Genomic DNA, 253,258 nt, shown 5'->3' on the forward strand with positions numbered 1-253,258 from the left:
GCCCCATGTTAACAGATGGAGGGGCAGACTTTGAAGACATTAACCAATTGCTCAAGATGACAATGTATTATGGGCTGAATTGTGTCCCCCCAGGACCTTCAGAATGTGACTACCTTTAGAGATAGGGTGATTAAAGAGGTGACTCAGTTAAAATGAAACTGTTAGGGCTGCCTGTCTGGCTCAGTTGGAAGAGCATGTGACTCTTAATCTCGGGTCATCAGTCCAAGCCCCACACTGAGTGTAGAGATTGTTAGGGTGGGCTCTAATCCATTCTGAGGGGTGTTTTTATAAGAAGAAGAAATTTTGGGGCGCCTAGGTAGCTCAGTTAGTTAAGATCTGACTTCGGCTCAGGTCATGATCACCATTTGTGAGTTCGAGCCCCGTGTCCGGCTCTGTGCTGACAGCTCAGAGCCTGGAGCCTGGTTCGGAATCTGTGTCTCCATCTCTCTCTCTGCCCCTCCCTGGCTCATGCTCTTTCTCTCTCTCTCAAAAATGAATAAGTGTTTGAAAAAATGTTTTTAAATTAAAATGAGGAGAAAAAGAATATAATTATAGCAACAAACAAGGCATGGATTCCATTGATTTTATATCAACACAGTTATATATTGCAATTTTTAATATTTTTTTACAAGGAAGGGGTCCATTAAGGCAACAAAAGCTATAAGGTAGCCTAGCTACCACCATGCACAGTTTGCAAAACAGCTTTAAAAATTGAAAATTGATGGGGCGCCTGGATGGCTCAGTCGGTTAAGTATCCGACTTTGGCTCAGGTCGTGATCTCATGGTCCGTGAGTTTGAGCCCCACATCGGGCTCTGTGCTGACATCTCAGGGCCTGGAGCCTACTTCAGATTCTGTGTCTCCCTCTCTCTCTGCCCCTCTCCCACTCATGTTCTGTCTCTGTCTCAGAAATAAAATTTTAAAAATTTAAAAAAAATAAAAAAAAAAAAAGAAAATTGAATATCAGGGAATTGCAAATTTGTTCTTAAATCCTAGGTCAGCTCTGCCACCTAGTGGTGGTAGGGAAATTTTGGAAGAAACAAATGCCCAGTAGCTAGCTGCTGGGCACCCCACCAGGAGCTTTGAAATTGTGCTATATGGTTTCATCCTCACAATCCCATGTAGTAAATGATATCCAGTGTCCACATAAGTCAATGAGATTCAGGGTACTTAAAGCATTTAGCTAGGGTCACATGACCCTATGGAGCGTTGGTCTCCAGCTGTGGCACAACACTATGGAGAACCCGGTTTATCTGGATTTCCCATTGTTGAGATGAGCTCTTCCGGTGGTAAGAATTACAGTAGTGCTCCAGGTTTTCCAGTTTGGAGACAGAGCAGAATATTTGGAGAGTTTTACATGGTCAGCATCTTTCATGGTGTCTGCATTTATTTGGAGCCAGACACTGTGCTTAGGGCTATGATGGGGATTGTCTCTAAATGCAGTCTTCTAAGGAGGTTGCATTTTCAAATTAGAGAAGGGATTTGACTGGGCTACCTCATTCACAGCTCTTTGGAATCACATCTACTCACACACCACCAGCCTCTCTGAAATTAAGGCACTGGGTGCCTCACCCCTTCTAGATATAGGAGCCTTTCCCTACTGAGGGAGGAACAGTGAGGGCAAGCACTGATTGACAGGGAGCGTGTTTCAGAGTTTGGGATTGCCTCTTACTTAAACCATTCTGTTAGCCATTTCTTTCTTTCCCTCAAGCTTGAAAAAGTAGGCTCTCTCTCACTCACCCACATTACAGTAGAGATGATGCTTTCAGGAGTTATCAATGACAACTTGGAAGGACTAGAATTGGGTTACTGTTGTCCAAGAGTCCCCCAGAAGCTACTTTAGGGGTAATTCCTTCATTTTGGCTGCAGCATGCAATCTGCACATACCCTATTTCAGGTAAATAAGCTACTGCCGTCTATTATTTGCTCCTCTGCACCTACTGCATGAAGACATCTTTTTCTGGGACAGTGAAGATGGCCTGCAGTAAACTCGGCTCCACTGACCTGCCGGCAGGTCACGCTCCACGTTTAGGTCAGCAACACGGCTTTGAAAGAACTGTAATAATGTTCCCTAGGAGGCCAGGAGGTGGAGGAGAGGTCCCGGCACCTGCCTGCCCTCCTCTAGTCCCCTTTTCCTATTCGCAGCTCATTATGGGCCTGTTTGTTTCTAATGCCACATCTGCCTTGTTCTCTCTACATCTCTTCCCTCTCTGTCCCGCGTCCAGTCCCTTTCTCTTCTCCCCATTAAAGAGACACAATCTAGAACTTGTTCATTATTTGAAAATTTTATGGAACAGGATCCCAAATCATGCAAATTTGCCTTAAAATCATAGAACTTCATAGGTGGAAGGAGGCCTTAAAGATTTTACACGTAAAGATTTCACACACACACGTTTATATATGCTTAGCTATGTATATACACATATATAAACATATATCTGTACTTAAAACTTAGGAGGGCTGGAATTTGTGTGTGTGTGTGTGTGTGTGTGTGTGTGTGTGTGTGTGTGTGTGCATTCTTAAAATGGAAGAGGTCATATATTGGTGTCTTTCAATTTTGTTGTCATTGTCACTCACTCCGGAAAAGTGTTGTAATAATTACCCTCACCTGAAAAATTGTGCCAGGATTTCTGTTTCTTTTTAAGTTTATTTATTTATTTTTAGTAATCTCTACACTCAATGTGGGGCTCAAACTCATGACCCCAAGATCAAGAGTCACATGCTTTTCTGACTGAGCCAGCTGGGCGCCCCTGTACTGGGATTATTTATTTATTTATTTATTTAGGACAGAGAGAGGGCACGAGTGAGCAATGGACAGAGAGAGATGGAAAGAGAAAGAGAATCCCACACAGGGTCCACACTGTCAGTACAGAGCTAGAAGCGGGGCTCCCTCTCCCTCAGGGTTACCTGGGTGGCTCAGTCAGTTGAGCATCTGACTTCAGCTCAGGTCATGATCTTGCAGTTTGTGAGTTCGAGCCCCACGCATCCGGCTGGCTCTCTTTGTCAGCGTGGAGCCCACTTTGGATCCTCTGTCCACACCTCTCTTCGCTTCTCCCCCACTCTCTCTCAAAAATAAACATTTTAAAAAATAATAAAAATTCAAACAACCTAATTTTTTAAATGGGAAAAAGACTTGAGCAGACATTTTACAAATGAAGATATATGAATGGTCAGTAAGCACATTAAAAACGTGTTCAACATTATTAATCTCCTGAAAAATACAAAATAAACCATAATGAGATATCACATCACATTCATTAGAATGGCTGAAATTAATGTTGGTGAAAATGTGGAGCAACCAGAACTGACACATTGATGGTAGGAATGTAAAGTGATACAACCACTTTGGAAAACTTTTTGGCAAGTTTTTTTTTAAGTTTATTTATTTAAAAAAAAATTTTTTTTTTAATTTTTTTTTTTCAACGTTTATTTATTTTTGGGACAGAGAGAGACAGAGCATGAACGGGGGAGGGGCAGAGAGAGAGGGAGACACAGAATGGGAAACAGGCTCCAGGCTCTGAGCCATCAGCCCAGAGCCCGACGCGGGGCTCGAACTCACGGACCGCGAGATCGTGACCTGGCTGAAGTCGGACGCTTAACCGACTGCGCCACCCAGGCGCCCCTAAAAAAATTTTTTAATGTGTATATATTTTTGAGAGAGAGAGGGACAGAGTGCGAGTGGGGGAGGGGAAGAAAGAGAGGAAGACACAGAATCCGAAGCAGGCGCCAGGCTCTGAGCTGTCAGCACAGAGCCTGATGGGGGGCTCAAACTCATGAACCATGACATTACGACTTGAGCTGAAGTCCAACGCTTAACCGACTGAGCCACCCAGGCGCCCCTTTTTTGGCAAGTTCTTATAAAATTAAGCACAATGCAGGAATTCCAGCCCCAAGAAAAACGAAAACTTCTGTTCACAAACATATTTGTACAAGTAAGTTTACAGCAGTCTTATTCATAATAACTCCAAACCAGAACTCAAATGCCTATCAATAGGAGAAGGGGCAAACTGTGGTATGTTTATATAATCGAATATTACTTGGTGGTAAAAATGACAGAACCAGTACAACAACATACTCGAATCTCAAAAACACTATTCTAAGCAGAGGAGACCGAATGCACTGAATGATTGATTCCATTTGTTTAAATTTTAAAAAATTTATGGGGTGCCTGGGTATCTCAGTCAGTTGAGTGTCGGACTTTTGATTTCAGCTCAGGCCATGATCCCAGGATGGTGGGATCAAGTCCTGCATGGGGCTCTGCACTGAGCCAGATGTTGCACTGAGCCAAAATTCTCTCTCTCTCCCACTCTGTCCCTCTCCCCCACTCGCATGCTCTCTCTCTCTCTCTCTCTGTCTAAAATAATTTTTTTTTAATTTAAGTTAAAAAAATGTTTAAGATTTTATTTTTTTGAGGGTGGGGGAGGGACAGAGAGAGAGGCTCCATGCCAGTGCAAAGCCCGATGTGGGGCTTGATCACACGACCATGAGATCATGACCTGAGCCAAAATCAAGAATTGGATGCTCAACTGACTGAGCAACCCAGGCACCCCTAAAGATTTTATTTTTTTAAGTCATCTCTACCCACAACATGGGGCTTGAACTCACTACCTGGAGATCAAGAGTTACATATTCTACTGACTGAGCCAGCCAGGCACCTCAGAATGATCCCATTTTTATGTGAAGTTCAAGAACAGGCTACAGTAATATAGTGCTAGAAGTCAGAACTGTAATTGCCTACAGGTAGCAGAGATTGTGTGGAAGAGATTGAAGGAACATTCTGAGATAATGGTAATGTTCTATATCCTGACTGGATTAGTGGTTGTGTGGCTTGAGTTGTATTGAAGATTTTTGCATTTCTGTGTATGTAAATTTTACGTAAATAAAAAAAGGCAAATATACATGTTTTAATCTCTTGTGTAATCATTGAAAGACTAGTACAGAAATGATAACTAGCAGTTAACACAAGGGAAAGAGTGGAGTAACTAAAAAAGAAACAATGTATCCACAAGTAGGTGAGGAAAAAAAGAGAAAAGAGAATAGAGATCATTTGGCCAAATAGAAACTAGAGTCTATTTAAATCCAAACGTATTGATAATTTAATTGATGGACTAAAAACCCCAATTGAAAGATAAATATTGTCAGACTAAATTAAAAAACAAGAGCTAATAATATGCTGCTTACAAGAGACACACTATATAAGGACACAGAGTTTGAAGACGTAATGATGGATAAAGATGTACTATGCAAACACTAAACCAAAAGCAAAAAGCATGGCAAAGGTGATTAATATCAGCTAGGGCTAGACTTCAAGACAAATAGCATTACTAGAGACAAGTAGGGATGTTCCTAATGGTTAAAAAAAGGCGGGGGGGAATTCAGCAGGAAGACATACCAATCTAAAAAAAATTTTTTTTAATGTTTATTTATGTTTGAGAGAGAGAGAGATACAGTGTGATCAGGGGAGGGGTAGAGAGAGGGGGAGACACAGAATCTGAAGCAGGCTTCAGGCTCTGATCTGCCAGTACTGAGCCCGACACAGGGCTCGAACTCACGAGCTGTGAGATCATTACCTGAGCCACCCAGGTGCCCCCCAATCTAAAATTTGTATAAACATTGAAATAATGGGTTTTTAATTTTTTTTTCATTTTATTTGTTTTAGAGAGGGGGGAGGGGCAGAGAGAGAGAGAGAGAGAGAAAATCTCAAGTAGGCTCCATGCTCAGGGCAGAGCCTGAAGCAGGGCTCCATCTCACGACACTGGGATCATGACCTGAGCCGAAATCAAGAGTTGGACGCTCAACCGACTGAGCCACCCAAACACCCCAGAAATAATGTTAAATAAAAATAGAACTAAAAGGAAAAATAGACAAATTTGTATTACAGTTTGAAGATATGAACATGTGTCTCTCAACTGATAGAACAAGTAAATAAAAATTAGTAGGTTATAGAAGATCTGAAAACCTGTATTAATCAGTTTAACTTAATTGAAATATATCTTAAAATTAACCTTATTTGAGCCACCAAAATGATCTCAACAAATACAAAGGATCGAAATTCCAAGTGTGTTTTCTGAACACAGTGGAGTTATGTTAAATATTAATTACAAATAAAAACAAAACTAGATAGGGACACCTGGGTGGCTCAGTCGGTTAAGCGTTCCATTGTAGCCTGGGTCATGATCTCACGGTTCATGGGTTGAGACCGTATTGGGCTCTGTGCTGACACCTCAGAGCCTGGAGCCTCCTTGGGATTCTGGGTCTCCTTCTCTCTCTGCCCCTCCCCCTTTCACACTCTGTCTTTCTCTGTCTCTCAAAAATAAATAAAAAATGTTAAATTAAAAAAAATTTTTTGGGGCGCCTGGGTGGCGCAGTCGGTTAAGCGTCCGACTTCAGCCAGGTCACGATCTCGCGGTCCGTGAGTTCGAGCCCCGCGTCGGGCTCTGGGCTGATGGCTCAGAGCCTGGAGCCTGTTTCCGATTCTGTGTCTCCCTCTCTCTCTGCCCCTCCCCCGTTCATGCTCTGTCTCTCTCTGTCCCAAAAATAAATAAACGTTGAAAAAAAAAAATTTTTTTAAAAAAAAAATTTTTTTAAAAACCACGACAAATCCAAAGGCTTTTTAAATTAAGCAATACGGGGCGCGTGGGTGGCTCAGTCAGTTGAGCGTCCGACTTCGGCTCAGGTCATGACCTCACAGTCTGTGAGTTCGAGCCCCGCATCGGGCTCTGTGCTGACAGCTCAGAGCCTGGAGCCTGCTTCAGATTCTGTGTCTCCCTCTCTCTCTGACCCTCCCCTGTTCATGCTCTGTCTCTCTCTGTCTCAAAAATAAATAAACATTAAAAAAAAATTAAAAAAAAATAAATTAAGCAATACATAATTATCGTAAGGGTCAAAGAAGAAATCACAGCGTACCTTATTTGTTTTGTTTCAGATTTTATTGTTAAGTAATCTTTATACCCAATGTAGGGCTCGAGCTCACAACCTCGAGATCAAGAGTTGAATGCTCCACCAACTGAGCCAGCCAGTGCCCTCACAATGTACTTTAATATATTGAGATGAATACATATAGACTTGTTGAATTACTGTGTTGTATACCTGAAACTAATGTAATGTGTGAACCATGCTTCAAATAAAAATAAATAAAATCTGGGGTGCCTGGGTGGCTCAGTAGGTTAAGTGTCCGACTTTGGCTCAGGTCATGATCTTAGCGATTTGTGGGTTTGAGCCCCACATCGGTCTCTGCACTGATGGTGTGGAACCTGATTGGGATTCTCTCTCTCTGCCCCTCCCCCACTTGTGTGCATGCACTCGCTCTCTCAAAATAAATAAATAAATAAAATAACTAAAAACTTTTTAAAAAAGGTATTTGGGAGACACCTGGCTGGCTCAGTGGGTAGTGTGCAAGTCTTGATCTCAGGGTTGTGAGTTCCAGCCCCACCTTGGGTTGTAGAGATTGCTTAAAAATAAAATCTTAAAAAAATGCATTTTGAGCTGAATAATATTGAAAATATGATAGCTCAAAAGAGAAGGTATAGCTAAGCCTGTACTTAGAAATAACTGGGTTTTTGTTAGTTTGTTTTGTTTTAGAGGAGATAGAAGTTTACTGAATAGACCACAACAGAGTGGTGTGCAGGACAGCAGAGATGAGGCTCTCTGCCTGTACTCAGAAAGAAGCTATAGGGGCACCTATTATACTGGGCGGCTCAGTTGGTTAAACGCTTGACTTCAGCTCTGGTCATGATCTCACCGTCTGTGAGTTTGAGTCCCACATCTGGCTCTGTACTGACAGCTCAGAGCCTGGATCCTGCTTCCTATTCTGTGTCTCCTTCCCTCTCTGCCCCTCCCCTGCTCATATTCTGTCTCTCTCTCTCTCTCTCTTAAAAATAAATAAACATTAAAAAAAGAAAGAAGTTATAGACTAAAATGTATATATTAGAAAAGAATCCTGAAAGACAAATGCTCAAAGTACTCTCAGAAATTGTCCATCGATGGATGAATAGATAAAGAAGATGTGGTACATATATACAATGGAGTATTACTCGGCAATCAAAAAGAATGAAATCTTGCCATTTGCAACTATGTGGATGGAACTAGAAGGTATTATGCTAAGTGAAATTAGTCAGAGAAAGACAAATATCATATGACTTCACTCATATGAGGAATTTAAGATACACACAGAATAAGGGAAGGGAAGCAAAAATAATATAAAAACAGAGAGGGGGACAAAACATGAGACTCTTTTTTTTTTTTTTTTTAAATTTTTTTTAACGTTTATTTATTTTTGAGACAGAGAGAGACAGAGCATGAACGGGGGAGGGTCAGAGAGAGGGAGACACAGAATCTGAAACAGGCTCCAGGCTCTGAGCTGTCAGCACAGAGCCCGACGCGGGGCTCAAACTCACGGACCGCGAGATCATGACCTGAGCTGAAGTCGGCCACTTAACCGACTGAGCCACCCAGGCGCCCCAACATGAGACTCTTAAATATAGAGAACAAACAGAGGGTTACTGGAGGGGTTGTGGGAGGGGGGATGGGCTAAATGGGTAAGGGGCATTAAGGAATCTACTCCTGAAATCATTGTTGCACTGTATGCTAACTAACTCGGATGTAAATTAAAAAAATAATAATAATAATAAAAAAGTTTTCTCAGACAGCATAGGGTGGCTTAGTCAGTTAAGGATCCAACGCTTGGTTTCAGCTCGGTTCATGATCTCACAGTTTGTGGAATTGAGCCCCGAGTCGGGCTCTGCACTGACAGCAAGGAGCCTGCTTGGGATCCTCTCTGTGCCTCTCTCGTGTGTGCTCTCTTTCTCTCTCTCAAAATAAATAAATATTTAAGAAAAAGATGGGCACCTGGGTGACTCAGTCAGTTGAGCATCTGACTTCAGCTTAGGTCATGATCTCACAGTTCGTGAATTCAAGCCTCACATCGGGCTCACTGCTGTCAGCCTGTCAGCACAGAACCTGCTTTGGATCCTCTGTTCCCCTCTCTCTGCCCCTTCCTCGCTTGTGCTCTCCCCCCAAAATAAATAATTAAAAACAAAGAAAGAAAAGGACAGCACATTGAACCCAAAGAAAGTAGTAAGAAGTAACATAGCTAAGCTGTTATTAATAAAATAAAACAAAAAAACAAATGTACAATAGAGCAAATAACCAAAGTTAAAATGTGTCCTTTGAGAAAATAATAACATTAATAAACTTTTAGCAAGACTGATCATGAGGAGGAAAAAAAAGGAAGAAACTTCATAAATTCACCAATGTCAGGAAAGAACATAAGTACCTCACTAAAAATCCTATAGACATCAAAAAGAATATAAAAGAATGTTGTTTATGCCAAGTAACTGAAATTTTATTTTATTTTATTTTATTATTTTTTAATGTTTATTTCTGAGACAGAGACTGAGCATGAGTGGGGGAGGGGCAGGGAGAGAGAGGGAGACACAGAATCTGAAGCAGGCTCCAGGCCCTGAGCTGTCAGCACGGAGCCTGATGAGGGGCTCGAACTCACAAACTGTGAGATCATGACTTGAGCCAAAGTCGGTTGCTCAACCGACTGAGCCACCCAGGCGCCCCCAATTAACTGAAATTTTAGATAAAATGAATAAATTCCTAGGAAAAAAGACAATTTACCAAACTGACACAAGAATAGAAAATCTGAACAAATACCCATCTATTAAAGTTTTTAACAATTTTTTATTTATATTTGAGAAAGGTACAAAGAGCAAGCAGAGGAGAGGCAGATAGAGAAGGAGACAGAATCCTAAGCAGGCTCCACACCATCAGTGCAGAGCCCGATGTGGGGTTCGAACCTACAAACTACAAGGTCATGATCTGAGCGAAAATTAAGAGTCAACGCTAAACCGACTGAGCCACCGAAGCATCCCATAAAGGTTTTTTGTTTTTGTTTTTGTTTAAGATTTTATTTATCTATTTATTTATGTATTTATTTATTTATATTATTTTTTTAAAGATTTTATTTTTAACTAATCTCTACACCCAATGTGGGGCTTGAACTCATGACCCGGAGATCAAGAGTCTTGTGCTTCTCTGACTGAACCAGCCAGACACTCCACATCTTGAAACTTATTCAATCTGTAATTGAGTCTGCCCTCCATACCCACATAGCTTTGCTAATGAATTCTTCCAAATTTTAAGGAGGATGTAACACCAATCTTATACTTTCCAGAGAATTGAAAAAGAGAAGTGTACATTCATTTATGATAACAAAAACATGACAAGGGTATAACAAGAAAGAAAGAAAGAAAGAAAGAGAGAAAGAGAGAGAGAGAGAGAGAGAGAGAAAGAAAGAAAGAGTGAGAGAGAGGGAGGGAGGGAGGAAGGAAGAAAGAAAGGAAGGAGGAAAGGAAGAGGAAAGAAAGAAAGAAAATAACAGTCCATTCTCTCTCACAAAGTAGATGCAAAAAACCTAAACAAAATATTAGCAAATTGAATCTAGTGATATATAAAAGACGATAATACACCATGACCAGCAATGCAAGGTTGATTTAACTATGAAAATCAATAGACAAATGAATAGCCATAGGCAAAAGAATGAAGTTGGATCCTTACCTCACACCATGTACAAAACTTAACTCATAAAAAAATTATTTTAAAAAGTTGGGCGGGGGGGTAGCCTGGGTGGCTCAGTCAGTTAAGCATTTGACTTTGGCTCAGGTCATGATCTCATGGTTCGTGGGTTCGAGCCCTGCATCGGGCTCTGTGCTGACAGCTCTGCTTTGGATTCTGTGTCTCCCTGTCTCTCTGCCCCTCCCCTGCTTGTGCTCTCTTTCTCTCAAAAAAGAAATAAACATTAAAAATATATATACAAAAAAACCTTAACTTAAAATGAATCAAAGTCTTGGGGTGCCTGGGTAGCTCAGTCAGTTAGGTGTCCAACTCTTGTTTTTGGCTCAGATCATGATATCTCGGTTTGTGGATTTGAGCCGCATGTTAGGCTCTGCACTGACAGCTCGGAGCCTGCTTGTGATTCTCTCTCTCTCTCTCCCTCTCTCTGCACCTCCCCTGCTCACTTGCTCTCAAAATAAAGAAAAACATAAAAAAAAAAAAAAAAAAAAGAACCAAAGTCTTAAATGTGAGAGCTTAAACTATAAAACTCTTAGGGGCACCTGGGTGGCTTAGTCGGTTAAACATCTAACTTCGGCTCAGGCCATGATCTCACGGTCCATGAGTTCAAGCCCCACATGGGGCTCTGTGCTGACAGCTCAGAGCCTGGAGACTGCTTTGGATTCTTTGTCTCCCTCTCTCTCTTCCCCTCCCCTGCTTGCACTCTGTCTCTCTCTCTCTCTCTCCCCTCCCCCCTCGCACTCTGTCACTCTCTCTCAAAAATAAATAACACTAAAAAAAAAAAACAAAAGCTCAGAAGAAAACATAGGTGTAAATCTTCATGAGCTTGGTTTTGGCAAATGTTTCTTAGATATGACGTCAAAAACATAAGCAACAAAAGAAAAAGTAGATAAATCAGACTTCTTCAAAATTAAAAACTTTCATGCTTCAAAGGACACCATCAAGAAATGAAGATACAACCCATAGAATGGGAGAAAACATCATATATCTGATAAAGGATTTGTATCTAGAATATATAATGAACTCTTACAACTCAGTAATAAAAAGGCAACCCAATTTAAAAATGGAAAAGGATCTAAATAGACATTTCTCCAAGGGAGATATGTAAATAGCTAATAAACACATGAAAAGATGCTCAACATCATTAGTCACCAGGGAAATGCAAATCAAAACCATAATGAGATACCACTTCATACTCATTAAGATGGACATGATAATAATTTTAAAAAGACAAAATAGCAAGTGTCATCGAGGCTGTGGAGAAATCGAAACCCTCATACACTGCTTGTGGGTATGTAAAATGCAACCATCTTGGCAAACAATCTGGCAGTTCCTCATGCAATTAACAATAGAGTTAACGTACAAGCCAGCAATTCTACTCCTAGGTATATACACAAGAGAAAACATTGAAAATATTTAAAATATTTGAAAATATATGTTCATACAATAAATTATATATGAATGTTTATAGCAGCATTATTCACGATTTCCAAAAGATAGAAATGGCCCAAATGTCCATCAACAATGAATGGATAAACAAATGTGGTATATCCATACAATGGATTATTGTTTGGCAATAAAAAGAAATGAAGTACTGACAGATGTTACAACATGGATGAACCTAGAAAACTGTGCTATGGGGTGCCTGGGTGACCTCCTATCAAGTTAGGCATTCTACTCCTGATTTTGGCTCAGGTCATGATTCACAATTTGTGAGGTTGAGCCCTGAGTTGAGCTCTGTGCTGACATCCGGGAGCCTGCTTGGGATTCTCTCTCTCCCTCTCTTTCTTTCTCTCTTTCTCTCCTGTGCTCGCTGTCTCTCTCAAAATAAATAAACTTGAAAGAAAGAAAGAAAGAAAGAAAGAAAGAAAGAAAGAAAGAAAGAAAGAAAGAAAGAAGGAAAGAAAGAAAACATTATGCTAAGTGAAAGAAGCCAGTTACAAAAGTTCAAATATTATTTGATTCCATTCATATGAAAATCCAAAATAGGAAAATCTATAGAGAAAAAAGTAGATTTCTTATTGCTTAGGTCTGGGGAGGTGAGAATGGGGGCATGACAGTGACAGCTAAAAAGTGTGGGCTTTCTTTTTGGGGTGATGAAAGTGTAATTCATTATGGTGAACCACACTATACCTGTGAATATACTAGAAACCATTGAGTTATACACTTAAAATGGGTGAATTGTAACATGTGAATTTATATTTTGATACATTTGTTTTAAAAAATAAAAGAAAATCAATCTAATTTACCACATTAACAGAATTTAGTAGCAAAAAAGCCCAACAATATATGGTAATCCTAAAAAATGCCCAAATGTACATTTGTATACACTCATAATAAGCATTTTGCACGTGCTAAGAATAAAAGGGAAGGCCTTTTTTTTTTTTTTTTTTGTGTTTGTTTATTTTCGAGAGAGAGAGAGAGAGAGACAGAGTGCAAGTGGGGAGAGGCAGAGAGAGAGAGAGGGAGACACAGAATCTGAAGTGGTCTCCAGGCTCTGAGCTGTCAGCATGGAGCCCGACATGGGGCTCACACTCACAAATGGTGAGATCATAATCTGAGCCGAAGTTGGACGCTTAACCAACTGAGCCACCCAGGTGCCCCTAAAAGGGAAGACTTTTTTTTTTAAGTTTATTTATTTATTTATTTTAAGAGAGAGTGTGTGCACATGTGCGGGGGAAGGGCAGAGAGAGAGAGAGAGAGAGAGAGAGAGAGAGAATCTCAAGTAGGCTCAGCACTGTCAGCACAGAGCCCAACATGGGGCTCTAACTCAGAAACTGTGAGATCATGACCTGAGTCGAAGAAATCAAGAGTCGGACGCTTAACCAGCTGAGCCACCCAGGCACCCCAGAAGGGAAGACTTTTAATCAGAAAAATATCTACTATAAACACCTACACCAAACATCTTATTAGATATAAGCTCAAATATAAATATCAAGTATATTTCTGTATTCCAGCAATAAATAGAAATAAAAAATTTTAAGCATCTTTATTGAGATGTAGTCCACATACCATATAATTCACCCATTTTAAGTTGACAATTCAATGGTGTTTAGCATATTCACACTTATGTATATCATCACCACAGTCAATTTTAGAACATTTTCATCTACCCCTTAAAAATCTCATACTCTTTGTTATCCCCCATCCTCTCAGTCCCTTTTCCCCAGCCCTAGGCAATCACTATTCTGCTTTCTGTCTCTGTAGATTTCTCCATTCTGGATATTTCATATGAATGGAATAATACAATATGTGGTCTTTGTGCATGGCTTCTTTCACTTAGCATCATATTTTCAAGGTTCACCAATGTTATGACATGTATTGGTTCTTCACTCCTTCTTACAGCCAAATAAATAATATTCCATTGTATGAATGTACCATATTTTGTTAATCTGTTCCATATCTATGTCAGTTTGATGGACATTTGTGCTGTTTCTACACAGCACAAAAACCTTTGTGGACAGGTTTTTACCTTTTCATTTCTCTTGGGTATATTCCTACAAATGGAATTGCTGGGACATACTGCAGCGACTCTATATTTAATCGAGGAACTGCTAGATTGTCTTCCAAAGAGGCTGCATCTTTTTACATTCCTACCAGTGGAGAATGAAGTTTGTGATTTCTTTGCATTATATCCTTATCAACATTTGTTATCAGCTGATTTAAACAAACTGTGATAAAGTATACATAATATTTTTAAGTGTGTAATTCAGTGATATTAAGTATATTCACAATGTTAGTCAACAATTGCCACTATTTCCAGAGCTTTTCCATCATCCCAAACAGAAACTCTGTATCCATTAACTCCCTAATCTCCTCTCCTCTCAACCTCTTGGGTAACCTCTATTCTACTTTCTGTTTATAAATTTGCCTATTCTAGGTACTTCATGTGGCATCATACAATATTTGTTTCTTTGTGTCTGACTAATTTTACTTACCATAATGTAATTAAAGTTTATATATTTCATTATATGGATATATCGCATTTTGTTTATCCATTCATTTATTAATCTGCTTTCTGGCTCCTGTGATAATGCTGCTATGAATGTTGGTATACAAGTATTTGAGTCCCTGCTTTCAATTCTTTTGAGTATATATATATAGGAGTGAAATTGCTGGATCATATGATAATTCTATGTTTAACTTTTTGAGGAATCACCAAATTGTTTTCCATAGCAGCTGTACCATTTTACCTTATCACCAGCAATGCACAAGGATACTAATTTTTCCACACCCTTACCAACACTTGTTATTTTCCATTTAAAAAAATTATAATAGCCATTCTATTGGATGTGAAGTTGGTATCTTATTGGGGCTTTGATGTGCATTTCCCTAATGACTAGTGATGTTGAGGATCTTATTAGCCATTTGTATAACGTCTTTGGAGAAATATCTGTTCAAGTTTTTTGTCCATTTTTGATCTGAGTCGTTTTGTTTTTTATTATTATTTTTTCAAGTTTATTTATTTATTTTGAGAGAGAGAGAGCACGCACATGGGGGAGGGGCAGAGAGAGAAAGAGAGAGAGAAGGAGAGAGAATCACAAGCAGGCTCTTTGAAGAGCCTGACGGGGCTCATTCTAACTAACTGTGAGATCATGACTTGAGCTGAAATCAAGAGTCAGACACTTAGCCAATTGAGCCACCCAGGCACCATGTTTGTTTTTTATTATCGAGTTTTAGGAGTTCTTTGTATATTCTGGATACTAGATGCTTATCAGATAGATACAGGATTTACAAATATTTTCTTGAATTCTGTGGGTTGTCTTTGATTTCTCTTGATAGTGTTCTTTGGTGCACAAAAGTTTTTAATTTTGATGAAGTCCAATTGATTTATTTTGTTGTTGTTGCCTGCGTTTTGGTGTTATATTCAAGAAATCACTGCCGAATCCAATATCATGAAGATTTCCTTTATGTTTTCTTTTAAGAGGTTTATAGTTTTAGTTCTTAAGTTTAGGTCTTCAAATCATTTTGAGTTACTTTTTGTATATGTTATAAGGTAAGGGTCCACTTCATTTGCATGTGGATATTTGTTGTCCTAAATGTGCTTCATTTTGGAACAACCCCGCCCCCTCCTTCTGAGTTACTACTCTCAATTGAATAGTAAAACCAATTGTATACTTCTTTTTTTCTCAGTCTTTTAAGGCTCATAGAGGTGTCTCCCCTCCAACAGGAAATCTGATGCCTGTTAGGCTCCATGGAAGGGTTGGTTGTGTTCTAGTTGAGCTTAAATAACCACACAGAAATAATTGCAGGCACCAGGCAATACATTCCTCTTGTGTCAAATGTCTGAAAGCAACTGTAATTAGCAGAATAGGGGAGGAAAAAGTGGAGGTGTATTTCTCCAGTTTGGGAAAAAAGGAGACAGTGGGCACGCAAAGTGCTCAGAACAGACCCTGGCACTTAGGAAGAGCGGAATAAATGGTAACTGAGCTGTGGACCCTCTTAACTTCCCCGTCTGTAAATAAGGGAATTGGCTAAGTTGATACATTCTCGGACCTTGGGTGATTCATTTTCCAGGCGCACGGGGAAACGGAAGCCAGAGGAAACAAAGAAGCCTGGCGACTCTGCGCCCAGGCCCGGATTTAGCACAGCAGGTAACTACCCACCTGGCTTTGGAGGCGACCCAAGAGCCAGGCTGAAGGGGCGGGCAGCGGCCAAGGGGAGGGGCTTACCCGTCTCCGCCCACACCCCACCGTTTTCCTTATTGGCCCCGTGAGCTCTATAACTCGTGACGTCACACGTGTGCGCCACGAGTGTGGAAAAGGGGGCGTGGCCCACCGAGAAGGAGGAGACAAGATGGCGACGTCCGTGGGGCCGCGGTGCCTGAGGTTGCTGCGCGGTGTCACGTCGTGGCGGAGCAGGTATAGCTGCTTGGGGAGGTTGCCTCAGGGCCGGAGGCAGCTTAGACCGAACCGGAGTCGGGAGGGAGGAGTCGTTTCCCTGTTACGGGCTCGACCTGAGGAGGGGTCGGGTGGAGACGGCGCCATCCACCTTCACCTCAATCAGGTGGGACTCCCGGCGTGTAGGGAGGTCCGGGTTTAGTTAGGGGCTGGCCTGAGCGCTCTCGCTTTGCCTTTTACAGCTAAGTGGAAGTCCAGAAGGGAGAAAAACAAGAAAACCAAACAAAACAGATGGTTGCCTGCCCGCCACTAGAGTCGAGGCTGGACTGAACGCTTCTTTCGGGATTTGTGTTCCTGGAAGGGCGACAAGATGTGGGAAGAGCTTTGGACTGGAAGTTGGGGTCTTTACTTTGGATTCTTGGTGTTTGAAGCGAAGAGGTTGGATTCAGTAATTGCAAATAGTCTGTTAAGAAATTAGGTCTTGGTTACTCTGGTTGACTCCCAACTGTTAAGTTCTTAGAGTTGGAAGAGACGTGAGAGGTCATCTAAATCCAGCTGTTTTTGGAATTGTGGAAATCGAGGCCTTGAGAGAGGGAGGGACTTGCTCAGTTTTACCCAGCCAATTAGTAGCAGAGTCCCGACCCCGACCAGGCTACCTGTCTCTCACTCAAGGAGCTTTCCCTTAGGCTGTCCACCATGAGGGCATTTATTATCCACAAATAGCTAGGGACCATTTGGACTCTCAGAAAATGGATTAAAATGTGGGTAGCTATGACTCAGAGTCGGCTGCTTGGTGTCATTTCAAAGTGAGAAGGTTTGGAGACGCATAGTGATTTTTGTTTTTCTGGCAGGGTTAATTTTGTCAGCATTGACCAAAACTTGCTCTGTGACCAGAGGTGACCTATCATTGTGATTTGGGGAAGTAAAAGGATACTGGATTTGGACTGAAAGTGAGCAGAAACTGATTGTCCTTACCATCAAAGCTTTACTCTCCTATCATGGACTATTTCAGAAATGGTGTAGTTCTCTCAGGAGGGGGCTCTGCAACGTGTGGTAACAGTTGGGATTTGGAAAGGAGGGTCTCTGCTTTCGATACTAATACCAGATGTGCTGTTTGTCAGTCAGCCGTGAATTCACCTAAACTGTGTCATGAGTTAGAATGACTAAAAAATGGCATTCCTAAAATATTTTTTTAGATGAGGAGGAAGATTTACTCACTCACCATCATTAAAAAAAAAGGGTTGGAGGTGGGGAGTCCTACTTTAGTATCAATATAGATAAATGAGATTGGATTTAGGTGTAGTGGTTGGAAAGGATGAGGATTTGGGTACAATAAGAGCTTTTAATTTTCAAAGGTATTATATATTGTTGATAACAAATACCAAAACAGCATTTTCATAGGCTTTAAGTAAAGCATGGCTGTGAGACATACAGATGAAAACCTCATATTGCAGGGGAGTTTTACAGTTACTGGGTGACGTGTGGCAGGTGATAGAACAAAGAGAAAACAACGTCTTGGGTAATTAAGGGCCATATTTCCCAAATTTGTTTGATAAAATAATAGGGTAGGTATTTATTAGAAATTGAGATTCTCAGATATATCCCCATCCTGCTGCCAAATTCAGATTTACTAGGTGTAGTAGCTTGGGACTGCAAGTGCCTTAGATGACTCTTAGGTTCAGGCAAGCATACACTGACTCCTTAGTACCTAAGGAGTGGTTGGCTTGTACAAGGCTTTCATTCAGAAATATTGACATTCCTACCACTGCAAACCATAGTGCCAGGGACCATGGGGAAAGGAACAACGAAGACAGGAATTAAAAGATACAGCATTTGGAATGGGCTTTTTGTTTAAAGAATTTTGCAGTCTAGTAGAAGAGAGAGAAAACACTCAACACTAACACAAGATAGAATGTGGAATAAGGCCTTCAGGAGGTCTGCCAGTTCATTTTTAGAAAAGCTTCGTATGTTCAGAAAGCAGGAGCGATTCTCCCTCTCTTTGCTCCTCCCCCACTCATGCTATGTCTCTCTCTGTCTCTCAAGAATGAATAAATGCTAAAAAAAATTTTTTTAAAAAAACGGGGGCGCCTGGGTGGCTCAGTTGGTTAAGCCCCTACTCAGTTCAGGTCATGATCTCATGGTCCGAGAGTTCAAGCCTGCGTCAGGCTCTGAGCTGTCAGCACTCATGCCCTGTCTCTTTCTGTCTCTCAAAAATGAATAAATGTTAAAAAAAAAAGGGGGGGGGGCAGGAGAGATAGAAGGATTATAGTTAAAATGTCACCACCCGGGATGATGTTAAAAGATTTTAAGTTTACATGACTTTAATTCTATTTTTTTAATTATTATTTTTTTTTTATTTTGGAGAGAGAAAGAGAGCACATGAGGGATGGGCACAGAGAGGGAGACAGGATCTGAAGCAGGCTCCATGGTCCCAGAGCAGAGCCTGATGTGGGGCTTGAACTCACAAACCATGAGATCATGACCTCAGCTGAAGCTGGATGCTTAATCGACTGAGCCACCCAGGTGCCCCAAAAGTGTTTTTTAACCATGACAATATGGCCATAGAGCAGTCAGTGTGGATGCTTGTCATAGGCAGTTTTTTTTTTAAAGTAATCTTTACTCCCGCAACGTGGGGCTTAAACTCATGACCCCAAGACCAAGAGTTGCTTGCTCCACTGACTGAGCTAGCCATGGGCCCCTGGTCATAGACAGTTGATATAGCCATCTCAGTGTGTGTGCCAGCTGAACATAAACTCTGTTACTTTAAAAAATAGTAATAGGGGTGCACCTGGGTGTCTCAGTGGGTTAAGCGTCCAGCTCTTGATTTTTGCTCAGGTCATGCATCTCTTGGTTCGTGAGATTGTGCTCCTGCTGTCAGTGTGAAGCCTGCTTGGGATTCTCTCTCTCCCTCTCTGCCTCTCCCCTGCTCATGCTCGGGCTCCTTCCCTCTCTCTCTCAAACATAAATAAACATTTAAAAAGTAGTAATATGTAGCTAGGTGCTGGTTTTTTATGATTGTCTCATGTAGTGTCAATGGGATCCTGTTTTTACGGGTGGGGAAATTGAGGCGTAGAATTAATTGAGTTTCCTAAAGTCACATTGCTAATGAGTGGCAGTAAGTCATGCATTCAGACTTATGTGCTCACTCATGGGCTTTAATCACCTGCTTGCAGCATGCCCACTTGAGTCACCACCTAGAAGAGTCAGCTGATTGAATTTATCCATTCATCCTTCTGGGGTTTAATCTCACCATTGAGATTGGAGTTCAGTGGGAAAGCAGGCAAAGTAAACAAATAGGTGATATATACACACACACACATACATACATACATACATACACACACACACACACACAATCTTTTTGTTTCAGGTAGTGAGAAGTGCCATGAAAAAAATAAAGGAAGATGATTAAAGGGCACATGGTATTCGGGTAAGACAAACTGAGAAGGGAACATTTCACAGAGAACTGAATGATGAGGGAGTGGGCCACATAGAAGGGTGTGCCCATTAGAACAAACAGCAAATGCAAGGGTGTGGAAAGAGGCAAAGGTGTGGTGAGTACTAGGAGTGGCAACTGGAATGAGTAAGGAGGAGACAGAAAGCAGTAGGATATCTGAGAATCCAGCAAGGACCAAGTACATGGGGTCTGGTCTTTTCTGTTTTGAAAAGGTCACTCTGGCTGTTTTGTGGTGAATAGGATATAGAGGGCCAAGAGTGGAAAGTGGAGAACAGACTTTCTCAATCACTTGTTAAGAGAATCAGGTGTCTTCGGTTAGAGTGTGAGTAGTGGTGGCAATGAGAAATAGATATATTTATATACATCTATATATCTTTATATCTATGCGTGTGTATAATTTTTTTTTACATTTTTTTTTTTTTTTTTTTTTTTTTAGTAATCTCTACACCCAACATGGGGCTCGAATTCATGACCCCGAGAACAAGTCGCATGCTCTTCCAGCTGAGCCAGCCAGGTGCTCCTAGACAGATAAATATATTTTAAAGGTAGAGTCTTCCTGTCTTGCCAGTGGATTGAGTGTGGATAATGAGAGAGAAACGTCTTCTATATGAATGAGTCTCAGGGTTTTGACTTGTGTAGCTGTGTAAAGGGTGCCTTTTGCTGAAATGGTATATTATAGTAATGCTGCTATGGTAACAGGTAAACCCCAGCATCTCAGTGACTTAACACAGTGAAAGTTTATGTCTTGGGGCACCTGGGTAGCTCAGTTGGTTAAGCATCTTACTCTTGATTTTGGTTCAGGTCATGATCTCATGTTCTGTGAGTTCAAGCCCCACATGGGGTTTTGTGCTGACAGCATGGAGCCTGCTTGGAATTCTTTCTCCCTCTCTTTCTGCCCCTCCCCTGCTTGCTCTCTGGCTCTCTCTCTCTCAAAAATAAACGTTTGAAAAAAAAAATCTTAAAGTTCTCATCACAAGAAAAAAATTTTGTTAACTGTATGGTGACAGATGTTAACCAGACTTATTGTGGTGATCTTTTCACAGTATATATACATATTGATTTATGTTGTACACCTGAAACTAACAATGTTATATGTCGATTATACCTCAGTAAAAAAGAGAGAAAGGGGTCAGTTGTGGCAGATGCTCTGTGAGAGGTCAAATAACACGAGACTCAAGAAATATGCATTGGTGTTGGCAACCTGGAAGTTGTTGGTGACCTTGACAAGAGGTGACATGGTTGAAACAAAAGCTTGGTTGAGCAGGATTAAGAGAGGGTTAGAGGTGAGGAAGTAGTGCCAGTGAACATAGCTCTTTTTTTTCTTTACTTTTTATTTTAATTCCAGTTAATGTACAATGTTATATTAGTTTCAGATGTACAGTGATTCAACACTTCCATACAACACATGCTGCTCATCATGTGACAAGTGCACTGTTTTTTTTTTTCTTTTTAATTTTTTAAATGTTTATTTTTTGAGAGAGGAGGAGGGACAGAGAGAGAGGGAGAGAGAGAATCTCAAGCAGGCTCTGCATCGTCAGCACAGCCTGACACGAGGCTCAAATCCACAAACTGTGAGATCATGACCTGAGCTGAAACCAAGAGTCAGATGCTTAACTGACTGAACCACCCAGGTGCCCCCTCTTTTTTTTTTAAGTTTGCTTATTAATTTTTGAGAGTGAGTGTGCGGGTGAGTCGGGAAGGAGCAGAGAGAGAGAGAGCAAGAGAGAGGATCCCAAGGATCCCAAACAGAGGATCTCCCAGGGCAGGGCCTGATGTGGAGCTCGAACTCACAGACCTTGGGATCATGAACCAAAATCGAGTTGGACACTCAACCAATTGAGCCACGTGCTCAAGTCAGGTGCTTCATGACAAGTGCACTCCTTAATCCCCATCACCCATTTAATCTATCCCCTACACACCTCCCTCTGGTAACAACCAATTCTCTTAATGTTTTATTTCTTAAATTCCATATATAAGTGAAATCATTTGTTATTTGTCTTCCTCTGACTTATTTCGCTTAACATTATACTCTCTCGCTCCGTTCGTGTCATTGTAAATGGGAAGATTTCATTCCCTCTGAGGGCCAAATACTATTCCATTGTATATGTATACCATATATTCTTTAACCATTCATCAGTCAATGGACATTTGGTCTGCTTCCATATCTTGGCTATTGTAAATAATGTTACTATAAACATAGGGCTGCATGTATCCCTTTGAATTAGTGTTTTTGTATTCTTTGGGTAAATACCCAGTAGTGTAATTCCTGGATTGTAAGTTCTATTTTTAACTTTTTGAGGAACCTCCATACTGTTTTCTACAGTTGCTGTACCAGTTTGCATTCCCACCAGCAGTACAAGACAGTTTCATTTTCTTCACAGCCTTACCAACACCTGTTGTTTCTTGTGTTTTTGATTTTAGCCATTCTGACAGGTGTGAGGCGATATTGCTTTGTAGTTTTGATTTGCCTGATGATGAGTGATGATGAGTGCCTTTTCACGTGACTGTTAGCCATCTGTATATCTTCTTTGGAGAAACGTCTGCTCCTGTCTTCTGCCCATTTTTATTTGGATTATTGGTTTTTTTGGGTGTTGAGTTTTTAAGTTCTTTAATATTTTTTGGATACTAACACTTTATTGGATATATCATCTTCTTTCATTCCATAGGTTGCCTTTTAGTTTTGTTTCCTTTGCTGTGCAGCTTTTATTTTGATGTAGTCCCAATAGTTTGTTTTTGCTTTTGTTTCCCTTGCCTCAGGGGTCCTATCTAGAATCAAGTTGCTACAGCCAATGTCAGAGAAGTTACTGCCTGTGTTCTAGGATTTTTACAGTTGACAGTGCACGTAGCTCTTTTTAAGAGCTTGTTATGAAGGAGAGAAGAAAAGTGGGGTGGAAGCTAGAGAAGGGTCCATGGTAGACAGTGTTTATGTAAGATTGGAGAACATGCAGCATTTATCTCAGGATACGAATGATCCAGTTACAAAAGACTAACTAGTGTAATGGGGTATTTGCCAGGCATTTTTTTCCAGGAGCCGGGGTTACAGAGGTGTATGAGAGAACTGAGCTCTGTGTTCTTGGGCAGGCGTGCTGAGGTGAAGGCCCATATGCAAGACAAACCACCTGAGTGCTGTGTGTCTGGTTACAGTGGATAGACCATTATCTCCCATTTGTACCTCCCCAGCCAAGGGAAGAAAAGCCTTATTCAGCAGTCTGCAAACATTCTTTTAGTTGGGGGGTTCAGCATTCATTCTGGAACACAATACAGCAGTGTACAGAACACAACAATGTACCTTTAGTCAGTTTTTACACTTCTTGTTCTAATTCTGTTTGGAAAGCGGGGTTTGAGGCTTTTAGCTTTTGTAGTGGGAGTTTCCAGTCTTAGAGATGAGCATTGTTCACTGCTGAAAGAACATTCATATACTGAAACATACCCTTTGTGTTAATAGCTGTACATCTCTCTGGCCTTAGTGGTGATGATTATCATGATTCCATCCTTTTTCTCTATACGAATCTGACTTGCCTGTGGGAGAATCAGATTCTCCCACATATTAGCACCATGCTGTGACGGTGTTTTTAAGTCAATTTCAAGTAAAAGAAAAAAAAAAGGTGCCTAAATCTGATCATGTTTGCAGGCTATCTATATAAGACATAACTACTAAATATCCATGAAAATGTATATTATTGTATGAAGGTCATAAATGTAGTTTTATTTTCCATAAAAGTAGCAATGTAGACATTTGTAATAAATTATTACATCTCACATAAAAGGCCTCAGCAGAAAAAGAAGTGCTTACTGACAAGGACTATTTTCTTTATTTTACTATTTTTTTACTAATTTCTTTACTTTAGATTTCAGGTCAAAATTTGGGGAAACCGAAGTGCTATCTGAATTGACAATGAGATGTGTGCTCTTTGATTAGGGGAAATGAAAATTCACAAATGCTTTCCTTGCTGACAGTCATTTATTGCCACTGGGAAAATGTCCAGTTTCCTTGGGTGAAGGTGAAAGAGAAACAAACTGAGTCAAAAATAATGTTTTCTTAGGGGCACCTGGGTGGCTCAGTCGGTTAAGCGTCCGACTTCAGCTAGGTCATGATCTCGCGGTTTGGGAGTTCGAGACCCGTGTTGGGCTCTGTGCTGACAGCTCAGAGCCTGGAACCTGCTTCAGATTCTGTGTCTCCCTCTGCCCCTCCCCTGCTCACTCTGTCTCTCAATAATAAATAAACATAAAAAAAAAAAAAAGAAATAATGTTTTCTTAGAGTGGAAAGCTATCCTTGGTATTTTTTTTCTCAGGAGGCCTGAAACGTGTTCAATCTGTCAGCATAGCTTGACAAAGTAGCAAAGTAGCCACAAAAGATAATCCAGAAATTCTAAATTAATTGAGCTTTCTAGACTTGAAGTAGATTAGAATAATTACACATGGTTTGTGTCATTTTTTTTCCAGGACAGATTTTTAAAATTTAAAATGTGTTAGATTCTTTAATGCGTAGGGGTTAGATGTTTTAAAAACAAATTTTTTTTTTAATGTTTATTTATTTTTGACAGAGAGAGAGCATGAGTGGGGGAGGGGCAGAGAGAGAGGGAGACACAGAATCCGAAGCAGGCTCCAGGCTCTGAACTGACAGCACAGAGCCCGATGTAGGGCTCGAACTCACGGACCGTGAGATCATGACCTGAGCCGAAGTCAGATGCCCAACCGACTGAGCCACCTGGCCTCCCCTGGGGGTTAGATGTTTACGAGGCTGTTTAGAGTTCTTTTGTGGTACAGAAACATACGGCTTTGTGTAAGAGTGCTGGCTTTACTGCCTGTTATGATATTATGCTTAATTAAGAAAATAACTTTATTGTGAAATAGTTTCAGAAGTTAAAATAGAATTCCCAAATACTCTTTACTCAGATTCCCCAGATGTCGACTGTATTTGCTTTACTATTCTCCCTCCCTGTCCCCTCTTCAGGTGTATGTGTGTGTGTATATATATATTTTTCCAAAACACTTGAGAGAAAATTACAGATCTGATATCCCTTTACTTTGAACCATTTTAGCCTTTTTCCTACAAGAACATTTTTCTCACACAACCACAGTGGTGGTCAAAACCAGGAAATTAACATTCATATAAGATTGTTAGTGAATCTATAGATTGTATTCAAGTTTTGCCAGTTGCTCCACTAATTTTTTAAAAATTTTAAGGTAAATGTTTAACAGTTCATTTCTGTTTGCTTATAGCCTCCTCCACCATGAGAACACTGTTCTGAGCCATTTCCTACAGTCCTTAAGGAAGCTGCCTGTCAGAGCCTTTTATACAAGTAAGTAGCAATTATAGGTAGTGCTGGCCTCTCTGTGCTTCAGTTTGCTTATCAGTATACTGGGATAAACAGGTCCTATTTCATAGGGAAATTATTAGAATTAAATTAAAATTAAATGACCTTATATCTGTGGAGTGCTTAGAGTACCAGGCATATAGTTATTACTGAAGCACTAGTGATTGTGACCTGATCATTTTTACTGGCTGCATAGTATTCCATTGAATGACTGTACCATTTGGTGTTAGACATTTAAATTGTTTCTAGGCTTTTTCTACTATATACTTATTCTTTTCTCCTTAATGTTTATTATTAAGAGAGAGCACGAGCAGGGGAGGGTCAGAGAGTGGGGACAGAGGATCTGAAGTGGGCTTTGCACTAACAGCAATAAGCTGGATGTGGGACTCGAGCCCACAAACTGTGAGATCGTGACCTGAGCTGAAATCAGACGCTCAACTGACTGAGCCACCCAAGGACTTCTCTACTATATATTTCTGTGGTAATATATATTTGTGCAGCTTCAGGATAAATTTGTAGAGTTAGACTTGCTGAATCAGAAGATTTATGTGTTTTGCAAGTTGGTATTTAGGCCAAATTGCTCTTCAAAGAGGATTGTTCCACTTTATATGCGTTTGAGTAGGAGGTGCTCGTGAATGTGTCAGTTCCCCACACCCTCATCAAAACTGTGGATTGTGAACTTTTTGATATTGTAAGCAGCCATTTGAACTTGTACAAGAATGTGTCTTGTCTTTACTATTTAGATACCATTTTTTTAAGTTTACTTATTTTGAGAGAGAGAGAATGTGTGAGCAGGGGAGGAGCAGAGAGAGAGAGGGAGGGAGGGAGGGGGGGGAGAGAGAGAGAGAGAGAATGAGAGAGAGAATGAGAGAGAGAGAGAATCCTAAGCAGGCTCTGTGCTGTTAGTGCAGAGCCTGATGTGGGGCTCCATCTCACAAACTGTGAGATTATGACCTGAGCCAAAATTGAGAGTTGGGTGTTTAACCAGCTGAGCCACCCAGGCACCACCTAGATATCCTTTTTATTCTATCATATCAGAAGCCATTTTGAACTGTCCAGTGAGAATATCTTGGGGATAAAATGAGATGGTTGATGAGAGCGAAAGCAAAACTATTTATTTATTTATTTATTTATTTATTTATTTATTTATTTATTTAAAATGTTTGTTTATTTTTGAGAAAGAGAGACAGAGTGTGAGCAGGAAAGGCATAAAGAGAGAGACATAGAATCCAAGCAGGCTCCAGGCCCTGAGCTGTCAGCACAGAGCCTGATGTGGGGCTTGAACTCACAGACCATGAGGTCATGACCTGAGCTGAAGTCAGCCACTCAACCAAGTCACTCAGGCGCTCCTATTTATTTAAAAAAAAAGTTTTTTTTTAAAGTTTATTTATTTATTTTGAGAGAGAGAGAGAGTGTGTGCGAGCACAGAAGCGGGAGAAGGGCAGAGGTGCCCCTCCACTATTTAACTTTAGAACATTTTCATTCCCTCCTCACTGCGCCTCAACACCCCCCCGACCCCGCCCCAAATCTGCAGTCCCTTGCAGCCACTAATCTACTTTATGTCTCTGTAGTATGTTTCCTATACTGGACGGTTCATGTGAAAGAAATTCTACAGTATGCAGCCTTTGTGGCTGGCTTCTTTCATGTATTGTTTTCAAGGTTCATGTTATATCATGTGTCAATACTTCATTCCTTTTTTATGATCAAATATTCTATTATATGGATATACCTCATTTTGTTTATTCATTCACCAATTGAAGGCCATTTGGATTGTTTCTGTTTTTTGGCTGGTGTTGGACATTCTTGCACAAATTTTTGTGTAGATGTATCTTTCTTTTCTCTCAGGAATATCCCTAAGAACAGAATTGCTGGGTCGTATGGTAATTTTATGTTTAACATTTTGAGGAACTGACAAACTCTTTTTCAAAGTGGCTGCCCCACTTTATAAAATCCCACCAGCAGTGTACAGGGGTTCAAGTTTCTCCACATCCTTGCCAATACTGAGTTGTCTTTTTTTTTTTTTTTTTTTTTTTAACTAAAAAATTTTTTTGAGAGAGAGTGCGCACGAGAGGGGCAGAGGGAGAGGAAGAGAGAGCATCCCAAGCAGCCTCCGCTCTGGGCTTGATCTCACAACCCTGACATCATGACCTGAGCCAAAATCAAGGGTCAGGCACTTAACCGACTAAGCCGGCTAAGGTGCCCCTGAATTGTCTTTGATTATAACCATCCTAGTGGGTGTGAAGTTGTAGCTCAGTTTGGTTTTGATTTGCATTTCCCTGATCACTAATGATGTTGTATTGGTTTGTTACAGCTGTTGTAACAAAGTACCACAAACTGAGTGGCTTACACAGGAAACTTACTCAAGTTCTGAGACTAGAGGTTTGAGATCAAGGTGTCACAGGATTGCTTCCTTCTGATGGTCATGAGAGAGAATCTGTTCCATGCCTCGTGTCTAGCTTCTAATGGTTTGCCGGTGGTCTTTGGCTTGTAGAAGCATCATCCTGGTCTCTGTCTTCATCTTCACATAGCATTCTCCCTATAAGCCTGTCTGTCTCCAGATTTTACCTTTTTATAAGGACACCAGTCATATTGGATTATGGCCCACCATGATGACCTTATTTCATCTTGTTTACCTCTCTAGAGACCCTGTATCCAAGTAAAGTCACATTCTGGGGTACTGGAAATTAGGACTCAGCATACGAATTTTGGGGGGACACAGTTCAACCCATAATAGATGTTCAGCATCTTTTCATGTGCTTATTGGTCATATGTATATCTTCTTTGGAGAAATGTTTATTCAAATCCTTTGTACATTTTTTAATTGGGTTGTCTTTTTTATTATCAAATTGTAAGAATTTATGAGAGTTTGCATTGTAGTATACTAGTGTCCAGTCAGAATTGGGCCTGGATTGTAAAAGTAAGGTCAGAGAGTGCTGGATGAGAAGTGATACCTGACTCCCAGTTGTGGACCTGGTGGTGTCTTGCCAGGCAACTTTGATTAGTTTTGTTTCTTGATCTCTTTTGTGATTCAGTGTTTTCATGTTAAATTCTCTGGCTATGGTGGCAGTTGAGGTGCATTGTAGTTTCACAGGAAAGATGCTTGTCCCTTACTTATTGGTAAGATTTGGAGACAGAAGGGTCTTACTAGTGACTCAAGGTTGTACCTGCTTATCATACCCCTTTAGGGTCCTGTAACCTTTACTGAAGGCTTCTTTTTTTTTTTTTTTTAATGTTTTTATTTATTTTTGAGAGAGAGAGAGAGAGACAGAGTACGAATGGGGGAGGGACAGAGAGAGAGGGAGACACAGAATTGGAAGCAGGCTCCAGGCTCTGAGCTGTCAGCACAGAGTCCGATGTGGGGCTCGAACCCACAAACTGTGAGGTCATGACCTGAGCCAAAGTCAGATGCTTAACTGACTGAGCCACCCAGGCACCCCTACTGAAGGCTTCTAAGATGCGTGACTTTTCCTGGGCCTCCTTTTGGTGCTGTTTGCATGACTCATCCCTGTGCCTTCTCCCAGTCTCAGAATTTTCTGTTTTTTTGTTAACAGATGCCAGAAGAGTCCACACTGCCCCGGCTCGAACCTTGTTCCTGCTGCGCCCCCTGCCCATTCTGTTGGTGACAGGCAGCGGGTATGCAGGTTACCGGCAGTATGAGAAGTACAGGGAGCGAGAGCTGGAGAAGCTGGGCTTGGAGATTCCACCCAAACTTGCTGGTCCCTGGGAGGTAGGACTAAGGTGTAGTCACCGTGAATTCTCATTTAACACAACTATCTGACACTTTTTAAATTGCCCCAAAGTTGAAATGTTTGAAAAAGTGCAATGTTCTTTTTTGGAGCTCATGTCTCCAGTGGGTTTTTGGCCAGACACAGACATTATACCTTTGGTGTCATGTTGGGCTTCCCTTCTGTGTCCACACTTACTCCTAATCTCCCCAACAGCTCTGAGGAGAAATTCATTACCTGCTGTTGAAATCCTCAGAGTTCATGCCCTTCTCTGAGGATAAGCTGAAACAGTTGGACTTTTGGAATGTGGCTAAGTTCTCACCAGGAACCAGACTGAAATAATAAAATTTCCTTTATTTTTATTGCTCAAAATGCTTCCCCGACAATAGGACCTTTCAGTAGGGGCAGGCTTCAATGTTGTTGAACCATGAATGATGTACAATAGAACTGTCTTATTCATCTGTGCTCCAGTGGCCCAGAATGATTGGTAACTTAGAGTAGACAGTCAGTAAATTTGGAACTGAGTATTAAGATGCAAGCTTAAAAATGTCTTCTCAGCCATAATTTAGCAAATAAAATATCTGAAATATTAGTAGAGCCAGTGGGTAAAAGCGGGGGTGGGGGGGGTGAGAGTAGAGACTTTATGGTATTTAGATGATGCTCTTGGGTTTCCTCATGAGCCGTTCCCTATCAGTAATCCAGCTCTGCTGAATCCACTGACCAAGGCATGTGGGTCTTAAAGGCGAGTTCCAGCCATGTTCCTCAGTAGCTGTGTGAACGTGAACTTGGTTCACGGCAAATGAACTTGCCATTTGGTTCTCTGTGTGACAGTGTCATAAACAACTATAAAATAGGTTGGATTGGAACCCAACTGAGATTTCTTCCAGCTCTAGCATAGTTTATCTAGGAATATTTGTTGGCATTGGCATTACATGCTACATTATAGGCTTCCTCCTAAAATCCTGTTTTGAATTTTGGTTTTGACCCTCTTCCTCCAGTAGAATCTAGTGTAAAGATTTCACCTGATTTCCACCAGTCCTATAAAACTGTGACTTATTCAGCTGGTCATACAGATCCAGATGTGGCTGTTACCCAAGGAGATACCTGCTTGCCCGTGTGTCTGTCCTTTTTCTGGCCTATTCATACACCTTGGGCTTCATAATAGCCTATCTCAGACCAAGAAAAAAAAAGGCTTTCTGTTTTCTGGTAGTATATGACAAAGTCCTTTTGGCGAAGGGTAATTGTGTAGTATGTGAGTCACACTTTGAAATTTTGCTGTACTCTATTTCCCATGACATTGATGGTTTCCTCTGTAAACGTACCTTCTTGTTTAGGCTGATACTTGTAAGACTGGGATCAATGACCCCACTCAAGATGGTTTCTCTCTGACCCCAAGCATTTGTCAGGCTGAGTCACTCTGCGATGAGCTTGAGACCCATTTCAAAGGTCTTCCAAGAGAATCTACATTTGGAAGAAATCTGTGACTTCTAAAATCATAAAAGACTAATGTCAGTCGTATTTTTTTAGCATTCACCATTTGTATAATTGGAACTACTGCCATATGTGAGTCAATGTCTGAAAGATGACCGTTTGTAAAGAGGACAGGGTTGATTGGCTTATAAGTTCTAGGGCCTGGACAGTAACAGAATACTGGATCAGAGTGGCTCAGTGCTGCACAAGGTCTGAAGCCCCTATTGGTTCAGAGCTGGGTTTAAGTTAGATACTGTTAGATTCTTTTGACTGAGTAAAATGGCCATAGGACTGCTGGATTTACAGGCAGGACTCCAGCATTTCACTTTATGAAAGGGAAATGGTCTGGACTCTGACCAGATATTGTAGGATTTCCGGAGAGGCAGCAGGTCGTGAGAAGGGAGAGTGCTGACTAGGAGTCATGGGCTGGATCCTAGTCTTACCCCTGCCCCACCTAATCCCTGTCATCTCATGAAAAATGAGAGTACCCCAATCTGGTCAATCATCAGAATTGTTGGGGAGCTTTAAAACTATGAATTCTTTGTTCTTATCCCTGGAGATTTAGAAAGTTTGAGCAAGACTCAAGATCTTTGTTTTTAAAAAGCCCCTTTGAGGATTCTGATGATAATGTAGGAACCATGGGCAGATGAGCTGTAAGGTTCCCTTTGGGGCTCTGTTTTTAAGTGGCAAATGAAAATTTCTGTGGGTGATTTTGCTGGAATATAATCTCTTCATATCCTTGGGTCAAGTCAGGCATCTCCAGAGCTTAAGAGAAGACAGGCTGGTAGTTAGGCTGAGATGAGCTCCTGGGGTCAGTGGCACAGTTGAGGTGACTGGGTGATTTTGTTTTACCAATAGCATTTTTTGGATTTCCAGGAGATAGACATGGGTCTAGGGGCAATGTAGCCTTCCCCACACATGAAGCAGTCCTGCTAGCTCCTGTTGGTCAGTGTGCCAGCAGGAAGCTTTTGTTCCCCTTTCCCATCCTGTAAGTTTCTCTTGTGTTGAAGAAATATCTGGGCATCCCTCTCTATCAAAGCTTTAAAATATTTTTAAAATGTTTGTTTTGGGGCTCCTGGGTGGCTCAGTCGGTTAAGCGTCTGACTTCAGCTCAGGTCATGATCTCACAGTTCGTCAGTTCAAGCCCCGCATTGGGCTCTGTGCTGACAGCTCAGAGCCTGGAGCCTGCTTTAGATTCTGTGTCTTCCTCTCTCTTTGCCCCTCTCCAACTCACACTCTGTCTCTCTCAACAATAAATAAATATTAAAAAAAAAAAGTAAAAAAAAATTAAAATGTTTGTTTATTTTTCGGAGAGAGAGAACAAGAAAGATAATGCGTGCATGAGCAGGGAAGGGGCAGAGAGAGAGAAATCCCAAACAGGCTCCACATTGACAGTGTAGAGCCCTGTGAGGGGCTCAAACTCATGAACCTGTGAGATCATGACCTGAGCCAAGATCAGGGGTTGGACGCTCAACCGACTGAGCCATCCAAATACCCCAAAACTTTTGTAATTTGGTAATTTTTTATTTTTTAAGTAAGTTCTGTGCCCAACATGGGGCTTGAACTCATGACCCCAAGATCCAGAGTCACATGCTCTAGGGGTGCTAGGGTGACTCAGTTGGTTGAGTGTCTGACTTTGGCTCAGGTCATGATCTTGCAGTTGTGGGTTCGAGCCCTCCATCGGGCTTGCTGCTGTCAGCCTGTCAGCTCGAAGCTGGCCTTGGATCCTGTGTTCCCCTCTCTCTCTGCCCCTCCCTTGCTTGTGCTCTCTCTCAAAAAATAAATTAAAAAAAAAAAAAAAAAAAAAAGAATCACAAGCTCTACTGGCAGAGCCAGCCAGGTACCCCCCTGTATCAAAACTCTTAAGAGCATGTTTGTAATGCTTTAGGTTGAATAGCACCTCACAGTTTTTCTTTCTTTCTGTTTTTAAAGTTTATTTATTTTGAGAGTGAGAGCACACCGTGCGCGTGTGTGCATGCATGAGCGGGGGAGGGGCAGAAAGAAGAGGAGAGAGGGAATCTCAAGCAGGCTCTACAATAAGCATGGAGCCCAATGTGGGCATCCATGCCATGACCATGAAATCACGACCTCAGCTGATGTCAAGAGTCAGACACTCAACTGACTGAGACACCCACGTATCCCAGCACCTCACATTTTTTCTGAATCCATTTATTTATAACAGCTCACTGAGGTGGCAAAGGCCGGTGTTAGAGCCATTTTACAAAAAGAAAGACCATTTGGTAGCAGGGTGGGTTCCAGAACAGAGATCTTTCGATGCCCAATCCCATACTCTTTAAAACAATACCATGTTGCCAATAAAAGGTGCTGTTAGTACAGAATTTAGACAGTGTTGGCAACAGATGGAGGTGAACTTTAACCTGCCCACTGGGGCTTGCTGTGTACTCAAGATACCTCCATTTGTGAGGGCTCCGCCTGTTTAAATTATGAGGTGAATTGAGTATACTGACTTGAAAAGTTGTCTGTAGTTACATAGGTGAGAATTCATATTATGCCACCCATCCCCCATCATAATACTCTTGAAGAATTTATATACATATCTTTCCTTTATTTCAGTTCTTCCTGTCCACCCCCCTGCCCTTTCTCCTCCCTAACAGTATAGAAGAAACCATTGCTCCAAAATGTGTGCCATCTCACTCACTGCAAGCTCTACTCTGGGGTGCGGGGAGAGGGCATGGCTCTTGCAGAGGGGAGGTGGGTGTTGGATGTGATTTAAGGAGACTTGAACTCAGCTGTGGGTCTTGAGTGTGTTTCATTTTCATGTGTTCTGTTTTTCACATTTAAGAAAATGTTTCTAGCCTCTTTGCCTGCTCTGAGAGTCCTATTCTTTTCATGGTAGGAAAAGAAGCACATGTAGTTGGCTGAGTAGAAATGAAACCTGTGTGTTTGTTTTATGTGATTAAGGGAATTCTGCAACTAGCAGCAAAGTAAGTAGCCTGTTGAGACCAAATAATTTGGTCATTTACCTGCTTGTAAAGGTAAATGTTCATTTTTTAAAAAATCAGAAAACATTACAAAATATGAAAATGAAAACAGTAGTGACCCACGATCCCACAATGCAGGAAACCACAGTTCACATTTTGGGGAACTTAGCCCTTCCGGGCTTTTAGATGTTTAGGAATATGTATTTTAATTTTAATTTTTAAAAAATGTTTATTTATTCTAAGGGTGGGGCAGAGAGAGGGAGATAGAGAATCCCAAGCAGGCTCTGCACCACCATCACAGAGCCCGATGTGGGACTCGAGCTCACTAACCAAGAGATTATGACCTGAGCTGAAATCAAGAATTGGACGCTCAACTGACTGAGCCACCCAGGCACCCGAGTTAATTTTTAATGAGATAGTTTAAAAATTTTTTTAAGTTTATTTATTTCGAGAGAGTACATGAGTAGGGGAGGGACAGGGAGGGGGAGGGAGAGAGAGAAAGAGAAAAAGAATCCCAAGCAGGCCACACACCATCAGTTCAGAGCCTGACATGGGGCTTGAACTCACAAACTGTGAGATCATGACCTGAGCCAAAGTTGGACATTTAACCAATTGAGCCATCCAGGAGCCCCAAAATGTTTAAAATTTTTTAAATAAAACATGATTATATAAAAATTCAAATACTACTGAAGGGTTTACATAAAAATATCTTCCATTTTCTGTCCCATCTACTAATCCCATCCCTACTCTCCAGAAGCATGCAAGCTTTTTTTTTTTTAATTTATTTTTGAGATAGAGTGCGAGAGAGTGCACGGGGAGGGGCAGAGAATGGAGACACAGAATCGGAAGCAGGCTCCAGGCTCTGAGCTGTGAGCACCGAACATGGGGCTCGAACTCACGAGCTGTGAGATCACGACCTGAGCCAAAGTCAGACGCTTAACTGACTGGGCCACCCAGGCACCCCTAAGCATGCAAGCGTTTTTAACGTTACTGTATCTTTCCAGAACGTCTCTCCCTACTTACATATATTTTGGCTACTCAAAGGTGACTTAATTTTTTTCGGTTTAATTGAGAAATAATCGACATACATCACTTATGTAAGTTTAAGGTATACAGCATGATGGTTTGATTTACATATATTGTGAAATGATTGCCAGAATAACAGCTAACATCCATCATCTCTATAGAAAACATTTTTAAAAAAGAAAAAAGGAAAAAGAAAACATTTTTTCCTGTGATGAGAACTCTTAGGATTAATTCTCTTTACTTTCCTATGTGATGTACAGCAGTGTTAGCTATAGGCATCATTTTGTATATTACATCCCTAGTCCTTATCTCTCTTATAACTGGAAGTTTATACCTTTCGACCTTCTTCCAATTCCCTGTCTCCCTCTGCTCCACCCCCTATAGTCTGATCCCTTTTCCTCTTGAGTTTGGTTTTTCTTTTCTTTTTTCCCTTTTATTCATTTTTTTAGATTCCACTTATATATAAGTGAGATCATGCAGTATTTGTCTTTCTCTGGCTCACTTAATGAACTTAGCATAATGCCTTCGGGGTTCATCCATGTTGTTGCAGGTGGTAGGATTTCTTCATTTTTTTTCTGGCTGAAAAAGATTCCAATGTATGTATGTATGATGTATGTACGTACACACAGACATACATATACACCACAACTTGTTTATCCATTGGACACTAGGTTGTTTCCATGTCTTGGCCATTGTAAATAATGCTGCCATGATGATTTCATTTTTAAGTCACTTTTACTCATGTATTGTCATTTACTTGCAATAAAACATACCCTTTTTAAGTATACAGTTCATTGTTGCTTTTTTATTTTTATTTTTAAAAATTTTTTAACATTTATTCATTCTTGAGAGAGATACAGAGTGTGAGCAGGGTAGGGGCGGAGAGAGAGACATACACAGAATCAGAAGCAGGCTCCAGGCTCTGAGCCGTCAGCACAGAGCCTGACGCAGGGCTTGAACTCACGAGCGGTGAGATCATGACCTGAGCTGAAGTCGGACGCTCAACCGACTGAACCGCCCAGGCGCCCCTCTCTTTTATTTTTTATTAAAAATTTTTTTTGAACGTTTTTATTTTATTTTATTGAGATAGAGACAGAGCACGAATGGGGGAGGGGCAGAGAGAGAGGGAGAGAGAATCTGAAGCAGGCTCCAAGCTCTGAGCTGTCAGCACAGAGCCCGATGTGGGGCTTGAATTCCCAGACCATGAGATCATGTCCTGAGCTGAAGTCCGATAATTAACCGACTGAGGCCCCCCAGGTGCCCCTATATATCTTCTTTGAAGGAATGTCTATTCAAGACCTTTGTCCATTTTACATTGGGTGGTTTGTTTTTTGTTGTTGGGTTGCAGGAGTTCTTTATATATTCTGGATACTAGACCCTTACCAGATACATGTATTTGCAAATACTCCATTCTGTGGATTGTATTTTCACTCTCTTGATAACATGTTTTGATACACAAAAATTTTTAATTTTGATTAAGTCTAGTTTATTTTTACCTTTATTGCTTGTGTTTTTGTTGTCCTATCCAAGAAGTCATTCTGAATCCAGTATTGTGAAGATTCTCTTCTAAGAAAAATTAGGCCTTTCTCTCTTTTTTTTTTTTTTAAGAAAAATTGTAGGTCTTCTGTTTAGGTTTTTGGTACATTTTGTGCTACTTTGAGGATGCCCTTGGCCTTAGAGCAGGAGCCGAGAGTTGAGGAGCTGCTTTCAGGAGTTTCTTCTCAGGAACCCATGATGTCATGGACAAGTTCTGGGTTTGTGGTCAAACTGCCTGTTCAGTTAGGCTGCTCAAGGCCTGGTGTTTGGCCTTAGAAAGGAGGGTGCTTGACACCGGCATCTCTCTGTAGAGAGCTGGCTTTGCATGAATAGCACAGGGGATAGAAGACAACCAGGTGTGCCTGCAGCTGTCACATGTTCTGGGTTTGTGTGGCAGTTGTGATTCCAGATATGCTGTCCTTGTGTCCTCATTGTCCTTTTGTCCTCGTTGTCAAAAAGGGAACCAAAACCTTCATAGGCATTTCTTAACAAGAGGTGTCGAAGTGTGTCGCATCTGTAAACCTAAAGTGTACAGTGCACACCTGTGCAGCATAGTGACTCCAAGGCTTCCTGTGAACACCTAGGTGATTTGAGTTCCATGCAGGATGACATCTGGTGGCAGACTCCTTTGGTCTCTGGCATTTCCAGGGTGTCCTTTTTTTCTTGACTGCTGGACCTGAGAACAGAGATGCATCTGGTAGGAAAGCTGGCCTGCTGGAAATGGTGGACTCTTTGGGGAGGAAGCAGTCCTCCTGTCTCTCTTCCTGCCAGCCTCCAGAGGTGATCCACAGACAGAGGTGGGCCTATGACTGCAGAGCAAGTGGGGATTGGCAGCTGGCCTTTCTTATCAGGTGCAAAGGGCTCTCACTTGAACACCTGCACCTAGCCTGGAAGCACCCAGCCTGGAGCCAGGCACTTCGGGTGCTGAACATATCTGGCTGAGTGGACAGCATATAAAAAGTTCATCCCTGAGTCCCTCCATGTGAAGCAGCAGCAGCGGGTGCTGAGAACAGGCCTGACTTGTTCTGCCTCACCTGTCAGCAGGAGATGCTCTGTATGTGGAATCTGGTCTTGGGTTTTTCCCCCCACCCAGTAATAGAATTTAGGGAATTTTCTGTGGTTTAAAGCAAACTTCCAACTCTTAAATTGTGAATAGAGTAGAAAAGTCAAGAGAATAGAGTTACACACCTCTTGATTGAACAGTTAATGTTTTATTATACCTGCTTTATCTTCGTGTGTATATATATCTTTTATTCTCTGAATCATTTGAAAGTATGTTGCAGTCATTACAAAACTTCACCTCTAAAAACTTTAGTACGCATCTGAGTATAACAACTTGGTTTTGTTGTTCGTTTTTGGCCTAGCCATGGGGTCCTGTGGCAAGGTGTGAGGTGTTCAGGGACCAGTGGTGTAGACAGTAGGCCTCAGTCAAGAGCAGCTGGGCCCACATCCATGTTCACTCCCTGCATTAGCAACGCTTTATTTCCAGCCTCAGCTTACAACTTAAAAAATGTATGGTGCAACATTCCAATTCATTAAAAGGAATGAGGGAGGACAGATCAGCCTGTGCCCACATATCACCCTATGTCCTTTTTCCTGCCCACCTGCCTGGAGCTCCATTTGCCTGCATTCAGCATACCCCTCTGTGCTGTGGTGCCTATGACTCTGGACAGTATTGAACATGTTCTGCACTTTTTTTTACAACTTTATATAATTACTATAGCTTTCTTCTTCTTATCTGTAAACAGGCTACTATAAACTCCCTCATAAGGTTGTTAAATGAGAATGATGTATGTGTAAATACCTCGCTCTATGCTGGCAGGGTGTAGAAACTCAGTAAATACAGGCACACTTCATTTTATTGTGCTTTTGCTTTATTGTGCTTTGAAGGTAATTGCATTTTTTTGTTTTTTATTTTATTTTATTTTATTTTATTTTTTACAAATTGAAGGTTGGTGACAACCTTGCATCTCGTGAGTCTGTCAGCACCATTTTTCTAACAGTGTTTACTCACTTTGTGTCTCTGTGTCATATTTTGGTAATTCTCGCAGTATTTCAACGTTTTCATTCTGTTTGTTATGGTGATCTGTGATTAGTGACTACGACTTGCTGAAAGCTCAGATGATGGTTAACATTTTTTAGCAATAAAGTGTGTTTTAATTACATACACTGCTTTTTTTTAAAAAGGTTTTTTAAAAAAGTTTTATTTTGAGAGAGCATGAGCGGGGAAAGGGCACTGGGAAATCAAAAAAATTCATTTGACTTGCATTTTTTAAAAGTTTATTTCTTTAGAGAGAGAGAGAATGCACGGGTAGGGACAGAGAGGGGGGGGGGGAGAGAGAGAGAACCCCAAGCAGGCTCCCTATTATTTGTGCAGAGCACGATGTGGGGCTCAAGTTCAAGGACCGTGAGATAATGACCTGAGCTGAAATCAAGAGTTGGATGCTTAACTGATTGAACCCCCCAGGCATACTGCTTTATTGCAATATTTGCTTTATTGCAGTATGCTGGAACCAAACCAGCAATATCTTTGAGGTATGCCTGTACTGTTTTACTTCCTACCTAATAGATGTTAGGAAAGGTGGATGTTAAAGTGAGCAGTCAAGTTGGCAGGGAAGTAGATCCCACTTGTCTGCTCAGGTGTCGTTTACTAACTGCCCAGCTCTATCCTCAGAGAATCTTGGGCTCATTCAAGGTCAAGAGGGCGTCTCAGGGGCCTCAGGGCCCCTATCTGGGAGGAACTGTGGCGGCCACACCCCCAGGTCACTCAGGCTGTGCTTTGCCTCTTCCCTGCTTGCCCCAGCCCAGGGACAACGCTGAGTGGTGTGTGGAAGAGCTGAGGACTGCCTGAAGAAGATGAGGAATAAGATAAAGCTGAGCTCTGGGTCTGGAAGGAGTCCAGGGTGGCTGACTCAGAAACCTTTAGGGCCCTGTGTGGAGCTTTCTGCCAGGCTGTTCTGCCACAAATCACGGTTTCCTTTATTGTGCTGCAGACCACCCCTGCTCCGTGCCCCCTCCTCCAGGAGCTGCTGGTAGGATTGCTGAGAAACGCTGGCAAATGCAAGGGGGTAGGGCTGGGAGAAGGTTTCAGATGAAGAAATAGCCTGAGGGCACGTTTGTGAGGCTGCTAACTTGCCCGTGGCTTCTTGCACCAGCCACCAGCCACCAGCCCTGAGACACCAGCCATCACTGGTCTTCCTCAGGAGGCTTCTGCCAGCCCCCAGGGAATGAGAATTAGCAGAAAGCACCTGCCACCCCTGCCCTACTGCTACCTTCATCCCCTTGTACAGTAGTGCATGAAATTCACTAGGCAGGGAACTACAGTGGCATGAGTGACGTGGGACACCTGTCCACGGGTGCTGGAGGCCAAGAGGCCTGGGGCCTGCAGAGCCTTGCGGTGGCGCTAGGTGGCACTCCCACCCAGGGGAGTACCAACAGGTAGGAGGACCCAGTGTGGCTGGAAGGGACCTCGTTCAGGGTGGGAACATAAACTTTTGTTTTTCCCAGAAATCATTTGTTAACCATTATCTGGAATCTAGAAGGCATTTCCTTACTGAAACATATGTGGTGGAAGTCAGGTTAGAAGGCTAATCTCAGGACAGACCTGTGGGCTGGTTTATGAGTTTTCTAAACACCAGTCTTCCTGAGAGGCTTAAAATGATTACAAAGGAACCCTGGTAGACCTGGAGTGTCCCTGTTGTTCATTTTACTGGGAGAGCATTGGTGTTTCAGAGGCTGCTCAGCAAATGAGAACCTGGGCTTTTGTTTTCCTCCCCTAAGTGTAACTTGGACAAGGCCTGGTCTGGAAGTACTGGAGGCTTTGGGGAAGTCAGAATGGTCCTCCAGGATCTTTCTGGTTCTGGAATTTAGTGTTGCCAGGATTCTGTTATCTTCCTGTGCTTTCACTACTTTTTATCCCATTTCACGGTGTGTTTGCTTAGAGCTCTGGGGTGAGAAGGGGTCTTAAGTCTCACTGAGGCTCAGAGAATGCTGTGGGCCTAGGCTGGGAGACTGCAAGGTGCAGCCCCTGTGATGGAACCTGAGCCGTAGAGGGCTGGAACTCTGCATAGTGCACCCCTGCTGCCCTATTCCTGCTGTGCATTGGAAGTGTCCAGCATTATGGAAGTCCACGAGTAGGGACCCTGCCCGTCTTCTGCCCCTATCCTCGCTGTGGCATCCCAGGTCTGTAGCTTGTCACAGAGCACTTGCAGAGTGGATCCAGATGAGAACAGGTGTTTGGGGCTTTGTATGCCACCATGTCCTGCTCCAGGCTGCCTGGGCTCAGCTGCCCATCTCTTCGAAAGCCTAAAGGCTCTTTCTTCCTGTTCCAAATGTTGTTTTAGAAATCAAATTCTCAGGGCACCTGGGTGGCTTATTCGGTTGAGTGATTTCAGCTCGGGTACTATCTCACGGTTTGTGAGTTTGAGCCCCACATCAGGCTTGCTGCTTTTGGATCCTCTGTCCCTCTCTCTCTGACCCTCTCCGACTCATGCCTGCTCGCTCTCAAAAATAAATAGATATTAAAAAAAAAATTAGGGGCGCCTGGGTGGCGCAGTCGGTTAAGCGTCCGACTTCAGCCAGGTCACGATCTCGCGGTCCGTGGGTTCGAGCCCCGCGTCGGGCTCTGGGCTGATGGCTCAGAGCCTGGAGCCTGTTTCCGATTCTGTGTCTCCCTCTCTCTCTGCCCCTCCCCCGTTCATGCTCTGTCTCTCTCTGTCCCAAAAATAAATAAACGTTGAAAAAAAAAAATTAAAAAAAAAAATTAAATTTTCAGTGATCAGAAGGAGCTAGGGCTCCTTGTTCAGTGGCCTAGAGCATGAAGACTGAGCCTTCTGAGGCAGTCTGACAGCTGAATTTCACCGTTTGTTTTTTTTGGGTTTTTTTGGTATTCCCCGTTCACTCTATCTCACCTAGAAAATGCCTCTTCATCCTATGTGGAGCGAGTGCTTGCAGGCATGGGGTGTAAGGTGCTGACCCCCCCCCCCCCCCCACTGGGCCCTGCCATCTACTGGGGTAGAAGGACACTGCATGAATCACTTCACAGCCTGGGGCCAGAGGGGAACTTTGCTTTTACTGAGTCTGGTCTCTTTGGGGGTCTATCCCAGATTTTGTGTGGCAGGGGATTTGTATGGTAGGAGTGTGTCTGCCTGGAGGAGGGGGGGGTGTGGAGGTGGGGGCATCCTGTGCCTTCCAGGTGGGGTGTGGGAAAGAGCCAAGGACTTAGATGCCTTTTCGAGGGCTAGAAAAGGTAGCTGGAGGTGGCTTTCTGTTCAGTCCCAGGAAGCTGGCCCTGGGTGAGGTCAGCCACACGTTGAAGCCTGGGACTGCCCAGTTTGGAGTGAGGAGGAAGAATGGCCCCCAGGCCCCGGAGGTGTCGCCGGGAAATCCCGTGATCGGGCGGGGCTGGTTCCCTGGCCGCAGCCCCTCCTCTTAAAGGGGCCCTGGGCCCGGTGGCTGGGTCTGGCCCGAGGGCGGAGCGTGACTGCTTCTGGTGTCCGCCCTCCATCCCCGCCCTGGGTGGTCCGAGTGGCCAGAGCTGAGCCCCCGCCTGCCTACTGGGGCTTCCTCTCCGAGTGGCGCCTCCTTGGGCGTTGGCGCCTGACACCCAGCGAGACCGGACTACCTGCTGGTGAGTGAGCGGAGCCCGTAGCGGGGCCGCCCTGGGTGCCGGTCGCCCCTTGGAGCTGCGGGGCCCTGGGCTGGAGAGCCCACCCCACAGTCTTCATCCCTTCACGGGCTTCTCCTGCCCACATGGTGGGTCACGGGCTGTCCTGGATGAGCTCACTTCCGCCAGGCGGGGCAGCATCTCCTGGCCCTCAGCCGGCCGGGAAAGGGAAAATGCTGGGGCTCCAAGTCCCCTCTTGCTCCGAAAGATTTCCTCAGTGACTGGCGCCAGTTAGGGAAGAAAGCTGCCCTGTTCTCAGTGGGACCTGTAGGTGTCCCCAGGGTCTCACCTGAGGGGCAGAGAGGGGGGTGACAAGCTGCCCTTCACAGAGCCCTATCCCCAAAGGAAGGTTCTTTTCCTTTCTGGGATTCTTAAATTTCTTAGAAGTCCCGTGCTGCGGGGAGGACTGTCCCCACCTCCAACCACCCTTCCCTGGCTGCTGGCTTGAAAGAAGTATCTCTGGGTCCTTCTCTTTCCTCCCTCTTCTCTTGCCCAAGGCTTCCCCAAGATGGCTCACCCATTTCACCTGGGGAGAATCCATTTTCCCTGTTCTCTGTTTTTGAAGTTTTGTCTGCTTCTAGTCCTGGAACACAGGGAGGAAGGGTTGGTGGTCCCACCTGGACACAGCTGTTTGTGTCATGCTTCAGGTGAGCTGGGTGGGGGGCTGGGGGTGTCGGGTAGTGGCCCTGCCTTCCAAGGTGGAAGTGGGCCCAGAAAGTCAAGCAGATGGACACAGAATTTGGGGAAATGGGGACACTGAGGCTTTCTGCTGCGGCCTCAGGGGGAGTGACCCTGGCACCCAGTGAGAGTTACGCTCAGGGAGCAAGAACAAATTTCTTAGGTTGTCTCTGGCAGGTTGTGTGCCTGGCTGCAAGGCCCTTGGTGCTCAGGGAGAGCTTATTGGGGGGCGGGGGACGGACAGTCTGACTCCGTCCCTGCCTTCCTGACCTTGTTCAGACTCAAACCTGAATCCATCAAAGTCCAAGGGAACCAGTCAGGAGCATGGCCCCCTGCCCCCACACCTGTAGTAACTGGTAACTGGCCTGGGTTCGTCCATCTGACTTCAGTTGGAATGTTCCATTCCACTGAGGGGGTTATTGTTGCCTTCATTACAGGTTGTGAGGGAACATGGCAGCACTGGTCGGGTGTGAATACCCAGAATAGCATGTCCAGACACAGGTGACCCCCTAACTGGTCCTGTTGGGCCATCAAATCTTCTCATGGGGCAGCAAGTGTCCGTGTGATTTGGGCTCTTTCAGAACTACTGACTCCACCCTGTCCCTGCTCTCTTGCCAGTGGGAGCATACCTTGGTGCTCCCAGAGTTTGGGTTTGGAAACGGAGGTGGGGTGTTGGGAGTCAGGTCTAGGGGATGAGACGGCACCAGGTCTTGGGTGAAAGTGAGGCATGGTGTTTCTGAGCAGAGCAGAGTTCTGGGCCAGTGTTGCTACTATGATCTGAGCCTCGAGGGGGTGAGCAGGAGGAGTGACCCTTCCCATTTCCAGATAGCCAAACTGATAGCCACAGAGCACCTGTGACTTGCAAGGCCTCTCCCAGCTCTCAGGGTAGGGCAGCCAGGATTGCAGTAACTGGATTGTCCCCCTCCCCCACCAAAGCCTAGCTTCTGAGTTCCCCTGTTCAGTATGGCTGGTCCTTAGGCCTTGTGATAACTTTAAACTCCTACTGGTCACAGCTCACAACTCTTCTCCACAGAGTGTCCTTGAGATGGAGGAGAGAGGGAATGTAACTGTACTTCCCTTGCTTCAGGGAGTCCTGCTTTTGGGTTCCTCATCTGGGCCTGGCTCCAAGGAGCCAGAGAGTAAGAAAATTTTGGCTTGGGCTCCAAGGGTCATCGCAGGAATGGAGGGCAAGTGGGGCACCATAATGGGGAGGCCAGGAGCACTGTTGGCCTAGGAAGTGGCTCTGCCTTTGGGAAGCAGGAAGGAATGAGCCTTAGGGGAGCCCCTTTCCTCCATCCTGCAGCTTTGAGCTAGACAGAGGGTGCCAAGCCTGTTTTCTGGGGACAGGTGAATTCATGTCTGCTCCCTGGGGACCTTTTGGGGCCCATGCATGGTGATTTGGAAGAAACTTGACAGCCTGGTCCCTGACCCATTTCGGAAGAGGAGGTAGAGTGGTGGTGGAGGTAGGACTGAGGGCTCAGGACATCCTCCTGGCCCTGTGGGGGCAGTTTCTTAGAGTCTAGGATAGCAGCAACTTGAACTGGGCCCCCTTGAGCACCCTGCACTGCAGGAGGAAGGGTGAAGGCCCAGTTTACTGTGGTGGGCCGTGAGGCCTGGCCAAGTCCCTGCACTGGGGGCCCTGGGGTAAATGAAATGGCAGAGGCATACACAGGAATCTGTTTTTGAGGACCTGAGGTTTTGGGTCTAGCTAGGTTTGTCTGTGGGCTCCAGCATGTGCCTTTCTGGCAGCATGCTGCAGTGGTCACTGCCCCATCTGGTAACATAGTGGGGGAAATAGGCAGGTTGAGGCTGGGGTCCCCGCCCTCTTCCACAAGGCCTCACTGGCCTCACCGGAAATCCCAGGTGTGCACTCAGTCTGAGCTTTCTCGAGTGGGGGAAAGAGCCTTGTCCTAGAAGTCAAGCACTTCAAGCACTGTGCCTAGTCCTGACTGCCTGTCACCGCTTTGGGCCTGGGGAGCTGACAGGAGGCCATTGTGGGGCCCCATTGCCTGGTGGGCCATGGAGGGGTGGGGTGTGTGCTCAGTACATGGGTGATATAGTTGAAGTGACCTGTCACAGATGGGAAAGTTAGGAGGCTCAGCATGGGTGAGGGATAGACACCGTGGTGTCCATGGGTCCCGGGGCCTGGCCCTTAGGTCAGAGGAGGCTCCTGTGCATATCCGCTTCTGGCTGAGACCAGGTGCCCACCCATACGGAGCTGTCCTGCCACTCAGGTGAGTGGCCTGGGGATGATCTCTGCTGGAGGGGTCTGGGTCCGGGGTGGCCAGGCCTTGCCACTTCCTTGGTCAGGGCTGGAAATCCATGCTTACTTTCGGATGTTACTCAACCTGTGCTGGCTCCCACTGCACACTACACTCCCAGGGATTTGACTTGCCAGGGACTGGCATTTTCACCTCTGGCTGAGGTGCCTTTGCCAGGGCATCAGACATTCACCCTTGTGTGGGTGGAGCCGGGTCTGAGTGGGGCCTCTTGTTCTGTTGTGAGTCAGTTGGCTGTGCGGGGGTCAGCATTTGGCCTGGGACTGCGCTGGAGCAGGCAGGTGGCCCAGCTTGGGGACAGAGTGGGTGGAGGGCAGGGGCCTGTGTCTGAGGCCTCAGGCCCCCACTGCTTCCCAAGCAGGTGTGACCAGTCCCTGTCTTCACGATAGCCCCAACCTCTAAGCTTCGCCCAGTGAGCCACAGGACCCAACTGAGCTGGGAAGCGGCCCATCAGCCACCAGCTGACCTCTGCTGGGTCAGCTTTCTGCCTTGGGAGCTTCTCTCAGGGCCTGCATCTCTGCGTCTAAAGATGGTGGCAAGTGCCTGTCCTCTGTAGCCTGCAGTTGGGATTGGAGGCCAGGCTGGTTGGGTCCTTGACTATCCCTGGGCTCAGACAGCAACGACTGGAATGTTTGCTCTCCTTTCCTATTATCTGTGAGGGCCTGTGGGCATGTCCTCCCAGATCACCAGGCAGGGCCAGAGTGCTGTCCACAGCAAAGATCGGAGTGAGGGGCTGGTTTGGGCTTCAGTCCTGGTTGGTTTTCCCTCAGATCACGTCATGAGTGTGCTAATCTGCTGAGGAGGCCTTGGGGGGGTCTGTGCCGGGATGGGAGGCTCTGACGCCTGGCTGTGGGGGGCTGGTGAGAGAGCTGGAGCAGGTCAGGTTTCCATCGTCTGACCCCCACCCACCGTGTCTCTCTTGTCTTCCCGCTCCCTCATTCCTCAGATGCTGTTTTGTCACCTGAATGGAAAATGGGTCAGGTCCTGGTGAGGGAGGGGCCGCTCGAGCTGCAGACAGGCCGACGCTGGGTGCCTGCCTGGAGCACAGGGCTCAGATTCCAAGCTTGTGCTTCTTGCGCCCACAGGCGCCTGGTCCCTTCTCTGGCATTAGCTCGCTGCGCTGGAGGGGGCAGGTGGCCCAGCCTGGGGACAGAGTGGGTGGAGGGCAGGGGCTTGTGTCCGATGCCTCAGGCCCCCACTGCTTCCCAAGCAGGTGTGACCAGTGCCTGTCTTCACGATAGCCCCAACCTCTAAGCTGCGCCCAGTGAGCCACAGGACCCAACTGAGCTGGGAAGCGGCCCACCAGCCACGAGGCGGCCAGCCCGAGGAGTGGTGACAGCGCAGGAGCTCCTGGCTGGGGGGAAGGGAGGAAGGAGGAGAAACAAAGGCGAGTGTGCCTGGCGCCGCCCACCATGTGTCAGTCAGAGGCTCGGCGAGGACCGGAGCTCCGAGCAGCGAAATGGTGAGATGCTGCCGGCCGCGTCCTAACCTCACTGTGCCCCGCCACGACCTCCGGAAGGTCAGAGTTCACGTCCAGCGACCCCGAGGTGGAGGTGGCGGCAGGGGGCAGGGGGATCAGCCCCCGAGGCTGGAGGGGCCCGGCCCGGGGGGCCTGAGTCGGAGAGCCCGCTTCAGGTACCTGGGGAGGCGGAGCGGGCTGGTGGCCTAGTGTCTGCTGCTCCCTAATTGCTGCTCCCAGGCCCCCACCCCCAGGCGCTCCCCACCCTGCTCTGGAGAGGTGCCACTCTTCTAGGATTGGTCCCTGGGCTTCTGCAGTGATCAGGGCGGGTGGGGGAAGCCCTGGGGACAGCAGGAGTTTGTTCAGCTTTGTTTGGCCCCTACTACCTTCCTGAACCTTTTGAAAACACAGTGGGGTGGGGTGGGGTGGGTTGGGAGAGAATGAACGCAGGGAGTCTGGTGAGCTGTGGAAAGAAGCATCTTCCATTGCCATCATTGAATAGCAGGTGCCCGGCCATCAGCTTGGCGCTCCATTTTTTTCTTTTTGGTATCAGCTGAGATGCCTCTTTGTTCCTTGGTTTGTTCAGCAACTGGGGGCAGAGGACATGGCTTCTCTGAGAGTGGATGGGAGCCTTAGATTATCCAGTTTAATGCAGTCTTTTTGCAAATGAGGAAACTTAGGCCTGGGGACATTCTCAGAGCGGGTGGGAAGGTGGTCTTCTGATGGCTGCACTGGGGCTTCAGGAACATTTTCTAGTGCTTAGGCATGAGACCAGGGGACTTGGGTGTCCCTGTTGTGTCTCAGGAGGCCAGGGTTCTGGTGAAAAGGCCCACCCAGCCTCAGATCCCCGCAAGGCTGAGCCTGTGCTGAATGCACTGAATTTGGGCTTTGTTGAAAGGAGGGGTTTGGCTGAGGTGTGTGACCCCAGCAGACCTGGGAGGTGGTCTCAGGGTTTCTGGGGAGGTTCCCCCCACCAACCTCTGGGTCTGTTTTGGAGAACCTGATGCGATGTAGAAAGACCAGGCAGGTGGATGGAGCTGTAGCTGTTAGGGGTGTGCGTGTGTGCAGGTACACGTTCATGGGTGTTTTCTTTTGGGGTCTTGCCAGGCCCCAATCCCTTAATTTATCTGATGAGGAAACAAGAAGCCCAGAGCCTTGAAGAGATTTTCCCAGATCCTGCAGTGCAATGGTAGCCGTAGCTCCCCGCTGCTCTGTGCTTCTGCACTGTTGGGGCTCCAGATCAGACTGTCTTCCTGGCGCCTCTGTGGGCAGAGCTGGCCCCAGGAGTTGGGGGCTGTGAGGCAGGCTGTGCACCCCGTCTTCCCCATGCTGCCCCTGATTCCTAGTCCTCCTAAGCTGGTAGGCAGTTGGGTGAGACTGGGATGTGAGTCTGCCGACCAGAGGCAGCTGAGCCCCCCAACTCAGAACGGGCTTGTGTTGAGGGCCCATGGCAGTGCTGCTGGACTCCATAGAGAGGCAAACTTGCTGAGGGTGGGGTGGGGCCTCCCAGACCCTGACTGCTGACCTGGCCGTGCGCGGACATCTGCTCTGCAGGTTGCACTTCCCCCAGCTGGCACTGAGGCGGAGGCTGGGACAGTTGAGCTGTATGTCCAGACCTGCCCTGAAACTGCGCTCCTGGCCCCTGACGGTCCTCTACTACCTCCTGCCCTTCGGTGCCCTCAGACCGCTCAGCCGGGTGGGATGGAGGCCCGTAAGCAGGGTAAGTGTGCACAGACTGCTGGCCTGGCTGTCCTGGGCGCAGGCCTGAGGTTGGGACCCAGGACACGGAAACAGAGAAGGAAACAGTTGTCAGATTAGAGGTGATGGTGTGGGTGCTGAGCCCCCTGGTTGGTCATCTTGACAGGCGAGTTGGTTGGGAAGGCCAGGCTGGTTGGTGGCCCTGAGGGCTTGCTGTGCACCGCCTGTTTTCCTTGCCTGCATTTGTGCCATTTAGGGGCTCTGTTTCTGAGATGAACCCACACTGGGCATTCAGAAAATGGTGTCTGATTCCCTGGGTTCAGGTAGAAGAGAGCTCAGAGGTGATTTTGAGAAGAGTGTGAATCAATTCCAGGATGCCAGAGGGTGATTCAGGAAGGCTGGTGCCTGTCTGGGCCCCTTAGGGTGTGGATGCCTTTGAAGATGTGGGAGCCCCAGGCAGAGCTGGATGAGGGAGCAACCTGGCCACCATTCCCTAGAGGGCCGGCTCCCTTGCCCTGGGCTCTCTGGGCAGGCTGACCCCAAGTAGGGGAGCCATTAGCTCAGTGCACTGTAGAGGTGTTTAAAGTTGGAATGAAATTATACTTACACCGCGGGGACTTGGTGTCTAGGTCGGGCTGACAGGCAGCAGCTGCCAATTAGAGGCAGGTCCCACTGTGGCAGCGGCACCTGGGGTTTAAGAGGCGCTCCCCCTCCAGGTCGCCTGGCCCTGGGAGTTTGGCCCGCGGTGCCAACAGAGACAGCTGGGGCCGATTCCCCTGTGCCTCGGGGCAGCAGCCCCAGGTGCAGACAGCTTTGTGGACCAGTCTCTCACAGTAGAGTGCCTCGGAGCTCAGGCAGGCTGGGTAGGGCGCAGCTGTGTCCGGGGGTGCTTGCCGGCTGGGGTGGGGGTGACAGTGATACAGCGCATCCTCATATGAAAGTCCTCGACCTTGTGCGGGCCATATTCCCTCCGCTTTCTGTTTGGACCAGAATGTGTGCTTTGGGCTGTAAACTTTCGCCTGCACCCAGGGTCCTGCCCCTTTCTGCCACAGCGTCTCTGTGCAGGTATCAGAGCCATTTATGCCCCTCCTTTCCTTAAGAAGTGATACTGTGCTGGCCAGTCTCTCCTGGGGACCAGGGCAGTTGCTGTTAGACCTGTGTATAAAATGACTGAAATACTGAGTTTAGGTCACTGTGTCACAGTCTCGGCCAGTATTTGGTCTGTGAGAGTATTTGGGAAGCTCAGTCTGGTTCCTAGTAGGAAACAGCCACATCACAAAGCCATCGCGGGTGCCCAGGTGGCCAGAGGTGGTGGCTGACTGGGAGGTGGCAGGGGGCACGCAGGGCGGCCCACTCATCTGCCTGTCTGTGGCCTGCAGGTGGCCCTGTACAAGTCAGTGCCGACGCGCCTGCTGTCGCGGGCCTGGGGCCGCCTCAACCAGGTGGAGCTGCCGCACTGGCTGCGCAGGCCTGTGTACAGCCTGTATATCTGGACCTTCGGGGTAAACATGAAGGAGGCCGCCGTGGAGGACCTGCACCACTACCGCAACCTCAGCGAGTTCTTCCGGCGCAAGCTGAAGCCGCAGGCCCGGCCCGTGTGTGGCCTGCACAGCGTGGTGAGGCCCAATCCTGCCCTCCACTCCTCCCTCCAGAAATGGGATTGTCACCTGTGTCTTTGGGAACCAGTCCCGGCAGCCTCCACTGGTGGCCCATGGGTACTCCTCTCAGGCTGGGGGAGTCCCCCTGCCTCCCTTAGTGGCAAGCCTTTCTCTGCCCTTTCAGATCAGCCCATCAGATGGGAAGATCCTGAACTTTGGGCAGGTGAAGAACTGCGAAGTGGAGCAGGTGAAGGGGGTCACCTACTCGCTGGAGTCGTTCCTGGGTCCACGCATCTCCACAGAGGACCTGCCCTTCCCTCCAGGTGGGTTGGTGCCTGGTGGTGGCCCCCACGGCCCTGCTGCAGCAGTGCTGGGCTGGGTGTCCGGGAGAAGGACGTGAATGGGTTGGGGAGGGAAGGGCCAGGAATCACTGTGTGGAGCTTCATGGCCTCCCTGGAGCCCACGTCCAGACTACACAGGCTCAGGTGCTTGTCTGAGAGCCTGGCCCTCGTGTCTGCCCCCCACAGCTACCCCCTGCGGCTCCTTCAGGAACCAGCTGGTCACTCGAGAAGGCAATGAGCTCTACCACTGTGTCATCTACCTGGCCCCCGGGGACTACCACTGCTTCCATTCTCCCACTGACTGGACCGTTTCCCACCGGCGCCACTTCCCAGGTTGGCCAGAGCCTCCCGCTTTTTGGTGTCAAGGGACCGGGGCTCCACATTTGGGGTGCTGAGGTGGGGAGGTGACTGCTTCAGTCTGGCCGGATGTGGGCAGCAAGGTGCAGCCTGGGGTCTAGCCCACTCTGCATTTGGAATGATATGGGTGGACATGGGACTCTGGGAGGCTGGTCTTCTTGCTGGGTGGGGAATAACAGTGTCCCTACCCCCACAGGCTCCCTGATGTCCGTGAACCCCGGCATGGCCCGCTGGATCAAAGAGCTCTTTTGCCACAATGAACGGGTGGTCCTCACCGGGGACTGGAAACACGGCTTCTTCTCGCTGACGGCCGTGGGGGCCACCAATGTGGGCTCTATACGCATCTACTTTGACCGGGTAAGCAGAGCCAGGCCCAAGGGCTGGGCCACTTGGAGTTCCCCCACCTCCTCTTCCATGCAGCCAGATCTATTGGGACTGTAAGTTCTAGATGGGCCCCTGCTAGGCCTGGCTCTGCTGAGCAGCTGCCCTGAGGAGGGGCTGGGTCTTGGGCTCCTGCTCTGCCAGCCCCAACCCCAGATGTGCTGCCACTTGCTCGTCTGGAGGTGGTTAGAGAGGGAGGGGGTTAAACTCCCAGCCCGCACTTTGCTTCTGCTGGGAACCCAGCAAGAACATTGAGCTCAGGGTGAGGCGTGCTGCTTGGAGGCTGAGCGTCTGAGAGGGTGGCCACTGCCTGTCCTTCCCCGGGAGCTGCCTTTCTTGGTGTCAGCTTGTGACTGCGCCTCAACCACCCTGGATGCTGGAGGAGAGTTGGGTCTGATTCCTCTATGTCTTTCTGGGTCCCAGTTCACAGCTGATACTGGGGACTGTGGTTAGACCTGGCCCATCAAGTCACTGTCCCTAGCTCCCTTTCCAGTCTGGATTGGGGACAGGCAGCAGAGGTATGTTCCGAGTCCAGGGGCAGACTCCACATGCTGTGCCTCTGGCCTCCCACAGGACCTGCACACAAATAGCCCGCGCTACAGCAAGGGTTCCTACAATGACTTCAGCTTCGTGACGCATGCCAACAAGGAGGGCATCCCCATGCGCAAGGGAGAGCACCTGGGCGAGTTCAACCTGGGCTCTACCATCGTGCTCATCTTCGAGGCCCCCAAGGACTTCAACTTTAAGCTGAAAGCTGGACAGAAGATTCGGTTTGGGGAGGCTCTGGGCTCCCTCTAGAGCCTCTCTCCTGGTGGTGGCTACTGTGGGAGCTTTTTCAAACAGAAACAGGAGGGTCTTTTAGAGGGGAGCCTCCGCGGCTGGTCAGGGAGGGGTCTCAGGGCTGTGGAGTCTGACCAGGCAGGACCTGGGTGACTAGTTTCTGCTGTCCCAGAGATGTAGATGAGGTCAGAGCCCCTGTTGACCCTGGACCTATGTGGTCCCCTCTTCCCACTCTAAAGAGAAAGAACATGTAGGCCAAGATGATCTCAAATTCCCTTTTGGAGATTTTTTTAATCTGTATAAACTGGAGACCCTATATCTCCTGGCTGGGTGTTCAGTTGGTCTTGATTTCTGTTGTAAGACAGAAGTGGTTATGTATCCCCAGCACTGCTTTTTGGCCTCCCCTTCTGCCTTTCCTGCACTGACTGGGCTGTGCTGCCCCCAGAGCAGGGCCATGTGGCCTTTAACACAACTGCTTTCTGTTCCCAATTCATCCCACCATGCTTGTTTGGGAAAAGCTGTCTCTCTGCACTTGTGGCTGAATGCATCATCCTGGACTCTGCCAGTGTCTTCTGAGGGGGTCTAATGGCATGGCGCTTAGCAGGTCCCATTGAGTGACCTTCCGGAGCTGGCAAGTCCTCTTTCCAGTAAGCAAGACCAGTTACTGAATCCCCTGAACGGTGTCCAAAGTGAATGGACAGGCAGGCAGGGGTGACCTATGGGGGCCAGGGGAGAGCTTGTCCCCCACTCATATCCAGACCCACATAAAACATGGTAAGTTGCTGCTGTTGATTCAGGGGCTTGTGTTGGAAGCAGAGGAGGAGCCTTGGTGTATTGGGAGGGGGCGGGTCCGTGCCTACCACACCTGTCCCCAGGTAACAGGTACACAATCCTTAGGGAGCCACCGACAGTGGGACCAGGGTTCAGGTTTCCTGGGGACGCTGTGAATTTCTCCTGCAGGAGAAGCCATTTGAACTCTTTCAACTGTATCAGTAGCACAGTATTTTTGTATGAAAAGTGGGAGACTTCTGAACAGTAATTCATTTAATTGCAACATTTTGAAATAAAAAATAAAACTCATTGCAGCTTTGCGTTCTGTTCCTGGAGGTGGGCTGAGGCCTCCCTGGGGCAATGACTAGCACAGAGCCCGCCGCAGGGCCTGGATGCGGGCGATGCAGGAACGAATGGGTTGGCGTTGGGCCTGGAGCTCAGAGGCCAGCTGCTGGATCTGCAACTCCACCTGGGGGACGGGAGGCTGAGCTGAGACAAAGCACAGCCAAGGGAGCTGTCCCAGGGCTGCCTGGGGTCTCACCTCCTGCAGTTCTTCCTGCACCTGCTGCTCTGCTTCATGGTCCTCAGGCCTGGGCTCCTCCTGGCTCAGTTCCAGCCACTGGCGCAGGCTTCTGGCTTGCCGCTGGCAGGACCTGAGGGAGTGAGACATCTGCTGCCAGCCAGGCCCTTGGCAGTGCCTCCAGCTAGGGAAGCAGCACATCTGCTACTTCTGGTTGGGGCAGGGAGGGTTCTGTTCCTCTGTCAGCTTCCACCACCAGCTCAGGCAACTCAGGTGGGCCCTGGTGGAACTCCTCCCCGTCCCTATTCCTGGGCTTGGGGGGGGAGACAGGCTCTGGACCTGGATCACAGACAAGACAGGACAGCCCCCTGTGCACAGGCCTGTCTTTTCTGCACCTTCATCGTGCACAGTCACTGGACCGCTGGCCTCGCACTTGACTTAGGTGGAAAGTTTTGCTCCCCTTTATCCTCTGTCCCACAGGTGAGGCAGACCTGAGCTGGACTGAGGGACAAAGGTGCCACGTGTGGGGGGTGGGCACAGGCAAAACACCCCAAGGAACCTGGCAGCCAGTTCTGGGGACACGGCTGGGGTTTTTCTGGGTCTTACGAGAGGTTCTGCTTCATGGTCTGGTAGTCCTGTAGTTGCTGCTGGATGCCCTCAAGCTCGGCCTCCAGGTCAGTATGGCCCATGGTAACAGGAGAATAAGCTTGATCTTGGTCACCCTCCCGGCTATGCCACGGCTGGATGGAGGGATTCCGGGCAGGGGCCTGAGCGCTCACAGTGTGGACAGGCCTTAGGCACACACCTGTGCCTGCAGAGCCTGGCCCGGGCCCAGTGCCTGTGAAGTCCCCAGGAAGCAGCAGGTGGGGGTGGGGGACACTGGCTGCAGATGGAGAGGCCTGGGGCACAAGCCCAGGGGTGATGGGCTGTGTAGATGCCTGTAAAGGGAGGACAGATGAGCAGGAAGGAAGGCTGGGGAGGGGCACCCAGGCTACCCACTGCAGGGGTATGGGGAGGTGAGGCCACAGGACTTGACCTAGCCAGCTCACCTAGTCTGGCCCTGGCTCTGCCCCTTTCTTCAGGACCTGATAGGAGGACGTCCCACAAGCAGCTCAAGGAACACTCCACACCTGTGCAGGCCAGTCCCGCCCCTTCCCCAGAGCCTGGCTCTTTACCTCCCCAAGCAGCCGTTTTACCCTCACCTCACTCTGAGTGGGGATCCTGCGCTTCAGGGAGAAAAGTGGTCAAAGGCAACTATCCTCGTCAAACCCCACACCTTCCGTTCCTTTCTGGTGACGACGGACCAGCTTCCGGCACCAACTCTGGGGGTGTCCCAACCCTGCTGCCGTCTCCTCCGTTACCAAGCACTGGGACCTTCTCTACCACCTGGCCATCCCTGCCCAGACTCTTCACTTGTATGTCACATGCCCTCAGGAGCCTCTGCCCCTTTCCTCCCAGGTGACCTCTTTAGGTCCCAAGGGTTTACCTTCACCTTATGTGGACTGAGTTTTGCTCTCCAGCCCTGACCACACCTAGAATCTTGTTGCTTTATCTCAGATTTGACAGGTTTAAGATAAACTCTTCAGGCTTTACCCCAAATGGGCTCCCTACCCCCATTTCCCTCTTTCAGTAAAAGAACTCGTTTTTCCTGGAGTTACTCAAGCCAGAAACCCAGGAGCCATCCTGGATTCCCTCCTCACCCTTATCAAACCCATCGGAGCATCAGAGCAGGTCCTGCCTAGTCTGCCTCCCACGATGGGCTCTGCCCACAGCCACCACCTGATCTTGGCTCCCAGCACCTTCCGCTGGGCCACGGGAACACAGCAGCCAACAGGCCCCCACCATTTCCTACTTTCCTTAAAATCCAGACATTCCCCCAGGGCCTGCAGGACCCTCCATGATCTGCAGTGTCTTCATCTATGTCTGGGGCTCTTTGGTCTCTACCTCTAGGATAGAAGCTTCACAAGGGGGGCCTTAGCAGCCTTTCCATACTGTGTCCCTAGGACAGGGACACCTACACTTGGTGAATGCATGAGTGGCCTCGTTGCATCCTCCTGAGCTGGCAGTGCTCTGGAAGCAGTGAGTACAGCTCCGGCTACAGCACCGAGTACATGAGGAAGAGCACTGAAGGCCAGACCAAAGAATGAGACCCCAGGTGACCAGGAGGACTTACCCTAGCAGGTGCTTCCACCCCACATGGCATGAAGGAGGAAGGGGGCAGCAGTTCTGGGCCCATATTCAATGTGGGGGGCAACTTTGGGCCAGGGTGACTTGGTAGGGTCTTGGGCTGGGGCAGGGGGCTGCCTGGGACCAGTGCTGTCCAGGCCTCTGGCAGGCAAGGCGTCATCAGGGAAGGGCCCGCTGGCTGGGTCACACCTGGGTCACACTCCCACGGTGCCTCAGGCCTACGCAGAGGGAGGGGCAGGAGGTGGTCAGGCCACAGTACCCTCCTGAGGACCAGGAGGGAAAGGGGGCCACTCACCCTAGGACCATAAAACATACCCTGGTCTCCCAAGGGTGCGACACCCCAGGGGTCCCTGGCTCTGCACGGGCTCCAGCAGGAAATGTGGGCGTCGAGGCTGCTTTCTTGCCAAGCGGGCAGCATTGCTGGGAAGAAACACAGGCCTGTTCCTCTAGGCTGCTTGGGGCACCCAGTCTGACCCCTCCAATCTTACGGGGAGACTGAGGGCCAGAGAAGGAGAGGCTCTTGCCCAAGGTAAGCGGTGAACCGGAAGTGATCCTGGGCCATATAGTACTTCCAGTAATTCCAATGAAATGAGCCTGACGACGTGGGGATGCCTCACCCACATCATCTCACTTGACCTCTATAGCAACCTGGTGCTCACCCCACATCAGAGTGGGAGCAGGCTCATCATGGTCAGACCCTATCAGGGCTGGGGGTAAGGGAGGCAGAGAGGACTGAGGCCCAGTCCAGTACCCAAAACCCCCCCTCGCCCCCACCACAGGTAACCTCTCTGCCAGGCTCAGGTAGTGCTGGTCACTTGGAGCCGGTGTGCAGGAATGGGCCAGGTCACAAGCAGTAGGGTTTCCGAGAGGGAGCCCATTTCTCAGCTGTACGTGGAGAAGCAGGGAGACTGGAAGGTCTAGGGGCACAAGGGCGGGGCTGCCCTACAGCCTATATTCCTTTTCCTAAAACTACATGTTCTCTCCCCCATGCTCTGCAGGAACAGAGGATGCGGTCCTGTCAGTTGGGACCCAATGGGAATGGGAGGGATGTGACAGGATTCTAACTGGAGAGGGGTCCAAGCAGCTCAGCCATGACCTTCCTCCTGTACAGTCCAAGCCTCTGCCCAGACAGGAAGAAAGGAGGACGAGGTGAGGGTTGGGCTACTCACAGCTCTAGAAGTTGGGAATCTCCAGCAGCCAGGGCCAAGCTGCCCAGAGCTGCCCGTGACTGAGGATCTCGTGTCCTCTTGGCCTCCAGGGCGGCATCCCCAGCCCCAGCAGCAACACAGGTGGAAAGGGGACTGTCAAATGTCACTCTCCTTCTGGGCATGGTGGATGTCAGGGGCTGAGGCTCCCTGCCCTGGCCCAGAACCTTCTGTTTCCACAGCATGGCACAGCGATGGACCACACGGTGGAGACTGTGGGCCGCCTGCAACAGGCCTCTGGTCAGGTCATGCCTGGTCCTGCCTGTTCCCCAGGAGAAGGGGTGGAGGACCCAGGGCTCACCTGCACCTGCTGCTGGGCATGCAGCTGCTGCCGGAAGGCCTGCATGCTGGCTGCAAACCGTAAGAGGCGTGTGGCACCTTCCTGAAGGAGCTGCTGGTGGTAGGCCTGAACAGCTCGCTCCAGTCGCGCCTTCTTTCTCCTCCTTTCCAGTACCAAGCCCAGCCACGCGGCCCACACCTCCAGGGAAAGGAGATGAGGCCCAGTTCACCTTGCTTAAGCCTCCCCCTGGAGGTGTGCCCTCCTTTGAGGCATGGCCCTCTCCTGGAGAGGCAGGGGCAGTGGGGTGTGGAGCCCCCCTTACCTTTGCCTGTAGTGAGAAGGACCAGAACCACAAGGCCCGGGCTGTGCCCCACTGCTCTCGCTTCCTGTTCGCCAGCTAGGGGTCAAAAAGAGGACTATGGAAGTTTAGCCTTTAAGGAGGCTGCCCTGACCACAGCGTCCTGGTCACTCTGAGACCCTTTTCTCGCTGCCCTCCTTCCATTAGAAAGGGCCCAGTGCTGGTGGGCCAAGGAGTGATCCTTTGGGAAGAACAAAGGCAAAAAGCTCCTAGGGAAGGGAGCAGCTTGGGGCGGTGTGCTGGGCTCACCAGACACCTGCACATGAAGGTTTGCTGGGCATGATGCAATCCTGCCTGGTGTTTTATCAAGTCCTTGGGAAAGACATGCATTTCATGTTAATTTTTTGGATATTACCCCTGAAATATTTTCTAATGTGACACTGTAGAAATCGGGCCCTGAAGTGACTTGAGCTTGTACAGGTCACAGGTAGAAGAACTGGCAGTGCTAGGAAATGATTAAGGTTGGGGGGGCCCTAGGACGAGGGTGGAATTAAAAATGTTAAATGTGGGGGTGCCCAGCTGGCTCCAGTCAGTAGAGTGTGAGACTCTTTTTTAATTTTTTTAATGCTATTAATATTTTTTTTGAGAGAGAAACAGAGTGCAAGTGGGAGAGGGGCAGACAGAGAGGGAGACACAGAATCTGAAGCAGGTCCCAGGCTCTGAGCTGTCAACATAGAGCCCGATGCGGGGCTCAAACTCACGAAATGCAAGATCAAGACCTGAGCCGAAGTCGGATGCTTAACCGAGGCACCCAGGCACCTCAGAGCGTGCAACTCTTGATCTCAGGGTCATGAGTTCAAGCCCCACATTGGGTGTACAGATTACTTAAAAGAAATGAAAATGATAATTTAAAAAAAGTTAAACATGGGCTTGGGAGGCAGTGGGAAGGGGAAGGGGCTTCTTGCTGGCTCCCACCTGTTGTTTCCATTGGCGGAAGTAGGCCCGGCTAAGAGTCTGGGCCAGGAGCTGGGCACCCTGCCTCCGCAGGAGCTGGGAAGAGAGCAGACAAAAGCAATCAGGGCCCTGTATCACAAACACCTGGGTGCAGCCAGAGGGTGAAAGGCTCTGGGCCCAAGTGAATTGTCCTCCCATCCCCAGGAAGAGGAGTTCTGGAGGAAGCCAAGGGCCTCCCGTACCAGGCATGGGTGTCTACGGGACTCTGGAGGTCTCCCAGCTCTGATATCCCATGTTTCAGAATGAATCAGATCTCTCTGCTGGGCTATCTTCTGCCTGGGGGAGACCCGACCCTGAAACTGGTTTCCCTCAGTCTTCTCAGAAAGGCTCCGGTAATCTTGTGCCTACAGGATCCCAACTACCCAGCACCCATCCTGGTGGTCGTGGGTTCTACAGAAAGGCCCTCCTTTTCCCCAGATGGTTGTCTCCCAGCCTGGAGCACCCCCTCTGTACAGCGGCACGTGGGGAGCTGCCGCCTGCCTCACCCGCTTCCTGACACAGCCCAGATGGTGCACCTTCCACTGGGCCATGGCCTGCAGCAGCAGCCACCGGTGGTGATGCCCAGCTGCCCTCTCGAACTGGGCTCTTCGCTGGGCTGCCCTCTGGCCTTGGTCCCGCCAGCGCCGAAACCAGGTCCTGAGACATCCTAAGACAGATCTGAGTCAGAGTTTGCTCTTTTGGAAGGTTTCTACAGACAACTCTGCAATGGTGGAAATTCAGAGAGCAGAAAAGGTCGTGTGGGGGTGGAACTGGGGTGTCAGCTGCACTCAGTAAAACCTCCACATGCAGACAGTGGCCACTCTGAGGACAGCTCTGGCCACCTTCAGTGGCTGTGAGCACCCTGGAGGCCGGAACCAGGTCTGCTGTTTACTGCAAGGGCCTTCCAGAGCCACCAGCCTGTCCACAGCAGCCACGGGTCTGCAGCACCCCTGCAGAGTGTCCTCAGGATGCTGCCGGGGGTGTGGATAAGACCTTTGCCTCAGTCTGAGGGAGTGGGGCGCCATGGCTCGATTTTGCCCGGGAGGAAACAAAGGCTTGGTCCAGGCAGCTCAAGCCAGGCACAGTGTCTGCTGGGCCATGTCCTCTGCCACTGTGGGCACTGCAGGCAGGCAGAGGCTACATAATGCATTTTGTTTACGTCACCAGATTCTCCCTTGAGGGAGCAAGCACTTTCTTCTGTTTTTTGTTTTTATTTTTTTCTTTCAGGTTTTTCCCTTTTCTTAGACCCTGAGAGAAGTTTCTTTTAGAGACAACAGAAGAGGGTTGGTACCAGGGAACTGATGCCAAGATGGGGTGTCCTCTGGGACTTGCTGGAGAGGGCAGGGAAGGAGGATTCACACGCCTGGAGGTGAGTATTAGTACCAAGTGCTGATACGTGCTGGGTACTGCTTCAAGTGTGCCTATTGTGTCTCACTGAACCCACAGGACCACCCCAAGAGGCAGGTACTATTACTCCCATTTTACAGATGGAGAAACTGAGGCTCAAAGAATACTTGGCGAGGTCACACAGCCAGCATCTGACCCCGCCTGTACTAGGCATTCTGTTGAATGTGTTTTATGACGCCTTGCCCTGAGTTCATCCTCCCCCAGCACTGGGCCCCATCCTTGGGCTGCCAAGGTGTGCCTGAGACCCAAGGCCTTAACTAAGCCCAAAAATGGTTCCACAGGTACTGTGTGCATCTGCAGTTTGCTGAGAGCACAGCGTCTTGTCACGTGGCCTCCCAAATCCTTTGTACCACCTGTAATGGCCCCACGCAGGGCCCACCACACGGTGTCACTCCCTTCTATGGAAACTGCCTGCCCCTTGGCCCTGCAGAGAAGCAGCTTCAGGCTGCACCCCATGCCTGTCACCTCTAACACCCACCGTGACCACCTGGGCCGAGTGTGGACGCCTGACCCACACTGGCACTGGCAAGGCCTCTGCAGCCCTTGATGCCAAAGCTCTGTCCAAATAGAGGCCAAGGGATGAGCTGAGCCCCTCAGCTTCTTTTTTGGAGTGAACTGGAAACGCAGCACTGGTTTCTGGGGTGAAGGGCAGCGTGAGGACATAGAGAAGCACATCAGGGGTGGAGCAGGTGTGGGATGTTTGACCCCAGGGTTCTGCCCAGAGGAAAGCAGAGATCTGTGTTTATCAACACAACCAAAGTCAGAACCCAACCAAAGTTGATCAATTTTTGTCCTGGAGCAAACTAACAACTTGATCTGTTTTCCCTATGGTCTGATTTAAACCATTTCCATTTGCTTTCACTTCCAGTTGTATCTTCATTTACTCTAAGCACTGGTTGTCCCCTCAGAGTGCTGGATACCCCACTTCAGGGACATGGATCTCAGTTTCCCTGCATCTCATCTCTGCTCCTGTCTGGACCATCTACTCCAGGCTTTTTATAGAAGGTATTCAGACTGCCCAAGGCCACTGCTCCCTAAACATACAAGGAAGCAGGATTCTATGTGATGGGGCTGACCTGAGAAGCAGCCAGCCCCTGGAAGGACTTTCCAATTGCAACCACCGCACCTTTGACCCCTCTTTAAGAATTAGATTTTTGGGTACCTGGATGGCTCAGTCAGTTAAGCATCCAACTCTTGATTTCAGCTCAGGTCAGGATCTCATGCTTCGTGAGTTTGAGCCCTGTGTTGGGCTCTGTACTGACAATGTGGAGCCTGCTTAGGATTCTCTCACTCTCCCTCTTTCTCTGCTCCTCCTCCCCTCTCTCCCTCCCTCTCTCAAAATAAATAATAAACTTAAAAAAAAAAAGAATTAGATTTTAAGCCTTGGTCTTGCATTTGAACATAAACTGGTTGGGACACCAGAGTGGCTCAGTTAGTTAAGCATCTGATCTCGGTTTATGATCTCATGGTTTGTGAGTTCGACTCCTGCGTCAGGCTCTTCACTGACAGCTCAGAGCTTCCTTGGGATTCTCTCTCTCCCTCTCTGCCCACCCCCACAAACACTCTCTTTCTCTCAAAAATAAACATTAAAAAAAATGAACACAAAGTGTTTGGCTGGGATTGGTTGGGAACAGAATGCTATGATGTACTAGGTTGAACAGTTACCCCTTCCCACGTTTATGTTCATCCTGGAACCTCAGGGTTGGTGTATTATTTAGCAAGGGGGTCAGCACAATTAACTGACCCCATCCTGTAGTAGAGTGGACCTCTTGATACAGTAGGACTGGTGTCCTTCTAAGAAGAGACACAGGGGAGAGAGCCTTGTGCACACAGAGGCTGAGGCTGGAGTAATGAGTCTATAAGCCACAAACACCAAGGACCACCGGGGCTATCAGAGGCTGGAAGAGGCCAGGAAGGACTTTCCCTTCCAGCCTTCACAGGAATCATGGCCCTGCCAATACCCTGATTTCGGATCGGGCCTCCAGAACACCGAGAGAACAATTTTCTGATGTTTTAAACTTCCTAGCCTAAGGTACTTTAGCATCAGGAAACACACCTACAGGAGAAGAATACAAAGACTGAGGGGAAGCAAATGGAACACAAGACAGTTCTGTGTCCTTCACAATCCTCTCCCCAGCTTCCAGGAACTCTGCTCACCCCTATCCAGCACCTTCTGGGCCTCCTTAATGGCATAGTCCTCCTGCTGTCGGTAGTATATCTGCACTGATGCAGCCTCCCGCCACTGGACCAGGACCTAAGGGGAGATGAAGAGCAGAGATGTGATCATGGCACATCCTGACTTCCCAGGACACCCCAGCTGTGCTGGCAGCTCCTCATGGAATAAGCCCAGTTGGGAACACGGCACACATGCACATTTTGGGAAACGCCAGCCAGCCACACAGGCAATGACCAAACCCCCAGTCCCCACAGGAAGCCCAGTATCTCAGGTGATGGGACTATTCTATAGAAGAACTTAAACTTCCTACCGGCCATCAAAAAGTCATTATGTGGGTTTTTGTTCTATTATTACTTGTTAAATGAAGCTATATGTTATATGCATGCAAGTTTTTTTAAGTTTAGTTATTTATTTTGAATTTTTTTTAATGTTTATTTATTTTTGAGAGACAGAGCATGAGCAGGGAAGGGGCAGAGAGAGAGGGGGAGATACAGAATCCAAAGCAGGCTCCAGGCTCTGAGCTGTCAGCACAGAGCCCAACACAGGGCTTGAGCTCACAAACCGTGAGATCGTGACCTGAGCCAAAGTCGGATGCTTAACCAACTGAGCCACCCAGGCACCCCTAGTTATTTGAGAGACAGAGAGGGAGAGAGAGAGAGCACGAGCGAGTGCACAACCAGGGGAGGGGCAGAGAGAGAGGGAGAGAAAGAGAATCCCAAGTGGGCTCTGCACTGTCAGTGCAGAGCCCGATGTGGGGCTTGAACCCACAAACAGTGAGATCATGACTTGAGCCAAAATCGAGTCAGACGATTAACCAACTGAGCCACCCAGGTGCCCTAAGTTTATTTTTGAAAGAGAGAGCATGCACCAGAGCACGAATGGGGGAGGGGTAAGAGAGAGAGAGAGAGCGCACAAGAGAGCATCCCAAGCAGGCTCCATGCTGTCAGCACAGAAGCCAACATGGGGCTCAATCTCATGAACTGTGACCTATGCCAAAATCAAAAGTCAGACACTCAGCCAACTGAGCCACCCAGGTGCCCCTGCATGCAAATCTTTCACACTGAGACACACACGAAATCACACTAACAGAACACTTTACAAAGAAGTCAAGCAGCCAGGGGACACTTGCTGCCCAGGCATGAATGCCATTCCCCGCACAAAGGCCTTCTCCCTTCCATGCCCTGAAGCAGAGTCCTGACCCTCCTTCCAGGGCTGGCCTTGGAGCTTTTCTGACAACAGATTGGGCCTTGACTTTGTGTTACTCTTCATCCTCGGGAGGCTTCAGAGTTGTCAGGACCAGTACCAGTGCCTCCTAGCCTTCAAGCAGGTGAACCACTGCTGTTCTGGGTTCCTGGCAAACTGCTTTTTTCTAAAACATCCCCAAGTCCAGGGACCACTTCTGTCATTCCTCCCCATCTGTAACATGCCTTCTTCCTACAGCTGCATCCTGGCATGCCCTCCCTCCTCTAGCACGGGGGACGGGCCCCACACATAGCATTTGGGGGCCACTTCCCACGGATGATGACCAACAATCTCACATTCCTGGGGTGCTCTATGCTTTCCAGAAAGCCTCTGCAGCCACAAAACCAGCCACAATGAGTGAGCAACCTCTTCTGATAAAAAGACAGAAGCATGCTTAGTTTGTCCCAGTGGAAAATTCCACATGTGTAGGAAATACTGGTTCTGGTAAGAACCAGTTTGCTCACTATGTTTTTGTTTTAATGGATATTGGTTATTAATTCCGTAAAAAAAAAAAATTAATAAATAAAACCCAACTAAATGCTCACACAGCTGTTATGTATGCATAGAGGAGGGTGTTAGCCCATTTCCCAGGTTCCACGTTCAGTGCAAATCTTTGGTGCCACCCCCTCGCAGAAGCACAGTTCCAAACCCTCCTGGGTGACCAGCTGGTCTCCTCATGCCTCACCTTGGAACACAAGGTCTGCCTATAGTGAGCACTTGCTTGGGAGGTTTTCTTTGCTTCATTCACACGGGCCATGGTGTTCTCTCTCCAACGATGGAACACATTCCTGTAGGACACAGGCCGGGGAGATGGGGGTGACACCAGTGTGGAGACAGTACAAGGTTTCTGTGAGCCGTTTCTGGTTCTTCCACTCATTCCTCAGTCGAGGTACAAGGTACCTTGGACTCCTTGTCCCTAACAATATTGGTCTCACTGGCAGCCATGTTTATGCTGACACAGACATTCAACACATGGCTGGTGAGCACCTGCCCTGTGCCAGGCACTGGGGGAGCACTGGGGGCACCATGGTGAACAAGACCAAATATGACGTCCACACACGTTAATGTGCTGCAGGGCACACAGAACGGTGACAGTGTAGGTGAGTCATGCCATAAGAGAGGCACAGATAGAGATGGCATAAGGGCACTGGAGCCCCATCACCATGCACGCTGCTGAGTTAGTTCAGGGACTCCCTCTTCCTCATTCTGTCTAAAGAGCTGGACGGGCACTTCCCTGGAGGGTGGAGATGTTAAGTCCACAAGACCCACCACCAACAAGCAGTCTGGAATATGATATGCTGAACAAATCCAGAGGAAGGAAAATAAAGAGCAGAATGAGGGAGGTCTGCCAGGAAGCAGTGAGTATACAGCCGGGTTTAGCAAGAGCTGGAGGGTGGACTCATGACAGAGCTGGAGCTGAGAGAGCAAGTGACTGAAGGGTGTGAGAGATGCCTCTGGAATCAGTGAAAGGCCTGGAGGACCAAGCGGGAAGGCAGGTGAGGCGGGGCTGAGGCCAAGGGAGCCACTGCAGCCCTGGAGCAGGAGGTGCTCAATCTTGCAGGGGAGGGAGCCGTGTTGAGAGGAGCAAGACAAGTGGGAGTTCTCGCAAATGTCCAAGTGACGGCTGCCTCCTCGAGACCCCACTCTGCACATAGCAGGAATTTGAGACAGGAGATGAACCAATGAATAGGGTGCTTGCTGTGGAAATGCCAAAGCCACGCTGTGAGCGTCCGGCCCGGCTCTGGAGTCTGCGCCCCATTCCTAGGGCTGGGCCCAGAGATGCCGAGAGACTCACCATAGCAGCTGCCTCTTGTGCTGGCTCTCCCTGGCCGCCACCTCCCGTAGGACGCTCTGCACCTGGCTCTGGTAAGTCTGTGGGAGACCAAGAGGACTAGGAGCCAGCTGTGGGCCCACACCACTCCCTATATCTAGGCAGGCCTCACAGGTGCTGTGATGCCCAGGGCACTCACCACAGAGGGGGCAAAGGCCAAGAGCCCAGAGTCCCAAGGTCAGAAGAGTGCCCGGACAATAGGCCACTTGGACGGTAAGGCTGGTACCTCCAGCAGCACTTGTTTTTACTTTGCTGAGGGAGGATCAAAGAGTTCAGCCCTGTGGTTGTAAGACCCACAGCCCAGGTACCTTGCTCTTTGTGAGGCTTGTGGAATTACTCGCTCCAGCAGGGGCAGGGAGAACAAGGAAGGGAAGCCAAGTCTCCAGCAACCCCCCCCGCCCCCCCCCCCCGGCGAGGCGGGACATGGACGAAAGCAGCAGCCCCTACCCCCCAGGCGTGCAGCGCCCTGTGCAGCAACGTGTGCCGGTGATGCAGGTTGGCGCGCGTCAGCTCCCGCTGCTCAGCATCGCGCAGGGCCAGGCACTGTGGACAGAAAGAAGGGCCAGGGGCCCAGGGGTGGCTCAGCTGTGCCTCTGTCTTACACCCAGCCTGGGTACTTGGGCCTGAGTCCTCATCTCTGAATAGATATCTTTTGGGGGCTTTGTGAGGATCAGGTGGGGCAAGTGCCTGACTCGGGGTAAATGCTCAAGCAATGGTGATGGTCTAAACACTTTTTACCCCAAGTAGGATGCTTATAAATGGTTAGACCAGGAATTTTACGTTCAGTGGGTTCAGGCAAGAACCTAAAAGAATATTAGGGACTTTGAGCCAATCATCTCACGAAACCAGGTTAGCGTTTCCTCCTCTGCTGCCGGGCCTCTCCCCCATGCTCAGAGGCAGGTGGTTGCCAAGAGGCTGTAGAGAAGCCATATGTCCGCTCTGAGTCACGCTGACACACAGCTCCGCCTGGCCACAACCACATGAGGGGGCGTCTATGCCAAAGCCTTACCTCCCTCCACCTGTTCCAGGCCCAGTGGAGGAGCCGTACCGAGTGGAATTCTGCAGCCAGCATTAGGCCCATCTTCCTATGGGGAGGGTTGGAGTCAGCATGGCAGCCTGGACCTGGGCACCCCTCACGGTCCCTGGCCCCTACCTAGTGGTTCTTAAATTGGAGGAGAAGGGGACCAAGACCTTCTCTGAAGAGCTGCCAAAGGATGTGGGTTCTCACCTCAGGAAAGTGAGCACCTAGTCAAATTTTTGCATACAACTAAAGGGCTCAAGTACCAGTGAAGCACATTCATGTGCAGGCAACTTAGGAGGTTAAATGTGGCCAGAATTTGAGAGTGGGGGAGATCCTCACAGCACAAAGTGGGTGCAGAAAGGCATCAAAGCAGGACAGTGTCTGCAGTATCCATGTGGGCTGTCTGCCCCAGCTCTCTCTGACCACACAGTGTGGTAAAAACTGCCACAACCTGTCCCCAGGCTGTAGCCGCTGGTCCTAGGGGAGGTCAGCTACCCTGAAATGGGCTCATCAGTCTAGTCCCTGGCCACGGTCACTTTGAATGGGCCCCAACCAGTGAGTAGGATGCATCCAATGGATAGGACCTCAGATCCACGGAGCATGTCTGTCCCTAGTTGAGTTCCTGAGGCTGGGAGCCCCAGGAGGTACCCCAGGATACTTTCACTTGAGCCCTGGTTTTGCATAGACTGTATCAGGTAGAATTTCTGGAACTTAAAACCAGAGTCTAGGCTAACAGGACTCTCCGATGGGCATTCAGAGCTGATGGCACTGCCACTATGGTCAAAGCTGGCCTGAGATGGCAGAGCGTCTGGGCCAGAAGCAGCCCCTCACTCTGTTCTCAGCCCTCGGGCACTCTCCCTCCAGATGTAGAAAGCCTTCCTGAGCTGTGTGTGGTGGTGGTGGGCACAGGCCACTGCTTGCCGCTGCCGCTCCTGGTGACAAGCTGCTGCCTGTTGGTGCCACGTGGACCAGGACCTTCGCAGAAGCTGCCGCTCTGAATGAAGGATGGCCTGGGGCAGGACAGCAGGGAAAGAACAGAGCGGGTCAGGTAGCATGGGTACAGGAGCCAAGAAGAATCTACAGGCCAAAAATAATGACCAAGGCCAAAGAAATGGGCTTTAACAAGCTGCCCTGGCCTAGAAGCCACATATAGACTCTGCTGACAAAGTCAATAGGCATCTCACGCCCTGCCCTGTCTCGTGAGTCCTGGTCACAGGCAGAACACCCCTCAGTGTGGGTCTGGGTTCCAGGCAACATCCAGAGCAGAAGAGGCAGCAAGTGCAAAGACTTGAAACAGGTCTTACCTCCTCAGGGATGGCCACTTACCATTCTCTCTGCCAGGCGGTTTTCTCGATGCTGAAACATCTTCTGCCACCACACAGCAAATACTTTCCTCTCCAGCATTTCCCTAAAAATGGCAAACATCATCATCATAATAATGGACTTAAAACAAAGCAACTACAAAAAAACAATGAGAAGTTCCAAATAATTGGATTTTTCCTCTTATGCTATTGAATAAGTTGATGGCACGCCTGGGTGGCTCAGTTGGTTGAGCATCTGACTTTGGCTCAGGTCATGATCTCATGGTTCGTGGGTTCGAGCCCCAAGTCAGGCTCTGTGCTGACAGCTTGGAGCCTGGAGCCTACTTCAGATTCTGTGTCTCCCTTTCTCTCTGCCCTTCTCCTGCTCGTGCTCTGTCTCTCTCTCTCAAAAATAAATAAATAAACATTAAAAAAAAAGGTGAATAAGTTGATATGGGGGGGAAGGAAAGAGAAAGACCAGGAAAGCAAACAACAGTAACCAAAAAGCCCCACAGACAACCCAATACTCTCCAAGTGATTTCTGGTGTCAGCGAAGCATTCACACAGTACGTAAAAGACTGACTTTGAGACCTTGTCTCTTCATCAGTTCAGTTCCACACTGAATTACTAACAGTGCTCAATGATCATTAGTGAAAGCCTTTCTAGTTCATTCTGACCAGCCAGGTTGCTGCTACATAAATCCCTGTGGGAAGTGGTTGAAAACAGATTCCAGGCCTCCGGGAATTACTGTGGCCCCAGGAAATGGTAGGTCTGAAGTGGGCCCCTAGAAATGATGTTTAAAACAAGTGTTCCAAGTGAGACAGACAAGGAGACAGGTTTGAGAACCACTGCTTCGTCACCTCTGCCTAGGACTCCCTACTCACCATAATGACGTCAAATCCTGCAAAAGCAGCACTGGGACAACTGGTCAATGGCCACTAGGAGCTGTGCATTGGTAAAACCATGGAACAAAATATATGATGCAACTGTTTTTAGCCCTGGACAGCAGGCAACACAGACTGTGATACTTAGAGACCAGAAACAAGTAAGGTGAGCTCTCTGGTTGCCCAGACTTTCTGCCCAAGGGCATGTTCTGAACCATGGGGGCAGGGGGAGGGAATCCAAGCAGAGAAGGACAGTTTCACAGAGTTGAGGCAGAGACTAGAGTTCAAAACTGCAGGTGAAAGACTGTATGGACACATGTGGCCTTCCTGAACCTGGGCAGGTAGAGAACTCGCCCTGCCCCAGAGGCATGCTCACAGACACCTTGCACACTCCATAAGGGGAACACCCAAACTTCCATGTGAGTCTGCTCCATCTACATATAACACTGTACAGGCAGGCTCTGTGAGGCTGATAGCTGATATCAGGGCTGACAGCTGGACGGAGATGACCAGAGGTTGGAAAGGGCTGGGAGATGGAGTTCAGACCCAGCCTGAATGGAGAGACTTTGCTGAGAACATCAGAATTCAGAAAGGCTAAGCCTCAGTAACAAGAGCTATGCTCTAACACTGAAGACAACATTTAAAGAGCTTCCACATGAGGTGCCTGGCTGGCTCGGTTGATAGAACATGCAACTCTTGATCTCAGTGTGGTAAGTTCAAGTACCATGCTGGGTATAGACATTACTTAAAAAATAAAATCTTGGGGCGCCTGGGTGGCTCAGTTGGTTGGACGTCTGACTTCGGCTCAGGTCATGATCTCACGGTCCGTGAGTTTGAGCCCTGCGTCGGGCTCTGTGCTGACAGCTCAGAGCCTGGAGCCTGTTTCGGATTCTGTGTCTCCCTCTCTCTGACCCTCCCCCGTTCATGCTCTGTCTCTGTCTCAAAAATAAATAAACGTTAACAAAAAAAATTAAAAAAAATAAATAAAATCTTACACACACACACACACACACACACACACAGACCCACACAAATGAAGAATAGAATCATACTTGATACGATCAACAGGAACCACCAGAAGAAACAGCAACTATTGCCTGCCAGAATAAAATGCAAAACGCTTTAAAGGAAAAATAGCTGTCAACAAGACAATGACCCAAATGTTGGTATCAGCAAACACTTAAAAAGTTATTATAAATAAGTTTGTGTACTTTTTTAAAAAAGTTTTATTTATTTACTTTGAGAGAGAAAGAATGAGAGCAGGAGAGGGGCAGAGAGAGAAGGAAAGAGAGAATCCCAAGCCGGCTCTGCACTGTCAGCACAGAGCCCAATGCGGGGCTTGAACTCACGAACTGGGAGATCATGACCTGAGCCAAAATCAAGAGTCTGATACCCAAATGACTGAGCCACCCAGGTGCCCCAAGTTTGTGTACTTAAGAGATGAACAAAATTAGTTAACAGACAAGGAATCTTGACAGAAAAATAGAAAGTACAAAAAAGAACCAAATGCTGTGGTGGCTCCTCAAAAAGTAAATGTAGAATTACCATATGATTTGGTGCATTCCACTTCCAGGTATATAAAACCAAAAGAACTAAAAGCAGGGACCCAAACATATGTATGTACAACGATGCTCACAGCAGCATTATCCACAATAGCTAAAAGGTAGAAATAATCCAAGTGTCTATGAACATACGGATGCATACACAAACTGTGGTATATACAATGGAACATTATTCAACCATAAAAAGGAATGAAATTCTTATACATGTTACGACACGGATAAACCTTGAAAACATTATGCTAAGTAAAATAAGCCAGACACAAAAGGTTTACTATTACACAATTCCATGTAAATGAGATACTTAGAATAGGCAAATTCAGAGACAGAAAGTAGATGAGAGGTTCCCAGGGGCTAGGAGTAGATGGAAATGGGAAGTTAATTTTTAATGGATACAGAATTTGTCTGGGATGATGAAAATGCTCTGGAAATGGATAGTGGTGATGGCTACATAATATCGCAAATGTGCTTAATGCCACTGAATTGTGTACTTAAAAATTACCAATATGGTAAGTTTTATGTTATGTTTTACCAGAATTGGGAAAAAAGAAAGGAAGAAAGAAAATTCTAGACCTGAAAAGTACCATATCTGAAGGAGAAAAACCACTGGATGAGCTACAAATGAGAAAGTGAAGGAAAGAGACCACTAAAGACTTTCTATTGGAAGATCAATAGAAAGTACCCAATCTGAAAAAGAGAGAAAAAGAAAAAAAAACAAACAGAGCCTCAGTGACCTGTGGGACAACATCACATAGTCTAACATTGTGTAATTATAGAGTCATAGAAAGAGGGAAGAAAGGATATAGGATAGATAAATTATTTAAAGAAATAATGGTAAAAGACTTTCCAAATTTGGTGGTGGTGGTGGTGGAGGGGGAAACACCTCAGATTTAAGTTAGCTCAACTAACCCCAAGCAGGATAAACACAAGAAAACTACACTTAAAACATATCACACTCCAAACTGTTGAAAACCAAAGCTTAATAAAAACATCTTAAAGGCAAAGGAAGAGAGACAGATTACATCCAGGGGAAGAACAATACAAATGATGGGTGACTTTACAACATAAATAATGGAGGCCAGAAGACAAGGGAAGATGTCTTTAAAAGACTTGGGGGGCTCCTGGGTGGCTCAGTCGATTGACCGACAGACTTCAGCTCAGGTCATGATCTCATGGTTTGTGAGTTCAAGCCCCGCGTCGGGCTCTGTGCTGACAGCTCAGAGCCTGGAGCCTGCCTCTGATTCTGTGTCTCCCTCTCTCTCTGCCCCTCCCCCACTCATGCTCTGTCTCTGTCTCAGAAATAAATAAACATTAAAAAAAATTTTTTTAAGTAAATAAATAAATAACTCAGGAGTGAGGGGTGGAGAAATCAACTCATTGTTCCATATCTAGGAAAAGGTCCTTTTTTGTTTTTTTTTAAGTTTATTTATTTTGAGACAGAGTGAGTAAGCAAGAGAGAGCATGAGCAGGGGAGGGGCAAAGAGAGAGAATCCAAGCAGGCTCTGTATTGTTAGCATGGAGCCTGACACGGGGCTCAAACCCAGGAACTGGGACACCGTGGCCTGAGCTGAAACTAAGAGTTGGACACTTAATGGACTGAGCCACCCAGGCACTGCCAGGAAAAGGTCCTTTAAAAATGAGAGTGAGAGTGAAAGAACCATCAACAAAAGCAGAGATAATTCATCTCCAGCTGACTTATACTATAAAAATGCTAAAGGATCTTCTTCAGGCTGAAAAGATGAAAGCATACAGATGAAAACTCAGATTTATAGGAAGAAACAAAGAATATTAAATATGGAAAATATGTGAGTACGTATAAAAGACTGTTTTTTCTCCTGTTAATTTTTAAAAAGAATTCTGTTTAAAGCAAAAATAGTAACATTACATGGGTAAAATGTAGGACAAATACCATCAAGGATAGAGAGGAAAGGAATTCTACTGTTTTTATATTCTTACACTTAACATGAAGTGGTATGATAGAACTAAATAGGTAATAAATTAACGATGCATATTATAATTCCTGGAATGACAATTTTATTTATTTTTTTTAAGTTTATTTATTTTGAGAGAGAGAGACAGCGCGTGCGGGAGGATGTATGAGCAAGAGAGGGGCAGAGAGAAAAAGAGGATCCCAAGCAGGCTCTGTGCTGTCAGCACAGAGCCCACCACAAGGCCCAAATCCATAAAACTGTGAGATCATGACTGGAACCAATATCAAGAGTCAGCCACTCAACCAATTGAGCCACCCAGGCATCCCTAGAAAGACAATTTTAAAAATACAAAAGGTATAGAGCTAAAGAGTCAATATAGGAAATAAAATGTAAATTTTAATTTACTTTTAATGTAAATTTAAATTTTAATTTACTTTTAATGTAAATTAAAATTTAAATGAACAATTAAAATTGTCCACTTAAATGAACAATTAAAATTTTTCATTTAAATGAACAATTAAAATTTTTTTAAATGAATAAGGCAGAAAAGAAGGAACAGAGAAACAAAAACCGGACATAGGCTCCAGCCCAACCATATCAACAATTACATTAAATATAAATGAACCACACACTAATTAAAAAGCAGAAATTGTCAGACTGGATAAAAAATTAACTTCAACTATATGCTGTTTACAGGAGACATGCTTTAATTAAATAGGAAGACAAACAGATAAACTGAAAGTAAGAGTAGGAAGGGTAAACCATGTAAACTGTAAACATAAAAAAAGCTGGTGAGAATATTTTAAGTCAAAGTAGACTTTGAGAAAAGAACTAGTACCAAAAATAAGGAGGTTCATTTCAAAATGATACAAGGGCAATTCATGAGGAAAACATAACAATCATAACTGTACATGGACCAAATAACAGAGCTTCCAAAAACATGAAGCAAAACTGTTAGTATTACCAGGAGAAATAGACAAATCCATAATCATAACTAGAGATTTTTTTTTCTTTAGAGAAAGAGAGAGAGAGAGAGAGAGAGAGAGAGAATGCTCACACAAGTGGGAGAGGGGCAGAAGGAGAGGGAGAGACAGAATCCCAAGGAGGCTCCATGCCCAGCACAAAGCCTGACACGGGGCTTGATCGTATATGACCATGAGATCACGACCTGAGCTGAAATCAAGAGTCAGATGCTTAACCAGCTGAGCCACCCAGACATCCCATAGCTAGAGATGTTTAACACTCCTCTGTAGTAATTGAGAGAACAAGTAGACAAACAAAACACCTGTAAGGATATAAAAATTTGAAGATGATTACCAACCAAATCATCCTAATAGACATTTATAGAATACTATACCCAACAACTGTAGTATAAACATTCTTTTAAAGTGCACATGGGAAAAAACAAAAGTTCACCAAAAGAGACCACATATATGTGACCATAAAACATGTCAAAACACTCAAAAACTGAAGTTATACAAGGTATGTTCTCTACCACAATGGAATTAAATTAATAATTAAAAACAATAGTATATTGGGGTACCTGGGTGGCTTAGTTGGTTAAGTGTCCAACTGTGACTCAGGTCATGATCTCGGGGTTTGTGGGTTCAAGCCCCACATTGGGCTCTGATCCTGCTTTGGATTCTGCGTCTCCCTCTCTGTGCCCCTCTCCCACTTGTGCTCTCCCCCCCCCTCAAAAATAAATAAAAACAAAAACAAAAAAAACACAATATATCAAGAAAATTCCTATTTGAACATTCCTATTGAAATTGAAAATTCCTATTTGAACATTTAAAATGGATAATCGAACAACAACAAAAAGAAAAGGTGGGGGTGAATGGCTGGCTCAGTTGACGGAGCGTGCGATTCTTGATCTTGGGGCTATAAGTTCGAGCCCCCATGCTGGTGTAGAGATTGCTAAAAAATAAATAAAAATTAAAAAAAACCCCAAAAACCGTGATTTGTGCTTCCATCTTAAGGTTAAGAAAAAAAAAAAAAGAGGGCAAATTAAATCTGAAGTAAGTAGAAAGAGAAGCAAAATGAAGAGCTGGAATCAATGTAAGAAAAATATACAATAAGAAAATCAGTAAAGCAAAAGTTAAAAAAAAAACACAACCTGATAATTCCTAGTGAGACTAATCAAGAAAAAAAGAGAAAAAACACAAATTACCCAAATCAGGAATGAACAGGGTAGTATCATCATTAATTCTACAGACATTAAAAGAGTCAAAAGACACTTTTATGAACAGCTTTCTGCCACTAAATGTGACACCTTGGATAGAACGAAAAATTCCTTGAAAAACAGAGCTCATCAAAACTAACACGAAAAGAAACTTAGTAGCTCTATATCTATTTTCAAAATTAAATCTGTAACCAAAAACATATCCATAAAGGAAACTCTAGGTCCAGATAATTTCACTATTAAATTCTACAAAAATTTGAAAGAAATAAGAAAGACAAACATTACAAGAAAACTATAGACCAATATCCCTCATGAAAGTACATGTAAAATTTTCAAATAAAACATTAACAGACCAAAATCAACAGCATGTGAGGGACACCTGGGTGGCTCAATTGGTTAAGCATGTGACACTTGATTTCGGCTCAGGTCATGATCACATGGCTTGTGAGTTCGAGCCCTGCATGCGAAGCCTGCTTGGGATGCGGAGCCTGCTTGGGATGTGGAGCCTGCTTGGGATTCTCTCTCTCTCTCTCTCTCTCTCTCTCTCTCTCTCTCCCTGTGCCCCCTCCCCCTAACTCTCTCTCTCTCAAAACAAATAAACAAAAACTTTTACAATATTTTTAAAAAATCAACAGCATGTGGAAAAGATAATATATCATGGCTAAGGGGGTTCTATATCTCAGGAATATGGGTTGATTTAATATAGGAATCAGGAAAACCATATGATCATCTCAATAAATAAAGAAAAAGCATCTGGAAAAATTTAACCACCATTCATAATAAAAACTCTCAATAAACAAAAGGGAACACTGTCAATCTAATAAAGGGTATCTATAAAAATACTCAATGGTGAAAACTGTTTTTGTTTTCCCAAGGTAGGAAAAAGACAATTATGTATCCTCTCATTACCTCTGCTCAAGACTTTACTGGAGATGCTAGTTAGTGCAATAAGACAAGACTTTATATAATGGGATCATACAGTATGTGTTTGGTTGTATCTGGCTTTTATTTATTTTTTAGAGAGAAAGAGAGAAGAAGAGAGGGGCAGAGGGAGAAAGAGGGAGACAGAGAGAATCTTAAGCAGGCTCCATGCCCAGCACAGAGCTGACATGGGGCTTCATCTCACGACAGACTCAAATCAGTAAATGAATCTAGAAAGGTCACAAAGCACAAGGTATCAGTTGTATTTCTATACTGTAGGACAAACAATTGGAAATGAATTTTTAAAATAATTCTATTCACAGTATCATAAAAAAGGCATTTAGGAATAAATTTTATAATATACATACAAAACTCCTATGCAAAGTTACAAAACATTGAGAAAACAAAGAAAAGCTATATAAATAGAGACGTTCATGTTCACTTATTGGAAGTATCAATATGTTTAAGACGTCCAATCTCTCCTAAATTGATCTATATAGATTCAGTGCAATCCCAAATAAAAAAAATCCCAGGAAAAATAAAATTGAAGAACTGATTTCAAAACTTGCTATAAAGATACAATAATCAAGACAGTATGGTAACAGCATAAGGATAAATGAGTAAATAAATGGAACAGAAGAGAAAGTCCAGAAATAGATGCAAACTGATTTTCAACAAAGGTGTCAAGGTAATTCAATTCAGGAATAAAAAGTCTTTTCAACAAATAGTACTGGAAAAACCTGAAAAACAGAAAAAAGTTAATTCTTGGCTCCTACCTCAGACCATATACAGAAAAAAGTTCAAGATGATCACAGACCTACATGAAATGCTAAAACTATAAACCTTCCAGGGGAAATGTAGGAAAATATCTTTTAAGATCTTGGGTATAGGTAAATATTTTTTTAGAGAAAACCCAAAAATCAGTAATTATAAAAGAAAAAATTTGATGAACTGGACTGTAACAAAATTAAACAGGCTTGCTCATCGAAAAAATACTGTTAATTCATAAAGCCAGCTGCAAGGAAATGGTTTCTCCCAAGGTATGCAGCAGTTAGTTGTAAAATGCCACAAGGGCTTCTTTACTCTGAGTAGTGATTTCTTCCTTACCAATGATGCTCCAGACAAGCTTTGCTGTTTTCATTTATTCCTGAGGGCACACATAACAGTACTCCCTAGTGAACCCCACTGCTCATCCCTCCTAATTTTGCCTCAGAAACAGCAAACAATCCAGGGCGCCTGGGTGGCTCAGTTGAGTGTCCTACTTTGGCTCAGGTCATGATCTCACAGTTCGTGAGCTCGGACCCCACATCAGCTGTCTGCTCTTAGCACAGAGCCTGCTTAGGATCCTCTGTCTCCCTCTGTCTCTGCCCCTCTCCTGCTTGCTCTCTTTCAAAAATAAACATAAAAAAAAAAAAAAAAAAAAAAAACAAGAAAGAAAGAAATAGTGAACAATCCAAAACTAATTCCTGTTTCTCTTTTCCCTCTTCAGAATCCTTTAGTGGGAACACAAACCTTACAAATTCCTTTCCCTCAGAAACAGCACCATTCCAGAATTCCTCTGGAATTCCCTCCTTCAAAGGCAATCAATCTGGCTTGGTAAAACTACAGACTTTTGATCCTGGCTGATGAGGCTTTAAAAAGATGCTCAGCATTATTAGTCGACAGGGAAATAAGACAGCACTCCACATCAACCAGAGTGGCTCAATTAAAAACACTGTCAAAACCAAATGTTGATGAGGATATGGAACAACCAGGCTGGCGGGTGTATAATGACACGACCCCCTGTAGGATTAAGATTAAGCATATCTCTACCCTGTGATCCAGAAGTCGGCTTCTAGTATCTACTCAAGAGAAATGACAACACCATCCACCTAAAGGTTCACAGCAGATTTATTCATAATGGCCTCAAACTGGCAACAACTCATATGTTTAAATGGATCAAAATATTGTCTTATATTCATACAATACTACTCAGCAAACAAGAAACATGGCTCAACCTCAAAAACATTACATTGAACTTTAAAACAAGTCAGACACTGGGGCGCCTGGGTGGCTCAATGGATTAAGCATCTGACTCTTGATTTCCGCTCAGGGGATGATCTCACTGTTGTGAGATCAAGCCCCATGTCAGCTCTGTGCTGGGCATGGAGCCTGCTTAAGATTCTCTCTCTCTCCCTCTGTCCTTCCCTTCTCTCTCTCTCTCTCTCTCTCTCTCTCTCTCTCAAAAGATAAATAATAAAAGCCAGAAACAACAGAACATACACTGTATGATCCCATTATATAAAGTTCAAAAACATGCAAAATTAACCTGGGATGATAGTTACATGTGAGGGTTAGGAATTAACTGGAAGGAAATGAGGGAACTTTCTGAGGTGATGGAAATGTTGTGGATCTTGACTGGGTTGTTGATTATCCAGGTATACAATTTGTGAAAACTCATCAAACTATTTACTTAACATATGTGCCTTTCACTATTAATTTTAGCTCAATTAAAAAAAAAAAAAAAAGACAAACCAGTCTTGTCTCATTCTCAGAATAGTATTTCACTGGTAGGTTAAGAAACGACAATTTTTAGTTGCCATTCATGAGCTCCCACTATAAATTCTGTCCATATTCCTAAGATATTTAAAAAATACCCTAAGAATTATGGAAAAATAGAACATACATATTTTGGGGGAACTCTGATTTGCTAAACTCCGTACGAAACCTACGAATATTCATTTGCTGTAGGAATCACAAATCAATTCTAGGGGTTAGGAGGAAGGTTGATATCTTGTGCTGACATTCCGCTTGTATTCCACATGGATTATCTCACTACTTTTCATGACAACCCTATAAGATAGGGTCTGAACTCGGGCCTGTCTACCTTCCAAGCCAGGCTCTCCATCACTTTGCTCCCTCATGACCAGAAAGGCAGGAACCTAAAAAACTAAGTTTTCTAAAAAGATCCAACTAAACTAAAACAAGATAAAATCCAGATCAGGCTAAATCCACATCAGGTCTTGGTTATCTTCCAAGCCTTCTGGCTACTTCCCTGTCTCCAATTCACCCTCCACCTTTTTGTCTCAAGAATGATAACTGTAAAATCACCCAAGACTGATCCCCAACAAAAATCCTTTAATTAAAATTTTTTTTTTAAAACTTCTACTTTTTTTTAAGTTTATTTATTTATTTTGAGAGAGACAGAGACAGTACAAGTGGGGAAGGGACAAAGAGAGAGAGAGAGGAAGACAGAGAATCCCAAGCAGGTTCCACATGGTCAGCATGGAGCCCAATGTGGGGCTTGAACCCATGAAACTCTGAGATTAGGACCTGAGCTGAAACCAAGAGTCAGATGCTTAACCGAGTGAGCCACCCAGGTGCCTCAACAAAAATTCTTTTAGAAACTCCTCTTGGCTATTGTGTGTGCGTGCGTGTGTGTGTGTGTGTGTGTGTGTGTGTGTGTGTGTGTGTTTAATGTTTATTTGTTTTTGAGAGAGACAGAGTATGAGCGGGGGAGGGGCAGAGAGAGAGGGAGACACAGAATTCAAAGCAGGCTCCAGGCTCTGAACTGTCAGCACAGAGCCCAATTCGGGGCTCAAACTCATGAGCTGTGAGATCATGACATGAGCTGAAGTTGGACACTTAACTGACTGAGCCACCTAGGTACCCCTCCTCTTGGCTATTTTCAAAGTACTCTCAAAATGTGAAAGTCTCTGCAGCATGCCAAAATACAAAAAAGCAACAGAATAAATCATGACTTTGTAAAAGAAACAAAGGGTGTGTGTGTGTGTGTGTGTGTGTGTGTGTGTGTGTTAAGTATTAATGACATTTTTCAAAGGAATCTTATATCAGACATCAATACAGGAACTAGGTAAAGGTGAAGCCATGGTCTGCAGAAGGGGAAAAGGTAAGTGCTGTCCCCTTGTCAGCCTCTAATTTCTCAGGGCTTCCCCCTAATAATCTTCTCCTTGAACTTTGTGCTAAGGACTCAAATTTCTGGCTGATCCCCTCAGACTAGCATTCAGAGTCCTTCAAAGTCAAAATCATTGTAACTTCTCCTACATCCCTGCCTCTTGGTCTCTCTGTCCTAAATTGATATACACTTTTCTCAGGGCAATCTCCACAACTATCACTTTACTAGTTACATGCACCTGCTTAAACATCTGTTACCTTTCTATGGGCCTGGGTGATCCCCTGGGTCTGGTCCTCCTCATCTTGCCCACTCCTGCCATCCATCTTCACCCCTCAGCTCATAGCATGCTTCCCCCAGGGACTTCCCTCAGCACCAGCTCTGAGCTCTAGAAGAACTCGGGGCTGACATAATTGAGGACACATGGATCTATTCTCTGGAATGGTTCCTCAATTGTTTCTTGTGTATCAGTCTTACCTCCTCACAAAGATTGAAAGTTTCTACAAAGTCATCAAAAAGATCTTCCTTTTGATCTAGCACAAAGTCCCTGGAGTCAAGGAGACCTGAACTGAAACCTGGCTCTGCCACTTACTGGTTGTTTTACATGGGGGAGTCATTTGTCATTTTGAGCCTGTTCTCTTAGGACTGCTGTGAGAAGGAAAATTATTAATGAAGTTGGTGATGTCATAGGTGAATGAGCTTATATATCTGTTTCCTTTCTCCCATCACACCACACCCACCACAGTGGTAGACACACAGTCAGTGATTATTAAGTTCTTTGTTATATTCTGCCAGAATGCAGCAAGGATCTGCTATGGGCAAATTTTACCTCTGTGGGAGCTAAAAAGACATAGCTCTCTGCTCTTTGCCCATCCTAATTTTGTTGACAACTGTATTTCAAACTTCAAAGTCAGGTCTAGCAGAACAGGAAGCAAGCATTTCAGGGAAATCACACTCAAGAATGCCTGCCAAGGCAAAGCAAGGTCTAACCACACTCTGATCCAGAAAGCTAATGGGCAGCTCTAATGGAGCTCACACTGGCTTGCAATGAGGAAAGGGGCATAAAACTCGGGCTGTTTTGAAAGCATTTGCAATAAAGATGAGCAAAAGCTTTCCCAGGAGAAATAGTGGCTGTCTTTTCCTGCTCCATGAAATCAATGAGCCCACCTAATTGAAAAACCAGGAAGAACCAGGGCCTAGGGGCCTAGGAAGCAGAAAAACAACACAAATGGCAGTGGGGGCAGCAGAATTAGACCCAAGAAGCCTGCACAGACAGGAGTTGCACAGCATACCTGTGAAAGAGTGCTGCTCTTGCATTGAGGACACTTTCCTGCTGGTGCCATCGCCAGAGTTTTCTCCATGCGTGAAAGGCCACAGGCAGGGCTCTCTGCTGGAAGTGACTGTCTGCTCTGGACTGCAGCCGCTACAGTAAAACAATGAATGGCCTTTATTTGTACTTTATATTATTAAAAAAAAATGACCTTTCAGGGTCACACTCTAGAGGGACGGTTGCTTTCTACACAAAACTGAGAAAAAGATTAAGATAATTATTTTTAATCTTTGTCAACACAACAGGTGAAGAATGAAATATGAGAAGGAAGAGATTTTTACTTTAAAAACAGGTTGAGCATCTCTTCACACATTTGTGTGTGTGCGCATATATACATGCATATATCTAAATGTTTTGTCCTATGTACTAAGTGTTCATACCATTGCCTGTTTTACATCTGCCAGTGCTTACCTCAGTGATATAAATGGGCTTTTTGAACCTTACAAAATTTATCAGTTGTCATGTGTGTTAACACTGTTCCCACCCTGTAATATATCTTTTGATTTTATGATGTTTATTTGCAATACAGATTCTTTAAATTTTTATGTAATTATGAAAGGCTACTACTATATCACTAAATATCAGTAGGAAGACAGAAAACCAACATAAAAAAATACATATGCCTTCATGATCCAAAACTTTGGGATAAAACATGTGGTAGATTTTAAAATAGGACCTCAAATTCTTGGGTCTTCCTTTACTGAAAAGTCCCATCCCCTTGAATCTGGGCAGGATAGTGACTGCTTTGACCAACAGAGAATGGTGAAAATATCAACATGTGACTTCGGAGGCTAGGTCATGAAAGGCCACACAGCTTGTGTCTGGTTCACTGTGACACTTTTGGAGTGAGCAGCGACATAGGAAGTCTGACCGCCCTGAGGTCACCATCATCATGCGTGAGACAATCTAAGCCTCTCAGAGAGGCCTGATGTAGGTGCTCTGGTTAACAATCCCAGATGAGCTCAGTCTTCGAGTTATTCTAGTCCAGGAACCAGCCATGTGAGTAAAGAAACTTCTAGATGATCCTAATGCCCTGCCATCAGACTTCCCAGCTGAGGCCCCAGTAATCACGGAGCAAAGACCAACCATCTTTGTTATGTCTACTTTCAATTTTTGACCCACAGAATCCATAGGCATAATAAAATGGTTGTTTTTTTTTGTTTTTTTTTTTTTTAATGTTTATTTATTTTTGAGACAGAGAGAGACAGAGCATGAACGGGGGAGGGTCAGAGAGAGAGGGAGACACAGAATCTGAAACAGGCTCCAGGCTCTGAGCAGTCAGCACAGGGCCCGACGCGGGGCTCAAACTCACGGACCACGAGATCGTGGCCTGAGCCGAAGTCGGACGCTTAACCGACTGAGCCACCCAGGCGCCCCAAAATGGTTGTTTTTTTAAGCCACTGGGTTTGGGGTGATTTTTCACATAGCAACAGATAACTGAACAGTAAGCATATGTGTGTGTGTGTGAATATATGACATACATACTCCCACACACACGGAGGAAAAAAGATACCAGACTTACTCACCAAATGTTATCTTAAGACTATGGGTGTTTTATTTTTTTTTTCTTTTATGTATTCCTACACTTCTCAAATTATAATGTCTATATATTGCTTAAGGGCATTTACATTTTCAAATGTAAACAGAAGTAGAAGCAATACTATAATGAATCCCCATGAACTTACCATCTAGCCCCAACAATCAGCAAACATTTTGCCATTCTTTACATATTACTTTTTAAAAAGAAAGAAACCCACAATGAATAATATTTTTATCTTTGCCTGAAATAGAAAGAACTGATGTTCTCCTTAAAGAACTTGATGTTCTCTGATGTCATCTCCTTAGATGACGTTCAGATTGTTAGCTAAAGATTTGAAAAAAAAAAAAAATCCAACAGCAACTAAGCAAGGGCTCTTACTATTTTTCAGACCTTCTATATTATGCAGGCCATGTAAGAGAAGTGTGAGAGATAAGAACACTGACACTTGCCTTGACCTTTCCACCAATGCTGGGTCCCAGTGTCCAGGGGCTCTCTTTTTCCACGAGGAAAATAGGAGACTCTGTTTCTTTTCCACCTTAAATAAACACTTTTCAACCCTAGCAAGCAGATTCTTTTTCTAAAAGGTCTCTATCTTCTGGTGAGCTTGCATTAAATGAGCTTAAGAGACCAAGTGGCAACATCCTTTCAGAAACAGCCACATCGTCCAAAGGAATGTCAAATAATGCAGCAACTCTAAGCATTTTCCAGGTGTGGAAGGCAAACGATGCCGTAGGCTGGTACCACCCAAAAAGCAAGAATTGGGATGATCTTTAGGAAAAACTCCAAAGCAACCAATGGCAGTCTGTCTGTTCACTTGTTTGTTCATTCATTTGTCTAAACATTAGTTGGCACCTTCCCTTTGTCAACACTGTCGAGCTGAGAAGAAAGAGACAGGGTCTACCCTCAAGTAGCTCACAGTCTGGCAGGAGAGAGGCATGTAGACACCTACATAATGATATGATGAATATGCTGGTAAAACCACACATGGTGTGGCGCTGGGGAAAGAGGCAGCACCTGAGCTGAACAGGTAGGAGGGACAGGGAAGTCCAGGTACAGAGATGCCTGGGTGGCTCAGCTGGTTAAGCGACCAGCTCTTGATTTTGGCTCAGGTCATGATCTCATGGTTTGTGAGATCAAGCCCCACACTGAGCTCTGTGCTGACAACACGGAGCCTGCTTGTGATTCTCTCTCCCTGTCTCTGCCACTCCCCTGCCATCTCTCTCTCTCAAAATAAATAAGTAAACTTAAGAAAAAAAGTGCAGGTACAGTGAGAAGCACATTCAGGGAAGGACTTGCAGCTTAGCTGTTATGAAGGAACAGAGTGGTAATAGAAAAGGGCAGAGAAACAGCCAGAGACCAGCTCCCAAAGGAGTTTGTACACCTTGTTAGAAAATTCAGATTCTATCTCAACACTATGAGGAAACAGCCAAATTCTTTAGATTCATGTGTTAGACTTTAGAAGCAGATGGTGGTGGGGGTGGAGAAGGCAGCAGAAAAACAACTGGCAGGAGTTTGGTTTGTGTCTTCCTCCATTTCACCATGGATGGCCAAAAAGAGCCATGGGCAGCACCGCTTACTACTGCAATGCCCATGCAGACATTATCAGTTGAACACAAATTCCCCCAAGCCTAAAGGTGGCCTTGAAATCCTTGGTTCAGCACTCTCAACAGCTGCTCCCATCATTACAGCTAATTTGCCACCCTGGTGCTAACTTACAAGGCCTGCGGGAGCAGGAATTTTACTTGGTTTGTATCACAACTGTATTCTCAGTGCTTAGCAGTGTCTGAGGTACAGCAGATGCTAAATGAGTCTTTCTTAAATGGAACTGATTAGAGGGTGCCTGGCTGGCTGTTAGAAGAGCATGCAACTCTTCATCTCGGTGTTGTGAGTTTGAGCCCCACGTCAGGTGTAGAGATTACTTAAATAAAACTTTAAAAAAATGGAACTGAATCCTTTCTCAATCTACCTTTACTAATTTGCCAGCCTGACCCTCACATGCTCCCACCTGCTTGGGTACTGGTCTCACACTGTTTAGCGCTCAGACACAGCACTTACGTTCTGTACCTTTTCCAGTACTTCCTGAAGGTTGGCCACCTAATATAATAAGTGAGTAACGATGTGAATGGAATGGCTGGTTAAGAGCTCATCACTCTTAGCATGTGCGTTTTCCCAGCAGATGAAGGAATGGGGCTTATGCAAACTTTCCAATGTCACTAGAGGGATCTGGGGGAAACACCTTTGAGCTTTTTACAGCAACCCCTCTTCCAAATCAGAACACTAAGACCCCTTAGTATAGGTCTTTTCCAAGAATCTTTCCAAAGCAAATGGATCCAAGAATGTAACCCAGTGGAATTATCTACTATGAAGTACTCCATACCTGCTTGTATCGTCTCTTCTGAGTATACCGTAACCACAATTTGATACACTTGCATAGCAACGTTATTCTGAAATAAAACACATAACACCAAGGTATTGCCTATTGCACTTTCAGGCTTTGGGTCTTAAAAATGCTGTTTGGGGGCACCTGAGTGGCTCATTTGGTTAAGCGTCTGACTCTTGATTTCAGCTCAGATCACGATCTCACAATTGTGAGATCAAGTCCTGCATCGGGCTCCGTGCTGAGCATGGAGCCTGCTTAAGAATCTTTTTCTCCCTCTGCTCTGCCCCTGCTCCCATGCACACTCACTCTCATAAGTAAATGAAATGAAATGAAATGAAATGAAATGAAATGAAATGAAATGAAATGAAATGAAATATTAAAATAAAATAAAATAAAATAAAAATAAAATAAAATAAAATAAAAATAAAAATGTTCTTTGTTTTTTTAAGACTGGAAAGTCTGGGTGTGGTTACATCTTAGCATTAAAGGCACACCATGGGTTTCACTCTGGGAGAGAGAGAAATAAGAACCTATTATTCAACATGAAATCTGTCAACCCGATTTGGGGCTGTGGCTTGCCCCCAAATTTTTAAAACTTTCTTACAAACCTAAGTAGATCACCAAGCACAGTGTCTCTGGAACTTGAGTAATACATATGAAATCCCCTAACTATCCTGAACTTTCTGGTTTTATGACTAGTCTGGGGCTTGTGTAGGACCACCTGGGTCTGTGACAAGCTCCTTTCACAAAAGTGATACTAAGAGTGAGAACCACATTCAGTTCTGTAAACCAGGATTTAGAGCAATGACAGACCCTGATAACTCCAAATTTAGTTAAATAATGAGATTCTCAACAACCCATTAAAAAAGTGCTCCAAAATGAGACCTACAACTATGCGAATCAAGTTGATTATATTACTGGGGAGGAGGGCACATTGAACATTTCTGGCAGCAAGAAAGTGAACAGTGGTTCCCTCTGAAGAACCTAATGAATTGGACTTAGGAATTGGAGGGATTCAGAGAGCTTTCAGTTTTCACTTTATACCTGCCTTCCTCACAGACATGTAGTGCTTATTTATTTTAATTGAATAATTAACTCCAAAAAACTCAAGACACTCTCTGCATTCTTCAAGACCAAGCCACAAATACTCACTCGCCTAAGCCTTCTCTTTGACACTATCAATGCATGAATTCTAAGATGTGAACGTCACTGCAGCCTGAAGGATTGAGGCAGAGAACCAGCAGGTACATACTTTAAACTATGGTGACCAAGAACCAACACAAACATCTTCACTCCACCTCTCATCTGATGAGCTAAAAGGAAAATGCAAGCTCAGGAACTGCTGGTTTATAGCAGGGCCTTTCTGAATCTGCCTAGTCATGCAGGGACAGTAAGTGCTCACTTCTGGAGTGCAGCGAGTCAGTCCCCAGAGAGCCCCAGGAGAAGGCCAGAGTTCCTACCTGCAGTGGTCCCAGGCAGCACGCAGTGAGGGGAGCTGCTCCCTCTCTTCCCTCTGCTCAATTCGAGACTGCCAGAGGTTCCAGAACCTGTGCAGCAGCTGAAGTAAAACAGGAAGGAAACAGAGGTTTATTAAGCCAAAAGGTAAAATGATCTCTCTTAATTAGCAAATCCTTACCCCAAAAGACTACAAGTTCCCCCAAAGCAGGAATTACCTTAGCCGGGAGTACCCAACATATAACAGGTTTACAAAATATTTACAGCTAAGCTATACAGAGCTATTGTGGGCCAACATAAAAGGCAAAAAGATGGATTTTCCAGTTTATGGAAATCAGAATGAAGAAGCTGAAGCTATTCCTCATCTGGGCCTCATAGAAGACAATGGCATTTTATCTTTTTTTGTTTGTTTTATTTTTGAGAGAGAGAGAGAAGAGGGGCACACAGGCAGAGAGAGAGATAGGGAGAGGGAGACACAGAATCCGAAGCAGGCTCCAGGCTCTGAGCTGTCAGCACAGAGCCTGATGCGGGGCTCAAACTCATGAACCATGGGATCATGACCTGAGCTGAAGTCGGATGCTTAACTGAGCCACCCAAGTGCCCCAACAATGCCATTCTAACAGTTAAAACTGATCTTATCAGATATTACTGCCTATGAAATAGGCTTGCCAAAAAAAAAAAGAAAAAAAGTTTAACTTCAATCTAATCAAGCCCTTAAATCTAACCGTTAGTTTACACAAACAATATTTTAAAAAAGAAAGATGAAATGGCATCAAAAGGAAACCGATAAATCGAGAGTATGGAATATTGTACAAAATAGTTGGCCCTTCTTTTCCAAAAATCAGTGTGATTGAAAAAAAAAGTACACCTTATGCTAAGTGAACTAAGTCAGTCACAAAAGGGTATGTACTGGGGGCACCTGAGTGGCTCAGCTAAGCATCTGACTTTGGCTCATGTCATAATCTCAGCTGTGCTGACAGCTCAGAGCCTGGAGCCTGCTTCAGATTCTGTGTCTCCCTCTCTCTCTGCCCCTCCCCTGCTCATGCTCAGTCTCCGATTCTCAAAAATAAACGCTAAAACAAACAAAGGGCATGTACTGTAAATATGAGGTTCCTACAGTAGTCAAATTCATAGAGACAGAAAGGAGAAAGGTGGTTGTCAGGTGCTGGGGGTGGACGGGGGAGGAGAATGGGAAGTTAGTGTTTGATGGAGACAGAATTTTAGTTTTTCAAGATGAAAAAAGTTCTGGAGATGGATGGCAGTGATGGTTGCACAATAATGGGAATGTGCTCAATGTCACTGAACTGTATTCTTGACAGTGGTTAAGATGATAAATTTTGTTATTTTTTTTTTTTTTACTACAATTACAAGATAAACATGTTAAACAAAAGAAGTAGAAGGAGGAGGGCTGTTATTAAGAGGCTTAAAGATATAACCAAATACAGTGAGTCACCAACCCTTTACTGGATCCTGGTTTGAAAAAAACATCTATAAAGACATTTTGAGGGCAACTGTGAAGATCTGAATATGGGCTGGGCATTGGATCAAATTAGGGAATTACTGTTCATTTTATTAAGGATGACAATGATATTGTTGTTATGAAGGAAAACGTTATTTTTGGGCGATGCATGCCGAAAAGTTTAGGCGTAATGTTTCATGTTGTCTGTAATTTACTTTAAAATGATTCAGCAAAAAAATGTAAGTATTAATAATCAGCTAATATTTGAATTTAGATTGTAAGTATATAAATGTTCATTATACTGTTCTTTATATTTTTCTGTATGTTTGAACATTTTCATAATGAAAAACCAAAAAACCCCATCCTCCTAAACCCAGAAACACGATCTATAAGTAAAGATAGGATGTTTGTTGCCCTCAGGTAAACCAACCACTGAAGACAACAGATTCCCAGTGCAAACACCACCTGGAATGCAAGACTCAAAGTGTATTCCCTAGATCAGGAGCCTGACCTCTGAGTCTGCTATCAAGTTTCTGAGCAAACAGATAAAAAATGAGATTAGGGAAAACCAAGAGTTAGCCAGTATGGCTAACTAGAGAAAATGGACACTAAGGTTTTGGAGTCTAAAAAGTCTGGACAAAACTCTACAATGGCCATCAGAGGTCCCTTCTTACAGATGACCCTCACCATTATGTCATGCTGCTGGTGAGCGAGGTTCCTTTTTATTTGCTGGAGACGGGCGTGGGTCACATTGTCTTTTAGGGCTCGAAAACAGAAGTGCTGTGAATAGAAGGAAGGACACAACTAGTTACAAATCAGCAGCATCTGTAAAAGTAAGAGCAGCTAAGCCAGAGGCTCAGTCGTGGATATTCACAGCTGCTCCCATGTCCCTGGGATCCTTTCTGCTTTGAGATTCAGTTGGGAGTCTGATACAAGCCAGCCCACACAGTAGGCACTTAATAAATAGCTGTCTAACTGATCCTCCGCTGTCCACTGTTACTGCACAAGAACAAACACACCCTCACCTCTGACCAGGAGAGATACCATGGTCCAGAGGGAACACTACAGACAAAGGTTAAAAACATCAACTTTGCCTCTCAGAAAAAGAGACAGACTTTTAGCTTATGGTGTGTTTTTTTTTCAAGCCATGTATGTGTGCAGGGGGTGTCAACATGCACACTTATACAATTAGAAAGTAGTTTTGTAGAATAGAATAAAAGGAGGAGAGGGAAGCCTTGGTGAGTAGGGGGGCTGGGATAGGGGCAAGACGCAAGACTGGCTCCAGCTCCAGCAATACTGCCTCACATGTCACCTAAGCAAAGCCTATTCTCCAATGCCCTGGGCTCCAGTTTTCTGAGACAGAAGTGAAGCGTTTAGGGGTTTTCATATTGTGGTCTGTGGAACCCCAGAGGCTCCTGAAAGTGTCTGAAGATCTCCTTATGTGGTGAGGGTTGGGGAGAGCAGCAGAAGAGGGACTACTCCCCAGACCCTGCTTCATCCGCAGAATTTCTGCGTTGATTGATTTCACAGGCTAGGTTCCCACAATTAAAAAGAGGGCCTGCCCTTGGCGTCGTGAGTTCAAGTCACATATTGGGTGTAGTAGAGAGTACTTAAAAACAAAAGAAGAAAAAGAGGGCCCACCATGTAAAAAAGTGCAGTACTAGATCACCTCCAAGTTTCCCTTACAGCTCCAGACCCTCTGACCCCACACCATTACCATTTCTTATCCAAAATGAAAACAGGGACACGTACAATGGAACAGATCTTCTTGAGTGAAGCTAATCCCACAACCAGATATACTTGAAGAGCATTATGTGGGCCTGGGTTCCCCAAAAGTGGATGGTTAAGCAGGGTTGGTAACTATGGTTTTGAAGGCACTCCTACGTGTAGACAGGCTTTCTATTATAAAGTGTGCTTTCTTCTTATCACATACTATATAATTAGTTTATAGTTTTTATAATTAGTTTATAGAGTTTTTTAAACATGGTAATGTCACATCTTGGACCTTGGTCAGTTGTGCTGTTAAATATTAAACACTAAAACTTTGGCAGTTCCTGAAGAAGAAAAAAAAAAAAAAAGGCCTTGAGAGGCTTCCGTGTTCTCACCAGCAAGCTGTGTCTGCTGTGATCTTCGGCCGCCTTCCACTGGGCTGCTTCTTCAGTGCACAGCAGCACATCCGCCAGGGAGTTAAGGCCTTTCATCTCAAAAGTGTTCCCACCCCAGCACACTGCAACCCAGTGACCCATCGGGAGGGTCCTGGCTTGAGGGAAAATAGGCATGCCAGATGGCCTACGTCCACCTCTGCCTCCTCCTGATGATCCCAGGAAGAGGAGGAGGCAAAGGGAAACTGTGTGAGTTGCTTATCAAACAGTTGGCCTTGCCTTTCTCCCTTCTGATGCCCATTTGATGACAGGCAAGAACAGTTGAGATAAATTGTCACGAATTACAGTAAACATTTGCAAGTAACCTTATCTAAAGCTCTCCTGTCTTCCTGCATCCTTTGTTTTGGCACCAAAACCCCAGTCAGATATTTCAGCTAAAAACCTTGGAGTTATTTTCAAACCTTCTCCTCCCACTCTCTCCATCTACTGGGCTGCCAAGTCCATCTGGTCTCCTCTGAAATCTCTCCTGCTTTTCTGTTCCCACCCCTGATGCCCTGCAGTGCATCTGACTTGCTCCTCACACAGACTGGCGAGAGTCTCATGTAACTGCTCTCCTCGTGCCAGCTTTGCCCTGTAATCCAGACCTCTCAAGTACAAACTTGCTCCATCACTTCTCTTCTTAAACACCTCCAGAGGATCCCCAGTGCCATCAGGAGAAAGCCCAAATTCCTGACCGCTGCATCCAGGGCTCTACAAGCTGTTCCCTAGCCTGCATCTACCTGCACTGCCCTACTGCCATCCACACCCCCACAGCTCGGTAACAGATCCCTGTCACTGCCCTTGGATCTTTTCTTCATCTGTGTGTAAACGCCATTCCTTCCACCTGAAACACTCTTCCTGACTTTGCTAGGTGACCTTGTGATCCTTTAAGGACAAAGTCAGCTCAAGCCCCACCTCCTTGACTGAATCTGCACATCTGGGCACATACTGTAATGAGGGCAGTGATTATGGACATGTGCACAGGAGTCAAAGCACCGGAGTCAAATGCCTGGGTTAAAAGCTCCTGGCTCTGCCCAATGATATGCTGTGACTTTGACAATAATTGAGCCCCTTTGAATCTCGGTTTCCTCATCTATAAAATGGAAATACTGACATCTACTCCACAGGGTTGCTATGAGGGTTAAACAGATAATGCATAGTCTGTACATGGTAAAGCCCAATAAATGGAAACTATGATCATAATGTTAGGGCTGCCAAGAAACACACAGCCATGGCTATTTCCACCACCTAGTGGGTAAAGAAAAGCAATGAAATGGCAACATAAAATTCAGGATAGTGGGATTACCACTGAGGGGGAGGAAAGGGAATGCAATCAAGGATGAACAGTGTTAGGAAATCGGCAGGGTTCTAATTTTTTTTTCTTTTTTTCATGTTTTTTTATTATTTATTTTTGAGAGAGAGAGAAAGAGAGACAGACCATGAGTGGGGGGAGGGCAGAGAGAGACGGAGACACAGAATCCAAAGCAGGCTCCAGGCTGTCAGCACAGAGTCTGATGCAGGGCTCGAACTCACGAACCGTGAGATCATGACCTGAGCCAAAGTCGGACAATTAACTGACTGAGCCACCCAGGCGCTCCAGCAAGGTTCTAATTTTTAAGTTGGGTAGTGGGTACATAAGTATTTTAATACCATTCATTAAACTGTTAATGTGTACTACACATACTCTTTTGTAAGCACATGTCCAGTGAAAAATTTTTTAAAAAGAAAACAGAGATCAGGACCACCTTATATTGTCAGTAATTGTTTTCCAAATATCTCCTGCCCTTTGTCTCAAAGGCTGCTGAGCTCATGATGCCCTGGCTGTGGTGATGGATAGGGCTGGGTGACTGAAAAGGATACAGTGTTTCCAATGAGTAAAGGCCCGCCGCATTGCCATCTTCCTGGCCAGCCCTTCCACGCGTGCGTGCACGGCATACAAACTCTCCTTCCGCTCCCAGGCCCACTGCCAATCACAGAAGTGTGTCTGGAGCACAGTGACCCGGTGGAATCGCTCAGCCATGTCTGCAACAAAGAAAGTAACTACGTGCTGCCCCCTGCAAGGTTGAGAGATGAGCTGGAAGCATCTTTAAGATAAGCTGCACCCTACTACTGGCAGACAGCAGGGATTCGAGGATGTTCTTACAAAGAATTCTAAAATAAAAGTTTTTTTAGGCAGGGGAGGGTAATTTGGAAGCCCTTAGCTACACTTCTTCTCTCCAAGGAAAGAGAAAAGGTCTGTAATTTTAGGGAGGAGGATGTTACAAAATCAGTTCTATTAAAGAGTTGAGGCTTCCACTTAACTACTGATGACCAGGAATGGTGGCGGCTGCTTTCAAAGAAGACTCTTTCACATTTGCCTCTTTACTGATGTCTCCTGGGTGGGACTTCAGGGATTGACTCAATGACACAACTTGGTCACCATGCTGGCAAAGGTGTTTTTCGAGCTTTTAGCCAGACTGATCCTGGTTGCCAGTCACCTGCTTTTAATACTAATTAGCTAATATTCTGATGAACTGAAGTCCAGGAAGTGGAAGGGAACTGGTCCTGGAATTCAAATGCTGTAAAGAGGGGCACATTAGTCAGTGCCTAAATAACAGCTTATCATGCTAAATAGCTTCATGCCTTCACCTTCCAGGCTTGGGCAACCAGACAGTAGGTCTCCTTCATTATCCTCAGACAGACACATTCAAACTCTCCCAAAAGGCAGTGCTGGCCTGGCAGCCCAGGAGGGAGGCCTGGGTGAAAGCCAGCCACGTCTAGCACGCTGCTTGACTCACTTCTGTGTGGGCTCCAGAAACCAAAGTACAGAAAGTACCAATGATCATGATCAGTGTGTTATTACTTCTGAACTCTAATTGGGAAACTAAACCATGAGAATAGTGGTTAAAAAAACCCTCATTACCCTAAATCACATGGGTTGCATAACTGGGGAGAAGTAGAAACAATCCAAATATCTATAGATACAAGGGTGGCTAAATAGATTAAGGTAAGCCATCCTACAAAATGCAGACAATCATTAAAAAAATAACATTTATGAAGAATACTGAAAGACATAGGAAAATGTTTAGTTGTGTAGAAAAAGATATAAAGTTGTATGTATCCTATTAATCATAAATAATCACAGTATTTATGTAATAATTAAACCTGTTGAAAAAAAATATTTTTAGTGGAAAAGGCCAGAAGGAAACAACTTAAATGTGAACTGAAGATGATGTATGTTCCTCCTCAATCTCTTTTTTCCAAAATTTGTGGCATAATGTGGTTACCTCTATTTTTTTTTTTCCTTTGGTTATCTCTCTCCTAATAAAGAGCAGCACCACTGGCAGAAGACTGTAAATTGTGACATGATCCTCTGTCTCTGGAGCCTGGGACTTCCTGCTCACCCTTCTGCTGTCTCTTCACTCTGCGGACCTGCAGGTATCCAAGCCAGGCCTTCAGGGATTTCCACTTTTGCCAGTGCTGATGGTGTTTCACTGCGGAGACCATCTTCTGTCTCTCCTTCTGGACATACAGGAGCTGTTCCCGCCACTGTGACCAAGCCTGAAAACCAGAGAAAAGGCAACAATCAAAGGAGAGGCAGGAAAACAGAGGTGAAGTACTGGTGAGGGAAAAAAGAAACTGAGATACAAAGCTAAAACTAGAAACAAGGAAGTAACAACTCCCAAGCAGGATCATGAGCTATAGAAATTTGCAGTGAAAGGCTCTTTAAGAAGGACATTCTGGGGCGCCTGGGTGGCGCAGTCGGTTAAGCGTCCGACTTCAGCCAGGTCACGATCTCGTGGTCCGTGAGTTCGAGCCCCGCGTCGGGCTCTGGGCTGATGGCTCAGAGCCTGGAGCCTGTTTCCGATTCTTTGTCTCCCTCTCTCTCTGCCCCTCCCCCGTTCATGCTCTGTCTCTCTCTGTCCCAAAAATAAATAAACGTTGAAAAAAAAATTAAAAAAAAAAAAAAAAAAAAAAAGAAGGACATTCTACTTCCAGAAAGTAATTTATTTTCTGGATTAAGGACAAGGAGGGGTGCCTGGGTGGCTCAGTGGGTTAAGGGTCCGACTACGGCTCAGGTCATGATCTCACAGTTGTGGGTTCGAGCCCCATGTCAGTCTCTGTGCTGACAGCTCAGAATCAGAACCTGAAGCCTGGTTCAGATTCTGTGTCTCCCTCTCTCTCTGCCCCTCCCCCACTCATGCTCTGTCTCTCTCTCTCTCTCTCTCAAAAATAAACATTAAAAAAAATTTTTTTAAAAGAACAACAAGGAAAAAGAGGAATAATGAAATCAACGAACAGACAAGAAGCTGTGACAATCCAAGGGGTGATATATTTAATTCAGATTTGGGATAGGCGAGGGTCTGCCTTTCTCTCCCAAGTGGGAGGAAGCCTATCGTCTCAGGCACATTAGTTTCTGGGAAGTGTGACCTGCAGAAGTTGAGGGTCTACAAAAGGATTCCCTCAAGACTATCCATAATTGTGCACCCTTAGCAAAGTCTTCATGTGTGCCTAGCTATATGCATGCCCTAGTTTGAAGATGACAGTCTCAGATGACAACTTCATACCTTCTTTTCTTAAACCTGTAACACCTATTCTCCTTTCCTTCCTCTCAGCTGAATACCATTCTTCCTATTTCACCAAGAAAATAAAAGCTATCAAAAGAGAATTTTCTCAAGCTTCTCTCACATCTACCTACCCACCTACCCACAGGCTCTGCCTTCTCTCTGGCTACTCTGAATAAAGTATCCATACTCCCTTCCATCAGAAGTTCACCCCCACTATGGATACATCCCATGTCTCTCACCTTCTCAGGTTCATCACTGGCAATTCCCCCCCCCCCCTTCTGCATCATTGGTTTTCACCCTCTACTAGGTTTTTATTTTTTATTTTTTTTATTTTTTTTATTTTTCAACGTTTATTTATTTTTGGGACAGAGAGAGACAGAGCATGAACGGGGGAGGGGCAGAGAGAGAGGGAGACACAGAATCGGAAACAGGCTCCAGGCTCTGAGCCATCAGCCCAGAGCCCGATGCGGGGCTCGAACTCACGGACCGCGAGATCGCGACCTGGCTGAAGTCGGGCGCTCAACCGACTGTGCCACCCAGGCGCCCCTCTACTAGGTTTTTAAAATCAGCGTACGAATGTGCTATTATTTCTCCAATCCTAAAACGCAAATCCTTTCAGGGATATGACAATCGAAAACAACAGATGACCTCTGATTGGACCCTGTACCTGACACTAAAATAGCAATAATCTACGGTTTAAATATGAATTGTATTGTAGATATTACCATATTAATATTGAATGTCTTAGATATGATAATGATATTGTGATTATATAGAAGAACATCCTTATTTTTAGGAGATAGAAGCTGAAGTATTTAGGGTAAACTTTTATGTCTGCAACTTTAAGCGACTCAGAAAATATAAAGAAATATATTGATATACTTAGAGAAAGCAAATGTAGGAAGATGTTAGCAATAGGATAAACCAGTGAAGAGAATACAGTATCTGTCATTTGGTGTTTGTCAAAAATAAAAAGCTGTGGGGAAAAGATTACTGTCACAAAAAACACTACCCGAAAGGAATAAATCAGATTCCTAAGCAAACCACCACTTTGCCATCCAGCTAACACTGGAGTTCTTTTCTTTCCAAACTCCTCAAAAGAAGGGTCTATTTTCTTAAAAAAATTTTTTTTTTCAACGTTTATTTATTTTTGGGACAGAGAGAGACAGAGCATGAACGGGGGAGGGGCAGAGAGAGAGGGAGACACAGAACCGGAAACAGGCTCCAGGCTCTGAGCCATTAGCCCAGAGCCTGACGCGGGGCTCGAACTCCCGGACCGCGAGATCGTGACCTGGCTGAAGTCGGACGCTTAACCGACTGCGCCACCCAGGCGCCCCAAGAAGGGTCTATTTTCTAATTTCTCTTCTCCCAGGAAGGCCTTCATGAATCCTCTCCCCATCAGGCTCACTGAAACTGCTCTCACCAAGAGCATCAATGATCTCCGTGTTGCTCAATCCAAAGGTCAAATTCCACTCCTCACCTTCCCTGACCTGCCAGAAGCATCTGACATGGCCAATCAGGCCTGCAGATTCTCCAGGCTACCTTCGCCTTTATTCCTCCCAGGCTCAGTCCTGGGACTAATCGCCCTCCCCCCACGACCCCCCAAGCTATACTCACTCCCTTTGTCCTTTGATGCAGTTTCATGACTAAATACCAACTGCATGCCGAAAACTCCCAAATGTACATCTCAGGTCTGGACCTGTCCTCCATACTCCACATGTATTCAACTGCTTCCTTCACATTTCCTTGAGGATGTTCAAAAGGCCTATAATATAGGCTGAAGACACAAAGCTCAGAATGGAGCTAAATCCCCTCCATCTTCCCCATTTTACTAAATGGCAACTCCACTGTTCCAGTTACTTAGGCCAGAAACCTGGGAGTCACCTTGGACTCTTTCTCTGAAGTTTTACGTCTTAACCATCTATTAGCGAGTCTTGTCAGCATTACCTTCAAGGTATACCCAGAATCCAACACCATCTTGCTATCATCCTTGTCTAGAATCCCACCTGGGATTTTGTAATAGCTTCTTAACTGCTCTCCCTGCTTTCATTCTTGATCTTTTATGGTCTATTCTTAACACAACAGCTGAAACCAGGGATGCAAGCCTCCCTGGAACCCACAATTTAGACATATGGCTTCTAGCTGCCTCTGACCAGAGTCACGTAGCCCCTACTTACTATTTAAAAAAACCTGTAAAGATGCCTCAGGGAGTAACATAAACTTGCCTCTCAACAACTCTGTGGGATGCTGTTCTGCCTGAGATAACAAAAACAATGTGCTGTGTTTGCCAGAAAAAAAATAATAATTTTCAGCTTAGTGATAGTCACAGGATGTAGAACTTTTGCCTTTGTACTCTAGAGATGACATCGCTAATGCAATCCCTAAGAATGTTTTGCAGTTCCAGGCCCATAATGCAGAACGACCGGGTCCCTGAAGCAGAACAACCATCTCACTACAATCACACTGAAACCAGACTGGGAGATGCCAAAAGGGACAAGATGATCAAGGAAGGAAATGTGATAGCTGACCTAACTCTAATCAAGTGTGATCCAAGACCCTGAGACCCTTACCCTGAATTTTCACCCTTTAAAAACCCCTGCTTGTAAAGCCATTAGAGAGTTTGGGACTTTTGTTTCATTTATTTATTTTTAATGTTTATTTTTGAGAGAGAGAGCAAGTGAGCACAGGCAGGGGAGGGTCAGAGAGAGGGGGACAGAGGATCCAAAGTGGGCTCTACACGGACGGCAGAGAGCCCAGAGAGCTGAAGTCAGATGCTTAACCAACTGAGCCACTCAGGTGCCCAAAACAGTTTGGGACTTTTGAACATTACCTTCTTGTTCTCCTGGGTGGTGCCACGCTAATAAGTAGCCTATCTTTCTTCACAGCAAAAGTTTGGTATCAGTTTTTATTGGCTTGCTGTGCATTGGATGGATGAACACTTGTGTGGTTTGGTTACATAGCCAGAGCGATCCTTTTTGGTTTATTTTGGTTATGTCACTTAAATCTCTCCTTTTTATGGGACAGTTTTCTTCCCTGCCTCTTTTCCTCTTTCATGCCACCAATTTTTCAGAGACACTAAACATGTCCCACATTTTAGATTTGGCTGATTGTCTCAGCAAGCGTCTTTGACTTTTCTCCTTGATCCCTATATTTCCTGGGAACTGATAGTTAGATTCATGTTAGACTTGGTTGGAGTCATGTTCAAATTTTTAGGCAAGAACATTTCTCAAGTGGTGCTGGGGCCTCCCACTACCTCGCATCATGGCTGGCTGCCCCAGTTTTAGCCATGTCAAGACTGTCAGTGGCTTCAGATGAAGTTAGCCTGATCCCTCCATTACTTTTCCTCATGGTCTTCTCAGTCAGTGGTTGCTGCTTAGATCCATTTTCTCATTAGGGGTGGCAAAACTGATCTTCTGATTCTAGTAATCCTTCTGCATCTACTAACTGGAATTTTGTAAAGAGGCCTACCCTCTGGTTTTGCAAAGATATAGTTTATACAGGAAAGGCAGGGAAAATGCTTGATTTTTTGCTTTCATTAATTTAATTTTTTTTTGAGAGAGAGAGAGAAAGAGAGAATGAATATATCCCAAGCAGGCTCCATGCCCAGTGCTCGGCCTAACATGGGACTCACTCATGATCTGAGTTGAAATCAAGATTCGGATGCTTAACCAACTGAGCCACCTAGGCTTTCATTAATTTTCTAATTGAGTAAATGCTCTAACAACCCAAATATGTGACCAGTGAGTTCCTCCTCCCCCATTATACATGCATGGATTTTTATATATTTGATGTGTTTTCATTCACTGCAGTCATTACTTTCTGAGGTCCCAATTGTTCTATCGTAAGTCTATGAGTCTTTTGGCTGAGTTCTGACACAATTCCATTAGCCTTTGCTAATTTCCTCACTTTCCAGCAGACTATATCCTAGGCTTATGATGTCCATATCCTGATCTAGACCTGGAATCAGCCATTTCTCCAAAAAGCCTCAGTTCCTTTCAGCCAGGACATAACAGAGACCATAACTTGGGCACTGGGAATGCTAAATGCCATACATTCTCGCTACTCATTGCTTCTAATTTTTCAGTAAATAGAACTAGAAATACATTTTTTAAGGTTAAAAAACATCTTAAGTCCATATTGATATTTACATTTCCAATCTCAGATGACAGGGCTTTTTATTTAATTTCTTTTATATTTGTAATCTTTTCTTTTAAACTGAAAATCATGATTCCCAATGCGACTGCCATAGTCATTTGCTCTATTTCACAATGTAGCTATAATAGTTTCTAAACCTGCCATGAACAATAAGACTACTGAATGCGGGTTTTGGATTTCCTAGAAGTTCTTTGTGTCCTTAGAATGCATTCCACTAGGGATGAACAGTCAAAATATTCTATTTTAAAGTTATTTGAAGTAATTATTTTCTCTGTATAGTCATGGCTACAAATTTAAGTTTGTTTTAGTGTGCCTCAAAATTCTAGGGATTGCTTTTTTTCCTTTTTGATTCACTTGAGTGTTTTTTTTTTAATTATATAAAATATCTACACGGTTCAAAGTTAAAATTGTATAAGAAAGTAAAATCACAGAAATATTTTGTTTCCACACTATTCCCTGCAACCCGCTACGGGTAACCACTTTTTGTTAGTTTTGGGCTTATTCTTCCCTTAGTTCTTCTCAAAAATATAAACACACGTGTGTACACACACACACACACACACACACACCTCTCTTTCTTCCCAAAAGGCAGCACATGATGAACCAAAAGGATCCCATTAAGAAGTAAGTGTGATCATATCACCCTCGCTCAAAGACAGCAGCTTCTTACCTCCACTGGAATAAGAACCAAAGCCTTCATGGGCGTAGCCTGTAAGACCTTACCTACAGTCTCTGCCTCCTTATGTACTTCATGACCTAATCCTTCTTAGTCTCCCTCTCATGCTCATCAACATATCACAAGACGGATCAAGTTCATGGATGGGATGACTCAGTATCATAAACATGACAATTTTCCCCAATCTAATGTAAAAAGTCAGTGCGTTATAGTAAAAATCCTAGTAGGCTTAGAGGTGGAACTTGACAGTTGATCCTAAAATTAGTAAGAAAGAGTAAAAAGAATAGGTAAGGTGATTTTACAAAGATCGAGAATAAAACAGGTCATCCTTTTTCATGTATAAAGAGAAGAGATAGCTCGTAAAAGTAGAAACAGTAATAAACAGCTAACACTTACTGAGCTTTCCATATTCTAGGTATTGCTCTAAGCCTAGTACATGTATCATCACACTTAATCTTCAACAAACCTATGAGGTAGGCACTATTATTATCTACTTACAGATAAAAAAAATCTAAGGTACAGGGAGGGTAGGTAACTCATTAAAAGGTACAAAGCAAATAGGTGATTGAGGTAGAAACCTAGGTAGTCTTTCTTACCTGCTTTATTCAATCACAATTAATAGTGTGGTATTGGCTCAGAGAGAGAAATACAGACCAATGGAATGAAGAGCCCAGAAAAGACCCATGAATAACTGGGACTTTACTCTATAGTGAAAGTAGATTAATAATCATATAAAAAAGATAAAGGACAGGGGCACCTAGGTGGCTTAGTCAGTTAAGCATCTGACTCTTGATTTTGGTTCAGGTCATGATCTCACAATTTGTGAGATCAAGCCCCACGCAGAGCCTGCTTGGGAGTCTCTCTCTCTCCCTCTCTCTCTCTCTCTGCCCCTCCCCGCCCCAAAATAAATAAGTAAACTTAAAAAAAAAAAAAAGATAAAGGATGGATGAATCAGCAAATAGTGCTGCAGCAATTAATTATCCATATGGAAAATGACAAATTAAGACCCTTTTCACACAATTTATAAAATTAAACCCCAAATATATTAAAGACCAAACCATAAGATACAAGAATAAATTAGGCTAGGGTGAAATTAATAATATCTGTATGGAAAAAAAGGCATCATAAGCAAAAAAAAATTTTTAAAAAGCTATAGACTGGAAAAAAGTACATGTAAAGTATATAACACTCAAAAGATTAGCTTTTGGTTTTTATTGTTTTAAATTTATTTATTTATTCTTGAGGGGGGAGGGAGAAAGAAGATGAGAGGGAGGGAGGGAGGGAGACAGAGAGAAAGAGAGAGAGAGAGAGAGAGAGAGAGACAGAGAATATGAATGAATGAACCCCAAGCAGGCTCCACACTTTCAGCACAGAGCCTGACGCGGGGATCAAACTCACAAATCGTGAGATCATGACCTGAGCTGAAATCAAGAGTCAGACATTTAACCAACTGAGCCACCCAGGCACCCCTAACAGTCAAAAGATTAGTAAGCAGAATCTAAAACAATGTCCACAAATCAGTATTTAAAAAAAAGGGGGGTGGTGCCTGGGTGGCTTAGTCAGTTAAGCATCGGACTTCGGCTTAGGTCATGATCTCACAGCTCATGAGTTTGAGCCCCGCGTTGAGCAGCCTGGAGCCTGCTTAGGATTCTGTGTCTCCCTCTCTCTCTGTCCCTCCTCTGCTCATGCTTTATCTATCTCCTTCTCTCTCTCTTAAAAATAAACATTAAAAAATTAAAAAAAAAAAAGGTCAAATAACCCAACATAATAAAGAGTGAGGAATGTAAACAAGCTCAAAAGCAGAAACCCAAATGCAAACAAGCATCTGAAAAGATGCTGGGCCTCACCAGGAATCAGTGAAACACAAATTAAAGCAACAGTGAATTACTGTTCCATACCTATTAAATTGGTGAAGATGACCAAGTCTGGCAATGCACAGTGCTAAGGAGGCAGAAAGAAATGAGAACTGAAACATTAGCACTTAAATCGGCACAACACTGGAAAGCAACTGGGCAATCCTTAATAAAGACAGAGAGATAAATTAATAAAGACAGAGACCCAATGAACCAACAAGGTCATCTCCAGGAACCAGAATACAGAATCTCTTAGACTCTTGCACAAGAATATATGTTTAAAAATGCTCTCTGCAGAAACATTTGTAATTGAAAATATGTAGAAGTAATCAATAGTCCATCATTAGCATAAATACTGACTACTATTGAAGCAGATAAACTGTACCTTATTCATACAATGGCATAGTGTATGGTTAATAGATCTCTACATACCTACAAGGATACACCTCAAAAATATACTGTTGCATAAAAAAGGCAAGCTGCATAGTAATGCCCAGTATGACACCATTCATCAATTTCCTAACTACACAAAACCAGAACATTTCTTCTTTGTGGTATGTATGCACACATTTCTACAAGTGAAAAAGAACACAAGGGAATGATAACCTTGTATCAGTGCAGGGGACATCTCTGAGGATGGATGGTGTCAGAATGGAGGAAGAGCAGGGCTTGAGCAGTGTTTGAACAAGTATGGAAAATGCAAACACCTTCTAAATCTGGGTAGTGGTTACTTGGGTATCTGCTCATGTTTTTATAAAGGTTTTATATTCAGTGTTTCTATGTTTGAGGTACACAAATTGATAAACATTTTTTTAATTTCACGTATCTCATGATGTCTGTGCTGCCTAGTTCAGAGATGTCATGAGGCTTAAAAGAAATGACTTAAGTATAAATTCTTGGTAAACCATATGGTACTTACTAGACATAATGCACTATTACTCATAATCTGCATAATAAAATCTGGTCTTAGAGTTTCACACAGCTTTTGGTCCATATCAATATCTTTTTTTTTAAGTTCATTTATTTATTTAGAAAGAGAGAATCCCAAGCAGGCTGTACAGTATCAGTGCAGAGCCTGTTAAACTGTGGAATCATGACCCAAACTGAAATCAAGAGTTAGATGCTCAACTGACTGAGCCACCCAGACACCCCATGCCCCGTATATACTAATATGATCTTGATGATTCATAATTTTCACTGAATTTTACTCTGAATGACCTTGGGTTGTTTTATATGTTAAATCCAACCACTAACCATGAAAACCTGCTCTCACTAAAATTATTCAGTCAAATCTGTGGTTGCAAGCTTTGAAGACAACAATCAAAAGGGAATTCTGAAGTGTTCTGAGCAATAGCACCAGCAGAATGGGTTTATAGGCTCTCGGAGTGGCTCTTTGGGAGAAAGGTGAGAGAAGGAGGGGCAGAGAGAGTGGGGGACACAGAGGCTCTGTGCTGTCAGCACAGAGCCCGACATGGGGCTCAAACTCACGATCCAAGAGATCATGACCTTAGCCGAAGTTGGACACTTAACCAACTGAGCCAACCAGGTGCCCTGAGCAAATTTTTTCTTCAAAGTCAATTAATAACTATTTTAGACTTGCATGACACACAGTCTCTGTGGGAACTACTCAACTCTGCCCTTGTAGCCTGAAAGCAACCTTGGACAATGCAGGTATAACTGCATCCCAATAAAACTTTATTTACAACAGACTGTAGGCCAAATATGACATGTGGGCCACTCTGTGGACCCCTGACCTAGATGATTGTATATGCTATTTGCATGTGATTTCCATATACTGCACACCTTTGTACTGACGATGCAACATGTTGTCAGATTAAAAAGAGATTTACTCCTATATATAGTAAAGGTCACTTCTTTTTTTTCCCTATTCCCTGTTCTATTCTCTATAACTGACATGGCAGCCCTAGAAGTACTCAGCAGACCAAAGAACTGAGAGAAACTCAGAGTCTATCAAAGGTCATAAGAAAGCTTCACCACAGCATAGTCTTAGTACAGATGTTAGGCCTTTATTACTGATCAAAAGCTAGTGGCATCCTCAAAAGAAACCTCAATATAAGCAAAATTGTATTTAGAAGCCAGGTTTTCTTTACAGTCTCAGTTTCTTTTCTGCCCTCATTATTTTCTAACTTGCTATAGGAAAACAGCAATAAAGAAATAAAGAATATACTGTTGTTTCTTTAATCATATTTGTAACTAATTCATAAATGCCCTTCCAGCTCCATGATTAGCAAATGCACCATACAAACCATTGGTAATCACATTTAAGCATATTTTTTAAATGTTTTTTATTTTATTTTTGAAAAAGGGAGAGAGTGCATGTGTGCCTGTGCACCTGAGTGCGAGGGTGGGGGTAGAGATGGAAGACAGGATTGAAGCAGCTCCAGGCTCCATGCTGTCAGCACATAGCCCGGTGTGCAGCTTGAACTCACCAACTACAAGATCATGACCTGAGCCAGAGTCGGATGTTTAACTGACTGAGCCACCCAGATGACCCTAGCATATTCCTAATAGCAGCCTCTATCCGTTGAACCCAGCCTTCCATGTTGCTTCTGCCCTCCACCCCCGCCCACCGCCCCTGACCCCCTTAGCTGCCGGGAGGGCCTAGGAGAGAGGGAGCAGCATGATGGCCAGGCTTCTTAGGAATCCAACCCTGCCCTCTGTGGCTGTGGGGTTTGACAACATGGACAGAAGACACCTATGCCAAAGTCTGCTGCGCTCACCTGCAGCTGGAGGCTCAGGGCCCTGTGCTTCACAGCTGATGCATGGAGGACATGGCCCACACGGACCCATCCCAGCTGCTGCCTCCAGTGGCTCCACCACACCCTGTCAAAGAACAAACCAAAGATGGAACCAGTCAAAAAAAAGCCACCCAGAAAAGAGAAGGTCAACGAGGACTGGGCCTTGGACCCTCGTCTCAAGTCTCTATTCCCTCACTGTGCCATCTCGACTGACATCTGTTGGAGCCACTGCTGAAAAAAAAAACAAAAAAACAAAAAAACAAACAAAAAAAAAAAAAACGAGAAGCAGTCCTAGAACAGCTAATTTAGGGCTGGAAACTGATGGTTCCTAAGGTCAGCTCCAGTCTTAGAAACTCCAGACATGCTCTATTTGGAACTACACATGTTTAAAAATATGAATTATTGCCAACATACAAAAAAATCAGGAGATTTCACAAAACAAATTACAAAAAACATGGCTTTTAGATCTCCAGTCTTGGCGTCCTTTCTGCTTATTTTCTAATTAGCTGTAGGAAAACAGTAATGAGGAAATGAGAGTTTGCAACCTCTGCTTTTTACAGAAGCACTCACTTTGGTCACTCTAACCTAGCAAAATCTTTATGTCGTCCTAACCTGGGCCATGCTTAGCAGCATCACTCACTTCAAAATCTCAAGCTATCTTACATTACTACTTACCTTTATAAGCACTTAGGGGATTACAAGTTGCCTGAATTCAGTCCCAGCAGCCAGTACAGGACTAGGAACATTTTAAGCCCCGTAAAAAGTAAAATTATGTAAAAACATCCCCCATAGACTCTGATAGAAATGTACACTTATTAAGCATTCAAAAATATTTGCCAAATAAATTTTAAATAACTTAAAGAGGTTATTTAAAACAAAAAAGAATTTTTAGGTGTACTGATGTTCTGGATACCATGCTAAATACTTCGGATGTCATCATATTTATCTCCCATGACAACCCTGAAAGACACTTCAAGGTGTACCTATTTCACAAATGAGGAAAGTGAAATGTGGAGGTGAAAGGACACAACTATACATGTGGGAACATGGATTTGAGCTCAAGTCAGTCTAGCTGCAAAGCTTCTGCTCTTATCTATATCAGAGGGTCCACCTCTTTTGAGCTTTTAATATGCTGCCATTCAGGACACCTAAAGGACCAACCAGAGACAACATTCAGTGGGATCAGTCCCACTATAAAAGCAGCTCATTGTTACACATGTCTGGTTTTCAAAGTCAACTAACTCATGTCCCTCCAAGATGTGGACAATGCTGATGAAATGCTGTATAGGGCAGTTACGAAAATGGGCTTTAGCATCAGAAAGATGGGTAGCTGAGCCCTATTTTACCAATTACAACTTATATGGGCTCAGGCAAATTACTCAACCTTTCTGAGACCCTTTGTGTTATCTTTTTTTTTTTTTTTAAGTTTATATATTTACTTTGAGAGAGAATGCAGGTGTGCACACAAGTGGAGAAAGAGAAGAGAGAGGGAGAGAGAGAATCCCAAGTAGGTTTCATGCTGTCAGTGCAGAGCCCGACGTGGAATTCAAACCCACAAACTGTGATATCATGGCCTGAGCCAAAATCAAGAGTCAGACACTCAAATGACTGAGCCACCCAGGTGCCCTTGGACTCTGTGTATCTTAATATTTACAAAAACAGTACTTATTTTAGTTTATGGTGATGATGAAATGAGACTTTACATTAAAAAATTAACACACACAAACAACAGTGTTTACTCAAACACAGTAAGTACTCAATTACTGTTACTGCTGATTATGTGAAAACCTGATAGTGTAGTTGAACAAGTTGTCAATGAATATTTATTTAAGGATCAACTATGTTTGAAACACTGTTTTAAGGTGGTTTTTTAAAAAAATTAATTTATTTTTGAGAAAGAGAAAGCATGAATTGAGAGGGGGCAGAGAGAGAGGGAGAAAGAGAGAACCCCAAGCCATCTCCACACCACCAGCGTGGAAGCCAATGCAGGGCCCAAACCCTTGAACTGTGAGATCATGACCTGAGCTGAAGTCAGACACTTAACTGAATGAACCACCCAGACACCCTGCAGTGGGTTTTTAGAAAAATGTTTTTTTTTATTCTGAGAAAGACAGAGAGCAAGGAAGGGAGGGGCAGAGAGAGAGGGAAAGAGAGAACCCCAAGCAGGCATCATGCTGTTAGTGCAGAGCCCAACAGGGGGCTGGATCTCACAAACGGTGAGATCATGACCTGAGCTGAAAAAATTGAGAGTTAGATGCTTAACCACCTGAGCCACCCAGGCACCCCTAAGGTGGGTATTTATGTGCATAATACAAAACAGAGGTCAAATGATAGCTGCTGATTTGCAGAGCAATTGAACACACTCACCATAAAATACTCCGCTGCCTAAACTCCAGGGCAGTGGTCTGCATCTGAAGTTTGGTTCTACGAAAAACCACGTAGATCATCCAGGACTTCCAGGCCTGCCGCATCTTTTGCTTTGCATCTAGATGCATCAAAAAGATTTTCAAAAAGGAGTAGGGAAAGATAACAGAGTACTTCTGGGTTATAGAGAAGCTCATGGGCTCTCTGTATTCACCCTCCTTTTGAATATCTAAATTCATCCAGCCTTCAAGTGCCCCCTGGTGGAAAAGTTGTGAAAATCTACAAAATGAATAAAGACAAAAGGACAGGTGAAGAATGGCTATACAAGTGATGACATTTACAAACCACTTAAAGGAAAATAAATATACTATACTGTTCAGAAATCTTCTGTTTTAAACGATATTCTTTCTAGATATATATTCTGTGATATTTACAGATGAAATAATGTGAATAACACAAAAAAGCAGAGAAGTGAGACTGGTATGAGTTGGTAACTGATGAAGCTGAGTGACAGGTACATGGAGGTTCATTATTTCATCTTCCAATTTTGTAGACATTTAAAACTTCCCACAGCATAAAGTTAAAGGAGAAAAAATTATGTTCTAAAACTTGCTGCTTGAAATAATAATTGTAAAGTAGAATAAGCGAGACAAAAGAAAAGGATACTATCTGTATCTGCTTGGAAAACAGAATAAAAAGGACCAGTAGTGTTCCTGGAAGAAAGAGAATTTACTAAATACGGGAAGTGTAAAGTTCCATAGGTCTCCCTTTGAAGTAATGCCATTTTCATTATGAAAGCCATCACTAATGAAGTTAATTTCTGTTCTTTTCAGAACACAAAGGAGAAAACAAAATTATGTCAACCGTGTTCAAGACTTTCTCAAAATGTGGTAAGACTCAAGAGCTTTATTTCTATTTCATAGCAATTAACCAATCAAGTCAAAACACAGAGAATACAATGTGTAGCTTCCTTAGGCCCCTCGGGCAATGCTGCTGTGGTTTAGAGTTTGGGTTCCTGAGTAAGACACACCAGGTGTGAATACTGAGCTTATCACTGGGCTGAGTAACATCATAAGTTCCTCATCTATAAAATGGCGCCTTCTTTAAAGGTATGTTTGCCAAGGGTAAATGAGATCATCTATGAAAAGTGTCTCCAATAAATGCAAGCTGTTATTTTCCTGAGGGTGGTATACAAGAATCTGGATTAATGGTCTCTGCCATGATTCTAGATAATTTAAAGAACCACACTTCCCAAAGGCCTAAAAGTACTTGTTACTTTTTTACTTAACAGTATGAGAGTGAAAAGATACTCCCCGAGGTCTGTGGGCATAGCCTGAGACAACTGTCATAGGTCAGAAACAACTCTTTTTATCTGAAGAATTCAAGTGACTTTTCTTTCTACCCCATAATATAGCTGTATTCATTATAATTTTAAATAATATGAGACAGAAGAATGCACATTCCTCAAAGATAGAATATTCACAAGACAAAGCATGTTCTGAAACAAAATAAAACAAACCTGAACAAATGTAACAGAACTGAAGTCATACTAAGTTCTCTGATCATAATGAAGTAAACTAGAACATCAATAAAGATATTTTGAATATTTCTTCATATTTTTCATTTTATTTAAATCCAAGTTAGTTAACATATAGTGTAATAATGTTTGCAGGAACAGAATTTGGTGATTCATCACTTACATCACTTACATACATATTTATTTATATAATTTATTGTCAAACTGGCTTACATACAACACCCAGTGCTCATCCCAACAAGTGCCCTCCTTAATGTCCATCACCCATTTAGCCCATCCCCCTACCCAACATCCCTCCAGCAACCCTCAGTTTATTCTCTGTATTTAAGAGTCTCTTATTGGGGGGCCTGGGTGGCTCAGTTGGTTAAGTGTCTAACTCATGATCTCACAGTTCATGGGTTCAAGCCCTGCTTTGTCAGTGTTGAGCCTACTTGGGATTCTCTCTCTCCTCTGCCCCTCCCCCCACCCATTCCCCCCCCTCCTCTTCCCTCCCTCTCTCTCCCTCTCTCAAAATAAACAAGTAAACCTAAAAAAATGTTTTTTTTTTAAAAAAGAGTCTCTTACGGTTTGCCTCTCTGTTTTTGTCTTATTTTCCCTTCCCTTCCCCTATGTTCATTTGTTTGTTTCTTAAATTCCACATATGAGTGAAATCATATATTTGTCTGACTTATTTCACTCAGCATAATACATTCTAGTTCCATCCACGTTGTTGCAAATGGCAAATTTCATTCTTTTTGATCACTAATATTCCATCGTATAAAATATACCACATCGTCTTTATCCATTCATCCATCAATGTACATTTGGGCTCTTTCCATACTCAGGCTACTATTAATAGTACTGCTATAAACATTGGGGTGCATGTACCCCTTCAAATCAGCATTTTTGTATCCTTCAGATAAATACCTAGGTAGTGTAATTGCTGAATCACAGGGTAGCTCTATTTTTGATTTTTTGAGGAACCTCCATACTGTTTTCCAAAGTGGCTGCACCAGTTTGCATTCCCACCAACAGTGCCAAAGTGTTCCCCTTTCTCTGCATCCTCGCCAACATTTGTTGTTTCCAGAGTTGTTAATTTTAGCCATTCTGATAGGTATGAGGTATTTATCTCATTGTGGTTTTGATTTGTATTTCCCTGATGATGAGTGATGTTGAGCATCTTTTCATGTGTGTTAGCCATCTGGATGTCTTCTTTGGAAAAGTGTTCAATGTCTTTTGCCCATTTCTTCCCTGGATTATTTGGTTTTTGGGGTGTTGAGTTTGAGAAGTTCTTTATAGATCTTGAATACTTACCCTTTATCCGATATTTCATTTGCAAATATCTTCTCCCATTCTGTTGGTTGCTTTTAGTTACGTTGACTGTTTCTTACTGTGTAAGAAGCTTTTTATCTTGATGAGGTCCCAATAGTTCATTTTTGCTTTTGTTTCCCTTGCCTCTGGAGCTATGTCTAGTAAAAAGTTGCTGTGGACAAGGTCAAAGAGGTTGTTGCCTGTGTTCTCCTCTAGGATTTTCATGGTTTCCTGTGTTTCATTTTGGTCTTTCATCCATTTTGAGTTTATTTTTATGTATGGTGTAAAAAAGTGGTCCAGGTTCATTCTTCTGCATGTCACTCCAGTTTTCCCAACACCATTTGCTAAGGAGACTGTCTTTCTTCCATTGGATATTCTTTCCTGCTTTGTCAAAGATTAGTTTCCCATACATTTGTGGGTCCATTTCTGGGTACTCTATTCTGTTATACTGACCTACATGTCTGTTTTTGTGCCAGTACCATACTGTCTTGACGATAACAGCTTTGTAATATAGCATGAAGTCTGGAATTGTGATGCCTCCAGCTTTGGTTTTCTTTTTCATCATTATTTTGGCTATTTGGGGTCTTTTCTGGTTCCATAAAAATTTTATGATTGTTTGTTCTAGCTCTGTGAAGAATACTGGTGTTATTTTGCTAGGGGTTGCATTGAATGTGTAGAGTGCTTTGGGTAGTGTAGGTACTTTAACAATAACTGTTCTTCTAATCCATGAGCATGGAATGTTTTTCCATTTCTTTGTGTCTTCAACTTCTTAAGCTTTCTATAGTTTTTAGCATACAGATCTTTTACCTCTTTGATTAGGTTCACTCCTAGGTATCTTATGGGTTTTGGTGCAATTGTAAATAGAATCGATTCCTTGATTTCTCTTTCTGCTGCTTCATTATTGGCATATAGAAATGCAACTGATTTCTGTATGTTGATTTTATACTGACTTTGTTGAACTCATGTTATCAGTTCTAGGAGTTTTCTGGTGGAGTCTTTTGGGTTTTCCACATAGAGTATCATGTCATCTGCAAGAGTGCAAGTTTGACTTCTTCCTTGCCAATTTGGATGCCTTTTCTTTGTGTTGTCTGATTGTTGAGGCTAGGACTTCCAGTACTATGTTGAACAACAGTGGTGAGAGTGGCCATCCCTGTCACGGGTCCTGACCTTAGAGAGAAAGCTCTCAATTTTTACCCATTGAGGATGATATTAGTGGTGAGTCTTTCATATATGTTGAGGTATGTTCCCTCTACTCCTACTTTCTTAAGGGTTTTTATCAATAAAGTAGGTTATTTTTTGTTAAGTGCTTTTTCTGCATCTATTGAGAGGATCATGTTGTTCTTATCTTTTCTTTTATTAATGTGATGAATCATATTGATTGATTTGTGGACACTGAACCACCCCTGCAGCCCAGGAATAAATCTCACTTGATCGTGGTGAATAATTCTTTTAATATATTGTTGGATTTGGTTTGCTAGCATCTTGCTGAGAATTTTTGCATCCATGTCCATTAGGGAAATTGGTCTGTAATTCTCCTTTTTAGTGAGGTCTGTCTGGTTTTGGAATCAAGGTAAAGTTGACCTCATAGAATAAGTTTGGAAGTTTTCTTTCCATTTCTATTTTTTGGAACAGCTTCAAAAGAATAGGTATTAACTATTCTTTAAATGTCTGGTAGAATTCCCCTGGGAAGCCATCCAGCCCTGGACTCATTTGTCGAGAGATTTTTGATTACTGATTCAATTTCTTTCTGGTTATGGGTCTGTTCAAATTTTTCTATTTCTTCCTGTTTCAGTTTTGGTAGTTTATATGTTTCTAGGAATTTATCCATTTCTTCCAGATTCCTCAATTTGTTGGCATGTAATTGCTCATAATATTCGCTTATTATTGTTTGTATTTCTGTGGTGCTGGTTGTGATCTCTCCTCTTTCATTCGTGATTTTATTTATTTGGGTCCTTTCCTTTTTCTCTTTGATAAATCTGGCTGGGGGTTTATCAATTTTGTTAATTCTATCAAAGAACCAGCTCCTGGTTTTGTGGATCTGTTCTGTTTTTTTTTTTTTTTTTTTTTTTTTTTTTTTTTTACTATATCATTGATTTCTGCTCTAATCTTTATATTTCCCGTTTTCTGCTGGTTTTGGGCTTTATTTGCTGTTCTTTTTCCAGCTCCTTTAGGTATAAGGTTAGGTTGTGTATTTGAGACATTTCTTCCTTCTTTAGGAAGGCCTGGATTGCTATGTATTTCCCTCTTATGACTGCCTTTGCTGCATCCCAAAGGTTTTGGACTGTCATGTGTTCATTTTCATTGGCTTCCATGTACTTTTTAATTTCCTCTCTAATTTCCTGGTTAGCACATTCATTCTTTAATAAGATATTCTTTAACCTCCAAGTATTTGTGGTCTTTCTATATTTTTTCTTGTGGTTGATTTCAAGTTTCATAGTACTGTGGTCTGAAAATATGAATGGTATGATATCAATCTTTTTGTACTTCTTGAGGGCTGATTTTGTGACTCCGTGTGATTTATTCTGGATAATGTTCCATGTGCACTCGAGAAGAATGGGTATTTGCTGCTTTAGGATGAAATGTTCTGAATATATCTGTTAAGTCCATACAGTCCAATTTATCATTCAAAGCCACTGTTTCTGTGTTGATTTTCTGCTGAGATGATCTGTCCATTGCTGTAAGTGGGGTGTTAAAGTCTCCTACTATTGTATTTTATTAATGAGTTTATATTTATGATTAATTGGTTTATATATTTGGGTGATTTCGAGTTGGGGGCATAAGTATTTATGATTGTTAGCTCTTCTTTAATTATGATATTATGTCCTTCAACTCGTTACAGTCTTTGTTTTAAAATCTAGTTTTTCTGATAGACGTACAGCTACTCCAGCTCTCTTCTGATGTCCATTAGCATGATAGATGGTTCTCCATCCCCCTACTTTCAATCTGCACGTGTCTTTAGGTCTAAAATGAGTTTCCTATAGGCAGCATTTAGATGGGTCTTATTTTTTTTTTAATCCATTCTGATATCCTGTCTTGATTGGAACATTTAATTCATTTACATTTAGAGTGATTATTGAAAGATATGAATTTAGTGCCATTGTGTGGCTTGTAGAGTTGATGTTTCTGGTGATGTCCTCTGGTCCTTTCTAGTCTTTGTTGCTTTTGGTCTGTTTTGTTTTGGTGTTTTGTTTTGTTTGTTTCTCCACTCAGAGTCCCCCTTAAGATTTCTGGCAGGGCTGGTTTAGTGGTCACAAACTCCTTTAGATTTTGTTTGTCTGGGAAACTTTATCTCTCCTTCTATTTTGAATGACAGCCTTGCTGCATAAAGAATTCTTGGCTGCATATTTTTCCCACTGGGCACACTGAATATATCCCACCACTCCTTTCTGGCCTGCCATGTATTTGAGGGCAAAACTGCTGTGCACCTGATCTGTCTTCCCTTGTAGGCTAAGGACTTTTTTCCCCTTGCTGCTTTCATGATTCTTTCCCTGTCTGTGTGTGTTGTGAATTTGAGTATGATATGCCTTGGTGATGGTCGGTTTTTGTTGAATCTAAGGCAGTTCTCTGTGCTTCATGGATTTTGATGTCTGTGTCCTTCCTCAGATCAGGAAAGTTTTTCAGCTATAATTTGCTCACATAAACCTTCTGCCCCTTTTTCTCTCTCTTTATCTTCTGGGACTCCTATGATACACATGTTATTCCTCTTTAATAAGTCACTGAGTTCTGTAAGTCTGGTATTGTGATTGGGGCACCTGGGTGGCTCAGTCTGACTTCAGTTCAGGTAATGATCTTGCAGTTCATGAGTTCGAGCCCCATGTTGGGCTCTGTGCTAACACCTGCTTTGGATTCTGGGTCTCCTTCTCTCTGCTCTTCCCCCACTCATGCTCTGTCTCTCTCTCAAAAATAAAAAAAACGACAAAAACAGTCTTGTATTGTGACCTTTTGCCTTTCTTTCCCTCTTTTTTCCTGCTTTATTATTTTCCATAATTTTCTCTTCTGTATCACTGATTCACTGCTCTGCTTCATCCATCCTTACCATCATGGCATCCATCAGAGATTGCATCTCGGTTACAGCATTTTTAATTTCAGCCTGACTAGATTTTATTTATTTTATCTCTGCAGAAAGAGATCCTCTGGTGTCTTCTATGCTTTTTTTTTTTCAACCCCAGCTAGTATTCTTATAATCATGGTTTTAAATTCTAGCTCAGATATTTTACTTATATCTGTGTTGGTTAAATTTCTGTCCATCATTTCTTCCTGTTCTTTCTTTTGGGATGAATTCTTCCATCTTGTCATTTTGGAGGAAGAAAAAATTAATAAAAAATAAAAATTTTTAAATAAAAAACAAAGCAGAAAATCAAATAAAGGAATCTAGATCCTAGATGTGTTTTGGTCTGATTGTTGAAAGAAGCTTGATAAAAAAGAGAAAAAATAGACAAAAAAAAAAAGTTTAAATAAATTAAAAAATTTTTGTTATGTTTATTTATTTTTGAGACTGAGAGACAGAGCATGAATGGGGGAGGGGCAGAGAGAGAGGGAGGCACAGAATCAGAAGCAGGCTCCAGGCTCTGAGCCATCAGCCCAGAGCCCGACGCGGGGCTCGAACTCACGGACCGTGAGATCGTGACCTGAGCTGAAGTCGGACGCTTAACCGACTGAGCCACCCAGGCGCCCCAATAAATTTTTAAATAAAATGGAATAAAATAAACTAGAATAAAAAACCAAAAAATTAATTTGCTCTTTCTGTATCCAAGAAAGAGAAAGAAAAAAGCAAACAACATAAGCAGAAACAGAAGCAACAAAAACGAACAAGCCAACAGAATGAAATCTGGATGAAATTACAGCCAGTTTCCCCTAGAATTGAAACTCTGCACATTATAGTCCCTAGATTAAGAAGGTGGAAGGGATTTGTGCTCCTATTCTGGGGGATGTGCCTGGAGGGCACAAGTGGGTGGGGCTTGGTGTGATGGCTCTGTTCTCCACTTGGTGGTGCTGCTTAGCTCACTGGGATTGATCTGTGTGTGTGCTAGAGGTGAAAATGGCTTCACCCAGCTCTCTAGTCTCTGGTGCAGGAATTTCGTGCCCTCACAAACACATGATCAAGCACTTCTCCTTTGTCTCAGGCATCTGTCTTCCCCCCTCCTTTACCCTGTCTGTGTCCAAGCTGTCTGCCAGCCAGGTGGCACCTCCCTTCAGAGTTTTATCTCAAATGGGGATGTGTTTCAAAATCCCATACTTCAGAGACCCCATGGCTTGGACCCACGGTGATTCTCTGGGGGAGTGTCTCGTGGAGCAATGGCCAGGTATTGACTTGCCCCAGAAAACGTTTGTATGATTGGATGGTGGCAGAGACTCAGAGTTTATAGTAAATAACAACACACAGCCACCACCAGGTCTTGCCGCACTCTGGTGTTTTTGTTCCAATATCAGTAAGCTTTGCAGCTCTCTGGGGTCTGCTGGATTTTTGCCCACAGGGAAGGCTATATAGCCTCTACCAAATGCTTTCCAAGTAGGGGAACTACTTTTCTCCATGTGGCACATGGACCCCTCAGATCACACTGCCTCCTCCTGGGGATTGGCCTCACTGGAGGCCTCACATCTTCCTCACTGGAGCTCTGAAACTTCAAACTCTGTGCTCGACTGTTTATAGAATCCTGGAGATATTGAAACCCTCTCCTTTCTCTTCATCAATGGTTTTGGGGAACAGATTTCTTGTCCAGTCCCCCGTGAGTGTTCTCACCCTTTCTCTCTCTCTCCAGCTACTTTAGGGTAGAGTGCTTTTTTGTGTGTGATCTTGATACACTGCACTTTCCTCCTTTCTCTTTCTCTGGCCTCTCTCCGTCAAAATGGCTCCCAACCCTCAGCAGCCCCATGGCTTTTCTCTCCCCCAGTTCACTTCTCCACATTGCATACCTGCCAAGTTCTCTGGCTCAAATCATGCAGATTGTTGCATTAATCCTCAGATCAATTTCCTAGGTGTTCAAAATGGCTTGATGCTGATCTAGCTGCATTTCAGGGATGAGACAAGCTCAGGGTCCCCATACTACTCCGCCATCTTAACTCCTCTCCTATTTTTAACTATCTCTATAAATATAGAAAGGTATTAGAAAATCTCCAATATAGGACTAAACCCACTTTTAGATAACCTGTGGGTCAAAAAGGAAGTCATCACAGAAGTTAGAAAACATTTCTCATGTTTCTCAGAACTGCAAATATTAAAATCTGGGGGGGGGGGGGGTGTGCAGTTAAAACGATGCTTAAGGGAAGCTTTATTACCATAAATGCTTGTGTTAGAAAAAAGGAAAAGCCTCAAATCAGTAATCTCAGCTTACATCTTAAGAAACTGGGCGGGGGGGGGGGGGACAAATTGAAACCAAATCTTACAGAAGTGAGGTAATAATAAAAACAGGAGCAGAAATCAAGGAACTTGAAAACAGAAAAACAGAATGAATGTAAAAGCTGGTTATTTGAAAGACGGATAAAACTGATAAAGCTCTAGTCACACTAACCAAGAATAAAAGGTTAAAGATATAAATGATCAATATTAGGAATGAGAGAGGAGCTATCACTACAGACCCTGCAGACATTAACATTATAATAATGGAGTACTTCAAATGACTCTATGCCCATAAATTAAACACATATTTAAAATGGACTAATTCCTTGAAAGACAAATTACCAAAACTGCTTCATAGGTAACCTAAATAGTCTTCCATCTACTCAAAAACTTGAATTCAAACTTCAAAATTCTCCAACAAGGGGCCCGGATGAGTTCACTAAAGAATTTTACCAAATACTGAAGGAAGAAATAATACCAATTCTACAAATCCTTTTTAGAAAATAGAAGACGAGGAAACACTTCCCAACTCATTTTATGAGGCCAGGATTACCGCTTAACTAAAACCAGACAAAGACATTACAACAAGAGAAAACTATAGACCAATATCATCATGAACATGATGTAAAAATCTTCAATAAAACAGTTGGTAAACTGAACCCAGGAATATATAAAGAATGGCATTAATCTCAGGAATGTAAGAATGGTTCAAAATTAGAAAATTGCTCTATGTGTTTCACCATATTAAAGGACTAAAAAAGAAAAGCGTGAATCATCTCAATAGATACAGAAAAATCATCCAACAAAATTCAATACCTCTTAATGATAAAAGCGTTCAGAAAACTAGGAATAAAAAATAACTTCCTTAATTGATAAAGGACATCTACCAAAAAAAAACCCTACAGCTAACGTCATATTTAATGGTTAAAGACTGAATGCTTTTCCCTTAAAATCAGGAACAAGGCAAGGGTGTCCACTCTCACCACTCCTATTTCATGTCTTACTGGAAGCTCTAGCCAGTGTAATAAAAATAATTTGGAAAGGAAGGAATAAAACGGTCTCTGTTCACAAACGGCTTAACTATCTACATAGAAAATCCCATAGAATCTACATTAGCACCCCAAAAAATGAAATAGGTATAAATCTAACAAAATATATACAATGTCAGTGTGAGGAAAACTGAAAAACTCTGATGAACGAAATCAATGAACTAAATAAATGGAGGCATATCCCATTATCATGGATAGGGAGACTCAATATTGTCAAGATGTCAGATCTTCCCAACTTGATCTACATACTCAGTGCAATTCCAACCAAAATCAACAAACAGATTCTAAAGTTTATAGGTGGCAAAAGACCTAGAATAGCCAACACAATATTAAAGAAGAAGAATAAAGTTGGAGGAATGACACTACCTGACTTCAAGACTTAACTATAAAGTTACAGTAGTCAAAACAAAGTGATATTGGTAAAAGAACTGACAAATACTTCAATGGAACAGAAGGTCCAGAAACAGACCCATGTAAATACAGCCAACTTATCTTTGACAAAGTAGCAGGGCATTACAATGGAGTAAAGACAGTCTTTTCAACAAATGGTGTGGAAACAATTCGATTTAAAAATGCAAAAAAAAACGGGGCGCCTGGGTGGCGCAGTCGGTTAAGCGTCCAACTTCAGCCAGGTCACGATCTCGCGGTCCGTGAGTTCGAGCCCCGCGTCGGGCTCTGGGCTGATGGCTCAGAGCCTGGAGCCTGTTTCCAATTCTGTGTCTCCCTCTCTCTCTGCCCCTCCCCCGCTCTGTCTCTCTCTGTCCCAAAAAATAAATAAATGTTGAAAAAAAAAATTTTTTTTTAAATGCAAAAAAAAAAAACAAAAAACAAAAAAAGAATCTAGACACAGGCCTTACATTCTTCATAAACATTAACTCAAAGTGGACTACAGACCTAAATGTAAAACACAAAACTAGAAAACCCCTAGACAATAACATAGGAGAAATCTCAGATAACCTTGGGTATGATACAACACTAAAAGCATCTTCCATGAAAGAAAAATTTGATGAGCTGGACTTCATTAAAATTAAAAAGTTTTGCTTTGCAAAAGACAATGTAAAGAGAATGAGGAAACAAGTCACAGACTGGGAGAAAATATTTGCCAACGACACATCTGATAAAAGAAAATTGTTATCCCAAATATACAACGAACTCTTAAAACTCAACAAGAAAACAAACAATCCAATTTTAACAATGGGCGAAAGACCTTAACAGATACTTCAGCAAAAATACACAAATGGCAAATAAGCATATGAAAAGATGTTCCACATCATATGTCATCAGGGAATACAAATTAAAACAAGATACCACTACATGAACCTATTAGAAGGGCCAAAATCCAAAACACTGACAACACCAAATGCTGGTGAGGATGTGGGACAACAGATATTCTCATTCATTGCTGGTGGGAATGCAAAACAGTACAGACACTCTGGAAGACAGTTTGGCAGTTTCTTACAAAATTAAACATACTCTTACCGTATGATCAGCAACTACAATCCTTGGTATTTACCCAACGGAGTTGAAAACTTATATCTACACAAAAACTTGCACATGGAGATTTACAGAAGCTTTATTCATAATTGCCAAACTTTGGAAGCAACCAGGATGTCCTTCTTAGAAATGGATAAATTGTGGTACATCCAGACATTGGAATATTATTCAGCACTAAAAAGAAATGAGCTATCAAGACATAAAAGATATGGAGGAACCTCAAGTGCATATCACCAAGTAAAAGAAGCCAATCTGAAAAGGCTACATCCATACTAGATGATTTCAATTATATGACATTTTGGAAGAGGCAAAACTATGAAGACAGTTAAAAGTTGCAAGGGGGAGGAAATGAACTAAATAGGCAGAGCACAGAAGATTTTCAGACCAGTGACAATATTCTGTTTGATGCCGTAATGAGATACATGTCCATAGAATGTGTAACACCAAGAGTGAACCCTGAGGTCTATGGACTTTGAGTGATAACCATGTGTGGATGCAGATTCATTGTAACAAATGTGCCACTCTGGTGAGTGATGATGATAGTGGGAGAGACTATGCATGTGGGAGGAAGGGGATAAATGGGTAATCACTGTAATCTTCCTCTCAATTTTGTTATGAACCTAACTAAAACTGCTCTAAAAAATTAAGTCTTCATTAAAAAAAAATCAAATAAATGAAGGAATTTTTTTAGACATGTACTTCCTTTTCTCACCATGATTCTCAGCTCTCATGTACTTGTTCCTCATCTCTTGCCGCTGATGCACATAGGTCCTCCAGGTCTGGAACATCAGATTGTACAAGTAATATCTGAAGAGGTGAAAAAAAGCAAATGGTATTTCTTTAAACCAAAAAAACTCCTAACTCAATATACCAAATCCGTTCTGTACTCAGGAGGTATTAACATGGATGATTCTGATATAAAAAAGTCTTACCTATCTCTTAAGCTAAAAATTTCATTTCCCACAATCAAGTGAAACCTATTCTCCTTAATGCAGAGTCATTCTCCTCACCACATAGAATCATTAAGGAAAAATAGGCTGGAATTATCCAAGAATAACTTCACCTTCAGCATTCACAAAGCTGTGAATGACAGCAATATTATCACCTTAATCATCCACATTATATAAAACATTACACCTTAATGTACCCATTAAGACTGTCAGTCCTGGGACACCTGGGTGGCTCATTTGGTGGTCTCTGACTCTTGATTTTGGTTTAGGTCATGATCTCACAATTCAGGAGACTGAGTCCCACATAGGGCTCTGCACTGACAGCTCGGAGCCTCCTTGGGATTCCCTCTCTTCTTCTCTCTCTGCCCTTTTCCCGCTCATGCCTGCATTCTCTCTCTCAAAATGAATAAACATTTTTTTTTTAAAAAAAGAAAGACTGTCAGCCCTTCCATATTTTCACTATCTCATGTCCTAAGATTTGATTTTTTTTTAAGTTTATTTATTTATTTTTTTGAGAGAGACAGAGACAGCATGAGCAGGGAGGGGCGCAGAGAGAGTGAGAGAGAGAGAGAGAGAGAGAGAGAGAGAATCCCAAGCAGGCTCTGTGCTGTCAGCAGAGAGCTCAATGTGGGGCTTGAACTCACAAAACCTTGAGTTCATGATCTGAGCTGAAACCAAGAGTTGGACACTTAACCGACTGAGCCACCCAGGCGCCCCGACTAAGACTTGATTTCATACTCTACCACCTTATTGGAATGATTCAACATTGTCTATATTTTATCTGAAATATCTATAAATCAGAAACTCTGACCCAAAGAACCTAAATAAAGAAGATTATGAGAGTGAATACTATTTTAAGAAGATATGATGTATAAGGTACATTAATCTTTTATTAGAAAAGGTATAATAAAAAGGGTGCCTAGGTGGCTCAGTTGGTTGAGTGTCTGACTTCAGTTCAGGTCATGACCTCATGTTTTGTGAGTTTGGGCCCTGCATCTGGCTCTGTGCTGACAGCTTAGAGCCTGAAGCATGCTTCAGATTCTGTGTCTCCTTCTCTCTCTACCCCTTCCCCACTCATGCTCTGTCTCTCTCTCAAAACTAAATAAACATTAAAAAAAATAAATTAAAAAAGTATAAAAATGTGTATTTAATATAATTCCCATTTTTACATTTTCCTCTACTTATCCCTTGACCAACGTCAAGATTTAGAGTTTTTTTTTCCTTCCCATTTCTATTTTTTTACTGTCTGCTATTGGGCATATATTTTCTCCCATAATCAATAAAAATTAAATCAACTTATTAGTTTAAAAAACAGAATACTCTCAGAATTAGAAATTATACAGAAGTGTCAGTGAGAAAACACTATTGAAATCATGAACATTACCAACACATAATGGTAACTTACATTAAAAAGGTGTCTGTGTGTGTGTGTGTGTTTGTGTGTGCCCACATGCACATGTGCTTGGGTTTAATTTAGGAATTTGATCTTACTTACTCTAAAAATATTTTGAAGCAAAACAGAATATGATTCAAAACTTTTCTCCAAATCAATGTGATATATCACATTAACAGAATAAAAGAAAAGAATTATAGGATCATCTCAGTAGACACAGAAAAAGCATTTGACAAAATTCAACAACCACTCATCATAAAGACATTTAACAAATTAGGCATAGACCAAACATATCTCAATATAATAAAGGCCATACATGACAAGTCCACAGTTAACATCATACCCAATGGAGAAAGCCTGAGAGCTTTTCCCCTAAGATGAGGAACAAGACAAAAGTGTCCACTCTCACCACTCCTATTCAACATAGTACTGGAAGTCCTAGTCAGAGCAAGCAGTCAAGAAAAAGTAAAAGGCATCAGAATTGGAAAGGAAGCAGTAAAACTGCCTATTTGCAGTTTCTATGTATTTTATACATAGAAAATCCTAGAGACTCAGCCTCAAAACTATTATATTTAATAAATAAATTCATTAAACTTTGCAGAATACAAAATCAACACACACATCAGTAGCATTTCTGTACACTAACAGTGAATTATCTAAAAAAGAAATAAATCAATTCCACTTACAATACATCAAAAACAATAAAATACTTTGTAATAAATTTAAGCAAGGAAATGACAGATCTCTATTCTGAAAACTACAAAACATTGACAAAATAAATCAAAAAAGACACAAAGAAATGGAAAGGTAGGGACACCTGGGTAACTCAGTCAGTTAAGTGTCTGACTCTTGATTTTGGCTCAGGTGAAAATCTCACAGTTCGTGAGACTGAACCCCATGTAGGGCTCTGCACTGACAATGCAGAGCCTACTTGGGACTCTCTCTCCCTCCTTCTCTCTCTACCTCTCCCCTTTGTGTGAATACACATGTGCACACTCTCTCCCTCAAAATAATAAACATTAAAAGAGAGAAATGTAAAGGTATCCATTCCATTCGTGGATTAAAAGAATTAATATTAAAATTATATTACATTATGTAATTTAATTAATTATGTAATTAAGTGTTAACTAATAAAATATTATTAAAATTATTAAAGTAATACTACCAAAAGCCATCTATAGATTCAATGTAAGCCTATCAAGATTCCAATGGCATTTTCTACAGAAGCAGAACAATCCTAAAATTTCTATGGAATCACAAAAGACTCCACATATCCAAAGCAATTCTGAGAAAGAAGAACAAAGCAGGAGGCATCACACTTCCTGATTTAAAGCTATGTTGTAAAGCTATAGTAATCAAAGCATATGGTACTGGCATGAAAACAAACAGAGCAATGGAACAGAATCAAAAGCCCAGAAATAAACCCAAGTATATATGGTCAACTAATATTTGAAAAAGGAGCCAAGACTACTCAGTGGAGAAAAGACAATCTCTTCAATAAATGGTGTTGGAGGGGCGCCTGGGTGGCGCAGTCGGTTAAGCGTCCGACTTCAGCCAGGTCACGATCTCGCGGTCCGTGAGTTCGAGCCCCGCGTCGGGCTGTGGGCTGATGGCTCAGAGCCTGGAGCCTGCTTCCGATTCTGTGTCTCCCTCTCTCTCTGCCCCTCCCCCGTTCATGCTCTGTCTCTCTCTGTCCCCAAAATAAATAAACGTTGAAAAAAAAAAAATTAAAAAAAAAAAAAAAAAAAAAAAAAAATAAATGGTGTTGGAAAAACTGGATATTCACATGTAAAGGAATGATACCAGACACATATCTTAAACCACTCACAAAAAATTAACTTGCAGTGGATTAAAGACTTAAATATAAGATCTGAAACCATGAAACTTCTAAAGGAAAATATAGGGAAAAAGCACCTTCACATCTTAGAAATGATTTTTTTGGTATGACACCTAAAGCACAAGCAATGAAGTAAACATAAACAAGTAGGACTACATCAAACTAAAAAACTTCTATACAGCAAAAGAAACAATCAAGAAAGTGAAAAAGATAACCTGTGGAATGGGAAAAAATACTTGCAAACCATAATTCTGATAAAGGGTTAATATCCAAAATATATACAGAACTTGTACAACTTAATAGCAAACCCTCCAAATAATCTAACTTAAAAATAGGCAAAGGGGTACCTGGCTGGCTCAGTTGGTAGAGCCTGCAACTCTTGATCTTGAAGTCATGAGTCAAAGGCCTACGCTGGGCATGGAGCCCATTTTAAAAAAAATAGGCAAAGATCCTGAATAGACATTTTTCCAAAGAAAGTCTATGTAAGGCCAACAGGTTCATGAAAAGATGCTCAACATCACTAGTCATCAGGGAAATGAAAAACCACAATGAGCTATCACCTCATACTTGTTAGAATGACCATTATCAAAAAGACAAAAGATAACAAATGCTGGTGTGAATGTGGAGACTGTAAATTGCTACAGCCACTATGAAAAACAATATGGAGGATCCTAAAAAAATTAAAAGTAGAACTACCATGTGATCCAGCAATTTCACTTCTGGGAATATATCTAATGTAAACAAAACCACTAACTTGCAAAGATATTTTCACCCTCATGTTCATAGCAGTATTATTTACAATAGCTAAGATATGGAAACGACCTAATTGTCCATGATGGATGAATGGATAAAGTTGTGGTCTATATATACAATGGAATAAAAAACAAAGAAATTCTGCTATTTGTGACAACATGGATGAACCTTGAGGGCATTATATTGAATGATTAAGTCAGACAAAGACAAATACTGTATGATCTCACTTACCTGTGGAATCTAAAAACGAACCAAAAAAACTCATAGAAAAAGATCAGATTTGTGGTTACCAGAGGTGGGGGAGGGAGAGTAGGGGGAGAAGGAATTGGAGGAAAGTAGTCAAAAGGTACAAACTTCCAATTATAAAATAGATAAGTCCTCAGGATGAAATGTACAACATGATAACTATAGTTACCACTACTGTATGATATATGTAAAAGTTAAGAGAATAAATCCTAAGACTTTTCATTATAACTAAAAAAAGCTTTTTTATTTTTTTTCCATTTCTTTTTATTGTATCTTTATGAGACAATGGATGTTAACTACACTTATTGTGGTAATCATTTCACAATATATGTAAGTCAAACCTTTATGCTGTATACCTGAAACTCATACAGTTATAGGTCAGTTTTATCTCAATAAAACTGGGGGACAAAAAAACTTTCTCCTTTTTACCTGAAATATGCCAACAAATAACTATTTCATAATGTGAATCAGCAAAATTAAAGTAATATAACATGAAACCTGACCTATAGTGGCAGTCTGCTCGAACACAGAGTTTCCACTCTCGCTGGAAAACCCACCACTCTTCTTTCCATTCTTCAAAGACCTTCCGTAGTATTCTCTGCTCATAGTAACACCTTTGGCAATGAACAAAAATCAGAGAAAAATCCATGATGATGTGGGAGCTGGTATTTGTTCCCAAATTAGTTTCATATTACTGTTACATTCTCATAGAAAAGCATGGCTCATTATTTGATAACACCAGAATAGAATAAAAACATATTTTCAGATCAAATATTTAGAAGTATTTAAACTAGGAAAAAAAAGTACTTAAACTAGGAAAAAAGCTAAAAATGTTATACTACAGATCTTACCAATTGAGGAGGTTAAAGTAAAATAAAAATCTGACTTTTCAAATACCATGAGTTGAAAATTATTCTTCATTTTTTTCTTCAGACTAAAAAAATGTTTTTATTATTATTATTTTTTTAATATTTATTTATTTTGGGGAGAGCACAACCAGGGGAGGGGCAAAGAGAGCAGGACAGAGGATCCAAAGCGGGCTCTGTCAGCAGCGAGCCCTATGTGGGGCTCAAACTCACAAACCACAAGATCATGACCTGAGCCAAAGTCAGATGCTCAACTGAGCCACCCAGGTGGCCCTAAAAAATATTTTTAAAGTAGTAACTACACTTCACATTTATGTATAGAGGAGATTAAAAGTTATAAAATAAGCAAATACTTAATGTTATTCCTAGTACTTAATAAGAACAGAGCATATTAGTTTCACTGAAATCTGTCCAGGAGAGTTATAAAAACAGCAGAAGATACGTATAGGCAATAAAGAGGGGACAAAGGTAGTAAGAAAGAAAACAAGAGCAATGGCAGATTGTGTTGATGCTAACAGGCACTGTGGAGGTGACTGATAATTCAAGAACTCTGTGCCTGTCAGTCACTTTGAATTCTTTTCATAGTTCTGCAGCTTATTAACATGTGCTTACTCCTCACCACTCACAGTTTTTAAAAAACTAGCTAGCAAAAATATTCATAGGGAAATTCACTTCGCTCTTGTTCATAATAAAAGAGGATAAAAGTCAACAAATGTCCCTCAAAGGGATGGATAGGTTAAATTCAACTAACTTCACCTAGTCATTTTTTGTGAAGTGGAGCTAAAGATACTGAAATGAGATGTTCCAGAGAAGTGGTTAGGTGAAAAAATAAAGCTACCTCATAGTATGTATGACACCATTTTCTGAAGTTAATTTTTTTCATGTTTATTTATTTTTGAGAGACAGCACGAACAAATGGGGGAGGGGCAGAGAGAGAAGGAGACAGAGGATCAGGAGCAGGCTCTGCGCTGACACCAGAGAGCCCAATGTGGGGCTTGAACTCACAAACCATGAGATCCTGATCCGAACCAAAATCGGACACTTAACCGACTGAGCCACTCAGGCACCTCTAAAGTTACATTTTTTTTTTGTATTTCCACTACTCCTATGTTAGAATGCATACAAATTTGTATATATTTACACATATATAATGTATGCACACACATACATATTTGTAGACATACATAAAAACATATACATCTATATGCATGTACTCTGCATACATAAAAATAATTATATTATACATATTAAAAGCCTGAAAACATCTCCACAATACCAAACTATTACCAGTGGTTTTCTCTCAGGAAGATTATAGAAGACTAGTGCTTCCTATTACATGTGTCTATAGTTAAAAAAAAATTTTTTTTAATGTTTATTTTGAGAGAGAGAAAGCATGACTGGGGGAAGGGCAGAGAAAGAATCCCAAGCTCACAGCACAAAGCCTGATGCAAGGCTTAGTCTCACAAACGGTGAGATTATGACCTGAGCTGAAATCAAGAGTCGATCACTTAACTGACTGAGCCACCCAGGTGCCCCTGAAGAATTTTTAAACAACAACTTTGATCACAATTTTTAAAAAATTTCATGGAAAAGAACCACTTCCATGTGCACATGTACTTCCTTCCATCATCTACTACTATCCATCAACCTCCTTCTCTTCCTAAACCCCACTAAAATAACAGGACATACATTTCAAAAGGTGTAAACTCACAAAGACAAAGAGAATAGGAGCAACAATGATAGATTAGAGGTGTCAACAAATTTTTTTTTTAATTTTTTTTTTTAAATGTTTATTCATTTCTGAGACAGAAAGAGACAGAGCATGAATGGGGGAGGGGCAGAGAGAGAGGGAGACACAGAATCGGAAGCAGGCTCCAGGCTCTGAGCCATCAGCCCAGAGCCCGACACGGGGCTCGAACCCACGAACCGTGAGATCGTGACCTGAGCCGACGTCGGACGCTCAACTGACTGAGCCACCCAGGCGCCCCAAGATGTCAACAAATTTTAAATGATAGTGCAGGCAACTGAATCAACATATCAGAGAACTGAATCAACATATCATACCATATCAGAGAAAGCCAAGAGAGTACTAAGTATCTTGTCCTGTGGGAGTCAAGAAGCAACCAGCTGGTGGCACAGACCTCAGAGAGGCATGGGAACATGAGGCATCAGGAATGAGGGAGCCCTGGGTGGAGATGAAAACACAGGATTGTTTGCAAGCCTGGGCATAAGCAGCAATTAGGCCCCTGCATCCTTTTATTCACCCAAGCAGAGACTTGGGTTTATCTCTGGAGAAGCTCAACAAAGGAACACTGGACTGCAGAATATCAGCAGAGATCTGGAGAGGGTCTTAAATGGAGAGTCCACATACTCAACAGTGAGATCCACATTCCAAGTGTATAATCACTACCACCCACCTCCAAGCCACTCCAGCCCAGAAAGAATTTGGAGGATTCCTCTCCTCTGGGGAACATGATCAACCACCTAACAGAAAAGGCTTCTGGATAGTGACAGCTGAAGGTTCCTCAGTGAAACTGTCCAGTCTCTACCTCAAAAGCCTAAAGTGAAGCCTTCAGTTTATAAGTCCTTATGCATACTTAGAAAGGATTCCAAAATTAGCATTTTAGTGCCTACCTCTTAAATATGAACAGTCAATGAAAGGACGTTTTGATATTTGAGGAAAGGCTCCAATATGAGACAATGACCAAAAGCACAGAGAAAAAAAGGGCTCAGAAGAAACAGCAATAAAAGCAAAAATCCTAAAAACAAATAGCTACATTAACTTCAAAAGATTATGAACCTACAGGATGCTATTTCTTAAAAAAAAAGGAATATTCAGAGAACAAAAAAGAGATGTTGGGAATTCTAAATATGACAGCAGAAATTTTTAAAAAATCCATAGATAGATAACAAAAAAGTCAATTGGCTTTACAGGCCACCATAAGGACTATGGCTTTTACTCTCGGCCAGAAGGGAAGCCATCTGAGCAGAGGAGGGACATGAATTGATTTACTCAGAATACCAGTCGTGAAAAGACTGACTGGGGCTAGGGCTGGAAATAGGAGACCAGTGAAGTTACTGCAGTCATTCAGGGGGACACATGATGATGGCTTGGACCAGGGTGGTACTGGAAGTGCTGAAGAGAGGTGGAGTCTGAATGTATCTTGAAAGTTATGTCAACACAATTTGGGCATTTAGCATTGTAAACTGGGGTATGAGAGAGAGATGTCAAAGGTGACTCCCGGGTTTCTGACCCAAGTCCCTGGAAATATGGGAGTTTCCATTAACGGAGAGGGAGAAGGCTCAGCAGAGAGGTTTGTGGGGATGCTCTAGATTGCAGGTTTGGACATAGTTAAGTTGTGACATCTATTAGACACACAGTGGAATTGTCACATACATAGCATCTGGACAAGAGAGAGGTCTGGGCGGGGTGTATATATTTGGGAATCATCCTGAGAGTTGATGAGATTATCATGATTGTGAGGTACACAGAAGCAGCACAAAGATGTGGCACTGGGTATTTAGGTGAGGAGGAATCCACAAAAGAAAGATGGAGCAGTCAAAGAGGGAAAAGGGAAACCATGAGAGGATGGTAACCTGGAAGGTGCAAGAAGAAAGGGCTTCTCAGAGAAGGGAATGACAGACTGTCTTGCTTCCTGGTAGGCCAAGTAAGAGGAAGTTTCAGAATTTACCACTAATTTTGGCAAATGCAATGACCTTAACAAATACAGTTTTGGTGGAGGAGTAGAATCTAAAGCCTAGTGGGATAGATTTAAGGGTAGATTACAAGACATGTTGGACACACCGAGTCTGGCCAGGGGAGTTGATGTAAAGGGGAGCAAAGATACAGAGTGCTAGCTGCAGGAGGACCTACAGCCAAAGAGATTTTATTTTTTTTCAGGATAAGAGAAATAAAGGGTATTATATGCTGGTGCAAATGATCCAGTAGAGAGCAAAACATTGATAATGCAGAAAAGAGAAAAAAAAATTGCTACGGTGATGGCCTTGAGTAGGCACAAAGGCAACCAAATGCAGAAGCCAAAAATTTTGCCGCAGATGAGAGCAAGGACGGGTCACTGGCCTAACAGTAGGGAAAGCAAGTTGCATGGTGATAGATGCTCGCAGTGAGTGGGTGGATGTGGTGGAGGGAGCTTGTGCAAGTCTCTTCTGTTGTTTCTATCAAGAAAATAGGAAGCAAGGCCATTAGCTAAGAATGAGAAAGAAATATTGATGAATTAAATATTGTAAATAAAAATAAATAAATACTATAGGGGCGCAGGGGTGGCTCAGTTGGTTAAGTGTCCAACTCGGTTTTGGCTCAGGTCATGATCTCACAGTTTGTGACTTCAAGCCCTGTGTTGGGCTCTGCACTGACACTGCAGTGCCTGCTTGAGATTCTCTCTCTCTCCCTCTCTCTCTGCTCCTCACCCACTTGTTCTCTCTCAAAATAAATAAATAAACTTAGAAAATAAATAAATACTATAAATAGACAAGAGCATTTTATCTACTTCCCAAGTTAGCCAAAATTTTTTATTTAGATCTCCTCTTCAGAAAAATAGCTAACTACCTCATATTTATGACTACCTTATAAATGGACATATACTGCATTATTTTCACCCTACTAATTCAATGATTATTTTGATTCAGTTTATTAATGATAAAACAATGCCAGTTTATAAAAGTTAAAAAAATTTCCAAGAATATAAAGGCATTATTCTGCATTTTCTGGTATGAAATAATTCTCTAATATTCCTAAAAGTGAGGAATAAATAACAAAAAAGTAAAGATCAGTATGTAAAATTTTTCTTGTTTGGAAAAAGACCAAAACAATAACAAAAAAAGCAAAGATCAGTATGTAAAATTTTCCCCCAAATAACAACCCACTTGATTTAAAGAGAGATTACAACTTGAAAAAAAAAAAAAAAAAAACAAAACATCACAAATTTCTAAGTCAATGGAAACACAGTATCAGAATACTAACTCTGATAGATGCTTAGACAACAAATAGCATTCTCACTCTCTCTTTTTACAATTTGAGAAGGCCCAGAGCCATAACTTATCCTAGACCAAACAATTACCTAGGATCTGGGCTAGGACCAAAACTTGGGTCTCCCCAATTCCAGTCCAGTATTCTTTCCTCCATACCCTTACTATTCAAGAGCAAAGAAAGTAAAGAGTATAATAATGTGATCATTTCAAAGCAGTATGGCCAACATCTGTCACTGGCTAACCCAACATCCAGAGTCAAGCCTTTGCTTCCTCACAGGCATCCAACTGCAGAGGCTGGAAAGGTTTCTTTCCCAGCCTGCTTTGCAGCAAAAGGTAGCCAGCTTTTTTGCTGGCCAATGAGGCAGAAGCAGAATGCAGCTGAGGGCTTACAGGAAAGTTTCGTTTTCCTGCGTAAGAGACAGATCTAGCTGACACCACCCTTCCCTTACTCCTTCCTGTGTAAAATAGAACACTCATTTTGCAACTATGCAGTGTCATCTCTGAGAACAAAGGGGCAATATATTAAGAATGGTGAACTTGAAAGGTACTAAAAGCCTGAGTCTCTGATGGCATCACTGAACAGCTAAACCAACACCATCCTCCAGACTGCTTATGAGAAAAAGCAAATCCCAATTTGTTAAAGCTATTGCCAGAGTTTCTCTTATTTAGAATCAAATACATTTCTTTTTTTTAATGTTTATTTTTTTGAGAGAGAGAGGGAGAGACAGTGTGAGTAGAGGGAGCGGCAGAGAGAGAGGGAGACACAGAATCTGAAGTAGGGTCCACGCTCTTAGCTGTCAGCACAGAGCCCAACTCCAGGATCAAATTCTCAACCTGCGAGATCATGACCTGAGCCGAAGTCCGATGTTTAACAGACTGAGCCACCCAGGTGCCCTAAATGCATTTCTAACTGATATCATCAGCATTTCCCAAGTATTTGGAATATAAATGAGTATTACTTGAAAAAAAAGGTTTCCAGTTAAATATGGGTCAAATATTAAGTAAAGTAAAATTACGTAGGAAAAGAATTTGGTGAAGATAGTAGAGGGCGCAACATAGTTTTCCTGTCTCTGAATCCCTGTAAAACACACATGGCAACCACGTAGCAAAACCAAAAATTCATGTATCAGTTACAACAAAACCAGGTGACAAGGTATCGCCATAAATCCAAAATGCAAGCAGACAGGGACACACCATCCACAGTCAAAAGACCTGCATAGTATTAATATTTCTACAGGAGGAAGAAAGAACAATGAGGGTGGCACCTAAGGAGCTGGAGAATGGGAAAACCTCCAAACACCAATAAGCAGTCACTGCAAAGTGCAGAGGCCCAATTTGAGACGAGCAGCTGAACCTGAGAGGAACTCTGTCCCCTCAGTTACCACGGCTCATGTAGAAAGAACCGAAACAGCTGGAGCAGTCCAGTGCCTATAGTCTCAGACCCAACATGCCAGGCTCCCTTTTAGGACAGAGCTTCATACTGAGAAAAAGCTGCGGGGAGTAGAATAGAAATTGAGGAGAGGGACAATCGAGAAGAGGAAAGAGAGGATCAGACCAAGTATTTTAGGAGAACAGAACCAGGATATCCTATAGAGCAAGACAGCATGATTTTTTTTAATACTACAAATGAGACAGCTCTGTGAAATCAGGGAAGTTAGGGGCGCCTGGGTGGCGCAGTCGGTTAAGCGTCCGACTTCAGCCAGGTCACGATCTCGCGGTCCGTGAGTTCGAGCCCCGCGTCAGGCTCTGGGCTGATGGCTCGGAGCCTGTAGCCTGTTTCCGATTCTGTGTCTCCCTCTCTCTCTGCCCGTCCCCCATTCATGCTCTGTGTCTCTCTGTCCCAAAAAAAAATAAATAAACGTTGAAAAAAAAAAAGAAATCAGGGAAGTTAACTGACCTTGCCTCGCTCTAAAAGTTCAGAGAGATTAATTCCACATAAAAAGCAACGGGGGGGGGGGGGGGGGGCGCCTGGGTGGCTCAGTCGGTTAAGCGGCCGACTTCGGCTCAGGTCATGATCTTGCGGTCCGTGAGTTCGAGCCCCGCATCGGGCTCTGTGCTGACAGCTCAGAGCCTGGAGCCTGTTTCAGATTCTGTGTCTCCCTCTCTCTGACCCTCCCCCATTAATGCTCTGTCTCTCTGTGTCTCAAAAATAAATAAACGTTAAAAAAAAATTTTTTTTAATAAAAAAAGCAACAAGGGCTCCTGGGTGGCTCAGTCAGTTAAGCGTCCGACTCTTGGTTTCAAGCCCTGCACCAGGCTCTGCACTCATTGTGCTGAGCCTGCTTCTGATTCTCTGTCTCCCCTTTCTGGCCCTCTCCCACTCTCATGCTCTCTCTCTCTCTCTCTCTCTCGCTCTCTCTCACTCTCTTGGTCTCAAAAATAAACATTAAAAAATAAGAAAAATAAAAAGAACAACAAAGTATCTGAGGTCAAATCTCATGCAAGTGATTGTAAGAGAAAGGAAAAGGAGAATAACATGACTTTGGACAAAGAAAGTATGCCAGGAAGATGTGTACATAAAGCAAAGCAAAAAACCAAAACCCTGTGACCTATTATGTCAGCATGAGCTAAGACTTTAAGAAAATGAATCCCTACATAAGCATATCATATTAAAACTTTGAAAAATAAGATAATGAATCTTCAAAACAGCAATAATTAGACTAACAACTTACAAATGGAAGCCATAAGACAATGAAATATCTTCAAAATGCTGGAGGGAAAACTGGCAACCTAGATTTCTCTATGGAGTGAAATATCCTTCAAAAATGGAAGTGAAATAAAAAAAGTGAAAAAAAAAAAAAAAGATTTCAGAGAACACCCACAGGCCAAATTTGCTTAAAGGAGTTTGAATCAAAAAATTTGGATGACGTTTCATATTAGTAAAGTGACAATGTCAGAAAAATGAAACGAAAGGTTGTAATAAGGGAATAATAGAGAGGTTAAGAACCCACAACATTCCAGTTTTTTTTTAAAAAATGCTTACATCTCAACGGCTGCCAATTCTTCCTCTGAAATATACCATACACTGGCCCCTTCTCTCCAACCCCACTACCTCTTGCATGTGTCCCTGATGCTGGTGGCTCCCCCTAGCAATCCATTCTGGGTACTGCAGTTAAAGCAATTTTAACCAAAACCTATAGCAGGGGGCAGTGGCCCATACAGAGGGAAGGTGCAGCACAGAGACATTCTCTTGACTAAAATTTCACTCCCCTTGCCAATGCAACTTTTCCCCCAGGTCCTGTCCTAGATCATGTCAATGTGGTCAGTCTCAATAGTGTCCTGAAGGAACTTGCTTATTTCTGGGCAAATACTCAGAATACCTTTTCACAGAGGGTCTTAGCTATCTTGGTTTATTTCCGATTGCTTCACACATGCATTCAAACTACTCTCTGCTAGGTCACCATTATATCAGATGCCTGCTGGACACTGGAGGGCAGCAGGAGAAGAATGTAACATATGCCATAACAAAGGTTACACATGAGCTTAATATAAAATAAAACCTAGAACAAACTCAGAGAAGTTTGGTGTTCTGAGCTAATACTACCTGGCTTTAGAGGGAAATACTCTTCCAAAAGTTACTCGAATCCACAAATATAAGAACTTTCTGGCCACGCATCTGAAAGAAGCAAAGAAAGGATATACACATTTTAAAACTCCATTTGACTTATGTTATCAACTTTCTGGAAAGCAGAAGGAAACTAAGGTCCCAGGGGGAGAGATGCTAGCATGAGTCAAAAGGTGAATCATAGCTGATCTTGTAGCAAATAGAGCATAGGATGGGACAGACTTATAAAACCAAGATCAAGCAGTTTTTTTAAGTAGTCTCTCCCTCCACTGTGGGGCTCGAATTCACAACGCTGAGATCAAGAGTTGCATGCTCTAACTACTGAGCCAGCCAGGCACCCCAAGCAGATTATTTTCAAAAAATATTTTCAATACAAAGTATTTTGTCAATGAAACTTCAGAGTTGAGGAAAAGGAAGTACATGATAATACTTTTATTCGTGTTCTTCTTATTGCCTAAAATACCTAGCAAATGCCCACTTACCTATCAAGGCTCATCTTCAATGCTTGCTCCTATGTGAAGCCTTCCTGGACCTTCCCCAAACCAAACATAGTGAATAGCTTTACACCCTCAAAACTCTGTTTCAACCCTTAGTATAATGTAAAGTTATGACACCAAATCACAGTAATGGGCTCACAGGGTGCCTGTTGTTGGCTCTGGACTGTGAGCCCCTGAGAGCAGGGACCATGTCTTATAGCATCCCAAGTACCCAGCACAGTGCCTGGTATACACAAAAAAAGTTGGCTTGTCTTGGCCAGTTAGTCTTCAGGTTTGGCTTGGAACACTCTTTTTCCTTCCTCCCTTTATCCAGCTTATTCTTACATTATCCTTTAGGACTTGACTTAAACCCCACTTCCTCTGGGAAGTTCCTGCTGGCTACACCAGTGGAACTGTTATAACCACGTGGCCCACAGTGCCACATCCTCTTATGGCACTTATCATGCTTTGTTGTGACTTGTTTAACAGTCTGTCAAGCCCACATGATTTTTTTTTTTTTAATTTTTTTTTTTCAATGTTTATTTATTTTTGGGACAGAGAGAGACAGAGCATGAACGGGGTAGGGGCAGAGAGAGAGGGAGACACAGAATCGGAAACAGGCTCCAGGCTCTGAGCCAACAGCCCAGAGCCTGACGCGGTAGCCCACATGATTTTAAGCTTTCATGAGGTCATGGACCAGGAATGTCTTATTCATCTTGTATGCTCAGCATCTAGCCCACCACCTGGCTAAATAGGTACCTGACAAATCTTTTTTGTAGTTTTATGGTTTTATTAGCCCAAATATGATGTGCACATAAGTTGTCTATTCATTTTTTTCGCCGTGCAGCCTGGCATTGGGATTGGTGACTCTGAGGGCCAGCTGGGCTGCTCTTTCCACAACGGCTTTGCAGTTCTTGGAGAAGACACTGTGAGCAATTTCTGCACAGTAAGATTTACTGTACATCAGCAGCACTTCAAGCTCCTTGACACTGTGGATTAGGAACTTCTGGGAGCCACTGGGCAGCATGTGCTTTGTTTTCTTGTTGCTTTTGTAACCAATTCTGGGCATCAAGATCTGGCCCTTGAATCTCCTGCACACTCTATTGTCAATGACTCTAGGTTTCTGCCAGTTGCACTTAATTTTGACATACTGGTCTAACTGGTGCCAAATAAAACTTCTTGGTCCTCTTTTTAATGACCTTGGGCTTCACCAGAGGTCCGAGGGCAGCTATGATGCCAACAGGAAATGGCTGTCACAGGCAGCGCCAAGGAAGAGAAGGCCTGATAAATTTTTGTTAAATGAATAAATGAATGCCTTTGGTAGACCTAATCAAGAGTAGTGGAAAACACTAATTTCTCTCAGACTATGTTTAGACTTTTTCTGGAGACTCCTTATAGCTTAACACATTGTGGGGCCCAACTAGAGAATGTGAATGAAAACACAGAATGACAGATTTTAAGTCTGCAGATTCCTAAATGTCCTTTTCTTCTGAACATTCTGCCACAAACAGCAGGCATCAAAGTCCCCACCTAAATAACTGAGATATGAAAAGAAGAATCATTCCCTCATTTTAACCAAGAAGGGAGAACAATGGAAACATCATTGCAGGCAGATGACCACTCAGCAAGCTCACCTGATGCGCAATTCTCGTAACTGGTTCCTTCGGGTCCAACCATGTGAGGCATGATACTGCACTGGATGACCAGCACTAGGTAGCTCTCTCTGGATCCCAGAGAAGGCAGACGACTTCTTGTTGGCCAGTATCTTTGGAGGATAAGGTTTCTTAACTGCACCATCCCTAAAAGACCTTAAATTTGAGGAGTAACGGGGAAAAGGGAGAATCAAATTATCTCTGTATGTGATGCAAATCTCTTTTAATGCACAAGTGAAATTAAATAGATAAGCTCAATGAGACAGACTGATAAATATGGACAATAAGTAGCCTAGTCTCAGATAGAAATACCTGCCATTCACAATGGTGTGTCAAACATCCCCAAGGCTACCCTAGGTTCAGTGATGATTAGAAAGAAGGACTCAGAGGGGGAACCTGAGTGGCTCAGTCAGTTAAGCGTCCGACTTCGGTCATGATCTCTCAGTTTGTGAATTCGAGCCCCGCATTGGGCTCTGTGCTGACAGCTCAGAGCCTGGAGCTTACTTTGGATTCTGTCTCCCTCTCTCTCTCTCTGGCTTCCCCCCATCACGCTCTGTCTCTCTCCTTCAAAAATTAACAAACATTAAAAAAAAAAGGACTCGGTACTTGCATATAGTTATACTCATAGCTATGATTTATTACAGCAAGAGGACACAAAGCAAAATTAGAAAAGAGAAAAGGGGAATGGGGCAAAGGCTGCTAGAAATCAAATGCATGCTTCCAAGAGTCCTCTGCCAGGGTAGTCACATAGGATATCCTTAATTCCCCCAGCATCGAATTGTGTGAACATGTGTGAAGTATTGTCTATCAGGGAAGCTTTTTAGAGACTCAATGCCCTAAGTTTTTACTGGGTGCTGGTCCTACAGGCACCCTCTACCAATCACATACCAAAATTCTAGACTCCTAGAAGGAGAGCAGGTATTCAGCATATACCACATTGTTTGCACAAACAGTTCAGGCACAGTTAACTATCCTTATCAGTTGGGGATTGGTGAGAATCCTCTTCAAATCTAAGTTTCTAGACATGTCAGGGGCCAACCTTGTAAGCAGGACATTCTTTTCTCTTTTCTTTTTTTTTTAAATATTTATATTGTTTGGAGAGAGAAAGAGCACAGAGAGAGGGAGACAGTGGATCTGAAGTGGGCTCCACACTGACAGCAGGGAGCCTGATGTGAGACTTAAACTCCTGAACCGCAAGATCATAACCCGAAGAGAAGTCAGATCCTCAACTGACTGAGTCACCCAGGCTCCCCTCTTTTATCTTATGTTTTTTTTTAATATAGGACTTGAACTCACAATCCTGAGATCATGACCCGAGCTGAGATCAAGAGTCAGACGCTTAACTGACTGAGCCACCCAGGTACCCCTGCAAGCAGGACTTTCTAAGAATAGCAGTCTCCAGCCTGCAATGTTAATTCTTTTTTGCATAGATAGAAAACAAAAATAGAGAAGGTCAAAAAGAAAAGTTAGTTCTTTAAAAACACTAATAAAATTGACAAATAGTCAATTAAACTGGTCAAGAAGAGAGAGAAAAAGCCAAATAAATCAATATTAGGGGGAAAAAGGAAACATCATTACAGATCCTAAGAATATACTTGTAAACAACTTGATACAAATAATATGAAGATGCAGGTAAAATGGATAGACAGCTAAAAAAAAAAAAAGTTATCAAAACCACACAAGAAGTATAAAATATGAACAGTCCAATAACCATTAGCAACAATAAACAGTAATAAAAACCTTCCCACAAAGAAAACTCTAGGCCTACATGATTTGTTGTCAAAATTTAAGGAAAAATTCACGCCAATCTCATATAAACTACTCTGAGAACTCTTTTTTAAAAAAGGAACACTAGGGGCGCCTGGGTGGCGCAGTCGGTTAAGCGTCCGACTTCAGCCAGGTCACGATCTCCCAGTCCGTGAGTTCGAGCCCCGCGTCGGGCTCTGGGCTGATGGCTCAGAGCCTGGAGCCTGTTTCCGATTCTGTGTCTCCCTCTCTCTCTGCCCCTCCCCCGTTCATGCTCTGTCTCTCTCTGTCCCAAAAATAAATAAACGTTGAAAAAAAATGAAAAAAAAAAAATGAAAAAAAAGGAACACTACCCACCCAAAATCTATATAAAATTAGGTGGTTTTAGGAGACTAGCCATAACCTTAACACAAAACCTAACAAGGACATTTGAATAAAGAAAAATTTATATCAATCTCATTAATGAATATATACATAAAAATCTAAACAAAATAGCAGCCAACTTAAGTCAGCAACATAGAAAAAGGATAATATAATATGAGAGAGGATTAATTCCAGAAAGAGAGAAGGTTAATTAATATTAGAAAATTCAGCCATGAAGGGGAGCCTGGCTGGCTCAGTGGGTGGAGAGTGCAACTCTTGCTCTCAGGGTTGTGAGGTCAAGCCCCACACTGGGTGTGGAGACTGCTTAAAAATAAAACCTTAAAAAAAAGAAAAGAAAAGAAAAATCAACCATTAAGATAATCATATAGGGGACAGTCATATAGGGTGGCTCAGTTGGTTAAGCATCCATCTCTTGGTTTCAGCTCAGGTCATGATCTCATGGCTCATGGTTCATGAGTTTGAGTCCTGTGTCAGTCTCTTTGGTGACAGCACATAGCCTGTTTGGGATCTCCCTCTCTCTCTGCCCCTCCACTGCTTGCACACATACTCTCCCTCTCAAAATAAACATTAAATAAACATTAAATAAAGATTTAAAAAAGAAAAGACAATCATATAGTCATTTCAATAGATGCAGAAAACAGAGTTGACTAAAAAATTTTCAATATCCATTCATGACAAAAATCTTACACTAGCCTTAATCTACTAAGGGCTATCTAAGAAAAACTTATGCAGATACCATACTTAAGGTGAAACATTGACAGCTTTCCCCTGGAGATTATGAATATGACAAGTAAGACCAATACCATTTCTGTACAACATTGTACTGGAGGTCCTGGCTGGTAGACTAAGGCACAAAAGAGAAACTATAGTCATAAAGATTAGAGAGGGGGCAATAGAGTGTCATTTTGCATATGACATGATTATGCATGTAGAAAACCCCAAAAAACCTACAGGTATATTACTAAAATTTATAAGAATCTATCAAGACTATTTGATACAAAGTCAATATCAAAAATGTATATACAGTCGATTCTTGTTACTTGCAGTATTCTATCAAGTCACCTCAAATGCTCTGTGACATGGGTCAGAAGAATCAATATTGTTAAAATATCTTTACTACCCAAAGCCATCTACAGATTCAACGCAATCCTTATGAAAATTCCAGTGGCATTTTTCACAGAAATAGAACAAATAATCCTAAAATGTGTATGGAACCAAGAAAGACCTTGTAGTCAAAGCAATCCTGAGAAAAAAGAACAAAGCTGGAGGCCCCCTGGTCCCTGATTTCAAACTATATTACAAACCTATAGTTATCAAAACAGTATGGCATTGGCATAAAAACAGACATACAGAACAATGAAACAGAATAGAGAGCCCAGAAATAAACTCATGCATATATAGTCAATTAATTTATGACAAAGGAACCAAGAATATATACAGTGGAGGAAAGTTTCTTTAATAAATGATGTTGGGAAAACTGGACAGCTACATGCAAAAGAATAAAGCTGGACTACTATCTTACACCATACACAAAAATTTACTCAAAATGAATTAAAGACGTGAACATAAGACATGGAACTATAAAACTCCTAGAAGAAAACATAAATGGTAAGCTCCTTGACACTGGTCTCAGTACTGATTTTTTTGGATTTGACACCAAAAGCAAAAGCAACAAAAGCAAAAATCAACACATGGGACTACATCAAACTAAAAACCTTCTGCACAGCAACTGAAATAATCAAAATGCAAAAACAATCTACTGAATGAAAAAAAATATTTGCAAATCATATGTCTGATAAGGGGTTAATACCCAAAGTATATAAAGAACTCCTACAACTCAACAGCAAAAAATAAAAATAAAAAAACAAAACAATCCAATTTACAAATGGGCAGATGTGGGGAAACAGGTTCAAGAATTCCTTATACTTACATAAATGAGTTAAAAAAGCTTAAGGCTGAAAGTCGCCACCACAGGGTGAAAGTGCCCAAGGTTAGTTAGCATGATATTACAATGGGATCACAAGTAACTCGTTATAGTAAACTACTTTCCATCTGGCACCAATACACTATTGTGCTCTGATCACAAATGCCACTTGCCACCCAGGCCTTGCTTTTTACACACACAAGTTAATGATTACTACCTATTTTCTTCACGTCACCACATGTGTAAGATCATGAGAGCTCAATAAATACAGAGACAAAATCCCATTCGGGGCTCTTGTCTCCTCTCAGACATTAGCCTTTCTCTTATTCAATTCTGCATCCACTCTCTTGCTGGACAAGAGAGAACTCCAGACTCATAGTTTACAACAGGCAGAGAATCTCAATAGACATGTGTCCAAAGAAGACATACAAATGGTGGACAGGTACATGAAAAGATGCTCAACATACCTAATCATCAGGGTAATGCACATCAAAACCACAATGAGTGGTGCCTGGGTGGCTCAGTATGTTAAGTGATTGACTCTCAGTTTCATCTCAGCTCATGATCTCATAGTTGTGAAACTGAGACCCACATTGGGCTCTGCACTGAGTGCAGAGCCTGCTCTCAGTGCAGAGCCTTCTTAGGACTCTCCCTCTCTTTTGCCCTTCCCTTGCACTCGTGCACACTTTCTCTCTCTCTCTCTAAATAAATAAACTTTTTAAAAACCCACAATGAGATACCACCTCACACTTGTGAGACAGCTGTATCAAAAATATAAGAAATAATAACCGTTGGTGAGGATGTGGAGAAAACAACACCCTTGTACACTATTGGTGGAAATGCAAACTCCAGGAGCCACTGCGGAACACAATATGGAAGTTCCTCAAAAAATTTAAGATAGACTGCTCCTGACTCATCGCTGTTTGTCTTATTGAGGAACAAGTTGTTCAGGAAGCCATGATGCAGCCATGGCTTCTAAAGACACCAGGAAGACACCCATGGAACAAGAGGTGGCAATTCTCCAAATTAGAATTACTATAACCAGCCACAATGTAAAATCTTTGGAGAAGGTATGTGCTGACTTGATCAGAGGCACAAAAGAAAAGTGAAAGGACCAGTTTGGATGCCTACCAAGACTCTCAGAATCATTACAAGAGAAACTCCTTGTGGTGACGGTTCTAAGACTTGAGATCGTTTTCATATGAGGATCCATAAGCGACTCACTGATTTGCACAATCCTTCTGAGATTTTTAAACAGATTACTTCCATCAGTATTGAGCCAGGAATTGAGGTTGACATCACCATTACAGATGCTTAAATCAACCTTTTTAATAAATTGATTATAAGGTAAAAGAAAAATTAAAAATAGACCTACCATATGATCTAGCAATTCCACTTCTGAGGATTTATCTGAAGTAACTCTAAAAGATATACACACGGGGCGCCTGGGTGGCTCAGTTGGTTAAGCGTCTGACTTCGGCTCAGGTCATGATCTCGCGGTCCGTGAGTTCGAGCCCCGCGTCAGGCTCTGTGCTGACCGCTCAGAGCCTGGAGCCTGTTTCAGATCCTGTGTCTCCCTCTCTCTCTGACCCTCCCCTGTTCATGCTCTGTCTCTCTCTGTCTCAAAAATAAATAAACGTTAAAAAAAAAAAAAAATTAAAAGATATACACAACTCCATGTTCACTATAGCATATACATATGTATATATATATAGCATATATTATAAAGGAATAAGACAGAAATAACTTGTGTCCACTGGCAGGTAAATGACCAAAGAAATTGTGGTAATAATATATACAATAGAATATTCTTCAGTCATAAAAAAGAATGGAATCCTGCCGTTTGCAATATCAGTGGCCTTGAGGGCATTGTGCTAAGTGAAACAAGTCACACAGAGAAAGACAAATGCCATATGATTTTGCTTATATGTGGAATCTTAAAACAAAACAAAGAACAAAATAACAAACTCACAGATACACAGAACAGATTGGTGGTTGCGAGAGGTGGGGTGGGTGGTCAAAACAGGTGCCGGGAGTCAAAAGCTACAAACTGCTAGTTATAAAATAAATAAGTCATGGGGATATAATGTACAGCATGGTGACTATGGTTAATAACACTAGATTGCATATTTGAAAGTTGCTAAGAGAGTAAATCTTAAAAGTTCTCATCACAAAAAAATTCTGTAATTACGTATGATGAAAGATGTTAACTAGACACTGTAGTGAGCATTTTGCAATATATACAAACACAGAAATCATTATGCTGTATACCTGAAACTAACATAATGTTTGACATCAATTATACCTCAATAAAAACAAAGGAAAAGAAAAGGCAAAGCATTCCTTGTACCATCTCAGTAGAGAATGTGCCTGTTGAGCAAGTCAAATTTTATAAGGCTCTACACATGTCTCAGAATAACTTTGAGAGTGCTGAGAAAACACCAAGAGATTTAGGGGAAAAGAAATTTTGGAGATTATGTGAATTCAGAAATTCAGAATCTGTGTATTTCTATAAACTAACAAAAATAAAACTATTTAGATTTATATACTGTTTTCAAACCATAAACACCAAGCACAGGAGTAAATCTAACGAAAGTTGTAAACATTTGGGGCACCTGGCTGGTTCAGTCGGTAGAGCACATGACTCTTGATCTTGGGGTTATGATTTTAAGCCCCATGTTGGGTGTAGTGATTACTAGAGGTGGGGGGGGGGGGGTTAAGGTTGTAAGCATTCTTACAGGGAAAATTTTAGGACTCACCAAAATACAATTATTTTTCCCAATCTGATCTATATCTTCAAAGTAATCCCAATTAAAACCCCAACAGTTTTTGTTTTGTGTGAAGGGGAAAAGACTTGAAAGTTGATTCTGAAGCTTATATATAATTACAAAGATCAAGAATAGCTTACAGACAGTCTTTTAAAAATACTAGGAGGGCACCTGGGTGACTCAGTCGGTTAAACATCTGACTTCGGCTCAGGTCATGACCTCATGGTTTGTGAGTTCAAGCCCCACATGGGGCTCTCTGCTGTCAGCGCAGAATCCACTTCAGATCCTCTGTCTCCCTCTCTCTCTCTCTTCTCCTCCCCCACTCATGCATGCACCCTCTCTCAAAAATAAATAGACATACCACAAACCAGCAGAAGACAGGATATAATAAAGATAAGAGCAAAAGTCAATGCTATCGAAACCAAAAAAATAAATAAACAAACAAAAAAAACCAATAGAACAGATCAATGAAACCAGAAACTGGTCCTTTAAGAGAATTAACAAAATTGATAAACCACTAGCCAGTCTGATCAAAAAGAAAAAGGAAAGGACCCAAATAAATAAAATCAAGAATGAAAGAGGAGAGATCACAACGAACACAGCAGAAATAAAAACAATAATAAGAGAATATTATGAGCAATTATATGCCAATAAAATGGGCAATCTGGAAGAAATGGACAACTTCCTAGAAACATACACAACACCAAAACTAAAACAGGGAGAAACAGAAAATTTGAACAGACCCATAATCAGTAAGGAAATCGAATTAGTAATAAAAAATCTCCCAAAAAACAAGAGACCAGGGCCAGATGACTTTCCAGGGGAATTCTACCAAACATTTAAGGAAGAATTAACACCTATTCTCTTGAAGCTGTTCCAAAAAATAGAAATGGAAGGAAAAAACTTCCAAACTCATTCTATGAAGCCAGCATTACCTTGATTCCAAAACCAGACAGAGACCCCACTAAAAAGGAGAACTATAGACCAATTTCCCTGATGAACATGGAGGCAAAAACCCTCAACAAGATATTAGCCAACTGGCTCCAACATCACATTAAAAAAATTATTCACCACAACCAAATGGGATTTATACCTGGGATGCAGGGTTGGTTCAATATCCACAAAACAATGTGATTCATCATATCAATAAAAGAAAGGACAAGAGCCATATGATCCTCTAAACAGATGCAGAGAAAGCATTTGACAAAATACGGCATCCTTTCTTGATAAAAACCCTCAAGAAAGTAGGGATAAAAGGATCATACCTCGAGATCATAAAAGCCATATATGAACAACCCAATACTAATATCATTCTCAATGGAGAAAAATGAGAGCTTCCCCCCTAAGGTCAGGAACAAGACAGGGATGTCCACTCTCGCCACTGTTATTCAACATTGTATTGGAAGTCTTAGCCTGTGCAATCAGACAACACAAAGAAATAAAAGGCATCCAAACTGGCTAGGAGGAGGTCAAACTTTCACTCTTTGCAGATGACATGATACTCTGTACGGAAAACCCTAAAAATTCCACCAAAAGACTGCCAGAACTGATTCATGAATTCAGCAAAGTGACAGGATATAAAATCAATGCACAGAAATCGGTTGCATTCCTATATACCAACGATGAAGCAACAGAAAGAGAAATCAAGGAATCGATCCCATTTACAATTGCACCAAAACTATAAAATACTTAGGAATAAATCTAACCAAAGAGGTGAAAAATCTATAAGCTGAAAACTATAGAAAGCTTATGAAAGAAATTGAAGAAGACACAAAAAAATGGAAAAAGATTCCATCCTCAAGGATTGGAAGAACAAATATTGTTAAAATGTCAATACTACCCAAAGCAATCTACATATTCAATGCAATCCCTATCAAAATAACACCAGCATTCTTCACAGAGCTATGACAAATAATCCTAAAATTTGTATCAAACCAGAAAAGACCCCAAATAGCCAAAGCAATCTTGAAAAAGAAAACCAAAGCAGGAGGTAACCACAATTCCAGATTTCAAACTATACTACAAAGCTGTAATCATCAAGACACTATGGTACTGGCACAAGAACAGACACTCAGATCAATGGAACAGAATAGAGAACCCAGAAATGGACCCACAAACGTGTAGCCAACTAATCTTTGACAAAGCATGAAAAAATATCCAATGGAATAAAGACAGTCTCTTCAGCAAGTGGTGCTGGGAAACTGGACAGCGACATGCAGAAGAATGAACCTGGACCACTTTCTTACACCATCACAAAAATAAACTCAAAATGGATGAAAGACCTAAATGTAAGACAGGAAGCCATCAAAATCCTTGAGGGGACAGTAGGCAAAAACCTCTTTGATCTTCGCCGCAGCAACTTCTTACTCAACATGTCTCCAGAGGCAAGGGAAACAAAAGCAAAAATGAACTACTGGGACCTCATCAAAATAAAAAGCTTCCGCCTAGCGAAGGAAACAATCAGCAAAAATAAAAGGCAACCGTCAGAATGGGAGAAGATATTTGCAAATGACATATCAGGTAAAGGGTTAATATCCAAAGTCTATAAAGAACTTATCAAACTCAACATCCAAAAAATAAATAATCCAGTGAAGAAATGGGCAAAAGGCATGAACAGACATTTCTCCATAGAAGACATCCAGATGGCCAACTGACACATGAAAAAACGCTCAACTTCACTCATCATCAGGAAAATACAAATCAAAACCACAATGAGATACGACCTTACACCTGTCAGAATGGCTAACATTAACAACTCAGGCAACAACAGATGTTAGTGAAGATGTGGAGAAAGAGGATCTCTTTTGCATTGTTGGTGGCAATGCAAGCTGGTACAGCCACTGTGGAAAACAGTATGGAGGTTCCTCAAAAAACTAAAAATAGAACTACCTTATGACCCAGCAATTGCACTACTAGGTATTTATCCAAGGGATACAGGGGTGCTGTTTCAAAGGGACACATGCACCCCCATGTTTATAGCAGCACTACAGACAATAGCCCAAGTATGGAAAGAGCCCAAATGTCCACTGATGGATGAATGGATAAAGAAGATGTGGTATATATATACAATGGAGTATTACTCAGCAATCAAAAAGAATGAAATCTTGCCATCTGCAACTACGTGGATGGAACTGGAGGGTATTATACTAAGGGAAATTAGAGAAAGACAAATATCATATGACTGCACTCATATGAGAACTTTAAGAGACACAACAAATGAACATAAGGGAAGGGAAACAAAAATAATATAAAAACAGGGAGGGGGACAAAACATAAGAGACTCATAAATATGGAGAACAAACAGAGGGTTACAGGAGGAGGTGTGGGAGGGCGGATGGGCTAAATGGGTAAGAGGCACTAAGGAATCTACTCCTGAAATCATTGTTGCACTATATGCTAACTAATTTGGATGTAAATTAAAAATAAATAAAGTTAAAACTTAACAATAAACAAACGAACAAACATTTAAAAAAACTGAAAAATAAAAAAAGGCTCAGGGTGCCTGGTAGCTGTTGGTTAAGCATCCAACTCAGGTCATGATCTCATGGTTTGTAAATTCGAGCCCCATGTCAGGCTCTGTGCTGACAGTGTGGAGCCTGCTTTGGATTCTCTCTCTCCTTCTCTCTCTACCCCTCCCCTGCTTGCTCGCTCTCAAAAATAAATAAATAAACTCAAAAAAAAAAAAAAAAAAGGCTCTGGTCCTGGTCTCATGGTCTCACAATCAATGAGACTGACCCCCACATCAGGCTCCACACCCAGTGTGGACAGCTTAGGATTCTCTCTCTTCCTCTGCCCCTCCTTTGCTCAGGCATGCTCTCTCTCAGGAAAAAAAAAAAAAAAAAAAATTAAAAAAATTACTAGGTGAGACCTTACTTAAATTTAAATCTCAGGCTTTACTGTCAAGCTATATAATCAGGACACAGTGATTTTGTAGCAGGGACAAATCAACCACAGGCACAAAGTAGAAGCCCAGAAACAGACCTTAGCTTAAATGGACCCTTGATGAATGATAAAGGTGAGGATACAGAGAAGTCCTTCCAGTAAACTGTGCTGGCACAACTGGATATCCACATGGAAAAAAAAAAAAAAAAAAGAAACTCACATGACACACAAAAATCACTTTCAAATGGTCTAGAGAAAGAAGTATGAATGGCAAAATAATAAAGCAATGAAGGCAATACAGAGTATCTTCATGACCTCAGGAAATGAAAAGATCCCTTAAAACATGACAGAAAAGATATATAAAAAAGACTGATCATTTTTACTAAGTTAAAGTTTAAAACACTGTAATTCATCAAAAGATACCAGAGTGAAGGGGCGCCTGGGTGGCGCAGTCGGTTAAGCGTCCGACTTCAGCCAGGTCACGATCTCGCGGTCCATGAGTTCGAGCCCCGCGTCAGGCTCTGGGCTGATGGCTCAGAGCCTGGAGCCTGTTTCCGATTCTGTGTCTCCCTCTCTCTCTGCCCCTCCCCCGTTCATGCTCTGTCTCTCTCTGTCCTAAAAATAAATAAACGTTGAAAAAAAAAAAAAAATTTAAAAAAAAAAAAAAAAAAAAAAAAAAAAGATACCAGAGTGAAAAAAGTGAGCCACAAAGAGGGAGAAGATACAGATGCCTCAAAATAGGTCCTAAACAGCAGCAGAAATTAGGAAATATAAATATAAAGCACAGTGAGCTACGACTACACCCCCACCACAAAGCACAGTGTTGGTGAGATGTGGGGTAACAAATCCAAACATGGTCAGTGAGAGCACAAACTAGTACAACCAACTTACAAAGCCATTACCTCGCAAAATGGAAGATTCTCTTATCTTTTGACCAGCAACCTGTTCCCAATTATATACCTAAGATAATGGTTATCAGAGTGTGACCCCTGGACCAACAGCATCAACCGAGAACTTACTTGAAATACAAATTGAGCATGACTCCAGACCTACTGAATCAGAAACTGATGGTAGAATCCGGCAATCCTGTTTACCAAGCCCACCATGGCATTCTGATGCAGGCTCAAACTTGAGAACCACTGTGTGCTAAACTATGCATATGAGAGTGTTCATCACGTTCAAAAACTGGAAACAGCCCAAATGCCCATCAACAGAATGGATAAATTGTGGAATATTCTTATAATGTGGTATTATAGAACAAGAAAAATGAGCAAGCTACAACTATAGACAATAACACGAAGGAATCTTGAAACCTTGAGAGAGGTACCTGGGTGGGTGGCTCAGTCGATTAAGGGTGTGACTCAGTTTCAGCTCAGGTCATGGTTTCATGGTTTGTGAGTTCAAGCCCAACACTGGGCTCTGCACTGTCAGGGCAGAGCCTGCTTGGGATTCTCTCTCTGCCCCTCCCCTGCTCATGTTTACTCTCTCTCTCTCAAAATAAATAAATCAACATTAAAAAAATATCTTGAGAGAAAAAATTCAAGACACAAAAGAATACATACAATTTCATTTATATAAAGGCAGAGGCCAAACTAAACTATATTGTTTGGTAATGCAACTTAACTGGTAAAAATGTAAACAAATTTGAGAAAATGATTACTATTAAGGTAGGACAGCAGTTTACTCTAGGAAAGAAGGAGTGGGTGTGATTAGGAAAGGATATGTAAAAAAAAAAAAAAAATCACTACTTATGTTTAAAAAAAAAAAAAAAAAGGAAAGGATACGTAAAAGTGACTTCTGAGGTATTGACAATATGCTATTTCTTTACCCGGGGTGGGGGGTGGTGATTACATGTTTATTTCAAAATTATATAATTAACAGTACATTTTATGCACCTTTCTGCACCTGTGTTATATCTAACAGTTTAATTTTTTTTTTTAAGCAAACATATTCCCTTCTCAAGGTCCCACATCTAAAGCAGTACAGTAATTAGCGAAACTAGAGTTAGAGGTCACAGAACTTCATTTTAAGCCATGGTTAACTTGCTTCAGAGGATGAAATAAGGCAGGCCTGCAGAGTACTCTACAGATTATACAGTAAACACAGTCAGGGTGCTGGATCCCTTTTCTGTGGGATCAGGAAGGGCAGACCTCAGCAGCTATGCTGGAACTCTTGTGACCCTACTCCAAGTCCCAGTGGATTAGGACAGAAGAAGAAACCTGAGTCACACCGGACCAACCAGATTCATTCTCCCAGGACTGAATTTTGAGCTGAGATACAGACTGAACAGGCTTTGGAGGCTGAAGTACCAATAAGGACCACTCAGAGGAAGGGTCCAAACCACTGCTTAATAGGTTCCTCCCATTATACCCTGGCTTCTACCTTGCCCCCAAGGCCTAATAGATTCTATAAAAAATTTCTACAGGTTAGTTAGCATCATAGGCTACAAGCAGTAAAAACCCAGTTCAAATTAGCTTAAGGAAAAAAGAGTATAACTGTAACAACCCTTCAACAAAATTGACAAGCTGGGGAAAAAAAGAGAGAGAGAGAAGATATAGATCACTAAAAGTAGGAATAAAAGAGAGGGCATTACCACTGACTTCTCATAAATTAAAAGAATTATAAAGGAGGAGACCCTGGGCGGCTCAGCTTGGTTAGTAAACCACAGTCTTTCTCGTAAATTCCTTCCTTTCGTCAAGGTTAGCCAGAGCTGATTCTGCTATTTGGAATCAAAAGAACCTTAGTATAGGCTATAAGCAACCATAGTAAGAAGTAGGAGAAAGATACAACAGCCAGTGAGCCTTGATGTTAGAACTTCTAACCTCAGGATTCCCCAAACACCAAAAAAAGGAATGTTAAGAGAAATCAAAACTCCTGGGGAAAGGGAGGGCCCAGAGCACCATCCAGCATCCGGACCACAGCTGCTCCGTCTTGCACCACAAACAGCAATTCCCAGCCCTTCTTCCCGGGCACTCACACCAGTGTCCCCACAACATATGAGATGTTCAAGATGAAGCATAAGGTGGCTGTACTCAGAGTGCCCCAGAGCTCAGGTCCTGTGGCAACTACTGTGATTCACATCAAGACATAGGTGCCCGTCCACATTGTCTGGTCCCTGTTCAACACAATCTTCATGAACTTGTGCTGCCTGGCCTTTATGGCATTCACCTACTTCATGAAGCCTAAGTACCGAAAGATGGCGGGTGATGCTGGGGCCCAGGTTTACACCTCCACCACCAAGTGCCTGAACATCTGGGTCCTGGGCTTGGGTCTCCTTCTGACCATTACAATACATTATTACTTTCGCCACTGGCTCACTGACAATTTTCGAAGCAATTTCAGAGATCATAAAACATTACAGAAGCTATTAGCAGCTGCCAATAGCCTGAGGCTCTCACTCCTTCCACAGCATTTTATATACATGTCAGTCTACAATTGAATTCAATAAAGCACTTGTGTGTGTGTGTGGGGGGGGGGGGTGGATAACTTCCACGGGAAAATCATCACTCTTGCTCAAAATAAAAATTTTAATGACAGATATTTTCACACGCTCAAAATGGTTTTGAACTGTAACCTAAAGTATGAAATGTGCATTATACTCTACATTCTAGATGAGAAACCTAAAAGAACAAAAAAATCCTTACCTGAAGTTCCTTTCTCACCATTCATGATTTAGGAAAAAAAAAACTACTTATTTATTATTTATTATTTTTATAGACAAAATGTTTACAGGTTTTTATATGGGCCATAATTTCAGTTATCTTTTTTTTTTTTTTTTTTTTTTTGTCAAGTCCTATTACTCACCTAGAGTCCACCTTCCTCTGCATTCTCTGCTTAATTCCTTTTGTATGGAAATTTGACCAGCGGCTTGATATATGCTTCTTAGTGAGCAGATTCTTCATGAATCAAAGTCTTTTATCTTCCCCTTTTAAGAAAAAGAAGGAAAAGGAGAGTAAATTACCTGAAGCCTATGAGCAGCCACATTTCTGAACAGGTACATGCCAGCTTCTAATCTCCTGCTCTCCCTTAACTCAACAACAGATGAACATAGCAAGTCTGAATTTTTTTTACTTGCATTTTTGAAAAGTTATAAGAAAGGAAACTGGGAGGAGAGAAAATGACACCAAAAGGCTATAACTGGCAGCACCCCTGGATGGCTCAGCTAGTTAAGCATCCAACTCTTGATTTTGGCTCAGGTCATAATCTCATGGCTCCTGAGATCAAGCCCAGGGTTGAGCTCCATGCTGTCAGTGCAGAGCCTGCTTGGGATTCTCTCACCCTCCCTCTCTGCCCCTCCCCAACTCATGCTTGCTCTCTCTAAATAAACAAACATTAAAAAAAAAAAAAAAAAGGGCTATAACTGGCTCATTCTTCCTGTCCAGATGATGTTACAAGACCTCCAACTTCCCTTCATAAGAACACCAGCAGAAGACAAGATTTCTTATTTTTTGCCTAGACTAATTCTTTTGGTTGTTACGTATAAGAATCTCCAAGCCGGGGGGCGCCTGGGTGGCGCAGTCGGTTAAGCGTCCGACTTCAGCCAGGTCACGATCTTGCGGTCCGTGAGTTCGAGCCCCGCGTCGGGCTCTGGGCTGATGGCTCAGAGCCTGGAGCCTGTTTCCGATTCTGTGTCTCCCTCTCACTGCCCCTCCCCCATTCATGCTCTGTCTCTCTCTGTCCCAAAAATAAATAAACGTTGAAAAAAAAAATTAAAAAAAAAAAAAAAAAAAAAAAAAAGAATCTCCAAGCCGGAAGGGCGTCTAGGTGGCTCAGTTTGTTAAGTGTCCGACTTCAGCTCAGGTCATGATCTCGTGGTTCGTGAGTTTGAGCCCTATGTCAGGCTCTGTAATGACAGCTTAGAGCCTGGAGCCTGCTTCAGATTCTGTGTCTCCCTCTCTCTCTGCCCCTCCCCTATTCACACTCTGTTTCTCTCTCTCAAAAATAAATAAACATTAAAAAAATTTTTTTAAGAATCTCCAGGCTGGGAATGCAAGCTGGTGCAGGCACTGTGGAAAACAGTATGGAGGTTCCTCAAAAAACTAAAAATAGAACTACCTTATGACCCAGCAATCGCACTATCAGGTATTTATCCAAGGGATACAGGGGTGCTGTTTCGAAGGGACACATGCACCCCCATGTTTATAGCAGCACTACAGACAATAGCCAAAGTATGGAAAGAGCCCAAATGTCCACTGATGGATGAATGGATAAAGAAGATGTGGTATATATATACAATGGAGTATCACTCAGCAATCAAAAAGAATGAAATCTTGCCATTGGCAACTACATGGATGGAACTGGAGGGTATTATGCTAAGTGAAGTTAGTCAGTCAGAGAAAGACAAAAATCATATGACTTCACTCATATGAGGACTTTAAGAGACACAACAGATGAACGTAAGGGAAGGGAAACAAAAATAATATAAAAACAGGGAGGGGGACAAAACATAAGAGACTCATAAATATGGAAAACAAACTGAGGGTTATGGGGGGGTTGTGGGATGGCGGATGGGCTAAATGGGTGAGGGGCACTAAGGAATCTACTCCTGAAATCATTGTTGCACTATATGCTAACTAATTTGGATGTAAACTTAATAATAAAAAATAAAACAAGTTAAAATAAAAAATAAATTTAAATAAATTAAAAAAAAAAAAAGAATCTCCAGGCAGTTTTTGGTCAATAGTAAATTACTATATACAGTCCCCATTTTCAGTGGGTGATAATCTCTACTAGTTATATTCATTACAAACTAAATAACATGTTTTTATTTCTTTCTTTTTTTCTTTAATGTTTATTTATAGGAGAGAGAGAGAGAGCAAGCGAGCAGAGGAGGGGCAGAGGGAAAAAGACGGAGGCAGAATGTGAAGCAGGCTCCAGGCTCTGAGCTGTCAGCACAGAGCCCGACATGGGGCTTGAACTCACAAACCATGAGATCAAGACCTGAGTCTAAGTCAGCCGCTCAACCGACTGAGCCACCCAGGCACCCCTTATTTATTTCTTGATGCAAAGAATAGCCATGTTGTGGGTTGGATTGCGTCCTCCCCAAAGATATGCTAGAGTCCCAACCCCGAGTACCTATGAATGTGACCTGATTTGGAAATAGAATCTTTGCAGATGTAATTCAGATGAGATCACACTGGAATAAGGTGGGCCCTTAATCCAATATGATTGGCATCCTTATAAACAAAGATGAGAAACAGGGACAGATATACACAAAAGGAGAATGCCATGTGAATACAGACACACAGGGAGAACAGCATGTGATGATGAAAGCAGAGACTGGAGTGATGTGTCCATAAGCCAAGGAACACCAAGGGCTGCTGGCAAGGAACACCAAGGGCTAAGAAAAGCACATGGAACAGACCCTCTTCCAGAGCCTTCAGAAAGAGGATGGCCCTGTTGACATCTTGATTTCAGATTTCTGGCTTCCAGAACTATGAGACAATACATTTCTGTTGTTTTGAAGCCACCCAGTGTATACCATTTTGTCACAGCAGCCTTTGGAAACTAATTCAAGTAGTAAGACAAAGGAGTAAGATTTAAGTACATGGTGGAGGAAAGCTAATAGGGCGGACTTGTCCTATGTCGAGTAATTGTGAGGCATTCGTAAAAAGACATTCATTCTAAAAGAATAAAATCACCCTTATAATCAAGGTCATATATTTCAATGACAATCAGAAAAGGAATTAGCTAGAGAAGAGAGTTAATCTGTACAAAAAATAGTCCTTACTGACATCAAACATTTGTCCTCCTACTCTTTCTAGTATCACATTCCAAGTAACAAAGGTCACCATTAGCGACTATTTCTGTAAATTAAAGGATAATCAAATAGGGATTTTTGGCTAAATACTGTTATAATAAACGGGTCATTGCCTTGGGTATATGTCTTGTTATAATGATTCCATGGAATATTATCTGCGGCCAAAGATTCCCTTTTGTTATATACTCTGTGCCAACATTCCAACTACTTGTGACTATCTGCTTTCCCTACTAGAATATAAATCCCATGAAAACAGGAAAACAGAAACATATCTGACCTTCTTACCACTATACCTCCAATATCTAAAGCAATGTCTGGAACTTGACAGATGAGACATATAAATACTGGAAAGACCCAGACAGATCTCAGTAAGGGTATGTATGAATATGAATTTGCTCCTGAGTTGGAATACACATAATAACCAAATACAAAAGATAATCCAAGAAAAACAAGATTAGTAGGTGTGGACTCCCAGTTAAACCTATATATTGACATCCTAAGATGATAGTAAAGGATAAAAGGGTATAAACTCTAAGGTCCAAGAGATAGAAGAGATCACAGAAAAGATTTCCACAAATCTTTGCAAGAAAAAGGAGGAAAATTAACTGGCCTAACATTTTGAGAAGTGAATATCTACAGTGTGGGATACGAAAGACAGCAGGCCCATAGAATCCCAGAAGAGCTGAGAACTAGAAGGAATAAGGAATGGCTCCCACAATCATAGCTATAGGCCACAAATGAGGGGACTGAATGAAAGTCTATACGGTGAGCATTTGGGGGTCCTGGTCTCCTCCCAACCCCTGCCAGACAGGGTATCCAACTCCTTCTCCACACTCTGCTTCCAGAATTCTGGCAGCTAGACTGGTACCTCCCAATCAGGGAGGAGATGAGAAGATGGGAAGGAGTCAGGAGAGATGGGAGATGGGAAGAATTTTTGCAGAAGATGCTAAGAACGAACAGCCCTGAAGATTCTCATACCCGTGCCCACCTCCCTCAGTGAAAACGTAGGCTTGCCCTTAGAGAAAAGTTCACAAACCTACAAGTCCTGCTCAGACACTAGGAGCTTCCAAATCATTTCTCAGTTGCTGACACTTAAGTACGAATGGACAATCAAGAATCACAAGACATGGGGCACCTGGGTGGTGCAGTCGGTTAAGCGTCCGACTTCAGCCAGATCACGATCTCGCGGTCCGTGGGTTCGAGCCCCGCGTCAGGCTCTGGGCTGATGGCTCAGAGCCTGGAGCCTGTTTCCGATTCTGTGTCTCCCTCTCTCTCTGCCCCTCCCCCGTTCATGCTCTGTCTCTCTCTGTCCCAAAAATAAATTAAAAAAAAGTTGAAAAAAAAAATTTTTTTTTAAAAAAAGAATCACAAGACATGTAGATGTGACCTCCAATAAGATGGGACCTTGGGGCGCCTGGGTGGCGCAGTCGGTTAAGCGTCCGACTTCAGCCAGGTCACGATCTCACGGTCCGTGAGTTCGAGCCCCGCGTCGGGCTCTGGGCTGATGGCTCAGGGCCTGGAGCCTGTTTCCGATTCTGTGTCTCCCTCTCTCTCTGCCCCTCCCCCGTTCATGCTCTGTCTCTCTCTGTCCCAAAAATAAATAAACGTTGAAAAAAAAAAAAATTTAAAAAAAAAAAAAAAAAGATGGGACCTCCAATTCCAAAAACAGGAATCTGAGGAAGTGCCACAACCTATGACGTATTCCTGCCAAGAACTTGAATCTAAATATCAACAAGCCTCATCTACAATGAAGTACCAACTTATAAAAAATGGAGGGAACAAATAAAAATGATTCTGCACTCTGCAAAATCAATGATGTAGGAAACCACAAGACTAACAACCAGTTCCTTCAATAAGTGAACAGCAAAGGAAAGAGAGGGAAACTTATACATTAAAAGACACTAAAGGGATGCCTCGCTGGCTCAGTCAGGGGAACATGTGACTCAATCTTGGATTGTGAGTTCAAACCCCACGTTGGGTGTAGAGATTACTTTAAAAATTTAAAAAAAAAAAAAAAAAAAAAGACACTTAAGATGCATAGCAACCAAATGCAACATATGGACTTTAACTTCGGATCTTGATTTTCGACCTTGATTTTAACAATCTAACTACAAACCAACTGTCAGACAAAAAACATGAAACAGGGATGCCTGGCTGGCTCAGTTGGAAGAGTGTGTGACCCTTGATCCTGGGGTTGTGAGCCCAAGCCCAACGCTGGGTGTAGAGATTATTAAAAATAAATAAATAAACTTTGGGGGCACCTGAGTGGGTCCACTGGTTAAGCATCCAACTCTTAATTCGGCTCAGGTCTTGAACTCAGGGTTATGAGTTCAAGCCCCACTTTGGGCTCCACACTGGGCAAGAAGCCTACTTTAAAAAAGAAAAAAGAAAAATAAACTTAAAAAAACATGGAACAAACAGGGACACTTAAACTTTTTTTTTTTTTTTTTTTTTGAGAGAGAGAGAGAACACGTGAGCAGGGGAGGGGCAGAGACAGAGGGGAACAGAGGATTTGAAGCAGGCTCTGTGCTGACAGCTGAGAGCCTGATGCAGGGCCCGAACTCACTAACCATAAGATCATAGCCTGAACCAAAGTTAGAAGCTTAACTGACTGAGCCAACCAGGCACCCCTAAACTTTTTCTACACTAAAAAATATTTTAATAAGTTATTAAGGAATTACCATTAAGGTTTTTACTGTGATAGCAGTGTTGGTTGTTTTTTAAAACAGCACCTCATCTTTTACAGAATATACCAAAAAAATTACAGATAAGATAGGATAAATTTGAGCACTAAAATTGTTAAGGACAGTAATAAAACCCATAGAATAAAATGGCTATTCATGAGTCAGGGCTGAAAATAAACAAATGAAGAGACAGATACATGTGGGAGAAGGGAGCGCTCATCCATACACAGAATGCTCACTGAGAAATGTGGAAGAGGTAGGGTTGAAAAAACCCCTTCTTGCAACCATCATGAAGGAAAAGACTTTTTAAAATGGGAGGGAAAGTAGTAAACGTGGATAAGGGTATATGGGGGGGGGGGGGGTTTCTCTGTGATGGGTACATATTATAAGTGCTTGAAACATTTCATAACAAAATGTTTCTTAAAATTCTGGATGAAACAAAGACAATATGGGGAACACAAGAAAAAACCAACAACAACAAAAAGACAACTCTTATAGTTAATATCCTCAAAAACATAAAGAGTACATACTATAGAATAATATAATCCATTGAACAAAATAAGGGTTATTTAAAAGAAAACAAAAGAAGAACAAGAAACAGGAGAGCTAAAACATTAGAAGGTGGCTGATAACATTGAAGAAATGTCCCAGAAAGAGAAAGGGAGGGGGGAATGACAAAAGGAAAAAAAAGTTAGAAAATCAGAGGCTCAATCCAGGGGATCAGATATGCAACTAGCAGGTATTCCAGAGAGAGATGAGAGTGAAAGAGGAAGAAATGATCAAAGAAATAAGAAGAAAGTCTCTCAAAATTGAAATAAATCCTCAGATGAGAGGTCCTGCACAGAGGCTAAATGTCAGAGTAGATAAAACACTTTTTCCCAGGTGCAGGGAGAAAAAGCTTAGGCTACCCGGTTCTCGAGAAGTTACAGGAAAACTAGACATTGTCAAAATTAAAAACAGTTGTGTTTCAAAGGACACCATCAAGGAAGTGAAAAGACCACTCACTGAATGGGAGAAAATATTTGCAAATCTGCTAAGAGACACATCTAGTTTATATTTTTAAAAATTCCTACAACTCCATAAAAAAACCCAATTTAAAAATGGACAAGGGATATGAATAGACATTTCTCCAAAGAAAATACATAAATGGCCAATAAGTACATTACAGATGTTCAACATTATCAGCCATCAGGAAAATGCAAATCAAATAAGATAACCATTAGGATGGTTGTAATCAAAAAGACAAAGATCAGGGCACCTGGCTGGCTTAGTTGGAGGGAGCAATGTGATCTCAGGGTCTTGAATTCAAGTCCCATGTTGGGTGTAGAGATTAAACTTCAAAACAAAAAGACAAAAAGATAATAAGTGTTGGTGAGGATGTAGAGGAAGTGAAACCCTCATACACTGATGGTGATAATATAAAAAGGTGCAAGCCACTTTGGAAAACTGGCAGTTCCTCTAAAAGGTAAATAGAGTTACCATTTGATCCAGCAGTTCCATTCCTATGTACATAGCCAAAAGAACTCAAAACAAACGTCTATACAAAAACTTGTACATGAATGTTCACGGCGACATTAATAGCCAAAAAAATAATAGCCAAAAAAGTGAAAACCCAAATGTCCATCAACTCATGGATGGGCAAACAAAATATGGTATAACCATACCATGAAATATTATGCAACCATAAAAAGAAACACAGTACTGTTACATGTTAAAATATGGTTGCATGCTAAAACATGCTAAGTGAAAGAAGCCAATTACAAAGACCTATAACATCATACAATTCCACTTATATGAAATGTTTAGAACAGATAAATCTATGAGTCATAAAGTAAATTCCTGGCTGTCTAGGGCTGGGAGGATTGAAGGGAAAAGGGAATTACTACTAACAAATAAGGGTTTCTTTTTTGTTTTTTTTTTTGTTTTTGTTTTTTTTTAATTTTTTTTTTCAACGTTTATTTATTTTTGGGACAGAGAGAGACAGAGCATGAACGGGGGAGGGGCAGAGAGCGAGGGAGACACAGAATCGGAAACAGGCTCCAGGCTCTGAGCCATCAGCCCAGAGCCCGACGCGGGGCTCGAACTCACGGACCGCGAGATCGTGACCTGGCTGAAGTCAGACGCTCAACCGACTGCGCCACCCAGGCGCCCAAGGGTTTCTTTTTCGGATGGTGAAAATGTTCTAAAATTGAGTATGGTGAGATGGTTGCATAACAATAGATTTAAAAAATACTGAACACTTTCAATTAGTGAATTGTATCATATGTGACTTACATCACAATAAAGCTGTTTAAGGAAGAAAAAGAGAAGGAGGAAGTAGAAGTAGCAGTTATTACAGGAAAAGGTATCCCAAAAACCAAGGAAGCAAATTAAGGGGAAAAAAACAGGAATACAGGCAAGAATGAATTCAATACAATATCAAAAAGAAGAAAATCCCAGGATAGATGTGAAAAGAAGTCTCCAGATTAGAACTGAGTACAGCAGGCGCAGAGCAACCAGTTCAGATTAGAGAAGAGGAGGATCTCCAAGAAAGAGAGGAAATTGATCATTTTTAGAGTAATTTTGCAGAAAATTACTGATAGGCATAAAAGAAATGCTGAATCACTCAGAAAAAAAAAAAATTAGTGATCTGTGTATGGAATACCAGGCAAATGAGAAAAGAAGATAATTAATTCTCAGAAAAAATAATGGGATGGACAAGAAAGAGTTGCAGTACTCTACGTGATTTAGCTATGAAATGTTATAGAACATTGATCATTAATTTAAAAAAAAATTTTTGCTAAGTTTATTTATTTATTGAGAGAGAGAGAAAGAGAGCGTGTGCGTACACACCTGAGCGGGGGAGGGGCAGAGAGAGAGGGAGATAAAGAGAATCCCAAGCAGGCTCCTCACCATCAGTACAGAGCCTGATGCGGGGCTCAAACTCACCAACCATGAGATCAGACCTGAGTCCAAAACCAAGAGTCAGATGCTTAACCAACTGAGCCACCCCGGAGCCCCGACCATTAATTTAACATTAAATTAACACATAACCACAATGGCGATAAGATGGAAGGAAAACTGAGCTAAGCACTTATCTTCCACAAGAAGCAGTCAATACTTTATGCGTAAAACTAAAAAATCAGGAAATATCACCCATAAGGATATTTACTTCCAACTTCTAGAAGAGCCAGAGAAAGAGCTAGAAGAATGGAAATTATAACTGGGGAATAGGGCTATTTTCTATTACAAACTTTTAATATTAGTTTTTAAAAATCACGTATTTTTGCCCACTGCCGGCGGGTCTTCTCGAGGCGCGAGGCCTGAGGGCTCGGCCTCCTCGGTTGAGCGGCGAGAGCATGTCCTTCCGACGAAGTTAACTTCTTAAAGAAGTTTCTACAGTATTTTGTGGCTGCTAACAATGAGAAATGAGTGATCCTACGAAAGAAAAGCGACGAAAGGCCTATATTTATATCTTAAGCCCCAGAATAAGTTTCACCTACTTCTTCCAGGAAGGCTTCTCTGACATTAGAAGTCTCATACCTTCAACGCACTTAGTTAGGCGGGTACCACTAAATCTAAAACGAATAGACCAAAAACAAAACAAAACAAAACACCACTAATGAAGCGGGTACTCTGTGCCAAGTATAGATAGTGCTAAGCATTTTTCATTAATTACCTGCTTTTTAACAACCACCTGAACGGGCGGTAGCCATTTCATTTTACCAACGAAGTATCTAATTGAGGTAACTAGCTAAGCTGTAGGGCTGGTACTCAGGTCCCTAACACCATCCGTTCAACATTGACTGCATTTACACAGAGGTTGACAGGAAACCTGACTAGCCTCTTATGAAATAAAAACGAAGCATTGGTCTCCCACTGCTGGAGAGGCTTCACTGTTTTTGCTCTGTTGGGCCCTTCGGGGATCAGACGGGGACCCGAGGTCTGTGCATAGAAGTCCCTGGCCCGGCCACGCAGCAGGGAACCGCGCAAGCTAAAGAGCCTTACCCGGACGCACGCACCCAAACCCGCCTTCAGCGCACCAGAATCGCGAGAGGATGCGGCGCCCCGGGGCCTGAGCAACAAGTCGCTGACCGGAAGCAGCCCCGGACGAGAAGGACGCGAGCTCCGCGCTGGGCGAGAAAGGCGGATTCCGCGAGTCCTACGCGTTCTCTTCACACCTCTTCCACACCCGAATCACAGTCAGTGGGTAGGCAGCACCAATTGCACTTACTTCTAGGGAAGGAAGCGGAGGCTCAGAGAGGAGAGTAGGTTACTGGGCCCAACTCAGAGGGACATGCTCTCGCCGCCCAACCGAGGAGGCCGAGCCACTCACAAGCTGGGGACGATTCGATCCAGCCTCATACCTGGACAAGCCGAGCCCTCAGGCCTCGCACCTCCAGAAGCCCCGGCGGGAGTGGGCAGACGTAGCTGGCGCGGCCCTAGCTCCCCGCGGCCACTGCCTGCCTTGGCGCTTCCCGCGCCTCTGCTCTGGAGTCTTGCGCCGGCCCCGCCTCCGTCTCCACGGTGACGCGGCAAGCGTGTGAGACGCCCCATCTGGGGCCCTGTAGTTCGCGCAGCCTCCGTCCGGTAGAAGACACGCCTCCCTCTGGCAGTCGAGGGGCACCTGCAATGCCGAGCTGGTCCCAAGGTGTGGGGAGGAATGCATCGTTTGGGCAACCCCAAGGATAGTTTTCGGCCTCCTGGCCCATTCGCTTCTTTCACAGCTCAGCTTCCTACAGCTACTTTTAGACAAGGGTAGGAGCTGTTTCGAAGCGGATCTCGGAGCTACGCCTCGTGAGGCAAGCACTAGGTATGAGGTTCCCGTCTGGTGGCCCACGATGACGAAGGTTCTCCTCTCCCCACCCCCCCACCTTCAGGCTACCGCGTGAGCCTCTCTGGCTCTTGGTTCTCCACGGTGCGTTCCCAGGGAGTGCGAGCCAGCTCCTAAGGACTAGGGCGCGCACGCGTGGACCAGGGACGTAGTCAATCTGGAAGGGTGAGGGAGGGAGGTGTCTTTCCGCAGCCCCCGAATTTAATTTATCCCCAGCTGGTATCTTCTCTTAACTCTTCCTTTAAAATTGTAATTAGCAATCACTAATTGTTAGTAAACAGTCGTTAAATTTTTTTAAATGAGTCTATTCCGATCTTTTAAAAATAGGGGTGAGAGAAAGTAGGTGGGGCATCTTTGTATGCTTTTCTCCTAGGCTTTATAAAACATTTGAAAGCACGTGAGATTTCTGGTGGAGAGAGCAAAGGCTAGCATTTTGTACTTAAATGCTTGGAAGATTATATATTACAAACATGAGGTAAAATAACTTGTTGAATATCCCTGGATTAGAATCACGCAGGTAATTTGCATTTCTGCTCTGCTTTTTACGTGTGCTAATTTTTGTTGCCAAAAACAAGCTGTTTAAAAGAGGTGCCACTTTAGCTGGACACGTGAAACCAATCTTTTAGGGATGACTAACTGAGTGAGTTTCAAAGTCCTAATTAACACTAACATTTACTAAAATTAGTCCTATGAGTACTTTATACTTTCTAGATGATTTGTGGATACTTTATTCCTGTCATGTGCCTTTACTACCAACAACTCTAACTTAGGAAGGGTTATTTTCATTTGAGTTATTATGATGCATATAATTACTCCTGCCAGGAAAGATTAGAACATAACTGTATAGAATAATAGTGCGGTAGCACTTGCATGATTCATCCGTTTCTGTTTTAAGTACTTCCCATAAATAAAATCAAAGATATAAAGTTCCAGAAAGGGTAGAGGCTCTGCAAAGAATTTGTTTTGTGGTCTTTTTTCTTTTTTTTAATGTTTATTTTTGAGAGAGAGACAGAATGTGAGTGGTGGAGAGAGAGAGGGAGGAACAGAATCTGAAGCAGACTCCAGGCTTTGAGTTGTCAACACAGAGTCAGTCATGGAGCTCGAACTCAGAACTGTGAGGTCATGACCTGAGCCTATGTTGGATGCTCAACCAACTGAGCCATGCAGGTGCCCCTGTTATGTGGTCTTCTAAAAGTCCCTTAATTTCTTTATGGTCTTTAACCTGAGTACATGATGCCACATACCTGTGAAACTTGAAACTTTATTTTCTTGGAACCAGGGATTACCCTTGGAGCAGGAAAAAATGAACAAGAAAAAGCCCACTTAGAGAGGTGCTGGGTAGTTGAGGTGTAATCCCAACTGAGATGAGGCTGCTCTCAAAATTACCAGGTTTTTAGTATTTTCATGTGCTTCTCTACTGCCCTTGGACTGCTAATTTCCCCAACAGACTGAACTTTTGAGTCCCCTTATGCCAAACTTTGAGCCAACAATTGAACCTAAACTAAGACCTTACAAATATGTATTAAAGAACAAGAGTAATTTCTCTTATTCTCTCAAAGAGGCTTCTCATACTGATATTTGAAAATTCATTATTAACTGCAAAGAGGGGCATTGTAGAATTACAAACTATCATTCTTACCATGGAGAATGATACTCGAAAGCTACAATGAAACAAGGACTTGCAAGCATCTAGCTTTCGCACGACACAGGTGAAAGACATTTATAGATGCCCTCCTTTATTTATTACCTTTATTCCCAGGTACTAATTTGCTTCTCTTTTCACAAGGACAAATTGAGTCTCTGAAAGATAAGGGAGTTAAGACCAAGGTTCTACAAGGTTCTGAAGAAAAGCCTGGTGGAAGACTGCATCCCAACTAGACCAGAGGGCCCAGAAAATTAGCACCAGCCTCTATCATGGTAGCTACATTGCCTTGAGCAGATTTTGTGTGTATTTGTGGTAATTTGAAAATATGCCCACTAATTCTTTGACACTTCTCCCATATAAAAGTAGTCTAAGTCCCCTCCCCTTGGTGACTTCTATCTAAGGAGCAGATAGTTTGTTGTGGCAGAACAGCGAGTGGCTCTAAGGCTAGATTAGAAAAGACAATTCAGCAACCGGCTGCCCTCGGAATCCTGGCACTATGTTGTAAGAAAAGCTCAGGTCACAGAGAGAAGCCATGTGTAAACTTCCAACTGCTCCAGTAGTCCCAGCTGACAGCCACCATCAAACACCAAATATGTGAGTAAGCGAGCCACTAAATGATCCTAGCCCCAAGCTTTCCACCTATTAAATGGAGCAGAGACCATTTAGTTCTAGCTGTCCCCAGTAGAACTGGCCTAAATTGAAGGTTTGGGTACAAAATAAGTATTGGGCTAAGCCACTGGAGTTTGGGGATGGTTGATTATACAGCCATACTTGACTAGAGCAATTTTTTAAATGTTATCTCTAATTCCCATTATAAGCCTGAAAAATAGGTACTGCTGTCCCTTTTTGACAGAGGAGTAAACAGGTCCAGGAAGATGAAATGACTGGCTTAGGTTTCACACTAAGTGGCAGAGCCAGGATTTAAGAGCTTGAAAGAATAGGCCTTCTTCACTACTCCTGATAGCAATGGGATTAGACCATTTCCTCAGTCTTCTGAAGAACCTGGATTCCAAAAGCAGCTTGATTTCTAAAATATTAAGACGAACAATGTTTCATTACTTACAATGTGTCTCTCAATAGGCTTAAAACACACATACACACACAAAACCAGTATAAGGCTTTTTAACCACCTTAACCTTTTTAATCTTGACAACAGCCCCTGTGAGTGGATTATCTTTCCAATTTTACAGACTACAAAACCAAGGCTAAGGATAAATAAATGGCCTAATTCTCCCCAGCCTGTAGTGTGTGGTAGAGCTAGGATGTGAACTCAGGCCTAATTTGCAAACGTTTCCCTCTGCCTCTTGCCTGCAAAGATAGTATACACTTTATTCCGTGTTCCAGATGAAAAACGTTTTCATAATTCTCTCGGTTGGCAAGACTCCTAGGAAGGGAATTTAGTGATCACTCAATGCCCAATCCCAATCTACGCCACACATCATTTCACATCAACCCCAGGAGGTCGCAAGGGACAGAGACTGGGACTCGTGATATTACCGCAGATCAGGCTCACAGGTGATCACCGTCATACCTTTACTGATCGCTCCTCCCAAGCACGGCAGTTACTCTTATGTCTCAGAGTAGGGAAATTACGTTTGCATCTGTGTTCCCATTTGCAGTCTCGCCACTGTGCTAAGCGCTTGACACTCGCCCTTCCCCTTCCTGTGCAAGCTATGGAAAGGTTCGAGTTATGATGGGGGAAAAAACCCTTTCAATGAATCTGTCAGTCGCCCTTCGCTCAATCGAAAGCAGTCGCGGCAAGTTTGTTAATGCAACAACGCACAATCTCATAAATTTATATAGAGAGGGGCCGTTTTAGAAAGGAGAGCGAAAACTCAAAAGTTGTTCGGGCTTTGCCCAACATTACACCCACTAATGAAAAACTTGAGATTCGGGCCCACAACTGGGAAGCTCAAAAGCCCCCAGGTTCTCCTCAGACTGCCACTGCAGAAGCCCCAGGCTTCTCCGCCGTTGCGAACTGTGCGAACGTCGAAGTCGACGCGCTCCCAAGTTGCACCAGGCCGCAGACCCCGGCCCACTTCGCTGGTGCCACCGCCTTCCAGGGAGAACTGCCAGCCTCTGGCCTCGGCCTCCCAGCACCGCCCGCCAGTTCTGCTCCGCCCCGAAGCGCGCGTGGGAACGCAGAGTCCTCCTCAGGGCTGCCAGGACTACCGCCTGTGCGAACCGGTAAGGGCTTCTGCCGCCCCCGCCGCTTCCCCCTCCCCGCCGCTTCCCCCTCCCCGCCGCCGCCATCTCCTCCGCGCCTCCGCTTCCCCGCCGCCGGACGCACGCAAAGGCCGGCGCCCCAGGAGCGCGCCGAGATGTTTCTCTTTTCCGCCCGGCACTGCCGCGGCCACCTCACATCCGGGCGCGCGGCGGCGAAGGCGGTGCTGGGGCCCGGGTGCGTGGAGGGAGTTATTAAGGGGGAGGGGGCCCGGGAGGAGGGGCGGAGGGCTGGGCCGTGGTTACGGCGGCTGAAGAGAGACAGTCCGAGCTGGCGGGGGGGGGGGCGAGAGCGAAGGCCGCGCGGAGCAGCCCTCTGACCGGCGCGGGCAGTAGGGAGGGGAGCGGCGGCCGAGGCGAAGGGCCGCCGAGCGGCGGAGGCACAGAGTAAGGGCCTGGTGGCGGCGGGAGCCGAGGCGCCGCGCGCCAAGGGCCGCAGGAAGGGCAGGGGCGCGGGCGCGCTGCTCCCGGGGTCGCGTGCGTGAGCGCGAGCGCCGGGGCGCGCGCGGGGGGCGGGCAGGGACGCTAGGCCAGCGGGGAGGCCGGCGGACAGCGGGCTGGCGGGGCCCGAGCCGCCGGGCCGGGGCGGACGGCGGCGGGCCTGCGCCGGCTCCAGCTTGGAGCGGCCGGGCTGGGGGATTCGGTCTCCCCGCTCCCTTCGGCCCGCCTCCCCTCCGTGAGTACAGTCCCCGCCCTTCCTCCGAAGGAGGCCGCTGGGCCGCGGCCTGCGCGAGGGGCCGGTGGTTGGGGTCGCGGCCCGGGAAAGCCGAGTTTCGGAGCTGAAGCCGGATCTCGCCCCTTCCTTGCTACGGGCGCCCCTGACATGGCCACAGGTGCCGCCGGCCGGGTGGGGGGCGCTCGGGCCCCAGCCCCTGGCCTCTGGATAACAAGGGGCAGCTGGCGCCGTCCATTGGCAAGTGACAGGCACTTTACCACAGTCCGACTTCCCGGATCCCCAGCCCCAACTAGTCTCCTACCTGCCCCCACTCGGAAAACTTCCCCACTGCTGTCTGAAAGGTCCTCATGGGTGGCAGTGACTAATTTTGGTTTCTTTTTGTTTTAAAGCTGCTTGAAGGCTGTACCCTGACTTGGGCACCTTCTACTTATGCTTTCCTTACCCCTTTGATGCTTAGAACACTTAACTAGAAGAGCTAAGTACCAGTCGTTCTATTTCCAAGTGGGTTCTGGTTTATGGAATAGTTGTTGAATGAGACTTTGTTTTTAAAAGGTAGTCATTTTAAGAGATAAAAGAGTTTCAGTGTTTTAAACAGTCTTCTGAAAACATAGTGTTCTCTGTAACAGTTTTGCTGATTTATCTTCCAGGTGCAAAGAATTGTAGACCAAGGAGCCATGGATAGGAGAAGTGTGGGAGAAACAGAAAACGGAGATGCCTTTCTTGACCTGAAGAAGCAACCAGCCTCCAAATCCCCCCATCGCTATACAAAAGTAAGCTTTGTTACTAATGAAATAGTGTTTCTTTATAGGTGGGGGAGGTTGGTAACATTGTGTAGATATTCCATTAGTATTATCAAAAGTGGGAGTCTCATTCTGACTCACTATATGGACTAAATATTACTAAATTTAGTAAAGCATTTCTTTGAATTTTTTTCTGGAAGTGTGAATACGCAGTTTAAACTAGAATTTGCTTCTGAGTAGTTTTCACGTGAAGGGGATATTGGCTTAGATGGCATATGAATTTGTGGATCAGTGTATGTTGGCTCAAATGTTCTATAACAACCATAACTGGTATATTACTGATTTATATACTGTAGAGTAAGGATTCCAATTTTGCATGCAAATCACTCAAGGTTCTGTACTTGTTGAAGCTACTGCTCAGTATCTTACTGGCTCCTAAATGTTTCTGAAGAGGTTGACAGGACTCAGCTGTGAATTCATTTTTCGTTCCCTGAAATGTATTGGCTGGAGTACAAAAAAATGTGCTTGGGACTGTTGACGGGAAGAGTCATGTTCTAGTTGGTCCCATATCTGTATTTCCTAAGTATGGACCCAATCAAGGGTTCTGATGTGGTTATTATCCCTGACTTTCCAGAATAATGATTAATATTTTGAAGTCAGGCCTTGTTTGTGTACTGGTGCCACTACTTGGTAAAGTATCAAGTGCTGTTAGAGTAATATTCATTTTTAATATTAAAAAAAATCTGATAGCATTTCATTTTTTCATTCAGATTTGGTCTTCCCAAATGTAGTTTTTCTCAAACCTGAAAGTGCTGAAGCCATGTTTCACAATTTAAATTCATTATCTAAAATGTTGATAGTTGAATTCCAAATGCAGAAAATCTTATTAAATGAAGAGAAACTGATTTGAACTGCTTGTTTTATATGCTTATGTGATTTCAACTTTCCTAGCACTTTTTGAATAAAAGTTCTTAATTGGTATTCTACTTGTAGAAACCAGGCAGAGAGGCTTTTGAATCACTTTCATAATGATCAAAGGGTGGCATGTATAGACCATCTTTATATGTATATCCATATTTAGGCTTAAGTCATTTTTAGGGAAGGTATTATTGATCTCTCTTAGGCTAGAACTTGTGTGTGTCTACAGTAAAGATAAAGAAGGTCAATATTGCCCACTTTTGATAATATAGTCTTAGAATTTTGTCATACTTAGATAAATTGCCTCAAAGAAATGATTAAGAACATTTTTTAGGTTAATGACAGTGAATCTTAGATATAATGGTCTTCTCTACCAAAATTGATTGGAAATTGGCTTACTGTCCATTCCATTCGAGAAGATTTAGTTCATGGAAGTTTTAGGATCATGTTTAGGCAGTGTTAGGGTAGTGGTTTCATGCATATGTATTTCTCACAGTCTACTTAATCTAGTCCTTGAGGCAAACTAAGCCTTTCTCCTTTGAAGAAAGCTTGAAACAATCCTGTGTTCTGAGAACTATAGTAAGCGGTCTGTTTTTGCACAACTGGAATAATACTTCAGCCATCCTACTCCTTATCTACATACTGAGATCAAACTATTGGAATAAAGCATATAGTAATGTTTCTGCATGGGCTAGAAAGTTTAGAAGCAATAGAAGGAAACTGTCCTCAGTGATTTTTATAGGTGATGTGTTTGTGAGAACTTGTAAATGTGGAATGTTAACTACAAGACTAAAAAACATATTGGCTAGATGAGAGGGCTTCTTAAACTTTGACCCTTCTTAGTTTAACATTCATTTGTTTTATGAGATGATGTTAGTCTGTTCAGAATTCTAGAGTTTTTTCCATGAAGGTGGAGAAGTCCAGATATTTGTCCTGGTGCTTTTAAAAGTAACATATCAGAGTCTCCTGTGCTATATTGTCCATCTTGCTTCCTAAATGTTGGTTTGTCTGGGGATTACCTATGAACCCTTATAAAGTGTGAATTCTGTTAGGTTAGGAGTGGGCTTGAAATTTTGGCTTTTTAACCTCCCAGGTGGTGCCCTTACTGCAGGTCCATTGACCATACTTTGAATAGCAAGTCTTTAGTCTTCCTTGGAGAACTTGATATATGGTCTTGATGTTGTCAAGCAAGTCAGATGCATAATTACTCCCTAGGGTTCTGTTGGTGTCCATTGTGTTTCCATGAATGTATTAGGAAGTCAAGTTAAGAATCACATTAGGTACTTTCAGGCCTACCCCTAAGCCTCAGTGATGATTAACTGGAATGGTTATAAGTGGATGTATCATATGCACCTGTTATTCTGGGAATTTTGAGCCCTTAATTTATAAGCTCACTCAGGTCCGTTTCGCTAGGCCAGATTCCCAAGACCAAAAGCTATGTTTCGGTAACACTTAAATGTGCATGTATAAAGTGTTTGAATTATGTTGAAGGGCTTTTGGAGGTTACACAGTGGGATCTCCCCCTCAAAGTCATGGATTGAAAGTGTTTTTAGACAGTGGTTCTCAAACAGTGGTCTCTGAACTAGTGTTTAGCACCAACTGGTAACCTCTTAGAAATATAAAATCTCAAGCCCCATTTCAGTGGTATTGAATCAGATTCTAGGGATAGGGCCTTGTTGTCCACATATAACAAGTCTTTCAGGGAATTCTGACTCTGATTCAAGTTTGAGAACTGTTGGTTTAGGAAAACAAGATAAGGTGGTCATGCTTATTAATGGAAAGACTTTGAGGCCTATTCAGATTTTTCTTACCTTCATCAGAGGTCCTTGTTGTTTACTAGTTCTTGAGGTGTGGTACCTGCTCTTGGTGACACCATCTTCTGCTTCAAACACAAAGTAGAAATGCTTTGGACTGTTCCACTATTCAGATCCATGTTCTTTTTCTTTGAGTAGACAGACTGATTTTAGGATATACATATTTGGTGCTGCTCCTTCTCTGCTCCTGTGTCTTGTCACTGATTCCTTATCAAATTTTATCACCTGCCAGTTGAACAGGGTATAAAAGCAGGGGCACTGCTAACATTCAGCTTAGTACTGCCCAGTGTTAATCATACCTGTCCAATCTCCCAGCTGAAAAAAGTAGGGATTGGATTTTACTGAGTTTAATTTCATGTGTGCTCATTGCCTTGGCACCATTTTGGTGTCTGTAGGGATCTTCAGAGGAGGCACTCCACCCTGATTTGTGGCTGATGGGCACTTAGTCACCGTGATACAGCCATGTTTATATCTTTGCTTTAAAACCATTTAAAAGGGGCGTCTGGGTGGCTCAGTCGGTTAAGCGTCCGACTTCAGCTCAGGTCATGATCTTGCGGCTCGTGAGTTCGAACCCTGACAGCTGCGCTGACAGCTCTGAGCCTGGAGCCTGCCTCAGATTCTGTGTTCCTCCCTCTCTCTGCCCCTCCCCAGCTCATGCTCTGTCTCTCTCTCTGAAGAATAAATATTAAAAAAAAAAAAAATTTAAACCGGTAAAAAAAAGGCACCAGAAGTGGACTAATTTGAGTAATTCTCCTAGCCTTCTTGGAGAGAATCAGTTATAAGACTTGGAAGTCCAGCCTCTGAGAAAAGAGGGGCTATGATTTAAGTCCTAGCTTGAAATCAGTAGTCAGATGATCAGGTTTAACTATACCTGATCTAATTTTTAGATATCTAATTTGATAACTTCATAGATACCTTTCATAAACCAAGTTGAGAAGTAACCTCTAACAGGTGGCATTTCAGTGACATACTTAGCTACAAACTTAAGCTAATATAAAAGTTAAGGATATTTGTTTATATTGGGGAATTATGGTATGAAAAATCATACAATCTTAATGTTTCAGCTGTTCAGAAAACTGGGTAACTACAAGTTCTTACAGGGGGTCAGCTGGCAACACCATAGATACTGTCTTATGGTTGTTCTTTCTTACCTGTTCCAATTCTAAGTCATCTTGAAAAGTGGGGATTCAGGGCTCTTGCCCCCATAAGTATACTTTCCTCCTTGCTCACGGTGGGAACTTCTAGCTAGATAAGAAACTGTCATTTTACAATTGGAACTGTTAACATAAAGATTTGTGGGTTGGGCCTTTGATTCAGTGAAGGATGCTATGAAGGGAGGCTGACTTAAGGAAAGCCTACCCAAGGATGTGGCAGTTTGGCTCAGGGTTCCTGGTAGTCCTGCTGGGCAGGGACAGACCCAACATTGAGTGGCAGCTGCTGGGAGGTGTCATGCACCTTCCTTGTCCTCCCCAGAGAAGCAGTGAAGACAAGAGGATCAGGGGCATTGAGCCCCACTGCCTGATTTAGGATCACCACTTACTTACCTTGTGTGGCCTTCAGTCACGTACTTAGCTTCTCTGGTTCTCATCCTTTTCCTCTGTAACATGCAGGTGGAATAGTATCTACTTCATAGGATTTTTGTGGGGAATAAATGAGAAAATGCATGTCAAGTGTTTAGAAAAGTGGCTGACGCACAGTAAGTGCTAAAAACTCTTTAGGATGTAATAAGGAGGGTATTAAAAGATATCTTCTTTAGATACCAACTTCAGATCAAGATGCTTAATTTTTAAATGTCACAGTAACTGTTTCCAGTTTAATATGAAACCAGAAAGCCCTATTGAAGATGTAATGTCACTACCCTAAAAATGGTTTTAAGTTTTCTTCTAGTATTTACCTACTTAACATTTTATACTGTTTTTTATCCATTGTATAAACACATTTAAAAGCCAAGATTAATTTTTTGTGTTGGCCAGATGAATGGAGAAAACAGACTTTGGTGGGTTTTTTTCCCCCATTCGCATTTTCTTAGTTTCAAATCTTTCAGTAGACAAAAGTCTTTGCATCAGATCAGCCACCATTAGATGCTTGGATGAATCCAGGTCTGAGGTCCTGCTTAACAGCTCTGCAGGATCCTTTGAATTCTGACCTACCTGTAAGAACTGTTATAAATGGTGCCCACAGCAACAAACTTCATAAATGGTGGATGGTGGAAGGTATCCCATGTGTTCCCTATGTTGTTACTTCGCCGTTGCCCCGGCTATCGTCTGTGGGTACCATTACCTCGTCGTGATCTATTTTTAACAGGTTTCTAATCCTTTCAGAAAAGTCATCTGACTCAACAGAATGAGTATCTGGTCAGTCAGCAACCATCTAAGAGCCCGATGACCAGTCCCAGTGCTAGTGGTTGTATTGAGGGTGGGGACTGGGAGAGAAGGTCAAAGGCGGATGACCCAACCTATAAACACTGTTCTGGGGACATTTGCCTTCTTTAGGCAGAGCCTCTTTAGGAAGAGCCAGGCACACACACACACTAATAAGGTACTGGGTCACTTCTACAGTGCTTTGACCATTAACAATGAAATAAAACTTTGGGTTTTTTATAAAATATCTCTTAATATTTTAAAAGTTGAGCTTTTTGCTCTTGTGAATTGAATTCAACTCACAAAGGTAAATATTTCCCCTTTGATCTTATGTCAGTGACTCATGTGAAAGACTTCTAGAACATAAGAATGTCATCAGAACCTGCAGCTGCTTCTGCATGAGCTTTCTGCAACAAGAAACTGGATGTGGATTTTAACCACTGTTGTTTTGGGCTTATATTCACATTCATTTGCTTTTTACTTTAATATTGATCACTAAAAGTGGGTGCCCATATTAGTACTTCTCAAATTGTTTTGGGAAGCTTGACATTTTCTTTAAGGAAAATGTTAGTTTAGCTGCTAAAACTAAGAAAATGGCTGTTGGGCAGTTAGCAGCTTATTCTTGCCTAGTCAGGTTTTAAAACCTGTGCAAAAAGTAAGATCTCACATATTAACTGTTCTCTTGTCCAGATGGTAATTGTAGTGAATTTGTTTATAAAAAAAAATTTTTTTTAACGTTTATTTTTGAGAGAGAGAGCATGAACGAGGGCGGGTCAGAGAGAGGGAGACACAGAATCTGAAACAGGCTCCAGGCTCTAGGCTCTGAGCTGTCAGCACAGAGCCTGACACAGGTCTCGAACTCATGGACCGCGAGATCATGACCTGAGCCAAAGTCGGACGCTTACCTGACTGAGCCACCCAGGCGCCCCGTGAATTTGTTTATAATTAGTAAATTCCTGTGGGTTCGTAGGAGTCTGCAAAAGGGTAATCTCCCATTACCCCCTGAAATATTCTTAGGGAAGGAGCATTCCCAGCTCAGAGAACACTTTCCACGTATTTTGCCTTTAGCCAAAGTTGAAGGTTTTCTTTGAAAATATCCCAAAGAGTTTGCCTTTTCTGGAATATTGCTCTTAAAGGGCTCTTGATGAAATGGCAAGTTCAAGAACACTTCTCTTGAGAAACTGGAGAGCCATGGGGTCAGGGCCAAGGGTCATCTGCGTATTCTAGATACTAAGCCTGGTACGCAGGAAATGTTCTGTGTACAGCTATGAAAAAAGCAATTTTTGTATTGAGTTAGCTCATGGTTTCTCCCCTCCCCACCTTAATGGGGAACCTTCTTAGTCTGGGATACCATCTGATACCACTTAAGATGTTGGTGGAAGGTATAACAGATCTAACTCTCTAAACCCCACGAGGAGGAGCTCTCATTGTCCCTAAATGTCCAAGTGCACTTTGGGCCACATTTTCAGAAACAACCATTTAAAGTACCACTTCTTAACTTCTTTGGGACCCATCGGAAATCTTTTGAAGGTGTGAGTACTCACTGCAGAAATTGCACAAATGCAGTTTTGCATATGGTTTCCTTGAGGCCATGAAATTGGTTTAAGAAGCCCTGCTCTCAAGAACAGCAAGTAGAACTTTATCTAGATGTTTAAAGTTATTCCCAGCAGCCTTGACAATCCAAGAACTGTTTTGTTTTCCTGGTTATCAGCCTGTTAAACAAAATGGCTCTTCATCCTCTATAGACAGGTGGGCGATGTTTTAGCCATTGCACTTGGTCAGCAGCACCATTTGTGTTGCTGGCATGGTTAATGCCGGTGTATACAACTGGCTCACTGCTCTACCCTGTGCTCTTATAGGCCTGTCAAGTTGTATAATCAGTCCCTGGAATATTTATTAACACCTAGTATATGTTAAGCATATAAAGTCAACAAAGAAAACTGGAATAACTTGGGAAGGAAAATTAAAACATTTTTACCAACCTAAGCAACTCTCATCTGAGGATAGTTGGCATTTATCAGTCTGTGGTTAGAGCAGTAAGTCTGTAAGAAAGAAATTAAATAAAATATTAACCTCTGGGTAACTGAACACCTTAGTTTAATTTACTTAAAAATATTTTTTATCGAGTGGTGCCTGGGTGACTCAGTTAAGCCTCCAACCTTGATTTCCGCTCAGGTTATGATCTCACGGCTTGGGAGTTCAAGCCCTGCATCAGGCTCTGCACTGAGGGTTTGGAACCTGCTTGGGAATCTCTCTCTCCCTCCATCTCTCTCTCTCTCTGCCCCTCCCCACTTCCTCCTCTCTCTCAAAATAAAATATTTTTTTGAGATATAATTCACATAAAATTCACCCCTTTAAAGGTGTACCATTCAGTGGTCTTCAGTAAATTCAGAGTTGTACAACCATCACTATTATCTGATTCCAAAATATTTTCATGACCCCAAACAGAAACTCTGTACCCCCATTAGTAGTCACTCTCATTATCCCTTTTCCCCAGACCCTGGCAAGCCTTAATCTACTTTCTGACCATGGATTTACCTATTCTAAACATTGCATATAAACAGAATCCTACCACATGTGGCCTTTTTTGTCTGGATTCTTTCAGTTAACGTAATGTTTCCAAGGTTTGTGTTATAGCATGTATCAGTACTTCATTCCTTTTTATTGCCATATAATATTCCATTGTATGGATTTACCACATTTTGTTTATCCATTCATCAGTTGATGGGCATACAGCTTTCTATTTTTTTTTGCTATTGTAAATAATGCTGCTGTGAGCATTTGTGTACAAGTTTTTGTGTGGACATAATTTTTTCAGTTCCTTTTGGTATATACTTAGGACTGTAATTGCTGGGTCATATAGTAACTGTAACTTTTGGAGAGACTGCCACTGTTTGCCAGAGCAGCTGCACTGGCAGCTGTAGTTTCTCCACATCCTTGTCAATCTTGTTATTTTCCCATTTTTCTTTTTTAATAGGCAACTTAGTACACGTGAAGTGGTATCTCACTATGGTTTTGACTTGCATTTCCTTAATGACAAATGATTTTGAACATCTTTCATGTGCTTGTTGGTCATTTATGTATCTTCTTTGGAGAAAAATCTATTGAAATCTTTTATCTGTTTTATTTAAAGAGAGCGTGGGCTGGGAAGGGACAGAGAGGGAGACAGAGAATTCCAAGCAGGTTTCATGCCCAGTGTGGAGCCCAACACAGGGCTCAATCCCACGACTGCGAGATCATCACCGAGCTGGAGTCGAAAGCTCAACTGACTGAACCACCCAGGTGCCCCTTTGTTGTTAAATTTTACATGTTCTCTCTGTATTCTGGACCCTAGACCCTTATCAGGTCCATGATTTGTAAATATTTTTTCCTGTTCTGTGCATTGCCTTTTTACTTTCTTGATAGTCACCTGAAGCACAAAAGTTCCTAAACTTAAAATCCAATTTATATGTTTTTTTCCTTTGGTTGCTTACCCTTTTTCAGTGTCCCAGCTAGAGGAACATTGCTTAATCCAAGGTCATGAACTTTTTACACCTGCATTTTCTTCAAAGAGTTTTATAATTATAGCTCTTATATCTATGTCTTTGATATATTTTGAGTTCATTTTTGTATATGGTATGAGGTAGAAGTAAGTAAACTTTATCTTTTAGAACAGTTTGAGATTTATGGAAAAACCGGGAATATAGTAGAGTTTTCCCTGTTAATATGTTAGTATGGTCTATTTGTTACAATTAACAATGCTGATACATGTTATTAACTAGAGTCCATGCTTTACTTACCTGTCCTTTATTTTATCTAATGTCCTTTTTCTGTCCCAGGATCCCATCTGGGATTCCACATTCAATTTGTCATCCTCTCTCCTTAGTCTCCCCATTTCCCTTTTGTAAGACTGTTTGTTACCTTTGTGAAAATATTTTTTTTGATTCCCCACAAATAGAACATTTGGTCCTCCAGCATGTTTTGTGGCTATGTTAAAATGTTAAATCTTTTCCAGTTGACTCCTAAATAAATCAGTAAAATCATGAGTTTCAGCAGACAGCTGTAGTAGTAATAGAAAACGCCTATCACTTGGGCTCCCTGTTACCTTTGGGAATTAAAAGTTTCAAACAAAGTCTTATTGTTTAGAAATTTGAGTATATGAAAGCATACATATTTAAGTATAAAATATATTGCCCTTAGTTTAATAGTATACTAGGGTTCAGTTCAATATTTGTATTTGAAGGTGGTGGAGTAAGGGAATATGAAATAATCTTTGGGTTGCTTCTAATAACAGAAAATTGCTTTGCAATATTTTTTCCTGTAGTATATGTATAAGTATTTCCTGTATTGTAAGATCTTTCCTGTTTCTGCTGGAAAATGTTTTCAACGTTTATTTATTTTTGGGACAGAGAGAGACAGAGCATGAACGGGGGAGGGTCAGAGAGAGAGGGAAACACAGAATCGGAAACAGGCTCCAGGCTCTGAGCCATCTGCCCAGAGCCTGACGCGGGGCTCGAACTCACGGACCGCGAGATCGTGACCTGGCTGAAGTCGGACGCTTAACCGACTGCGCCACCCAGGCGCCCCATCTGCTGGAAAATGTTTTAAGCCTTCCTGTCCTCAGGATTTCTTTCTTGTAATATTTACTTCATTGTAACTACTATTGGTCCATCCACCCTTCTCCACCCACTGCCAAATTTGTGTCACCCTGCGCCACTGACACTGCGCTTGCCCTGTAGATTTCACTGGACTTGAGTCATTACTGATGATTTCTAGGTTGTAGGTCGTTGCTTTGACAATTTTTTCAGAATTTGGGGCCTTCTCTAGATACTTTCTTATATTTGGAATTTTGTTTATCTCAGACTTCTTCATTTTTCTAGGTATTTCTTCCCAAATTATTTGTTTATAATTCATAAATCCTAAAACAATGCAAATGCATGATTGATAATCTGGTTTTAAAAATTAAAATGTCATCTGGGCATAGGGCATTTTGCGATCATGGAGAAAATATTTAGATGCTTCAAGTGTCTGAAGACACTGAGTGAACTCATGGCATGCTTACGTGCAATGATTCCTATAGGCTGAAAGAGTAAGTCTCTTCCTCCATATTTACCCCAAGATATGGGAAGCAGTGATCAGAGCAACAGCAAGCATTCTATTGTGAGGCTTGCAGAGGCCCCGGCACAGTGGTATGTATATACTTTTTTGCAAGGTAGTTGTAGCGTTTTACTGGTAGTGAAAGGTTTGGAATTGCCTTTTTTACTTTATCGTAAAAGTATTGAAATGTAAATAAAAAGGCCGTGGGTTTTTGTGTATATGCAGGTGTATGAGCAGATGTGTGTGCATTAACACACAGGTATATATGTGCATGTGTAATTGCACATGTTTCCTAGTTCTGAGAGAACCGAGAAGCAAATGGGAATATTTAGTTCCCAGACCTTGGTTTCTGATACCATGCTTCACTTAAAGGAACTCAGATTTCTCAGAGAAAATGGCTGACACTAGGACTAGGATGGTACAAGATAAGACAGAAAGTAAGGAAGGGCTTTTTAGAAAATGATGGGGAATGTACAGAGGACCCAGGAACCAGCTTGAAGAGGCTCCTAATTTGAGCCCCTGAATAATTAAGGGCATTAATGAATTATAGACCATTGGAAAAATTAGGTATCTGTGAGCCCATGCCAATAATAGGTAAACACACAGGGAGGGGAAAAGGGAGGATTAGTGTTTGCCCTACCAGTGAAATGCCAAGTGCTGACTGGTCAATATGGAGAGAGGCCTAGAGTTGGGAAATCAAGATCAATTTGGGCAAGATTCATCAATAGATGCTAAATTTAGGGGGAAATTTTGATGAAGACCAGGATATTTGCAGTCTCCCTACAGACCGCATACTGCCACTACTGAGCAGCAGATGGACATCACAGGTGTCCAGAGGTGATGCTCTGAGATGGACACAACATCTCTGGGGTTAGTATTCTCTTCTTTGGATACTTAACCTCAATCTAATCATGAGGAAACAGTAGATAAATCCAAAATGAATAATGTTCTCTTAGAAAAAAAAAAAAAAAAAGGCTGCACTCTGTAGAAATGTCAGTGTCATCGAAGACAAAAGTTGTAGAGATGTTCCAGTTGTAGAAATGTTCCAAAGAAATAGGACAACCAATATCTGATTCTAGACTGGGTCCTGTGTTGGAGGGTAAAACAATATAAAGGACCTTGTTGGGTCAATTGACAAATTGGAATCTGGAGGGGTAGGTTAGATAAAAGTATCATTTATAATTGTATAAAACTGACAGCCCTTTTTAACTAGGTTCTTCAGAAGTAAGCCCTTAGGCCCTCAGGCATGTGTTGTTTGTAATGGATTTGCCTCTCTCTTAGGCATCTGCAATGATACAGGCCAAGCATAATCCTTGGGAGAATGGTAAAACTAGTCACTCAAATTATTTTTTATAAGGCTTAATTTTCTCATGGAACCAGATAAGAGACTATGAAAGAGTATCCTCATTCTTAGGAAATAAGCACTGAAGTATTGAGGAGTAACCCTTATATGGTTTAAAACAAAAACAAAAAAAGGTGTGGAGAACCCAAATGCTAAAGTAAAATGTTAACAGGCAGATCAGATAAATGGTAAATGGGTGTGTGCTTTGTGCTTTTTTTTTCTCTGCAAATTTATGTTAAAACTATCTACTTGTAAGTTGGCCTCTAATACATTTAAGAGTAGAAAAATTAACTGGAAATTTTATTTAAGCCTGAAGCTTCCGTACCTTGATGAACATTCAGTGTGGTCGACTATAACTATGTAATTGGATGGCAATTTGTGAGAGAATTGTTTTAGAAAAAAGCTAATCACTATTATTTGCCAATTCTGCTTGAGCATCTTCTTGTAAGAATCTTGAGCTAACTCCAGTCCTTTCTGGAATAAGTCAAGGCATAAAAAAATAAGAACTGTGTGACATGCTTAAGATAGGCACTCCAGTCATTACTGAGAACAAATATAAGTTGAAAATATGTGGCATGCGAAGTATTACTCAAAATCACCATTTGGTTTCTCTTTCCAGGAGGAGCTCTTGGATATAAAAGAACGCCCTCATTCCAAACAGAGGCCATCATGCCTCTCTGAAAAATATGACAGGTATGGGTGAAGGGGGAGCAGAGTGCTCCTCCTAGTCAACGTCTTGTTTACCAAACATGGTAATTTAAGAATTGTTTTGGAGTTTTTTGGTAGAATGATGAGTGGGGGAGACTTTAGGGATAATGATTTAGGGCTTCTACACAAATATACCCTAGATAAGTTATGAACTAAATAGTTTCCTGCATTGTCCTCATTGGTTTCATTATTAATTAGCTTTAAACTATTCAAAAATTTGAGGGGATGCCTGGGTGGCTCAGTCAGTTGTCTAACTTTTGATTTCAGCTCAGATCATGATCTCACAGTTGTAGGATCGAGCCCTGTATTGGGCTGTGTGCTGACAGCACAGAGCCTGCTTGGGATTCTCGGTCTCCCTGTCTCTTTTCCCCTTACTGCTTCTGTGCGTGCACTCTCTCATACGCGTGCTCTCTAAATAAACATTAAAAAAATTTTTTTGAGCTTTACAGGACTCTAAGGACAACTAACCCAATTCCCTTTCAACAAACTGATAATGAAACTAAAGTTAGAAAATGACTTGGTCAGAGACACATAGTGAGAAAGCAATTTTAAGAGTTAAACACGAGTCCTCTCCAGGGTCTTCTGTCAGTGGTGGTTTTCACACTGTACTTTGGGGGTCCTTCAAGGGCCTGCCCAGAGAAAGCTGATCAGGAGGACTCTGAGCCATGTAGCATTGCCCCATCCTTCCTGTTCCCAAACGAAAAAACCATTCAGCCATTCAGACGAGCCCTTTTGCATCTTGGGCTGCTTCATAAGCAGAACGCTTTGGTTTGAGAAGACTAGAGCCACATTACGGTCTGAAAATGTTTACAATCACCCTACATTGCACTTGTTATGGTCATCTTAAGACTATAAGGTCACTTCTTAAATATCAAGGTAAATGGTTCATATGGCCCACATTTTTAACATATAAAGTATATTATGTTTAGTTTCTTTGTTGAATAGGGCATACTGTTTTTATTTGTATATCTACTCCTCCGAAGGTTGCTAGTTATGGACTCCTCACCATTTTCTGCTGATGAAGATGATACTTGAATAAAGGCGGTTCCAGTTGGTTAGGATTTTTTGATAAGTCTCAGATACGCTGTTGTTTGGGTTTTTTCCTTCATTAAAGCTGTCAATCTTTTTTATGCCTCAAGTTGAATTTTCTTAGATCTATTTCTTCTTGGCATAAAATAAAATTATGGTCCACATACTTTTATTCTAAATTTTTTAAATATATTTTTTTTAATATTTATTTTTGAGAGAAAATGAGAGAGCGCAAATGGGAGGGGCAAAGAGAGAGGGAGATACAGAATCTGAAGCTAGGCTCTGAGCTGTCAGCACAGGGCTCAAATCCACAAACCGTGAGATCATGACCTGAGCCAAAGTCAGACGCTTAACTGACTGAGCCACCCTGGCGCCCTTACTCACTTTTATTCTAAGTAAAGATGTGCTAGTAATAGTAATGAAAATAAGAGAGAAAGAGGAAAGAGCTTGTCATCCTGGTATTTCTCTTCTCAGAATTAAAATTTGTTTGATTCTTAAACTCCAAATAATCCTCACAACATACCAGAAGATAGGTGATATTTCCTTTATTGTGAGGTGTTAGAGATTGAGAGGTTGACTCACTTACTCAAGAGATGTTCAGTTGGAACCTGTTAGGTGGCAAATACTATGTCAGGTACTATCAGAAATTGCCTTAATGGAACATTGGTCCGTGGAAGGATACAGTCAAATACTCAAAGTTTATCATTACCACCATTATAGACTGTGAAGGACAAGTGCAGAGTACCCTGCTAGTGTATAGCACAGCCTGGTCTAGTCTGGGGTTTGGGAAGTCCTTTCAAAAGAATAGTGAAGGGCATAGCTTATTAACTTGTCCTGGAGGTCCATGGTGGTAATGGCAAAACTAGAATTTGATCCCAAATCGTTGGGCTGTAACGTTTCTGCTTTGCACGCTGTACCAACTGCCACCTTATCATTAGGGAGTAACAGAATAGAACCCAAAGCACACACTTTACGTTATTAAGAGCCTTTGGGGAGGGGCACCCGGGTGGCTCAGTTGGTTAAGCGTCCGACTTCGGCTCAGGTCATGATCTCGTGGTCCGTGAGTTCGAGACCCACGTTGGGCTCTGTGCTGACAGCTCAGAGCCTGGAGCCTGCTTCTGTTTCTGTGTCTCCCTCTCTCTCTGCCCCTCCCCCATTCACGCTCTGTCTTTCTATGCTTTTCAAAAATGAATAAATGTTAAAAAAAAATTTTTTTTCTAACCTTTGGGGAAAAACTAAGACTATGTGTAGAAATTCTGGAAAAGTACACACCAAGCATTCTAGGCACTACTTCTAGAGAGAGGTTTTTCTCCCTTCCTTACACTAATCTGCAGTAAACTGGGTTTTTTCTTCCCTTGTGTTAATCTTCAATAAACTAATCCATATTATGGAGCATGTTTTTTGTATAGGACAGGCATAGTTACTGTAATCCATATGCACCCCAAGGTTTGTGATCTGATGTTTCATTTATACACAGATCACTGGTTTTCAAGTGACTATTGGTGTTGCATGAAAAACAGCAAAATATTAATTAATACAGATCTTCCTCAACTTAACAATGGTATATGTCCCGATAAACCCTCATAAGGCGTGCCTGGGTGGCTCAGTTGGTTAAGCATCCGACTTCGGCTCAGGTCATGATCTCACAGTCCATGAGCTCAAGCCCAGTGTCAGGCTCTGTGCTGACAGCTCAGAACCTGGAGCCTGCTTCAGATTCTGTGTCTCCCTCTCTCTGTGCCCCTCCCCTGCTCATGCTCTGTCTCTCTCTGTCTCAAAAATAAATAAAAAAACATTAAAAAAGATTTTTTTTTAAATAAACCCATCATAAGTTGAAAATATTATTAGTCGAAAATGCATTTAATACACCTCACCTACTAAACATTATAGCTTACTCTAGTCTGCCTTAAAAGTGCTCAGAACACTTATACTAGCCTACAGTTGGGCAGTCATTGAACACAAAGCCTATTTTATAATGCAGTGTTAAATATCTCATATAATTTATTGAATACTGTACTGAGGGGCTCCTGGATGGCTCAGTAAGTTAAATGTCTGACTTCAGCTCAGGTCATCATCTCATAGCTTGTGAGTTCGAGCCCCACATCAGGCTCTGCGCCGACAGCTCAAAGCCTGGAGCCTGCTTCAGATTCTGTGTCTCCCTCTCTCTGTCCCTCTCCTGCTTGCACTCTGTCTCTCTCAAAAATAAAAACATTTAAAAAAATTAAAAATATATATATAAATACTGAAAGTAAAAAACAGAATGGTTGGGTACAGAATGGTGTGGTTTACTCTTGTATGCACGTTGGCTGACTAGGAGTTGTGGCTTACTGCTGGTACACAGCATCACAAGAGGTTATTGGATCACATGTTGCTAGCCTGGGAAAAGATCAAACTTCAAAATTCAAAGCACAGTTTCTACTGAATGTGTACCATTGAAAAATGGAACCATCTTTAGGTGAACCACAGGGACTGTCTGTAGCTGTTTTTGTTTCCATCTTAAAAGAGCTAACCATTCTAATGGTATCCATGAAGTTTTAAATTGGAAAGGGGTTTCCATGACTTACTGCCTGAAGAAGTTTAGAAATCAGACCACACGTAATCTATGGGTGTAAGTGCTAACTGTTGGTACCCTTTGACTTATTATAGTGATGGCGTCTGGGACCCTGAAAAGTGGCATGCCTCTCTCTATCCAGCTTCAGGGAGGAACTCACCAGTGGAAAGTCTGAAGAAAGAGTTGGATTCAGACCGGCCTTCCCTTGTGCGCAGGATAGTAGGTGAGCATGTAGAAGTGGGGCAGCAATTTTGGAGACAGTGTTCTTTGCTGCTAGTTTCGTTCTTAGTGGAGAGTTTTATTCAGGGAAAATGTCATGATCAGGAAACTGATTTATCAGTTGGGTTTTTCCTGATTAACAGAGAAAAATCTTGGCCTTCCTATATAGCAGTGACAAGTAGACCGTATTAGACTATGTGCTTTTGGAATTAAAAGTACTGATGTTTTTCATCGATATGGTAACTGAGTAAGGGTAGTGAGCATAATGCTGTGCTGGAAATCTGGTTCTGCTTAGTCTTATATATGAGACCTAGTCCTCAGGTATTAAACAGTCTGGCAGTTCTTAATAGTAGATTACAATTTTAATACAGGGTTTGGATATGGTTTGAGACTGGACTGAAGTTAGATTTTCCGTACCTTTACCGATTTAAACCAGAAAAGATACTGAAGAGTGAAATGGAGGCTGGCAGTATAGAAACTAGTCAAGGAACTTGTTGCAGAGGGAGCTTCTTTTGTGATAAGTGGAAATACCATCATAAAACAAATTTGGAACTGGCAAAGAAGATAGGGGTGACTCTACCTTGAGATATTTGATCCTTCTGCACAAGTGTACAGTATGCTTAGTGCAGTAATGTCCCTCAAACAGAATTTTAGGAGAATCATCAAAGATGTGCATGGAGATTTTATTAAGTGATGAAAACTCCTAGACAACTTAAGTGGCCAGTGGTAGAAATGGTTTGTGTAAACTTTGGTACATCCATATGTAGGAGTATTAAACTGCAAATTGGAAGCTTGTCCATACTGTGTCTGGTTTTTGGAAAACATGGAGACACTACACGGAAATTCTGGAGAAGTACATACCATTTTAGGTATTATTTCTGGTAAGAAGATTAAAGGAGCTTTTCCTCACTTGGACTATAGTTTTCTGGTTTTTCTAGGAAGAATTTTAGTGTGGTGACATGTTTGATTTTCTTACACCTTTATTGAGATATAATTGACCTACAATAGACTGCACATAAAGTGTACAATTTGATGTTTTGACAGTGTATACACCTGTGAAACCATTACCACAATCAAAGGAATAAGCATTTCCATCATGCCCAAAAGTTCTCTAGTATCTCTGTGAGTCCCAACTCCTACTTCCCACCCCTCCAGCCAAGCACTGATTTGCTTTCTATCACTACAGATTAGTTTACATTTCCTAGAATTCATTATAAATAGAATTCTACGGTTTACACTCTTTGGGTAGCTTCTTTCACTCAGAATAGTTATTTTAAGATTCAGTCGTGATGTTGGGTGTATAGTTCCTTTTTATTGACTAGTTGTATTCCATTGTATGAATTCACAGTTTATCCATATATCTGTTGGTGAACATTTGAGTTTACAGTTTTTGACAATTAACCAAAACTATGTACATTCATATACAATTCTCTATATAGGCATACACTTTTTTCTTGGGTAAATACCTAAGAGTAAAATGACTGGGTCCTATAGTTAATGTGTGTTTAACGTTTTGAGAAACTGCCAAGCTATTTTCCAACATGGCTATACCACCTTACGTTTCTGGCAGCAGTGTATGAGAGTTCTGTTTGTTCCACATTCTTGTCACCACTTAGAATGATGAGTCTTTGCGACTTTAGCCAATCTAATAGATGTGTAGTGGTATCACGTTATGGTTGAATTTGCATTTCCCTAATGACTAATGATGTTGAGTATCTTTTCATATGTTTATTTGCCATCCAGATACCCTCTTTAATGTTTGGTCAAAGCATTTATCCATTTTTAAATCCGATTGTGTTTTAAATTTGAAGAGTTTTTATACGTACTGGATATAGGTCTGTCATTTATCACATGTACACTTCTAAATATTTTCTCCCAGTCTGTGGCTTGTTTTTGCATTCTCAGAATAGTACCTTGCAAAGAGCAGAAGTTTTAAACTTTGATCAACCCCAGTTTGTCTTTTTTTTTTTTTTTTTTTAAATGTTTGAGAGAGACAGAGACCAAGCACAAGTGGGAAGGACAGAGAGAGACACAGAATCCGAAGCAGGCTCCAGGCTCCAAGCTGTTAGCACAGAGCCCAATGTGGGGCTCAAAGTCATGAGCCGTGAGATTTTGACCTGAGCCGAAGTCAGATGCCCAACTGACTGAGCCACCCAGGCGGCCTGCTTTTTCTTCTTTTTAGTGGGTTGTGCTCTTGGTGTTGTGCCTGAGAAAACTCTGCTTAACCCAATGTCACAAAGATTTCCTCTTATATTTTCTTCTAGAAGTTTTCTATCATTAGATAGTTTAGATCTATGATCTATTTTGTGTTTTGTATGTGGTACCAGGTATCAGTTCAAGTTCTTCATATGGGTATACACCTATTAAATACCATTTGTTGAAGAAACACTTTAACCTGTTTTTGAAACACTTCAACTTTTCAGTTATTCTTTCAAATACTGACACCTAATATAGTTTTTTAATTGACAAGATATTTTTTAATACATAAGGTCTTAGGGATTGTGGAGAGTAATCCTGGAAAATCATTATGAAGTACATTTATTGCTCCAAAGAGAAAAAGCAAAAGACTCAGTCTTATTTAAATATGTAATGTACATATTACTCTGTAACTATTTCAGTGGTAATTCTTTTCCAATACTCTCACTACCACTAGTCATGGACATACCAGTGAGAAAATAAAAATACCCTACTGGTTTGCTTAACTTTCCCTTTCTGCCACCTTTCCAGATCCACGAGAGCGTGTGAAAGAAGATGACTTAGATGTTGTTCTCAGCCCACAGAGACGAAGCTTTGGAGGGGGCTGCCATGTGACAGCCGCTGTTAGTTCCCGGCACTCAGGAAGTCCATTGGAAAAAGACAGTGATGGGCTTCGCCTGCTTGGCGGACGAAGGATTGGCAGTGGAAGAATAATCTCTGCTCGGACCTTTGAGAAGGATCACCGACTCAGTGATAAGGACCTGCGGGACTTGAGAGACCGAGATCGAGAGAGGGACTATAAGGACAAGCGATTTAGGGTTTGTCTTCTAGATCCTCTGGCCCCTCATGTGCTTAGGGACTTGATATGCACTTTGTTCATACCAGGTTATTTTGAGATGCTGGATGAACAGAGCCCATTCTTAAGCCAGATAGAGAGGAGCAGAAAGAGTGCTGGAGGTGGGGTGGGGTGGGGGTGGGGGTGCTTCAAGTCTGCAGCATAGTATCTTCATTACATTATTGAGCATTACCTAATTCATCAAGACCTTGACTGAGGTAGAAATGCCTTAACTAGAACCTTATTTTTTTATCTTGATTGTGTACTTTTCCAGAGGGAGTTTGGGGATAGTAAGCGTGTCTTTGGTGAGCGAAGAAGAAATGATTCCTACACAGAAGAAGAACCAGAATGGTTCTCAGCTGGACCCACAAGTCAGTCTGAAACCATTGAGCTGACTGGCTTTGATGATAAGATACTGGAAGAAGATCACAAGGGGAGAAAAAGAACAAGGCGACGGACAGCCTCTGTGAAGGAAGGTCAGCAAAAACTTTGAGAGGGGAGCTCACTGTTCTAAAATGAGATGTGCTTGTAATTGGCCGGAATGTGCACTTAGGAACAACTGTACCCATTGCAAGGAAGTAGCAAGTTTCTAACATTGCAGCCTGATTTTGAAGCTGCTAAGTTTGAATTTATTAGGTGTGGATACTATATCCTCAACTTGTTCTGCCTGTGATGCTAAACAGAAAAGTCTCACATTCCCCTGTAAGAGTACTGTGTACATAAAAGGGTTCCCCAGAGATAAGAAATGTGGTAAAAATAGTGGAGGAGTTTGATTCATTGAGCACTAGACCCAGTGATAAGTGTTTTGTCTGTGTAATCCTACTTCTAACAACCCTTTCCCCATCTTGTGGATGAGCAAATGGAGGCACAGAAGGCTTGAGTGACTTGTCTGTGGACACTAACGAAGTAAGTAGTGAAATTGGGAATTGAGCAACTTCTTTTGTACTTCAGAGCCCACCTTCTTCACCATACTGTTAGACTTCCTACATCAATTGTTTGTGACTTGGCTTCTCCCAGACTCAGTCAACTATGAGATAAGGTCAGGTAGCTCCCATACTAAACTGAAAAGCCAGAGTTAACAGTGTGAGAGGTGCCTGGTGCAGAGTTGGGGGGTCCCATTAGTCATTTTCCAGTAGCCTGGCTTTGAGGTGGCCAGGCCGGCTAGCCTGGATTTGAGTATTGGGGCAGTTGCTTACAAAAAGGATAATCTTTGATAAAACTCTTCATAGGTGGACTTGTTTCTTTGTAAGGTGAAGACAGTGCCTACTCTATAACTTTAAGGGTTACTCTTAGCATTAAAGATTGAATGTGAACATCAGAGCTCAGCCTCTTGTGGGCACTTCTTCAGTAAATTCCAGTTCTCTTCAGCCTTCACGTTTGGTTGGAAAATACCTTTTGGCAGCTACTAGGCAACAAAAGTGGAAAGCTATTTTAGAAGTGCCTGGCTGGCTTAGTTGGTAAAGTGTGCCACTCATGATCTCAGGGTTATGAGTTTAGGCCCCACATTGGGTGTAGAGATTACTTAAAAAAAAAGAAAAAAAGAAAGAAAGCTATTTTGATACATAAATGTGTAGTGCCACCTTAAAATTATAAGGCTAAGATATATTTGCATAGAAAATGAGCTAATGGAATTTAAGAGAAAGGAAAGGGAGAAATCACTTGTCTTTTTTTTTTTTTTTTTAATATCTTTAAAATACAGTAGACATTACCATTATCTTTATGCTGTTACATGTTGTTCCCTAGAGTGATGCATGACATCAGTGGGTAACTTGTAAAGCTTTGCTCTTAAATAACCTTTGAGACATGGCTTTGTGTCATTCTCAGGCTAACGAGCACCAGCCCAGTGTGGTCTTTTCACATAATGATAAAGATAAGGCTTCTGGTGAAAAGAAGCACATGTTTTCATAACTCAACTGCAATGTGAATTTCAACCATATTTGTATCAACAAGTGGATGAACCAAAAGGAGTGAGAGTATCACCTCCTTACTTTATAGATACAGACAGAGACAGGCCTGGAAGAGGGGACAACCCAAGACCCTGTCACATGGATTTCATGGCAGAGCCCCATGTGGAATCCGGGAGTCCTAGCTCACTCATCCCAGTAGTTAATTGCCAGTGGTCCCTAGGCTGTCCTAACCACTGTATTTAGGATAAACACGTACCCCGTAATTTCATCTTGGCTACAAAAATGAGGGGAGGGATGATGAGTGCCTTTCAGTCCAGTTTTTATTTGTATTCTAACTTTACCCTGAATTTTTGTTTAATGTTTATTTTGAGAGAGCACGTGCATATGCACACACAAGCGGAGAGGGCAAAGAGAGAGGGGGAGAGAGAACCCCAAGCAGGCTCCATGCTGAACGTGGAGCCCAGCTCAACAACTGTGAGTTCATGACCTGAGCTGAAATCAAGAGTCAGACACTTAACTGACTGAGCCACCCAGGCCCCCCTCCCCTGAATTTTTTATGTAGCAGTTCTCTGCAGGCAGTGCTGGCAGTGTAGCAGTTAATAGGACAAACATGTTCACTGCCTGTATGATTTTAAAATTGATGTGTATTGAGTACTCACTTTAGACAGTTAGGTGATGCATATATGGTAATATTAACGAAACAATTTGAATGTGCATTACACCTGTAACCAGAAAATAAATTATGTAGAAGTCAGAAATAGCTAAATCCCTCCATTGATAGAAAAGAAAATTTCAGTTTTTCTCTCTAATGAAAGTATGTGGTCCTTCTGAATGTGGTAAAACTTGCCCCTAGTTATCTTTTCTGGGTCTCTGCCTTTTGAGTCTACCATGATAAATGGCCAGTTGTGTTTGTCTACTAGTGCATATCCCTACCCACTCATACCCACTCTCAGTTGACAGACCCTGTCTGCTTTCCAGACACCTTGACACTGGCATAAAATTGCATGTGGAACATTCTTGCTATCTGCAAAAGCTATTTATCTGTTAAGAGATCTTCTCATCTCAACACAAAATAAAAGGCATAGGAGAAATATTAAAATTTCTTTTGTAAATGTATGAACCAAGTACAGACTCTTGTTTCTGGCTTTCATCCTTAAGTTGGGACCCAAAACTACAGCAAAATGTATTATCACTTGTCGATCCTGAGGTGGGCTGGCAGGTTCTGCTTAGTAAAATGGATCAGGCAGAAGCACTGCTCTAATGGAAAAGGACACAAACTGGGCATTGATTAGGCTATTGTTAATTCTTCTAGGGCCCAATTTCTTTGTAAAGTGAGGATACCTCCACCAAATAGTCATTTTAGTTTAAATGTCAGTTTTTAAGGGATAGTATTTGCTTCTCTTTTCAGTAAGTATGTTCTAACCCACTGGAGAGACTGCTGATTGCTTTATCGATGGCTCACAAACCTTGTCTATTTCACTGGTTGTCAGAAGGCTCACGGTAGTTAGATGGCAGCCACCCCTGTGGAGGAGCAGTGCTGCTGTAATACTCAGAGCTTGGTGTGGAAGAGTATCGGTGGCCATCTTAGGGTTAAAGCTTCTGCCACTTGGCTAGTATTGAGACCTTGGGTAAGCAAGCCACTTAACCCTTTAGTTATTGAATTCCCTGCTTTGCTGTGCAGTGTTTGAAGCATTACTGGAATGAAAGCAGCTGATGGCATTTAGTGTCTCTTGGTCTGATTAATAACAAGACTGAGGTAACTATTAGGGACTTTTGAGAAGGGATGGGTCCAAGATTTGGCAGTTTTTTTTTTTTTTTTTTTTTAACGGGAAGACTTCGTGTCTGCTGTAGATCTTGAAAGTACAAGCAGTTCTTACATTGGTACTTTTGCAGCATGGGGCTTTGGGAGTTCTGTCCTTCAAACTAAAAAGTTTGATGGGGTGCCTGGGTGGCTCAGTCGGTTAAGCGTCTGACTTTGGCTCAGGTCATGATCTCATGGTTCGTGAGTCTGAGCCCCACTTCGGGCTCTGTGCAGACAGCTGAGAGCTTGGAGCCTGCTTCACATTCTGTGTCTCCCTCTCTCTCTGCCCCTCCCCTGCTCGTGCTCTGTCTCTGTGTCTCAAAAATAAGTGTTAAAAAAAAAAAAAAAAAACTTGAATGTCTAGGGGCACCTGGGTGGCTCAGTTGGTTAAGCATCTGACTCATTTTGGCTCAGGTCATGATTTCACAGTTGGTGAGATTGAGCCCCACATTGGGCTCTGCACTGGCAGCATGGAGCCTGCTTGGGATTCTCTCTCTCTCCCCCTCTCTCTGCCCCTACTCCACTCATGCTCTCTTTCTCAAAATAAGTAAATAAACATTTTTTAAAAAGTTGAATGTCTAGTATATCTCAGGGCACTTCTTTAAAAGAAGAAAAATTTTTTATCCTAAGTATTTTGCCTTTTGCCCATATCCCGGCTAAAACGAAGATACTAGATTCCTCAAATGTTAACACTTGGTAGCTTCATTTAGACCCTACCTTCTTATCCTAATAACAACAATCGAACAATACTAAGTTTTAGATATACCAGGCACTTGAGAGTAAGACGAAACTGATTAGAGCAGATTACCTGCCTTCAGGAAGGTTGGTATCACTAGACACTTTGAGAGACAACATAAGGATTATAGAGACGGCAGTGATTAATTTTTCTGGGCAGGGTAAATATAGGTAGGCAGGTCAGCCTTCCCAGAAGAGGTACCATTTGAGGTTTGCCTTGAAGGATGAGCTACAACCAACCTGTAGGCAAATGAAAATTGCCCTCATGCCAGATTTCACATAAATACCTTAGACTGTTGAACCCTGACTTAAAGCAGTGGTATAGGGGAGCCTGGGTGGCGCAGTCGGTTAAGCGTCCGACTTCAGCCAGGTCACGATCTCGCGGTCCGTGAGTTCGAGCCCCGTGTCGGGCTCTGGGCTGATGGCTCAGAGCCTGGATGCTGTTTCTGATTCTGTGTCTCCCTCTCTCTCTGCCCCTCCCCCGTTCATGCTCTGTCTCTCTCTGTCCCAAAAATAAATAAACGTTGAAAAAAAAAATTAAAAAAAAAACAGTGGTATAGATTACGTGGGTGAAGGCAGAGCCAAATTAATTTGGTTCCATTTTTAAGCAGCAAGAGACTTGCAAAAAACTATCTTTAAAAAAAAAAAATCCCATTAGAAATAGAACCTGCTGCATTACGGAAAACTTGAAGAATGGGTGGTGGAGGGACCATAATCTTTCCTGCATTGTGTTGGTGTTCTGGCTTGTTACTAGGGCTTTTTTCCTAGCTCCCATAGGAAGCGAATGGTTTTACTGTTGTAAATGCTATATCGGCACCTAAGGTCTGTCTTTAAAGTTAGCTATGGCTCTTTTGCACGTGTGATGATGGCTGAGGCCACAGAATAAGTCTAGAGCAGTTCACTTGATCAAGTCTGTTTTTGCCCTGGTTTTGCTTTCAGGCATAGTCGAGTGCAATGGAGGAGTGGCCGAAGAGGATGAGGTGGAGGTCATCCTGGCACAGGAGCCTGCTGCTGATCAGGAAGTGCCAAGGGACGCCGTCTTGCCTGAGCAGTCCCCAGGAGAATTTGACTTTAATGAGTTCTTTAACCTTGATAAGGTGCCATGCTTGGCTTCGGTGAGTGTAGCAGCACACTTATAAATGAGATGGAGCAACTGTATGGTTAAATTTGACCTAAGTATCTCAGATACCTCTTTTTAAAGTATTGTTTTGGCAGATGTTTTGGGGATTTTGGCTTTTATTCTTAAATATTATTTGAGTTTTTGTGGCTTTGTTTTAGGAGTCTGAGTGGAAATGACCAAGTTGAGAATTCTGTACCTCTTACCTCTTTTTCTAGTCTGGTAGCATTGAAGTAAGAAATCTTTAGATGTTAAGAACATTGCTTTTATTTTTAGGTAGTTACGTGTTTGTTAGACTTGCTGCAGAGGTGGATTTTTATAATTGGTGATTAGTATCATGCTGATGTACATTCCTTGGGTAAGGTTGACTTGTTAGGTGGTAACTTTGTGGTGTGATGGTTCTGAAAATCTTCAATGAAAAGCAACTTGGAATACTTTCAGTGTTGCTGTTAAACTACTGAGGTCCAGTTTTTCTCAACTTTCAAAGTAGAATCAGTAAGCATCCCAAATCCTCACTTGCTGCTGCCTTTGCTCCTAGCCCCTTTGGTCATTTAGGGATTACTATAGCCTCAACAAATTGGAGAAAAGTTAGCACTCTGACCTGTGCACACAGAAATGAAGTTGTTCTGTGGTTGTTGAAAGAGTGCAGAGAACCATGATGAAACAGAATTTTAAAAACATTTGCCCAAAAGCATCTGTATGTTCTAGAGGTCCCATTTACAATAGCAAATACATTTGACCTGTCCTTTAAAATTGGTGATTCATGGAATTTAAATGACTGTACTTCCTAACTATGATGGCTCCTTATTTGATTATCCCGTGAGCAGAGAGAACTGGGTGTGACAGAACAGGCAATATTGGCTTGTCTCCTTTGTCATTTGTGGTCCCAGTCCTCAAAAGATGGCCACCCGGAACAGGTGAGCAGACACTGCCTAGCACTAATAGGTATGGGGCTGCAGGTGAGTTCTAGGGCAGTACCTCTTAAATTCTCTGTGGTGATGGGCCAGGTTCTATTTTCAGTCCATTGAGAACCAATACTTGAGTATAAAGTACAAAAGTCACAGCAGTGCCAAATTGCTGCAGTTTCTAAGCATTTACTTTCATTCTCTCAACTTACCTCCATGTGGTCCAAGAACACACTTGTCTAGAGCACTCTTCAGGTAACTGTGTATTTGGTTCTCACTTACAGTCAGCCAGTCAGTAGTAGTCCTTTGGCTCACTGTGAGCAGAAATGTTGCATTCAGATGTGAGCTTAATTTTTTTGGTGTAAAATTCTTAGCTTTTGAGGGGATGTTAGTGGCTTCCCCATCCCCACCCCCTTCACTCTCTTAGGTGGAAATCTTACTATAAAAAGTTTTCACAGCAAAAGGTAAAAATTTATAGGCGTATTATGGCTCCAAATGTGAGCACCTGTGAAGCTTAACACGTGTGCCTACGTAGAAGAAGAGTCCAAAACTAAACCTGATAATAGGTAACACGCATAGAGTGCTGATTGTTATAGGCTTTACATACAATAAGTCATTTAATCCTCACAAAACCCTTATAAATTAATTACTACAGTTTCCATTTTACAGACGAGGAAACAGGCACAGGTTTAAATAACTTGCCCAAAGTCACACATGTAGTAAATGGTAGAAACTGAATTTTGATTCATGCAGTTTCAGTTAAGAGTCTTTGTTTTCAGTTCACCATAACTATACTGCCTTTAAAGTATAAAAGGAGGAATAGGAACTTCACACTATATTTGGCCCTCACCCTCAACCAAAATTTGGCTAAAGCTGAGCAGTAGTTGCTACTAGGCTAAGAGGTCTCCATGTTTTTCATGAAAGTCCTGCTCATTAAGGTGTATATTCTATAGGTTCACTTAAAAGCAAAACTGGGATCAGTTAAAAATACTGATTATGCTGTATAACTCTAATATTTGCTCATTAAATGACCAATTCGGAAAACTAAGAACTATATAGGATTTGAGCATCAGTTGACAAGTGTTATATAAAGTGCTTGAAGTAGTGCATGGCACTTAGTAAGCTCTACCAGTGTTAGGTATTAATAGATAAAAATAGAATTATACCTGTATTTGTAGGCTATATATACTGGGATTACATCACATTAGAAGTTGAAAGTCATAAAAATCTATGCAAACTGAAAATTTGGATCACATGTGCAAGTAATTTCAGTTAAATAATTAAAAATAAGTTTGTTTTAGATATGATGCAACTATTACTATAGGGCCTGACATGTAACAGGTGCTTATGTATGTTGAATGAAGAAAAAGGAAATCAAAGTGGAAATCGTAAGTGATTTAGAGTGATGAACAAGGACCATGACACAGAAAACCCTTGGTGGTGTGATCAGAAGTATGCTCAGAAGAAAAGGTATAGCCTTAGGTACATTAATTGCAAATCCCCAAAGTCAAACTAGAGTGAAACAAATACAAAAATATAGAAATTTCCATAAAAGTGGAAGGTACTAAAAGAAAAATGTTAATCATTTACTAGTAAATCATTTACTAGTAAAAGCTAGTCATTGTCAAAGAAAATATTTTACAGTATCTGATCAGAATAATATGAATCCTAAGATAAGACTTATCAAATGACTTTTGTTTGAAGGACCAGACTAACAGTCATAAGTTACTTTGAAAGGTTATTAAAAATCTAGAAAGAGGGGGCCTGGGTGGCACAGTCGGTTAAGCCTCCGACTTCAGCCAGGTCACGATCTCGCGGTCTGTGAGTTCGAGCCCCGCGTCGGGCTCTGGGCTGATGGCTCGGAGCCTGGAGCCTGTTTCCGATTCTGTGTCTCCCTCTCTCTCTGCACCTCCCCCATTCATGCTCTGTCTCTCTCTGTCCCAAAAATAAATAAACGTTGAAAAAAAAAATTAAAAAAAAAAAAATCTAGAAAGAGCAGATGAAACCTAGCAGATTACATTTATAGGCTCCTCTTCTTGAACAGCTGATAGCTGACAAGAATGTTCACAGAGGATGTCTTAACCAAGAAGTCAGAGCAGTGGGTCCAGCTCTCCATTTCCTATACCAAGGTGCAGGAAATCTAACTACTGCTAGATCATCCTTGCTTGCTGTGTGGTAATAATGACTGCCTAGATGAATCGTCTCAGGATTCCTTTGGGGTTTAAAATGCTTTACTTTCTTGAAAGTGGAATTTCCAATAAATGTGTGTAAGAGTAACAGGGGTGCCTGGCTGGCTCGGTCCGTAGAGCACATGACTCTCATCTCAGGGTCGTGAGTTCAAGCCCCACCTTGAGCATGGAGGCTACTTAATAAATAAAAGTTGATTGAATGAGTAACTTTGTTTCTACTTTTTATGTTTTAGCTATAATAAAACCACTCTAACAGAAACAAAGTTGGTCATTGATCGAAGTATGGAAGGAAATGACTTTCTCAACACTTACTGTCATATCTTTAGAAAATGTCCAGTTACTTTATATTCATGTCCTTTTTCATGTTCTTCCTGTGTATCTTCTGACCTTTTTCCTATACACTATGGTCAGAGGAAATAAAAGGATTAAAATGCAAAGAGATTTTTGCTATTTATAAAATGTCAAACTCTTCAACATTATAACATTTTTAATGGCTATAGCTTTTAGTTTTAAAATAATTCCTATTTGTCACTGACATGGTTATACTTTAGATATAATTTTCAATTTTTCAGTGAAAAAATATTTAATAATGTTTCTCTTATATTTTAATTATTGCAAAAAATTTACACTTGACAGCATTAATATTGAAGGTGTGTGAGTCTTACAAGTGAAGTGTGATTGAAATTGAATCAGAAAATAGAAGTGCCACAAATAATAAATGTCATGAGTTAAAATCCTTCATTCTTGTGTTCAAGAGAAGTACTCTGTGGCTTAGTTTGGGTACATTATGAGGAAATTCTCCCAGGTGAGAATAAAAGAATCTAACCTGCTGTTGCTGCACTTTGGAAATCGGGGGTTCCAGGCATTAGATGAAACAGAGTCACTAACTTTGCCATCCGTGTACCAGTTTGGGGGAAAACCTGTTTTCTCTTTATCATTGGTATAGAAATGAAAGTTTATGCCTTACTTTCAAGGATGTGCCTCATTTTTTGGATTGACATTTGCTTTACCTTGTCTTTTCTAAATATTGATAAGAACACTGCATAAAGATCAATTTGGATATTTAACTGGATTTATGATAGCGTAGAATTAAAATATGCATTTTTTTAATGCTTCAATCTAGTTTTTAAGAAGGATTGATCATGGAAATTATTATGAAATAGTGTTGAGAAATTATTTCTGATTATAATGCATCATTTAATTGTTCTTACTAAACTGAAAACTGTTGAGGTTGGGGTTAAAAGAAAACAAACACCTGCAAACTCCCTATTAAATTCACGCCGACAAGGGGACCTGGGTGGCTCAGTCAGTTAAGCTTCCGACTTCAGCTCAGGTCATGATATCACAGTTTGGGAGTTTGAGCCCCACGTTGGGCTCTGCGCTGATAGCTCAGAGCTTGGAGCCTGCTTGGGATTCTGTGTCTCCCTCTCTCTCTGCCCCTCCCCTGCTCGCGCGCTGTCTCTCAAAAATAAATAAACGTTTAAAAAAATAAACCAATATTAGAGGACAGTTAAAAGTTAATCTTTCACATCCTGACACATTCTAAACTTTGACTGCAATTATGATCTCTGTGAGCTCTACTTTTTAGCTTTTGGCTTCCGAAATTGTCACCATTGAATTTTCTGATGTTCATTACAACCTTGAGAAAGTTGAAGTTTGAAGTAAGGGCTGTCATCATCTCTCTATACTTAATATTTAGTTGAAGACCACTCATCACCTTGGCAATGGAATGCTTTACTATGGTAATTTTGATTTTGAAACTATGTCCTCTGAGAACATTAAGTAGTACATGGAGTTTCTAATGAGGCAAAGGATAGAAATCCAAAACACATTATATGGCAAGAGATTTTTCATTATATGCTTAGAAAGTACATGATCAGTAACGCCTATCTTTGGGTTACTCAAATGACCTTGGAGGGGAAGAAAAATTAAAGATGTTGAAAATCGTAATTTCTGAGAGTATTTACCTTCAGGTCAGCAGCATCAAAGGAAGCTTCAAAGTAAGTGACCTTTTCTTAAAATTTGAACCTTGTTGTCCCTTTCACCTAGAAACTGTTATCTTAGCTCCTTTTGTCTTTCCCTTTAGATGATAGAAGATGTTTTGGGAGAAGGGTCAGTCTCTGCCAGTCGGTTCAGTAGGTGGTTCTCTAACCCGAGCCGATCAGGAAGCCGATCCAGCAGTCTCGGGTCAACACCACATGAAGAACTGGAGAGACTAGCAGGTAAAATGGCTTCAGATTCTGACCTTGAATGTAGATTGGAGCTTTCTCTGATAATGGTTCATTCTGTCTTCATTAGTTAGGGTCCATTAGGGTTAAAGGCTCTCTGGATACTTAAAAACCCCTTCAGTTTATGCCTTCTTAATACTGTTGAAGATCTGTTTCTGTGTTTTATTGGGACTAATTGATTATAAATGTATTTACTTGCAATATTAGGTCTGGAACAAGCCATCCTCTCTCCTGGACAGAACTCGGGGAATTATTTTGCTCCTATCCCACTGGAAGACCATGCTGAAAATAAAGTGGATATTTTAGAAATGCTACAGAAAGCCAAAGTGGATTTAAAACCTCTTCTTTCCAGTCTTTCTGCAAATAAAGAAAAGCTTAAGGAGAGCTGTAAGTGTTTATTAGAGTCTGCTTTAAGCATTTGAAAAAGTGTGGCTATCAGGCAGTTGGTTCTAACATACTGCTGTTTCATCAAAAGTCAGATAGTGGGTTCTATTTAATGTTTTTCAAAAAACTTTTTATCAAACAGTACCACCTCTTTGAGAATCTGGTAGTCAGTAGACTTTCCATCCAAGTCTTCCTTATTACCTGGATCCTGATCATAACACTTCCAGCTAATGTTATAGTTCTCCTGGGCATAACTTGGCAGCTTCTCACACGTTTGCCCCAGTCTGCCATTTTCTTATGTTATGCACTCTCAACATAAAACCTTAATGATAAAATAACCATAGCGAAGGTAGCAACCTTACTGATGTTAGGCTATCTGGGATTCTTGTCCCTGATAACAAGTCTCCAGAAGACTTATTATGAGAGGTCCTCCTGCAAGATGCACATTAAAGATCTTATCAAGTCTTAAAGCATTACACCCCAAGTGGTCTCCCGTTTCTAGCATTGTAACACTTACGGTTTATTTACGCCATTTCGTACTGAGTACATAGTTATGGCCTTATTTCCACTGTGATTTTAAGGGTTATCAGTTTGTCAATTAGGGCATCAACCTTTTCTGGCAACCTCACTTCAACTGTGAAATAAATTTTCACTTTAACCATCATGATAGCCCCAGAGAACTCCTACCACATACTCCCTTACTTGGCTTAATCTGGATTTTCTCAATGTTTTAGCGCATTCAGGAGTTGTGCTGTCAGTAGAAGAGGTAGAAGCAGGGCTCAAGGGCTTGAAGGTGGACCAGCAAGTGAAGAATTCAACTCCCTTCATGGCAGAACACTTAGAGGAGACCCTGAGTGCTGTAACCAGCAATCGACAACTCAAAAAAGATGGAGATATGACCGCGTTCAACAAACTAGTGAGCACCATGAAGGCAAGTGGGACTTTGCCTTCTCAGCCCAAAGTCAGCGTAAGTATTTGGCACAAACCCAAGCCTTTTCTCCTATTCCTTCTTTCTGTTCCACTTCCCTCTATAATAAATGGACTTTAAAAAAAATGGTATTCTAAGTTGGAAGTTCTTTAATAGGCATTTGGTCCTTGATGCTTTTGTGTGTTCTTTAATTATCACTGTGCTATTTGTTACTAGAAAAAGGAGCTTGTGGTTGATGGATCTTTTATAGGTGATAGTTTATAAAGATAGAAAAATTCAGATATAACTTTAAGTCATTGCCAAAAAAAGGTGTAAAAATATTTTTGGATTGTACTCTAGAGAAAGTTTCCTATTCAGCTACTTAAGCCAAAATAATTCACCATATGTTTACAGTAAATCTTTCTTTTTACGTTTTTTAATCACTCCTATACACCGGGAATTACCTGCTTTCTTGATCAGGCAATTGACAGTGCTATGAATAACTTGTAAAGTATCTAAGATGGATTTTTCAAGATCATTGCATTCTGTTAATTTACTAACTAGAAAAAGCTGTGACATGTAAAACCATCCTGGGGCATGAAGTTGGTTAGGTAGTGACTGCATGCCAGCAGATGCAGGTGTATAGTGCGTACTGGTCTTTGTCATAACACGTTAGCGGTGGTTCTTAGCCATGGCCTGTGTCAGTATTGCTGTCCCTTGATGATACAAGGTGATAAGGGAAGCAGGGCAAACATGAACAATAAAAACGTAAACATAGATTTGTTGCTAAGTTACAGCAAATTTATTAAATTGAGTTTTGCCTCGTTTTCTTTTTTTTTTTTTTTTTAATGTTTATTTATCCTTGAGATAGAGACAGAGCATGAATGGGGGAGGGTCAGAGAGAGAGAGAGGGAGACACAGAATCTGAAACAGGCTCCAGGCTCTGAGCTGTCAGCACAGAGCCCGACATGGGGTTCGAACTCACGGACTGTGAGATCATGACCTGAGCCGAAGTCAGACACTTAACTGACTGAGCCACCCAGGTGCCCCAGCCTCTTGTTTTCTTCTAACATCATCATTTCTGGGAACTACAAGTTGGTCATGGTATCAATAGCTGTTTGATTCATCGTGCCTTGTACCAAGGGAAGGCGCAATCGATTGTGGGAATTTTTTTATCTGACCAGCAGTTGACAGATTCCAACAGAGATGCCATTGTTCCTGGCCTTAATGCCAGGACTGACATACTACCTCTGGAAGAAAGCATCTTAAGTAGACTCATTCCTTTGTATCTGACCACACCATGCCAGTTATAGGGGAATGTTTTCTCTTAAACTGCTTCAGAGTTACGTCCATACAAAGAATTACTAGATCCAGATGCTTTCACATGAGCACCAGATTAAAAGATCGCAAACTATACTTTTCTCGTTCATCTGTGTCTCGGTGATTGTGTGCTTGTAAGTCAAGTGCTTGAGTCAAGTCTTGTTAAGTGCCTTCTTTTAGTGTGAATGAGTAAAGAAGTGGGAACAGGAGGATTCAAAAGTTTACCTGATGCTTTTGAACATTTTGTTTCAGATGTGATGCTAGGGTTTGATATTGACACAGTTGATCCTGCCTTGTGAGGGTAACTGGTTTGATGTTGGGGTTTCAGTGGTCTGAAATAATATTTGGCCAAGGGAGTGAGCCTCAAATGCCTGTGTAAAGGGATGGATGATATAATTCAAGTTGCTACACAAAAAGTAACACAAACTCAACCTAACCTAGAAAAGAAAGCAACAAGGAAACTAATGTTTAGCACACCAGGTATTATCCCAATGTATTGCTTGAGCTGCATGTTGTTGTTAACTCATGGTCTATTTTAAAATCAAGTCAATTACTATGGCTGTGTGTGTTATGTATATGCTATTATCCGCGTCCATCTGTCTAGGTTCAACCATATTGTTTCATCACCAAAAAAGGATATGTTGGTTCCATCTAACCTCCATTTCAAATTGAATTGTAGAGACTCTATCCTCCAAATACAGTAAGCCATGTAGTATAAAGTTGCCCTTTTTTGTTAGATGGAATTAAATGACTCTTGAGATCTCTTATTAAAATCCTCTGCAGTCCCAATTCCAAAACCAACAATAAAACACTTGGAGATCTTTGGGTTGTTTGTCATGCCTGAGGACATTGCTGTGGACCTTGGCAGCTTCATCTAGTAGAAAAGAAAACTGTACCAGAGAAAGCACTTCAGGCAGAGCTAAATGGACATAAGGATGTCCTGAAGTGCAGGAGGTAATGTCATTTGGATGACTGCTGCTGCATTAAAAGCACAAGAAGTGGAGGATCTGAATTTTGTCCTGTATACGAGACCCATTTTGTAACAGCTCATTAAAAATACTAAAGTTTAAATTTCCTGAAATGTGAAACTCTGAAATATAACAATCCTGGCCAACCTTTAATGTTGTTTACTAGGTTTTTAACTACCATCTGTAGTCTATAAATCCTGTTTCAAAGATAATGGGTAGCAAAGGTTGCCTTGAAAATTAAAATCTATAAATTATCAAAATTTCCTTCTTGTTGCTTCTTACTAGGTGCTCCTCTATTTCACCATTTCCTTTTTCTCTTCTTTGGGTCACAGTAGTAGAGACAGTGAAATGCACTAGGGTTACCACAGGGAGGAAAAGACCATCTGAGGGTCTCTGAGTGGACTTTGCATGTACATGTGCAGATTCTTTCCATTTCCAGATCTTTGGGACCTGTGTGTGATGAGCAAGTGGAACAGGTTGATCTAACTTAGATTTCTGTGCTTTGGACATCATTCTGCTTAAGTGCCAACTCCCTGGGGAGTTTTTAATGCTTTCTTGTGGTCCCCAATTAATCTGTAAGTTGTGTGTGTAAGAAGGTTAAAATAAGTTTTCCTTTGACCTTTTTAGCGAAACCTTGAAAGCCATTTGATGTCCCCTGCTGAGATTCCAGGCCAGCCTGTCCCTAAGAACATCCTGCAGGTACTTCACCATCTTATACCATGGCCTCAGAGTCCTAAACACTAGTCCTCTAAACTGGTTTTGTGTAGTGGTCCAACTTTGGGCCTTAGAGAATGATCCATGTGGTCTGACAGTTGAGGGTACAGTGTTGCTACCTGGCATAGTTCTGTGTCACTGTTAATCTCATTGTGGGGTGGGGAGGTGGCTGAAGATGACAAAGCTCTTGACTTCCAGTTTACAGGTTTACAGTTTCTATAGAAATTTAAAGTATCTAACCTATATTTGTAGCACTAACTTAAAGCAAATGTTGCTAGCTAAACAATGAGAGAAATGTGTTGCATGTACATGTGCCAATTCCTTCAGTGGAGCATGAGAGAGATTCATCGTTGGCTTCCAAAAGTTAATCCATAATTCATAGCCTCTGACTAGGAGAAAGAAATAGGCTTGTTCACAAGGATTACTTTTTCTGCCTTTAGGAACTTCTGGGTCCACCAGTTCAGAGACCTGCTTCTTCCAATCTTCTCAGTGGCCTTATGGGGAGTTTGGAGCCTACAACATCTTTATTAGGCCAAAGAGCACCTTCTCCTCCCTTGTCACAGGTGTTTCAAACACGAGCAGCCTCAGCAGACTACCTTCGTCCTAGAATACCATCACCAATTGGTAAATGCTGCTGTGCATTGGGGCGCCTGGGTGGTAAATGCTGCTGTGCACAGATGTCTGTCCATTCTCCCCTAAACCACCACAAAGGTTATACTTGTCCCCTAGAACTGGCATGGTCTTTTTCATGGGTATCCTTGAAGAATTTAAAAAGAAATCTGAGAATTTATTATGCTTTTTTTGGGGGGTATGGTGAGGCACAAAATTGGAAGATAGTTTATCTGGCTGCCCTTCTAGATAAATATGTTCATATTATAGTTTTCTCTCCTAAGATTGATCACAATTATGTAAATTGGATCTAGCTCTTTAGTCTTGTTCCCTATTTTGGGAATTCAATCCAAAAAAGTTAATTTGGCTTACTAGGTTTTTCCTTGATAGAGTAGAAGTCAGGCTAGTGGCTCTCTACCAACCTAATGAAGTTGGTATGCAGTTAACTGTGAGCGCTGGTGGCTGATACAGAATGTAAATAGAAGAAGCAGTTCTAGAAAGCAGTCTAACATGAGTGTTGTGCAAAATCTCATTGTTTTCTGTCACCCTGGACCACATTAGGCTGCTGGCCACTCTGGCCCCTGCCAGTCATACCTTGAGAGTAAGTTTTTGTAATCTTCCTTCCACAATTCGCAAGATAGAATGGAAAGAATGTAAACCTCAAAGCACTGGACTCTGGTTGTCAGCTGTTTCCATGATAAGGAGCCAAATCACTGAGTAAAAAGCACTTCTCTCTGAGAGTTCTCAGCTCTGAAGGGACAGAGCTGAAGCTTAGTGGGGAAGATGTGAATATAGCAGTTTGGATCATTAAGTGCTCTGATTAAGGTCCACATCACCCAGTGTGGACTACAGAAGAGGGACATCATCAGCCTGGAAGTCACCACTTCCCTGAAAGAGATGGTGTTCAGTAAGAAGCAGCATGCATTAGTGATAACGTCTCTCTAATGGATGTGTGCTCTCTTGACATTCACTGAATCTGCAACTTTCCCATCAGGTTTTACACCAGGACCACAGCAGCTACTCGGAGATCCATTCCAAGGCATGCGCAAACCCATGAGCCCAGTCACGGCCCAGGTCAGTCTGAACTTTCTCTAACTCAATTTTTCGCTTGTTTTTCATCCTTCTTGTTGACTGTGGGATGGAAAATTAAATTGTTGCAATGCTTAGAAGTGAGTTTGAACTATAAACCAAGCTCAATGAAGGCCAGAAAATTGGTGAACAAAGTCACACTTTGTTAAAATCTTGTTCGGTGGGTGGCAGCACAGTTTAGTCAGGTTTGCAGTATCTAATTTCTCTCAGCTGCTGCATAAACATACCTTTCTAAGAGTGAAGAGAGACCTTTGTAGAAAGTGCATTGACTGTCCTCATTTTTCTCGGATCTTCCTCTGCCTCTTCTGCTCAGCAGATGAGCCAGCTAGAATTACAACAGGCAGCTTTGGAGGGGCTGGCCTTGCCACATGACCTTGCGGTGCAGGCAGCAAACTTCTACCAGCCTGGTTTTGGCAAACCACAGGTGGACAGAACCAGAGACGGATTCAGAAACAGGTAAGTTACTAATCCTGCCCTTGTGGGGATTTGCATATTAATTTTCATCAGATTAGCAAATTGGTTATCCATAGTAAAATTCTGTGATACACACTGCTACATTGTACAATATATGGTGAGAATTCTGTCTCCCAAGTGTTCAGTAGAGGAAGTGATATGATTGAATTCTGTAGGGACATAGGCTTTTTTCATTATATATGATTTTTATATTCTTGATTTAAAGGATTCATTTTTACAAATGTAGCTAGCTAATATAGCTCCTTATTTATAATTGTTAGATGATGAAAATTTAGTAAAACTCCATCTAGGTTCTTCCCCTACAGATTCCTTGTTGAGTTACCAAACTGTCCTTTGATGCAGGTTTGTTGATCCATGGTTTGTTGGTCAGAGTTAAGGTTTGTTGATCAAAGCTATTAACAAATGATTAATGACCTCAGTCTCCTCCTGTTCCTTCCGATATTTGCAACTAGTAGTAAAACAAGCCATTACTTAGGGGGAAAGGGCTAGCAATATTGTTCTTTTTTGTTGTAAAATAAAACAGAAAACTGCATTAAACAAATGTACAGCTTATTACAAGACAAAATCCTTTGTTAGCTACCCAGAAGCTATGTGTCCTGTCCCAGTAATACCCCTTTCCTCCCTCAGAAGTCATCCCATCCAGCCTTTAAAAGTAAATACTGGGGCACCTGGCTGGCTCAGTAGGAGGGGCATGTGACTCTTGATCTCAGGGTCATGAGTTCAAGCCCCACGTTGGGTGTACAGATTACTAAAAAAATAAACTTTTAAAAATTGAAGAAAAATAAAAGGAAATGCCACCTTAATTTCTTCAATTTTATCACCAAAATGTTTATCCCTGAAACATTAAGTCCTGCCCATACAGTATACTTGGTAGTTAAGAGGTACTTGTGTTTTGGTATCTTTCTTAAAATTGTATCAGTGTCTCATTGTCTTGCTTCATCTGTTTTTATGTGTTGACCCTTTCAGAAGACACTGAGACTTAGTAAGTACTGTGTATTCTTGCATAAATGCATCCTATATATAGTAGCCCTCACCCTAAAGGACTGATCTCAGGACTGGTCTATTGAACCCGTCACTGGATTTCTCTCTATAATATAATGTAGTTTCTTAATAATTCATTGACTTGATTTAATTGACTTTCAAAGCACTTTTGATATCCATAATTTTATTTGCTCTTGGCAACATCCTGAGGTAGATGGTGTAAATAACTGCATTTTACAGATACAGAAACTTAGGTTTTTTTGTTTTTTTGTTTTTTTGTTTTTAATTTTTTTTTTCAACGTTTATTTATTTTTTTGGGGACAGAGAGAGACAGAGCATGAACGGGGGAGGGGCAGAGAGAGAGGGAGACACAGAATCGGAAACAGGCTCCAGGCTCTGAGCCATCAGCCCAGAGCCCGACGCGGGGCTCGAACTCACGGACCACGAGATCGTGACCTGGCTGAAGTCGGACGCTTAACCTACTGCGCCACCCAGGCGCCCCGAAACTTAGGTTTTTAAAATGCAAGTTACTCAAAATGAAGACCCAAGTCAGTGTCAGTAGAGCCTTTATGTTGTTTGGATCAAATGTCAACCTCTAAGGCCCTCCCTGAACACCCTGTATACAGTTATGTCCCCTAACAGATATGCCTTTCTCCTTGTCTCTATTTTTTCTTATGGTGCTTATCACCTTCCAGGTTACTATTTATGTTTTGTCTATTTCTCTGCCTATAGTAACTTTTCTGCCCTACAAACAAAAGAATGTAATGAGGCCAGAGATTTTTTTTGTCTGTTTTGTTTATTGCTGGATCACCAGCACTTACCCCAGTTTCTAGCACAAATATGTTTATCAGAAGGAATATATGATAGGTTGTGCAGAACCACCAGACTTGGGGTTTTCCTCATGATCACTCAGAGTACTACTGATCTGTTTCTTCTTTGTTGTCATGCTCAGATTCTCTGTGGCAGCAGTGGGGCTTATCTGGTACTGACTGGAAAGAAGCCATGGTTTAGCATTCTCATCTTTATGATTTAGGAATTTCCAGAATCACTAAGGCTTTGGCCCTCATGGCACAAGGTCTGACAGCTGAAATGCAGTGAAACTCTCATTAGCCAGTGAGCTCATATAATTCATTCTTCTCTCAGCCTGTTTACATCTTCATCATCTGTTTTCTCCAAGTTAAGGGAGAATGGATAAAATGGGGAGAAAAGAGAAGTCTGTTGTTTTAAACTTTATTTGGAAGACTTGGGATCAACTTTGTGTGTGGACCAAGAGTGATGGGGAATGCTGCATGTAACTGGGTCTTAAAATAGCTGAAGCTCTTGGCCCTCTATTTGAACCAGTGTCTTACGAAGCATCAATTCTGTGCCAGGCCCTGTGCTGATCAGTATTGCTCCCTACTCTCTGGAGCACAACCTGGACCACAGAATGAAGGCCCTCCTTAGCCTACCTCACTGGCATAGTCTACAAGTAAAGTATATGCCAGCCCTGGATAACTCTACATTCCCAAGACCATATACCTGATCCTTCTACCTGAATCATTGTTCTCCATCTTCTAGCTTTCTCATTGGTCACACCCAATTCAATGCAGTTCCTCCCCAAGGTCCCTTCAGTAGGAATATTCTGTCACTCCTTCTATACCTCATTTTCCCATTATACCTTATTAGTATCTAATATGTACATACCTTAGTTTCCCCTAGGTTAGCGTCTCCCCAGTGGACAAAAGAGTTCCTGCAAGGCCCAGGACCATGTTTAATCTTTTGTCTCCCCTTAGAACTTAGCACGTGGTTTTGCATATATTAGGCACTTAATAAATGCTTGGGAAATTGAAATGGATGAGGGAAACAGGATATTAAAGTCCTAAGCTGGTCTTGAGTATTCTGTGGTTTTAGGATTTGGAGTTGGAGCAGCTTGGAGCTCATACTGATACTTGGTTTGTTCACAGGCAACAACGAGTGACCAAGTCACCAGCACCCGTGCACCGAGGGAATTCCTCTTCCCCTGCCCCTGCTGCCTCCATCACAAGCATGGTCAGTGACATTTGCTTTTGTGAACAACTTCAAGGCTTCTCCGTTCAATTGTACCTATGTTGTATCACTCTGTGCCCCAAAGTGTCCTTGAGTGCCTTCCATAGGAATAACTGACTCAGTCTTTCACACTTGCTTATTTATTAGGTCTTCCCCTTTCAGGATACAGTCTAACTCTTAAGATTCTAGTGAAGCCCCTACATTGGGGAAAGTTTGTTCCAGCAGATAGAGGAGTATGATCTACAACATATAAGGTAATGTAGTGTGTTCAAACAAATGAACAGTTGGATTGGGGAGAAGGGGAGGATAGGGGCCAAAGATAGGTGAGATGGAGGGGTGAATGGGATTGGACCATGAGGAGTCCAATGAAACATAGTGGAGACTTCACAAATTCAGATTCAGGTCTCAGTGATATGAATTAGGGCTAGGACAAAGGAGTTTGCTTCTTTATGACGATAAATCTAGTTTTACCACTGACTCATTCATGTACCAGCATTTTTTTTTTTTTTTTTTTAAGTTTTATCCCCCAAAGATCTTTATCATCTAGTTAAAGCTGATAGACAAAGGGAAAAACTATTACTCTGCTTCAGGACCCCAAATGGGTCTCTGCATTACTAGAAGGGGCTCTTGTGTTCATAATTCATGCCCTGTCTCCTACTATCAAGGATTTAGGGTTAATGAGAAAAGTCACATGCACAGTAAAATCATCAAAGTAAAAATAGGCAGTGAAGAGATGAGGAAGAAAATGACCCCAAATGGTGAGTCCTAGGGCCTGAGGAGATTATTAAGATAATTGTGAATTTCCTGGTAGCCAAGTTAAGATGGGATATAATTAAGACTATAGAGGAATTTAGGTTCTGAGGTTGTCTCTGAATTATCCTTTCCCAGTTGACAGGGCTCTTGCTCTAGAGTATACTTCTGGCCATGTTCTTCCCCTGTTCTCAGCCTAATCCCAGGCTGGGAAAATGGCTGAAGCAGAGGTTGCATAGGTAGGTCCCTATCACCACAGACACAGACGGGTAGGTTGAAGTTCTATGCTTTAACTACCTTTGTGCTAGAGCTAAGTCTAGGTTTTGGTGAAAGTGAGATGTGAGCAAGGGTGATGCACTTGGGACACCACCCATATGGCCCACCTGTTTCTTTTCCTCTAGCGGGTAAACACCAGAACATTGGAGTTGGCCTCTGCACGTGTAGCCAATAAAGGGACTCCAGTTTGACCAATTAACTCTGGCTTGATTAGGAAAGGCAGTTAGAGAATGTGCTAATACTGTTTTTCTCTGCAGCTTTCTCCTTCCTTCACCCCTACCTCAGTGATTCGTAAGATGTATGAGAGCAAAGAGAAAAGCAAGGAGGAGCCAGCATCTGGAAAAGCAGCAGCAGCTCTTGGTGACAGTAAAGAGGACACTCAGAAGGCCAGTGAAGGTACTACAGAGCTGTTGAGGGTGTACTGCCTAAGAGTATGTGACAGAGCATGGGCTTGAGTGCTAATCAGTTGACCTGATTTTCTGCAAATCCCTGCACAAAACCCCTGCCTGCTTTGGAATACACAGTTCTGTTTGACAATGAGAAGTGTTCAGCCAGCTTCACGGTTGCTTAACCACTTGAAATTCTGACCAATCTAATAGTGGTACAGGACGAAGAATGAGATTTCGTTTAGAATCCTTATTGAGGCTTCATAGTTGAATTATTAGTACATTCAGCAAATTAAATTAACATGGTACAACCAGTTTTACTTCTGAAAGGTTCTCTCTGGTCTACAGAGACTAAGTATCCAACAAAATCTGTGCAATGGGTGAATAATAAGGTGTGGAAAGCCTTTTAGAAGTGTATAGAAAATGTGAGCAAGGCTTTTAGGAATCGCACAGTTGGGATTGTCAAGGAAATGTGAAGTGGTTCTAATAGGTTTGCACAAGTCTAGAGTCTTGGTCTGAGAGCTTTTTGCCTGTGAGAAAGCTTCTGAAAAAAAAAAAAAAAAATCCTGTCCTACTAAAAGGCAATTCAGATTTCTTCACTAGTCTGTAATTTAAATTTCCATTGCAGTGGATTTGCATAATTTTACTTTCACTTGACTTTCCCCTTAGGCTAAAAAAGCATGTTAATCTAGGATAGTACTAGCTCCCACACAGATCCAGACCACAACCATATGGGCAGGCAGAGCAAGGTGCCTGAGTTAGACCACCAGACCATAAGCCAGATTCACTTGCCCATAGCTATTCCTGGGTTGGGAAGATTAGAAGAAGAGTAAACTCTGTTCCAGCAATGTATTTGGAGACTAGAAAACTTGTGGTCTTGTTCCAGCTCTGTCCCTGACAAACTACCCCTGTGTCCTTGACTAGGCCTATTCATAAGGTACATGGTGTTTTCTATGAAACAATCCTCTGAATTTGTAAGATCAAATAAGATTGTAAACTTCCTAAGAAGTGAGATTTACTGGATCGTTGGGAAGACAGCATGTTTGGGAGAAGTTTGCCAGTACCAAAATATTCTCTGTCTGGGTCCTTACAGAGAACCTAGTGTCCTCCAACTCTGTGCCCAGTGCTGATCGAGACTCTTCTCCCACTACAAATCCCAAACTGTCAACATTGCAGCGGTCTTCATGTTCTACCCCACTATCTCAAACCAACCGTTACACCAAAGAGCAAGATTATCGATCTAAAGCAACTGGGAGAAAAACACCCACCTTGGCATCCCCAGTTCCAGGAACACCTTTTCTCCGCCCTGTCCACCAAGTTCCCCTTGTCCCCCATGTTCCAATCGTTCGGCCTGCTCACCAGCTTCACCCAGGGTTGGTCCAAAGGATGCTGGCCCAGGGAGTACATCCACAGCATCTTCCAAGTTTGCTCCAAGCTGGTAAGTTTCTGACCTGGCATGACAGCATTTGCCAGAATGGATGAAGTACTGTACTATGAGAGGTTTTTTTGTTTGTTTCTTATCTCTAGAAAGATGTTGCTAGATTTTTCCATCTAACTGGTGGGCAGTGGGTCCAATCCAGTGTATCCCTTAGTCCATTAAAAGATTAGGAACCTAACTTAAGCACTGTTCATTGTTAAACTCGTAGATCAGCAAAGCTTGAAAATTTCCAGGTAGATTACTTCTCATCACTGGTTTTTCCCCCTGTCCAACAGGTGTGCTTCCTCCTGGGATGGACCTGGCTCATTTACAGGGAATATCAGGCCCAATCCTGGGTCAACCCTTCTACCCTTTACCTGCAGCTAGTCACCCTCTCCTAAACCCTCGTCCTGGGACACCTCTGCATCTGGCAATGATGCAGCAGCAGCTACAGCGCTCAGGTAGGTTCAGGAATGGGCCAGGGGAGCTGGGGATGGGCTGAACAGGCTTAAAGCTTTTGGACCAGTTTCCAGTGGAGGGGATGAATTAGCACAGTTCATTCTTTAAACTTATCCTAGCAAGATCGGGATAAGGGGATAATCAGAGAATATGAACCCACTTCTGTGGGATTTGGAACGCCTGTCCCTGTAAGGACAATGGGAGAGCTGATGATGCTCTGGCATTTTTGTCCTTTGCCTCTTGAAGAGAGGAGGCTGAGAATCCTGACAGAGGTTCAGCACAGGGACTGTACAGAGTAGATGCCTTCTCCCCATCTAATGTTAGTACTTTTATGATATGATTGCTTGTCTGTCATGGGAAGTAGTGGACGTGCCATTTAGGATGGCTTCTCAATGTGGATGACTTCTGAATAGCCCTGCTTTCCAAGGTACTGTCTTGTATTTTGTAAAGGAGTTAAGCCCTGTAATAAATCCTCTGGTAAAGAATTCTATTTGTAGTTTTATGAATAGGATTTGAATAAGGCAAGTTCTGATACAGAACTACTTTCCCCTACATGCTGAGTGATAACCCTTCTTTCTTATCCCCATAGTTCTTCATCCCCCAGGCTCTGGTTCCCAGGCAGCAGGTGTCAGCGTTCAGACGAACCCTCAGAATGTGCCCACCCGATCAGGCCTGCCTCACATGCACTCTCAGCTGGAGCACCGCCCCAGCCAGAGGAGCAGCTCCCCAGTGGGCCTCGCCAAGTGGTTTGGCTCAGATGTGCTACAGCAGCCCCTACCCTCCATGCCTGCCAAAGTCATCAGTGTAGATGAATTGGAATACCGACAATGAACAGGGCAGGCAGGCTCACCTATGCCTGGACCTACGGTGGTACCCTGATCAGGATTCTGCTTCATCTTGGGTTGATTTACAGGCTTTTACTTTGGAGCATTCTGTGCAAAGCTGTTTAGGGAAGCCCAGGCACCTGGTGTGGTCTGCATTGACAGAAGGATCTTAACCAATTGAATGGAGCCTACATGGTCTGAATATAGGATGCACAGTGTTGTCAGTCCTGGAAATAGTCTTTTTTTTTTTGTAAGATATGTGAATGAAGTGTTGGTGTCTTCACCAAGAGGTGGCACCTAAGGGTTCTAAGGAAATAAATGTATAGACCCTATGTACAGACTTGTGTATAAACAACTTTTGTATATACATATAGGATAGCTTTTTTGAACTTATACAGCTGTATATAAAAGTAGCTGGTATTAGTTAAGCCTGTGTCAACAGTTTGGATTTTTTTCACTTGTACATTTGGGACTTTTTCTTTTGGTTGATTAAAGTTGCATATGCTAAGTGTGTGAATGAAGTGAATGGCACTGTTGTGTTTCAATTCATTCCTTCTCATTTACCACCAGCTGACCTATGAGGTTCAGTAGGTTCCCTTAGGGAACCTGAAGTTTTAATTTTTATGTTTATTTTTGAGAGAGTGTGAGCAGGGGAGGGACAGAGAGAAACACAGAATCTGAAGCAGACTCCAGGCTCTGAGCTGTCAGCACAAAGCCCAACACAGGGCTCAAACTCACAGACCACGAGATCATGACCTGAGCTGAAGTCAGACCCTTAACTGACTGAGCCACCTAGATGCCCCTTAATTTTCCTTTAAAACTCAGAATTGAGCTTGATCTCATTTAGGAGGAGGAAACATTGTCCACATTTTCTGGGCCTTGAAGACTCTAATGGGACAGCTTAGGCTGGAATGGCCCTATAGAAAGCCTTGTGGTTAACACCAGATTATAATGTATAATATCTTAGATTAAAACCACCTAGTGAAAACAATTTATTGGGTAATAATGCATATGGTAGCTTTTCCCAAACAAATCCACATTTACTAGGGCAGAATTGAATAGTCTGTTGGCATCCTGTTCTCCAGCTCAAAGTCACCTATAAAGAAAAACAGGGCCTCCTAGTTCTCATTCAACCCTTCTTTTTCCATACGAAACTATCCTTAAGACTGATGCAGTCTCCTTGTGTTTTGTATCTCATTCCTCAGCTCACAATTATTTTTATTCACCTTAACTATATGCATAGCATTAGAGAACAGGATTCTACAAGAATACTATAGCTATGGTCTTGAGTCCCCTTTGCTGACTCAAGGTTTTTCAGTCCTGGTGATCTGAGGTGGTAACTTATTTCTCAAGTTAATTTGCCCTAGTTCTCAGTACTTGTTCATTTAGGGCCATCAAACTACTTTGACTTCATGCTAGAGGGTCAAATAATGAGGCTGTTCTTGGATTCACAGGTGAAGGGCTAGGTAGTTGGATTTTGACTGCAAGGGTAAAAAACAGCCTGAGTCTTCAGTGTTAGGCGCATTGCCTATAAACCTGGAGCTGTCCACCCTATCACTTCCAGGAATATAAGAAACCAGGTTGCCTTAAACCTAGCTTTGTGGATTGAGCATGAAGTCTTCCTAGGAAGTATTTCATTAATCCTCCTGCTCCCCAAACCCCCATGGGATTTACTCAGTGGAATGCCGTAGCTTCAGAAATAGATCCTATGTTTAGAATTCTTACAAATGCCACAGGTGTAAGCTAGAAAGCAGTCTCAAGTAACAATGGGAGAACACAGATACCTGAATCCAGTTCTACCTTTCCTGTGTTGTCCTCTTTGACTTCTTTTCCCCTTGGTGTTGAACCAAGAGTTGTAGGGTGGGAAGAATTCAGCTGGAGCTGCCAATAAGGGTTTCTCTTCAGGCTAGAAGCTAGTAGGGATCAAAATGAACATAGGCACCAAGCAACTGGCAAAGCCATTAGCCACTGATTGGTAAGATACAGCCAGAAGGAAATAAGGGAATGCTGCTAACGCTAGCACATTACAAAGTAGACCTACAGACTTCAAAACTATTCTGGTGTTGGGGTGGGGGGAGCGGAAGCAAAACAGGAAGCTAATTCAGTTTTTAAGGAGCTAAGAACCTGATAAAAGGGTTGGAGCAGGAGGAAGTGATGTCTAAGCTAACAGGGGAGAGAGGTCTTAAATGGACCAACTTTGGGAAGTCTAGCAGGCATGAGATTAGAAACAATCAGGATTAGAAGGATGTGCAACACAGAGGTTATGAAGTCATGGGAATAAAACATATAGCACAAGGAATACAGGCAATGATGCTGTATGGGGACAGCTACAACTGTGAGCATAGCATAACATGTAAACTTTCTGGATCACTGTAGTATACCTGAAACTAATGTAACATTGCGTGTCAACTATACCTAAATTTAAAAAACAAAATGGTGAAGAGGCACCTGGTGGCTCAGCAGGTTGAGCGGCCTACTTCAGCTCAGGTCATGATCTCATACTTTATGAGTTCAAGCCCCACATTGGACTCACTGCTGTCAGTGCAGAGCCCACTTCGGATCCTCTATCCTCTCTGCCCCTCCCCAACTTGTGCTCTCACTCTCAAAAATCTTTAAAAAAAATAAATTTTTTATTTTTTTTTTTTAATGTTTATTTTTTGAGAGAGAGCACGCCAGCAGGGGAGGGGCAGAGAGAGAGGGAGACACAGAATCCGAAGCAGGCTCCAGGCTCTGAGCTGTCAGCACAGAGCCCGACGTGGAGCTCAAACCCACAAACCGTGAGATCATGACCTGAGCCAAAGTCTGACGCTTTAACCAACTGAGCCACCCAGGCGCCCCAAAAATAAAAATTTTTAAAAAGGTTAAGAGGAGCTAAGAAATATGGAAGGCCTCCTCAATGCAAAACAGAAGAAGGCCACAAAGAACCTCATGGAAGACCTACTGTTAAGGAGAGTGGTCAGGTAGGAGGAAAGAACAGTGCCTCCAAAAGGAAGCGGTTGAGCAGCCAGTACTTGGGAAGTCAGTGCAAGCAATGAGAAGTGGGGGAAAAAATTGGCAAGTACAGCCAACCCTTTTTCGAAACATAGTTGAATACCTTATAAGCCAGACTCTAAGATTGAACCGAAGTCAGGTCCACTGACTTCTTTGTAAATGAAAGAGAAGAGCACAAACTCCAGGAATGAAGATAACCTACAGGTGTATACTCTGATTCTTCAATAATTCTATGTCCTTTACCAACAACAGATTCAAGGATAGGCGGGGTGCCTGGGTGGCTCAGTTGGTAGAGCGTCCAACTTTGGCTCAGGTCATGATCTCACAGTCTGTGGGTTCAAACCCTGTGTAAGAGGCATGTGACCCAATTAAGGCCGTAAGACACAGGACAAATTGGGCAGTTTCTGGGAAATAGCTTCCCAAAAAAGATAAAAACCAGCCCTCTTTAGTATCCTCTGGATGCTGATGTAAAGCATCAATGTAAATCGTATTCTGTGATTGTGAGGGGAGCCAGCTGCTCAGCAAAGCCAAACTACAGTGGACAGAGTAGATTGATAAAAAAAATCTGGATCCTCAATGGCATTACAGCTGCCATGAGCCCATCTGAGTGAGTTCCAGACAACTTATGTGAGAGACCAAGTTTCCTTCCACTTCAGCTGGTTTAGTTAGTATTTGCTGTAAAATACAACTAAACGCATTCTAACATTAAAGGCACAGGACACTGAGTCTGCTTATTTGTGCTATAAAAAAGATCAGGAAAGGGGTGCCTGGCTGGCTCACTCATTAGAGTATGTGACTCTCGATCTCAGGGTTGTGAGTTCGATCTCCAGACTGGATGTAGAGATTGTTTAAATAAACTTAAGGGGTACTGGGGTGGGTGAGTCAGTTAAGTGTCCAACTTTTGACTATGGCTCAGGTCATGATCTCACGGTTCATGAGTTCAAGCCCCACATGACTAAACTGTCAGTGCAGAGCCTGCTTGGGATTCTCGCTATCTCCCTCTCTCTCTACACCTCCCCCACGGGCATGCACACACAAGTTCTCTCAAACTTGTGGCTCGGTCGGTTAAGCATCCAACTTCAGCTCAGGTCATGAGCTCACGGCTCGTGGGTGTGGGCCCTGCATTGGGCTCTGTGCTGACAGCTCTGAGCCTAGAGCCTGCTTCGGATTCTGTGTCTCCCTCTCTCTCTGCCCCTCCTGTGCTTGCAGTCTGCCTCTCCTCTCAAAAATAAACAACAACAAAAAAATTATTTTTTTAAAAACCAGGAAAGAAATGGAGTATGTAACTGCACAGGGAATTCAAGCTTTGAAAGCCAAACCACTGTAGTCTTGGAGTTCAAGAGAAAGCCTTTACTATGGGAATGCCTCTCCTTAGCAGCCCTACCCCAGACAGCATTTCTAACACAAAACTATACTCCTCTCCCAGAACTCTCAAGTCTGAGCCCAAAAAGAAAGAAAGGAAAAAGGTAGGGTAATGTTCTCCTCAAGCATCAAGGGGCCAATGATGCAGGGAGGGGAGGATGTTGAATGATGGAAGCAAGGCCTATTCAAAGCACATCAGAAGTCCCTGGATGAACTGGATTTCAGCAACCTCCCCTACCCAACATCCTAGCAATGCTAAATTCTTGCCCAATGATGTGAATTTGAACATGAGGACTCCCCTGAAACACAGTATTTGCTCTGGTTGGAGAGCAAACCTTGCTGGAAATCTCACAGCTCAGAAAGTCAATATTTCTCTAAAGAATTGGGGTAGGCTCTAGAGTATGGCCTCTATCATGAATGCACCAGGGATATCAAGGTCTATATCCTGCAAAGTGACTGGGACACCAGGCCTGAGGGGCTTATCTCCTATGTCTGGGGACAGAGGTGAGCTCAAGCTCCAGGAAAACTATCAGGGAAACAACTGTCACTCAGGTAGCATAAGTAACAAGCACTGGAAAAGGCTGAGTATATGGATAATCCCACATCCTCAGCCCCCACAACCTGTTAGAAGCTCTAGCTCACTTCACCTAAAATCAAACTGTCTTTCTGCAAATCTGTTTCCCTTCCTAATTTTCTCAGGGACTGCCCTTCTCTATCATCCCTGTAATCCATACTGAAATAATCTTTGACTTCTCTTCTTCCACAGAGCAAGTCAATCTCGGTACGTACATGCCCATACCTTCCCTTTGCCATTATTCTCACTAACCCAGTCTACTGCACAAAAATTTTTGCCAATAAATTTCCCAATATTCAAGGAAATCCCTTTATATTCCTGTCTTTCCAGCAAAAACCTCTGATTATGCCCTTAGTGCCCTCTCAAATAGTCTTGACCTCACCTTTCCATCTAACATCCCACCTTCATACATACACATATGTGGACACACAAACCTCTGCTCAGGTAAAGGAAAGAGACCAATGATAAGAGCCAACATTCACTAAGTACTTACATGCCAAATACCGTGCTAAGTATTTGACAAGTACTATCTCCCTTAATACTAACAATCTCCACTCTAGAACACAAATGCTATTACCATCTCCATGTTACATGAAGAAACTGATGGTTATAGAGGTTGTATAATTTATGCAGGTTTCAAAGCTAATTAGAAGTGGCCATGCAATTCGAAATCTTGCGTCTGGTCAGAGTACTTTACTCAACTACTACATAACACCATCTCCCACATGGGCTAGCTTTGCAGGGAATAATCAGTTAACTTACATCAAGTCCTTCCTCTTTCCAGTATCATCTGCGAAAGGCCACTTGAGAAGAGTGAAGGCCACATCAGGTTGGAAGGGTTTCCCATGACTAAACATCAAGTAAGATGTTGCAGTCACATTTTTATCCATTTCACACTCAAAACCAAGCTCCCAAATAACCCCTTCTGCAGCTGCCTCACTGTACATAGTCATCTTCATTCAGTCCATCCCAAAACAAATTCTGACAATGACACGTGAACTGCATATAGCTGGCTGGCTTACCAGGTCCTTTATGCAGTTGAATTTACAAGGTGACACCAAGTTAAGATAAGTAAAGTTCCAGGTTGGGTGCCTCCATTTCCCTCCCCTGAATCCTCATCCACTGGCTGCCAAAGCCAGAAGGGGTCTCGGGTAAGGTGCTTAGTCATGGGGAAAGCTCTTGTGGTTGGCCCGGCAGAGGGATGGGTTTCACTTCTTCACAATCTGAATGACATCCTCATCTTCCAACGTATGGTCTTTACCCACTTTTTGAGGATTGTGTTTCACAGACAGACCCCAGACCAGAGCGCTATAGAGAAGGGAAATAAAAAAAATAGTCAGTGTAAATAATCACCTAGCTTCTACCCTATTTACCTGGATGCCACCTTTCTGCTCAGATTTAGCATTCTAGCTCTTAAGAACTATAGGCTTACAACAGCCAAAATCCCCTCTCCAGAGTCAAGGACCAAATTCAAAGCCCAGAGGTATTAGCTTTCCCGGCAGTATAGCACAATGGCACCTTCAGATACAAAGTGGCAAAAAATTTTGGAAGTTGTGTGGTTCCTCTTCTTCCAGAGCCAATTTAGGAAAGTCAAAGAGAAAAAACACAAATGAGAAATGTTACAAGACTAATTTAAAATTAAAAGGAAAAAATAAGGGTTATAGAAAAATACACTGAAATAATTCAGACTGAAAACTGATTCTTATACTGTCAGTTACAGACTGTTACTGAATACCAGTTTTTATTCGGTCTACTAAAACCATAAAGCACCTCCCTCCTCAGCCATGCTAGGAAAATTCTTCCTCCCTCCCAAGACACCGTAACTAGTATGTTCTCCTGATTTTTTTAATTTATGGAGATAATTTTTATCTACAGGCCTCCAATACTAAAAATTTGCTGTGCGAGTAACGGAAATTGAACAAAACATTAAGACCTGCCTCACAGAGGCTAAGAATCTTGTACCAAGCGATAGAAAAAGGTGGCCATGTTGTTATTATATGGTCTTTGCAACAAAACATCTTTAAAAACCTATGTTCCAAAACGAAATCACTGAACAAGATTTCACTTTGTCGAAAACAGATAAATGACAGTTACAGATACAACACCATTAGTAAAACAAATATACATAAAATTTTTCAATGCACTAACAAGATAAATGCAAGGTGACCATTTTATAATCTTAAACTAGAAAACTAGTTTTTAATAATCATATTCAATGCCTGCGGCAATATCCGTGCCTCCTATTTTATTGATGGCAGTGTAAACAGGTTCAGCCCTTTTGGAGAGCAATGCACCAAAACATATCAAAGGCCATATTATTACTAATCCTAGATTAAAGTAATTAAAAGGGAAAGGTCTGTGTATGAAGACAAGAAAACTATGTAAGTAGCAAAAAATGCAAAAAATATGGTTATAAAAATGATGTGAATCTTGCAACACACAGAAAACACATAGTAAATGATCAAAGGACATGTACATGTGGTCAAGGACATAAAAAGAATGCAACAAGGACAAATGTTATAATTAGTAGGCCTAAAGCTGAATTTTTATTAAGATGGTTAAAATGCTCTTTGTTTCATCATCAAAAAAAAAAAGATGGGTGCCTTGGGTGGCTCAGTTCATTAAGCATCCAACTCTTGATATTGGCTCAAATCATGATCTCAAGGTTTGTGAGATGGAGCCCCGCATCAGGCTCTGCACTGACAGCCTGGAGCCTGCTTGGGATGCTTTTTCCCTCTCTCTCTGCCCCTTCCCAGTGCATGTGCTACAAAATTTTTTAACTTTAAAAATTAAAAAAAAGAAAGAAAACAGAAAAATAGCAACCAAACAAAACTGGTTTTTTTTTATTTTTTAAATGTTTACTTTATTTCTGAGGGAGAGAGAGACAGAGCACAAGCAGGGGAGGGGCAGAGAGAGAAGGAGATACAGAATCCGAACCCAGGCTGTCAGCACAGAACCTGATGCAGGGCTCAAACTCACAAACTGTGAGATCATGACCTGAGCTGAAGTCAGATGCTTAACCAGCTGAGCCACCCAGGCGCCCCTCTATTTGCTTTGATAGGTCTCTTCTCCAAAATATTTTTCTCCCTCCTCATTTAATTCCCTGGCTAACTTACAGTTCTCTAGAGGCTTAGAACAGCGTCCTGCCACCATGGAAGGTAAGAATTATCTAGAAATCTATCACATTTGAAAATCGAAAATATCTAACTTCACAAGACTCTCCTGCATTAATTGAAATATGTGCTAAAATATAATGGTTTGAGGATAGTGAAAATTAGCAACTGCACATGGAATTTAGTTACTTTGGATTAAAGGAATGTCAAGCTTAATAAAGGTCTTCACTCTTCTAATATTCTTAGGATCAGCAACAAGTATTTTTATTTTTTTTGTTTATTTTTCAGAGAGAGACAGAGCATGAGCCAGGGAAAGGAAGAGAGAGGGAGAAAGAGAAAGATACAGAATCTGAGTCAGGCTCCAGCCTCTGACCTGTCAGCACAGAGGGTGACATGGGGCTTAAACTCGTAAACTGCGAGATCATGACCTGAGCTGAAGTCAGACATTTAATTGACTGAGCCACCAGGCACCCCAAGTATTTTTATTTTTTTACGTATATTATTTTTTTTATTCTTTTACATTTATTTATTTTTGAGAGGCAGAGAGAGACAGAGTACAAGCAGGGGAGGGGGAGAGAGACTGAGGGAGACACAGAATCTGAAGCAAGCTCCAGGCTCTGAGCTGTTAGCACAGAGCCCACTATGGGGCTCAAACCCACGAAACGTGAGATCATGACCTGAGCTGAAGTCAGGTGCTTAACTAACTGAGCCACCCAGGCACCCCAAGTTTTATTTTAATTTCAGTCAGTTAACAGTGTCATATTAGTTTCAGATGTACAATATAGTGATTCAACAATTCATACATCACCCAGTGCTCAACAAGACAAGTGTCCACTCCTTAATCCCTATCACCTATTTAACTCATCCCCCCACCTCCTAGTCACCTCCCCTTTGGTAACCATCAGTTTGTTTCTTTTTTTTTTTTTTTTTTAACTTTTTTTTTTTTTTCAACGTTTATTTATTTTTGGGACAGAGAGAGACAGAGCATGAACGGGGGAGGGGCAGAGAGAGAGGGAGACACAGAATCGGAAACAGGCTCCAGGCTCTGAGCCATCAGCCCAGAGCCCGACGCGGGGCTCGAACTCACGAACCGCGAGATCGTGACCTGGCTGAAGTCGGACGCTTAACCGACTGCGCCACCCAGGCGCCCCACCATCAGTTTGTTTCTTATAATTAAGAGTCTGTTTCTTGGTTTCTCTCATTGGTTTTGTTTCTTAAATTCCACACGAGTGAAATCATATGGTATGTTTTTCTCTTATTTCACTTAGCATTATACTCTCTAGATTCATCCATATCATTGCAAATGGCGAGATTTCATTCCTTTTTATGGCCAAATAATATTCCAGTGCATGTATGTGTGTGTATACATCTTCTTTATCCATGCATCAATCAATGGACAAAAAACAAGTATTTTTAAAATGTCATTATTTCCATATTTTCCTGATCTTCTACAATGATTTTCTATTTTCTTCGATTTTAAAACAACTTTTTAAATTTTAGCCCATAGAGTTGAAAAGAACTATTCATAGATACTGTAATCCAGTTAGTTAAAATATTTCTCATAGGGTTATAGGTTGCAATTCTGAACTACTACATATATATATGTGTGTGTGTGTATACACACACACACACACACATATACACACACACACTAGAATTAAGTAAATAAGTAGATTAAGTAATGATAGCCAGGTTTCTCATGGTTGAAGAAAGATGTTAAAAATAAGAAAAAGGAAAAGGCTTTAAAACAAACCCTGTGGTGTCGAACTGGAATCAGAGGTAACCATATAAGCTCACAGGTTTTTGGTTTTTATTTATGTATTTATGTATGTATGCATGTATTTATTTATTTATTTATGAAAGAGAAAGAAAAAATGTGTGTGTGTGTGTGTGTGTGTGTGTGTGTGTATCAGCAGGGGAGGGGCAGAGAGAGGGAGACAGAAGCACCATCAGTGCAGAGCCCAATGCAGGGCTTGATCTCCAACCATGAGATCACGACCTGAGCCGAAACGAGAATCAGATGCTTAACTGACTGAGCCACCCAGGCGCCCCTAAGTTCATGGTTTTTAAGATAAGGATGCGAGGGTGGGTAAACAGATGGATATATAGGAAGGACAAGAGAGATACAGAAATAAAGATGTAAGCATGGGTTAGTATCCATACATACACTTCCTAGCTGTCTGCTGAAACGGCCTATAAACAATGATAGCCCACTAACAATGAACACACCTAGCACACACATCTTGTATACCAGGGCTTCTTGGAGAAGTGACTGATTCCAGGGGTGGTGCAGGGAAAAATCATTATGAATCAGGAACATCTAATAGTGCCAAAAAGTAAGGAAATGCTTAAAAAAAAAAAAAAATGGCAGTTTACTAAAAGAACACAGGAGCCAACTGAAGGAGTTCCTAACTGCCAAACCTAGAACACTTTGAGCAACAAAATAATGGTAGTACTGGATTATGGCCCATGGAAAAAATACCCAAGAGCTCATACCAATATAATTATGAATTAAATTAATAGGAGAGAAGCAATAGCTCTAACTCACAGAACTCCAGTAAATAAATGTAAAATCAAAGAGGGAAATAAAGAATCACCATTAGACAAACAACACTGCAATAAAAGTTGCCAACAAGCTCCACTGATAGGTACCAAAATCAGCAAGAAGAGAAACATGATTTGCATAGTCTCAGAGTAACTCCCCCAAAATATTTATCAAATACAAAGAAAGAAAAGTACTATTTTTACAGTAAAGAATCCGAACCAACACCAACTTCACCAAGTGATTAAAGTAAATATCACTATCAATAGGATATACTGACATCATGATTCTTGTGATAGGATGCATTGAGGATATGTCATAGTTTTTGTCATATTCTTACCAAAAATGCATGTCACTTCAGTTGTGAGAGAACACTGAACAAACCCAAAGTGAGGGACATTCTACAGAATAACTGACCAGTACTCTTCAACGTGCCAAGGTCATCAAAGACAGTGAAAGGCTAAAGAAATATTACTGGGAGACTGAAAAACTGGAAGACTAAGGAGAAGTAACAACTATATGCCACGTAGATTCCTGAAACACAAAATGGACACTGGTAGAAAAGGTATTAAAACTCAAATAAAGGGCACCTCGCTGGCTCAGTCAGAAGAGCATGTGACTCATGGGGCGCCTGGGTGGCTCAGTCGGTTGAGCGTCCAACTCAGGCTCAGGCCATGATCTCACGGCTCGTGAGTTCGAGCCCTGCATTGGGCTCTGTGCTGACAGCTCAGAGCCTGGAGCCTGCTTCTGCTTCTGTGTCTCCTTTCTCTCTGCCCTAACCCACTCGCATTCTTTCTCTCTCTCTCAAAAATAAAATAAACATTAAAAAAAATAATAATAAAAAAAAAAAAAGAAGAGCATGGGACTCTTGATCTCAGGGTTGTGAGTTCAAGCCCCATGTTTGGTGTAGGATTACCTAAATAAAAAAAAATAAATAAATCTCAAATAAGGCCTAAAAATTAGTTAATACTATACCAATGCTAATTTCTATTCCTGATAACTGTACTATGGTTATGTGAGCTGGTAACATCAGAAATGTGGTGAGGGATATAAGGAAACTCTTTACCTAATTTTTCAACTTTTCTGTAAGTCTAAAATTAGCTCACTTAGCTCAAAATATAATGTTAGAATTTTTTTTTTTTTTTTTCAGCCTGTTAGAATTTTTTTTTTCAGCCTGTATCAGCAATGAAAAGTATATGAAAGAGATTTAGGGAAATTTACCCATGCTTAAGGTTTAGAGTGGGTCTCAGTAACCACTGGAGGCCAATATGATGCTGGCAAGAATTCACATTTGTGTTTGCCAAGACGAACATGAATTAACAGAATAAAGTCAGAGCCCTTTGTACTGTCAGCTCTCCTGACCCGATGAGGCTTCTAGAGCTCTTCCTGCTCCAACTTAGCATGGTTTTAGGAAGACATTGCAGAGTTCTAACCAAGCAAGCATTTCAGCAGTCTCCCTGACGCCCGTTTTCTTTAATGCTACCCTAAGAATTGGTAGTTAGTGGAATCAGTAGCTCCCATGGAAAAGAAGGCACTACATGCCCATGATACTTACTATTTAAATTCTTTGATAAGATTTTTGTGAATCTTCATGCAGAAATCCTCCACCGTGGTCCTAGAGTAAGGCAGTACCACTGGGGATGTATAATCTGGCAACTGGCCTTTGGGTTTGGTGTAACTAGGACAGAGAGGGAGCAGAGGTTGCTTACTTCTTGGAACGTTTCATGTGTTAAATGCAAATCAACCCTCCATCACCCCTGAGAAGATCAGACACAGATAACTTTCAACTTGAGGAAGAAAGTGCCCACAGTATGGCCTGGCACATGATAGAAATTAATATACTTGTATCTCCAAAAAGAGACAAATTATGTTAATGAGTTCCAGGAGGTATCATTTTAGGACAGTCTGGTTTCATTCCTACAGCAATATGACCCTTTCCACTAAGACTTACATCCTCACTAGCTTCAGATAGTCCCAGATCTTTTCCAATAGGTCGTCAAAATTCCAGCGGTGATGGGCAGAAATGGGGACACAGTGAGGCACCTTATAGATGATATCCAATTCCTCAATGGAGATCTGATCAATCTTATTCAATACATAAATACAAGGGATATAAACTCTACAGAAATAGAATAAAATAAGACATTAGTCTGGAGCCTTTGACAAAACTCTCAGTGTGATTATTAGCATCTCCTTGCTCAGGACCCCAAATCAGAGATTCTCAAGAGGCGCAAGAGGCAGATCAACCCCTCAATCCCTCCCCACGAAAGGCTTCCTACCAAAATAAGGTCAAATGTCTGAAAAAGTAAACTATGGGTTGAGAAGTAACAAAACTCAGGCGCTAGTCTGAGCCATGCAGCTAATTACTGAGAGATCATACTGCAATAGAAGAAACACAAGCTTTGGAGTCACACAGACTAAATCTAGTCCCACCTTTGTCACTTCCTAGATGTAAGTCCCTGGGAAAGTCTCAGAGTCAATTTCCTACAAAGTTGTTTTATGAATTATAAATGTAAATAAACTTTTAATAACATGTTTCATGATAATTTTTTTTTTTTAATGTTTATTTTATTATTTTTGAGACAGAGAGAGACAGAGCATGAACGGGGGAGGGGCAGAGAGAGAGGGAGACACAGAATCGGAAGCAGGCTCCAGGCTCTGAGCCATCAGCCCAGAGCCCGACGCGGGGCCCGAACTCATGGACCGCGAGATCGTGACCTGAGCCGAAGTCGGACGCCCAACCGACTGAGCCACCCAGGCGCCCCTCATGATAATTTTTTAAATAAAAAACATAACATCTGGCAAAGTCACAATCCTAATTTCCAATCAATAGGGCAGCCAAGGCTACTAATTATTGATAGCAAGCCACAACTTCTCATGCTTCAAATGCCTCACTTATACAATGGCCTAACTCCAAGAATTAGCCTTTGCTTGTTTTCAAATGAAAATCAAATAAATCCATCCAACAAATAGAAACAAATGAACAGGAAAGCAACTAAAAAATATTATGCTCAATAAGAAACTCTTAAAAACTGAGAATAGGGGCGCCTGGGTGGCTCAGTCGGTTAAGCGTCCGACTTCGGCTCAGGTCATGATCTCACGGTCCGTGAGTTCAAGCCCCGCGTCGGGCTCTGTGCTGACAGCTCAGAGCCTGGAGCCTGCTTCAGATTCTGTGTCTCCCTCTCTCTCTGACCCTCCCCCGTTCATGCTCTGTCTCTCTCTGTCTCAAAAATAAATAAACATTAAAAAAGAAAAAAATTTTTTTTAAATAAAAAAAACTGAGAATAAACTGAGGGCTGATGGGGGGGTGGGAGGGAGAGTGGGTGATGGGTATTGAAGAGGGCATCTTTTGGGATAAGCACTGGGTGTTGTATGGAAACCAATTTGACAATAAATTTCATATATTTAAAAAATAAATGAAAGGAAAAAATAAAAATAAAAATTTAAAAATAATAATAAAGTAAAAAATAATAAAAAATAAAAAATATTATGCTCAAATGCCAGGAAAAATTTTTACAGTAGCTTAAATTATTAATTTAAAATACTAATAATAGTACTTTTTCATGAAATAGGGCTTTAGCTACATACCCTTAGGTTACCCTTAGAGAGAACAGATACAGCCCAGCATGTTGAGTTCTATAGGACAGCCTACAGGCTTTCTCAGATGGATTAATTCTGGGACAGCAGATTGTGAACTACTCCCTTCCACCATTGTATGACACAGCTTAGGGGACAACCTAGTTCACAGCAAGTAACTGAAATGGGGAATTTAACCATCATAACCAAATTTAAGAGCAAAGAAGGATGTTAGAAATCAAAACCAATTTCAATTTACAAAAACCAAAGTCAATTTACAGCTAACAAAACCAAGGCCCACTATTTATCTGAGATACTAGCACAGCTAGAGTTAGAATCAAGATATCCAGAATTAGAATATCCAGATTCATAATCCAATGTTTCCACTACAAGGCTTAAATTGAAACTCAAGCACCAGACTGTACATGTAGTCAGTACCTGTTTCCTTCCACCACATCAATAAGGTCATCTGCTGTGGCATCACTACGCAGAGTCACATCAGCATTGTGAATTTTGTATTCAGCCAAAATGCTTTTCACAGTTTCAGCATCCAGCTCACTCTGAGGGCACTAAATGAGCACAGAAGACAGTAACTGGTCACAGAGCAAAAAAATCTCCCAAGAGTATCCATCATTGTACCCAAATAATTCTAGCTAAGGAGCAAGTTCATTTCTGAAGTCTGTTATCCTGGATGAGAGTAAATGACTTTTATTAGGAAATACTCGAAAACTAATAATCTTTCTAAACTCAAATGAAGGTGCTATAGACTAATCACTCCTACCCAAATTCATATGTTGGAGTCCCAACCGCAGTATCTCAGAATGTGACCTTTAAGGTTAAAGACAGGGTCTTGAAAGAGTTAACTAAGTTAAAATGAGGTCATATGAATGAGCCCTAATTCAATGTGACTGATATCCTTACAAGAGAGGGAGATTAGGATACAGACACACAGAAGGAAGACCATCTGAAGACAAAAAGGGAAGACAGCCATCTACAAACCAAGGAGGGGCCTCAGAAGAAACCAACCCTGCTCGTACCTTGATCTCAGATACCCAGCACCTCTAGAATTAAGAGAAAATAAACTTCTGTTGTTTAAGCCACCCAATCTATATAGCAGTTTATTATGGCAGCCTTAGCAAAAAATTCAGAAATAATATGAAATGTTCAAATTCAATTATGACAGGATAACGGGAAAGATCTTTTGGGCAGGACAGCTTAACTTTATGCTAGTCATATTATCTGGACCTCTAGAATGTTAAATGTTGTAGGAAATTCTCACACCTCAATTATATGACTTAGAAGCAAGCAGCATGGAGCAAACTGATTACTCCTCCAATATGAAACATTTTCTTTACTTGGCTTCCAAGATTTCAAACTCTTCTGGTTCTCCTCCTTCTTTCTCTAAGAAGTCTTATTTGCTGGTTCTTCCTATCTCCCCAATCTATAATCATGGGGTGGGAGTTGGGGAGGAAGCTCCATCCCTGAACCTCTTTTCTATTTATACTTACTTCCTAGTGATCTCAGCTAAGCCCATGGCTCTACAGTTGCTAACCAGCAAATTTGTACCTCCAGCCTTGATTATTCCTCATATGCCTATTTGATGGTAATACTTAGATGTCTCACTAGCATCTCAAACCGAATGTCCTGATCTTCCCCTCCCCTCCAATCCTATCCTACCCAAAGTGCTACCATTTTAATAATAAGAGTCTATTTTTCCAGCTGAGGAAAAAATCTTAATAGTCCTCTCTCTCACAACCCACATCCAAATCAGGTGTAATTCCTACCAGCTACTTCCAAAATCTTTTGACAACCAAGCACTTCTATCTCCTCCACTGTTACAACCCCACCAACACTCTCCATCCCTTTTCCCTAGTTTAATTTTTAGATTTATCATCATCTAATATACTGTATGGACTCATTAATTTTGTTCGTTACTTTTCCACACAGAATGTAAGGACAGAGATTTCTGTCTATTTTGCTCCCTCTTCCAACCTCCCTCCCTTCCCAACAAGGGCCTAAAACAACATTTTGCCCATGGTAGGCGCTCTATAAATCTGTGTTGAATGAATGAAAATACTTGATATTAGTAGCCATCTACTTTATGCAAGCATTAAGACTGGTCTATACTCCCATACCATACCAAAAAATAACCTAAAAGAAGAAATGAAGTTGCAAAGGTAAGTCTGAGATTGATTCTTGTCCTACTCTGTCAGTCATTACAAGGTTGTTGTGTTACCTCAGTTAGTGCTAGAAGCCAGGTAATTTCCAAATGTCAACATCGTTCCACCCTAGTTCCTTCAGCAGCCTGTCCCACCCATGTCACCTCCACTTACGGTGGCTGTGAGATTAATGCCTCCTTTATCCTTCTTCTTAAAGCCAATGTTAGGGGGTTTGCTGTTCAAACGAATGCCAAAGCCTTCCAGCTCATTTTCAATTATCTTTTTATGCCCCAAAGGTTTCAGGACATCCAGAACAATCAGGATCAAGTTACATGTTCGGGCCACTGAAGAATGGAAAAAAAAATTTATATGTAAGCAAAGGTCACTAAAGACTTAACTAAGCCAAATACTCAAAAGCTGGAGTATTGAGAGGGGTAGAATTCCATTTAGAAACAAAGGACTTTTTTTTCCTATTAATATAAAGACACACATGAAGTTCTTAAGGTTACCAAATTCTATCCCAGAAGTCAATTTGCAATGTATGCCTTGTTTTCTCCTGGTATCTCTAGAAGATGTGTTAACTTCTAGATACACTAGCAGAAAAACAAGTCAGAATGAAGATAAGAACCAGGCAATAACCTAAATCCCTGAAAAAGTTTAGAAAGATTTAAAACAGTAAGAATTCTAAAAAAGATCATCTGCTTAGCATATTTTTAGTCAACTTTATTACCAGCATAATTATATACACATATATTACATATATTATATATTATCAGTGTAATTTATAAAAAATAAACTGTGTCCATGTCATACAGTTTAATGACATATATACCTGTATGGCCACCATAAGCAAGCAGGATACAGAACATTTCCATCACCCCTGAAATCAATCTTCCTCTTGATTCCCATTCAACTACTCATCTGCTTTCTGTCACATAGGTTAGTTTGGCAATTTTTAAAGTTTCATATACATGGAATAATACAAAATACAGCCTTTTGTTCCTGACCGTTTTAATTTAGCATAATGTTTCTGATATTCATCCATGAATAACTTTTAACATATGATTCTATAAATAGTTAAAATTAGTAATTCAATATAAAGGTAGAATAAAAACACTTTCAAACATGAAAAAAACAGAAAAATGTACCTATCAATTTATCTTTTTTCTGGTAGTTTACTAAAGAATGTGCTTCGGCAAAAAAAAATGACCCCCAAAAAGAACACCGACTCTAGGAAACAGAGGATTCCACACAAGAACACAGAAGAAAGTCTCAGGATGACAGCCATGCAAAAGAGTTTAGCACTGCCCTATCCAATACAGACTCCACTAGCCACCTGGACTATTTAAATTTAAACTAATTAAAATGAAAAAAAATTGAAATTCAGTTCCTTAGTCACATTAGGCACATTTAAAGCACTCATCAACCACACATGCTTAGGGGCTACCATACTGGAGAGCATAGATTTAGAACATTGCACTCCTGGACAGTGCTGATCTAGAAAGCAACCAATCCAGATTAAAGCAAGAAGACAGGGTGCCTGGCTGGCTCAGTCAGTAGAGCATGTGACTCTTGATCTCCGGGTTGTGAGTTCAACCCCCACCCTGCACGTGGAGCCTACTTAAAAAAGACAATAAAATTAAAAAGAAAGAAGACAGGGTACAGGACAGTAGTGTCAGGGTTGTGGGGAAAGAATGAAATCAGTAACTCTTGAGCTATATTTAAGTATCTAGAAAAATACTGATGGATAAGCATTTGATCTGTTAGAATATTTGAAAAATAGTAGCAAACACAGAAATGTAAAGAAAACAAAACAATTACTAACTCCACGAAAAACAAATTTCAAAAACAGATTCAAGAGAAAAGAAGCGAAGTCACAACACACTACGTATCTTAGCATTGAACAAAAGTTATATATTCATTACATAATAATGTAAATTACAATTGATAAGTTAACTACAAACTGTGATATAATATCTTTGAAAGACAAGGGGTAGGTGGGGACCTGGCTGGCTCAGTCGGTGAAGCAAGCGACTCTTAACCTTGGGGTTATAAATTCAAGCCCCGTATTAGGTGTAGAGATTACTTAAAAATAAAATCTTGGGGCCCTTGGGTGGCTCAGTCAGTTGAGCATCCAACTTCAGCTCAGGTCATGATCTCACAGTTCGTGAGTTAGGGCCCCATATCAGGCTCTCTGCTGTCAGCGCAGTACTGGCCTCAGAAAACTCTGTTCCCCTCTCTCTCTGCTCTCCCGCTCACACGCGCACCTCTCTCTCTCAAATAAACATTAAACACAAAAAAATTTTTTAATAAAATCTTAAAAAAAAAAATAGGAAAAGTCGTATGGAGTATAAGAGAGCTAACTCTCAACCATGACATGAAACCAACAGATGATATCTAAAATTAATTAATTAATCATGAAATGGCAATATAAGCATAATATTTAAAAATATGAAGGGAAGGGCACCTGGGTGGCTCAGTCAGTCAACCAACTCTTGATTTCAGCTCAGGTCATGATCTCGCAGTTCTTGAGTTCAAGCCCCACATTAGGCTCTGTGCTATTGGTGCAGAGTCTGCTAGGGATTCCCTCTCTGCCCCTCCCTAGTTCACACGTGTGTTCTCTCTCTCTCTCTCTCTCTCTCAAAATAAATGAACTTTAAAAAAAAAAAAAAATGAAGGTAAAAAACAGAAAGAACCGTTGAAGAGTTGACAATATTTGCCAATGGGGAATGATGGTGGAGGTGAGGAGAGGTGGAGTAGCAGATTGTTGCTATTTATGACTGGCCTTTTATAACATTTTTACTTTTTTTTTTTACTTTTTTTTTTTTTAACGTTTATTTATTTTTGAGACAGAGAGAGACAGAACATGAAGGGGGGAGGGGCAGAGAGAGAAGGAGACACAGAATCGGAAACAGGCTCCAGGCTCTGAGCCATCAGCCCAGAGCCTGACGCGGGGCTCGAACTCACGGACCGCAAGATCGTGACCTGAGCTGAAGTCGGACGCTTAACCGACTGCGCCACCCAGGCGCCCCCATTTTTACTTTTTTTTAAATGTTTATTTATTTTTGAGAGAGAGAGAGAGAAAACAAGCAGGGGAGGGGCAAAGACAGAGGGAGACACAGAATCCAAAGCAGGCTCCAGGCTCCAAGCTGTCAGCATAGAGCCCGAAGCAGGGCTTGAACTCACAAACCACGAGATCATGACCTGAGCAGAAGTTGACACTTAACCAACTGAGCCACCCAGGCACCCCTGTAACATTTTACTTTACATAAAAGAAGAAGGAAAGACATGGGTGGAAGTCAGGAAACCCGAGTTCTAGTTCTGAATCCTTCTGAATCTGCCACAAACAGTGCTACACTGGACTGAAGCACTTCACTTTTCCTGTCCTTAATGTTTCTCCTCAAATGGAGATCTGGATTGTTACTCTCTGAGGTCCCTTCAGGTTCTGACATTCTATTCCAGTAAGAAGTCAAGTAAAACTATGCCCTTCATTGTAGTAAAATCTCTAAGTCCAACAGTCCCCATCTAAAGCAACAGTACCTGATAAAGGGATGACATCCCAGAATGATGGCAGCCCTGGACCACTCACCTGCAATGACTTGACGGCCTCTGCCTTTCCCATCCTTGGCACCCTCAATGATACCTGGAAGATCCAGGAGCTGCAAGATTAAGGATGGGGAAAGGAGAGAAGGAAAAAAAAACACACACACACACACACACACACACAAGAAACAGTCATAAATCTAAACAGATCAAATAGAATAATTTATTTTTCAAGTATCCAAAATATAAAGGATTCAAATCTGATCTTCCTTATAAGCTGTGTATTACTTTACTATGCATCCAAATGTCAGCTACAAGTTTTTTTATATACTTTACATCTAGTTTAAAATGTCTAACAACCCTGAGACCAGGATATTGGCTGAGGTTCATACAGGTTAAGTGATTTGCCCAAAATCACAGTCCAAATCAAGTAAGATCTTAATTTTCTGAAACCAATATTGCATTGTATGTTGGCTAACTAAAATTTAAATCAAAAAAAACAAAACAAAAAACACCCTCACATTTTGAGGGCCAAACTCATTATTCTGCATTAGTATTCCCCTAATATTCCCCTTCTTTTCAGAAGGTTGAGCCCCCCACACCAATTCCTTACTGTAGACAATAGCCGGATCTTGATATTCACATGATATACTCAGAGCTTTGCCAATCTTCCAAATTGCCCAATTCACAAAAATTTCTGCAGTCATTCTTAAGCTGGTGAGCACAGAATAGTCACCTGTAAAACCTTTTTAAATGCAGATATCTGAGCCCCATCCTGCAAATTCTAATTTAGAAGAGCAAAGTTCACATATTGATATGTACTTCAAAAGGCTCCATGGGTGACTCTGATGTGTGTTCCCAATTGAAAATGACCGCTCAAATGCCCAGAAAATGCAGTAAAGTAAAACTTCAGAGAAGTCCTACTGTGTATACTTAACAGTAAGAACATAAAAACCAACTTCATAGCACACAAATCAAATGCACATCTCAGCAAAATTGCTAACTGTCATAAGCCCTTAAGAGTCCACTGAAAACAGTTAAGAGCATATACAAAATCTGAAAATACCAAGGGTCCACTGCATGGCCAATACTGAATTATCCACATAAATGGACAAGGAACAGAGTTGCAGCTCATCAAAACATCATTTAAAACTAGCTTTTGCTATAAGCCCATCTGACCTTATAAAAACATACTTCACATTAAATAAACCACAATGAAAAAGAAACAGTTCAACTTTTCCTTTCAAGAACCTACTCAAATCTCCTCCCTATTCTTCACTACATAATAATGTTATCTTCTCTAAGACTAATATAACACAACAAAATCCTCTCTCTTCACAAAAGATAATGCATGTTGAATACATCAACCTTGTCTTGGAAACTTTAGTTACTCTGATTTACAAGGCTACATGGGAAGTAATAAGCACACCAGATCTTGATTTCTAAACATCATTCTCCAATAAAAGAAACTAGAGTTCCTTCAGAAGTGGTTGACTTCAGGGCTAGAGCAGGGAAAAAAATCTAAGATTAGCATTGTCTTGCCAAAAAATAAGTACTCTCAAAAAGATGGGGGCTTATGGAAAAGAACACAAGAGCCAACCTGAAGGAGATCCTAATTGTCAAAACTGGAACAATACAAGTAGTAAAATAATGGCAGTACTGGACTATAACCCATAAAATAAATATCCATGAGCCTACATTGATACATACTATTGAATAAATAAGACAGAAAAATTCTTCCAAACAGAATTCCAATTAAAAACATGTAGTAGGAAAGAGAAAAAAAAAGAATCACTATTAGGCCAGAAGCAGAGTAATAACTACTGCAGACAGGATCCACAGATGAACGCTAAAATGAGTGGGCAAGTTTGAGAAACAGGATTTTGCATCTTCTCAAAGTACCTCCCCCAAGATACTTATTAACTACAAAAAGAAAGGTAATAACTTTTTAAAAAAGAAAGATAATAGCTTTACAGTAGAGAAATCCTATAGATACTAATGTATTTAACCAACCAATGCAGGTCAGCAACAGCATTTAAAACATGTAACATCATGAATCCCATGATAAGATGCACTGAGAAGGACACACCATCACTTCAGGGCATTCTTGCCAAAAATACATTAAAACCTCAGTCTAATTATGAGAAAATATCAGACAAACCCAAACTGAGGGACATTCTACAGAACAATTACTCAGTACTCTTTAAGTGTCAAGGTCTTAAAGGACAGGACAGAGTAATTATTACAGACAGCAGGAGAATGAAAAAAAAGAACTAAATGCACCATGGAATGAGAAGGCATTTGGTGGGAAAATTGGTAAAAATCTGCAGTCTGTAGTTTAGTGATCACTGCATCTATATTAATCTATCTCTAGTAATTCTTCTGTGATTATGTAGAATATTAACATAAGGGGCATCAAGATGAGTGATACAAGAGAACCTCAAAATAATTACGCTGAATGAAAGAAGCTAACCAAAAGAGAGTACGTTTATATTTACACATGGTCTTATTTATACACAACTCAACCTGTAAACTAATCTGCAATGACAAAATATAAATAAGTAATTGCTTGGAGATGAAGGGGACCATGAGGGAGGGGGCATTTGGAAATTTCTGGGGTTGGTATGTTCATGATCTTGATTGTGGTGATGTTTTCACCAGTATATAGCTATGTCAAAACTAACTAAATTTTATACTTTATCTAGTCTATTGTATGTAAATTATACCTCAATAAAGAGGTTTGAAAAAACAAAAAGTTCATCATCAGTTGTTCCTAGAAATTAAGTGTAGAGTCTACTTCAACTCTCCCAAAGAGTCTATAATCTAACACTTAGTAAATCTCTTTCTGCTATATATATTATATATGATATATATAATATATATAATTATATATTATACTTAATTATATAATTATAATCTAATTATATATTTTACACAATATATATTCTATATAATAATTATGTAAGTATAATATATATATTATATATATATATATAATATATATATGCATAACATAAGCAAAAGGCTTTACTATATACACTGAACCTCGCTGATGCTATCAAAAACTCAAAAGGAAAATCCATCTGGATAATCTAAAACTCTTAAACATAGAATATGACTATAATATCATATAAAAGAGCATCTGAGAGAAAAGAACACAAGTTTTCTACCTATGGCAGCTAAAACGCAGGGGAAAATTTATTGAGGCCCTAGAAAAGTAAAAACAACTTAATTTTAGCTTGTCTTGAGAGGGAAATATCTTTAAGGTTAGAATGAACCATTTAAATGTGGCAACTAAATTTCAGACAGTATCAAGGCACATTCAGGGTGATATGGCTGTAGACGTGGCAATCAAATTTCATTCAATAAAATAACGCATGCTTAACATATCTGAATTTCATATTACAACCAAAAGATAAGAAAAGAATAAATATTTGTTTAAATCATGAAACTGTAGGATTTTAAGAATTCAATGTTAAACTAATTCAAACTCAAATGCCTTTAGAGGTTAAAGCAACTAACTTAAATATGCAAATCAATTATATACATAGAACAACAGGAGTGCTAGGGACACTAGCAAGGTGAAAACAAGCCCCATAATTTTAAAAACTGAACATCCTCTCTGCAGGCTAATCTCCGCCTATGTGATACATCAATTTTCTTTATAACATCCCTGGTAAGTGGTGGTTCAGTCACCTCCAGACGTAGTAATTCTTTGTCTCAGGAGATACCATTCCATTTTTAGACAACTTTACTATTAAAAAACATCATCCTTCCTAACAAAAAACCCAGAAATCTCCCTCCTTATAATTCTTAGTAGTAAATGGTTCTAATTTTGTACACCTCTCCCTTCCAAGTCACAGATAATGAGTGCTTTGCCACAAAACAACCATTTAAAAAACATTCGAGGGCAGTCATCTTAATCCTGTTGTGTTTCCTTAACTTGGTTTCTGGAGAAAGTCAGAAGGGAAGGAAAAAGAGAGGAGAGTGCACAGGCAGAAAAGAAAGCATCATGCAAAAAAGGGGGGAAACACCTAAAAGGTCAGGAGACACTGAAATGAATGCTTTGTGGGAAACACAAGTAAAGAAAGGGGCTAAGTAACTCTTTATTCTGATACACTCAGACGCCCTAAAAGAGAGGTCAATGGCATCTCATCAGGGAAGAGGTTATTCTAGGAGCTGCCAAAACTGTGATTATCAGTAAGACTCTGAAACAAGATGCAATCAAGCAGTGGTCCAGATATGCCCAAGCATCCTCACTCTTATTATATACATTTGAACATGGAGTACCAGAAAGATCTGCATGGGCACCTAACCAGCAGGGAAAAAAAAAGCCATTGAAAATACTACCAGGTGGAACTCCTGGGTGGCTCAGTTAAGTGTCAATTTAGGTTCATGTCATGATCTCAAGGTTCATGAGTTCATGCCCTGCATCGGGCTCTCTGCTGTCAGCTGTCAGAGCCTACTTTGGATCTTCTGTCTCCCTCTGGATCTGCACCCGCCTCCCCACCCCGCCTCCCCGCCCACCAGCTAGTGCTAGCACGCACACACTCTCTCTCTCTCAAAAATAAATAAACATTATGGGGCACCTGGGTGGCTCGGTCGGTTAAGCGTCCAACTTCCTCTCAGGTCATGATCTCACTGCTTGTGAGTTCAAGCCCTGCGTCGGGCTCTGTGCTGACAGCTCAGAGCTTGGAGCCTGCTTCAGATTCTGTGACTCCCTCTCTCTCTCTGCCCCTCCCCTGCTCATACTCTGTCTCTCTCTGTCTCTCAAAAAATAAATAAACGTTAAAAAAAATTTTTTTTAATAAATAAACATTAAAAAAAAGGAAAGAAGATATTACCAAGATACTGGTCCCTTCCTACTTCAGATTCTATAATAAAGAAGTATGAATACACTTTACAACTCTCTGCATAGCTCAGCAAGAGGGAAAACAAATGCTTATACCAAGAGTTCCCTAACAATGAGCCAAGGTACTCTGTGGCACCACACAGAACTCAGAGTCCCATGGGATATTCTAAATTTTCAAGAGAAACAGCAATTCTTGATATATGTCAGACAATGAGGAAACTACTAGCTCCACATACTTCACAATTTCAACACTACAGCCTACTACACTGCTTTCAATTATGTCAGATCGAAATTTTGGGAAGTTAGATTTTTCATCAGTGGCTATAATAAAAAGCACACACAAAAATCAACGTGGAAAAGGAAACAAATGTGGTGGTATCCAATCTGATTCCATGGTTTGAGAAGTTATGTGGTACCCAACAGTGCACACATCCCATTAATAAATAACTGTAGCTGTAAGGACATAAATACTTAGGTTGTTGCTTGGACCTAACAAACTGAACCATTAGGTATTTATTTTGGCCTGGAGTGCCATGAAAAATTACTGGGAGAAGAAAAGTTGTCAGGAAATAATTACTAAGACACTAAGGGTGCTGTGAATCAAGCAAGTCTGGGAACCTCCAGCCTAGATTCAAATGTCATAGAATTCAGAATCTTAAAAAAAAAAAACTCAGAATCTTGCTTTCTTAGCTGTGCAGCCAACAAGAATATGTTCCGTTATATCTTACATTTACGTACACCTTCTTTCATACCCAAAGGAACTCTTCATTTGGGAGCCCTAAATCTATCATCTATCTAAGAAAAACTCAGGACACTAACTTCATCAGGCTTCACGGATAAGAATTATCTTCCAAAAAGGATTTTATCATGTTATTTCTTTTTTTTTAAAGCTTCTGATGGTTCCTAGCTACATATAAGATAAAATTCAACTTCCTTAGCAGGCACACAAGGGCCTTCATAATTAAGCTCCAACCTACTTTTCCAGATTCAGTTTCTACCACTCCTGTCCACACCTAAGCTTGCACCACAGCAAGCTATTTACCATTATGGCTGCCTGAAATTGCCCTTTACCTTCTCTGGCTGATAAAATTCTACTTGAACTTCAAGACCCACCTCCACTGTCATTTTCTTTTTTCTTTTTTTTTTTTTTTTTTTAACGTTTATTTATTTTGTGAGAGAGAGAGACAGTCAGTCCAAGGCACAGAGCCCAACATGGGGTTCAATCCTACGGACCATGAGACCATGACCTAAGCCAAAATCAAGAGTCAGACACTCAACCGACTGAGCCACCCAGACACTCCTCCATTGTCATTTTCTACACGAAGCTTTTTTAGTTCTACCAGACCTTCCCCCAATATACTCAGGTGAAAAAGCAGTCCCTTCTTTCTATGTGTTTTGACAGGCACTATCCCACTGTATTACTGTCTGTATGTACTACTCTATCATGCTTGCTAGACAGAAAGGGCCTAGTAGTTCAAAGGTTAGGCCTGGCATACGCACAGCTTCCCATAAGTGCTTTTTAAATTAACGAAAGACTGGATTTCTTCCCTTCTGTGGCCTGCAGGCCTGACTCACCTGGATCTTGGCACCTTTGTATCTGATGACACCAGGCACAGTGGTCAGAGTAGTGAACTCATAAGCTGCCACCTCAGAATATACTCCCGCCAGGTTGCTAAGTAGTGTTGACTTCCCCACTGATGGAAAACCCACAAAACCAATTCGAGCATCACCTGTCTTGGCCACATCAAAACCTAAAACATCAATAAATATCAAAAAGAAGAGGAAAGTTATCTCTTAAAATGTTGAGATTCAGGTAATTCCTTTCACATTCTAGTAGTCTATCCATCTAGGACATATTTCTCCAGCTTTCTACAGTTTACCTTTCCAGAACTTAAGCACACAAAATTTTCCCTAGAGCAATTAACATGGAATATTTACTTAGAAACTTTATTCTTCACTGTTATATACATTTCTAGCACCCATAGTATTTTAGGCTCGAAGGTTATATAATAATTGATCTAAAAAATGGGTTTCTTTTTTGTCTTACAAACTCTAAGAACTGTATGATTAACTAGGTTTGCTTTTCTTTTTTTTTTCTTTTCTTTTTTTTTTTTTTTTTTTTTGGTAACGGCTGCAAACAAGTTCAAAGGCAAATTTATGGCCCTCCTCTAGGAAGTGTACAGACTTTATGACATTATTTTTGGTCCCAACCTTACCTCTCTTGGCTTCAACTTATTCTTCCTACTTACATTTCCCTTTGCACCAATATCCTTATTTTTTATCTTGTTGATGTATGTATGTACATATTCCTGTAAGCCAATGAAAACCTCTTTGGGATCAATACAAGATATACATAAGGGCTCCTGTCTGGCTGTCTTTTTTTTTTTTTTTAAACCTTTTATTGAAGATAAAGATACACATAGAAAAGTGTCTGATTATCACAAGGCAAACCAGCTAAGTAATCAGCATCCACCACAAGAAATCATATTCACCATCTTCAGAAGCCCCCTCAACCCCCAATCCTGCTATTACTGACAAAAGAATAACTGCCATTCTGACTTCTACGACAACAGATCAGTCCCATTTGATTTCTCATTTTGGTGCAGCATTCCATTTTATAAATACAATATATCACAATGTACTTAACTATTCTGCTGTTGATGGTCATCTGGGAGTTTTCTGCTTGGGATTAAGAACAAGTCTGTACATTTCTTTTGATGACTATATGTATGCATTTTTGATAGGCTTGCCCCCAGAAGTAGAACTCCTGGGACATAGGTTATGCCTACATTCTGAGAAAAGCATATAATTCTTGATGTTGGGGTCGTGAGTTCGGGCCCCATTGGGTGTAGAGATTACAAACATAAATAAATAAACTTAAAAAAAAGATATATAGGGGTGCCTGGGTAGCTCAGTCGGTTGAGCGATCGACTTCAGGTCAGGTCATGATCTCATGGTTTTTGAGTTCAAGCCTCGTGTCGGGCTCTATGCTGACAGCTCAGAGCCTGGAGCCTGCTTCTGATTCTGTGTCTCCCTCTTTCTCTGCCCCTCCCCCACTCACGCTCTGTCTCTCTCTGTCTCAGAAATAAACATAAACAAATTTTTTTAAATAAAAAAAGACATATATAGAACCCTAGTTCATTACCTAGAAAATACTCATTTGCCTTTGAAATCAGCAGACTGAAATAAGCACAGCTCAAGAATTTAGAATTAGAAAATACAAATCTACCTTGATAGACTTTTTTAAAGATTTTTGTTTTAATTAATTACTTATTTGTTTGTTTGTTCTGAGAGGGAGAGTGAGCAAGCAGGGGAGGGGCAGAAAGAGAGGAGAGAAAGAATCCCAAGCAGACTCCGCAGTGTCGGTGCAGAGCCCAATGTGGGGCTTGAACCCACAAACCGTGAGATCATGACCTGAGCTGAAATCAAGAGTCGGATGTTCAACTGACTGAGCCACCCAGGCACCCCTAAGGTTTTATTTTTAAGTAATCTCTACACCCAATGTGGGGCTCAAACTCACAACCCCAAGATCAAGAGTCACATTCTCTACTAACTGAGCCAACCAGGAGCACCTACTTTGATAGAAATTTTTTAATTATTTTTAAACCATACAGCTATATTGATAGAAAATACACCAAAAAAAAAAAAAAAAACCAAACCAAAACAAACCAAACCAAAACAAACCAATGCTGAAGAAAAACACAAACCTTCTCCTGGCCCACCACCACCACCACCTTTGGGGGTAATGAGTTCTCTACGAAGTTTAGCAAGGCGAGCCTTAAGCAGCCCTAGGTGGTGTGCTGTGGCCTTGTTCTTTTGAGTCCGAGCCATCTGTAAGGGAGGAATCACAGTCATAAATCAGAAGCAGTTCCCACAGGTTAAAATATCCAGAATGAATGCTCCCTCAAATCTGAATGATTTTTTTCCAGATCCTACTGTCAGTATACCCATTTTAGTCACACTTAAAAAGGGGGGGGGGGTGTAAAAATCCATTCTCTTCATCACCCAGCCCATTCTCACTACAGAGCAAACAACTGAGGCCCAAAAAGAAGACATGACCAAGGTCATTACAATTAGTATTCACAGATCAGACTAAAACTGGGCTGTGGATTCCTTTTCCAATGCTTGTACCTGATATGCACCGTCTGATACAGGGTCACCACTTTCCCGATTTTAAAGAGCTCTGAGCACTTCAGACAATACAATCACATAGTAATTCGTGTGGAATCAACAGCTACCACAGATGTTATCCCAGATCCATTCCCGGGAGCAATACTCTGGGAAATTCAGCCATCAAGTAGAGATTGGGGGAAAGGGAGAAGGGTTTTGAACGCTGAAGAAAGATACTGAACGAAGTACGTGAGCTGGTCAGGGCTGGACCACAGAGAGGAAGGATTCGGTGTTGACCACAGAAAAGGAAAACTGAGAGGAACGATGTTCGGACAGGAGCCGAACACTGCAACGGGGTACCGACCAAGGTGCAAGGTCCGAGCTAAGGGGAGTCGGGGGGCTCCGGCGGAGGCTGAGGGGAGTGGGGGGACACGGGGCCGGGCTGAGAGGAGTCGGAGAACGCAGGCCCGGTCCTGACGCGGCTGAAGGGAGTACAGGCAAGGGCAACACTGCCGAAAAAGGAACGCTCCGAGGGAGAGTGAAGCGCCAGCTGTGCCCATTACCTCGGCTTCAATCTCCGCGATCTTGGCTAAGGTGCTGCTCATGGCGGCGAGTCACCGGGGGGCGTAGTGGCCTGCACACAGCCTACCTCCCCTCACACAGCCGCCTGCGGACCTGCTAAGGCCACCAGGCGTTACTGAAGCGCGCAAGCGCGGTACTTCCTACTTCTCGCGAGAGACTTCGCGCAAGGTTCACCGCGAGATGTACAGCTTGGAGTAATCTCCTCCCCTTCAATCAACCCCGCCCCGTCCCGCGAGCCAGCGCGGTGTCATAGAGCCCGCGGGAGCGGGGGCCAGAGAGGCCGACCTGGTCTGTACCTCCCCGAGCGCGCGGAGGGTCGCGCGCCGCTCGGCCCCGCCCCCACCGGACCTGCGCCCACGTACTCTTCCGCGCCCGGCCCCCAGCGCATGGTGTGTGATAGTGGCTTCTGGTTACTGCCGGACAGGCCCGCAGCCCTCCGACCTTGGGCGTCAACGCCCGGTGTGAGTGAAAAGCTCACTCAAACCATCTACTTCTCTTCCTCACCAGCACCTACGGGTCCGGAGGCCCCTTTTCACAGCTGGGGACAGTCCCCGGCGAACCCCTCGGCCTCCTAGGTTGAATAGAGACTGATCTTCGGCCTGTCTCGCCCTCTTGGAAAAAGAAAATGCCCCCTTTCAGTCATTCAAAACTATATTTAGGAGATCAATTAAGGGGTGATGAGTGCAGTGTGTGGCACATGGTGAACCTGCAATAAGTGCATGGTTGAATGGATAAATGTCAGTACCAGTGTTTGTAACATAGCTTGTAATACTGAAAACTATGAAACTATGTTAAAGGCCTATCAGTAGGGAAATGGATAAATAACGTAAAACACTATTTGAGCCATTAAAACATAGATCTGTAAGGTCTGACTGGAAAGATGTACGGGACATACTGTTTAAAAATGAATAAATAACCACCTACGTTGTGATCCCATTTATGTTATTTTTTTAATGAGGTGTTTATATAGGTATACGTGTATGAAAGTGCATTGTTTAAAGGTCTGAATAAAAGGATACAGTCTCAAGCTCCTAACAGTGGAATGGGATACAAGGAGAGAGGAAGAAAGACTTTCACTTGTTATTCTACATCTACATCTTTTGAATTTTTTAAAAAGATGAATGTTATGCATGTATTACTTGTGTAATAATAAAATTAAAAATTGCAAAAGACAATTCTCTTCCCTGAATGTCTTGTGCAGAGGAAGCCAGGACATCCAGGAGCTATGTGCTGGTTTTGAAAGCAGCTTCCTGTGGGATCAATGAATTCTTGTTGATAGATTGGTTGATCCACTGGGAGTCCCTGGGCTAGGCTTAACCCACAAGGCTGGCCTCCACTCAGCCCTGGGAGGGAAGTTTATTTATATAAATTTGTAAGTAAGAACAAGTCCAACTTGCCAGAGACAGAAAAGGAGGTTTTATTAGGCATAAGGGAGGGGATGGGGAAAGGAAAGCTTTTACATTAGATCCCCAAAGGGCCTAGTAGCTTCGTTGTTCTTTTTTTTTAACCTCAGCCTTTTCATAAATAAATTAAGGGGTGATGAGGTAATTAGATCTTCTACCATTGGTAATGGAGGAGGGAAGAAGAGGAGAGGAAGTCCAGCTGGAATGGGATATGATGATCAGTCTTAAAAGACAGATAAAATCAAATCAGCAGGTCTTTCCTAACTCAAAGTACTTAAGGAATTAATTGGCTGACAGTATCAAGGGCATCGCTGCTCTGTGAGTAGGTTCTCCTGCAACCAAGTTAACAATCTCATTGCTCAAGGACACCCCAGGACCCACCTGGGGGGCCCCAAGCTGTCAAAAGTGTGCCAAAGGGTAATATTCATCTTCCCCAGGGTTCTGGGTGGCCGTCTTACTCATTCCACTAATATTTACTGAGGTCTGACTGCTGCCTGGCACTGTACCAGAACTGGGGACAGAGCAAAGTGAATCAGACACTGTCTCTGCACTTAAGAAGTATCTAGGTTAGGAGGCCAAGGCCGGGCCTTTAAGCTCAGCTCCTAAGAGCCATAGCTAACTCAGGTCAGCTTGGTACTAACTGCAGTAGAGGACCTGTTTTGCCAGATGGCTAAACCACCAGTGCCTTGGCATTGTATTTCTTTTTTATTATTATTATTGAAAAAAAATGTTTTTAATGTTTTAATTTATTTTTGAGACAGAGAGAGACAGAGCATGAGCAGGGGAGGGGCAGAGAGAGGGGGAGACACAGAATCTGAAGCAGGCTCCAGGCTCTGAGCTGTCAGCCCAGAGCCCAACACAGGGCTTGAACCACGAACTGTGGGATCATGACCTGAGCCGAAGTCGGATGCTTAACTGACTGAGCCACCCAGGCGCCCCAACTATTTCTTTAAAAATAAATAAATAAATAAAAATAATGAAACAGAAGAAAGACAAAAAAGCTTCATCTCTTGCCAGGACACTCCAACCATTCTGAAATAAATTGCACTTCTTCAAATGTGCAGGAGTTCGCTGGCATTTTTTTTTTTCTGCTCAGTATCCTATTCTCCCATCCTTTCCTTCTTCCACCACCCATTTCTAGCTAACTCTTCCTCAACCTCATAGTCTTCTGAACTCTTTGAGAAGCTTTCCTTGGTACTCAAGGCTTAGTAAGGAGTCTGCTTCGAGGTTCTCCAGTCACAGGGCTCCACTCCATCAAAGCGCAATCACTCTGCTTATTTGCTTGTCTGATTCCCCACCAACCCATGACCACAGGGAGAAGCAGTGTATATCTCCAGAACCAGCATGGAGGCAGCTATACCAAGCTCTTGAAACATATTTATTAAACAAATGAGAATAAGAACAAAGAGACAGAGAAAAAAAATTTAAGAAGCAGAACAGATATTTAAATGCCTTTTTCCCCTAAACGAGCATTTATAACATTACAGACACCATAGTGATTATGAGCTAAACACCTGGTTCTAGTTGATGGAATGAGAAGTAACAGGATAATGACACATGAAAAATCCATGTTACCACTTTTTTAAGCCTACTTTCTAAACAGATCAAAATTCCCAGGATACTGTAGCAATAGAGAGTAGGAAGCCCTTGATGAAGGATAGTTATTCATATCATTAGTGAATGATAAATGTTTTGCTTCTAGAAGGGGGTTTCTGGAGAATGTGCTCATTTAAGGCATGATGAAGACAATTCTTCTCTACAAACATTTTGTCTCTTAGATGCAAATAATAAAAATACAAAAGACTTCTCACTAAATCAAAGTCTGGTTTTTTTTCTTTTTTTTCTTTCTTTCTTTCTTTCTTTCTTTCTTTCTTTCTTTCTTTCTTTCTTTCTTTCTTTCTTTCTTTCTTTCTTTTATTGCCAAGTGGGCGATTCCTTGACCCATATAATACATTCTGGTCATTTCAGTTCAGCATGTATTATGTGCCAGGGACTATGTGCACTGGGGATACAAAGACAAGATACCTTGTATTTTTTCTCCTAGAAAGAGAAGAGGGGAGAGGTGAAGGTATGAAAATACTCAAACCTCAGTAATACAAGGCCCAGTGAATGAGGTAAGTATCAGAAGAGATATAAACAAGGAACCTTGTGGGCTTCAAAGGAGGTGCCCACATCTGGTTTGGGTCAGAAAAGGGCTCTGAAAGAGAGGAGCCTGGGAAGATAGAAACAGATGTGGAAGAAAGGAAACATTCCAGACAGATGAACAAGTACAGGGCAAAGGGAGGCACAGCACACATCTGTATTCTCCATGAGCACTGTTGGGCTGGGTAAGTGTATATGCTGACTTCCCCAAACAGAAAATTATCCTTGAACATCAACACACATCCTGCTCACCCAACTGAGATGGCATTGTGGTCACATAGGCAGTCTTCTTCTTCTTTTTTTTTTCTTTCTTTTTTTTTTTTTGGTAAAAAGCAAAATACTACTTTGTCAAAAAAGATAATTCACTTTCCTTCTTTAGCCACCTTCTGAGAAAGTTGTAAAAGTGTTTAAAAAACTTGTTCAAGGGGCACCTGGGTGGCTCAGTCGGTTAGGCGTCTGACTTCAGCTTAGGTCATGATCTTGCGGTCTGTGAGTTCGAGCCCCGCGTCAGGCTCTGGGCTGATGGCTCAGAGCCTGGAGCCTGCTTCCAATTCTGTGTCTCCCTCTCTCTCTGCCCCTCCCCTGTTCATGCTCTGTCTCTCTCAGTCTCAAAAATAAATAAACGTTAAAAAAAATTTTTTTTAAAAAGAAAAACTTGTTCAAAACAGAAGAAACGAAAAGTCACGTGGGTGGCTCAATTTTTCAATGACTTTGGCTAGGGTCATTATCTCACTCAGTGAGTTAGTGAGTTCAAGTCCTGCAGAGCCTGCTTCAGATCCTCTGCCTCTGAGAGATCCTCTTTCTCTTCCCCAACCCCTGTTCATGCTCTCTCTTTCAAAACTAAACATTAAAAAATTAGTAGGGGGGGCCTGGGTGGCTCAGTCAGTTAAGCATCCTACTCTTGGTTTCGGCACAGGTCATGATCTTCCGGTTTCATGGGTTCAAGCCCCGCATTGGGCTCTGTGCTGGCAGCATGGAGCCTGCTTGGGAATCTCTCTCTGTCTATTTCTCTGCCCCACCCTGACTCGTGCTGTCTCTTTCTCCCTCAAAATAAATAAATAAATTAAAAAAAAAATAGATTCTCTTCCCTTCTCTTTAAAAAACAAAGAAATGGGGCACCTGGGTGGCTCAGTTGGTTAAATGTCCGACTTTGGCTCGGGTCATGATCTTGCAGTTTGTGAGTTCAAGCCCCGTGTCAGGCTCTGTGCTGACAGCTCAGAGCCCAGAGCCTGCTTTGGATTTTGTGTCTCCCTCTCTCTCTGCCCCTCCCATGCTCATGCTCTGTCTTTCTGTCTCTCAATAATGAATAAACATTAAAAATTTTTTAAAAATTAAACAACAAAAAAAATTTAAAAATTTAAAAAATAATAAAAAACAGCAAAGAAATGAATTAAAGATGAATCTAATTAATCTAATTAAAATGGTAGAATATAAAAAACAAACAAAAAAACCTGGACTAGAAATGTCAATCTAGTGTAGCGAAATGGAGGCATTGAGAATGGGAAAGAATAGAGAAATAAATGTGCCCTAAAGACTTAGTCATTATTTAATTGTAGTATGTTAATAAAAAAAATACAGCTATGGGAAGGTAACCATGGTAGAAGTAAATAGCATAGTAGAGCTTCTAAAATAACAGGGAGAGTGGGGTGCCCGGCTGGCTTGGTCGGAAGAACACATGACTCTTGATCTTGGGGTTGTGAATTTGAGCCCCACTTTGGGTGTGTAGATTACTAACATAACAGAGAGATAAGGAAATGTGATTAAGGCATAAAAGTAAGGAAAAAGACAAAGGGAATCATAAAGTAGAATAAATAGTAAGCATAAAATAGAACGAAAGGAATAACATCCGATGTATCTGTTATTATACAATAAACAGGCTGAATTCCCCCTTTCAAACAGATATTGTTAAATTGGATTTTTTTTTTTTAGACCAGCCTAAACAATGTGACAACGAAAGGTTATAAATAAATGAATGGGGGGCACCCGGGTGACTCAGTTGGTTAAGTGGCCGACTCTTGATTTCAGCTCAGGTCTTGATCTCGAGGTCATGAGTTAAAGCTCATTGGGCTCTGCACTGGATGTGAAGCCTACTTTAATTAATTAATTGATTGATTAATTCAACAAATGGGGGTGCCTGACTGGCTCGGTCCATAGAGCAAGCGACTCTTGATCTCAGGGACATGAGTCAGAGCTCCATGTTGGGTGGATTACTTAAAAGAAAAGAATGAATGAAACAGATTTATACATGGTCAAATATATGCCATATAGGGGCGCCTGGATGGCTCAGTCATGGTATCAAGCTCCATATCAAACTCTGCACCATCAGGGTAGGGTCTGCTTGGAATTCTCTCTCTCCCTCTCTCTCTCTCTCTCTGCCTGCCCCCCCCCAAAATAAATAAATAAACATTTAAAAATATGTTAAAATATATATGTGAGATAAATGCAAACAAAAAGCAAATGGCATTATTCATAATAGGTAAAAAGTAGAAATAAGCCAAATGTGTATCAACTGATGAATGGATAAACTGTAGTTATATCCATGAATAGAATATTATGCAACAATGAAAAAATGAATGAATTACTGATACATGCTACAAAATGCTTGAAACTTAAAAATATTATGTTGAATGGAAAAAGCCAACCAAAAATACCACATATTAAATAATTCCACTTGTATGAAATGTTCAGAATAAGCAAATCTATAGAGACAGAAAGTAGATTAGTGGCTGCCTAGGACTTTAGGGGGTAAGGGCTGAGGGGAATAACTGCTAAGGGGTATGAAGTTTATTTTTGAGGTGATGATGTAATGTAATGATAGCTGCATAACCTTGTGAATGTGCTAAAAACCATTGTAGTAAAAAAATGCAAGAATACATATTTTAAGATTTTATTTTTAAGTAATCTCTATCTCTAAAATGGGACTTGAACTCATGACCCCCAGATCAAGAGCTTCAGGCTCCAGTGACTGAGCCAGCCAGGTCCCCCAATACAAGAATATTTTAAAAAATCTTTCAAAGACTCCAAATAGTAGAGATTACATAGGCTGCATTCTCTGAACATAATCCAGGAAAACTAAATATCAGCAACAAATATAGGAGGAAAATGTAACGACTTGGAAATTAAGAAATACTTTCCTAAAGAAGTAAAATCAAAAAGTGAAATTTCAAGTTGTCTATAATCTTATGAATAAAACACTTCATACCAGACATAGGAATACTGCTAAAGATGTACTCACAGGGAATTGTAGAGTCTTTTTTTTTTTAACGTTTTATTTATTTTTGAGAGCAAGAGAGAAACAGAGTGTGAGCAGGGGAGGGGCAGAGAGAGAGGGAGACACAGAATCTGAAGCAGGCTTCAGGCTCTGAGCTGTCAGCACAGGACCCAACATGGGGCTCAAACCTGCAACCACAGGATCATGACCTGAGTTGAAGTCAGACACTTAACTGACTGAGCCACCCCAGGTGCCCTGTGAATTTTAGAGTCTTAAAGGTTTTTATTATTCAAAAAAAGATGAATGAATTAAATATTCAAAATTTAAAGTTAGTATAAGAACTGTGTAAACCCAAATAAAATGGAAAGAAAATTCCAAAAAAGTTAAAATCTAAAATTAACAAAATAGGGGCCCCTGGGTGGTTCAGTAGGTTAAGCCTCTGACTCTTGAGTTTGACTCAGGTCATGATCTCATGGTTTGTGAGATATGAGCCCCACGTGGGCCTCCTACTGACAGTGCAGAGCCTGCTTGGGATGTTCTCTCTCCTATCTCTCCGCCCTCTCCCCCTGCTCTCTCTCAAAATAAATAAACTTTAAAAAATAACTGAACATGATAACAATTTGTCAAAAACAGTTTAAAGAATTTGAAAGGACCAATAAAATAGGAGAGAAAAAATATCTTGGCAAGCCTGAATAGAGGGTAAAGTATATAAAAAATAATAATAAACAGTAATCGTGAATGAGAAAGGAAATATAACCAGCAATAATAGCAATTAAAAGAGGATATTATGTGTAGCTCTATGCCAGATAATTAGAAAATCTAGGGGAAATATATCCTGGCCAAAAAAAAAAACCCAAAAAAAAACAAAAACCTATAATTCCTCTAAGAAGAGAAAGAAGGCCTAAATAAATTAATAACTATAAAAGAGATGGGAAAGATAAGTATCAATCATCTTAGAAGCACCAAGTACAGATGGTTTTACAACTGAACTGTCTTCAGTTTTAAAGAACAAGAGGAAACTTGGGGGTAGTAGATGTGTTCATTATCTTCATTTCTTCATTATGGTGATGGTTGCATGGGTATATGCATAAATCAAAATGCATCAATTATACACTTTAAACATGTACAACGTAGGGGCACCTGGGTAGCTCAGTCAGTTAAGCATCTGACTCTTGATTTTGCCTCAAGTCATGCTCTCACAGTTCGTGGGTTTGAGCTCCACATTGGGCTCTGAGCTGACACTACAGAGCCTGCTTGGGATTCTCTCCCTCATTCTCTGTCCCTCTCCCTGGCCTCAAAATAAATAAATAAAACTTAAATAAGTAAATGTATACAATGTATTGTATGCCAATGATACCTCTAAAAAGATGTTTACAAAAAGACAAGAAAGATGTTACAAAAAGAAAGTAGGATGCCTGGGTGGCTCAGTTGGTTAAGCATCCAACTTCATCTCAGGGCACAATCTCACAGTTCATGAGTTCAAGCCCTGTATCAGGCTCTGTGCTGACAGCTTGGAGCCTGGAGCCTGCTTCCGATTCTGTGTCTCCTTCCCTCTCTGCCCCTCCCCTGCTCACACTCTGTCTCTCTCTTTCTCAAAAATAAATAAACATTAAAAAAAATTTTTTTTTTTAAGTAGGACTTCCACTCCAGTGATGATGAGCTAATCCTCTAATACTAAACAACTCTAAAACTGGAGATGATTGTTTTCAGGCATTGGAAAACAGGCAACATAGACTATGATTCTGGAGAAAAAGAGAAATAGACTAGATGAGTCCCACGTTTGTCCTGGCTTTCTGCCTGGGGATAATTACCCAACTGCAGTGAATCCCAAGCAAAGGAGTGGTCTTCCCAAGCTTAAGAGGCAGAAATCAGTATTCAGAGATGCTGAAGCAGCAGGAACTTGCAGGTCAGGGTACAGAAGAGCAGAGAATAATGCAACAGGGAGTAGGAGGAGGCAGAAATCTACACAGACTTCTTGAGTCTTTGACCAAAGAAGGCTAGGCTGTGGGCTATGTGTGTACAGAGTGAGCCTCTAGGAGGATTAGCAGAGCACAACTGCTCAGGGCTGGGAGCTGATCACAGATACCACAGTTTGCTCAGTGTTGGAACATGTTAGAGTTCAAACCTAACCAGAGTAGGCCTGCTGAACATCTTGGGCATTCAGTTAAGACTTCAAAAGGCCGTGCGATGGGACTAAGGACTATGTCCTAGAGTAAGGGCCATGCCCTAGAACCAAAGACAATACCAAGAGACTCTCCCAAAGAAAACTTAAAACCAAACCTGCTAGGTACAACAGGCTCCACCAGTAATTTAACCACCGACCAGAACAAAACTCAAACCACTAAAAAGCATGCAACAAAATTCAGATGCCCTACAATGTGTCATTCATGTCTACTATACAATAAAAAATTATTACCTTTGCAAGGATGAAGGAAAACAAGACACACAATCTACAGAAAGTCAATGGAAAAAGACCCCAAGAGGACCCAGATGTTGGAATTAGTAAAAGGATTTAACACAACTATTATAAACATGAGGAAACCACCCAGCAGAGAAATGGAAGATACAAAAAATGGGATCTATAGAATAGGTAAGTACAATCATTAAATGAAAAATCATTAAATGAAAAGATTAAAAAGTGCAGAGTAAAGCTTGAAGGATCAATAACAATGATCTAAATTGAAAAACAAAGGGAAAAAAGTTGAGAAAAAAATGAAAAGAGTCTCAGTGTCCCATAGGGTAATATCAAACTGTAACATATCTGTAATAAGAAATATTAAAGATGTAAAAAATATTAAAATGTAAAAAATTTTTAAATGTAAAAAATATTAAAAATGTATAATATGTAAAAAATGTAAAAATTTTTTAAATGTAAAAAAGAGATAAAAGGATAGAAAAACCTTGTGAAGAAGGAAGGGCCCAAATTTCCCAAATTTGGCAGAAAACATCATCCTACAGATCTAAGAAGCTCAGCGAACCTCAAGGAAGATAAATACAAACACACTCCTGAAAACATAATATTCAAAGCACTGAAAACACTGATAAAGAGAAAATCTAAGCAGTAGCCAGAAGGGAAAAGACACATTTACATATAGGTAGAAAAGAATAAATGTGACAACGCCCTTCTCAGCAGTAGCAAATGCCAGAAGATATCCGAGCAATATCTTTAAACTGCTGAACTAGGGGGTGCCTGGCTGGCTCAGCGGGTATAGCATGTGACTCTTGATCTTGGGGTTGTGGTTTCAAGTCGAGTCCCACTCTGGGTAGATAGATCACTTAAAAACAAAATCTTAAGTGGCACCTGTGTGGCTCAGTTGGTTGAGCACTTGACTTCAGCTCAGGTTATGATCTTATAGTTCTTGAGTTCAAGCCCCATGTCAGGCTCTACACGGATAGCCTGGAGCCTGCTTCAGATTCTGTGTGTCTCTCTCTCTGCTCCTCCCCTGATCACGCTCTGTCTCTCTTGCTCAAAAATAAACATTTCAAAAAAATTTTTTAAAGAGCACTGTAAATAATAAATACGTAGATAAATATTTTTAATTTTTTCTTCTAAATTATACGTTAACTATATATCTCAGTGAACCTGGAAAATTTGTTTTTTACATTTTCTTATATTTTTAAGTAATCTCTACACCCAACTTGGGGCTCAAACTCACAACCTGAGATCAAGAGTCACATACTTTACCAACTGAGCCAGCCAGGCACCCCTGTTTTCTTATTTCTTTAAAAGACAACTGCTTAAGGGCGCCTGGCTGGCTCAGTTGGTTAAGTGTCTGATTTGGGCTCAGGTCACCATCTAGCAGTTCGTGAGTTCGGGCTCCGAATCGGGCTCTGTGCTGACAGCTCAGAGCCTGGAACCTGCTTTGGATTCTGTGTCTCCCTTTCTCTCTGCCCCTCCCTCACTTGCTCTGTCTCTGTCTGTCTCTCTCTCTCAAAACTGAATAAACATTAAAAAAAAAAAAAAAAAAAAAAAAGACAACTGGTTAGGTGCGCCTGGGTAGCTCAATTGGTTAAGCCTCTGACTCTTGATTTTGGCTCAGGTCATGATCTCAGTCATGAGATGGATCCCTGAGTCAGGCTCTGTACTGGGTGTGGGGCCTGCTTAAGATTCTATCTCTTCCTCTCCTTCTGCCCCTCTCCCATGCTCAAGAGCTCTTTCTCTTTCTCTCTCCACAAAAAAACCCGAAAAAACAAAACAAAAAAAATAAAAGACAATTGTTTAAAGCAAAAACAGTAATATCGTATTACAAGGTTTGTATATACACATGAAATATCAGACTACAATGGGACAAAGGATAATATTGGGGGTGTAAATGGAATTATAGTTGACCCTTGAGCAACATGGGTTTGAATGGAGCAGGTCCACTCAAACATCATTTTTTTCACTAAATACAGTACAGCACTGTAAATGTATATTCTTACACTTTTTCTTTTTCTTTTTTTTCAAGTTTTTATTTAAATTCCAGTTAGTGGGGCACCTGGGTGGTTCAGTCAGTTAAGTGTCTTTTGGCTCAGGTCATGATCTTATAGTTCATGAGTTCGAGGCCCATATTGGGCTCTGTGCTGACAGCTCAGAGCCTGGAGCCTGCTTTAGATTCTGTAGACACAGACCCCTCTCTCTGCCACTCCTCTCCTCTGTTTCGCTCTCAAAACTAAAAATAAACAATAAACAATTTTTTTAATAAAATAAATTCCAGTTAGTTAACATACAGTATAATATTAGTTTCAGGTGTAGAATTTAATTTCTCTAACTTACTTTATTGTATGAATACAGCGTATAATACATACAACATACAAAATATGTGTTAATTAACTGTTTATGTTATCGGTAAGGCTTCTGATCAACAATAGGTGAATATGTAAGTTCTGGAGGAGTCAAAAGTTATAGGTGGATTTTTGACTGGGCATAGGGTTGGCATCCCTAACCATTGCATTGTTCAAGGGTCAACTATATATTGTTATAAGTCTTATATTTCACATGAAATGCTACAATACTAAATCTTTTTAAAAAATGTTTATGTATTTTTGAGAGAGAGAGAGAGAGAGACAGAGTATGAATGGGGGAGGGGCAGAGAACGAGGCAGACACAGAATCTGAAGCAAGCAAGCTCCAGGCTCTGAGCTATCAGCACAAAGCCCAATGTGGGGCTTGAACTCACAAACTGTGAGCTCATGACCTGAGCCGAAGTCAGAAGCTTAACTGACTGAGCCACCCAGGCGCCCCTTAAATCTTTTTTAAATGACCACAATTTAAAGTATTAGAAGAAACCATAAGAAAGCATTTATAAAACCGTGGATGAGAGAAACCTAAAATAAGGCAAACCCAGAGGCCTTAACGGAAATGACTGGCAAATTTAACTACCAAAAAAAATATGTATTTTTGGACTGCAGAAAACACCAAAACAAAGTAAAAAATAAATGACCAATCGGTAAAAAAATATTTGCAACACATATGAAAGACATACATTTACAATTACTACTATACAAAAAAGCCTCTATAAATTGTGAAAAAAAAGCTAAACAATCTGACGGAGAAGTGAGCAAAGGATATGAACAGGCAATTCCAAGAAGAAACTCAAATGGCCAATAAACATAAAAAAATCCTTACCCTGTCTACTGATCAGGGAAATTCCAGTTAAAGAAACAATGAAAGAGCATTTTGCTGCCATTATATCAATAAAAATACAGAAATGACATCCAAGGCACCTGGCTGGCTCAATCACTGAAGCGTGCAACTCTTTTCTTTTTTAAAAAAAACTTTTAATGTTTATTTATTTTTGAAAGAGAGAGAGAGCGAGTGTGCGTGTGAGCAGGGGAGGGGCAGAGAGGGAGGGTGACACAGAATCCGAAGCAGGCTCCAGGTTCTGTGCTCCATGCTGTCAGCACAGAGTCAAATGCAGGGCTTGAACTGACAAACTGTGAGATCATGACCTGAGCTGAAGTCAGATGTTCAACCGACTGAGCCACCCAGGCACCCCTGAACTGTGTAACTCTTGATCTCAGGGTTGTGACTTCGAGCCCCACATTGGGTGTAGAGATTACTTAAAAAAATAAAATCTTAAAAAAAAAAGAAATGATATCCACTGCTAATAAGAATGTGGAAAAAAGGGCACTTTCATTCCTTGCTATTAGAAAGGTGAATGGTTACAATCCTTTTGGGAAATGAAATGATAATATTTACTAAAATGCAAAACATACGTGCTCTTTGACCCCATGTTCCCACTTTGGGAATAAGTACAAGAATGTTTATGGCTGTATTGTTTGTGACTACAAAAGAAAAGAAAAGAAAAAATCCTAAAACAATGTCCATCAGTAAGGCAACAGTAGAATCCATTATGTATGTGAACAATATGATGTGTTACATAACTACTAAAAAAGAATGTGTAAGACCTTTATTATTTTTACTAAGAGTTATGGACATTGTATATAGTATATAAAATCAATTTAAGACTAATATGTACAGTTTACCTAATTTTTATAAAAATACAACACAAAACCTCACCTAAAATCCTGTAGATACAAGTTTCCAATGGCTAAAGCTGGAACACTTTGAGCAACAAGATAAATATAGAAGTATCGGATTATAACCCAAAGCATAAGTAAGATATGTCCACAAGTCCATACTGATATAATTGATTGAATAAATACATCAATCAGAAGAGGAGACAAATCTGTGTAGAATTCCAAATGATTTATACAGACACTCCATCAACAAGGAAAGGGAACATAAGTGTGGGCTCTACATAGTGACTTTTCTAAAGAGTACAGTATGTATGGAGGTGGAGGTCGGGGGGAGTAACTTGGCAAAGAACTCTGACAAACACTATTGTAGCCAGGTGATTCAGGTCAATATCAACAGTGTTAAATCATGTACATAATATGTGCCCTTGGTAGGATAGGATGAACATGATACTTTACCTCTGCAGTCTTCCTCCTCCAAATCCATAACCTCAGTGTGATTATGAGGAGAACATCAGACAAATCCCAGTAGAGGGATATTCTATAAAATACCTGACAAGTACTCCTCAAAACTGTCAAGTTATCAAAAACATGGAAAGTCTGAGGGGCCCCTGGGTGGTTCAGTCTGTTAAGCGTCCAACTTCAGCTCAGGTCATGATCTCCTGGCTCGTCGGGATCTGTGCTGAGGTTAAGAGCCTGGAGGCTGCTTGGGATTCTGTATCTCCCTCTCTCTTTGCCCCTTCCCAGTTCACACACTCTCTCTCTCTCTCTCAAAAATAAACATAAAGAAAAAAAAAAAAAAAAACCATGGAAAGTCTGAGAAACTGTCACAGCCAAGAGGAAACGAAGGAGGCAAGACAATTAAATGTAACATGGTATCCTGGATGGGATCTAGAATATTAGGTAAAAACCCAAGGAAATCTTAATAAACTATGGACCTTTGTTAATAGTAATGTATCAATATTGCTCATTAATTGCAATAAATGTACCATCCTAATGTAAGATGTTAATAATAAAGGTATATTAATAGGGGTGTAATAATAATTGGGTGTATAGTATACGGAAATTCTCTGTACTATCTCCTCAGATTTTCTGTAAATCTAACATGGTCCTCCTGACTGGCTCAGTCAGTGGAGTGTGAGACTCTTGATATCATGTTTGTGAGTTTGAGCATGACGTTGGGTGTAGAGATTACTTAAAAATAAAAAATCTTAAATAAAATAAAATAAAACAAAACATAACAAAATAAAATGGTCTCAGTGAACAAACACTTGAAAAGATGCTCAATATCATTTATCACCAGGAAAATGCAAATCAAAACCACAATGAGATGTCACCTTACCTCTGTCAGAATGGCTAAAATAAAAAACACAAGAATCAACAAATGATGGGGCGCCTGGGTGTCTCAGTGGGTTAAGTGTCTGACTTTGGCTCAGGTCATGATCTTGCCATTCAAAGTTCAAGTCCCATGTCAGGCTCTGTTCTGACACCTCAGAGCCTGGAGCCAGCTTCAGATTCTGTGTCTCCCTCTCTCTCTCTACCTCTCCCCAGCTTGCTCTCTCTCTCTCTCTTTCTCTCTCTCAAAAATAAATAAAACATTTAAAATAAAGAAAGAAAGAATCAACAAGTGTTGGCAAGGATGTAGAGAAAAAGGAACCCTTGTATACTATTGGTAGGAATACAAATTGATATAACCAGTGTGGAAAACAGTATAGAGGTTCCTCAAAAAATTAAAAATAGAATTATCATATGATCCAGTAATTTCACTACTGGGTATTTACCCAAAGAAAACTAACACACTAGTTGGAAAAGATATATGTACCCTTACATTTATTGCAGCGTTAATTACAGTAGCTGAGATATGGAAGCAACTCAAGTGTCCATTCCATCCACAGATGAATGGATAAAGAAGATGTGGTGTGTGTGTGTGTGTGTGTGTGTGTGTGTGTGTGTGTGTAATGCAAAATGGAATATTACTTAGCCACAAAAAGAATGAGATCTTGCCATTTGCAACAACATGGACAGACCTACAGGGTATAATTTAAGTGAAATAAGTCAATCACAAAAAGACAAATACCATATGATTTTACTCATATGTGGCATTTAAGAAACAAAACAGAAAAAAGAGACAGAAAAAAACAGACTCTTAAAAACAGAGAACAAATTTGTGGATACCAGAGAGGAGGCACGGGGTGAGGGGTGATATACATAAAGAGTGTCAAAAGTACATTTATCCTGATGAGCACTGAGTGATGCATCGACTTGTTAAACCATTATATTGTACACCTGAAACTAATATAACAGTGTATATTAATTATACTTCAATTTAAAAAAGAAAAAATAAACAGGGGCACCTGGCTGGCTCAGTCAGTACAGCATGCAACTCTTGATCTCAAGGTCATGAATTCAAGCCCCACATTGGATGTAGAGGTCACTTAAGAAAAGGAAAGAGGGACACCTGGATGGCTCAGTTGGTTAAGCATCTGACTCTTGATTTCGGCTCAGGTCATGATCTTACAGTTTGTGAGTTCAAACCCTGCATCATGCTCCGTGTTGACAGTGTGGAGCCTGCTTGGGATTCTCTCTCCCTCTCTCTCTGCCCTTTCCTTGCTCTTACTCTCTGTCTCTATCTCAACATAAATATTAAAAAATAAAAATATTAAAAAATAAACATTTAAAAAAAAACAAGAAGGGCCTTGAGCTTGGAATGTAATGCCCTGCTGTCACCGTCTTGAAATTCTTAATAGTCTTACTTCTGAAATGGCATTTTGTAACTGAAGTCCTATGGGACAACAGACCAAATGAAACAAGTACAATATGGGTGTACTTATATAATTATATATACTTATATGTCAAGAATGGTCATAGCATTCTTTTTAAAATTTTTTAAATGTTTATTTATTTTTGAGAGACAGAGAGAGAGTGTGAGCAGGGGAGGGGCAGAGAGAGAGGGAGACAGAGTCTGAAGCAGGCTTCAGGCTCTGAGCTGTCAGCACAGAGCCTGACATGGGGCTCAAACTCATGGACTATGAGATCATGACCTGAGTTGAAATCGGACACTTAACCAACTGAGCCACTCAGGCACCCCAAGAAAGGTCACAGCATTCTTGATGTCCCATGAGCACAGAATTCCAGTGAACCCATGGAGCATGGGAGTTCAGGGAGACTCAAAGCAAATACAGGGTAAATGGGGTATTCTAAGAATGAGTAAGTGGGGGCACAGTCCTGGGAAGACATGTTTTCCATTTGAATCAGAACTTGCCTGAACACAGAGAACACAGTCCTGGGTGGCTCAGTCGGTTGGGCATCCTACTCTTGATTTCAGCTCAGGTCATGATCTCATGGTTCCTGGGGTCAAGCCCTGCATTGGGCTCGGCACAGCGTGGAGCCTGCTTGGGATTCTCTCCCCTCTCTCTGCCCCTCACCATCCTCCCATCAAAGTAAATATAACATTAAAAAAAAAGTTAGAAGTCACTAACGTTCTTAGAAACACGAATGACAAATGAACCCTATTGTAGTCTTTCTTACTCATGTGCCTTCTCTGTATTAGCTGACTACTTATGCAGAAAATGCCAGAAAAAAAGGGAAAGATAGGACAACCCTTAGTTCCTTTCCCTTTCGGTCTTTCTTTACTCATTGGTGAGCTGAGAGAGAGTGTTGATGGAATGTACATGTATCAGGAAGTGAAAGAAAAACAGTTGAGTCTGTTTTGTGCAGCATTTCCAGTGTCATAGCAAGAACAAAACACAAATGCGTGTACAAGATATAAAATATCATTGTGTAAATTTGGTGATTCCACACACACGAGTTAAATTCTGTTTTTTGCATTGGAAACTGGCATCGCACAATAGAAACCCAAATGGTAATATTGATGCTAATAACTTAAAATTTTATTTTTTCTTTCCTTAGAAAGACATTAATAGCAAATATATAGCAAATAAAAAACAAGAAGAAAGCAAAAGCTTTACATGTTATCACTTTTTTTTTAAATTTTTTTAAATGTTTACTTATTTTTGAGAGAGGGAGACAGAGTGCAAGCAGAAGAGGGACACACAGAATCTGAA

The 253,258-nt window shown here is 42.1% G+C and overlaps 4 protein-coding genes, 2 long non-coding RNA genes and 1 pseudogene across 46 annotated transcripts; 2 read left to right on the forward strand and 5 right to left on the reverse strand.

Moving 5' to 3' along the window:
• Positions 1-16,339: 16,339 nt before the first annotated feature.
• PISD (phosphatidylserine decarboxylase) lies at positions 16,340-52,207 on the forward strand. Of its 8 annotated transcripts, none has more exons than XM_045457375.1 (9): positions 16,340-16,437; positions 25,098-25,177; positions 28,744-28,930; positions 47,527-47,692; positions 49,050-49,286; positions 49,453-49,591; positions 49,796-49,942; positions 50,163-50,323; positions 50,921-52,207. In XM_045457375.1, exons 1-9 carry the CDS (start codon positions 16,373-16,375, stop codon positions 51,143-51,145), a joined length of 1,407 nt encoding a protein of 468 aa, XP_045313331.1. In that variant the 5' UTR covers positions 16,340-16,372; the 3' UTR covers positions 51,146-52,207. The 8 variants fall into 8 exon arrangements, with proteins under 8 accessions (XP_045313331.1, XP_045313332.1, XP_045313333.1 ...); XM_045457377.1 differs by lacking the exon at positions 16,340-16,437 and adding an exon at positions 20,365-20,418 and having other exon boundaries at positions 28,744-28,919; XM_045457376.1 differs by lacking the exon at positions 47,527-47,692 and having other exon boundaries at positions 28,744-28,919.
• Positions 41,756-42,597, reverse strand: LOC123587550. Its single transcript, XR_006707382.1, has 3 exons — positions 42,505-42,597; positions 42,074-42,139; positions 41,756-41,845 (listed from the first exon to the last, which is right to left on the reverse strand). It is a non-coding gene; the product is annotated as an uncharacterized LOC123587550 (long non-coding RNA).
• Positions 52,157-157,706, reverse strand: SFI1 (SFI1 centrin binding protein). 25 transcript variants are annotated; one of them, XM_045457345.1, is made up of 34 exons: positions 157,316-157,699; positions 156,957-157,184; positions 147,330-147,450; positions 132,804-132,977; positions 130,673-130,744; positions 121,777-121,887; positions 116,807-116,901; positions 104,391-104,508; positions 102,006-102,108; positions 91,417-91,573; positions 89,894-90,055; positions 87,998-88,068; positions 86,580-86,672; positions 84,439-84,536; positions 82,976-83,042; positions 79,021-79,151; positions 66,385-66,466; positions 65,890-66,068; positions 65,047-65,122; positions 64,485-64,580; positions 64,177-64,289; positions 64,002-64,097; positions 62,892-62,994; positions 60,946-61,042; positions 57,888-58,048; positions 57,364-57,438; positions 56,413-56,487; positions 56,112-56,288; positions 55,775-56,034; positions 54,921-55,025; positions 54,592-54,823; positions 53,025-53,356; positions 52,440-52,551; positions 52,157-52,367 (listed from the first exon to the last, which is right to left on the reverse strand). In XM_045457345.1, exons 3-34 carry the CDS (start codon positions 147,425-147,427, stop codon positions 52,263-52,265), a joined length of 4,026 nt encoding a protein of 1,341 aa, XP_045313301.1. In that variant the 5' UTR covers positions 147,428-147,450; positions 156,957-157,184; positions 157,316-157,699; the 3' UTR covers positions 52,157-52,262. The 25 variants fall into 25 exon arrangements, with proteins under 25 accessions (XP_045313301.1, XP_045313296.1, XP_045313295.1 ...); XM_045457340.1 differs by having other exon boundaries at positions 52,157-52,551; positions 156,957-157,181; positions 157,316-157,700; XM_045457339.1 differs by having other exon boundaries at positions 52,157-52,551; positions 156,992-157,184; positions 157,316-157,700.
• LOC123588342 lies at positions 131,939-132,687 on the reverse strand (annotated as a pseudogene).
• Positions 157,707-161,051: 3,345 nt separating the features above from the next.
• EIF4ENIF1 (eukaryotic translation initiation factor 4E nuclear import factor 1) lies at positions 161,052-207,097 on the forward strand. Of its 10 annotated transcripts, none has more exons than XM_045457364.1 (19): positions 161,052-161,614; positions 162,974-163,096; positions 175,196-175,269; positions 178,957-179,084; positions 181,808-182,094; positions 182,386-182,587; positions 187,494-187,669; positions 192,852-192,987; positions 193,201-193,380; positions 194,112-194,344; positions 197,200-197,271; positions 197,727-197,910; positions 198,890-198,969; positions 199,298-199,440; positions 202,383-202,467; positions 203,748-203,886; positions 204,970-205,314; positions 205,590-205,754; positions 206,342-207,097. In XM_045457364.1, exons 1-19 carry the CDS (start codon positions 161,303-161,305, stop codon positions 206,581-206,583), a joined length of 3,306 nt encoding a protein of 1,101 aa, XP_045313320.1. In that variant the 5' UTR covers positions 161,052-161,302; the 3' UTR covers positions 206,584-207,097. The 10 variants fall into 10 exon arrangements, with proteins under 10 accessions (XP_045313320.1, XP_045313321.1, XP_045313322.1 ...); XM_045457365.1 differs by having other exon boundaries at positions 199,301-199,440; XM_045457372.1 differs by lacking the exon at positions 161,052-161,614 and adding an exon at positions 161,788-161,828 and having other exon boundaries at positions 199,301-199,440.
• On the reverse strand, positions 202,589-204,970 carry LOC123587549. Its single transcript, XR_006707381.1, has 2 exons — positions 204,818-204,970; positions 202,589-204,770 (listed from the first exon to the last, which is right to left on the reverse strand). It is a non-coding gene; the product is annotated as an uncharacterized LOC123587549 (long non-coding RNA).
• A 5,406-nt stretch (positions 207,098-212,503) lies between the features above and the next one.
• Positions 212,504-236,110, reverse strand: DRG1 (developmentally regulated GTP binding protein 1). The gene is made up of 9 exons (XM_045457384.1): positions 235,962-236,110; positions 234,996-235,119; positions 232,864-233,039; positions 226,483-226,552; positions 223,068-223,237; positions 221,173-221,303; positions 219,110-219,277; positions 218,714-218,836; positions 212,504-212,811 (listed from the first exon to the last, which is right to left on the reverse strand). The coding sequence occupies exons 1-9, from the start codon at positions 236,001-236,003 to the stop codon at positions 212,712-212,714; spliced, it is 1,104 nt and encodes a 367-aa protein (XP_045313340.1). The 5' UTR covers positions 236,004-236,110; the 3' UTR covers positions 212,504-212,711.
• Positions 236,111-253,258: the final 17,148 nt, after the last annotated feature.

This window comes from Leopardus geoffroyi, chromosome D3 (assembly GCF_018350155.1).
Source record: "Leopardus geoffroyi isolate Oge1 chromosome D3, O.geoffroyi_Oge1_pat1.0, whole genome shotgun sequence".
Taxonomy (NCBI): domain Eukaryota; kingdom Metazoa; phylum Chordata; class Mammalia; order Carnivora; family Felidae; genus Leopardus; species Leopardus geoffroyi.

Excerpts from the sequence above, each read along its gene's own strand:
- PISD (XM_045457375.1), top strand. The coding sequence starts at position 16,373 with ATGGCGACGTCCGTGGGGCCGCGGTGCCTGAGGTTGCTGCGCGGTGTC. Across the intron at positions 16,438-25,097 it reads GTCACGTCGTGGCGGAGCAG|CCTCCTCCACCATGAGAACA; the intron begins GTATAGCTGCTT and ends GTTTGCTTATAG. Across the intron at positions 49,287-49,452 it reads TGTGTGGCCTGCACAGCGTG|ATCAGCCCATCAGATGGGAA; the intron begins GTGAGGCCCAAT and ends CTGCCCTTTCAG.
- DRG1 (XM_045457384.1), bottom strand. The coding sequence starts at position 236,003 with ATGAGCAGCACCTTAGCCAAGATCGCGGAGATTGAAGCCGAG. Across the intron at positions 235,120-235,961 it reads TCGCGGAGATTGAAGCCGAG|ATGGCTCGGACTCAAAAGAA; the intron begins GTAATGGGCACA and ends CCTCCCTTACAG. Across the intron at positions 219,278-221,172 it reads GATGTGGTGGAAGGAAACAG|AGTTTATATCCCTTGTATTT; the intron begins GTACTGACTACA and ends CTATTTCTGTAG.
- EIF4ENIF1 (XM_045457364.1), top strand. The coding sequence starts at position 161,303 with ATGAAAAACTTGAGATTCGGGCCCACAACTGGGAAGCTCAAAAGCCCC. Across the intron at positions 194,345-197,199 it reads CTTCTCAGCCCAAAGTCAGC|CGAAACCTTGAAAGCCATTT; the intron begins GTAAGTATTTGG and ends TGACCTTTTTAG. Across the intron at positions 203,887-204,969 it reads CACTCAGAAGGCCAGTGAAG|AGAACCTAGTGTCCTCCAAC; the intron begins GTACTACAGAGC and ends GGGTCCTTACAG.
- SFI1 (XM_045457338.1), bottom strand. The coding sequence starts at position 147,427 with ATGAAGAATCTGCTCACTAAGAAGCATATATCAAGCCGCTGGTCAAAT. Across the intron at positions 121,888-130,672 it reads GTATTTCCCTCTAAAGCCAG|GTGTTACTATGAGCAGAGAA; the intron begins GTAGTATTAGCT and ends TCATTGCCAAAG. Across the intron at positions 88,069-89,893 it reads CTTTACTCATTGGAAACACT|ATGTGCTGCTGTGCACTGAA; the intron begins GTATCCTTTTCA and ends ACTCCCTGGCGG.